The following is a 288,358-nucleotide window of genomic DNA, read 5'->3' as shown; positions in this document are numbered from 1 at the left end:
TTGTGCTGGGGACACAGAACATAACGGAATCCCGGCGGCACCAAACAAGTCACATTCCTTAAAAAGGGCAAATAGCTCAGTACCAAATTATCCCTTGGTCTTTACTTGCACTCTTGTTGACCAAATTTTCCACAGATGCTTCTGTCCATCTGTATATATATCTCGGCATAAACAACCTTTATGACAGGCTCAGCTCATGTACATGTGTACATGAATCATCTTGGAAACACGTCAGCCCCAATCACTAGGGCCACGTCAGGAAGCATCGTACACTCACACAGCTTGGATTGAATGTCAGGCTTCATGCAATTTTGTCCAAGGCTCAGACACATGTAAGAAAACATGCATTTGTGTCACCATGTCAGTCCACACAAGCTCTTCATTTTAGGCAGAACTAATCCCACATAATATATATTAATACTGAATTGCACACATCCTACCAACTATGCAGCCTAAGTTGTATATACAGTCATGCGCAGGAATATCATAAAATTGCAGCATGTACTGCCATCTGTTAAGATTTACCCATGGTTTCTACTGGCAGTCAACCTTTATTTTCAGAAATAAAACTTGCTAGGCAGAAATTGCAATTTCTAAGGTCAGGACTCAGTAAATTTGAACTCACTGAACATAAAATTCCTTTGCTAAAGAAAAAACCCACCTCCATCAGATGTTGAAAAAAATGAAAGAAGGTTTTAACAGTAACCAAAGTAGGTTACTTTGATTTAAAGAATAAATCATTCTGTTTATATGAGAAGATGAATGTCAAATTTTCATTTATCCAATAATCTTGTCTCTGCATGCAAATCAGTAGCAACTCAAATTACTAAAATCTTCATGTCCAAAATTCGACACTCTTCTCATCTCTAAACAGATGCTGGTCCAATTCTGAACCAGAACAATGCAAAAAACCAAGATGACCCTTGCTTAACACTTAACATCACAGGAAACTTTAATTATTGAAAAAAAACAAAAAAACAACAGGTATGTTATCATATATCAAGAGGAATATATACATAAAGAGTTAAATGAGGAAGATCACTCCCCTTCAGTTAAAAAATGAGGTATAAATACATTCTATATAACATGCACATATTATCTAGAGTCTTGGAATCAAGACAGAGTAAACAATCCAAAATACCCCACGCCAACATATTATAAAAAACTTTGGCTTCTGAACGAGGATTTTTTTTGTTTATTTCAATAATTAGCTTTCTTCTGGTGTTCAACTTCACATCCCCTCTTTGAAGCTATCTTTGTTTTCCTACTGAAATGAAAGTGTTATTTTCTTTTGCAAAGGATTTGTGATAAGAGGAAATATGTATCTCTCCAAAAGGGGCAAAATAAATACTTTAGTATTTTCTTCATCCATAATCCATAGGTTTATTTTAGGAGAGCCACTTCATTAGAAGTCGAAACTAGAACAGGATGAAGAGAATTACTAATTTAGCTGTTATGGGTTAATTTCACATGCCACCAACAAACTTTTCAAAGGAAGGTTAATTGAATCATTCCTTATGATCCTCAGTGTGGTCGTATCCAGAACAACTGATTTGGCTACAGAGACGGATCTCTGTAAGAAAGAAAGACAAATTCCTCTAATCTAGTTACTGTGGGGTAAACCAGAAGAAAACACAGGCAAATGTTTTGATGATCTCTCTACTATAGTCACATTTTGTCAAGTACCAAAGGGCACTGTAAATTATACTAGTCACAGGCTTCCTGTTAAAATTTTGTGACACAGTGACTATGAGAATTTTTAGTCACTTTGAGAATTTTCAGAAGAATCAAATATAAGAATCTCAAATTCATTTCAGGGATTAAAAAGTGGGATACTTTCTGTTTACCGCAGTAGACTGAAAGTGTCTGGGACTTCATGAAGAGCTTATGAAAGGTGATGCTTAAGCTCCACTCCAAAAAGAAGGAAAGGTTGGAAGGAGAGCAGAAGGAATCTGAAAAAAATTGTTGCATAGTATGGTCCACAGAATTGTGTCTGATTGAATGAGGACAATATTTGGTGTGAAGAGTCTTTAATGAATATCTCTCCTAGAACTGTTCTTTGACCAGAAGGAACCACAAAACAAATTAGGATAGGCTTCTCATACAGAGTTGGAAAATACGTTTGTATGCTGAATAGACTAAAGAAGGTTCTGAATGGGAAATCCCAGGTGAGGAGAGACGTGGATCTTCTATACGGATGTTCTCATATAAACATCATGATGAAAGCATTAGCACAAACTCTACGTGGAGGGAAGGTGAATTATTCAGAGCTTGGATCCTTCTGTAGAGGCCAGGCTGAGATGGATGATGATATTCAGAAAGTAACATGGTAGGTCTCCCAGGATGAGTATGTATACTGAGATGCTGGTTGAACATAATTATAAATTTCAACTATATTTTCAGAAGTTGGCTGCCTCTCTTTTGCTGTTCAGCTTTCTTAGTACTTTTCTGCTATTTGGTGACTGTTTAAGGTTTTCCCATAAAGAAGAAAGGGAGCATGAACATTCAGCCCACACTCTGCACCATCTGTCCCTGTTGTATCTGTGCTATTACGTTTTATTGTATTTGTCTACCTACTCCTACAAAGTTCTACTCAGGTTTGTTAGATAAAACAGGATGGGAAAAGAGCTCCAAAGGGCATGACCCAGAGTTCTCTTGTTTTTTTCTTCTAGTGTCCAGTAAAGCAGAGTAAGAATTGGGCATACTGAAAAGTTGTCCCAATTGTTTTATTGATGGAAATATTGCTTGTCTCTGAAAGCACTTTTTCTTTCATTGCAGAAGACATGGGGCAAAGTAAGAGAGGATGGGAGCCATCAAGCTGGATTGTAGTTCTAGACAACAGTAGCTTGATACAGAGAGTCTAGAAAACCATTATATATATATATATATATACACACATATACAACAATGTTCTTTCATTTGATGACTGCTCTCTTTGCCTTAGCTCTACCTGAAATGACATATGAAAAGTAAAGGTCATTAAGATCTTCTTCCATGGAATATGCAGGCAGAAGTATGCAAAAGGAAGCAGCAGCTGGAGTAAAACAGGAGAAGGCTTCAGCACTGCAATTGCTGTGTAGGAGGCCAGGGAGTCATTGACTTAGGAAATGACTGTACCATCACATTTAGTGTGATGGCTTAAAAGGCCTTTTTCATGGGGAGCTCTACCAAATCTGCACCCAAAAGAAGCCTTCCAACTTTGAGGTACTTGCTAATGCTAAGAGGACGTCACTGCCTGTGGGGTGGATGTGAGCTTGTTTGTACTATGCCCTTCTTTTACTGAGAGTTGCTTCTTCATACAGAATAGCTGCTAATATAAACCTTGACGGCTGTTAGGATTATATAAATAGGCTTCAGAAATTTGAAAGCTCTTCATTAATGCTTCTGTCTAGCCATGGAAATACAATCTGTAAAGCAGGGTTGCGAAATATTTACCTTAGTGGAAACCAAACACGAATTTCAAGTACCTTTCTGCAGACCAACCATAAGGCTACATCTCAGTCTTATTTCCCCACTCCCTGCAGTCCAGCCTCCCAGTGCTCCCTGAAGCTCTCCATGTTACACTGTGATCTTGCATGACCCACAGCCCTGCTGCACCCTGGCCTTCCAGTCTCCTGCCTCCAGAATCCAGCCAGCACATAGCACTAGCTCAGAGTCCCCACCAGCACACTACCTGGGGTTTTGCCACTGCACTGGGATCCTTCCACATCCTCCAACAAGCAGCCCCATACCACCACCACCAAACACACCACACTGTTGCTCTCTCCCCAGTACTCAGGCTTCCCTAAGGGCTGCCCATGGCATCTCTCAAACATTGCTCAAGTCCTGCACAGGACTGGTTTGGAAGGTCATCTTCGCAAAAAAAATGGAAAAAAATTAGAGACTCATGAGCAGTGTGGCTTGTATGGCATGTTAGCAATAAAAGCTCTGACTGACTCACAAATCAATTTCATCAGTAAATACCTACTGGGATTTGTTTTCCCAGATAAGTACTGCTATCTTTTTCATGCACATACACAGTGTGGTATTCCAGCCCATTATTTTGTATTTAACTCGATTACCTTTTCCCAGCACGTTGTACAGTTTTTTGCCATTTTCTACCCGTGACTTTTATAGCAGAAGAACAGAGAATCAGGCCAGACATACATGATGCATGAAACTTGTATGTCTTCCAAAATGGCTGATCAAACTTAGTCCATAACAATTCCAAACAGCAGAAGGTATTATTAGACGATGCATTAGTTGTTTATAGTATGTACAGATGTTAACAACATTTGGAATTATGTACTCTGAATTGTGACATAATTTCTGATGAACAAACATTGAATACAGTGGTGATATATTGTCCCTATAAGCATACTTCTAAGAAAAGTATGGGCATCTCTTTGAATAAATCTCACCTTCCTCCTGACCTTTTTTCTACTGCTAGAGCAGTTCAGCTTGTTGGGTTTTAATTTGTCTCTCAAACATGAACTCAGTTTATTAGAGACAGAAGTAAATTTGGTGTTATAGAGATTATGTTTAGCTTTGCAATTCTGGTATTAATTCACTCTTACAACTAATCACAGGGTGACATAGTTTTATTTTCTGAAGAAGCTTGATCTTATTAGCATATTCAGTTACTTTATGAGTTGTTGCCTGAAGCTAAACTGTTGCCTTGGTAGCAAGAAATGAAGTACAGATGCCCTCTAGGCCAGAAGAACTAACTCTTAATAGCGCTGCATCCTGTACACTTACATTTTGCTGTTAAATGTTAGCACAGACAGTCCAAAGCAGAGAATAACAAATGCTGACCTCCATACTCAGGCATTTGATTTTAGAATCTACACCTCAAGAAGATTCAAACTGCTGTAAGAAACCTTAATATGAAAAACAGAATATATGAAATAGCCATGAAAGATGAGATCAAATATAAACATGAAATAAAAGTGCAACATACATCCTGGCACAATTTCTGAGTATTTGTAGTTCAAAGAGGACTAAAACACACAGCTTCTGTACCTGTGGCAAAGGATGGTTTCTGTTAGTGACCTCTGCTGTGAACACTAATTTGCGCTGTGCCATATGCCTGTATGGTGATGTACAGCCCCACCCTTCGTTGTCTTGATTAATGCACAGTATTCAAAGACGGTATTTACTGTTATGTTAAAGAACATGTCTCGTGTATGTATCTTGACTCTGATCCTGGATGTAGAAGTCTTTTCAAAGTTTTCCTCTGTGACCTAACGAGGTCACTCTTCGGCTTGAGAGGTTAGGGTGTCTCTGGGATGTCGTCATTTTCCACATTATCAACATATAAAGTATCACATACACTGGCCCTTGGCATCAGTGTGAAATTCAAATCAGCACACAGCACAGGACATAACCCTTTTGTATTTTTGGACACTAGCCCTGAATATTTTACTGTGCCATGTCACCAGAGAGCCAAACTGTGCAGTAATGACAGGATTTCCTAGTGTGTGCCCTGTACATATGGCATTGAATGTGTTACTGAACTGTAAAGAATAAAAGCACACATACATCGATTATCACAGCCATCCTGTTTATACCAGTTGTGCTTCAGCCATTTTGTTCCTAATTTTTTCAGTGAATTAAATGGTTGTCTTTATGTATGCTTAGGGAAGTGTATTCATTTTGCATCTTCGACCAAACACACAGTGACCCAAATACACAAATTTACACAAGAATTTATAAAGATCACAGTATGATACACAATTCTGAGAGCACTCATTCAATACGTAAGAAAGATTTTCATTTAATCAGCGGGGCGGCGGGGGGGAGAGACACAATGTGGCTCTTCCATAAACTAAATTAAATTGCTTTTCATTGATTCAGGTTACCCTGGGCACTGCTCATCCTAATGCAGCCTTATTAAATTCAGGGAAGGCTGCTACAGTGAAGTCTGAGGTAAACTAAACAGTGTTCGGATGCTTCACTTCAGATACGTATTTCAGATTCTGTCTTTGAAGAATGACATCTAACGGAAACAGTGCTTAACTTGCTCCAGGAACACATCTTTAAAAAACTGTCTAATTACAGTAACTCAAAGACATTTAAGCTAGAAAGGTCATTAACATTTTAAACATACACTGTGCCATGACTACTGCATATTTCCTGATGTTCCTATAAAACCTAGTGCTCTCAGGAAAATGATGGCTCACAGGGTTGTTAATGAGTGAGAGACCCTTTGCCTCTTGATCACTGGCCTGAATTCTGTTTAATCTGGAAGCAGCAAAGAACTGCCAGTGGCCGGTGGTGTTTACGAATCAATTTGATAACTACTCTTCATTTAAAATGTAGCAGAAAAATGTCCCAATTTAAAAACCTTTCCTTACCTTCGTTGCCCCCTTATTCATGAAATCACCTCTGATATGCCTGTGTCAGTGTGGCACAGAAAACTACAGACTCCTACAAGAGTCTGCACAGACAGAATGTGAGTAGTCATACAGCTTCATCATCACTTGCCGAGGTGACTGTATAGCTCACTGGGTACACCAAAGGTGCAGTACAGGCCTACTGATTCCAGGTCACATTACAGACTCTTCTTTCTTCCAAGGGATACTACTGTGTTCTGGGAAGAAAAATTCGCCTTTATGAATGAGTCAGATCAAGTTATGCGATTTGCTTTAAGGACTGTGCTGGGTGCTTCTGGAAAAGATGAGGGCATTTCCCTCTCATTACCTCATTTGTGTGCAATGAAAGTTTCTTCTAAAACATGTTTTCGGGAGAGCTGGTTATAAAATCTCTTTTGTTACAACTTAGCAGATACACAACCCAGACAGTGGTCTGTTTCCCTAGCATATGGGACTTTTAAATGTATTAGGGAAGAAATATCCTGGAGGGGTAAGTAACAGAGGTGGGGCTCCTCTTACTTAGAAGACTGAGGCTAAGACTCTCTTCCCTTTTCACTTTCCTTTCTCTTTCCCCTCTTTCCTTTTTGTGCTGGACCTGTGTTAATTTAATGAAAAAATGGTATGAATTACAAAAGAATGGTCTGAATCAGACAAGGTGTCACCAGATGGTTCGCACCATCTTTCTACTGCATGTTATACTACTGTTCAGCCTGGTTAAAGCACTTTCCTAATGTGTTGAAAGACTACCTTCCTGTGACATGTAGGAAAATAAGCATTAGACCATTTATGAAACAGCAGTATCTCCAGGTAAAAAGACTGAATTGTTATGGGAAGTACATGGGCTTCTCCATGTATTGGTGTCTACCTCTTTCATTCTGAAGACAGCAGTTTTCTTAGGCTGCATCTAAAGTGATGTATGGATATGTACCATGATGTTCTCAGATGTCCTGTGATCATGCAGACTAGAGACAAGCTCAGAGCAGACGAGGATTTCTATCCGTTCCATATGTCAAGATTCCCACTTAGTAGAAATCAAGGCACCAAGGAGTGGAAAACCCAGTGAATGCTTGAGTCTTACCCAATATGCAGCTAGGATGTGGCTAAGTGGGATACACCAATCCAATATATCTAGTCTCCAAAAACGTACAGCAAGTGCTTTTTTGAGTCTTTTTCTGTTAATCTGGTAGAGATTTAAGTACTGAGAAGGAAATTTTGACTCCACTGGAGACTATAATGAACCCCTTATTGATCTAAGAAAGAATAGCACATTAATTTGGTAACAGCATAGTTTAGCTTCTCACTCTTCTAAAAGTTCTTCCTGGTTCGTCTCTGAACTACAAGGAGGCCACCGTTTACACCACCCACAGATCTGTAGTCCCCAGATCAAAATATTTTGCTTCTGTTTTCTGACATTATCTTACTGAAGTTAAGTCTAGCAGCTGCCTGCTCAGAGAGACAGAATGGGAATAAGTGTGATAGAATGTAAAACATTGCTCAGTCTATATGACAACTTTGGTGATATTTACTGCTTCTCACCTTTTCTTAATTACAGGATCAATGGAGAGAATCATTCCTCACCTAATTTTCCTGCCCCTTCATTTGCCGTATGCACTGGTTACAAAAATTAGCTAAGTAACTATCTGTGGCCCAGCATCAAGACTGATTCCACACGGATCTGAGATTAGTATTCATGACTATTTTTAATTAATTTGATACAGGATGGAGATTGTTGAGAACATACTCAAGATGCTATAAACTGGGAAGGGATGACAAATTATTTAAGGACAAGATTAAAGTGCATCACAGTGAATGAAAGAGAGAACCAGACACAATCAAAGGGGCAACATATGGCTAGTAGCTGACATCCCAATAGGAGATGGAGTATTTCAGCCTGTTCCATGGCTTCCATTCCTCCAGTACAGTTTGTGAGAAACCAGAGAAATTCAGGTATGCTGGGGAGGCTTCCTGGTTATCATCTGCTGTCTAAAAATCGTTCTGAATTAGCTAGCTGCTGCTGTTACATCTGTACAAGTGTACTGCGTGTCTAAACAGGGCATGAATTTCAGCACTAGACCATCACAATTTATATTGTTTAATTGTTAGCATGATGCCTGACATGAGTTTGGTCCGTACCAAATAGTGCTCCCCCAGACAATGCGACAGCATGGCTCAGCAGGAGGACAAGGTCCATTCTCTGTAAGTAGCAAGGACAGATTATACCAGGAGAAGAGCTTAGTCACATAGTTATAAGCTCTGCCAGAGAACAGGCCATGGCATTATAATGTTTATTAGCATAAAGAGATGCAGCCCATATGTTTGCATTGTGGCATACCTTTGGAGGAAAACTGCATATGCAACAAATCTATCCCTCTCCTCTCTTTTTAAAATGAAGTTATTTTTGTGTCTTGGAAGGAAGGCCATATATCATACAGAAATACTGATAAACAAGTTGGCTTTTGTTACTTCAGACTATACAGACAACAGCCTCACTATATGCATCATAAGAGCTGTACAAACAGCTCTGCAGAAACTAACAAGTGCATGAAGCAGCATGGATGTTCCCCCAACCAGGAGACATTATCCCAATCATAGATGTCCTTTCATATTTAATGATTCCTTAAGAAAGCGTATTTATAGCTTTAACAATAATGATAGAGCTGTCTCTGCTGGATATTGAAGCAATACATTTCTAAAGTCTCAACCAAAAAGACCGTATCACTAAGGTGTGTCATTCCCAGTCATCACTGGGCATATGTCAAGTACCACAGTGAAAAATGTGGGCAATCCCGGGTTTAACTATAAGATGGCCAGAATCCTGCACGCGTTGTTTTATCCCCAGCCGAGGAACAAGCCTCCTGCTTTCCTGTGTCATGTCCACTAAGCCAGACTGTTGACCCTCCTGTCCAAGTTGTTGACCTTCAGGTCGTTCTTCAGGCTGGGTTGGTTTGCCTGATCTCCGGAGGAGCAGAGATGCAGTTTATGATGAGTTTACAAGTTTTTGGAGAGATTCTGGTTGCACGACATGCATTATTTTGGTGATAGAGTTACTTTTGCAATGTATAGTATGTCCAGAACATGCAATGGGCAGGGGTTTTACGTTTCTTTTTACACTGGTATGTTTAAAAGGTTTATTTTTCCTGTCAAATTTGGCCATGCTTTTAAAAGCGCAAACACTTCTTGATAGGACAGCAGACATACTTGTAAGAAACTCCAACTTGTTTCCTTCGCCCACTCCCCATTTTAGATCATCTTTCACATGGGAACAGCTTCCCTCCTCCTCACTCACCTCCTCCTACAAAAAATTTCTGACATCTGTTCCTTTACCTCTCTAGCAGCCACTCTCCCCTCATCATTTGCCTTTTATTTTATGGTACCCACTTGTGCACTTCAACTCTACGCTCTTTGGGGTACGAGCCATTATGTGTGTTACAATTCTAACCCTTTGCAAAGCATCTTAAATGTTATGGACATTTACAGCACAATATAAATGATAATGTAGTTAGACTGGAAAGGCAATTCCCTAGTTAACACCTCCCACATGTGGTGATTAAGTACTAGGCTCAAAAGAGTACAGCAAACCCAGTGCAGATACATTTCTAGAAAGAGACTGCAAATTCCTAACTCCAGATGGTCTGCATTTGGTGAATAATTACATGGATTGTTTGGTGCTTCACTAATCAATCATGACAGCAACAAGTAGGAAAAGCATGTCTGGGTAAAGGAAAACGTCCTTTGGATAAACCTCAAGTTATCATTTTGTGCATTTGATCTGCTCATCAAACATTATCTTTTTTTTCCCTTTTCTGGTCTTATTCTGTTCTTAATTGTTTAAGAATAAATCCAGAAAAACCAATTGGGTTTTGTTTCCTATAAAATACACAAGAGGGGAGGCTGAACAGCATCAGCACGACTGCAAAGCTGCATTGTATTTCACAGATTGCAAAAAAATATAAACAGGAGAGGAAGGGGCAGAGAACTGATCTCCTGCATTAGGTTCTGGAGACCATGCAGCCTTCTCCAACTATTTCTATAGTATCACCACAAAACCTGCAATTTAGGATGTTGAAAACAAGGACTGGAAGGGAGAATATCAATCTCCAAATTTCTTCCATGCAGCATGAAAACAGTATGATTTAAAAAAATAAAATTATTATCTATTAATTATTATTAATTATCTAAATCAGACCATAAGCAATGAATGTGTGGTCAGCTTTAACTGAAATATATAGAACAAAGTCCAACATTATCTTGATTACATACTGACCTGTTTAATTTGATCACTCTGTGCACCAAAAGGAGGGAAACAGTACAATTAAGTACATAAAAGATAGAAAAGGTGGATGGAGATACGGCAGAAGTCAGAAGCAGAATAGGAGATTTGGGGATTTTATTTTGGGGAGGAGAAAAAAGGGAAAAAAGTATTAAAAGTACTAAAAAGTCGAGTTATCCTATTGAATCTGTTGTTCTGAGTGCACTTACATATAGTATTTTGCAACCCAGTATTTGTAAATGGTCCAGGAAACTGTTAGATAACCTACATCTTCTTCTAAAGTAATAAGTTTTGAAGAAAAGAACTGAATGGCAGTAGACACAATAAAACGTAACGAGCATGATAAACTGTGTGGCTGTTGTTCAAAGTCTGGACATAAGAGCAGCAGAGAGCAGAGACACAATGTGCTGCATTTCAATCTGTCTAGATTTTCCATCAAATAAGCAAAACTAGTTTTCAATTACTGTAGGCATGACACAGAAAAATACAAGAGGACAATATAGAAAGGCTGTGAAAGCACTGAGGTAAAAAGTCCAGAATAACTGGATTTCAAAGATCTAAAATTACAGAAGATTTATCCATATTAAGGCTAACTACCATTTGTCTCAGTACTACTTCATTAGAGTCATGTAGCATATATCTAACCTGATCTTCTCAGGTAGAACAGTTGCCAAAAGGTGTACATTGCACACTGATGACATTAATACTTCCTTCTAGTACCAGCCTAAGTAATTTGGAACGAGATTTTAAATTACGTGTAGATACTGCCAGTGGCTGGTGCTTTTGCTGAAGATTTAGAAGATGTGCCTGGAACACAGGCTAAGCTACCAAAGTATTGATCCACGTACAATGGGAAGAAAAATAGGTTAAGAATAAGCTTGTATCTGCTTTGCTTTTCTTAATTACCTTGGACTTCAAATGTGTTGAAAAAAGTCTTAAATAGAACAGTCACTAATCTTTTATTGTTCTAAGTGACCAAAGTTGCAATAAGTTGCTTTTCTTACATTCATTTGCTCACAGACTGCTCTACGGTTTATTTCACTATGTGTCTTTCTCAAAGAACACTCGGCTGTAAACAGCAGTTTTTAAGGTGGCACTTAGAGCAAGCCACTGAGGAGCTCACAAGAAATACAAGAGAATTCAGGACTGGTCAAGTCTGATGGAACAATAAAAGAAAAAGCAATGGATTTGGCTGGGAACATATCTGACAGAATTTTTAGAAGCCTTCTTGAGAGAATACATTGTTGAAATGCAGAGTACAGCACAGTACAGCCCACCTTTCCGTATCATTCTAGTTGTTCCCATCTGGTACAAAGCACAGTCATTCCCTCCTTTGTAAATCTCTCCTCTCTTCTTTACGTCTTAAGCATCAAGATACCAAAGCTGCTCCTGCTGATTTCTTACAGGAGACCACTTCTATCTTTCAATACTTCTAACAAGCATTTTTATTCTTTTCTGTCTACTATACACATAAAGCCTACACATCTCATCTCTCTTTCTGTAATCAGGCTTAGTTGCCTACAATTTGCTTCTCCAAGCCAGTACTGAAAAAAATAAAGTTTTTCACCTGTTGAACCTTTGTACTTTTCTAAATGTTTCTAGGGTTTCTCATGCTTTTCTCTGTGAGAAGATGCAGCTGAATTGGAATCCTGCCTCCACTTCCCTTTGAATAGCTTTGTGGTTGGATATAAAAGTTTCCAGATAACTGGATTTATTGCTTCTGCAGTTGATCACTAGGTAATGTTTTCTTGCACCCTATCTGTGGTAACTGAGTCAGTGTACAGGCATTTCATTCCCTCCCACATTAAGGTCCTTAATGTGGTTTTCACTCATGGTTTTCACTAACTCCAGCATTTGCTGCCTATTACGCAGGACTGCAGCTTGCTTTGCTATCTCATCGGCTCATCTGACTTGTTCTCCGGGGCGTAGGGGGGTGGGACATGCCACTCCTTTTCAGTTTGCAAATCCTTTCAGAACTTCTCTCAACACAAATCCTCTACACACATTCAAAAATTCTGGGCAGCATATGTTACTGTTTCACATTCTGTCTAATGAAATGGTTGCTTGCTGCTCTTCACAGATGTCCAGAGCCCAGCACTGAATTATCAGGTTGTGTTTATTTGTAGCTTGCACTTGGCAGTTTTCTAGCCCATTGGGCTTAACTGACTACTCCTCCATGCCAATACCATCAACCTCTTCTGGATAGATATCACAAAGATTTTTCTGCCTCTGGACAAGCAGCAATGTGCTGCTCAACATCTGTCTTCTGACATTCTAAAAGCCAACAATGGATCTTCCAACTCAGGGTGTTCTTTGCTTACTACATATTCATCCTTCAGTATCACTTGGCTCTTAGTCATGATGCCATATGCATCTGTACAAATATCTTGGACATTCAGTCTACGTGTTAAATGAAGAATGAATGGACATGAACGTAACAAAGTTCAACCAGATTCCTCTTTCATTCAGTAAATCAAGACAAGTAGTCATTTCCCATTACTCCTTTTGGAGAGCTTATACCTCCGACAGCTGAATCTTCACAGTTAGGTCCCCAGTTGCAAGGGTGATAGCTTTGCTTCATTTTTAATGAATCTCTCTTCAAGCTGTTGATAGAACTCATCAACTGCATCTTTTTCATCTGCTGTCGTAGGAGTGTTAATCTGTATGATCGACATATTGACTGGATTTGCTAGAAAAAGAACTGTAATGATTTTATTGCTGATTGGATTAGATCCAAGCATATACTTTGATCTCCTCTTGGATATGACAAACACAATGCAAGTTTCTTCTCATTTTTTGAGCTTAAGCAGCACCCCGAATAGCTGTTCATGATCCTAGCATGACACCTATTATTCCACTGCAGTGCTGATTCTATATTTATATACTTCAGATTTTTCCAATTTTTTTGTCACAATAATGTGCTTTTACTCCCCACGCATTTCATGTTCTAACATTAATGCTTGGTCTGCAGAAGACTGTTGGTATAACCATCAGGGGTTATCTTCCTAGAGGCTTGGTAGAGACACAAATACTGTATATGACCAAAGACTCTATATGACCAAATACTCTATATGAACCTCTTCCAAGCTCTAGTGTCTTGCATTCCATCATGGGAGCAAGATAAGAGGATGGATCTGCTGGCGATTGTTCTCCCATGCTCTTTTCCTAATCTGACACCCTTTCCAGTTGTCATCTACCCAGTCATGCACATCTCCTGAAGGTTTTTAATTTATCTGTACCATGGTTAGTATTTAGAGTTTGCATACTCTATTATCCCACAAGTAATGACTCCTCATCTGATGTGAGGCAGGTGACTTGGTGAATATTTGATCCACAAAAAAGAACGATGAAAACAGAAGTACAAAAAGGATGAAAACAGGGGTTTGGTAACTGATGGAGTGGGTCATAGAAGTTGGAGAAGTACAGAGTATTTTAAAACCAAAGGGACAGTTCAAATATTGAACAAGTTAGTCTAAGGAATGCACGTAGCAAGTGTTGCTTAGCTGTAACTGGTAGTTGGGTGACCACTGTGAAACCTCCAAAACGTAGCAGATCCAGCTGACACTCCTATGGTCAATCTTCTTTTGCATCTCATAACATTTTATATTTATATTTCATCTGGAAACACAGAAAATGTCAAATTTATTTAAATCAGGACAACTAAAACTGAAGCTATGACTCAATTTCATTTTGAAACTTATTCCGTGCTTGTTAGAGTATGTTTCTCTTTGGAAGGTACTCCTTTGCTACAGAGCACAAAATGTCAGCTTAAGGAAAAAGGAAACTTCCTATTCTTTCTTGAATGCTTACATAATGTGTTAAATGTTTAAATCTGAACCGAAACAAATTTTACTTCCAAGGAAACCTGCCACTCACGTTCCACTAAATCAGTTTGCTTTTCTGTGGTGCAAGTCAAAGCAGATTTTGGGATATTTCTGTGTTCTTTTCACACTTTCGCATTATATTCCTCAGTGGCTTTCCTAGCTTCATCTCAAGGACTTCTCTAATATTCATTTTTTAAATTAATTTTTTTCTTCCTTTCGATACCTGTGGATATGACCTTGCAGAAAAAACATAGTGGTGTCAATACTGTCAGTCCACTCTGTAATTTCTTACACCAATCCCTCTTCATGACAAAAAGAGACAAATGAATGGCAGGGTCAAAGGCTGCCTTTTACTGATCACTACGAGATGTAATTAGGACAGATTGTGTGCTTTTTTTTTTTTCTGACAACCTGAACACATTAGAATTTCTCTCTTAAGGATTTGTTGACTCTCAGCTGTGATGCAGATATTTTAGGAAACTATATATATCACCAGAAAAAGACTCTTCTGACTGAGTCCACCCACTGGTCTAACTCTCTTGTCACACATCTCAGGTTTAGCAGCTGCCTAGAGGCTCTCCATATGATCACCGAAACCTCTAGATGATGACAAAACCATTGCAATGTGAATTTGGACCTGGTGCTGGCAATCAAAGTAGTATTTGTTTAGTCTGTTCTCCTCAGATGCTTCACATGGTTCTCTCCAGAGCAATCCTGTAATGCAAGAAGTTCCATTTATTTAAATACACTCTTCTGCTTGGAAAGGATGCTCGTGAGTTTTGATAGGTAAAAAATTGTTACATCTAATCTTCTCTCAGAAGAATTTCATAGATCTATGTAGCCACATGTTTGCACTGCTTAGAATGATATCCTGGTACTCTGGAAAAATGTTTTCAATACGTACAACATCTATAACCTTTACTCAGATTTATGAAATGTAGAAAAGAAGAACTATTTTTTCCCTTTTAATTTTTGCATTATAGTCAGGAATCATGATCTTTTATAGACAGATACTCACTCACAGTTACAACAATAATAATAATTTTTATTACTAGCAATTATAACACAACAGCAGTGTATTTCACAGAATCACAGAATGGTAGGGGTTGGAAGAGACCTCTGTGGGTCATCTAGTCCAACCCCCCTGCCGAAGCAGGGTCACCTACAGTAGGCTGCAGAGGACCTTGTCCAGGCGGGTCTTGAATATCTCCAGAGAAGGAGAATCCACAACCACCCTGGGCAGCCTGTTCCAGTGCTCCGTCACCCTCAGAGGGAAGAAGTTCTTCCTCATGTTCAGACGGAACTTCCTCTGCTTCAGTTTGTGCCCATTGCCCCTTGTCCTGTCGCTAGGTACCACTGAAAAGAGTCTGGCCCCATCCTCCTGACACCCACCCTTGAGATATTTGTAAGTATATATTAGGTCCCATCGCAGTCTTCTCTTCTTCAGGCTGAACAAGCCCAGCTCCCTCAGCCTCTCCTCGTAGGAGAGATGCTCCAGTCCCCTCACCATCCTTGCAGCTCTCCTCTGGACTCTCTCCAGTAGCTCTTCATCTTTCTTGAACTGGGGATCCCAGAACTGGACAGAGTACTCCAGATGAGGCCTCACTAGGGCAGTGCAGAGGGGAAGGAGCACCTCCCTCGTCCTGCTGGCCACACTCTTCCTAATGCATCCCAGGATGCCATTGGCCTTCTTGGCAGCCAGGGCACACTGCTGGCTCATGGTTAACCTGTCGTCCACCAGGACACCCAGGTCTCTCTCCGCAGAGCTGCTCTCCAGCACGTCCGCCCCAAGCCTGTACTGGTGCATGGGGTTGTTCCTCCCCAGGTGCAGGACCCTGCACTTGCCCTTGTTGAACCTCATCAGGTTCCTCTCTGCCCAACTTTCCAGCCTGTCCAGGTCACGCTGAATGGCAGCACAGCCTTCTGGTGTATCTAGCACTCCTCCCAGGTTGGTGTCATCAGAAACTTGCTGAGGGTACATTCTAACTCTTCATCCAGTTCGTTGATGAAGAAGTTAAACAAGGCTGGGCCCAGTACTGACCCCTGAGGGACACCACTAGTTACCAGCCTCCAACTAGACTCAGCGCCGCTGATGACAACCCTCTGAGTTCTGCCATTCAGCCAGTTCTCTATCCACCTCACCGACCACTCATCCAGCCCACACTTCCTGAGCTTCCCTAGGAGGATATCATGGGAGACTGTGTCGAAAGCCTTGCTAAAGTCTAGGTAGACAACATCCACGGCTCTCCCCTCATCTACCCAGCCACTCATGCCATCGTAGAAAGCTATTAGATTGGTCAGGCATGATTTCCCCTTGGTGAATCCATGCTGACTGCTCCTGAGAACCTTCTTTTCCTCCACTTGCTTGTTGATGACCTCCAGGATAAGCTGCTCCATCACCTTTCCTGGGATGGAGGTGAGGCTGACCGGCCTGTAGTTTCCTGGGTCCTCCTTCAGCAAGGCTTTCGAGAATACAAGGAAGAGTCAGCTATCAAAAGGAAGTAAGGATAACCACTTTATTTTGAATCTAAATATTTTTTTAAGTTGGACTTATGACAATCCACGAGTTCTCATTGTTTGGGATGTCTGTACAAAAGATACAGTGACCAAATCCATACTGCCAGAATGAAGTATGGTGCTCACCTACATAGCCTCTTGGCTATTGTTTCATTTCTGGTGTGGAGAACTGACTACGATCCATACTCATATGAAATATAAGGGCTGCTGTAGAAGAGATGACATCTTTCTCTTTGTGTATTGCTATTGCAGCTCATAACTGGTATATCCTGGTGTACCAGTAAGGAAAGATCTTTGTCTACCTTTACCCACGCAGATGTACTATTCCTAACTCCAGCTGCACAGACCCTATGCAGGATAGAAGCAATACATTATGCTGTCTTTTTGACTGAAAGTCACTTTCCGCCCAGGGGAAATGCAAGCACTGGGAAAGTAAGCAATAACACAGTATCTTGATCAAAGTAAAGAAGCACATTTGGGCTTTTCAAGACATTCCTGAGAAAACAAGGATGATTTAGCTGTAACAGTAGCAGGAGCTGATGCAGAAGGTGTGGTTACCTGTTTTGCCACACGGTTCTGGTATGACTTGAGCATGATGGAATTACAGAGCTTAGGCTAGGAAAGAGCTCGTGAGGTTATTAAGTCCATCTATCTGCTCTGAGGCAGGATCAGCTGCATCTCTGCCAAGGTTTGTTTAACTGCTCTTAAAAAACATTCAGTGGCTGGGGCTCCAAAACCTCTAGGCAGTCTGTTTCTGTGATTAATTCATCCTTATCTTTAGTAAGATTTTTTTTTTCTCGTGATGTCTAGCTTAAACCTCCTTTACTACAATTTAAGCCTGTTACTTTCATCTTATCCACCATGGACTCAGAAATATTTTCCTTCTTTTGCAGCAAGTTATTAAGCATCTGAAGAATGTCAGTGAGTCTCCACTCTTCTCACCCCAAGTCTAAGCAGTATGTAAACAGTTTAGGTGTGTAAACCCATGCTTCAGAAATTATCTAGCTGGGTGCTATACTGCACATAACCCCCTGCCAAAGGGAGTGTTCAGACCTACAAGGCCACTGTTAATATCAGACATTGTACTTCTAGGAACAAGACTATTGCAACTGCCAACTTCCACCAACAGTCTTTTCAGTAGTCTTTTCATTAGCAGTTTTAGCTAGAACACAATGTCTTTGTATTTAAAAGTCAGCCAACTCAGCAGTTTATCACTGATAGCCAACAGGGACGAATTGCCAAGTGCTAGAAGGACTATTTAAATGTGAAAATGTGGTTACAAGATTTACCTAAGCAACAAAGTTCCAGAAAAAACATCCAGAGATTCCTAGATACCAGTTTGTGGAAGCCCTTCAGGAAATTTGCATATTGAAGTATTTTAAGAAACATGAAGAGTTTGGGGGGGTAGCAAGTTCGGAACACGGCTTCCTTGTATTCATGTGGGCTGGAGAAAAAGAAAACTGAAACATGCTAGTGGCTTTCTAAATATTGACAGAAGAGATTTTTTCTAATGGATTTTCCAGTGAACAATCTTGATGGTCTTACCCAGAATTTGCATTTACCCAGTCTCCAAATTTCAATGAAATCTCTACAGAAGGAACAATAATTTTCCTGTACAACTTATGCTTGCATGTGTGAAACACACTTCATGTCAGGAGGACACAAAAGATTAAGAGGAAAGTATGGTCCAATGTAAAACAGTAAATAGAGGCACTGACAACCAGAAAGAAGGCTGCTTGATAACTCAGGGGAGTTGTGTTCCTCTGTGCTTTCTACAAGCAAGGATCATTCCCCCCTCCACCTCCAGGGACAACTGTTCTTTCAGTAAGAGACTTCTGAATAATAAGAAATGTATTCAAGTAGAAGTGAAGGGAAGAGTGAAAGAGGAAAATGATTCATTACCATAACTGAAGTAGAAGAATAACCCATTCATATGCAAGGTCATCTGTTGTTCTGTGTCATTGTGCTAATGAATCACCGTTTGTTTATACACTGGCAGTAGTACCTTACCAGTACAGAGAGGAAACAGAGACTATTTGCAGCAGGGATTATGCCAGTAATTTTAGTGAAAACTTCTAATTCCAAAACACCTGCTTGAAGAAAGGGCTGTATTCATACCTAAACCTGCAGAGCCTTCCACACTTCTTTGGTCTGTGTGAGATTTAAACATATTTGTCTTAGTGCCAGATCTGTGGCCATCTGATTCTGAAGCAGAATCTGACAGTGCACACACTGATCTACTATGCACTGCCAAAAGTACAAACTAGGGAGCACAATGTTTGTGCTTCTTCTACGGCTAGAGTGTTCATTAGTGGTTTAGAGGAGCAGGGAAACGGAAAGGCTGTTACAGGGAATAACTTTACTGGCAATATGACTAATTTATGCTTTAATTTTCCATCTAAAGGTCTTAAGAAATAAATTACCTCAACTATGAGACATTTATTCCAATAACCCTTAATTTGGATATTTAGGAACTTTTCAGTATGTTCAAATGTTGCCAAAGAATCTGAATAGAGAGAATCTCTTAGCTTAAATTCCCAAGAGGTGATCTCTTGATTTGACTAGACCAGTTCAAGGGGCTGCTCTCTGAAGAGGATTCTTCTGAGTTGGTTTGTGGATAAGAAAACCTAAAGGTCATATGATACCCTATGACTTGACTAAACAAGTGCTGAATTCTAGTTAAAACCTAAGTGACAAAAGAAAAGTCACTAAAGTTTAGGAATATTTTCCTGATAAAACCTATTTTTCTTCCCTGACAGGGTAGACTTCTGAAATTTTAAATTTTTTTTCCCTTGATTCACATGATTTTAGAATTCCTCAGGGCCAGATTCCGAGGTCTGAATGCAGTCCTTTGAGCTGAGCATATTCTTGAGAAATACTGCGGGATCAGGATGCAACCTGTCTTGGATGAGCTGGTTGCAATGTTCAATCATAATCACCACAGGCCAGATTTTTGTCAGCCTTCCTCAACTGAGAACTCTTGGCATTAATGGCCTGACTGGGTTGGAATTACATAGGTAAAGGTGGCAGAATTTCAACCTTCACTTTAGGAATGCATTTTCAATCATAGTCAGTGTATTTGGGAACCCCTTGCCTAAAAGGACACAATGCCATCCTTTAGGGGCTTGACGTTGCTAAACTTCTCAGATTCTTGCACCATTTAAAGACAAAAAAAACATTTATGATTTAAATTTTTTTAAGGTTTGGAAGGAAAAGCCTTCTTTACTAACCTGATATATAAAGCATAAACTAATCCCACCCCCAGACATAAATTGTAGAAAATCCAAATGTTGGAAAGATTAATAATTGTATATTTACAGGAGAATTACAATCAATGGCATTACAAAATGCCTTTTTTTTCCCACTCTGTCACAGGAGCCTACTATATGGATACCTATCCCAACCTTATCTGAATGACTATAAAATAGAACTGGCAAAAAACAGGAGACCGGACTCATTCAGGGTTTCATGTACTTCTACTTAGTTACTGTTTAAACACCATGTGATGGATGAGGATTATGTGCAGAGCGTAGCTTGTATTTTTAACAATTGTTCTGAAACCTGCAGGGGGTCACTTACATGCTTCATGCAGCACAACCACAGGCTTCCCACTGTATTTAGCTTCCTGACATGCAGAAGTAATGCAAGATTCAACAACACATTCCTTCAGACCACCACCGATTTTCAGAGGGGAAAAAAAAAAACATCCAGGAAACAACTTCTGTACAGATTCTCACAGCCTTATGAAAACTGAACAACACAGGTGGTACTGCAATACTTCAACTTTCAATGCCAGATCTATGAGCAATGGGCAAATAACTACCCCAGAAGGAAAGGAGTAGAGACAGGAATGAGGAAGATACTTCCATTGCTACTCTGCAGAGCCACGGACTTCTGGAAAAAGCCTGGCACTATCCATCTGTCTGTACCTGATGAATGCTCCCCAGCCCTTCAGACCTCCTAGTTGTTATAAGGGATCTGGCTTATGTTATTGCCCAGCATTCCATGTGAGTTGTAAGCCCTAGAATTGCTTCATTACTCCTTCCTCTAAAACTCTGAGAAACAAGAACAGAGAGAACTCGCAGGCTCCCAGTGATCAAGTCAAACATCCTGCTGTAGAAAAAAGCATGGAGGATATTGTACCAAATTAAAGACACAAAAAAGCCAACCAACAACCAAAAATGGCACCCAGGATTGACACCCAGGGAAAGTTTCAGATATATCAGTGCATCCATAAAACTACAGTTCTTGTTATGAAGAAAAAAGAGTATGGTTTAGGGAATGGTAGGAATAGAGATAATGATGGAGCTAAAACAGATGAAAAAGTTCTTAATGTAATCTTCGGGGGAGAAACTGAACAGAATTTTTAATAGTTCCACAGCAGGCAATTGGTTAAATTATTACTACTAAACCCTTTCTCTAGTTGTAAATATATTCAAGGAGAATAACAACATTTTCATTTATTTTTCCCCCTGAAATTGTCGGGAAAGTTATTTAGTATGCACTTCACAAATAAATAGAAGACTAAAAGAAAAGTAGTTGTGCTTGTTCCTTAAAGTTTTGATGCTTAAATATAGTCACTACTTCATAATTTTACAAACTTACTTACAGAGTTTCACCTAAGTTTAAACACCTGCTTTACTTTGTTATAGCTGTGGACTAAAAACTAAAAGCTGTAAATAGGTCAAAGAAGCTTTGACTTCCTTTTCTTTTGTTTGTTTCTTTCCCTGTTAAACTGTCTATCCTATAAGATCATTGTAAAAATCAATGTAAAGGAAGAAACACACTGTAACATCTTTATCTTCTGATTCATGGAAAGATGGGGAAGAAAACAGAAAAGACAATATAACACAAATGATCTTATCTGGACAAAAACTGTCTGAGTTGTTGCTAAATATTTGGAACAATCTGGCTAAACTGTATCGGCTTGATATGCCAGTTCTGCACAATACCATCAGAAAATTTAAAAGGAATAATAGGTTATGCTCAAACACTAATGCTGTGCAGGGCAGAAGGAGTCTTCCCCTCTTTGCTGAAATTCCAAGGGACTGTTCAAAACGTCAGGTATTTAGTCTTCTGCTTCTTCCCAGGATCTACTTAACCATAGATATACTAAGTCCTATCATCAGCATGGCTTGGGCTAGCCACAAAAAATAATCCCTAATTTATGTCTTGAATACTAGAAGATATTGCTAACTCTTGTCAATGTAGTTGAACCAGATGTTTCACATTAACTAGCCACTATTGCATATGTTACACACACTAAAGCAGTTCATGAAATAAGTCGATCAAGCAAGGTAATCAAAAAAGATAAAGAAGAATGAGAAAAATATGGGGACTGTCTTCCCTCTACTCTCTGAACCCACCCATAAGCTGGTGGAGAAGGCTGGATTTCTTTTTGAGTAGAACAATTCCACAATCTTCCTGTCAGGCCAATGAGAAAGTTACAAAATTAAGTCTATATTAATAAACTAAGCAGTGCCAGAGTATGTCTTCAAGGTTGGCACTCTCTCATCTCTACAGCTGAATTACTAAAACTGTCCCTGGCATGGATTTGTCCTGTACCAACGTGTGCTCTTCTAAGCATTTCCAGGGATGTTTAAGGTGTTAACACAGCCCCAAAGCCACTTCTAGTGGAAATTCAGGTAGAATGCGAACTACAGATATGGCCTATACAGGGCATACACACCAGTATGTGCTTTATGGATGTCTTCAGACTACAGGCACTAGCAGCTAGAAAATCATGTAGAAAGATCAGGGCATTAGCACAAACATAAAATGGCCATCCCACCATATACTGGGTCACAGACACCTAAGTATTAATAATAGACATGTTAATTTCTCTCAGCCATTCTTGCAGAACACCATGGGCACACAGAATATCCACTCCAGGCAACGGTGTTCCACCTTTCCTTGACATATGTGATGTAAGACAGTTATTAGGACATGTATGCAAGTTTTATGAAGGACTGTGCCAGAGTTCACTGAACAAAACTCTACCATTAAGTGTCTTAGAGTAACGCACATCTGAAGGTCACTGAACTGCAAGATAAGAATGCTTAGTAGGCCAGTGAAGCATAAATACATGCATTGTCAAAATTAGTTTCTTTTAAATGGGACAAATAAATATGCAGTTCTTATAAAGAACTCACTGATTTGGAGAAAAAGATCTATTCAAATGTAACTTGATTGAAAGGGATTATCTTGAATTTCAGTGTGTTACAGCATAAGTCTATTAAAGAGCTGAATTCCTTATTTTTCCCCCTACTAGGGATGCTAATCAGTTCCTTGATGAGATATTAGTTGCTTTTAACCTGAAAGGAGATGGATTCAGTCATGCAGACATGACTAACTCTGTTAAAATATCAACAACGGAACAGAAAATCTACCATCTAGATTTTAACTGGACTAACAAAGGACATGCTTTGAGATTCAGAGCCCAAAACTGTCAATAATCACCTTAAGTCTATGATGAACAAAAAGCAGTAAGTGCAAAGGATGACACCTGATGTGTGCTTAACTGAAAGGGAAAACAAGAATAGACAAGATAGAATATACATGATACTCTGTATTTCAATTTAGCCTATACTGTAAAGGTTTTCAGAGACATAGCTCTCTATTCCAAGCAAATCAAGTGGCATTTAAGCAACCTGAACTTTACATAATCAGAGCCCTGAACATTCTGCAAATTAACAGACATTAATTTTACCAGGTATTTTACTCCTTTGTATGGGCTTACACTTTGGAACTAGACCTCTGTCTTGACAAAGCCTTTGACATGCTTTGACACAAGGGAGACTATGAGAAGGGGTTAACTGTACCCTGATGTGTTAAAGATTCAGAGGACAACCCTGACTTCACTGGCTGATGCAATATAGTTGACACCACTGGGGACTAGTCAACTCAATCCCATCATTTCTTTCTGCCCTGCTGTCTTCTTGATTATGCAGGGCAGAAAATATTTTTCAAAGGAAGCAGAGCAGAGTGAATTTCTCGTAGAAGTCTAGTATTTCCCATGTACTTCTGGTTTATATGCATTAGGTGGAAAGAGGCTCAGAAATTAAGATTTTTAATTACTCAAGAGGAGTAGAAGGGTCTCGTTAGGTCATGCAGAGAGGAAATTAGAAAGGCAAAAGCCCAGCTAGAACTCCAGTTGGCCACTGTTGTAAGGGACAACAAAAAATGTTATTACAAATACATCAACAACAAAAAGAGGGCCAAGGAGAGTCTCCATCCCTTACTGAATGCAGGGGGGGAATATTGCTAACATGGATGAGGAAAAGGCTGAGGTATTTAATGACTTCTTTGCCTCAGCCTTTAATAGTCAGACTAGTTATCCCCAGGGTAGTCAGCCCCCAGTGCTGGAAGATAGGGAAGGAGAGTGGAACAAACCTCCCATAATCCAGGAGGAAGCAGTTAATGACCTGCTATGCCACCTGGATGCTTACAAGTCCATGGGGCCAGATGGGATCCACCCAAGAGTACTGAGGGAGCTGGCGGAGGAGCTGGCCAAGCCACTCTCCATCATCTATCAGCAGTCCTGGCTAACAGAGCAGGTGGTCCCAGATGACTGGAGGATCGCCAGTGTAACACCCAACGACAAGAAGGGCCAGAAGGAGGATCCTGGGAACTACAGGCCTGTCAGCCTAACCTCGGTGCCGGGCAAAATTATGGAGCGATTCATCCTGAGTGCGCTTACCAGGCATAAGAAGGACAACCAGGGGATCAGGCCCAGCCAGCATTGGTTCATGAAAGGCGGGCCCTGCTTGACCAACCAGATCTGCTTTTATGACCAGGTGACCCACCTAGTGCATGAGGGAAAGGCTGTGGATATTGTCTACCTGGATTTTAGTAAGGCCTTTGACACTGTTCCCCACAGCACCCTCCTGGAGAAACTAGCTGCTCATGGTTTGGATGGGTGTACTCTCTGCTGGATAAAGAACTGGCTGAATGGCTGAGTGCAGAGAGTGGTGGTGAATGGAGTTAAATCCAGCTGGTGGCCGGTCACAAGTGGTGTTCCCCAGGGCTCAGTTTTGGGTCCGGACTTGTTTAATATCTTTATCAATGATCTGGATGAGGGGACTGAGTGCTCCCTCAGTAAGTTTGCAGGTGACACCAAGCTGGGCGGGAGTGTCAGTCTGCTTGAGGGTAGGAAGGCTCTGCAGAGGGATCTGGACAGGCTGGATTGATGGGCCGAGGCCAACTGTGTGAGGTTCAACAAGGGCAAGTGCCGGGTCCTGCACTTGGGTCACAACAGCCCCATGCAACACTACAGGCCTGGGGAGGAGTGGCTGGAAAGCTGCCCGGCGGAAAAAGATCCTGGGTTGTTGGTCAACAGCCGGCTGAACATGAGCCAGCAGTGTGCCCAAGTGGCCAAGAAGGCCAATGGCATCCTGGCTGGTATCAGGAATAGTGTGGCCAGCAGGAGTAGGGAGGTGATTGTGCCACTGTACTCAGCACTGGTGAGGCTGCACCTTGAGTACTGTGTTCAGTTTTGGGCCCCTCCCTACAGAAAGGACACTGAGGTGCTGGAGTGTGTCCAGAGAAGGGCAACGAGGCTGGTGAGGGGTCTAGAAAACAAGTCTTATGAAGAATGGCTTAGGGAACTGGGGCTGTTTAGTCTGGAGAAGAGGAGGCTGAGGGGGGATCTTATTGCTCTCTACAGCTACCTGAAAGGAGGTTGTAGTGAGGCGGGTGTTGGTCTCTTCTCCCAGGTAACTAGCAATAGGATGAGAGGCAATGGCCTCAAGCTGCATCAGGGAAGATTCACATTGGATATTAGGAAAAATTTCTTTACTGAAAAAGTGGTCAAGCATTGGAATAGGCTGTCCAGGGAGTGGACATGATGGTTGAGTCACCATCTCTGGAGGTGTTCAAAAAAACGTGTATATGTGGCACTTCGGGATATGGTTTAGTAGGCATGGTAGTGTTGGGTGGATGGTTGGACTTCATGATCTTAGAGGTCTTGTCCAACCTATGATTCTATGATTCTGTGAAATTTTCATCTGCAGAGAGTGGTAAACTATCTTTGAGAAGAAAGACGTTGCCACCTCTCATTCTGACAGTAAGTCAAGGAGGGACAGTTTTCCCTGGCAGCTCTGCAAATACTATTTGTATTTGCAAATACAAACCAAACAAACAAACAAACAAACCACCCCCCCAAAAAAAATTGGGAGTGGGAGGGTATCAGAAAAACATATTATCCAAAATAAGCGACAAGCAATTCTGTGATCATCTATTTGGTTGATTTAATCATGTTTCCCAATCATCAGAGTGAGGTTTGAGAGATATCTTTTGCCATGTTAGGCACTTTATAACATCCATTCCCCCTTAGCCTCTAGCTGTCATTCCAGAAGGATACAGAGCCCTTGTAGTGTTTGTAATGTAACTGTCATCCATTGAAATGTATAAAATGGCACTGGATGTCTTGGTTTAAACATCTGCACATAAATGAATTACCTAAACTTTAACGTATTTGAATGGGTTTTCTGCAGCAGCAAACTGAATTTGTTACAATTCATATCAAATTGGGTGCAACACACAGGCACTAGAACATTTTGCCCAAGAATTCTTCTTTTTCCTCTCTCTTCATTACACCTCATTACTACAAGAAGGTTGTTACAGAGGTCACACATTTGTCCCGAAGACAATACAGAGGGCTGTCATATCTTTTGCAGATATGCAGAGAACACCGTGATACACACACACCCCCGCTTCACTCCACCAGTGAGTTTTGTCCTTCATGTCGTGGGTAGAGGCAGCTTGGGACACACTGGACGCAGAGTCAGGTTTTCTTCTGGTTTTCTTTTTTTTTAAAAAAAGATCAATAATAAGATTTTCGATTTCATTGTCTTCAGGCCAACCGTATCCTGAGCTGCATCAAGAGAACCGTGGCCAGCGGTTCGAGGGAAGTGATTCTGCCCCTCTGCTCTGCTCTGGTGAGACCCCACCTGGAGTCCTGTGTCCAGCTCTGGAGCCCCCAGCACAAGAAGGACATGGAGCTGTTGGAGCGGGTGCAGAGGAGGGCCACAAAGATGATCCGAGACCTGGAGCACCTCTCCTATGAGGAAAGGCTGAGAGAGTTGGGGTTATTCAGCCTGGAGAAGAGAAGGCTGCAAGGACACCTTACAGCAGCCTTTCAGTACCTGAAGGGGGCCTATAGCAAAGATGGGGAAAATATTTTCGGCAGGGCTTGCTGTGATAGGACAAGGAGTAATGGCTTTAAACTAAGAGAGGGTAGATTTAGACTAGATACAAGGAAGAAATTTTTTACCATGAGGGTGGTGAAACACTGGAACAGATTGCCCAGAGAGGTAGTGGAGGCCCCATCCCAGGAAACATTCAAGGCCAGGTTGGACAGTGCTCTGAGCCAGGTGGTTGGACTAGATGACCTCTAAAGGTTCCTTCCAACCCAAAGCATTCTATGATTCTATGATTCTAAATCAACATGCTGGGCAATCTGGTCAGTGATAAATAATCTATCTTCTGAATGTGGCATGAGTTACTGAAATTTCATCGTTTAATTGTTATCATAGTATAATCATATAACTAGAAATCAATGCCCCAGCCTAGGAATCAAAAATATATTGATCAGAACTGTGTTTGAAAGAAGTAGCTTAACAGATTGAAGATAGTTTTATGAGCTATTACTAATAGGTCCCTATCAAATCTGTGTATCCAAAGTCACAACCTTTGAAAACACAGCCCCTCACCTGACTAGTCAAACAGCCAAACAGACCTGCAATCTGTTTGCAATAGCCAGTCATTTTACAGTTTCAGAGTGTGTAGTTTGTTTCATTCTCGTTCAACATTTTAATCTAGAAATACGTCAAATCTTTAAAGTCAGAGAATTCTGCCTGGGCTATTAAATCAGTAGCCCAGATGAATAAAACTAAGAGTGGGTAACATAACACTTACTTCAATAATCCTAAGCTCTCTCTCTCTTTGGCTGAATAGATATTCAATATTTCACTGTACAATCTCATGTACCCCAAATACTTCACTCAAAATGCAAATGCTTTCAGATTTCTATCTGCTAGATTATATCACAGTCCTACTATAAGACCGTTTTCCTTAATTACAACAAACTACTTAGACTGACTTACACTGCTATGGAAAAAACAATGGATTAGGGCTTGCACGTCCTTCCCCTTCAACTCTGACCACGGTTCTTGGTGGGCAGCACTGGGCCCTTTTGAACACCAAGGGCTGTGCTCGCTGAGGTCTAAAGGAAACAGAAAATCAGTCTTCCTGGATCACCCTCTTTGGCTAAGGCAGTCAGCTTGCACCAACCTGAGCTGAGCTGGAATCACTGCTTACAACAGGACTTTTGGTTTCGCCTCCTGAACTCCCACAGCTGCTAACGCCAACAGGACCCACGCTGGAGAACACTAAGCTAGCTATCTGTTGCCTACCAGTGATATCATTTGGTTATATGCTGTAAAACACACAAGTAAGAGAACAAGCCGAAATCTTTTTCTGGAGGAACAGTTGCTGGGGAAACCATATTCTCTCTGTATTCAGTAATTCAATAACCCTTTAGCTCCAATAAAAGAAACCACAGTGAATTTGCCTAAAGTGTGCATACTGTTAATGCTACTTTTTTGTGTCTTGCCCTCCAAGGAAACGGCTTTTCCTTTAAAGGTTGCACTGGTTTATATGCCTATTTTCTATCTGTCATTGAATCCCCACACTTATTTTTTAACACGTGTCCACACACTGATACTAGTTTGCTTCAGAAAGGGTAAGCTGTGGTATCTGTTTTAGCCATTACAACAGAAAAGCCTGTGTACCCGTAAAAGCTGGTAAAGTGAGGAAGTAGAAGCAGCAGAAGGAACTTGACAGATGAAGGTGGAAATGGCCTCCCTAAGAAACCTCTTGCAGCCTGATTGCCCCATCTTAGGGGTCTGCTTTTTATTGTTGTTCTCAGAGACTCAGGAGATAATCTCATTTAAGAAACACTAATCTCTCCTCTAGCTTCAGCCAGTCTCAACTGCTTTAAATTGCAGTGAACAAAGTAAGACAGGTTCAAGCCTGCAAGATACTGTCACACCTTTGAAAATTTTTCAGAGGTCCATATGCTGATGTCTGTAAGGCTGTTTGGCCTGACTGAATCCTCTGCAAAATCACAGCTTTGCTTTGCATCTCCTTACTTTATGAGCTTAACTGCATCTTCATATGAATCTAAATTTTATCGCATATTATAATAGAATTGGGGTATTTATTTGAAACTATTTCTTACTCTTCAACACTGCATGAGCAATACTGTATTTATTTACAATAGCTACTGTTATTATGTTCTTAAAAGCCACAGAACATTAAAAAAAATCATCCTAATATGCAGATTTTGAGTAACCTCTGTCAGCAAACATCATGACCTCAGAATAGGATGTATTTATAAAGTTATAGTAGTGAGTGAAGCCTTTTATAAACATTCTTAAGAATTCTTGTCCTGATTTTGCAAACTGCAGTTATTGCTCAGCTTAAATGCACATGAATTTCTCCATTAGGTATAACACCAATAGTTCCTTGTAATTGTAAACAGTCGGGTTATTATTTCATGCCCTCCCCCAAACTTGTATTTTGAAAATTATTTTGGAAAAAAAAAAAGCACAGCAAAACCTCGTCCCAAATAGAGACATAAAGAACAAGAGGTGTGCAAGCTGAAATAATTTGATTTACAGTAATAACAGACTGGAGCTACCCACTACATGTTTTAGCTACAAATCATCATACAGAACAACCATCAGTTATGCAACTTCAGATGAAACCCATTTTTCCTGATATACAAAACAGACATAAATGACCAAAATTTATGATGAGTTTGTTAATTAAAACAGTGGCAGAATTCCAGTAGGACCACTTTATGAAGTATATTATAATACAAGTTGTTTTGCAGCCTAATAATGAAAGGTAAATTACCATATAATTTTACCAGTTTGCAGAAAGGATGCTTTTTAATTTTTCCCTTTTAATAACAGAACATGAAAAAGTTCTTCCTAGTTCAATTTACTCTTACTTACTTCATTTCTTTCATCTCTTTTTGTGAAACATTAACCAAAACATTTAAAGATATATACAAAGAACTACTCCTTTCTGTTCCTTCCAGGACAAAATCGTGCATTGCATGCTAGTCTCTCTAACATTGTGCAAGAATTTGTATGCAGCATTATTGCAGTGCATGGAAAGAATACAGCAACGAGACCTAATGGGCTGCCTGTTACCCAGCTGTTTCTTTACATTTTGCATCTACTGCAGTGAGGGTTCAGTGCCTTCAGCCATTCAGGAGCTTCCCAGCTGTGCGAAAACAATGCACATTTAGCATGTTTGGAGCAAATTAGTATCGCAAATGTCATTGTGCCAAACAGAGCAAGAAGGCAGGGGAACCAAGGCCTAGCTAGGCTGCAGTTTTCATTACCTTCACAAACCTGGAAATATAACCACTAATTCTGACCAAAGAATTATCCTGAATGACTAACTGTAACGAACATGATTATTCTCCTATAATGCGTGTCCTTCATAATGTTTCTGCCTATCTTAGAGGCTGTTCTTTGTATAAGTGCTTGGGAAATTGTAGGAACACCTTCATGCCAGCCATGAGGAGTGCAGACTCCTATTCCACATCTCCCTGTGGCAAGCGGAAGTCCTCTCCCATACTTCGTCTAACAGCGAAATAGCACCTCTCCACAACCTTCTGTAGAATGCACCTCCCAGTTTGCATCATCACCTCCTCAACACAGCTTGGCACAAGACTCTTTGCCAGGGCCTGGGTTACTGAGAGAAAAACCACTAAAAACCTTCCAAAAACTTGATATAATGAAAACATCCCATTCCTTACTCTAAAACGTTTCCAGCATTAGCCCAAGGAGAAGATCCCACAGTCAATCCCACCCCAGCCAAACAAGAGACAAGAAAAAGCTGCCATTGCAAAACAACACGTAGATATCCAGGCTTACAAAGCCTTTCCTCACATGCAGGAGGCCACAGCATTACTAGCTGGCAATATTTCCCCTTACTGCTCCCAGATTCATGAGGGTGTTGAGCATACCCAGGAAGGCATCCTTTGTGCTGAAAGGCTTCTTTTTCCTGCTAGCTCATGCTGCTGTATCTTGCATAAGCTGTGAGCAGCGTTACAGATTTATACATCAACCTCAGATGTTCTCAGATCTTTGGTTTTATTTCTTCATTAGAAAACTGTTATACACTGCTTCAGAAACTCTGTTTCATCCTTACCTTCTCATTTGTCCTCTGAAGCAAAGTTTTTGTTCCCTGTGGGATTATTCCCTTGATGTAATTTATTTGGCCTGCAAAGTGAGCATGCTCTGCAGAGTACCCCTTGCAGGCTAAAATACCTTTAGTATTTTGTCTAAAAGCCACATAACACCACCATTTTACCTTGTTTTGTTTTTCTCTCCCGATCTAAGGCTCCTCTAAGTGTTTTCTAATTCTTTTAAGTACTCTTACTAAATTACTCATGCTAATCAAGAGATCTAATTGCTGATTGAGAATGAGGTGGTCTCCAGGCTAGCTAAGATCAGCCAAATGCTGATCTTGCACGTATACTAAAACTTCTAACTGGGAGCCAAGATGCCTGCCGACAGGTGGTAACTCCTCCAGGATATGTTCTCCTGTGACCTGCTGAGCCGTTTTCTTGGCTTGTTCATCTATTTCCTAAAGAAAGAAATAGGATTCTTCATAACTTTTACTTGTTAAGCCTGTCTTATGCAGTCTCTGTGGCTTTGGCCAGGAACCATGTGGTTTGAGGATTTATACAAAGTGAAAAGGTTGTGATTCTAGGAAGAAATCTACTTGACCCACCATCTGTGATTTATTGGTCCCTACAATGACCTAAAAATATGTTGACTAGTTATATTCTTTCAGTAAGTGCCTAGCATTTGAAAACAACACTTCTTCAGGCGACGTAGGAACGCCTTCACATCAGTGCAGTGGGGAAAAGGATTTTCAATAATGATTATTAATTTCTGTAAGAAGTGCACCGTAAGGCTATTATGATGAGTCCTGACAAAGTATTGTCTGCCTGGTACTTCTCCTCAAATTTTTAGGCTTTTATTGACATTACTGCAAGTCCATTGCTTAAAACAATACACTCCTAGGGCACATCATTCACAAAATTAAGCTGCCTGCTCTGGGCATAGAGTTGTCATAATCAGAGAGCTTTTATGTTACATTCCTTTACAACTACCTGGATAATTACTGTCCCTGCTGCCATGTCCAAGTTTTTCCAGGCAGCATGCAACATCTCTTTCAGGATGGAAGGAGAAGGTAGACATCACAGAAAGACAAAGGAGAAAAAGGGTTATATATCAAATGAAAGAGATACAGTTGTCTAAGGTGCATAAGCATAATTTAGGAGTATGTTGCCAAAAACACAGTCCTGAAACCTAGCTGCCCGTCAACAGACTCCAGAGCTTTTGACCTTTCAGTGCTGTCAGTGCCAAAAGCACTCTTATATGAATATGCCAAATCCCATCAGCACTGCATGGTACATACTTCTTCAGCCTTCTCTCCCACCTTTGTTTCATTCTGTGCTGGAAATCTAGCGGTTGTCTCCTATGTTCCTGAACCTGCCTGATAAGCTCGTCAGATGCCCCCCTTCTCCTAAGAGTGCACCGTGCTATTGATAGCTCCTGGCACTTGTGCCGTCAACTCCTTTCCGCATGGTGCCACATCTTCAAAATACAGAGAGAGAAGGAGAATGCAGAAAAAAACCCAATCCTGCAGCAGTTATAGGTCCAGTCCCTGCTCAAAGGATCAATCTGCAGTTTTCTATTAAACATTCTTTAAACAATACGGAACTCTGGGTAGAAGGACTAGAGCCCAGGTTTGCCTCTCCTTTCCTTATAATAAACAGTGCTCTACCTATTAGGTGGCACCTTTTCCTTCCTGTCATACAATGTTAATTCAGGGAAGGACAAAGTCTTGGATATAGTAGAAGGCAGAGCAAACAAGCAGTAAAACACTCTGACAGCAATTGCTTTTGGCAAATCATGTAAGTCTGAAGCTGCCACACAGCAATTCAGTCTCTCCTCAGAAATACCCTCAACTGAGCTGCTTAACCAAGCGCTTTCCCATGCGACTTCAGAGGCTGTGCAGCAATCAGGAGTGCTTCTCCCCATGTTAGTTACAATGACCAAATGATGCCGTTCTGTTACTGGGAAAACACTATTGTGCCAGCACAGCATAGCATTTATATCCCTTTCTCATCCCTGCTCTTACATCCCCAAACAGCACACATTCCTCACCAATCAAAGCATTAGAGTCAGGAAAATAACCATTCACAACGCAGCACAAAACACAAAATCTAATGTTCTAATGAAAACATACTAACTTTCACTTTTTCGTGCTCTTCTGTCCACACAAACAACATGCTTATCTATTTCAGCTCCAAGACAGCTACTAAATCCATGTAGCAATGCAAGTGCTCTGTCTTCCAGCTTTTCAGTGCATAACATGGTCTTTTCAAAAGATCAAAGCAATTAAAAAAGAAATGAGCGTGTGAAACTAGCTTCAAAACTGTCTCAGTTCTCCTGCTGATCCTGATGTTTTTGATGTGACTTCCTTGTTTTCTTCTTTCTACATCTCTATTCACAGAGTGAAGAGCTATGGCTACACACAGGGTTTCCTTAAGAAAGTTTTCTACATAGTATAGATAAGAGCAGAGTTTTCTTTCTGTATAAATTATATACAGGTTTTTAATCTCCACCGAGAATTACTTTTGTACTAGATTATCAAAGAAGATATGTCCACTCTACTTGGACTCTGATTTGAATTTGATTTGTGTTGCAAGAGCAGTAAAGCAAGTTACTGCACCTAGCTGAGCTGCAGCTAATAGTATTCACTCTCCTAAACAGAATTAATTAGATACAATCCTTCACAGAGAGCTCTTGATTTCTGCTAGCATGCGCAAGAGACTTTAAAACTTACTGGAAATGTTCACTTTTGAATTGATCAAGATATGTGGACCATATTCAGATTCCTATAGTTTGACTGTAGCAAACCAGCTCATTTTTCTATGAGATGAGATTCTGTGGACCTATGAGCTACAAACAGAACTACAGGTGGCCCCTAGCAGAAGAAATTTCTGGAGTTCACAGCCAGTTTCTTTGAACCTTTTGAATAGTGAAGTAAATATATTAGATTTTACTTTTCCCAACAGACTTTTAAATGCCAGGAGATCTGTTATCATGACAATGTAAATCTCACTGAGGAAGTCTGGGATATATCCGGAAGCTGCTGAAATTGGTGGAAGTGACCTGAACGATTTTGACGTGCGGATCAGACTTCATGTGGGAACAGGAACATGTTGATGAATGTCTCAGAAGATGATCCTTCGCCACACAGACTTGTTGCCTCCTTTGTTTAAAGGAAAGGAAGAGATCAAAAGTTTTTCCTTTATTTTTGACACAGCTGGACACACTGGAGCCTTATTGGCTCCATAGTCATATTTTTCACAATAGCCAGAGAACAAACCAGAGACCTTTTAACATGCTTGGAAACAAAATTTTTTCAACCAACATACTCTAAAATCTTTGGCAATGTTCATAGCTCATCCTTGTACACCAAAGAGTTATTTCCCATGCTTAAATATAAATCAAGAGTTTTTAAGACAGTATAGGCCTAGGTGTGTTTAATTCTCTCTGCTTAATTCAAAGTAGAGTTTAGGAGCTAAGCAGCATTCTCATATAACAAACCTAAACACATTACAGAAACACTACAGCATTTATGGACTCAAAGAAAATGTCATATACACTCTGTCAGGTATTTTTCCCTAGGACTTCTTTTAAAGAATGTTTCATAAAACCTCAGGATTGCTCAGTCTGGTTTATGGTTGGTTCTTACCTCAATTTGATTAACCACAATCAGAATTTTGGCACTACTTCACCAATGAACTCCCTGGAGTTGTATCAGTATACACCAAAGGAAAATGTGCTTTCAGATCACTCATACGATACAGGGTAACAAATTAAGAGTTGTATGCCCTATACTAGATAATTGTGAAAAGAGGTAATTGGCACTTTTTTTATACCTTTTGCTTTTCTAGATGACAGAGAGAAGAGGCAAAGGTAGCTGAGTTGTCCTCACAATTACAAAAGTGCAGGCATGCACCCTGCAGTGCACTGCCAATTTGTAGGCTCACGGCTGCTAATCCTGGGTGGCAGGTAACCAGTGGGGTGAATTCCATCGCTATGGGCAAAAGTCACAAATCTTTTGCTGCTCCGAAAGAGCTGAAGCCAGTGCAGTGCCTGACTGCAGTTGTCCACGAACAGTTGTGTCATGCCCTTGTGTCTGTTCCCCCCTTCAACTCCCTCCCATGTCAGGCTAAGCATCTCTTCCCAGCAGTGCATTACCACAGGCTTCCTTCCACTGGCTATGCTGGTTAAAGCAAAGAAAACAAAAGTACATACTTAGTAGGACAACGGAGTCACATCATTAGTTTTATAGATTATTTTTTTTTAGAAAAGGAACAACAAAATATCTTTCACTAGGTTAAATTGCTTTTCTTGAATCTTGGACTCGTGGTATTTTTTTGGAATAACATGTACTTCTCGCTGTTAAGACTGAGTTTCCTTGTTGTTACAATTGCCAACACAGCATTTGTAGTTATTAGGAAAGTATCAATTGATATAATCCAATACAGTACAGGGTCTGAAACATTGTTGACTTCTATCCTACTACATACAAAGCACAAAAGTAAATTATGGTAAGAAAAAAATAACAACCTATTTTGTAATTCTAAAACATGAAGAGATGTGACCTTTTATCTTTTCTGTTCTGAATACAAATTAGGTAAGAGCATCATTTACCTCTGATGGCTACCACTGATGTTAGCACACACTGGATCAGCCTAAAAAAAAAAAGAAGCGATTCATAGTTCACATCCAGTCTTTGAACTCTGCTGCTAAAACTTACATAAGACAAGATACAAATAACAAAATATTAGAAAATGCCTTGTAGAAATGAAAGCATTGAAGATGCCCTGACATCTTTATCCTGGTAAATGGTAAATACTGCCATGCTCTGCTTAAAAGCATGTCTTACCTGTGCAGCAAATTGTGAACAAATGAGGGGTCATCCTGGTTCCCACTCACAGCCCACTCCAAGCAGGAAAGAAGAAAAAGGTTTGCATGTGGTTCACACAGCTGCAGTGCAAAGAAAAGGACAAAACCTCAAATCTGCTGATATGAAGTCTAAATGACTAAACTCACTAAACTTTCCAGCTTTGCGAGGCATAATAGCAAATGCAGCAGAAGTGAGAATAGCATCTGGAAAGATGGAAATGTGAAACAGTGGCAAGATGGTTGTTTCCTTTTCAGCCCTGGTATCAGTGCCTCATGACAAAGAATGCTAAAATGAACTTTCCTGGTCTTGCAGTCTTTGAAAGGAAGAAACCATGCTTGGTTTGCTGGTTAAAAACTAAGATACCAAAATATTTTTAAACTAAATTGGAGTCTTCACTTAGAAGACTGTTAGAATATCACAGCAAATTTAAATTTATATTTTCATATTTATGTGTATTTATATTTAATACTTAATTTTATTACCTTTCTCTTCTTGTATAAATCTAGTTTGTTAATGATAACCCACATTTAAAAAAAAGTCAAATATTAGAACTAATCTCCCTATCAAATTTGTATGTTCTACCTCCCTATTGCTAAAAATATTTCTAGACTGGCCAGTGGTAGTTGGCCACCAGAGGGAGCCTGCACAACTGCAAAAATTGCAGAAAGCCAGTAAGATTGACAAAAGAAAAAACCGCTGTGTTATATAGAGACTGAAGAGGATAAGTGAAGACTTATTAGGTTCCACAGAAACGTTTCACATAGAACCCGGGCTTCATATGGCATTATTTTGCTGCTTCAGTGTAGAAAATATAGAAAGTTATTCACAGTGAATGAAGATACTGAAAAAAGTAAACACAGGAGAAAGGGGACAATAAACAGCTAACTAGTTCAGCCTCATATAAAATGAGTAAAATAGGAAAATAATAACTTACAATGTTAATTCCATCATATTCCTGTTCCTGTTCTGTCTGTGTAGGGCCTAATCTGCTTACATAGGAAGTCATTTCAGAAAAGGAATTCTCTCGTTTTGTATTGGCACAGGTATGGACAATACAGGTATAATGAGTAAGAAACAAAGCAATGGACTCTCTGTACTTGTACTTCTCCAAATATTTGATATTGCTTCAACAAATGTCTTTATGAATGAGAAAAAATACTTATGATTATTCTAAAAATAAGAAAACTGAACACACCTTGAGAATAAATTTACAACTTTCACCATTCACTGGTCAGATTTGCTTCTCTGAAGATTGCTGTCTTTTTGGATACCTTATATTTATATTCATAGCATTCTATACACATCCAGTGATTTCTTTTCAAGCAGCCCTGTGAAATGCCAAGTTGATGTTTATGAAAGTGGCAAGATTTATGGAATGTTCTTTCAGAACAAACTATAAATTGCCTGCAATGACTTTATTGGAAAAAGATCGAAGAAACATCTCTCTAATCATATTCATGTTGTTACGATGGTAACTGTGTATTTTCCTGCAGGACGTGGGAATGAAGAAACGTCAAAAGGGAAGTGGAGAAAGGGAGCAAGAGATGAAGTATGGAATTGAAATGAAGGCAAACGACAGGGGGTTCACTCTAGGTAATTAAACTGACCAGAAATTACGTGTGGTGGTAAAAGAGGAAACAAAATGGACAATGCGTATGTGAGATGTCTGCATCTTGAACTTGACCTGTTACAAAACATCCACCAGTGAAACTATTTAGTGGCTTCTAACACCTCACCAGAGAGGCCTGGTGGCTTCTTGAATTACAACTTCAGTGCCAATGTGGCTATTCTTGCTGACTACAACAGATAAAATATGAATAGATGGCCACATACTCCCTCTCTGCTTGTTCTAGAGGACAATTAAACTCGTTAGAGGCCTACATCCAGGCTATGATTTCTGTTCAATCCAGCACCCGTTGGATGTGTGGCAGAAGTCAAAAGATATCTGTCTTGGGCCTGACAATCAGTGAGAATGAAAGTACTGGGGTATCCTACAGCCAAATGTCTTCGCTCACACCTTTGACTTCAGCTACTAGTAAACTGCTGTAAAATTGTGCTTGATTACACTATTTTTGTAAGTCCTCAAGTCCTTTGAATATCTTTCCCAATGTCATCCCACACTATAAATGTCTCAGGTAATCGGAAAAATTGCCACAGGTCATAAAAAATTAAAAAGTTTGGTTTCTCATTTCTACACTTCTGAAGAAATAGCCAATATGATTGGGCTACTTTGCCAGTTATGAATTCCAATCTGTTGGGAAGCTATAATTTCAAGCATATTTTTTCCATTTCTTACCACCTACAACAGCATATATTGACGTAAGGAGCAGTACAGAGAGCTAAGAAGCTTCTATTTTTAAAAAAAGGTCCGATATTACCTCATCCTACCTACAGGACATCCCTTGTGCAGTGACTACAACAGCCTCAGTTTAATTGCTTCTGCAACTTTCCCAATTTGCTGTGTTACTGGAAAATCTCATAGTATTTGATTTTTTTTTCCTTATGGGTCAAGTACTTCAATCAGTAGAGACCATGAGAATCTCAGTTCTCACTTCTAAAGAAAATGAAGCTTCTATATGGTGCAGTTCTGACTTACCTCTAAGAGCATCCAGGATTAGAAAGCAATTAGAAAGAATCAAACAGCTCACGTACATTTTAAGTTTCATGTGATTCTTTGGGGACAGACAGATGCTGTGTGTTTCCTCTCTGCCTCTTTGATTTTCTGATGATTTTCAGTCTTCCCTGTTGGAGGTGGTGATGCAGGACTGATACAGCACTGACAGCCACATGGACCATGTTTCACCGAAAGCAGCCCAAGGTTTGGAGCTCGAGGGGTGACAAACACCACACAGAGGATTTCTTAAGACTTTTTCCTTCTGACTCTTCTGATGGACATTTCAAGTGGGCAAGTTACAAATGGAGGAATAGCACTCAAAAACTTTACAGAAAACAAAAGAATGCAGGTATGGGCTTTGCACTGAACATTTTAGTGGTTGCATTGGAATACTTTATATCGTTCTGATCAAACAAAAGATTTGACTCAGAGAAGTCAGTGGTATCTTCAGTTCCTACTTTCCTAATCCAAGTAATAAAAGTACTCAGAAGGCAGTAAAACAGATATTTTAAAGGGCCCTAAATCACCTGAATACAAGCCTGTGCATTTGGAATCTGACATCATGGCCACTTTGCAGTGAGGCATTCATCTCTCTTCACCCAGATGCTTCTTCGCACATTTAGTATGTTTTACAGCGTCCTTTTGTTCTTTCCCCTGCACTAAGTAAGACACTGAAATGTTGTGTCACAGTGTCCCACATACCATACAACACAAGTGATGTTCTGTACCCACCTGCCTTGCTACAGCCATGCAACTCACTTACTTATATAAAAAGCAGCATTTTTCTAATAGGAAAAAACCAGCAAGAAGTTAATTTTAAAACTTATTAACTTGGAGCTTCAATTTAATTTTTTTTGTTACCTGCAATGTTTGAATAATCAGATTATCTCCTGAGGCCTGCAGTAGTTTCACATTACAAATTTTACTGGTAGTTAAGATCTTGGGTTGGAGTTTCTAACTCTTTAAGTTAGAGATAAATTCTTTAAGTTTAAACCCTTCACACCACTTGTGACCTAAGAAATTCAATGTGCTGCTATGTTTTGACAACAAATTGTATTTGCATGTATTTTTAGTATTTATAAAATAATGTTCAGCTGAGATGCAATGTCATGTTGTTAGGAAAATCTTCTGGGTTCCATTACAACATACTAATATTGGAAACATGTCTGCTGTATTTAAAAAATATAGGAGTTTTTCCCTACAGTTTAATTGGAATAGAAAGTGGAGAGAATATGGTCTTCACTGAATAAGGAGGTAACTCAGCAAAGGATATACATGTGTGTGCTTCATAAAGGTATCACTTTTCTTTCCAAATATAAGGTGGCAGCTTTGGATGTGGGAAGGAGTGCTATGTCTACTCATTTTAAAATACAGCTAATACTTATAGCATTCATGTATTCTCTTTTTTAGATCACCACTTAAACATAATCGTCTACCATATACATAATTCTAACTGCTTAACCCAAAATTATTTTCCACTTCAATTTTTAGAGAATAAACAGGAGAGACACAAAAAATCAGTACGTGTAACTGAAAATCCTGTGTGTGTATATGTACACCAGATCTATGCAGTACCCACAGATAAACATAAATCTATGTACATGGTGTCGACATTTTAGAACAAAATAAATTTGTAAAACTACTTAGAAGAAGTCAATAAAAATAACAAACCCAGCTCTACTGTATTTCGTTTCTGAACTGCCCTGATTTTATTTAATCAAAGATACAGGAGGAAAACAATCCATTTCAGTACTTTCAAGGTATTGCCAGAACATGTGTGGCCTGGATATGCAGTAGGTAGTACGTGTGGTGTGACGCAAGTTTTGCTGGAAAGAAACGCATCAAATTATTCATGAACAGCATAGCATAACAAATGACTGCCACTAAAACCACTATTCTGCAAACACCATTTATTCTACACAGTTGTTTCAGAAATGTTTTAAGGAAGTTTTTATATGTATATTCATGTACGTGTGTGCGCATAAGCATTTTTAATGCATACTTATACATATATTTTTATATTTTGACATTTAATTTTACATCCTTCTGTATCTAAAGTCAGCTCAAGTCTAAAGGGCTGATCCAATCTCCACTAACACCAGTAAGAATCTTTCCACTGAGGATTTCAAATACACAGTATTGCATACAGTTGCTGCACATCATGTCTCATCTTCCCTGTTCTGCACAACCATAATGGGTCAAAGGGCTCAGACGAACAATTATTTGTTTTCTATACCATAAAAGTCAGCAACTGACTGCCTTCACTTTGTAGCTTTTACTTGTTCGGTGTCCAATAATTCCTATGAGCCATGATGCTGGAGTTTCACATCTCTGAGCCACTTTCACACAGCCCACACACCACTCAGCATCCTGCTGCCACAACAGTTATTTCCAAAAACCTGTTCTGAAACAGTGCATTTAAAAGGCAAGCCCCACAGAACTGCACTGTACTAACAGAAAGCACACCACAATTTATTCTGAAGCACGAGAACATGACGGGAATGTCAGCATTGCCTAGATCCTTTGATTTTGTATCAGCACATGCACCATAAAACTCTGCACAAGACTGAGCATTGTACAGACTGGTTGCTTACAGGATACTAAAGTAGGTGGGTGAGAAACACGGCTTCATTACAAGATCTTATTTGCAAGTATACATACATGTATTCCTGCATGTATGAACTTACGGAAGAAGGTACGATGTATGGTATCATTACTAGTAAGGGAGAAAAGCTAACTTCTGTCCTCCCCTGGACCACAGAGAAGCAGTAAAGAAAGGTACTGTAATTCTGTATTCAACTTTTTGTACATCCAGTCCAGAGCATTGTCCCTGATAGCAGTTAGCATCAGAATTTTGAAATAAAGGTAACAGATACCTTCCATCATCTATATCTAAGGTCTTGTCCTAAACTCAGCAGGCCAAATTCAATCTCACTTTTGAAGTTTTTTATTTCTAAGTACTGTAAGTTCACACATGTTTCCATCGGTCTTCAGATCTGCATGATTTTTGACCTTGATACCACTCTGTTTAGCTAGAAGCTGCAAGAGAAGTATTTAATTAAAGTCACTTTTGGTGAACTACGACTCAGTGGTGCAGCTCTGAATCACTGTGCCCCCAAGGGTTACTTGCAGGGTATGATGAGAACTGCCTCTCACAATGTGGGCTTCCCAGAGCCTGGAAATAGAAAAAGGTCAGTGGTTTCCTTTCTCCTACAATGCCACATCCTTTTTCACTTTGGCGTAGCCCATACCATGCCCTCTCCCCTAAGCCATTCATACACTCATGCCCTGGCCCATTAGAGCTTGCTCTGACTCTGCACCCTGCAATACACCCCAACACTCAGGGTAGGCCAACACCGGAAGGCCATGACCTCCCAGTTCCTATAACAGGAGAGAAGTGGGGGATGGAGACAACTACTGTGCTTGGTCTGTGGAGGCCTTGGAAATCCTGCTTTTTTGCCTAGTTAGGGGCCTTCGGTTGTCAACCATGGCAAAGCAGCCAAATGTGGGTACATTGCAAGTCAAAGCTAAATGTCAATTGAAGTAGCGTTACAGGGTGATTACACTGCTCCGACTGTGCTGATTGCATGGGCAGACCGCCATCGGCATAAACCACAATCCCAACTGCTGAATCAGCTCCTTCTCTGAGGAAAATTAAGCTAGGCAACCTATAAATCCCAGCAGCTACCCCACTACAGTCCAACAGAATCATCTCCCTGCCAAATCTTTCCTTCCATTTTCACTTAGTCTGCAAAGAAATGCAGAGAGATTATTCATCAGAAAATAACTCATTCAAATATTCATGACTGCTGTTTGGTAGGCAGACTCCAATTCATGCACAAGATGCCTGCATATAACGAGAAGCTCAGTAAGGCAGCTACTTCCAAGCACAAGGGTGTTAGATAACAGGAGAAAAATTATTTCTTTGGATCATCAGCAGATGGCACCTATTTTACCTTCTCATCACTAAAAGAAAATAAATGGTTGTTATTCTCACTACCTGAGATGAGTTCCCCTGGGTGAAATCCTTAAAGACAAATTTTTATTTTAGTTTATCATGTATGCACTTCGGAGAGTTGAGTCTTGCTGTGATAATTCCCCTAGAGTCTTTGGAAACTTTGCTTAAGGAAGCCATGACAAGATCTGGTTTGTGAGACAACAAACACTTCAGATCTGTCCAGGTTTTGAAGGAGGTCCACTCCTCAAAGAATTTCTCTGTTTCCAGTGCAGGAGATAGAGGATGTGTGCAGCTCTCATTCTAGTCTGGTTTTCGCAGTTTGCATTTATCTTCATTTTGTACTGTCTGCCTTTCGCATGAGATTCATAGCTCTTCTGTGTAATGGTCCCAGCAGGAACAATTCTGCCAGCAAAAATGAAAAACTACAAAAACATGTATTACTGTAGAAGTTACAACTGATTCACAGAGTGTAAACAAACATGAAACCATCTGTAGGTCTCCATGTAAAACTAGTAAAAAAGAAATGTGAAGTGCGGAATCGGGCAGACATATTCTGATTGCTGTTAAATTTGTGATTGGAGACATGTGCCGGATATCAGCTTTTATTGTACTTTGCCTTACACAACAAATTCAAGGCTATCTGTCAATTATAGCACATGCTCCTTAGATTACAAGAAACAACCAATGGACATTCCCCAAGTACATTCTTCCATATGAATCTACAATCACTAAAGAACATCTCAGCCATCTATGATAGGCTGTTTGCATTTTAACATAAAAGGAATTGCTGCTGACTGTGGCTTGCTGGGATGACGAGCTTTGTTATGTGTCTTTTTGATTTTACTTAAGAAGCACAGCTATTAAAAATACCAGGCAATTATGATTGTCTTCATCATTTTCCCTCTGAACCTGTAAGTGAGAAAGAATCTAACAGGTAAATACAGCAGCCATCCAACAACATTAAAATCTATTGTAAAGAGAGGGGATGGGAAGAGGGAGAGAGACACAGAAAAAGAGATATCCTAGAGCATGCTGTGCCATGTGGGAAATTATATAATCTAGGCAAAGCATGATACAAACATTTCTTCTTTGTGTGTGTATGTGTGTGAAGGAAAATATAACATCAGCTTCATTCTTGTTCACGCCTCCTTTTCATAAAGCAAAAAACCCTGCTGTCCACTGTAACAGAATAAGATTCTGGGCCTTTTGTGTACTGAAATGCTACCCATAAACAACAAAAAGGCAGCATTTTATTGCATTCTGCCTGGGTCATATAGTCCCCAACACTGTAATATGTTCTCTAGTGGCCTAGATATCAGGGTGTAACTTGGATGTAGATGAAGATCTTAAGTTTTTAATTAATAATACATAGTGCAGAATCTGAAAGGCTATCTATAATTTATGTATCAGTGTCTCAAAAGCAGTAATTCATACATTATATATTCAGACAGAAAATTATCTCGCTTTTATTTTCCAATAAAAAGTATATTAAGATGTTTCTATGTACCCTCCAAAATGGATCACTGCTACGCAGAGCTTCATAGCCAGGTTCCACTGGGTTCTGTTTGCTAGAAGAGGCTGAAGCTGCAAAAGCATTACTGACTGAGCATGTCTCCCTCTCTTCCGATGGGCTTTTAAAAACAGTATCAGGCCACTTCTTGGTTAGGTGCTAATTTACCCACAGAGGGACAGAAAATTTCAAAAATAAAAGTTAATAAAAAGGGAAGGAAATTATTTAGCGATAAGGGGTTTCCAGACTGGGCTTAAGAAAAACTGATTGTGGTACCACAAGACTGCTATAGAATAGAGGAAGAAAAAAGTAATCTTCGAAAGTTTATACAAAGCTATTGCATATAAAGCTTGTTTAATATTAACAGTCATTCTCATCATGCTGTCCTACTTTCCACGTACCCACCTACTTATAGGCACATTATAAAATAAAAATTAAAAAATGCATACCATGTATACCGAACATGAAACTCTCAAAAGTCACTCTCAGTCCTGTGTTTTCTGCCCCTCTCTATCAAGCCGCAAAGCCTAAACCAGTGATACCAGGCTACACGGCACAAAGAAAGTCAGTCTCTGCTACACCCCAGTCTTGGTTATGCCAATTTTATGTGTAAAACAATGTAGACAATATGCCAGCAGGACCAAACAAGCCCTCCCTCCTGCGTCAGTGCTGGTGAGGTGATTTCTGGGTGGCTGGGAGTCCCAGCTATCTGACAGACCTACAGACTGTCTGAACTCATTCACTCCAGGACAGAGGGAAATGAGTCACATCTACACTTGATTTGCTGCAGCTCCACCACAGCGGATGTGGGACCAACCAGAGTATGAGACGTGTTTTTTTCAGACTTGCCCCTCTTCCATGTTCTACACTCCTAAAAAAAAATCACTTTTTTTTTCACTGAAGTACTGAAATAATCCAGCCTCAACAGAGATTTAGTGCAACAGAGATAAGAAACATTTTCCAATCCCATAAGGACAAGATGATAAACTAATTAATATTTGTGATGCATCTGGATGCATGATGATATGTCTGTAGTGAGACAGGGAGGTAAGAGATTAGAATTCACAAGACAACTTTCAGCAAAGTGAGAAAAGGAATATCAACCCACACAGAAAGAAGGTATATAAAATTATCATTTTGTTAATGTGGATCTGAAGTTGCCATCTGAATTTTATTTCCTCGGTACAATAATATTTTTGAGAAAGCGAAAGAAAACAGTTCAACATGACCTACAAGCAAACAATCTAAAAGAGAAACATAATTCCTTGAGATTCATATACTTTCCTTCATAAGCACAGCCAAGCATTAAGCTTCTCCTGCAGGTACGTCATGGGGGAAAAGACTGGTCATAAATATTTTCGGGTCAAGCCTACCTCTCCCTCTCTACCTAGCACAACACAAAACCAGTTTGTGCAGTATGTACAACTAAAATTATCACCTCTCAGAACTGGAATTTGGGGATGGAAGTGCTTTTGAGAGACATTATTATTAGTTGACTGAGGTGTTATCAAACAGAACATTTAACTTGGCTAGTCTAAAATTGTAGCATATTTTTCCTTCACAATTTGTAGCTCAATAACTAGGACTACCAACTAGCTTTTAATAGTTATTTTGAAGATTACAGTAATTACACTTCTATGAATTTCATAATCATCTGCTTCTCGGTAAAATAAAATTTTAATATTACAGTGTATAAATTAGCAGGTAGTTACTAGAACTCTGAAATACAGCATTTGAGTTTTCTTAATCTTGCAAACTGTCCACTCTGGTGGTGAACAGTTTCTAATTTTGTTTTTTAATCTCTGCTGCTAATCTTCTGTTTCTGTTCCATAAATTTGCATCACTAGGTATTTTAAATAATCTCATATGTTTTTCCTCACTGGACTCTAATGACAGTTTTTGCATGATGATCTATGCTACAAAATTGTATTTCTCTGCTCTGAAATCAGTAAGAGGAAAAAAGACGTTGAGAAAAAAAACATCTCTTTCATCATGTTTACCAGCCATTCTAAAACAAGCTTAAAAAAAGCCCTGCGAAACCTCAAACTGAGGCAAATACGAAAAAGAACTGTATCTTTGTAAGTAGTTAACTGCCGGCAAATAGCAACGTAATGTGTGCTGAAATTGCTCCTGCAACAGGAACTGTTAGATTTTATCATTAGCTGAAAAGTAAAATATTGGCAAATTAGACTATAATTTTAGCAAAAAAACCTTGGGTCACATGGTCTATTTCTTCTGTTCTGACAGGACTGAACTGTTCATTTTTAAGTGTTTTGTACAACCTGGTTTTGAGTAACTCCAATTAAAAAGTGAGTAAGATCATTCCAGTGAAATGTTCTTTATAATTCATTTGCCACCTGACAAGTTGTCTTTGAAAACTACCACAAAGTACTTAAACTTCATGCTATTAGAAAATATTCGTTAATAGACATGTCATTGGTTTCTTCATACTGCTTGAGTTGTATCCAAAAAGGATTTTCTTACTTGAAGGATAATGACTATAATCTGGACTAAATTAATTCTATGGTCCATGGTCAAATGTATGAGCATTACCAAATTAACAGAATGAGGCTGTAAATCATCATTGTTTTAACAAATCATTACAGTACAATAATTATGTTCTGAGAAAGTACAAATAGTCCTCAACAAATCAGGTGTCAGGACTGCATAATGTTGCATGGTTACTGAGAAGAAAATGGTGTCACCTTAGTCTCTCAGGCACATACAATCGATAAGAAGTGAGTGCTGACTACTGGTTGGAAACTACACATCACTTCTGCTCTGGTTTCATTATTGAATATCTCTCTTTGCAACCCCAAACATTGAAGTCAATAGCCTCATCTCCACATGTTGCTACAATCCTGTTGTCTTCAACCAGTCCTTCCTGGTTTCCAACACATACATTTGCTTTTTTCCACAAATGCAATTCAAGTGTCCCCTTCCTTTATCTCCCAGATCATTCTTACAATTGATTTTGAAGAGGAGCCACCAAGCACCACCCCTGTGCAGTTCAAGCAGTAACTGCTTTGCTAGACATACTGGCAGATATTTTACTAATTTGAAAAGAACATACAATATGATACAAAGGTAGAAAGATAGATGATGCAGAGGACGGTGTGTCCATGGACTATGAGGAGAATGAAGAGCGAGTAAGCCTGACTTGCATTAGCCAAGAATACAGTCCAAAGACAGTGAGTAATCTAGGTCCAACGAATCCAGTATGTATGCATCCAGTGACGCTTTCAGTGAAGCGAAGGAACACAGTATTCTGCTACTGGGGGTCTGAACTTTCTTGAGCAAATATTTATTGTCTTTCTGGTCATTCCTTTGTTTCTGGGTTGCATGTGGGAAGACAAACCAGCAGTTCATTTATGACCAAGCTTTACCTATAATCCATAAACAACTCTGTTGTCTATTTAATGGGATTTGAGTCCAAATCAATTTAATCTAAACTTCTCTACGAACATCCTGTTGGGTGCTGCATCAAGTGATTTATCAGTGGTGTAGTTCTTCAATACAAATTTTCAAATAAAAGTATAAAACAACCATGATGGCACGCATTAAAAATTCATATTTACCAACAATTACCGTAAGACATAGACAAGACACATCAGGTATTACCTTCCTAAGTATGTAAGAGTAGCTTGCTATATAGCATTATATTGTGGCATTGACTTTCTCATGCTGTAAACAGCATTTGAATTGATTTCTAATCACAACATGATCAATTCAGTCACTGAAGGCTTAAATATCACCCAATTAATAAATTTTTGTTAAGCAAACTCTTGAGGATTAATGTGACCTGTATATGCATACCAAAACTTGAATCACAATAACAGGTAATTCTACATGAAATTATATTATACAGATGAGGGGGGAAAAAACAGTATTTCATTCCTGTTATACTTGTAAAGAGAGGTGTTTTCTTAAATCCACACAGATGTATAATGTATCTGAATTTTCTGCAAAACTATATAAAACTCGTGACCACCAAGGACGCTATGGGAGGAAACAGAATTTTTTTTTATATAAGAATGAATTTGAAGAATGACACAAATCATTTTCATTACATACTGGCAGTGCTTTTGTGTTCCAGGCCACCTATTTTATATTCTCTTACATTTCATCTCCGTCATTAACCAATTTAATCATAACGGTACTAGAGAAAGAAGCTATTAGATTTGTCTCACTTGACCCATTTTTCCCTTAACTGACTGTGTTACTGTGTACAGTAACATTTTCTTTTGCACTCATGTTCCCTTCTAGATGTGATTTATTATTTTAGTACGCATGAATTTAAGCAATAAAAGGAAGGTCCCAAGCACTATTTTCTTGCTTCCTTGAAAGCTATCATACAAACTGAGCAACACACTTCATTCTTTGATGTCTCTTCATAAGATTTGACCAATATTTAGAAATATATCATGTACTTAGTTTCTCCTTTTTTTTTTTCCATTAGACAAGAAGAGTGGACACACAGCTGAACCCACGTTAACTCCTATAGTAACATCTGATATCAAAATGAAGTATCTGTGTGCACGGGCAGATAAACCAACACGACTACAGCACGAATCTAAAAAAACCCACATACATGCAAACCATTGCTAAAATACAAAACCAAACAGTATCATCTGAAATGCAATACTCCCAACCGTTTATATTAGTGACTATAGAATTATTATCTGTATTGTAGCATAAATTGGCAATATTATCAGTGGATTTTACAATGAAAGCTGCAAGTAAAATTTAGAGTTAATAATGAAATGTGAAAAAATCTTTCAAGACCACTTCAAGCTCTTTAACAGACAAAAAGTTGTTTAAACCTTAGCAGACCTGTATGAAACAAACTTGTAATGTATGTAGAAAATTATATGGCAATGTATGAATATTAATTATATTCAAATAAGAAGCCACTATTCCAACAATAGCAGTATATTCACAAAGGAAAAAACAAAAAAAGTATTAGCAAGAAATTAGTTTTGAGAAAATCAGTGAGAAACTAAAGCTAAAAAGCATTACAGAAGTATATAATTTTCCCGAAATTAGTGTTAGGTATCTAGGATGTTTGGAGGTAAGCTTATACTTGAAGTAAATTTCTTAAAATTGAAGCTTGAAATTCATATTGAGGACACCCAGACAACTGGAACACAACACTGATGTCATTCCCAAGACATGTTTTTCATGTTTTAACATGGATTTTTTGTTAGTTTTCCCACTAATATAGCACCACTTCATTACAAGTGCTGAGGTTAGTTAACAATTCAACTAGTTTTTCCTTGCCTAGAAACAGTGAGTGTTCTTACACCTCCAGCATGAATTATAAATTCCTTGATTTTAAAGTATCTACAAAATGCAGTCATTAGGAGGCTGAAGAACTGGGGAAGGCTAATACTTCTATCAGGTTATAGAGAAGACATCAACGTGACAGACTTCACAGTAGACTTAATTTGTCAGCAGGAGTCTTTGCAGGAAATGGCATTGGCAGTAGTATCTATTCATATGCAGACATTACAACTCACCAGAGAAAGCTTTTGTGACTGGGCTGGTATAGGAAGAAGTATAAATCGATAGCAACAACGCTGCAGTTGGAAAATTCAGCTACTTAGTTTTTAGAAATAAGGTTGCTGGTTGTAGGCCTTGATACACCTCATGCGGTCTCGAGCTGCAAATAGTCAGCGACCAGCACATGCTCACTGTTACCCCTGTTGTTCTCATCATTGTCCTGGACAGACCAGTACCACTGTCTCAAAAGCTATGATGGAAGCACCATAGCTCACGAAAACTTTTTTTAAGCAAACGCTAGTTCAGCTCAGTAGCAAAGGCTCAATGTTCAGCGAAAAGCAAAGACCCAACACATTTGGCCTAACTGTCGTCAGGTGGGGGTTAATGTGCACGTGCCATGATGAAAGATCTGCATTACGCCAAGCAGTCCTTCTTAAAACTGCCACAATCCTCACCAAGTTTTATCCTCCCTTAAACTGTGATCTAACAACACAACTCCTGCATTACGTTCCACCTCTATCTTCATTTTCTCAGCAACCTGTCCTAGGCGGTCTCATTCCAGCCTCACCCAGATGACCCTGCACCTAGCACCATGCCTCTTTCTTTCCCCCTGGAGGAGAACACACATTTTGCCCACACCATCGCCAAGCCTTCACACGTGCCATGCACATTGACCAACACTCCAGCAAGGCCTCCACGTGGAGCAGAGCTTCTTACTCTTGGACTCTGCTGAAGGCTTATCTCCTATGACTAGTAGAAGCCTGCCTGTTTGGTTTAAAATCTAAGCAGAGCATATCTTAGGACTCATTTCCACAGTGCTGGCTTACTTTTCTTTCCTCTCAAAATGTTTTGGCCTAAAATAATTGGCCTATCACAGTTCCATTTTGTCCCTCATCCTAACACCCAGGAAAACTCCTAATTTTGTTTTGTTTTTACTGGAATGACCAAGTTCCAAGTTCTGTTGTAGTTATTTTTATATTTATATACATTTATACTTAATTATCTTTTTTTCCTTTTATGAATTCTTATTTCTGCTGTGAAGATTGTCACAGTTCAGCCTGCTAAATCATCCCAGCCACATTATCTAACCTGTCTTGTAAGAAGCAGCAATGACTATTGCCTTGGCAAAACAGTCGGACACTGTGTTTCCAAATGTTTTATCCTCAACACGCTGCTTCTCCATTAGAAGACATCTCCTTCCTGTTCATCCTGCTCATGACTCAAGACTACTGACACTCTAGGCCCAAAAATACACTACTGGAATGAGGTATTGCCTAGATACATGTCACTTCCATGAACGAAACCTGAAGTGAAAAATGAGCAAAAAGGAACGGGAGGTATTCCAGGCTCTTCCCAAGGCACGTGTAGACTGACATGATTGGATCTAGTCTGGATTTTCCCTGTCTATATGTAGCTAGGGGTTTCCTCTGTGTGGTGGGTCAGGCAGAGCCAGAAATTCACCAAAACCACCCGCTCTTTAGCAAAAGCATGCTGAAAAAAACCATACCAAATAAAACCCAAGTATCTACCTGTGTAGTGACAGAAACAGGAACAGCTCGCGTTGGTTCAGTTTTTCACATATTTTATTGGTCACGGTCCCTGCAGCGCGCAAGGGCTTTACAGAAGTCGTTCTTTGACTGAAGTCCAGCCTCCTGCAGATTTGTGTGGTTTGTGGTTGATCGCAAACTGTGAAGGTTTTGTCTCGCTGAGGCACCTATAAAGATTGCCTCTGTGCGGATTTTCCTTTCTCTAATACTGCTTGAATTCACTCTGTAGCCTTTCCCTTAGTTCAGGCGGATCGGAGCATTTGTCTCCTCTGTTTTGGACACCCACATTCCTGAAGCTGGTATTTCACAACTTCACCTTTGAGATCTTTAAAACCTTTGACAAATTTCACCAAAATCAGCCACCAGGCGATTAAGTTCTGGTGGGGAAGAGAAACACAGCAGCTCAGATGGGCGAGAAGCACACACCCTTGCGTGAAGTGCAGTCAGACAAGCTTTGCTTCCTCTGGAAACCAACTCAACACCTTTTTCTTCCAGACAGTACTTTCAGTTTTCCTGTAACCCTGTTTTACGGGGCAACTCCAGCTCCTTGTGGTGAGCCTGGCTTTAATTTCGAAGTTGAAAGACGCTGCATTGATGAATGGCTCCTAAGTTCATTCGACAGCCAGCGCAGCAGCGATCTGTGGTGTCTGCAGTTTCTCTCACGGGCTGCTTTATCTCACTTTTTCAGGTTTCGGTTTTCCTCTGTCCCACATAAAAAAACAAAAAACAACATATATATATATATATATATATATGGCACAATATAGCAGAGGTGTTAAATCACGCTGCAGCAGAACAAGCTCCCGGCAGGGCACTAAACTGTGAGGCTGTGACAGAGCTCCCTGGGGGATATCCCCTCGGCGCCCTTGGTCCTCGGTGGGTTTTCCACACGCCGCGGCCATTCCCTGGGATGACCTGGGCTCCCTGCCGCGGCCTGGCACCGAACCCAAGGCTCGGCGGAGCGGGGAAGGCCGGCCGCTCTCCTCGTTTTCTCTGCACAGCCAACCAGCTTCGAAGGCGGAAGGCTCCTACGACGTCCACCGGCGGGGGGGGTTCAGCGGGGGCTCCCCTCAGCGCCGGTCGGCGACGCTTTCCCACCGAGAGGGGGATATGGGGGGGGGCCGGCGCGGGCGGCGGCGCCCCACGGCCGGGAGGAGCCTGGGGCGGCCTCACGCTTCCGGCCCGGCGGCGGCGGCGCGCTCTGCCCCGGGGGACACCGAGCGAGCGGCGGCGGCGGCGCCATGCGCCCGGCAGGTCGGCGCGGGGCGGCGCGGGGCGGGGGCGCGAGGGTGGGCGCGCGGCCGTGCGTCGGAGCGAGCTGTCGGGCGCCTCGTGGCCGGGCGGCGGGCGCACCGGCCGGGCTCGCGAGCGGGGAGGGTACTGAGCGCTCGGCGTGAGGCGGGGCCGTGCCGCCGGGACGGGACCGGGCGCGGCGGTTCTCTGGGGCTGTTGGCGAAGGGCGTGGGCAGCGGTGTGTGGTCAGGTTCCTGCGGAGAAGTGGGGTGTGCTGCTCCCGGGAAGCGCCCTTGCTTCCACAGGTGGTCGTCCAAATGTCGTGTTGGAGAGTGGGGAAACCGGTGTGAGGTGTTCTCTGCTTTCTCTTGATAAAGCTGGGTGCTTGCTGGGCGCATACCCTCTTACCATGGATAACATTTTCCTTTTGATATTTCGACTCATGTTACCTGTTTGCATGCTTTCGTGACAAGTTATGCCAGAGTTTTTACTGAGACAGCTGTTCTTAGTATCTCAAGGCAGTTTTTGAGAACTTTTCCCTGAAAACAGTCCTCAATTGCCGGTGGTATTCAATGCACCTATTGTTGCCTTGCGGCAGATGGCATAACTTTTCTGAAGAGTGAGAAGTCTGCGTTCTTCCCAGTCGTGTTTCCTTATTCACAGAAATGCTGTGTATTTACTGTTCCCGTTTTCCTCCCGTGCATTTGCAAGGCTCAGCAACACTGAAATCAAACCAGTGACTGCAGAGCTGGGTGCTGGGCAAAGGGGAAATGGAAGATGTGCAGCCAGATGCCAGAGGTTTGACTTGCTTGCAGTGGGGAGCCCAGCTTTACCTTTGCGACTCTTCTCTGAGGACAATATTTTATGAGTGAGGAATCAAGAAAGACAGATCTGAAGGCCTGACTCTGAAGGGTCATTCAGTGCTTTGGTTTACTGTTCTGGTTCGCCATTTTAAATGACTCCTTCAGGTGTCAGTATAGTTTTTTTCACAGTACCCAATATTTTGTATCATTTTATAACATAAGAGTAACCATATTGGATATTAATTATCAAATGCAGCATTCCAATGACATTAGCATTGCAAGCCATCTCTACCTACTACTCTCATTATCACAGAATCACAGAATGGTAGGGGTTGGAAGGGACCTCTGTGGGTCATCTAGTCCAACCCTCCTGCTGAAGCAGGGTCACCTACAGCAGGCTGCACAGGACCTTGTCCAGGCGGGTCTTGAATATCTCCAGAGAAGGAGAATCCACAACCTCCCTGGGCAGCCTGTTCCAGTGCTCCGTCACCCTCAGAGGGAAGAAATTCTTCCTCATGTTCAGACGGAACTTCCTGTGCTTCAATTTGTGCCCATTGCCCCTTGTCCTGTCACTGGGCACCACTGAAAAGAGCTTGGCCCCATCCTCCTGACACCCACCCTTAAGATATTTATAAGTATATATTAGGTCCCCTCTCAGCCTTCTCTTCTTCAGGCTGAACAAGCCCAGCTCCCTCAGCCTCTCCTTGTAGGAGAGATGTTCCAGTCCTCTCACCATCCTTGTAGCCCTCCGCTGGACTCTCTCCAGTAGCTCCTCATCTTTCTTGAACTGGGGAGCCCAGAACTGGACAGAGTACTCCAGATGAGGCCTCACTAGGGCAGTGTAGAAGGGAAGGAGCACCTCCCTCGACCTGCTGGCCACGCTCCTCCTAATGCACCCCATTGGCCGCCTTGGCAACCGGGGCAGACTGCTGGCTCATGGTTAACCTGTCATGCACCAGGACACCCAGGTCCCTCTCTGCAGAGCTGCTCTCCAGCAGGTCCACCCCAAGCCTGTACTGATGCATGGGGTTGTTCCTCCCCAGGTGCAGGACCCTGCACTTGCCCTTGTTGAACCTCATCAGGTTCCTCTCTGCCCCACTTTCCAGCCTGTCCAGGTCACACTGAATGGCAGCACAACCTTCTGGTGTATCTACCACACCTCCCAGTTTGGTGTCATCAGCAAACTTGCTGAGGGTGCATTCTAACTCTTCATCCAGGTCATTGATGAAGAATTTAAACAAGGGTGGGCACAGTACTGACCCCTGGGGGACACCACTAGTTACCGGCCTCCAACTAGACTCAGCGCCGCTGACGACAGCCCTCTGAGTTCTGCCTTTCAGCCAGTTCTCAATCGACTTCACCAACCACTCATCCAGCCCATACTTCTTGAGCTTCCCTAGGAGGATATTATGGGAGACTGTGTCGAAAGCCTTGCTGAAGTCGAGGTAGACAACATCCACGGCTCTCCCCTCATCTACCCAGCCAGTCGTGTCATCGCAGAAAGCTATCCAATTGGTCAGACATGATTTCTCCTTGGGGAATCCATGCTGACTGCTCCTGAGAACCTTCTTTTCCTCCACTTGCTTGATGATGACCTCCAGGACAAGCTGCTCCATCACCTTTCCTGGGATGGAGGTAAGGCTGACCGGCCTGTTGTTCCTTGGGTCCTCCTTCTTGCCCTTTTTGAAGGTTGGAGTGACATTGGCCTTTCTCCAGTCCTCGGGCACCTCTCCTGACCTCCAGGACCTCTCAAAGATGATGGAGAGTGGCTCAGCAATTACATCTGCCAACTCCCTTAGCACTCGTGGGTGCATTCCATCAGGGCCCATGGATTTGTGGACGTCCAGATCGCTTAAGCGATCCCTCACACAGTCCTCCTCGACCAAGGGAAACTCATCCTCTCTGTAGGCTTCCTCTCTTACCTGCAGGGCCTGGGATTCCTGAGGGCCTGCCTTGGCACTGAAGACTGAAGCAAAGAAGGCATTCAGTAGCTCTGCCTTCTCTGCATCCTCCGTCACCAGGACACCCGCCTCATTCAGCAGCAGCCCCACGTTGTCCCTAGCCTTCCTTTTGTTGCTGATGTAGATGAAGAAGCCCTTCTTGTTGTTTTTGACATCCCTTGTCAGCTTCAATTCCAGGTGGGCTTTGGCCTTCCTCGTTGCATCCCTGCATACTCTGACCATATTCCTGTGCTCTTCCCAAGTGGCCTGTCCTTCTTTCCACATTCCATGGACCTTTCTCTTCCACCTGATCTCTGCTAGAAGCTTCTTGTTCAACCATGCAGGTCTCCTGTCTCCTTTGCTAGATTTCTTTCTCAGGGGGATGCACCGCTCCTGAGCATGGAGGACGTTACCTTTAAACAGCGACCAGCACTCTTGGACCCCCCTGCCTTCGAGAGCCCTGACCCACGGGATTCCTCCCGGTAGCTCCTTGAAGAGGCCAAAGTTAGCGCTCCTGAGGTCCAAGGTTTTGATTCTGCTTATCGCCCTGCTTCCTCCAAGCAGGATCCTGAACTCCACCATTTCATGGTCACTGCAGCCGAGTCTACCTCCGACCTTCACATCCTCCACCAGTCCTTCCTTGTTTGTTAATACAAGGTCCAGCAGAGCGCCTTTCCTTGTTGGTTCCTCCACCACTTGCATCAGAAAGTTATCATCGATGCTCTGTAGGAACCTCCTGGATTGCGCCTGCCTAGCTGTATGGTCTTCCCAGCTGATGTCAGGGTGGTTGAAGTCCCCCATGAGAACCAGGGCCTGTGATAGTGAGGCTGCTTGCAGCTGCCTGTAGAAGGCCTCATCAACTTCCTCATCCTGGTCAGGTGGCCTGTAGTACACACCCACCGTAATGTCACCCATGTGAGCCTGTCCCTTAATTCTAACCCACAAGCTCTCAACTCATTCCTCATTTGCCCCCAGGCCAAGCTCAATGCATTCCAGTTGCTCCCTCACATATAGAGCAACTCCCCCACCTCTCCTTGTTGGCCTGCCATCTATGACAGCATGCCAGTCATGCAAGTTGTCCCACCACGTTTCTGTGATGGCGACCAAGTCGTAGCTGTCCTGCTGTATAATGGCTTCCAGCTCCTCCTGTTTATTGCCCATGCTACTTGCATTGGTATAGACACACTTGAGCTGGGCTGTCAATCTCACCCCTGACCCTGGCACACCAAGCCTGGCCTCATTCCTAGTGAGCTGGGCAATGTCCCCTTCCCCCTTCGAAGCTAGTTTAAAGCCCTCTCAATGAGACCCGCCAGCTCGTGGCCAAGAATCCTTTTTCCCCTTTGAGATAGCTGTGATCCACCTGTCGCCAGCAGGCCGAATGCTGTGTACACCTCCCCATGATCAAAGAAGCCAAAATTTGACCAATGGCACCAGTCCCTGAGCCACCTGTTAACCAGGTGAGTTTTCCTGCCCCTTTCAGTGCTGTTCCCTGCCACTGATGGGATGGAGGAAAACACCACCTGTGCCCCTGATCCCTCAACCAGTCGCCCCAGTGCCCTGAAGTCCCTTTTGATGGCCTTGGGACTTCTCTCTGCTATCTCGTCCCCGCCAACCTGCATTACTAAGAGGGGGATGAAAACACTAGAGAAGAAAAGCCAAGTGACTTTCCCAGCTGTTGTGTAATAAGTTAGTTGTAGATAAAATTTCAGAACTCAGGACTGCTTTGCTTTGTACGCAAGCCTGATCGTAAAATGGATGTAGTCATTTTACTAGTATCTAGCCTGTGCTAGCTAGGATTTTCTATCTAGACTTGACTTGCAGTATTGCAAGCTTGTTGAAAGTAAAAAAGTAGTGCATGTAAGCAAACCCACACGTTTAATAGCATTTCTAAATATGTATGTGCTATTCCAGTTATTAGGCAAACAGGTATTTCTAGATGTGAACAGTCAGTTGTAGTCTGACAGTCACAGATGTTTGCTTAGTGATCATTTTTACATAAATGACGGTATACAATTGTGCATGACCTAGGGACATCCAGTTTAACGTCTGGCTTTTGGCGAATAATGGCAGTTGAATCCTGAGTATGCATGTGAAATTGCTGGAGTAATTGCTGAGCAAATACATAAGAGCACCAAAGAGGGATGGCTGGTTTCCCAGCTGCTTGCAGCTGGTTCCACATATTGGCATTGGCAGGGAAACAAGTAACTGTAGGTTCAGCCAACAGAGAATATGCTGGCCTTCTACTCTGTCATCATTTGTCTGTGTCATTTTTTCATGTGTTGCTCTGTGCCAGCCTCATCCTCTGCCTGGGACCTCCATGCATAGACTCCTCTCTTGCAGTCTTACCACAGCACCAAACCTTTCTTTCCACGCTTAAAAGAGCTCTGTTTTCTCCCAATGGGACTGTGAGGTATTGAAGTTGCTTTGGGTGTATTGCCCAAGGTCTAGTTTAGCTGAAATCTGAAAGCTGTTTGGGATGGTTGGTGGGAGAGACAGACTTGTTACTTGTCAGTACTTTGTAGGAAACCCTAGCCTAGATGAACTTCTTCATGCAAATTCCATTAAACATGCTGTACCTGGTAGAGATGAAACATCTGTAATGCATGGTCCTTGATGACATCTGCCGTCACTTGAGAAAGGAAACAGTGACAGGGTAACTTGTTAATGGCTATGTCATATTTGAGTTATCACTCCTCTCCATACTCATGAACATAATCACTGAGATTTTCCATTGTGTGCTCTTTATTTACCCGATGTACATTTCTGTGCTTCCAACTCTTTCTGGGACAGTGTTTACATGACAGATGTTCTGTGAAGGATTCTAGCTAGTGAATAGATCCAAATAATACTTGATTTTGGTTTTCCTCAAGAATTGGGGATCACTTGAATTTTTAGCAGCCTTAAAACTTTTTGAGCTCCTTCACTTCTAGGGACAAAATAGGTCTCAGACTATGATTTGATTCAAAATCTAAGTGGTTTAGTGGTGGAGTTTTGAAACAGATTCAGCAATAACATCATAATATGAATAATTAATATTACTAATAATAATCTATTAGTAATTTGAGTATCAAAGAATCCAGTACTGCAAAAGCTGCTGTCATCTGTTTACAGTCTTATTATTCTGAAAGGAAGTTCCTATTTTTTATTATTGATGAAACATTTTGATATTTCTGCAATGAGGCAAAAAAATATAATATTGAGATATTTTAAAGCTGAAATCTGTCTTCTTAAAGTGTAGGAATGGAAATCTTCACCGTGGATAAAGAAGTTACTGTGATGCGTACTCCAGATGCAACATTTGCAGGCGAGTCTGTTGGCTAGAAACTAGAATTTTATATTTTAAGAATATATTGTATGAGGAAAAAGAAAAATGGGATCCATTAAGCTTTGAAACTCAAGTACCTTATAATTAACACAAAGCTGTCATTTGTCTTTGGAAGTGTTGAGCTGCTGATCCAGATTCAAAAGTTGATCCTAACAAGAGATTTTTCCTTATGCTAATCCTCTCTGGTCTCCCTTCTGTTGCACGCAGTGATTAATGAAGTTTGCATACAAGCAATTGACCACCCACATTTGAAAAACTGTATCGCTGATGCCACAGTAAAGGTGAAAGAACAAGCAGCGATCTCTATTTCTGAAAAGTGCAACATTTGTGTCCAGTGGCTCAAGAACCACAGTGTCGCTGTTTTCTTGTTTGCAAACTTGAAGCTGGTCTGAGCATTTGGGTAGCTTACATACTCCCTTATTTGCTTGTAGGTAATAAAGAATGTTTTAACTCCTCTAATAAGCTTAAGTGCAACAATGCAAACAGCAGCAGTAGCTTGTGATATAATTATATCTTCCTGGGAGGTCCAGTCATTTCTGGCTATCATTAAAAAAATAAAGTTTCCCTGACCTTTTATATAAATTAAATGAGACTATTACAATGTGATCTGTGATAAACAGCTAGGTTTCATTAAATGTAAAGAAAAGTAGTAGTAAGTTCAGAATGGTATTTTAAATATCTGTGCATTTTGAAACTGCTGCGATAAGAAGAGACTCACAAATACCAAGATGTAAATTTTAAACTGGGATCTATTTCATGTGATAATACGGATGATTATTGAGTGTTCACTGGCTCCCTGCATATTAGGAAAGCAAGGCTTTATATTAAGCCACAGAATATAATTTATGCTATTGCAGGCCTGACAATTAAAGCAAATTGGTCTTAAGCAGTCCTATCATTACTTTTGTTTTTCAGTGTTTATGTGAGTCTTTGTGTACAATTAAAGAAGTTAAGGCTTACATATGTTTGACATTGAGACAGTTCAAGCAGAGATGTAGCTGAGTTTGGAAAGCACCCTTTTGCTTTCAGATCACATGCTTAACAGCTGTAAGTGACTTGAAACTTTATATAGGTATTTATAAATAGCTGCAGTTTATGGCTATGGTTTACTGCTTCTTGTAAGCTTAGGGGTGATGAGCAGTCATTTTTCGTATATGACCAATTGCCAACTAATGACTCTTTGTTACTGCTGAATGTTAAATACTATTAGAAACGAATTTACAACAGTAAGTACAATCTGTTTTAGCAGTCTGTTGAAATCACTTTTATGATAAATGAAAACTCACAACATATCTATCGGAAATATAGTTACTGCCTGAGTATACCCTACTTGGAATATCAGCATCCAGTGATACTCGGTTACTACTTTCATCAGAGCGCGCTGTTTTACTAGTATACCACCTGAGCTTTGATTCAGAGCATTCAAACCTCGAAGTACACAGTAATGTGTACAGTGATTAGGAAAGGAAAGCAAACTTCCTTCTTCCTACATTTTTGATCATGAAGATAGTATCGGTGTACTTCAGAAATACAAGTGAATGACAGATGTTACTGAAAAAGATGCCAAGATTTTTCAAAAACGTGTAATGTCAAGCAGTTCCCATTATTTTTAGGAGATGAGCTTTTGTGGAAATTTGGGACAGACAGTTCACGATAGATTTTCTTAAATGACCACATGTTTTTTAAGAGCCTGTTTGTTTACATTCCTGGAAATGCTTGGGACTTCACTTGAAAATGCTTCGGAATCGCTGTTATGCCTTGCCACAGATGGATTTGTGAGTACTCAGTCTTTTTGAACTGAAGTCTTGGATGGATAATGCGGATACTGAAAATATGCAGGTCTGCAGTAAACTTGAATATTAACTCATCAGCTGCATGTGAACTTTCAGGGCAGTATCTTTCAACTTGTGGGGAAACAAAGCATTGAAAGGATAAAAATACATTTATTTATTTATTTCTATATTTATTATGACTTGCTTCTGCTGCCTGTTTATAAAATCGACTTGAACATGGTGGTTAGAGTGGTATCTCTCTTACTCATATGTAAAATGCTGGAAAACTGTTTTTAATGTTCAGGCACATGTAGAAGACACATTTGTGTCTTCTGTCAGATCAGAGAAAAAATTGTTGTGAATACAGTGAATTACAGGCCCCACGCTGTTTTAAGCAAATGAAATGTAATTCTGACAAGGTCAGAAAGAGTCAAATATTCAGGGTGATGCAATAGTGAGAAGAAAGTAAAGGGTAAGTCTTCATACAGCAATTCTTTGCAGTGCAAATAGACCCAAAACTAATCTAGAGAAAGAATATGATAGTCCTAGCAATAAGAATTCCTTTGGGTGGGATGCTGCACAGAAGAATTTTGTTCTTTTCAGTATTTATCATAGTTCATTGAAACTTCCTATGTTATCTTGGTGTTGAACGAGTCACTTTAACACTATGGTAATATTTAAAAAAAATAAGAAAGCTAGTAAGTTGTCCTAAATTAAACAGCTAGTCCAAAAATGACATAGAAAATGAGGAATGATACCCAAGATAAGAGTATCTTAATGATACAAATCCATGACCCTTAACTCTAACTAAAAAAAATTATGATGAAGGTATCTTGATAGTAATAATAGTAAAATAGTAATGTTTGCTTTTAACTGAAAAAAAAAAATTCAAAGCCTGTTCAACTTTTTGCAGTCTTTTTGAGCATCTGTGCAGAATTTGGATGCAGTAGTGGTTTGCAATGTGCAATGCAGGGATTAGCTTTCCTGCCCAGAGAAGCTCTTGGAGGATGCTGAGATGAGAAAGATGTTTTTACAAGCATATGTTCCACCTTCCCAGTGGTCAATGCAGTGGCGTGTTCGTCAAAACAGATCTTAAGAGTAGTGGGCTTTTCTTGGAAATGCTGTCTAACATATCCAGCTGTCTGGATGTACTGTCTCATAGTTTTATTTCTACAGCTGAGATCTATGTTTGTGTCAAGTACGGATTCATACTGCAATATTTCATTGTTGATAAATACAACACAAAAATTGGAAAATCAAAAAAGAAAAGCAAGCAAAAGAAAATGGGTAAAAAATTGGTAAAACTTCATTGGTGATCTGTTGGCATTTTTAATATTTCCTTTGCATGTGGTAGGTGTGATGTACATGTGTTTGTATAAAAGTGTGTGTGTATCTACCTGCCATAGTTTAACTCAGCAGCCAGCAGCTAGGACCCAAAAGCCACTTGCTCATTCCTCCCCTTCTCCCCAAGCGGGATAGGGAGCAGAAATGGGTGAAAGCGGAGACTAGTGGGTTGAGATAAAAACAGTTTTATAAGGCAACAAAGGAAATACTACTACTAATAATAATGAATATGCAAAACAAACTATATACAATGCAGTTTTTGTCACCGCCTGATGACCAATTTACCGTCAGTCCCCAGGCAGCAATTGCAGAACCCTGAAATCACAAATTTCACAAAATTCAAAAAAAATGTTTGAACACCTGGACAAGAGAAGAGCTAATACCTTCCTCCCTCCCCCCGCCAATTGCCATTAATAAACTGAGAGTGATGTCTATGGTATAGAATATTTCCATTGAGCAGCTCAGGCTGTCTGTCTGGCTATGCTTCCTCCCAGCTCCTGCGCACCTGCTCATTAGCTGAATAGAAGAAACTGGGAAAAGTTCTTGATTTTATAGCAACAACCAAAAACATCAGTGTTACCGACATTCTTCTCATAGTAAATCCAAAACACAGCAGCTCCTGGGAGGAAAATTAACTCTATCCCAGCCAAAACCAGGACAGTACCTAAGGATGTTCTTTAGAAAAATAGAGTGGAGATTTTCATAACTGCTATTGCTTCTGTTTAAGAACTGGGGACAATTCATGTAAGACTACATAGCTGAAATACAATACCTTTGTCAAGTTCTGTATTTTTCCCTCTGTACCTACTGATAAACCAACTTCAAGTGAGTTGCTGAATCTTGCAGGTTTTAATAGCTGAATAAAAGAACTGCAAATGTCTTTCCCCTTTTCCACTAGAATGTCTTAGTAGATGTCTTTATTTCTTAATTCCTTCATCTTGTAAGAAAACTTTTCTTCCTGTACCGCTGAAGTCCATAGCTCCTGCACACATTTCTTGTTTTTCTCTTTGCCCTTGTGAAACATGCTCTAGCAGTTTCCTGATTTTGCACATGAGTTTGGGGTGAAGAATTTGGAAGGAACGAGGAGACTGCATTCTTAGAAGGTTCTCCATCTTACTCTGTATTTAGTAAAACCTTTTAAAACCACAAGGAAGACATCCATCTAATCAGCCAAGTGACTTTTATGGCTTTGTCTAGTCTTTCTGCTGAAGTGTACCTCAGCTTCTGTCCAGCTCACATTCTTGGGTTTGTTTTCTATGGAAACCAAGAGAAGAGGTGGGAAGGAAGACAGGTTTTCGTGGATGCCCGAGTTTTGCCCTGACACCATATTAATGTACAGTTGAATCTAGGAGCTAATACCTGATCCTACATCCCCTACTCTAGACATACTGTATTAAACAGATGAAAGAATCTTCTTACAAGGAATAGAGGTAATGTCAGGCTAAATCATAAACAACACCACCCCCCTAAATCTGCCTGAGATCCTGTCAAAGGCTCTCTGTTGCATTCAAGTCCTTGTGTGACAATACACATACCATTCAGTTTGTTCCTTAACGTACTTTACCCTCCAAGTTTGTCAGTGTTGGGGATGTGCATGAGTTCTGTCTCTTGAACAAAACAAGCTATTTTCCTGTCAAAATATAATGAAGTAATGATATTTTTACTTGCTATTTATCATTATACTTTCCTGCAAATAGCAAAAAACCTGTGTATTACATTTTTGAGTTCTTTATGGCACAGGGGGGACTTTAACTTATGAAGAATAAATAATTCAAATTTGTTTACTGTAGTCAATAAAAAGTGGTGGATTTTTGTTGTTTTTTTAATATCAGATTAGCAGTACAATTGAAATAGTAAGCATTATGTATTTTCTAATGGAAAATATGACAAATTCTAGAAGCTTTTGAAAAAATAGAAAAAAGTATGAAATAGCTTTTACGAATTGAACTTCTAAGAAATTGAATAATATGTTAAACATATTTTCGTATAGTGCACCCTTCTATTATTCATGATTTTCATTTATTCAAGAACATTTACAATTTAAATAGCTGAAAGGAAAAAATATAGTATGCCTGGAATGAATTGAACAGGGACAATTTAGAGCCATTTAAGAACCGAAAATAAAAGCCCCCATCTTAAGTAATGCTAGTGTCTTCTGTAAAAATGAAAGGCTAAATACAATACAGGCTTCAAAGCAGTTTAATGCTGATGTGGTAGTGGACACTAAATGAAAACAAACAGTACTTTTATCAGAAGCCACAAATGTGGTGTTCCTCTGATTTATTAAGGTTTGGGCACTTGCTCGTTGTTAAACTACAATGTGCGTGACTGACAGAAATCAATGTTTTTTATTAACAAAACCATACAAACAGCAAAACACAGGTACCTTCTGACTTTGATTAGCTTTCTTTTAAGTATATGAAATACATACTTGTTTCGGTTTCGGCTGCCGCCGGCAACAAAAGCTCCACGCGGCCGCCCCTCCCCCCGCCGGCGTGCGGAGGAGAATGGAAAGAAAGAGGCAGAAACTGGTGGGTCGGGATAAGGGCAGTTTAACAGAACAGCAAACAGAGGGAAAACAGGAACAACAACGATACAAATAGGGAGAAAACACAACCACGAACCGTACAGACAGCCGCTCTCCCGAAACAGGACCGACGCTGCGCCCGCCCAAGCCGCGAGTGCCTTCCCGCCGCACCCCCCCCCGGAACCCAGCGTGACGTCACATGGTATGGAATACCGGGCTCTGTTTGGCCAGGTGGGGTCAGCCCCCACCCCCCGGCTGTGCCCCTTCCTGGATTCCGATGAAAATTAACCCTGTTCTGGCCAAACCCAGGACAATACTTCAAAGCAAATTCATCAGGCCTTTAAGTAAACCAGATAGACGACACATCTTTATACATGTCTAAATGATTTTAGCTATGTCCAGAAAGTAATTTCTAGCAGCTTAATCTTACTTTCAACATGTAAAGATAATTTACATTTCAAATCTATCTGAATCTTTTAAATATTATTTTTAAAAGGTAGAGCTACGTTACCAGAAAGTTTAATAAAGATTGAATCAAATAATACAAAAAGTCTTGCATGGAAAGGTTGTTCAATATTATCTAGAAAATCCAATAAAATTGCAGAAAACTCCATACACCTTTCCCCCCCCCGCCCCCGTCTGATTCAGATTTCACTAAATCTCCCATTGCTGTATACTTCCTCCCTGTAAAAATGTAAGGCCAATTCCCTAGCTAGTGTGTGTCAGAATAACTCTATTTAATCAATGAAGCTATGTTGCTGCGTACTGTCAGAGGAAATTTTGCCAGTGTTTTCAATCAAAACTTTCTGGGGTTTTCATACTTGCATTCTGTTTTTGTAACACCATAATCTTATCATCAAAACTTCCAAATTTGTTTCTCTCCCTTATCAATTCTGTTCCCTGTTCAATTAACCATTTTAGAGGAGGCCAAATCTAATTTGACCTTGAATGTGTGAAGCAGTCTGTAATGATTGAATTGGAGGCAAGATATTTTCTCTGAAAGTTTAAAGCAGATCCTACATTTATCAGTTTGGAAACAGGATTATATTCTGCTTACAAGGTACATTCAGGACAGTTTCAATTTCATTTTCTTGTAGTGCTTTTGGCAAGCTATTGTCAGTTGTTTTTCTATTAGAGTTTAAAAACAACTCTGTTTCATTGGCAAACTTGTAGCCTATATTTCAACACTGAAGCTTATAGAATTCATTAAAATGGCAATCCATATTCTTGTATTTTACCTTGCAAGCAGATAAGGTATATCATAAATTTTGTACTCCCACATGCTGTTAAGTCCATACTGTTCATAGTGGATGACATGTATAATAATCATTATTATTCATTTTGTACACAACCTCTTCTTTAAAACATGCCTTAAATAACATGATAAAAAGGCAGATCTATCCTTTGAAGCTGTGACAGCTCATTCATTGGATTTAATGTTGTGGAGACTTCTATGAAAAGCTAGTCCTTTGTGCTTCCCTTCAGCAGCCCCTTTACATTTATGAAAATTTTATAAAAGTCAATTATACTATTTAATTTCTCTCACCACAATTATGTCACAGATGAACATTGTAAAATTTAAATTGCCAAAATGTACATGCTTTCCCCAAAACAGTCTGTTTTGCTTAGTACAGTGATAAGAGCAAAGTTTTCACACTGATCAAGGGGGGAGAAAAAAAAAAAGCTTGACTGAAACAATGCAGTGGTGGATAAATGACAGTTAAGAATCTAAGTCTTTGTTGAAGCGGTAGGAGTCTTTAGAGCAGTGTTTCCAAACTTAAATTCCTCTCTTTTTGTAGATTTATGTTTCTTACTTGAAGATCAGATTGATGAGAAGTTTCACAAGAGGTTTAAGCACCTTCCATTTTTTGAAAATGACTCTTGAACATGGTGTTTTCTTTCTGGATATTTCCATTCTTAGTATTTTGTTAAAGTTTTGTTCGCTGAATTTTGATGTCATAAGAAGCATTTCATTTTGTTGTAATCCTAATTAGCCAATTACGTACCTATAAGTGCGTTAAATATTACAGGACCATATAGCGTCACAGACTGTACCAGCTATGAATTCAGTGAAAGTGACTATGTTCAAAAGCATCACTTGAGGAACCTGCATTGGTACAAGTGTGCAAGAGTGAGTGGGAGCTCAGATGCGTGCTCCTGTTACTATGGTTTAGCATTGAAGGGCCAAGTCATTGAGCACTCTCAGGACTTCATCTCCCAGATGCTGGAAGGCTACTTCCACACTGGTAAACAGCGCTCTCTACAGAAGGGGCTTTGTAGGCGTCGGCAGTGCTAAGGTGCTAAGGACTTGAGAGCCATGCAGTGCACATGGAAGGGAGTTTATTTTGAACTCGCTCTAGTCTGGTCCAATGACATTAGCAAGTGAATCACATTATGTGCTTCATCTGAAGCACATGTTCTGCTTTACTTTAATCTGAAAGGTATGCAGTTCATATGCTCCAGGGCCAGTCGGAAAGATGATGCAAAGCCTGGTAAGTGAGGACAATCAGATGATTTGTTTGAAAAGTATACTTATGATCGTAACTGAATATTAATGTTGACTCACTCTAAGCCATAGCTGTTGCTGCAAGTGGCAATCTTCCCCTCCCATTGACTTCAGAGTCTTGGATTTATCCAATGCCTTATCTTCCCTTTTGTCAACAGAATTGTTTAGGCAACTGCAAGGCAAAGCAGGCTGGGGAGTGGATTGAAGTGGCGAATAAAAAATAAGTTGCCAGGAAGGGTATGAGCAACTGTATAGTAGGACTGCCCCTTCTGGTAGCAGTGAGATTTTTTGTCTTTTTAAGATGTTTGTGCAGTTATAGCAGTAATCTGCAATAAATGGAAAATGGAGCATGGATGGTATAAACTTCAGTGGAGGAAAGGTAAGACTGCACATTGTATTTCATATCTATATCAAGCATGTAGTTGGTTATTGCTGAGCAGCTAGCATGTAGCAGCATGTTAAACTGTGGTGTATTGAGGAGTCTAATAAACTAGACGCTAATAAAATGTATGTACAAAGAAGACAGTAATAGACCTATGACAGCATCAGCCTGTTTTAAGATTTGTTTTTTTTCTGGATATTCAAGAGGAAAGTAAAAATTTGGTTTTACAGATTTGACCAAACAGTGAGGGGCTTGATCAAGTAAAAAGTAGGATGCTTCATAATTCCATGGTCCTCTCCTGTCCCCCTCAAGCTTCTGAATTTTACTGTATTTGAACTACATAGATTCTCTGACTGTAGTGAGATAAGGTTTAATTTGGTCTCAGGAATGCTTCAAGAAGGATTTGTATTCATTTTTATTCTGTACCTTTCTAACTAGAAATGGCAGATGGTGTGCTTGAAAAGCTACGAGTACCAGTGAGATACTTTTCTTCCAGTTTATATGATTAAGTAGACATAGTTTCGTGAGAATATACAGCAACGATGGTAAAGTGTGGTAGGTATGTATGTTATGGTATGATAAATCTGTTTGCAAGAACCTGAACATACAGAATTTCCAATTGGTTCATTTCCAGGAAGAAACCCATTTGGTGAAAGGCAGTAGTAGTTATATTAAACTTTCTGTGAGGGCTATCCACTAGAGAAGGACCCAAAATTTATATGTAGGTAACTCTCCAATTTGGTCCTATTTTAGGACTGGTAATAATTTGAGAATTTGTATTTTGCAGTGCAGGGAAGATAACTGCATGTGTTAAGCTTATACTGAGGAGATATGCTTGCTGGAAAAATGTCTTTTGAATCTCATTTAAGTGTTAAAAGTATTTGGACGTTGCAGTTGATTTTGCAATCCTATGGGTAAATTATGCGAAGGCAGGCTTGCATTCATGTGACTAACTCAATTTCTTTCTGTCTGATGAGCACAAATAAAAGTAGTTTGTCATATAGCTAGTGTCTACAATCTTTGTTTTAAGGCAGTAGAGAGGATGCTGAGGTGGGTTCAACAGAGAGCATTCAGCTTTCTACTGAGGTTGTTGCTGAATGTTTTATTTATCTTGGTTTCTAACTCATCGTTAGCTCTGTCATTGCTCATTTTATGAAGCTACACATATTTATGTAATGGTTTTCTACTTCATTTACTTCCCTCTGCATACATCATCAGCATGAATGCTGTTAAAAAGGTCAACACAAATGTATAAATTGTTTGTCCAACACTGATTAGAGATTTGTCTTGGAATCTGTTGTTACTGTTTCAGGTTTTTTTGGTGACTGTGACATATTGGTCAGAAAGGGACAAAACAAAAAAATGAGCTGAAACCAGAGGACACTTTCTTCTACAGCCTCATAGCTTAGACAGGCTATACATCAAATAGAAACTACTTCTCACATCTCCTTTAATTTCTGGATGAATGCTCAAGTAAATGAGATGCATAAAAAATAGATTTAAAACCAATCTGCAAAAGCAGGAGAAGATCAAGCCATTTGATTTATAGGGTGTCAGGAGCCCTCCCTGGATAGTCTGCTGACTTGTGGCAAAGGAAACATAATAGTTTTGGAAACCTAGAGAAGTATGGGTGAGACACTAGAACAGGTTGTCCAGAGAAGTTGTGGATGCCCAGTCACTGGAAGTGTTCCAAGACAGGTTGGGATGGGGCTTTGAGCAACCTGATTCAGTGAAAGATGTCCCTGCCTACGGCAGAAGGTTGGACTAGATGGTCTTTGAATGTCCCTGCCAACCCAAACCATTCCATGATTCTACGACTGCTCTAAGAGAGTTCTGCAAGACAGATTTCTAGTGTCCATGATAATCTGTAACTTAGAGACTGTTGGGATGTCATCTATGGTTAACTCAGTGTATTTGACCACATTACAAATACAGGGAATACAGAAATCTCTGTGAGCAGAAATTTCAATAAGTGGTGATACTTATTGATAAACTTTGTCATATAATGGCGATTGTCTGACGATCAATGTCTGCCAGCTCCCTGGTGTACAAATTACTCTATTTAATGTGCAAGACATCTTCCTTGTGGTTGAGACAACAGTGCTACTGTGTGACCTCCCCAGATCATAGTAGTTGGAACCACAGCAACCTGCCCAAAATGTTATTGCTTGCAAGATCAGTGCTTTCTGTTTTGTTGTATATGCACCGTTTTCTGAGGTATGTTCTCTTGTGATAGAGGTAAGTGTACTGGATTTCATGAGACTGTTTCCCCTAGCACTAAGTAATATCTGCAGAACATGTTTTCCATTCTCTGTTTCTTATTTGGAATGAATTAGAGATAAGAATTTGCGAGAAACTGAAGTATCAATGGAATCAAAGATGGCAGAGAAAAAAGCAACAGAAGGCAGAAGAAAAGGTGAAGAAGCTGAATTTAAATAAGCAGAGTTTAAATGTGATTATAAATCCCTAGATCCCTGAGTTAAGTCAGGATGGGCACATCTAGAGAGATCCTGGTAAGAAACACTGGCAATTAAAAAACAAAACAAAAAACAACAATAACAACAACAAAAAAATTAAAAGACACTTTGGTCTGCCCTAACAGGGAAATTTTGAAATTGAAATTTTTAAATATTTTTTATGTTTATAGAACTATAGTTATAGTGATAATGTAAGGGAAAGCTTCAGCTGGTGGTTGTTTCTAGTAGCAGTAACATCAGTTAATGCAAACTTGATACAGCTTGTTCAGGTTTTCATGTGACCTTAAATACTTGTTCCACAGCAATCATAGAAAAAGTAGTATATTACTTCAGCTCTTTATACTGTCATAGTATATTTTTGTCTTCATGACTTGTTCATGTCTAAAGTATTTCTGTATTACCTGATTATATTCTGCTAAAATCTACCAAAGGTGTGATTTGCATAAGGAAGTGACTGTAATGACACAAAATCTTGCCTCATTGCAAGATAAAGGAGGAGGTGTACCTTGAAATAGAGAGCTGAGTTCTGACCCCTGTGTCCCATGTTCATGTTTATTCTTGTTCATTAGAAATGAGAGCATCTGTCCATCAGTAGGTATTCTGCTGTGGAAGAGAAGGCCTTCACAGGCAAAGATACTGTGATAGTCATTACGCTTGTGTATGTATTCACAGGACAGATCAGAGAGAGGGGCCTAAACCAGGGAATAAGGCCATATCACTCTTCAGAAGAAACAACTTTTTGGGCATAATGTTAGCTTTGTCAGGTTTGATAGATATCTTTCTAGTCTACCTGGGTCAGGTCAATGCTGTGCAAAGGTACCACGGGAACTTATTTGTCTCTGTGTTCCCATTGTCACTGTAGGGAAGATCAATGGAATTTCTTCACAGAGAAAGCTCACAGGATCAAACCTAAACTCATTCCATTTGTAGGGCAATTGCTCCTTTCTGTAGAACCTCATTTTGCCCACTCCAGACCTCACTGAGCTTAGTGAGAAGAATGAAGATGACATGAGACTTGATTTTATACATATAGAGCAAGTATTTGTTTTCACACACAACTTAGCATTAGCGACAGAAGGTACATAAATGATGAAAATGTTCTTATTACATGTTAGTTAAATAGGCATATGAGGATAGAAGCGCAGCCGCTCTGCTGGCTGATACAGTGATGGCAGAAATGTCCCATGCTTTATGATAATTGCTTTAATTGAAACAGGTGTGCTACAGCACTGCAGCAATTTAGCTTCTTCGTGATCTCACTCTAAAGTTTACAAGCAGGCTTTTATAATTTTGATTTCCATTAGTGGAAAGTCTCTGAGAAGCAACATGACTTACTTGGAAATATTTTCCATTATCTGCAAGTAGTTCTAAAGTGCTTTCTGCTGTCCTTCCCGCGATGAATCCATTTTGGCTTGCTTCAGGGGATTTGCCTTGCAGAATTCCAGCAACCAAGAGCTAGAGATGCATTTACTGGATGTGTGTCAGGTGTGCTGACTGGGAAAATCAGTGCCTTCTGGATGGGTGAGGGGCCGTTCACTATGCTAAGGCCACTGTTTAGTGCTGAATTAAATGTTCTCATTCTGTTTCCAGATGTTAAATTGCAGGTGTTGTTTGAAGTGCTAGTGGAACTTTTTCCGTAGTTCCTTATTATATCATTTTAAGTGATCAGAGCAAGCAATATGAAGAGAGGAATGGCTGAATATTTGTGAAAAGATTGCAAAAAGACTGTAGTCTGCTGTTCATGAAAAAATTAAAGATACACTGGATATCATTCCATGTTGTTGTCCCAATTTTTCAGCAATAGAATATGGGAAAGTGAGCAAGAACTTCCATTCTGTGCTTTTCCAATTCTCCTTTGAGATATTCAGCAACTGTACTTATTTTAACAAATTTTTGCTGTTGGACAGTAGCTCATTATGTACTGACAGAGTTCATACACATCTTCATCAAGTCTCTTTCCTTTTAAGACTGCCCTTTAAAAATAAAAAAATAACAAACTCTCCCCTTCCCCAAGTGAGGACATCTGTGACAGGAAGAAATAAAAGGGTGAACTTTCTTCTAGAACTTCTAGAACTAAAACACATCATCTACAAACATTAAGCCTTTGAAAGGCGGGGAGGAAGTTGGCATCTGTGCAAAGGACTTACTTTTCTGAATCTAGCAGTGTTATTATCAAAGATGAGTGTTTCCAAGTACTTCTTGCTCACTTCTAAACACACAGAAACTATATTTTACAAGATTGCAAGATTCATAAACTGAGGTGCATGTTGAAGAGAAGCCACCAGCCCCCAGTCTTGATTTGTTTCCTTTGCCTTCGTGATGTGCTTAGTGCATTACAGAGTTCTTGAGATTTCCTTTCACTTTCTAATATACTTGCCTTTTTTTGTCTCTGTACTATATCTTTTAATTGTTGTCATAAAAAAATATGTTCTTTTGCCTTATGTATGCAAGTTCTTGATTCCTGCTTGGTCACACTAATCTGCAAAGATGTTCTTATCTTGTTTGGTTCTCATAAGATTGAGCAGGTCTTTTCAAAGAATGCTTAAGATGACATGTGTCACAAGATGTGCTATTTTGGGCAACCACACACCAGTAACTAGAGAATAGTTTTGCTTGTCAGAAGAACCCTTTCAGGTTATGGATGACTGCATGAATTGTCTTACTGTTTCTCATTGCACAACTAATAATATATTTTATTTCTACTTTTGAGTCAGTTTTCAAGTAGGAGTAGTTGAAGCATGGCTTAATTTTGCGAGGATGTGATAGTTGCTGTTACATTAACTTTCAAGGGAGCAAAATTCATCTCAACTTAGATTACATTCCAAGTGCAGTAACTTCAAAGAATTATTCAGTGAGAGATGAAAATAATGAACGGGAAAAAACTCTAGTTGAAGAATTAAGCATTGTTACTGTGTATTCAATATTGGGTAGTGTTGCATTAAAGCTAGGCTTCAGCTTTTGTTGTTTCAGGTTCAAATGATACTGTTTTTAAGGCAGAGTTTTGGGTGGGCTTTAATTTTCTAGTAAGCTCTATTAGAGCATCTATATCTTAGTAAAATTTCTGAATGCAAAAGCATTGGGTAACAGACAAAAGCTTTAGGCACCTGGAGTAGATTTTAGATAAGGGACTTCATTAACTATTCCTAGGGTAAACTAACTCTACATTTAAAGTCAGGCAAGCATTTCAAAATAGTGATATTTCAACTTTTCATACAATTTTGGAGGAGTAAGATGTAGGTCTTGCATTCCTGCTTAATATCAAAGTCAACTCTCAATCTAGAAGGCAGATCAATAGCAGAAAAAAAATACAAGCACATAATTCAAAACAAACTGACATTTGGTTTCCCACAGGTAGCTTGATAGCACTAGCTGCTTTCTTCAAACCAATAAACATTTCACCAAATGGCAGCACGAAATACCTCACTCATATGAGTCTCTCAACAGTGTTACTGTTCCCTCTGTGTACAGATAGAAAGGACAAAGTGAATAAGGCAGCCATACTGAAGTTTCGTGAGATGTGTGTTGCAGAGCCTTGCTTCCATCAAGTGTGGTTGTAGATATATTTCACTCCCTTTTCTTACACTAGTAACACTTTTTCTCATATATAAAAATCAATATAGTTTAAAAGAAATGCAATCCAGCCTTCAATAAACATCTTAAAACTCCTTTCTCATTCACACTTAGCTAAGATCAAAGCTGCGGACTTAGGTACGGGTGTACTGCATGAAAACAGAATTACTTCATCTTCTTTTATCATTTCAATGCAACTTCTTCACTTTTCTCTTTAGAATTTCTTGAGTACTTGAGCCTTGTACTTGTACTTGCACAGGGGTGAACTTTATACCTTGTGTATATTTTTATTACGATTGTTATATAATGTCAGCTCGTTAAGAATATTTCTACCAAAGAACTTACTCCTTCATGCCCAGCACACAGGGAGCTCCTCAACTCTGCCTGAATGGTTGGGTCCAGCAGTTCTTTCCCTCTCTGGGATACGGGAATGCCTTTTGGGTGCTTCCAGTCTACACAGGGATGAGACACAGTTGTGCACCATTCCTCATCAGTGCTCTCCTTCTACATGGAGAAAAAACTTTGGCTCTTGGCCAAGTGGGTGCTGTGGTAGACACCAGCATATCCCTCTTCTGCACACTCAGGACACCAAGATTCTGTGCAGCTATAAAAAAATATTTTTACCATTCAATTTAAACAGGCTTTTTTATCCCTCCTTGCAATTCCAGTTAGCTATGTCCTTACCCAAGTCCATCATAATATAAAGAAATGCAGCTGAGCATGAACTTAAAATGAGACCTTTTAATTTAAAGACTGAATGTGAACTTTCTGTGCATATCTGAGGTAATCTCAAGTCAAATTATTTTATTCTTCCTGTACACTGTATCAAGGAACTCCCACACTGTATACGGTTTTGCGTTCCTCAAAAAGTATTTTGAAAAGGCAGGAGAGTTCACAAAAGTGCAGAAAGAATGGTAGGAGCTCTACAAAGCCTCTCTTGTAGTGGAAAGAGTAATAATCCGAGTTTACAAACTGTACTGAAGGCAAGGCTCAGAGTCATTTCATGAGTCTGAAGACCTTGGGACAGATTTCTCAGAGCAGCTACTTCTTTAAGCTTGCAGAAATAGATAAAATTATATTCTGTGTCTGGAAGTTGAAATTAAGCAAATTCAAACAATGTGTAAAGAATTAATTCTTTGATCTTCTTCATGGATTAAACATCCTCTTTAAATCCGTATTTTTAAAGGACCGCTACCGTGCTTTTAGTAAATAGGGATGGAAAATAGAAGGTGCCTGGTGATTCTGTTTCCTGTGACATGAAACAGCGTGGTCAGACTGATAGAGCTTCTGGCTTTACAGCTCTGTTAATATAACTTCTTCTTTTGAAACTGTTCAGCAAGCTTCATAGCTTTTTGTTTCTACTTTTTGTGTGTGAGTGTTATGGAAAATCAAGTGAGATTCTGAAAACAAATAACATTGCAGCATTGCAGCAAGTAGCTTTCCTATCCTAGTGCCATTAAACACATAACTGTGAGTTAAGTGAGAAATACACTACTATTTATTTTTACACTTAAACTTCAGCATTTCATCAGAAACAGGCATTTTTCAGAATGCTTTTACCACAGAAAATGTAGCAGTCAGCTTTCCAAGTACATTTTGACAAATATTACACTGCTGTAATGTATTAGTCAGGGTTAGTCATCTTGAAATATCATCACCCACTACCATATTGAGCATGGCCCTCTATGTTTTCCTATGACAGAAAACTTTTTGAAAGGATGAGTATTCACAGATGTTTAAAAGATGGCAGCTATCCTCCAAGCAGTTTATAGACTTATAATGAACTCAAGAAACTAAGCTGTAGTGTCCCTATTCTACAAGTTTCAGTCAGCCTTCAGCTGGGTAAACTTTGTTTGAAATACCTCCTGAGTAAAGAATGAAGAAACAAAATTTAGAAATAATTTATTCTAAAAAGAAGTACAATAATTAAAGTGGTAATCCTGGACTGGAGATTTAGGTTCAATTTCTTCTTTTGTACAAGGACATATGTGGGATCCTTGGCAAGTTTTGTTCTGCTTAGCTGCATCTGTACTATGATTCCAACAGTGCATCCCACTATCCAGATCCATTGTGTGCCCAAGAAACATTTTAACTGTGTGTGCCCACCATTTCCATATCTCTTGATATTCACAAATAAGAATCTTAGATACTCGCATGCAGAGAAGCTCTGGTGCACTGCAGACAAGTGCCAGTCAGGTTGCCTGACCCATCAGGAACCTGGCAGACACTGTGAAGTTTGATGAAGGTAAAGCAAAGCAGCTTATCTGTTCCTGAGTCTCTTATTGTTGCTCCACAGGGCTGTGATTGTGAACTGCTCCCAGGGTATTAAGCTACCCTGGCATTTTAATGTATCTTGTATTGATCAGCAAATCATTGGTTTTATGGTTCCACAGAATCACAGAATGGTTGAGGTTGGAAGAGACTTCTGGAGGCCATCTTGTACAACCACCCTGCTCAGGCAGGGCCACCTAGAGCCAGGGCCTGGCCTGGCACCTTTTGAGTATCTCCAAGGAGGGAGATTCCACAGCATCCCTGGGCAGCCTGTGCCAGTGCTCAGTAAAAAAAGCATTTCCTGGTGCTCGGAGGGAGCCTTCTGTGTTTCAGCTTGTGCCTGTTGCATCTGTTTCATGCTGTCACCTTAGTAACGCAGTGGAAGAGTGTTGGTCTTCTTACTAACATCATGTTTTACATCTTAAAGAGAAAGCAGAACTCATAAAATGTAGTTCTAGATTTCTTTTTGCCAGGTTCATAAGTAATTTTGTTAGAATAAAGACAGCAAAGAAAGATCACTAATGACTGTCCTAATACCATGCCACCAAAATATCCTAAACATATCAGTCCTGTTTCTATTGAAGTCAGATCATGTCCAGTGTTCGAATATGTATTCTTTACTTCTGCCATTAAAAGCTAACTGTTGCATTTTTAATAGTATCACCTATTTGTCAAGAATCTAGGAGTGAGCAGAATGTGTGAATGCACTCTGCTTTCTACACTGCAGTTTCAGTATTTATTCTGAAATACTAGTTGAAGCTATTCTAAACATTAAATATTCAGAGTAATTTTGCCACCGTTTCTGTGGACGATCTTTCTGCCTCGGTCTAGAAATAAGCAGATGCTTGTCATTTCAAGGTGATGATCTGTTCTGTTTCTTTAGCAACTCAAGTTTTTAAGAGGGCGGGGAACTAACGATCTGTCTTCTGATATTTATAATGGATTCAAAATGCATTTAAGATGTTTTTTTAAAATGTTTTCTTCTCTCTAGAAAATACAAAGGATATTCTCGTGATATATGAACAAGAAGCAGAAGAGTGGGCTTTGTATTTAAAATCTCTTTTTGGACACATAGTGAATGAAGGAGGAATCTTACTCTACAATCTAGAGACTTCATCTTTCAAGCACCAGGAGCTATTCTCTTTACACTGTTATAAATGTAAACTCCTGATACTATCGTGTGGACTTCTTAACTGCCTGAATCGAAAGAGAAGTTATTTTCTGGAGCAGGTTCTAAAACCTCCGGATAATGTGGTGATTCTGCTTTGTGGGGTGGAGAATTCAGAGATTCTTTATGAGATACTGACCCTAGATGGAGGCAGCAAGGAGATTTCCACTGATCAGGAACCTGAGGAATATCTCTCTGTTGTTACTGGAATTATTCAACCAGGTAATCTAAAAATGAAAACATTATTTGATTATTAAAAGAGTTTTCTTAGATGTATTAATATCATTTGGAAGACAAAAAAGTGATGTCATGTCATCTGGAGAAATTGCCTCTCTTCAGCTTGGTCCAACAGTTTTAGTTTGATGTCGCATTTGTTATTGAAGTGTGATGAAATTGTTATACTCTTAGTCCGGCTTCGTTTTCACAGGGAAGCACCTTTGGAAAGTCTAAAAGCTGCCACTGGCACCTGTGAACCTACCATCACTACTTCATGGTAAGACTGAAGAGCTGACATACACTTGTTTCTCTGTTTCCTGTATTTACAAATCTCAGAAATTGTACAAAACTATGGGTTTATGTTTCTTGTCTTTCAAAATGCCTTAATGTGACAGTGTATATATGTCTCTTTAGGGAGATCTGACAGAGTGAAAAGTAATGACTGAGTAAGACTCAGGTTCATGGATGGCATCATTTCCTGTGTGACACACAAAAGCTGTAAGGGCAGAAGTTCCCTTCCTCTTTTACCAACCAAAGTAATAAGTCTATGCTGGAAGGACTAAAACTATCCAGTTTGTATGTGTTTGCACATCCATGGAAACTACAAAGAAGCATAGATGTAAAAATTAGCTCTTCTGGAATGTTAAGAAAAACCCCACTCCTGAGGGTGAGAGGTACTGAAATGGCAAAGTCTGTGCACATGGTTTAGTTTAACCCAAAGTTTAACTTTGCCAGGCTGCACAAATGAAACCAAGAAATATCTTTAGAAAGACAGATGCCCGGGCCACTTCAGAAAGCCAGTCTAAGTTGTGCACAGATTTCAGGTAGATGAGTGTGTGTTTTCCTTTGAGAGCGTACTTACTACTGCTGCTTTGTAGTCTCTAGGCCTCTTACCCCCTCTCAGCTCTTGCTATTTTGTCATGATTTTTGTCTACTAAGCATAACATTGTACTTTGTTACCTGTGAGGTGCCATTTTACTGGCACAGAAGCTTGTGCTTGAGAAAGCCATCCTGCAGTTCAGGAGTTTTGCTCAGAAATTAACCTGGTTTTGGGTGCATGTGATCTGCCAAGAATATTAATCTGAACAAGGAGTAGAGAAACCCCTGAGAGAGCTGAGTCAGAGTGACCTAGCTGGACGTCCCTGCTGCCTTGTGCTTGAGCAGATAAGCTTAGGCATACTATAAGGCTTTCACACCTGTTTAGAACGTGTATACACACAGTCTGGCTATGTCAGATCAGTGTTTTCTAAACTAAATTTTAGACTCCTCCTTCCCAACTATGTTCTCTTCTAATGTTTCTTGCTGTTCAGTATTTATTAACCTTTTCCTCAGTATATCTTTTTCTGAGCATCTCTCAGACTTTAAGTTTTGGGACTAATTACAGTTGCCTGGTTTGGTTTCAGGAGGCAATGTTTGCAATTTCTGACTGTGTCTGATATTTAGCTTCAGACTGAAGTTCCTTGGCAGCTTTTTAGTGGAATGAAAACAGTGGGTCTATACTACATATGTGTGTATATATCTGGGAAGGAACTGGGCCCAGACACAGTCAGTTGACTCATGCACAGGAAATTGCAAACTTTTCTGCGAAGACAAACAGTTTCCTAGAAGACAGATGATGGTTATTTGCTTAGTACTGTGCATTCACAAAAATATTTATTGCATCTGCCCTTCTCCAGGACTGGGAGTAATGTTGCTGCCTGGTGCTTCAGGGTGTAAGCCCTCCTCTATACACATAGCTGAGAACTGCTCTGGCCATCAGGCAGGCCAGTTCAGATCAGTGCTTGCTGGGAGACCTCTGCATGGCTCTCAGTTGCACAGCAAAAGTATTCCAAGTGCAAGATTTGCTGTCACCTGGGTGTTGATTTAAGCTCTGAGGAATGAGTATGTGCATGTCTTATCAGTATTTACCTTTGCTTAAAGATAATGGTTGACTGTTCATAGTGTCTGTATTTATGATACTCTTTTGTAGAATCCTATTAAGCTCTTAGCATTTGTGATACCTGTGGCAGGAATTTTGACAGATTACACATCTGGGAAAGAGATTTTTCCCTTGTGTTTATAATGGCTTGCTAAGGGGTTATTAAGTATACTTGGATCATTTTTCCTTTGGAGCCATTTTTTTATGCCTTTCTTCAGGACTATGCACTCAGAAGATTTCCCATCTCTCTTCATATGGATCGTTATCGTCTGTCTCTTAATAGTTTTCAGTTCTTATCCCTTGTCCCTTTTATTTCTGCTTTTGGACATAGTGGTGAGAACTTTTGTGTGTGTTCTTCGTGCTTTTCTATTCTTTTTTCTTCCTAAACTGTTCATTGCTGTTAGCTTCTTGTATTCTTTGTATTAACAAGACCTGTAAGTACCTGTTACTCTACCGAAGTCTAAAAATTTAGTGATGTACTTTAATTACAATGATTGCATGGCGCCATGCTGCTGTGCACCGCCACAGCTAAATTCTGTTAATCCCTTAGGACAGCGGGCCATCAAGATCCTAGGTCTAATTGATGCCAGGGCTCAGGAGTGGGTTGTGGGCAGTTAGAACTGAAGAGGGATGCTAAATCAGGTTTTATGTCACAGTCCTGAAGAGTATTAATGGCGTAGCTTAGGTGCTAGTAATCACTACCCTTCCACTCCAGCTTTCTCCATACTCTGCAAAGTTCCTAGGCAAGGTAAGTTCTCAGCTGTCTTGTCTCTTCTCCCCTAGATGCTATTCTCTTTGCGCTGTCTTTACAGTCTGAGATGGAAAGAGTGTAAAATAAATCTAATTTTATATGCCCCCCTCGATTATTTTGAAAAATCCTTTTGCCTACCAGATGGTGCCAGTTTCATATTGTTGGAGAAGGTAGGGCTCTTTATCTGTTAAAACTTCCTTCTACCTCTAAAGTAGTATATATGCCAAAAATTCTAGGCAGAAACCAATACTAATTAAAATGCTCAGTAAAACTAAATGGAAGATGCAGTTTTTGTACCCAGCAGAGAGCTTGTTTCCCCTGTGATGTGATTCAAACACAAAATCTGAAAGTCATCACAAATAATTTTGTCATTCTTGTTTGAACGTGTTCTTGGAGGAGCAAAGGGAGAACTGAGACATGGAAACTGGCCTTTCTAACATATATTTCCTGGCCGGTGACAGATTTTATGATATTCACCTTATGGATGAAGAGGAATGCAAATATTTTTGTTGTTGTTGAAAGATTTTTTTACCAGAACTCATTCACGAAATGCTTCACTGTTTGAAACTGCTGCATTCAGATTTAGAGCTGATTTTGAATTTTGTGTAAGGGCCTGTTGTCATAGAAAAAGATAAATCTCTGGGAAAGAGTAGAACACTCAGAAATGTGATTATTCTGTGTTAACGTCTAAGATGACCCAGTGTGACTCTAGAATTCTGACTTTTCTTGGACACTTTTCCCAAATACTGCAGGAAGTAGAATCAGGAGACACGTTTTGTTTGCATCTATTTTCCTTTTGCTTTTTTGTTCTACACTTCTCCTTGGTCTGCTGAACTGTGTACCCCTTTTTGTATTGAATTGACATACTTGCAGTGTATTAATTCAGTACCCTGGGGGTTTTTAGCCTAGACATGTGTAGCTTGGTTTTTTGTTTGGTCCTGAAACACTTCCACTTCAAGTTCAGGCTAGCTATATGTGTAAGCAAAGGATTTGTAAATGTAGATAGATAGTTGCCTGCAGCTGGAGGTAGTTACTTAGATCTGTAAATGTCATGAATTCCTCCTGTTGTTGTTTGTGACTCTGTACTGATGATGCAAAAAGACAGCAGATCTTATCTAACACAAATAATTTTCTGTGACACTGTTTCTGAAGTGTACTGATGCTTTATGAGACTTTTTGGTGTGACTTCACAGTTCAGAAGTCGTAAGTATCCATTAGTCTGCTTGCTGTTTTATTAGGTTTGATTGTTTACAGCTCAATAAAACAACTCTTGTCACTTCCAGCCTTTTCTCTAAGCAGTGGTGTCCTCTTTTTTTGCCAAATATGAAGAGAATCTACTTCTATAGAATCTGATAGTTGAGAACCACTCAACAAACCTACTCATAGAATCACAGAATCACAGAATGATAGGGGTTGAAAGGGACCTCTGTGGGTCATCTAGTCCAACCTTCCTGCCGAAGCATATCCATTCATTATCTGCTATTGTACTGAAAAGTGAGAAGAGGTACATAGAATAACATAACCCAACTAGAAAACTATATCCACAGACTTTGACAGCCCAGGAAAGATTCTCAGAATGAATATGCAACTTTCACCTGAGACAGCATCATGCCATTAATTTCTGATTGTTACCTAAAGAGTATTTGGTGTACCTGCACACAATTTTAATCACTAAGAACAGTAATGTTAAGAGAACTACTTTTGCAACTGCTAGTAAGATACAGACCTGGAGTAATGAGATACTAGCATTGGGTATTTGTCTGTAGCAAGTAAATGCAGGAAAAAGAGGCTGGGAGCTTAAACATAGGGCTTAATGTATGTAAATCTTCAGCCTACTTCAAATATGGGGCTAATTTCCATTGTGCAGGTCACAGAAAAGATAAATAAATCTATATTTTTATGATAAGCTTTTATGGTGTCTCTCTCCTGTTGTGTTTCTAGTACAGTGGCATAAATTTTATTGGAATTGTACAGGGAATTTGGATATAATGTTAAACACTGAAGTAATACTTCACATTTTGAATGCACTGCTTTGCTTGTTCTCCTGTAAAATCCTCTTCACGTTGGTACTCAAATATGAGTAACTAATGATGATGGATTTTCTTAGGCTGTCAGCAAGACGTGTACTGATGAACTAAACCCCTTAATTTAAGAGGGAACTTTTGCCTTGTCTTCAACGGGCAAGTGTTTCAGCTAGATTTTGACACTGACTTGGAGTCTACGAAAAAATAAAGCTAAAGTGCTAAGAAGAACCAAAGTTGAAGAGGAAACAAAATCACTAGAATTTTGGGGTTTTTTTGTTTGTGAATACTGAATACAGCGTGGTTTTGTGTGTGTATGAGCTGAAGCCTTGGTTATAAAGATATCTCACATGGACGCACAAGATTGAGTAAATAGAGAAAAGTAGGTAGGTTGTTCTGGCGTCATTGACTGGCAGGGGATGTTGCAGCACATGAGACCACACAGTCGTGCCTTGCTTTCCTCATTCCCCGATGTATTTATGTTCAGACAGTGCATACCACTGTTGGTGCTTTAAGGCAGTGAGGTCATCTGCTTATTGAGGAGCACCTCAAATGCCAATTAAACTTTTTTATTAAAATGAAAATAATCTGTATGAATTTGTAAGCAGCAGAGCGAGAGGGGCATTTTGTTAGCTGAAGTGTGCTACAGTATAATCCTCATTTCCATTTTGCCCTGCCAATTAGTCTTTGAACTACTCTGCAGGGATTGCTGCTAAAATTACCAGATTAATAAATCTTCCTGAGATGTTGTGTTTCTCCATCTCCACACAGAATGATTACTGGGATGCCAGTGCAGTGATGGGGATTTGTAACGGGGATGAATGTCAACAAAAAACTATGGTTAGTGTCGCTAACTTGTTTCATTTGGCATGTGATCCTGGCTATTTCAAATCAGAAGAGAAACTGAAGTGGCAGCCTGGAGATGGCAACCATAGCTAGGATGTTGAGACTGCCATCCCTTGCTGCTTAAACTGTTTGAGTTCTTTGTTCTTTTTTCTCTTATTTCTAAAACATCCAGAGAAGACATAATTTGTTATGTAACCAGCTTTCTTAGCAGCTCATGTTTCAATCTGTCTAGCCAGTCATGGTGACCTGTACCCTTGGATTCTGAAGTATGCATCATGTATGTGATGTTTTTTCCTCTTATTTTTGGCACTAATTGGATGAAAACTGCTTACACCTGGAGAAGTGAATGCACTGACATATTGAAGTGAATGTTTTTTAACAGCATTTAGGACACGCTCACAAAGAGTTTCATTAATAATAAAAGTCAAATGACTAGAACATAAGCATTAATGCAACAGCATGTACTAATTTAAATTAATGTACTGTGATTGTATTGTTTAGGTTATAAATTTTTTTATTTTAAAATTAATCAATGGTTTTATCATGATTTGTCTGCTCTTTCAAGGTTGCAGGTGGACACCATCCAAATTTATGCCTGGTTTATGGCACAACAGTCATCAGTCAGTATGTAGTTACAGTCGTGATGCTATTTCTAAAGCTTACCAATAATTTAAGATTTCCAGCAGCTAGAACTGTAAAATGGCCATGTGAATCTGTAGTCTTACATGTCCTTCACATAATGTATTATTGACTCTCATTGGGTTTTGCAGTGTGGTTACCAATCACAATTACCAAAAGGTCATTGGAAGTCCTCTGGAAATGCATTTGCTGTATAATTTTTGGCACACAGGTGTTGTTATAACGAAATTGCTGTTTGTAATTTCACCGTGATGTATTTCTGTTAAGTTAGTGTCAGCTTCTTGGAAATAGAATAAAATAAGAATTGTGTTGTTTTCCAGATTTAAAAAAATTGTGATACCTAGCCCTGAAAAAATGAGGTGTAGCACCTATTTAAGTTCATAGTGGAAAAAAAATATGAATATTAGGATAGCAAAAGAATAACCTTGTTTTGTATAGAATCAGATATTTCTCTTGGTAGGGTTTCTCTGTACTTACTTAGATGGTTATGAGGACAGAACTTGGTCCAGAAAATGTTATTACAGTTACAAAGTTAGGTGTTCAAAAGTCAAAAAGTTACCGGTACAAAGTAGCCTATTAAACTTCAGTTAGGACCCTTGTTCATATGCATTGATTGCCTTTAATTATGTAAGTGCATTCTCCCCCTACCACCCCCGCCAAGAACCTGCCCTTATTAGTACACAGGATGAATAGTACTCAGTTAATTAGCAGTTATTTGATACTTTGTTTTGTGTTTGAGTTTGCGGTTGCATTATTTATGTATTGAATGCCATTCAAATCCTGTTGAGAAAACAGAATTGTTAATTTCCTGACGTGCTTTTCTGTAGAACTTCTTTCTGTATTGAATGCTGTCCAAACTTTATTTTATTTTATCATCATTTTCCGCATGGTATTTAGCAGGATTAGGGTGCAAGCATTTCTTCTGCTTCTGATATCACTTGAAGATATTACTTTTCATAACACTTACCAGTATACAGTATTTTTTATGTCCACATGCAAACTCCCTTTAATTTCAGTTGTGTTTGTGACTGCTCACATGTCTGCAGGTTATCTGTAAGGTCTTTCACGGAAAGTGCCATGAAAAACTAATGAGCACTTCTGAAAAGCATGTTTTAAAGGCCATATAGCTTTTTGCCTCAAAACTTCAGGATGGGAACCAGAAATTACCTAAATTCTCTAGAGCAGCATTCGGCTAATATCACTGTCCTTTCTCTCACTGGAATCATCTCCTCATTCACTGGACTCTTGTTATTGCAAGAATAACTGAATCAGTACAGTACACTTCTTTAAGTACAAAACCACTAGTCAATGCCAGAGTAGGCCTAATTTGTGCATTGTACACAGTATAGATGAATTTAAAAGAAATAGTCAATAATATACTACAAAGGAGAAAGACTGCTTTTGAGTGTTTGGTTTTATGCAACCTTAATAAAGTCAATGTAAAACAATTGCTTTCCCAGGCTGCTTTTCTCATCTTAGCCTTGGCATCTTTACCCAGTGTCTCTTACTCTTCAGTCTTAGTTCCTGATAGAAATCTTGGTTATCAATTCTGGAGCACCCAGCAATGTACATGGGATTCTGATTAGCATCCTACAGATGCTGTGCAACAGATGTTTGTTGAGTTGCCTGGATCTCACAATATGGAGCTCAAGCAGGCCTTATATCTCTTATGTCCATGGTATCTCAGATATGGAAAAAAAGGTGGTAACTTGATCCAGCATAAAGAGTGGCATAGACAGATACTGCATAATGTGGCAGAAAGTGCCCTGGTAGTTATTAAGCCATCAAAAATAATTTCAACAAACTGGAACTGAAAGAGTTTTTTAATATTTGACCAGTACTTTACATAGTGTGGCCATTGCTTTTTTGATCCAATGCTGGGAACTCTGTAGTCAGATTTATTGTACATGAAACATAGCCCTGCGTAGTTGTCTCTTCTTCCAAACCCCAATGCCTGCATCCATTTTCAGTTTCTCACTTTCCTGCACAAGATTCTATTCTCTTTCTTTTACCCAACTCCTCTCCCATTGTTTGCCGTATTGACTTTCAGGGAAAATTCTTTTGTTCCTCAAGCCCACATTTCTTACCTGCTATAGTAAATAGCAAAGATCAGTCATGGGGTTGTTTACTGAAAAGGGATAATTACAATTTCATGTAAAGATCTCTCTAGGCTTGTTCCTCTCCACTAGCCCTTGGATTTATTTTTTTTTAATCTTTTTTCCAACCTGCAGAACTGTAGCTTTAAAATATCTTTATCTTACATCTAAAATAACAGACAGAATTTAATCTAAAAAAAGAAAGTGGAAATTGGTGTCATGGTATTTCCTTATTTCTGACATTTTAGGTTGCTCGTCCTTTTGTTTTCTTAACTCTGTTTTATTTTGCAAATTTTTTTTCTTTTTTTTTTCCCCAGCTTCATTTCTGGTGCTAAGATCTTCCTTAGAGAAAACTAAACATTCTGTGAAACAATCTAGTAGGATAGCAATGATCACTGTCATCAGAGTTCATGACCATTTAACTGTATTTCCAAGTAGATAACATTAAAGAATTATTCTTTTTTCCTAGGTAAGCCACAGAATGAAAATCCTGGAGACTCTTTGTCTTATATCTATGAAGCAGTTCTTGCAGACGGTGAGTTGAATTCCCCTTGCATTTATTCAAATAAAGCTAGTGTGCTTCAGAAAATTAAATTTGTCTTCTTACATCTTGTCAGGTCCACACACACATCTATACCCACACATTCTGGTAAGGAATGTGAAAAGGGGAGGAGATTCAACAGGGGTGTTTCCTTTTTCCTTTCATTTCAGAGTAGAGAAAAAGGAAGATGTGGAGAGCTTTCCTTTTCTTTTCCCAGCATGAGGAGTTTTGTTTGTAGTAAAGAGAGAGCTGATTTGAAATTTCAGATAGATCAGTCCTACTCGCATTACATTTGCACTATCATTCATTGGCAGCCAGTGGCTGGGAGAAGCCCTGCATTCTGACTTCAGCACCTGTTGACGTTTGCCATTCTGGTTTATTTATATTTGTGAAAGCCCATAAAGAGACTTAGTAGGGAAAACAGACATGCAAAATCTCCATTTGCTGTTAGTAAAGAGACACATAACATGTCTCCTATCCCTGTTTTTTACTAAAACAAGTTTATATCTGGGTTGACACTGTGGTGAAGTGATTGGTTTAACAGCACCAGCAAGCTGACTGATGGAAAAGGCCAAGTAAGTTATTTTGGAATTCACAGAATCACAGAGTCACAGAATGTTCGCGGTTGGAAGGGACCTCTGTGGGTCATCTAGTCCAACCCCCAATTTCTGGCATAGGAGTTCTGTGCAGCTGGACTCTGAGGTTACCAACTCTGAGGTCTATTTTGCTGGCAAGGTGTAAGGGCAGAAGGATGCTGCAAGCTTCCTGTCTTTTCCTTACTGGCACGAATTCAATATACGTCAGTGATGTATGAATTTTAGAACTTTAGCTTCTTCAGTTAATTTCAAGACACGAGCATCAACCTGTGTGCTTTTAAATACTCCAGTCATTCCTACTTACCATGCGTTGGTTCACAATGCGGAACAGTCTTGGAGCGTGTGGATTGGATTCTCTTCAGATAAAACTAGAATGGAAAGTGCACTCAGGGAGCTCACTGCATGTACCTCAGACACTAAAAGATGACCATTCTACAGGTCCAGACCAGAATTAGTTGGGAATATGCCCCTTTGAAATGTGTATGGTGTAGAAGGGAGTACTTAGCACCAACTCTTTGCCTCTACTAAATCTCCTATTAGTCCCCTCTCCTTTCCAGTAAGGACTGTTTGTGACTCTCTTGTCATCTTGGTGTACTGGTGTGATCTCAAGCAGAAAGCTGCTGTAAAGCTGAACTGTTTTATCCCTACAGACCTATTGTCAAGTTTTCTAAGGATGTCTCTTTTTGTCCTGTGTTGAGTGTGCCATGGGTGAGTGCATTGAATAAATTTGTTGGTATAAAGAAGGCTTTTTGTCAGTACTGGTTCATCGTCCAGATGCTCAATAAGCTATCATGTTCCTTTCATTCATGATTGTGTTGTCCAAAAAATGAGGCCGTAAAAGAGGGAATGGTCAGGGAAAACAGAATCCCAAGAAAAGGAAGGACTGGACAGATGTTCCTCCAAGCTTTAAACCCTGACTCTTTTTAAATGAATCCTTTTCTGATTTTATATGGAGATTTGAAAACCAGCTTTAAGTCCAAGTTTCACATCTGCTGCATGGTTGATGTTGTAATGAAGCGAATTAAGGATTTTCCAGCTAAGAAAGTCCTGCATTAAAAGCAAAAATTTCACTTGAAATCTGTGCTGAAGTTGCCTGGACCACATTTGTTGGTCAGTTCTTGGCAGTCATCTTGATAGCACTGACTGTACGTAGCTTCTGCTGGTTAATGGTATCTAGTTATTGTAAGAGGACAAAATTGATTCTCAAATGCTGTGATGAGTGAAAGTGCCAACTAGGAAAGAGGGATTCCCAATAATTGTATCCTGTATATGGGGTTAAGACTGACTCCGGAATGAGTGTAAGGAGGTACATGTTCAACATTTCTTCTGTGGTGGTGCAACAGGGACCAGCTATCTGGTATCACTGCAAATCTTTGGAGAGAAAAGTACCCCAAGAAATGAAATTCTTTGTTTCCAAGATTCAGCATGTCAGTCTTTATGAAGCTGAGAAAGGTAAGATGGCAGCAGGAAATGAACTAGTGTTTGTGCTCCGCAGAAATTAAGTGAATCTTCATGTAACCTGACAGGATTTGGCTTTAGATGAATTGTGAAAAAATGTTTCCAGGGACTTTCTCTTTGCTTCTCCCTAATAAGAAGGAAGTGTATGTAGTGCTAAATTGTGTGTATGACACCAAAACAGAAGTGTCATGAGAAATTATAAACCAAGAAAAGATTTTTGCTAGAACCCTGTAAATTCACAAAAGTATAGCATTTTATGTAAGGTCTTAAGTAAAGACTGGCATGCTGAAAGCTAAAGTTTGTTTTGAATATACAGCTACTGTACAAGAGAAAGGATAAGCTGAGAGGAGATGGAATTTAGACTCAAACTGGAATGAAAGTTGAACAGATCAGAAGTATAAAGCTAAATGAGAACTCTAAAGCAACAAGGGTGGAAAGAGCAGCGAGTGGATGACAAGACATACAAAAAAACCCAAAATAAAACAAACTATATCCAATAAAGCAAAGATAGATGGGGAATGAGCAAGCGCTAACAATCAATAAGAAGTGATTGACTAAAATGAATTGTGCAAGGCCTTGAGGGAAAAGGTCAGAGACTACACTGGAAAATGGAAAAACAATATGATCGCTGAGATCCTTTGGGGAAATACGAGCTACAAGCAAATGTGAAAACAATTGATTTGCTAGTGCGTGATGGAAAAGATCCACTTGTGGAATGCTAATCAGCATGATATAAATTTTGTGAGGACTTATTCCTGTAGGTGATAACTGAACAAGTCAGCTCTTTAGCCGCTCAAATGTTTTTATGTATTTACTTTATTTCTGGTTTCAATATAAGAAAACTAGACTTACTTTTATTACTAGAAAGCTATATGCTGAGAAATTCCCTTGTGGTTCCTCAGGAATTTTCTGCTCTGCAAAGAATCATTATTTATAATTTGTACTAAGGTTGGAAAAGCAATCTTACTAGGATCTGGGTATACAGTCTTGTAACCACACAGGTAAAATGTGAATGCCTTATTGTGGAATTGGCATTCTTTATTTTACCTGCAAATTAGAGCTAACCTCAGATTTAAATACCCATTATGTGATATTCAACTTCAGAAAAGGCTCTTCCTCTTCTGTGAAACAGCTTTGTCTTTTTTAACATTTGCCGTTAAGGCTTGTATCCTTGCACTAATGAATGGAACCAGTTAGGGATGGGCAAGCAGAGCACAAAAAGGTAACTTTAACATATAATAGCTGTCTGCCTATGAAGTTGAATGGCAGACATCTTTTGGTCCTGTTCAGAGGTCTCGTCAAACTAACATGTATGTGCATACTTGTGTTACCCGTATCCTTTACCAAACTAAACTGGAGAAAGGCCAGCACTTTGTAATAAAATAGATGGCATCCCTTCTGGAGATAAAGAAGAGTTATCAGAGCACCTCTGCTCTGCTATTCTTTCCTGTAATGCTATCCGAAATCCTATTTTAGTAAAATGTGCCTAGTCTGGGATCTAGGTGTTGGATTAAAGGACAGTGTCTTAAAAGATAAAGACCTCAGATTACTTTCATATTCATAACCCTAACAAAAGGAAAATAATCAAGAGTTAGAAAGCAAGCATGGTTTTCAGATGTGTCTAAAAATATCGCTCTTGATTGTGTTCCTCAGAAAGCAGAGTGTACCTTTTAGCCCGCTTTAAGGGTCAGTAGATTGTTAGCTATTTCAAACCAAAGATGCGAGCAAATTGCAAAGCAGCCTGTCCCCTAGTGAGTCAGTCTTGCTGACAACTCACTTTTTTTTTTCTTTCTTTAATACCAGATGTGTCTGACGTGTCTTTCTGCTGACAGCAGCTGTGGCAGCATGGCACAGGGAGACTTGCGGTCTCTTAGATAGACAAGTCCCATGTAATTTAGAGCTGTACGGATCAAGAACAGCATCATAAATTTCATCCAGGCATTGATAGGAGCCCTGTACAGGTATTTGAGCTCTGCTGTCATACTCAGACTAAGATACACTATTTGGTAAATGAGCTGCTGCAGTCTAAGCTAGCTTCTTTTACCAGATTGATTTAAGGGATGCTATAAGGTGGAGTATATTGTCTTGAGTCAGTAAACGTTTGGATACCATTAACGATATGTATCCTGTACTTTGAGTACGGCAAAGGCTGAGAATACCAGCTACCAGCGTCTCTCCCCGTAGCCTCTCCCACTTCATCATCTTCCAGCCGTGTCATTTTTTGAGCTTTCATGACTGCAACGAATACACTTCATCAAGAGAATAGCTTCAGATGTGGACAAGAGGGGAAAGTTTGGCTACTCACAAGTAGTTCCTTGAGGATGATATTTGTAAAAACTTAAACCCCTATTGAACCTGAAATCTGAGCTTTTGGCCTGCCTGCCAGGTGTGCTTCCCTGAAGTGCGACTTGATTCTAAAATGCACCCCTCTAGCTGTGTTCTTTTATATCTGTGTAATTCAAAATGTAGCCACATGCCACTTCTCTGTCCAAGCACAGTGTGCAATTTGTGCCAGGCCAGTTATAAGAGTCTTGAAATGTAGTTTAGAGATAATAGAGCCACTAGGCAGCTGCAGCTATCCCCTTTGGAATAATAAGGAAGTTGCAGGACCATTTTATCAGGCAAACAAGTTTTGGAGGTCTGCTCACAACCCTGGATGCCTCTGCTATCAGTCCTTTTGTCTTCAGTGGTAGTTTGAGTCAGCAGCAGGAGGATAACCTGTCTCTGCTGTTGTAACAGCACATCTCAGATTTTGGGCAATGTTTGGTGCTGTATAATCCTTCACTGAAACAGAACTGAGATATGTCTGTGCTGATTCCACAGAGAAATGGAGCAAAAATGCTAAAATGTTCTTACTGTGCTAGAACTCCAGTAACTCTGAAGTGGATAGATGGACTCTCTAATAAAACATTAGGCTCTAATCACTGAGAACTGCTGGTGCACACAGAGGGCCAGACTTCAGTTTGCCTCTCCCTGGAGAAGAGGCAGGATGAAAGTATGCAGTATGTAGAAACTGGAAGTAAAAGGCTTGGGCTCCCATCAGCAGCTCTGCTCGGCACCTAAATGACCTCAGGCAGGTAGTTATTATTTCCAAACTAATCAGTGTCTAGTTGGAAACTCTTTGGGACAGTCTTACTATGTGTCTAAAGCTCAGCAGAGTGGTCATATTACTACTGCTGCTGCTGTAGCTGACGATCATAGATTTGATTGCAGTAAAAATAGCAACATGAATTGATATATAATAAAAGATAAACTTATTCCCAAAAAGCCTCTAATCTAAATGTATGCATCCTAACCAAAGCACTGATTGCCGAGTTTAAGTCAAATCTTTCTTCCAAGCTATGGAGCAGTTAGGAACTAGTTAGTTGCCGTAGCCTTAGATTGCCTCTGAATACACAGTTAAAATCGTATGAAAGCTTACATATAATGAAATGCCTACAGTTTCATGCAAATTATTTCTTAAAGATTATTGATAATTTAATGGTGAATTTTTTTTTGCTGTTTTGGGGTTATTTGAAGGCAGGATTTATTTATTTTTTTTTGCTATAAGATCCAATTTGCCATACATAAGAAGACTGTTATATTGTGTGTAGATACTTTTATGATGACTCCATTAGGCTACAATTACATCAGAGTGGTAAATTGTTGTGTACAAAAACATACCTGATAATACAAGTACGGGTGGGTATGCCCCTTCACAATCAAATCAGTTTTGCCTACACGTCCATGGTAATGCATAAAGCAATAGATGGAGGCGGTACCAGGGATTGCTCTGTTATGGAGCGAAATAGACATGAATGAAAATTGCAGCACCTTCCGTTGCTAAGATGACATAAACACCAACTCCAATTATTCAGAAAAGGAAAAGCTGTTCTTCATAGCTTTTAAAGGAACTGTCAATTTGATGCTTATTTGCAAGAAAAACTGTTCACCATAAATAAAGTAATAGAAACATTTTGGAGACATGGGCAAAATAGGCCAACTCACAGGAAACTACTGTTTTTGACAGAAGAACTCAACCACGCAGGAGAAACCAGGACTGAGAATGCTTTTGAGAATAACAAAGATAACTGTCAATGTTTTTGCAAAACATAGGTGAATCAGCATAGAGAGAAACATTATTTAAAGCTTGTTCAATAATTAATATGTTTACCTTGGTCTGGAATTTATACATCATAGAAAACAAATGAAAGACATGGAGATTTAAGTCAGATGTTTATATGTTTGACTACGTATTTAATAATTTTCTGTGATTTTTAGAAGCCTTTCCATTCCTAAGCTGTCTCTCATTATCAGTGAAAGAAAACTTTTCAGCAGAGCAGAAAAGGAGATTTGCTTTGAAATTGTATTTTAGAAACGGCTTATGGTAAAAATGAATAAATCCCATGCTCATGCTGAGTAAAACAGGCTCATTGAATGAAGCCCAGCGTGGTGGATGTTTTCTGCCTCCATGTTTCTCACAGCTTTTCTCAAGTCATTTCATTCATAGAGCATCTATGCAGGCTGCCTTCGAATCCCATTCTACTGCACTCTCTGCTGAGTTCATACAGCATTTACAAATACACATACTTTAAGAGGATTATCTTTCATAAATGTCTATGATAAGCTGTGGTGGATTGCAGGAAGAATATGATGTGCATAAGTTTTTTTTCCTGTTTTTTCCACATTACAGACTGTTACTTTGGGGTTTTTTTCTGTATGGCTTTACTTTCATCCACATTTCTGTAGAGCACTTATACATACATGTGTTTGATTTTAAGCTTTAGAATTGAAAGAAAGTCACTTATACATGAGCACCTTTTCAATAATACCTCACAGAATCCAGTGGGACCACCGCTGCCTTTACCTCACACTGTGCTGGGGAGTGCTCCTACCATATTACATGGGATGACTCCTGCACTTAAACGATCTGCTGAATTTAGCTTAAGTGCTCTTCCCTGTAATCCTCTTGAGTTTAATATTTGACACTGGAAAATCCTGTCTTTTATTTCATGTGGCAAATTGGCCACGTGCTTAATTACCTTTCAGTTTGTTGTCATCTGCCTAACCTGATTTGCCCATACTTCTCATCCTCTTATATGTTGTGTCATCTAGAGATAAATGAGGACCTTTTTTGTAATGCAGTTTCAGTTCTTCAGCTAGCATTGCTTTAGCAAGACTGGAGGAAGAACTGAAATTTTTGAAGCTAGCAGGAATTTTGCTTTTCTAAAACCAGCTAAATTTTGGCTGTGAGATTCATTCCGTGGGTAGCTTTAGAAAACACATAAATCTTTCATAAGTTTATGTTTTCTCCTATTTTTAATACCCCAGATCTGTCACATACATTGTTGACTCAAAACATGTAGCAAGTACCAAGTAATCAAAGCCAGAGGTGATTTATAATCCTCATGTAGACTGCAATAGGGATAGATAAAGAGTGTATTTGAAAAGTTAGAATTTGGGGGCGGGGAAGAGGTTGGAGGTGACATGAAAGTTGTTCAGAAGGCATGGTGAGGCATTAATTGTTGAATCCGCAGGAGACTAGAGAGGCTTCATTAACATTTCTCAGTTTATGCGAAGGAATGCAATTTCAAAGTCATTGCATAAATTCAGTTTAAAATGTTAAATTGAAAGCAATAATACATTCCAAGAGGTTTTGTGCAAAATATACCAAATTGATGTATTGAAGTTACATGAATTAAGAGAGAACATTGAAGGGAAATTGAAAAAAGCAGCACTGTGCCCAAGTAGGTGAGTAACTGTTACAGTAAATGTGTGTAATATTTTATTATTTAAATATGAACTTAAATTTAAGATCAGACCTTTCAGTGTGACCACCAGCAGTAGATATTAGTCAAAAGTAAACCAACAAAAATAACCTGATGTAAATGGAGCATTACCCTCTATAATAGACAATAATTCCCAGTAGGACTGCCCTGAATAATTGGGGGAAGATTATCATAGATTTTCCTTTCGTTTTAGCATCTAGCTCATAGTGCTGTCTAAGCATCATTAGATATAGTTAATAATTTCTTACACTTCGATCGTACAAGAAGGGGTTTGGTTTTAGTCATCCATTGTTTTAATCATTACTGCTGCATTTGAAGAACCTCACGGATACGTCACTATTATGTAAAACATTAAAAGAACATATTCACCAAGCAACAAATACCATTTAATAAATCCTCTCTCTTACATATTCCAGCATTATAATGATGTTCCTTTTATGTTTCTTTCAAACTAATCTTCACCTACAGTTGCAAATTCTTGTTAAATGATCTTTTTTCTGAAAGCCTGAGCAATTGGGGGAGCTCCCTAGTCATTGCTTTCAGGTTAAAAGCAAGACTCTAAAGAGGCTTCACAGAGAAGATGTTCAAAAGACCTGTACATCAGGCAACACCTTCTGCCCACATTAAACAAATACTGTCTATACATTGCTCCATTTGTGTTACTAGAATCTTATTACTGTAGTATTAAACCCTTATGAGCTACATTGTTTTAGTTAATGCTAAGCCAAGGCTTGCTTAAGCTCTGGTGTATTGCTTGTTCAGTATTTACAAATAACACTTCACATGCTTGTTTCATGTTCCACATTGTAGGACAGATAATGTGCAACTGCTGGTAGGAATCTGAGTGCTGGAGATGGTGGCTCTGGAGTTTGGTTATTAAATATATAGTGATATATAGATCCCTGTTATTCTTGGACTGCTGTACATGGCTTTCATCGATTGTCAGATAGACCTGACATTTAGTGAAAGAGGTCTTGCTTGTTGGTTTTTAGCTAATAAATTGCTATCCATTTTCACAGGCAGTGGGGGAATCCTCGTTCTCTTAAACATCCAAGTCTTTGATGTAAGAGCCACATCTCGTAATAATTTGTGTAAACTCTAGGGCTGTGCAATCCCAGTACTGAGTGGGTTGAAGTCCTGATATTGTAGTTATATGTCACTAGGCATAATAAAAATATTATAATGCAATTAATGTAGGGGGAAAACATGATCCTAATTTAAACCTACTTGTTAGCACTAGCATTGACCTTCTCAGTAGAAGAATTATTGTGGACATTAAAAGGTGGAAGTAACTACTGTCGTCTTCAGTAAGTAGAGTGCAGACTGTAGAAATAAAGCTGTCATTAACTTTACATAGATTAGAAAGCATCCACACAATCCCTGAATAATGGTCACCAGCAGAAAGCTGACATCTGAGAATCCAGTGCCTACTAGATTTGTTATTCAGTCCTTCCATTTTGTCAATCTGATAATGAAATGTTTCTTGTCTTTGCAAGACTGCTTTGCCTAAAGTGGCAGAAGAAATTTCAGAAGAAGCATGCACCTCATATGAGTTGTCTTCTGAAGTAAATTCTGTGTACTTAAGATTTATGAGTGACTTAAAATATGAACACATAATATTCCCAAAGTACATGCTATGGGCATACATTATCCTAACTGTTTTCCTCAGCAAGGGTTCTTCCTTTTTCTGAAGGGTGATGCTAAATAAAGTCTAGTCTTCACAGTGATAATCAGAGAAATTAATATACTTTTTGAGCTGGATTAGTTAAACTGCACTGAACTGTGGGTAGGTTCTCATTCACAGTCAAAATAGCTTTGTTCAGTGTAGCCTATTTAACTTTCAAAGTAAATTAAAGCAAATGGAATGAAAACTGCTTCAATTCAGTAAAGTATGTCTACACATAGGTTCAGTGTAATTTTACCAATCTACACTGAAGTTACAGCTTAAATTCAGAATTAGTTTGCCTTAAAAGCCTGAGAATAGAAGTAGGAGTAGGCTGGGGAGATTTTACTAGCTGGACACTGAACCCGCCCACCTTAGATGTTTGAAAACATGGACAAATGGCACTTCTTTTTTTTTCTTTCCTCTTTCTTTTTCTGATCTGAGATCTCTCAAACAATCAAAGCACATCTCTGGGGAAAAAAAAAATTCTACTTCAGACATAGCATATCCAAGTTTCCGTACTACATTCCCCGGTATAAATTTGCTTAGCAGGCAAATTTATTATAGAAGAAGTTTATGCCTTCTTAAGCAAGGTGGGATTGGTAAGGCAAAGGGAACATTCTGTGTAAGACAAACTGGTACATGTTGGGGAAATAAAGGCAAGGAATAAGTGGGAAAGCTAATTGTAAATTACCACTACAGATACTGAATGGAGAGTTCTGTGCCACTTAAGGAGCAGCGTGTGGTTTGTGTACCTTAGTCACTTGGGCACTTTTGGAAAAAACTCAAAACAGCTGTGGTACTTGTTTGAGCAAAGCCAAATTGCTACTATTCTGTATTCTGCCCATCACTAATTTATATTAATATTCTACATCCATTTAAGAGGAAAAGATGTGCCTGAAAAGTTGTGTCCTTGAATGTAATTGACTGTGAGTGTTCCGTAATTTACAGTAATACAAGATACTGTTGATGTATCTCAGGATATCTTCTCACCAGCCAGTCAAGATTTTTTAACTCTGAGCTGCTGGGAATGATATCATTAATCTAACTAGGTGACTCCAATATGATGGGTAATCCTGTGTGATGAAGAGCTGCTGCAGTCCTTTGAGATAGGTGGCAAGAGCGTTCTGTGCAGGGTAATAGAGTGTCTGGAAAGGAGTAGTAATGATACAGCTGAGAAGTAGCAGGTGTGAAGAATAGCTTTTCTAAAACATAAGCTTAGTCAGAGCTCTGCAGGTGCAGTTGTCAGTTCTTTTATATTTCCTAATTAAAATTCTGTGATTTGGTGAAGGATTCACTATGGCTCTTGGGCATTTACTTGTACAGCAAAACAGAGGAGAAACTGGTTGCAAGCTATCTGTATGACTGGTGTAGCATTTCCAAACCCAGAATATCCTACACAAAAAAATTATACCTTCAGTTCATCATTTTGCCCACACAGGAAGACAAAGACTATGGAATCTGTGTCTACTGTCATAGTTACCTGGTCACAGGTATCACTGCCCTCACATAAATCCTCTCTGTAGACAGGTGAGCTGATGTTGTAAACATGTAGTGCGTCCTTGTTTACATATAGGGAAAGCAAGAGTGGTAAAAATCCCAGTTTATCCCAGTGTGTGAGAGTTTGTTCTTCTGAGACTACAAAACTGGCTGATCTCTGTGACCTCATTGGTCACGACGACTTTGATCTAAAGGCCATGTCCCTTTTGGCCTCAGTAAGATAAAGCATATGAGCAGACCCTGTTCATAAAAATAAAGACTGCAGGATCAGAACTTCAGAGGCAAGCTTTTTATCAAAGGGGGAAACCTCACCACATTTACATGAAAAGGGATTTTGCCAGGCTTTCATGCAGTGCCCTCAATGTGAGTCCAATTGCCATGTGAGTCTCTAATATCTTGGAAGCCACATCATTGCTGTATTTTGCTGATCTGGGATTGTTAACAATGTCCTCATTCTACATTATTTGTTTCAGATCACCAGACTAGCTCTGACATTAACTTGTCAGATGTCAGGGGAGCGTCAGAAAAAGCAGACCTCAGTTTTAAAACAAAGGTGCTTTCTGAAACATTAGAAACTAACGAGCAGTCGATTCTGGTGCTTCCGGGAAGAATATCATGTGAGGTAAGGTTTTTGGATGCTAAAATCTTTGGGATAAGTCAATGTTCTTCTCTTCCTGCTGCAATCTCATTCATACTATAACAGTTTTGAAATCGAACAGCAGATAAAGGGCCAAAATGAGAGTGCCTCGAGACTGCAGTAGATTTGTTTTGCCTTTGTGTCACATCGACACTGCAGCCAAAAGGTTTACAAATAAAATAGTTTTGAGAGAGCCTCTGAAGGATTTTATCTCTATTAGATTTATTTGGCTTCTAGGGCAGAGATACTACTGTTATGTGTACCTTGTAGTTTAGAGGGAGCATGTAGTCAGGCACCTCTTGAGAGGTATGGAGTGTCTCTTGGCAAGAATCTTGTCAAGGGTACATGCATATGTGTCCATACCACATGAGTTACACAAGTCCTTGTGAGAGCATATACCTTGTCTATTTTTAATTAAATGAGAAATACTTATATGTATGTATATATCTACATAGGTATCTGATGGACACAAATGTTCATGTTTCTTTTTAATCAGAGATAAAAGAGAGGAAGTACAATATCCAGCACTGTATTACTTGTATCAGTGAGTGGCCATGGTTAGATATGGAGGTTGGGGTGTGCCAGGAATGTCACATATTTGGCTTGCTATCTGTCTTTCCAAGATGACTTACACACATTATTAAGATCAGTACAGTTCTAAGGGAGTAACATTCCCTCTGGGTCAGAAGGCAGTAGAGATATTGTCTCACATTACCTGCTGCTTCTGTCTACTGTCAGTTCACTGTAAGAGTTTGAGTGAGTCTAATGTATTTTTGGTTCTTACTGGGTTGAATGTCATTCTTCTAGACTGTAAGGTAGAATGGTCTTAGAAAATGTAACATTTCTCCTACATATGCATTTAAAATACTGTTTTAAAATATTGTTAGGTAAGCCAAGCTTAAAATACTACTACGTTAATTGTGTATTTTATATCAATAAAATACTGAGATGGCATCATGTTTTGAAATTATGATTTTTTTTTGTATGAAGCTGTTGGTAAAGGAACTTTCCTTTTAACTTATGGTTTCATTTGCATTTCATACTTTCAGTATAATTTTCTGAAGAACTAACGGGAATATATTTTAATTTTATAGAACCCTGGTGAAATATTCGTTTTGTTGAAAGATGAAATAGATGATGAAACTTTAGAAATTGAATTCATAGCAGATAATCAACGAATTAGGACACAGCCAACCTCTTGGAATAACAAGGTCAAGTACATGAAAGCCTTAGGTAAGAAAAACATTCTTTACCGTTAAGTAAACAGAAAATTTTGGACTTCCTTCACTTTTGCTAACAAGTAGTTTCACTTCCCACTATTTTGAAGGTTTTCCTGTGCATGGGTTTTGCACACAGAACATTTATTAATAATGCAGAGAAGCAAGGCCATGTGATTTATGAGAAACTATGTTCTATTAGATTGTTTTTGTGTGGTTAAATGGCAGGTGGCAGTCTTAAAATGTCATTGATTAATCACAGATTAAAATCACTGCCATAAAATGCAAAGCTAATATTATTTTCTTATTACTCTATTACTAAAATGCTTCATTTTATATTTAATGCAGTAAATTTGGTTATACTGCTCTCTGTAATTCTTACTGACACTTTTTTTGTTCATGTCCATGCCTTTTCTCTGTATCACTCAGCTCTGCTGATTTCTAATGATTTTTTTCAACTGCTCCATCCATAACTAGTTGCCAACAGTTTCAAACCCCTCAGTAGAAGAACGCGAGTACAAGCCCCTCAGTACAAGAAGGACATTGAGGGGCTGGAGTGTGTCCGAAGAAGAGCAACGAGGCTGGTGAAGGGTCTAGAGCACAAGTCTTATGAGGAGCAGCTGAGGGAACTGTGATTATTTAGTTTGGAGAAGAGGAGGCTGGGGGGAGCCATATCACCCTCTGCAACTACCTGAAAGGAAGTTGTAGTAGGTGGGTGTTGGTCTCTTCTCCCAAGTAACTAGCAGTGGGACGAGAGTAAATGGCCTCAGGTTGTGTCAGGGGAGGTTTAGATTGGGTATCAGGAAAAATTTCTTTACTGGAAGAGTGGTCAGGCATTGGACCAGGCTGCCCAGGGAAGTGCTGGAGTCACCATTCCCGGAGATGTTAAAAAAACGTGTAGGTGTGGCACTTGAGGACATGGTTTAGCAGGCATGGTGGTGTTGGTCTTGATGATCTTTGAGGTCTTTTCCAACCTTAAGGATTCTATGATTCTATGAACAGTTTCTTTGAGATTTGTGTAGATTTAAGGGCCACATCCATCCCCACTCATTTTAAGTGAGTTAAGAATTAAAAAAGAATTAAAAAATTTTTCACCCAAGTATTCAAAGTGTAGCTGCATGCTGTGAATTCCCAAAGGAACTTGTATAATATTTTATTCTAAAACCATTGCAATACAACATTAGGTAGGAAAAAATATATAGGCTACAATTTTCAACAGTGGCTTCTTGGAACTACGGTTGGGTAATTCTGTGGCCAGACTATCACCCTGAACACTATCTCAGACTATCATCCTGAGACGATGGCCGCATATGGCCTGAGAGTCGTTTGTCTCTGTGATGGTGCAGAGAGATTGGTTTTACAGACTTGGCTGGGAAGTGCATGACCAACAGGAAACTTTCATCTGTAACTGGAGAGGAGGAAAGCTGAAAGCCTCATTCAGAGATCTTAAAAGATTTTTCCAGAATTATTCTGTGAGAACATTGTTGATCACAGGAAGGTTTCTGTAGTGGATGAAGAAGTAAAATATAAACAGTAAATGAAATATTATGAAAAATTTGGCGGAGCGCTGCAGCCCAAGTTTGATTTTGTTTCTTATATCATTTGTACTTAATGCTTCTCTTTGTAGGCTTTTTTTCTGTTTCAAAATCTGGAAAAGTTGGAAGTTTGGGTGTAACCTTTCTTAATAAGGGTCCAGCTGATGTAATGTTATAAGAAAAATGGGATTTTTTTAAACATTTGGACAGTTTCCATTTAAGTGATTTAAGGTGATGTTCTATTCATTTAGTTTCTTTGGCCCTATTACTTTTCTCCATTTTCAGGGTTGCCCATTTTTATTGCTTGTTTGTGGGCAGAGTTAGAAAAGAAAACCATGCTAGTGCTGGTATGGTACAGCAGGATGCCTGGCACAATGAATACTAATGAATTATAAAATGTGCTCATAAAGAGGGCTCATGCTGCATACACAGAGCAAGTCATACTCAAGTAACAGACTGTACAAACGCCTCTTTCCTTTGCTTTTACTAGGTAAACAACTGGAATGGAAGTAATTGTACTGCAATTTCTGCAGCCTAGTTCAAATCCAATTTTGAGAACCTTGCCTGCAATTAAGAAAAATGTTTCAAAAGATGAATAGCAATTCCCCTATTTGTAAAAAATGAACTTTTCCTTAATTTGTAGGCATTCGGGAGCTGATTATAGGTCATCAGTTTGTCAAAGGGAGGCTGGAAATTTGAAGCGTACTGTTTTCACCTCCTTTCTAACATGAAGCAATACAATAGCTTTGTTTTATACAGATATACAGATAGGTATTTTCTTTTGTAAGCTTTTTAATGTTAGACTGTAAGACCTGGACAAAATGACTACACTGAATCATCTGTGAAAAGCAAATCCAGTTTATCAACTCTGTGCATTCTCTGAGATATTTTCCTGTTCTATTACTCATTCCCCAGCACCTCTGGTCTGGGATTGTAAAATATTTTCAGCTACTGTTCTGATTTGTGTTTTAAAAGATTTTCCTGCTGGCCCTGTATATGTAAATGTCTACTGTGGGGGAGTCATTAAGACCACAGCGCAGATTGAGTATTATACCGCACTAGAAGAGATTGAGCACATTTTTAAGAAAGTGGCTGACCCAATAGCTTTCACTTGTCAGGTAAGTTGACTTCTGCATTTTTAATAAAAACAAAAAATAGAATATAAGTGCCAATATGAGCTAAGAGATAATACACTGTGTTGTAAAGACTTCTTTTGATTGCACAGTATTGAGTAAGGGCTCAGTAATAGGGTCAGGATTACAGAGGCCTGTGTTTGAGATTTCTAGATGTAAGCAAGTCACTCAAGTGAGAACAAATTTTCTCTCTTTTTCGTTTTTGTTTGGAGTGTGATATAAACATGTTCTCTGCTGTATATGCCCAATGAACAACATCCTGCATTACAGAGGATAAAAATAATAACAAACAGTAGCAATGTCCCTCTCCGTTGAAAGTGGTCTTTTTAGTATGCTCTAAAACCAATAGTAGCAAGTAATCGTAAGTCACATTGTATTTGGAGGATTATTGTTTATTCACCAGCAAACGGGACTTTTCTGGTATAGCTTGTATGGAAGACAGTAGGTTGCTATTCATATAGAGTCCATTTACAGCTGCTGAATTATCCTTCATGTGGTTTGCTGGTTGCCATACAGATTCTTTGCATACATTTAGAAGAATTCAGGATTTGAACTGGGTTTCAAATCAGCACAGCAGGCTGCAGTGCTCTGCAGCATGTCCTTTGCCAATGGCATACACAAAATAACAAGAAAAGAAAGCATCTGTTAAGAAAGGACGGAATCTTAGGTATCATTTGTTGAATGGTGGGTAGCCCAAACAGACTTGTCATGATGTCTATATTGTAATTGCAAAGCCAGAACAAAAATAATAGTCTGTGTTTCCAGTGCAGACAGTCTCATTTTCCTGTGACAAATCTACCTTATCTACCACCTAAGGCATTACACTGGTAACAAAAGGATTAATAAAAAATGATGTATGGCATCATTAGTGTTCTACTAAGGATGGGAGTAGATTCTGTCCAAGTACAAGTCACTTCTGTTCTAATAAAACAGGCTGCTGCACAAGAAAAATAGTGCAACTCTGAGTACAAGTGCATTTTTAAAATCTTTATAGTATCCATCATTCTTTAGCCTGTATTTTGAAGGATATGGAAGTGAGCGTCCAGAAGGTTTTGCTGAAGATTTTATGCATAAGAAGTTTGTCATAATGATTAAAAAAATTGTAATTTACATGGTTACCTAGATACCTACAACACACCTCATATTTCCACTGGAGAATTATTTGTGTTATTCAGGAGTTTGACCCTTCATTTAACCAGCATGACTAACATTTAGTAAGACATACGCAGTTCAAATTATATTCAAATGCAAAAATAATTCTGTGCAGAGCAGTAGTGCACACCAGGAGATACAGCTGTAGTGTTATGACTGTCAGGTACGTTTAACAATTTCCTCACCTTTACTCATCTGGATAATAAGCAAGGGTTTAAATGAGGAGACGCTGTTTGCCTGCTCTTAATTTTATTGTTTTGGCAATTGAAAAATAAATCCCAAGACAATTTTTATAATAGGGTAGGTTTTACAATCCACGCAGTATCGTGGCTGCTCTGTGGGAAAGTATGCTAATGGGAATTCTTTTGTAAGTGTACATATGTTTTAGAAGATTTGTCATCATATTTAATGGTACCTGCTGGGTCACGGAGTGAGGTACACTAGCTAGCTAGGTAGCTAAACTATCTCCACAAACTTTTTAAATACTTTAAGCTCTCATGTAAACCTGATATAATGGCAACAGGATACAGTGTAAAGATGCAATTTACAGAACATAATTTAACTTAATCTTTAAAAATATGTTCACACAAGGAAAAACAAAACAGACTTGATACTAATTAGAATTCCTATCAAGTAGCAGGAGTAGTAGTAACTTTTGTTTAACCAGGATAATTAAAACCTATGAGACTATCAGCTTATTTGCAGAAGTATCCTGGGGCAACAGTGGTTTATCTATGCAAAACAACAATCTAACACAATGGAAAACAAAATTAAAATAAAATAGAAAAACTTACAGCAATTATTGATCAAAGCAATATCACTCTGTTGTTCAAAGAAAAGTTCAAGATTTTCACAAATGCTTGCAATCTGAGAAGTATCTCTGTAGTAAAATTCTATGATGAAAGCAAATTGCTACAGTGAAGCATACCAAAGACACAATATTTTAAATGTAAGGAAATAAATAGAGTAAAAAATGAAATCACTTTCTTTACATAAGTTTTGAAAGAAAAAAACCCTGAAATTTTGTAGTAAAGTAGGAAGAGTTGGAATCACAACAACAGAATCACAATGCTGAATGAACTTGCTATCAGAATATGTGAGGGTGGGCATTGGCTAAAGGCCATGAATTTTTTTGTCCTCTCACTTTCATATAATTCTGCATTAAAGAAACTCCCTTAGGGAGTTTGTGTTCTTACAATATTCTAGTGTGCAGACTGATTTTAAGGTTCATATAATTAATAATTAAACTTTTTCTTATTTCATTTTTTACTGTTCATCAACTTCTCATTTCAACATTCTGCTAGATTTACATGCTGTATTGATTTTTCTCTCAGTTTCTACCAAATGCAACTATTGATTCAATTAGTTAGTGTTGGGGTTTCCTGGTAAAGATTTCTTAGGTTTTTTTAAAAAATTGAAACTAAGGTCATATCATTGAAATTGGCAGGTTCGTGTTAGTTTGAGTGACTTAGAATATCTAGAAAGATTCAGGAAGTCTTTATGACAAACTTTGGTTGAATAGTACTTCTGTGATTCTGAGAGACTCAGTGTCTTAAAGGATGTTTTTATCATAGTCATCAAACAGCATTCCAGTTACAGCGTATATTGAAAAAGAAGAATGAAAATAAACTGCAGCCTTTTCTATGAAAACTTGTAAGAAATAGCTGTATGACTTGTGTGGTGATACTATATATGTGCCTTTACCTGATCCCCAGAGATACTTCCTTTGGAAATGTTTTTAATATTTCAATCTTTTAAGCCACCTCAGCAGCTGTTTTTTAAAAATGTTTCTTTGTTTTCCTCTAAGTATGAAATCTCTCAATTTCCTATCATTGGCTAAAATTTTCAGAAATGCCAAAGTGATTTTTAAGCCTAGCCCATTCTCTTTGACAGAAGTAATCTAGACATTGAAGCACATATAAAGTAGTGCCTGATATATAAGAACTACTGAAGAAGTTCATCTTTATGTAAATATAACCTTGTTAGTACTGCTAAGGCCAGTGAGAAATATGTTAATTTACCGGCTGTGTATGCTGTGTTTCAGTGGCACACATTTTCAGGGCATTCTTAGCAGTTATTAAAGAATGTAGGTCATCTCATTCACAAAAGCAGCAAAATATGTGCTTGGTCTTTTCCTTTTTCAAGGATGTTTTTGGAAGCCCAGTTGTGATGATTAGGATCTGGGGCTCCTCTGTTGTTCACAGCTGTGTCCTATTGCTCTGAAAAGGGGGTGAGGGAGTGGAGATAGTGCCTACACCTGGGGAGGTGGTACTGGGCAAGGACAAACTGCTGGTGATGAGCCCTGGAGCAGGTAGCAGCACTTGCAGAAGGTCCAAGATTGAAGAGTAGAGCAGAGAGCAGCTGGGTGTGCTTCAGCGATCATGGGAAGAATAGCCTACAGACTCTCTGGCCTAATTCTGAGTGGCTTCTGGAAAGAAGAACTCACCTGCAAGGGCACAGGGAGAAAGCAGTACTTTCACTGATTTTCTGTCACATTTTAAATCTGTATTCTGATGAAATGTGGGCTTACTGAAACTGTTGACTGGCTCAATGTTCCCATGCAGTGTGCTTTACTGTAAATACAGTTCAACTTCTTCTGGCTTTGGTGAAGCTTCAGCATGAACTTTAGGTGTGTACTGTGGGGATTTCTTTGGAAGATTTCATGGACCTATAGAGACCTGTGTAGTGTATATCAAAATGTGTAAATGCAGCATACTTGGAGACTGTGAGTGCTCCGGAGCAGGCACGGGCAGTAAAGTAAAAGTCTCTAAACCGAATTCCTGCTTAGGGGAGGTGACCTTGCTGTTGGTATGGAGCTGGATAGTGCAGAGTGGTCCTATTGCTAGTTTTGTTTCACTATTATTTCTGCTGTTATCTTCACAGAAGTACTGGAACAGGCTCTCCTGTATGTGAGATAAAAGACATTAACATAGACTTTTCTTTAAAAAAAAAAAACTAAACTAGGTTTTCCCACTGTGTGTTTGTTGTAGAGTAGCAGAAGAAAGATGCTTATTATGATTTAGTTAACAAGACAGCTTGTTAAATCATTGCTTGAGCCTTCAGATTTTAGATCCCAGGAGTAAGAGAAAAAAATTGAGGTGGAAAACTTGAAGCAAATTGTACTGCTAACTCTGTGTAAGAAGTGTATTATACCTGAAATGGAAATCATAGAAATGGATAGGCTGGTCATCGGAAGGCAGGCCTGTTAAAGCATGAGAAATTTATCTCTAATTTAATCTAATTTTATCTCTTCTGATAGATATTTGGGAGGATTTGCATATCCTTTCTCAACTGAAGTCTGGTACTCAGGTTAGATCTTTATTTTAGAACAAGCCTTAAAGATTTTAATTTTTTTAGGAGGAGTCTTTTTTAATGCTTATTTGGTTAGTGAGGGCTAAATTAAGTATTGATAATTATTTAATAACAATTATAAAGATTGTAATATGACAGTACAGAAAGGGTGAATTATGGAAAGAAATAGGTCACAAGTTACTAAATATAATGAGGTTTGTGCATCATAATCAATATTGGAAGCACCAGTATTAATCATATTTTATTACTGGTATCTCCCTACCTGCAGAAACTAGCCTTCAAATTCTGGGTTGTTCCTGTAGGACTTAGATGAAAATAATATCCTGCCTGTGTGCTCAAAATTTTCTGATCACGTCATACTTATTTCCTTATTCACTTCTAACAGCCTTGGGAATTAAACTTCATGTTTCATCAGTAGACCCCTCTGTCCCTTTCTCTTCAGCATGTCAGTCATGGTTTCTTTTTAAGTTTATATGCTAAGTGTGTCTGCAGATATTCCCTGTTAGTGATCCCAGAATTGTCTTGACCAGAAACAATTCAGCTATGGGAAGGCAAACTTTAACACAGGGCTGCTGACATCTGAGCAGAGCAAACCAACTCCTCCAGTGTGCTCCTCTGCTGTGGCTGAGCATCTTTTGGTGCCAGTGCAGCAGAGACTGGACTAGCACCATAACACTCAGAATATCCTTACTATTCAGATCTCTGTAGTCATGCTTCTCTTGTCACACCAAACAAAGAAACCCTTAATTAAGCCTACCTTGAAAGTCATTAGGAATAGATTTTAGCTTTCTGTTCAGAAAGAGACAATCAAAAAAAGATCTTATGGCAGTCATTGAGGGTTTCCCTTGTCTAAAAACTATGTACTTAGTAGGAAGCTAGTCTAACCGGTTGCTATCAGTTTCTTAATCCATCAGCAATATTATGCCTTGGCTGATGGAACTGAAGCCGTTTGTTATGCAACAAAATACGCAATTTTAATGTAAAGGTTTTGAGTAACAGAGGATTACTGTGGTCTTTAAACTCACCCTGAACTACTGCTTTAGTAGGACCTTGGATTTATTGGCATCTTGTATCTGTCAGAATAGTTTATGGTTGTTACACTACATTGTTATAGCTAAATCGAGAGTCCTCCAGATGTTTAAAGTCATGGCTGAACTTTGTAAGTTATAATACCTGTTTCTCTTCAATTGGATTGTGTTATCGTGATCCTTGTATAGAAGAATATCTCTTCTGTAGCTTTCAAAAACTACGCTGCTCTTATTAAGAGTTAGTTGTTAATAATACTGTTTTAAATAATTTGATTCGCCAGCACTCTGAGCATGAAGTTAAAAATACATGTGTAACAAATGCACTAATTTTTTTTTTTTTTTCTTTTAAACAGGCTTTTAAATTTTCTTCTGTAGAGAAGCTGGACAGTGTTCTGACTTTGTTATTGAAAAGTAAAATATCTACTTATGAATTCATGTCATGCCAAAGTGAAGAAGAGAACCATCAACAAGCTAGTGAGTCACTTCTTGTATGCATTAATTTTTATTACTGGTGCTATGGTTATTACTTATAAATGTTAATAAGACAACCTTTAAATATTTAAAGCCACTAGTGAAATGCAGGAATCCACAATAAAGACAACATAACCAGGAAAAATGGGGAAAATAATTCTGTAAATTGTTACTTCGTGACTCAGTACAAGTGTTCATACTTGTCTGGATGTTTGATCAGCTTTGGATCAACTGCAAATCGACAGCTTTACAGCTGAGTAAATTTATACTTGTGTTGAAAACAGGTAATAAAAGACATGACAAGATGCCTGTACATTACGTATTTTTTACTAATTGCTCTTCTGCAATACAACTTAAACTTCACTTTCTCAAAGTTTGGTGACATAAAAAGAAAATCGGAAAGATTTCTCTATCTGAAGAGAACAGATGGCTTCTTAACTTAGAACAGCACTAAACTTCTCCATTCATTTAGTTCCTATGCACGTAATAGTTTCTACACTTCTGGCCAAAAGATAATTATATTATTTTTAATTTAATTTTAAAAAGGCATCGCAATGGGTTAAAATAGGATTTGTCCTTAAAGCAGATGCACTATATGCACAATTCCCATAGTGTGTCAACAAAAGCTACGGTTTAGTACCAAATGGAGGGTCCTGGTTGATTTCATTAATTGCTAGTTAAGAACTCAAATTGGTTTGCAATAAAGCAAGATTTTGATTATTTAATCTGTATTTTGAAAGCATCATTATAATGCTGTTTTCTGATGTGTGTTAGACCTCAGCTTTTCTAAGAAACTCTTGGGGAAAAATAAAATCCAAGAAAATGTTTTTCCTTTCTGAAATAATTAAGAAAAATGTGTTTGAGTTGTTGGTTGCTCCGGCTTTGTGTAGCTGGACTATGGTTTTGAGAGAAAATAAACTCACTACATCAAAGTAAAACATAACACTTGCTTTTTATAACCAAATATAACAAGTTTTGAAGGTAGCTCTACTATGATCACTATTGTGCTTCCTTTCCTTCTTGGTAAGGTTTCGTTGATGGAATTCACCTGTCTATACTAGATAAATGTGACCCACTTGTATTCAAAAACTTAGCTTAAATGTGAGTCTGGGTTAGTGGAAGCAAACAAGTCGGATGTTAAGTGAGGCAGTTGTCCTTGACGTTTTCCTGTGTAAGACTGCAGGACGGAGTTGTATAGGACAAATTAGAGTCATTTCCAATATGAAATGTTATTTTTGAGGAACAAAAGATTTTTCTGCTTCTCTACTAACCAGTTAGATCTGGGCATATTGTTGAATATTGAGAATAATGCTTACCAACCTGCAGTCCCTCCCCAAAAGGCATGTATGATTCAAGAGCAAGCTGACTGCTTGTGAGCTTGAGCCAAGCAGTCACCTGCTTAAACTGAACTGGTTTAATGTTTGGTGCAACAGGGAAGTACAAAGTTAGATGCCTTCTTCATGAAAGAAAGATTCATGCTTTCTTCATGAAAGAAAGGTGTGGTTGCAGAGTTGGAAGCACTTGGAACGAGGCCTAGGCTCTGATCCCCCTTCTGCCTGAAACGTATGTAAACCCATGTCTTGGACTTCCTATAAGAGCATCCCAAACAGGCATTAGAGGTGTCGGGTCTAACAGTGCACTGGCAGCTCCTTGTTCAGCCATTTTTATGGCATTGTATTCCAAACACCATTTTTTTCTTCTACAGAGAAAGTATCAAAGAATGAAAACTAATTGAATACTCTTGGGAAGGATATGAAGCTATCAGACGAAAGGCTCTATAGCACTGAGATTAGTTATTCTTGTATCTCTGAACAGGCAGATGAATCAGCCCTGACTTCGTAATTTCTGTATTTGGTGCTTTTCCCTAATGGTCAAAATAGGCTGACTTATGCCAGAAATCCAGTTGTCTGTTTCCAGGGGGAACACATACACTTAGCATTGAGACATACTTGGGTGAAAGAGGCAGGAGAGTAAGTCAGAACACAGTTATACTTTTAACTTCTCAGTGACTTATCTATATGTGATTCTATAGAATTCCTGCCCACTTCCAAACTTTGATTCTAAAGGCTTCGAAGCCTACTGAACTCAACAAAGAGAGCCTCTGATAGACAGTATCAAATGCTTTGTTCATAAAGCTTTGAATATGTAATTTTCCTCCGAAAGCTGGAGTGAGTTTTTTGTGCATCTAGCATCCAATGGACTGTACTTAATCTTCTGACTTTCCAGTCTGAGTGTAATAGCTCTAGCTTTATAATAATACCTCTACCCAAAGGTAGATGCACTCCTTGGAAGCTAGATTCTTCCAAAATAATATGCATTCCTTTCAACCTAAACTGTAGAAAAAGTTTACGTATTTTTAAACCTTACTCTTTGGAAACTGTTTCATGACTCCAGTCATTGGTATGACTACAGGAGGTCAGTCTTGCAGCATGAGGCATAGATAAGAGAAACCTTTCTCTGTAGGATTTTACCTTGATGCTTTATTTTAACTTTATAGCTAGTACATCGGAGTACAGCTGATAAATTGCTGTACTTGAGAGTTCTCAATGTGAACAAATAATGAAAAACTCGTGATTAATTTTATTAGATAACTAATGAATTGCATGGTTTGACTTCTCACAAAGTGTACAGCTGTGTGATTAAAAACTTAGGAATGTAAAACTAAATATAAAATCTAATAGGAAAAATGCATGTGATGCTTGCCTATATTAACAATGGTTTAGATCAAGACATCGCCAGGTGCATGTTTGCCTACATAATTTTTCAAGAGCTGCTCCCCTCCCCAGAATAGCTGTTTAACAATTTTTTAGTATGATGAATACAGTACTTGCAAGAGGTTGGTGTCTAGGCTGGCAAAGTCAAGATAGATGGCAAAGGTGCAAAAGGTCAACTGATACCAATGCATCTTTTACAAATGTCTGAATAATCCTCTCAGCACTTCTTTGGTTCACTCTTCATTGGGTAATTTCAGATTGCCTAATTTAAAGCGATCTTATAACTGTCTTTGGATTTGCGGTGGAGAATCTGCATACAAAATAATTCTGTTGTTCTAGGTGATGAGAATGAAAGTATGTATGTGATATTACTGTATCTCTCACTGTGTGTTTCCTATCGTGCATATACATGATCATATTTATAGTATTTTTTCTTGCAAACCCTGAGGCTGTTTACTTGTCTTTCGGTTTCCATTTATTCAAATTAAATTGGCAACTTTGAGCACCTGATAACAGGCCTTATTAAGACAGTCTTTTCTGTTTGGCTTGTCTGTTATGCCTGGTCTATTGTATCAATATAACCAGGTCTCATAAATGGATGTGATTGCCTGTCTCTGTGCTAATATATGTATATGCAAGCTTTCCTGTAAGTAAGATGTGCTTAGGATACAATCATTCATTGTTATTTCACTGCGGTAGACTCAACTAGATTTTTTTCAATATTCCTGTTTCTTTTAGATACTAACTAAAAAAAGCAAGATGTCCTGACAAACTTACTATGTTACCATAATATCTAACACAACAACTTCCCCTGATTAGAATAGTTATATCTCTGGATAGAATGATTTCTGACAAGAGAAATTTTTCAAAAGATGCCATGGATCACAAATACATGTTCTGGAAGTTGGAATCTCTTGCTGTCTAAGCAAGGAGAATTGTTTGAGCAGCACATCAGACTTTGTGAAGTTCCTTGCAACATGGAAATCTAGGAGTATAGCTCTGCAAGCACTTTAACATGTGTGCAATATTCTTTCTCTATGGGATCTCACTTGTTGGACTACATGCAGGAAGGAAATTACATCTCTGCCTAAATGGAGGCAATGATGATGCTGTATCCTTACTTGTTGTTTGACCTCCTCTTGAGTTTGTCAGTATTAGTCAAAAGAAATTGGTTTAGGAAAGGCAGCAATTGGAAATGGTAAAAATAGAAATTTATGCTGAATTTTTTACAAACCATGGTTTGCAATGATAGCCATTGGAATGTATTTTGCCATGCATAAGATGAGTTTCGGTTGCTTGCTTTTGATGAAGTATCCTATTGTAATAGTTATTGTAGTAACCAAAAAGTAAATCGGGAGTCTCTACCAGAAGAAATATTGTTGGAACTGCTGTATATGTAAAAGCTTGTCAGAAATAAAGTGCACTGTGCCATTTTTTGTTTTAATTGCTGTTTTTGTTGTTGTATGGTAGGTTTTATGTAGTTCCAAAGAAGATAAAAGTAGCTGAACATTGTCAAAATATATTTAGGTTTGTGCATGGATGTTACCTACTAGCAGTATAGAAAAATTAAGATAAAGAATTTTATTCAGCTTGTCAAGGGGAAGAAAGTTTTAGTAGTGAGTGATATTTAAATAGATTATTCTGCAGTCTCCGAAGGGGAATACTGGAAGTCCAATCAGCTGAGAAAGCTAAACACAGACTGAATAGAAGCCACTGGAAAAAAATTGTGTTTAACAACAGCATTAACTGAAAGACAGATCCAAGGCGTGTCTGGGATTTTTAGTGGTAGTATCCTCTATCCCCTGTGGAAGCATGTAACTAAAGCTGGAGGTACTGTCCTGAATATTGTACATTCTGTAACGAGCTGATTTTAGGGTACCTTGTATGTATATTACTCCTTTATATTCTGGTAATAGAATCAAATCAAAACATACTAACAAATCCAAACTCATGTTTCAAAACTTTTCTCGAGCTTGGGAAGCTCTGATTCTGCTTTTGAATCCTCAAGTTTGAGAATTCTTGGTGCATTGATTCCTGTCCATGAGATGGCAACTTACTTGAGGAAAACCTCTTTCTTTTTCAACTATTAATGAGTTTTCCTTTCTTTACAAGTTATCTGTTACTACTGCTCTGATTAATAAACTCAAAACATTGAGGCTTATGAAAAGTTCTGAATTTACTTTTTATGTAGAAAGTACTGCTTTTCATCACCTAACGCTGCTCACAACATAACAAGTCCTATCCTAATTTCTCTATTTCTTTTTTTTTTTTTTTTTCATGCTGAAGCATCTATCCCAAAAGAAGTAGTAGAGTCTGGGGTTTCAGCTGCCAGCAAAAAAAGGGGAGAAAAGATGGACTGGGGGAGAAGAAACAGATGGAGCCTGAAGTATTTCTTTGATTTAATTGATATTGACCCTGTAGAAGTCATTCTAAGTGTCTGTTTAAATTGCTAAAAAAAGAAGTAATGTATCAATAATTTGGGAAATAAAAGAAGGATGTCTTACAAGATCTGCAAAAATATCACTGTAGCCTATTCTGTTTGCTTACTGCAATTTTATGAAAATTCCCACAGGCTAAGACAGTTCTACAATGCAGCAATATTATATTTTATGTTCTTTTTTTATAGCTGAGGTGTTCCAGAATGCTCTGCAGAGAAGAGTAGAGAAGGGATTATGACAGGACAAAACATAGAAAACAGAGATTTCCTCTTAAGTGTTGTGTATGCCAATTAAAACTTCAGTTAAAAGCACAAAAGAAAGGAAAAAAAAAAAAGCTACCTTAATGCACTTAAAAATACACGACTTAGCCACTTTCTCTTTAATCTTTCCTTCCTGCTTATGATCACCAGCTAACTAGTTCTTAGTGTAGTTGCCAAACAGCGGCAGCTTTTCTCTGGTAACATTCTTCATTAAAGGACTGTTACTGAGTAAAAGCTGTTCACTTCTAGTTACACTAATACCTACTACTTTTTTGAATTTATATATTTAGCTGAAATGTATCAGTTGTTCCAGTTTCACAGCTGATAAAAGTTCCAGCAATTTTCCCCAATTCAGTGTGACAAACTTACAAGTTCAACAATGGTGTTTTCTGCATGAAGCATGTGTGCTTTCAAATAATTACGGCATCTTGCTACTGTGTATAATACAAAACTTCAGTTAAAGCAGTTAAACACAGTATGGTGGAAATTTCTTTACAGTAGAACATCTAATTTGTCTTAAGAGCTCTCTAAATTTTTTGGATTGGCAATTAAGTGAACAATTATAATTAAAAAAAAACCCAAATGTATCTTGCAGTGGATTGTTCTTGGTTATTTTGACAATGGTACCCTTAGTTGTCATTGACTTTTGCTGTAGAACCTGTAGGAAGGAGAAAATGTTTTCTCCTTTGTCAGGTGAAGAGAGAGATTGAGAGATTTTAAACTGTTATTGGTGCCTCTTTTCAGAATGAGGGCAAAGAGTAAGACCAGTAGTAGGCTTGAATTGCCTCTTTTGAGGTCATTAACTTACTATATTTTTTTAATGAAGTAAATACACATTTAGGGGAGGAATTTCTGAGACATCAAGTCCAGCAATGTCTTTTTTCCCCTCACTGCATAGGTGATAAAGCCATTAGCTTATACAGGGCAGAGAATGACTACTGGTGCCACAGCTGCATACAAAAATGGGCACTGAAGTGTTACTGGGGTTGCTGAACGAACAGCAGCCATTGCAGCTGTTGGTATAGCATTTGCCAAGTGAGCGGTTGTACCAGGGTGGCCTCAAACAGCTCAATAGTTCAGAGTTTTCTATCAGCAAGACTTGGAAAGTTTGGCCCATGAAGTTTGCATCCTAATTCGTGTAAGTACATGGGGCTGCCACTTGTGTTGTCTGAAAATGCTTTGCAAAAATCAGAGTGTTAAAAGCTGTCTTAAATATGAGTGTTAAAAGCTGAGTACGGTCATCTGATGGGCCTCACAATAACTTTTTGCCTTGTATCACAACTTGATAGCACCAGACTTCTGTTTCATGGGCAGAATTAAATCTGTCTGTTTGAACCACTCAGTAAAGTCTTTGCATGTGTCTGTACTAATGGGCTACTGATCCTGCACAACACTTGAAAGAAGATGCAGAGGTCCTCCCTTGCTGAGAGCAAGGCTCGTGGTGCCATAGCAACTGAAAGTGACATGAGGTTAGTGCCTGTGGACTGAGGGCTTGCTTATTTTCTGTATTTTATCAATATACCACCGTATATTGATACCTGGAAAAGATGTAGTTGCAAGGCATTTAGTGGGTGGCGGGGCAAGGTGGCAAGTCAGGGGCCTCCTGATCCTAGCTGATGATCTACATAACTAAAGGAAAAACAGTGCGCTTCTGTCTGCCCTGAACCTGAAGACACTTTTATGGTGCAAAAGTGTTGTGATAATTAAATGAAATGGAATCTCAAAGCCCATGACCAATAGACAAAGCTGCATACCTGCTTTCTCACAAGTTTCTGGTATTTGTGTGGCTCCTTCCCTCCACATCACGTGGTATACATGAACCATCTGTGGGAGCAGCTGGTACAGTTTGATGTCTGAAACTGTTCACGGCTGACTGGAATACAGAAACAGCAGTCATCGTGGCTGTAAGCTTTTTCCTCTTGCATTGTTTGTTGTTGAATCTCTAACTTTGCCGCAGCAAGCAGATCTGTCTCATGCCTAGCATTAATTCCTCGAGGGGAAGGGAGAAGAGACCTAAACAGAGCTTTCTCCACTTCGATCCCAGCATTGTCAGTACCTACCCTAGGCCAGAGATGGAATATGATCGTGCCCAGAAGAAAGCACCTGAAATCCAAAGTAGGGTACTGGGAACAGTATGATGTTGTGGTTCAGTGACATTTGGATTCCTTAAAGGAAGAGTGTCTCCAGGTGGTCTCTTGAGTTACAAGCCTGTGTTTGTTGTCAACAGAGAAGAGTTTTCAGTTATTCCTTTAGGAGTAGGGACACCTGGCTGAGGAGAGCACGATGGTGAGTTTTGTTAGCCGGCATTGCCAGCTTAGGGTGGTAGGAGTTGTGTGACAGGCATCAGCTGTTTTCAGACAGCTCTTCACTCTTAATGCATCTATACAGTAGGAAGACCCAGAAGGCATATGTGTGCTCATCTGATATGTGTTTTTTCTAGCAAGTGTCCATGTAATGACCCTACTGTGTGAGGCCTGTGTAGGTCAAATTTCTTTGCACAAGAAAATAGGTCTTTGGGTTCTGCTCATTTTGAGAAGAGTAGAAGCACCAAGAAGTTCAGTAATGTCTGAAGGAAAGGACTTCGAACTTTTGAATGTGACTATGTATTATGTTTTATGATTATGTCCACTAGCCGACAGTGCTATTATGTATTATGTTGCATGGCCTGGCAAAAATCCAGTGTGGTGTCAATACTGTGTTTTGCTAAATCTTTGCTGGGAAGAAGAGTGTGTTCATACAGTTATGTTACTAAAAAGGAACTGTGTTTAATTTCATGGAAGGCTTATGGCTAAAAATCTGGTCATAGTGCAAGCTTAGCAATATTTACAAAATTATTTATTTTATACAAATTTATTTTGTATAAAATACTTCAGGTAGCCAGTTTTGTTCTGTATTACTTGTGTACCAATAATGGTATAAAAGTGATGATTTTTTTCCCCCCCAGAGCATTCAATTCCGGTTAAAATTTCATTATGCCATCATTTTTTGTACTGCTAAAAGACTTTCAATTCAAGGGTCAGTTATTCATTTATTTAAAGATAATAAAGTAATATTTGTTATAGAAATGGATTTCACGGTAGTATTTAAATTTATCTGTAACAATAGATGTTGCAGAGAGAACTCTTGAATGAAATTAGGAGATAGGTTACAATAATTTTGTAATCACACTGCAACTTATGTTATTTGTCCTGTCTGGACTTCGGGTCTTTTGATGGCATTCTTGTCTGTTGCCACTGTTTCAACCATGGGGTGGAAATTCATAGTGTGAAAGTAAGCCATTTGAATTGCTTTGTGAACAGACCTTTCCCTTTTATGCGTTTTTTTGAAGTGGATGCCGTGAAAAGATAGAAAAGATGAAATTGTTTATAACAGCTGACAGTAGATTCATGTCTCAAGCAAGATTCATATCCTGGAATTAACACTTCAATAATGAAGTTCAGTCTTTAGATTTAACACACTCCCAAGAAAATAATGTAATCCTTGTAGCTTCTTTGTTCAGAGATGTAATAGTGATGGTAGCATTGATGCTTGTTTAAAGTGAACCGTTTTGGAACTTGTCTTTCAATCTAAGATCTCACTAGATCTTGTACAAAACAAAATCCCTCTGCTACTAAATAAAAACAATCCTGCTTGTATCTGCATACATGTATGGAATTTTGTTCCATTGTTGCACAAAGTTGCTGACTGATATGTTGGTGTGTAGCAGTAGCCCGGTCCTCAATGGCTTCTTCAGCCATAGTCATAACTAGAACCAACATTTTGAAGCTGTGTGATTTTATAACAAAGCTCACGTAACCCAAATCATTATGAAGGTGTACAGGTCAGATTTATCTGAATACTCATTGTCAAAGTAAGAAACAAATGAAACTATTTCTATCTCCTGTTCTTGGTGAAAGGGTTTTAATATTGTTTATGTGATGTTAAAAACATTTGTTTTGCTTATGTTTTGTTTGAGCATTATGTGAAAGATCTCGTTACCAGTGCTGATGTTAAAGATTCCATACCTGAAGTCAGCCTCTTTTTTCTGCTTACTGCAAGGAATAATATAAAACCCCCTTTGTTTTAGGAAGTCGATTTACTGATGTTTACCATTCTCTGTGGCTGGCTGAGGTATTTCATTTGTTAATGATGTAGTCTCCTGTAATGTTCAAAGTATGTAAGTGTGGCAATACTGCTTGAATATCAAACCCAGCTAGGGAGGAGCAGAGTGGTGACCAGAAGAAACAGCTCAACTGTGGAGGAGCTGAAGAGTTTTTGAAGCTGGTTCTGCAATACCTCTGTTTGGTGTTACTCTGAAAACTCAGACATCAGCCTAGAACAGGCTTATGAATACCACTGACTCTTCTTATATTGATGACGAGATCATAGCATCCAGTCCATTGTTAATATAGACTTGACTCCTCTTAAGGATTTGTAACCAATTGTTTCAGGTTTCATTAGCATGGAGTGGAAATCCTTTGAGAGTATGTTATTAATACTTTGTTAAGGCTCTTTCTACTGACTATGTTTGACCTTTTAGAATCTGCTAACAGGAAGCAGACTATTATTAGAGTTCATGTAATTTACTTCAAAATTACTGCTCAACACCTATTTCATTGCTGGACATCTCAAAAAAAAAAAAAAGTAGCAAAATACAGAAGCACTAAGAAATTTGTTGATGATTTGTGGATGATTTTTGAAGTACTAGGTTGGGCTTGGACACTTTCTTTTGTTTAAGAGAGTCCTGTGTAATGTGTAAAAATACACTTAGCTTTGACGCTGTCATCCCAGCCTTAAAATTGCTTGCATACATTTTTACTGCTCGTGTGACAGCTCCTTAGGCTGATATATATTTGCCTTGATTGGGAGAGAGGGAGAGGGGTTAGTTTTTTCCTGTGGTTAGCAAAGTATAGACAAAAACAAGAAGTCAAATGGCTATACTCTGGGGTAACATTTATAATTCTTCTAATTACAGAATTAAGTCCAGTTTGTGGAACTTCCGTTAAAATGTTGAGCAATATGGCGTAAAGAAGTTGTGTGGCACCTACTTCTCTCAAAAACTTTAGCTGCTGTACTGTTTTAAGATTGCTTATTGTAACTCAAAGTATGTTGAAGCATGCTGCAAACACAAAGGAATATGAGCTAAAACATATATCCTTGTCGACAGAAGCTCAGCCTGCCAAGGCTTCTGAAATAAGTGACTTGATTTACACAGGTGCTGTGTATTTACAGTTTCTTGGTTGGATTTTTGGTTGCCTGGTGGAAATAAGTCAGGCAACACTCAATTTATTTAAGAAACATTTTAGGATTGTTAATGTGACTTTCTACTAAAGTGTATCCCTCTCAAATACCTTGTGTCAAAGCAATATTGAAGTGGGATAGTGGTGGAACATTCTTTGTCCAAAATTCAGTCAAGAATTGTCCTAACAATTTTTCTGGTCAATCAGTTCTTAGCCATGCCTATACCAAGAGCTGTTCGTGTTATTTGAATCCTTCTATCTAATGGTGGGGTGAGGTTTTACTGTCTACAGTATTAACATTCTGCAGGAGCAAAAAGGGGTGGGGGGGAAGGTACACAAATTCACCACCACTTTCTCACTTCTGCATTCTTTTACATATTAAAATTTGCTGAGCCAGATTTTAATATGTAAAGGAATGTAGAAGTGAGAAAGTTTTATTAAAGACTGGCAGCTAACAGAATTCCAAGAGGAGTCATAGCTACTACTAAGCCTTGCTTCCAGCACACGAAAAGCTGAAAATGTGCTGGCTAGTCTGTTGGACAACTAATGACTGGGATATAAAAAAGAACTCAAGAAAGCTAGAAGAAACTGTGTAGATTCCCAAGCTATAGTCCTGGTTGGGAGTCACAGAAAGAGACTGTCTGGAGTTGAAGGAATCATGAAGTTATAGCAAAAATGGGCAGACTGAGCACAAAGAGATTACCGGCACTAACTCGTATTCAGTAAGACCTCTGAAGAAATTTAAAAGTAAAATAGCTGGATTTCTAACAGCAGTCTACAAGTTTTCAGTTCTGTAGTACTAGAAGGTGTAACTGTGATGCCAAAACGCAATTTCTCTGGGGACCTTGAGAACTATAAGCAGCTTATTGTGTCGTCTCTACCAGACAGATTAATAAAAATTGTAATAACATAGATTTTCTGTAATGTGAAGTTTTGCTTTTTAGATTGCTTGTAGTTTTTTGTGAGAGTCAGAAAGCCTGATCCAGTCAGTAATTGATTGGGCATGGATGAATAACTGGCCAAAACCAGGAAGCAGACAGTTAGAAAAAACTTAGGCTAGTGATACAAAGTTTTCAGAGTAGTAAAGAGGAGGGCTAATTGGGGAAAAAAAATGGAGGAAAGGCCTTGTGAGATTTCATAATTGTGTAGTAAAATGTCAGGTCATATTCATTGTAGGTAAAAAGATGCAAGTAGAAAAAGCAGCCCTATGTTGTCATACAAAATTGAGAGACTTTGAGCAGGCTATTAGCACTGAGGAATAAGACCACGCAGTTCCATGATAACATAACTTGTTGCTAGGCAGCAGATCAAAAGGCAAATGAAATACTAGGAATTATTAGAAAAGGAATAGTGAACAAACAGGACATAATTATGACAATGCATAAATTGCATGGTTCACGCACGAGTGGAGTATCATGTGCAGCTCTTCTGTCGTCTCAAAATAGTTACATTAAAGCTGGAAAAGGTTCAGAAAAGAGCAGTGGGGGTGATGGAGTTGATTCTCTGCAAGGCACAATGAAGTAGACTGGAGCTCTTCAAGAAAGAAATTCTGGGAAGGAGTAAACCACTAGAAGTGCAGAGAGGGCAGACAGAGATGGAGAGTAAGATGAATTACGGACTATCAATTGAAGCTAGCAGGAGCCAGGTTCAAAACAAACTAGAAGCAGCGCTTCTCACAGTGGGTAGTAAAGACACTGCCAAAAGACCCTGAGGGTGCAAGAAGTTGGTGGTGCCTGGGGCAAGCAGGATGCGTACTTGGAAAAGAGATACACTGTGTGCTGATACATAGACAAATCACTACTCAACATATCACAAGTGAGTAGAAAGTAGAGTTTGAAGGCTGAGGGAAGTATTGTTTATGCTTGATCTCTCTTTTTTTGTTGTTGTATGTTACTTGTGGCCACTCAGAATACGAGACTATGCTGAAATGATAAACTGACTTCAGTTTAGCTTTGTCCCAGTTCTCCAAGGTGAAAAATAAAGTCTGTGATAGAAATTAATATCATGCTATTTCAGGTCAATCCTAAAAACTATTATCCAATACATTCATCTTTAAATTGTCCGATTTTTCGTTACAGGAATAAGCAAATTTTTGCAAGTCTCTGGTAGTCGTGAATTTTCAGAAATGTCTTTTAATATGAAAAGATAGCACTGCAAACCTATAAAAATGTCCCATTCAAATGTCTCAGATTAAAAAGATTCCTAAAGCATTAAATAATATATACCTAAGCAAAAGCATGTCTTGGCTGTAGAGTTTTCTTCCCCTTGCAAGAAAACTTACTTCTCAATAAAACAAAAGTGCTCTAAAATCCCTTTGTCAGAAAGAAATGAGATTTCTCAGTTAAGCTAAAGGCTCCTTTATTAAAATATGTGTGTGAATTGTAAAATTGTTGGAGAAATTTTTCTTTGGATGCCAATTCTGTATTGGCAGTTTGATAACTGTGATTCTGTAGCACTAATATTCAGAGGACTTTTGTAAAAGAAGGTGTTCTATAAAAGCAAAACTGTTATTTATGAAGACTTTGTTTCCACATACAGATAGCCATTTGGAAGAATTTCCTACTCTCCTTCACTGTGCAGCCAGATTTGGATTAAAGAACCTTGCAACGTTTCTGCTCAATTGTCCTGAGGCCACACAGGCTTGCAAAATAACCAACAAATATGGAGATGATCCAGCAAGTATCGCTGAGAAGAACGGGCACAGGGAACTAAGAAAATTAATCAAAGAATTATCAGTAAGTCCATATGCTTTTTCATATGTCACTGGGGGACTATGGTGTTGTACTACTGAAATACCATAGTATCTTCTCCTGTAAAGCCTACTATGTTTTAGTCCTTCTGTCTGAAAATATTATTATACTCCTCCTGTCTCAGAAAGAGGGGCCAAAATGGGGTACAGCCATTTTCTTTGTGCACTGTCATAATGGAGATCAGAGTTTTTGCGCTGCTTGAATTTTAGGCATGTAGTGGAAGAACAGTGAGTCAGAAGTACCTCATGTGGCCTAACTAGATTGGTGCTTTCAGCGCCCAAACAGTGGTTATATTGCAAGTAGTGTACCCCAACCATCTAGAGTAGGAGATAAAGACTTCTTTAAAAGTCACTTTAAAAGTGACTCTGAACGCTCTTAGCATTGCCATACAGCATTCAACAAAGAGTGGTTACCCTGCCTTGGCTGTCCACTCCAGTGTGAAGGAAGGCTAAATTTTACCACCCTTTGTTGTTAGGAGTAAATCTTTCTAAAGCTGGATGTGCAGGAGGGGTTTTGGGCAATAGTTGCCTTTCCACCTGAAAGACAGTAAGAGAAAAAAATCATAGAAATCATAGAAAGTTTTGGGTCGGAAGGGACCCCTAGAGGTCATCTAGTCCAACCCCCTGGCAGCGAGCAGGGACACCACTAACTAGGTCAGGTTGCTCAGAGCCCTGTCCAACCTGGTCTTGAATGTTTCCAGGTCTGTGCATAGTTCTAGCATGCAAACTATTGCCAATAAAATCTAACAGAATTGGCAGTATACAAAGAAATGTACCATAGTAACGTTTGAGAGCTTTAACCTGTTTTAAGTCTTTATTGTTCTAACCATAATATGAGCAGAGATGATAATTCTTGCCCTCGAGGTTTTAAAGCCTGGAGAACAAATCAGGTAAATCATATATCAAAAGAAAGACAGGACACGAATGTTGGTATAAGTAAGCCTGTGTTATGAAGACCTGGCGCAGCTTTGCTGATGGTGTGATTTTTGTGTGTGTGTGTGTCGGGCTCCGTGTTCACAGACAAATGTTAAGGACAGACACGTGAGAGGAGAAAACACAAGGAGTGAGAAAGCCAGAAGTTTCACTTTTCTGTAAACCAGTCATCTTGATGTAACCATGGATAGACAAAGATGAACGATGGCATTTGAAGAAATACAAGATAATACCTGTTTTGATTATATAGGGGAGAATGTTTTGCACGACTAAGGAGGAAAAGGCAAGAAACCTAAGGGTAGTTTAATTTGGAAAGAGATATCGTAAAGAATGGAAACACTGGCTGACTGAGGTTAGTTATTAAAATTCTAGAGCAAGGACATAGGGATTGATCAAGTATTTTATTTGATACAGTTGGCATCTAATATAAAGGTGAAGGAGAGACATTGGGAAAACTGAAGACAAATTTTCTGTGGTCAGTGTTGAACCATGAAGATGGATTTAGCAGTGTTTTATGAGCTGATTTTTTTTTCAGTGAGTCAAAGGAAAGAAAATTGGAGACCCTAGAGCCTGAAATTAAGGCATTTTGGCACTGGTCAAGATGCTGAATGAGAATATGCTGTTTAACTTTTTGTTGTTGTTGAACAGCTATTGATACAGGCTCTGAAAACACTGAGAGCGGGAGACTATCTGCAAAGCAGGTATTTCTCCTTTTTCTAATAATGTTAAAGAAAGCTCATACCTAATTGAGGATGTGATCTGGTGTCTTTTCTGAAGTGATGGAATATTTCCTTGCATTTACCAGACAATGAATCTGATCAGACCTCAAAAGCACTGCAGAGTTTTTTCTGTCAATGGAGTGCAATGGGGTGTTGTACTACAGAGTTAATGCTTTTACCTCAGTTCTTGATACTGTAGCTGAGATCAAATTTAACTGAAGAAAGTGTGTTCCTCCTTACCATCCAGTATAAAGCTGTCCACAAAATTAGGCTGTCTTCCTGGATCAACATGTTAGTAATTTCACATTTAACAATTTCTAATTGCCCTGGTTTTCTGTCATCCTTGCACCTGTCAGAGAGCTCCTGCTAGTAGCAGTCTGATGCATAAGGTCAGGCCTCTTGGCCCTTGGAGTTTACCAATTTGCCTTGAATAGAATGGAACATCCGAACACCCCTACATGTGGATCTGGCTAGATGCCATCTTTGTATGGTCAGGTACCCCCAGTACATGCTATGTGTAAAGGATTGGTAAGACTAGGCAGAATGTGAATAAGGTTATATTTAACTCTCAGTGAGATACCTAGATTTCTTTTTGAAGATGGTCAATATGAGTCAGAGTTGAGCATGGAAATATAGTTTCCATGGTTAACTTATCATGTTTAATGATAATGGTTAATTCTGTAGGACATTTATTTTTTATGGTAGTGTTGTAGAAACTCACCCCACTGCACTTCAAATGTGTCTTTGTTGTGCACCCCACATGGGACTGGAGGCTTCAGAAAACGGGAAATTTTCTTTTTATCCTTAGAAATGCGCTCTTATTCAACCTCATGCTATAGTTTGGGGCCTCTGTAAGGGGAGAAGTAAGCATACATGGTACAGGCAGACTACAACTGATAAGCATTGAGAGAGTATGTTTCAATTCTGTAGTCTTTTTACGTTTTGGTAAACTGTCAGTGATGGAAGGCAGTGTTTGTGAGGATATATTTCACTGTAAAAAGTGTGAAAAGTATGTGCATACCTCTAATTAGCTTTTCTTTTTTAGTAAGATTAGTAAATGTCTTAATAAAGTCTCGGTATAAAATTATCAATCTAAACCATGGATTTATAATGGTAACTGACTTTATACAATGTAATTTTTCATTAAAATGGTTCCTTCGTGGTACATCGCTGCTATTGTTTGCAAGTAAACAGTGAACAACAGGTGTTCTCTGCTCATGACGACTGCTCTCCCAAATGTGAATACTTGTACCAGTACTGAAGTAAAAACAACTCTGCTACCATCGTAAGCATGTGTAGTCTGGTTAGGACATATAGTTGTACTACCCACTTTCGGTGGATTCAAAGGACATGGCTTACAAATGCAACACAAGTGAAAACTGGAGCATGCTTCCAGTCTGCCAAATGTGTAATACGGTATTTTAGAAATGTTAGCTCCAACCACTGGATGAAAAATGGCTTATTTGTGTCCCCTGTAATAGTGCACTTAAGAACATAAACACTTACTGTACTTCTGTAATTGATGGGAACGTAGAAAAGAAATATTTGCATGGCTCGGAGCCAAGCAAAATTTAGTTTAGCCACATTCCAGGAACTTTCCATTACAGCTGGAGTACTGAAATTGCTCGTTGTTACAGTAGTACTTTTGTACGTGGTATACCTCTCACTGTTTTAAAATGGTTACCTGTGTTTTGCCATTCCTCTAAGGAATAGCCCCAAAATATACACAGTAATTTGTCACTTCTATCTTAAAGATCAATAGGGTTCTAGAAAAATGAGTGTATTAAAACATATGTTCAGTTTGTCCAAAATCCTGGAAAGTGTCTTTCGTTTGCCTTTGTGCTGAGAATCCTTAGGGGAGTAACAATTCCCTGAGATGGTTAGAGAGAGAGAGAAGCAAAAGAAAGGAGAACACCAGACCTGCTATTTCTACCTTCAAGCCCAGGGCGTGGCTGTGCAGCCCACTCTGGTGGCTGGTGAGCTGATCTGTGCTCAGGGCTTTTTGGTGATGCAGCTTTGCTGGTAAGGCCCTTCAGCTCCCATGTCCAGCAGCCTTACTGGAGAGGTGCTCAGGGTTCTGTTGGCAGAAGTGAGCTGTAGGAGCTGGCTGACTTGCACACTGGATCATCTGTATGGCAGGAGTTCCCTGTCCTTGTTTAAAGGGAAAACCCCTTTTCTGGAACTGGACGCCGATAGCGTTGATGTGGGGAGCGTTACAGCCACAGAAGGCAGATCTGGAGTGCCTGGTAGACATGCTGGGAGCTGATCACTGGATTTGTGTCAAAACAAAGCACAAGGGAAGGATCACATCTGGCATGCTTGTGTTGATACAGCTGTATGAATAGGGGGAAGAGATTTTCCCCTTTTAGTACCAATGTTGTATGCAGGGTCATTACATGCTAAAACATCAAACCCTTTAAGAACCTGCATAAATGTGTGCTCCCACAAGTAATAGTGTCTGCCTTCTCTGTCAGAATCCTGCATTTCAAACAATTCTTGAAAACATTTCCTTTGTGCCAAGGGAACACTGCAAGACTTGATCCATTTGTGTTAAAGGTACTAAATTGATGGAGCTGTCCCTAAACGAGTCTTTAATGAGGATTATGATAAAGCTGAGTTTCAAATGTGCCAGCAGTTTATTAAGCAAATTGTATTTTTCTTAAATTTTAGCACAAAGCCACCTAAATGGACATTTATTTCTAATTTCTACGTGTTTCATTATAGTTTAGATGAAGTTATTCCCTCTTCTATAGCATAAAAGAGGAACATCACTTAACATTCTGTGGTAACATCCTGAATTGTTACTTTTTCTTGTGATTTTATTCCTCTGTAGAACCAAGTACTTGAATATTTTCCATAATTGCTTTCAGGTTGAATTGCCTGAATCAAGTGTGTGAATTTAAGACTAGTCAGAGACATTCAATAGGAATACTGGCAGAAGTCCTTGTCTCGGAGCATCTGAACAGGGGAAACAATTGAGCCTTTTGAGTTTAGTTGATCCAGCCGATGGCTCTAACACCAGTAAGAAAGGCCAAAGTACTTTTGCTTTCAGTTAGCCACAGGCTCGAAACATATCTGCAGTCAGTTGTTACAGTACCCGTGATAGGTAGTAAGTACCTTGTTAAGCTGCAGTAGTTTCCTCTGACACTGGGGCCCTGTTTCAGATGTTTATCTTCTGAGTATGCTCTGGCCCTGAAAGCTGCTTTGACACTAGCTCGTTGTTCTTGTTGCCAGCTGTGGTCTTCTAAGCCTACATAAAGGTTTGGCCTCCAGAAAACAAAGAAATTACTTAAATGAAGTTCTGATCCAGCACACAAAGGAATATTTTAGTCAGTTTAAAAAAACAGATTAAAGAAAATTTCTAGGTATAATGAAAGGAGTATGCTCAATTTGTGACCTAACCATTTAAAATTGGAGGTCACACTGATAACCAGTTTAGGCATTTATGCTTTGGTATAGGCATAATTCTTTGTTCCAGCACTTTGGGTCGCTAATTTCTCCGTTCTTTTACTAACAACAGTGCTGCTGAATGTGTCATATTCAGGAAGATTAAGCCTCCTGGGATTTTATTCTTGCCGCAACATTTTAATGTTCAGAAGTGTTGGTTATGTGCAGCCTTTGGTACCCTGGAAGTTGCTTAAATAGAATCATAGAATCACAGAATGGTAAGGGTTGGAAGGGACCTTAAAGATCATCCAGTTCCAACCCCTCTGCCATGAGCAGGGACATCTTCCACTAGACCAGGGTGCTCAGAGCTCCATCCAACCTGGCCTTGAACATTTCCAGGGAGGGACATCCACAGCTTCTCTAGGCAACCTGTTCCAGTGTTTCCCCACCCTCATGGTGAAGAATTTCTTCCTAATACCTAATCTAGATCTGCCCTCTTTTAGTTTAGAGCCATTCCCCCTTGTCCTGTCACTACACACCCTTGTGAAAAGTCCCTCTCCATCCTTCCTGTAGGCCCCCTTCAGGTACTGGAAAGCTGCTAGAAGTTCACCCCAGAGCCTTTTCTTCTCCAGGCTGAACAGCCCCAACTCTCTTAGCCTGTCCTCATGGGAGAGATACTCCAGCCCTCTGATCATCTTTGTGGCCCTCCACTGGAATAAGTGAACATATTCTTTGGTATTTTTTTAGTGACTGGATATTCACAAATCAAATTCTTTAATTTCTTGAGGAACTCCAGCTAAGTCCTGTGAGCTTCTGCCAGCTGATACGCAAATGTTATCCTATGATTTTCATCAGATGTTTGTTCACTGGATTTTCTTTCTTTTCCAAAATTTCTTGTGGAGAGGCTTCCCAATATCAGTGCTTGGTATCTTATGTTGAAGATTTGGTTTAGGGAGTTTATTATTTTTATTTTTGCTGGCTGACAAGGTTTCTTTCTTCTCACTTTCACGTGTTCTCAGAGGGACATACTCCCTGTTATAATAACTTGCCAGCAAATACTGCCTTTGGAGGTCAGACAATTTGTCTTTCAGTGAAGAGATAAAGTACAGACTGAGCATGGAAAAGCTTAGCTTTAAGGAGAAAAGGCTAGATTTCTCATTTTTAAAAAATCACAGTCATTATACTAAACACATTTTTGAAGTTTCTGTGTAGACTTTTATTCAGGCTAGAACCTTGCACCTTAACTGAGATTAAATCTTCTGTCATAACTATGCAATTGAGCACAACCTGCCTGCGAAAAGAATGATAATTGGAACTGCAGATTTAGAAACCTTCCTTCTGTATGAGATGCCTATTGAAATTTGTGTGTAATTTAAAATGAACTAGGATGGTTTTTCCGAAGAATTGTCTGGTATTTTGTCTCATCTTTTGATATTCCGTAACTATAGCAGTTACACAGTGGAAGTCAGTTATTTGCAATTCACTGTTTCAAAAAGCCTTTACAATTTTTAAGGGAAACTTGAATACTAATGGAATTTCAGGCAAAATGCTTGTGAATTAGAAGCAGAGAAATGAAAAAGCGTTCTGTAATGATACCACTGTTCTTAAAAATATTTAGGATTGTAAAACCAAGAGATTTCCAGAGGTCCTTCTGACTGTTGTGTTGACAGGGCAACATCAGCAAAGAAACTTGGCTAAGAGACTTTTTGGGAAGATGAGGTAGGGAGTCTCCAGTTTTTTCCAAAGTGGTATTTAGGCTGAGAAGAATCATTCATCTGCATTTTTAGGCTCTGAATCCATTTGAACATGTGAAAAACATTTGGCTGAGCTGTTTGTGTTAATGAAAAATGCAAATACAATACTTCATAGAAGTGAGAGAAAACAAAAGTGACCATGTTGTGGTGTTGTGGAAATCAATGGCATGCCTATGTCAGACCTGGCCTCCACTTGTTTTGAGAGGTGTGGAAATAAATATGTTCAGGTAGATAAAGACGCTACACTAGCCTGAGGAGGTGTTAACAGGTATATGGTAAAAATATGTAGAATAATGAGTGTTTTCAAAGTAAATGAGCTGCTTCTGCTTAACCTCTCATGGTAAGTGAACAAACAAATTTGACATGAAATACTGCTCTGTATAAGATGTAATTTCTCTATTCAGCTAGTTAAGATACCACTGAAACTAGAGGCATAGGAAGGATTCATCAGGCTAGAGATTTTTGTGGGTGTTGAGAAGTTTTAGTCACTATGTAGTGTGTTGTTTTCATCACGAGGACATGAATCCTCTACCTGAGTTACAAACACGTTGCAGGAGGTCAAGGAAGACATTTTCCCAAGAAGTATCTACCCCATAGTTGTCCACTAAAATAATTATTCCTTTCACCTTTCCATGAACTTTCACGCACTGACTGTTCCAGTAACTGTATTATTAGGTGAGAAGGTTGCCATTTTATTTCTTCTTCCTCAAACACAGACATCGTGGAAGCCCTTCCAATGCAAAAGAAGAGGTGAAATGATCTAAAATAATCTGCTTACCTCCATGTTTGCTACAGAAGTAATGATTGCTGGGGATCAGTCAATGAGAGATTGATCCAGTGGAGAGTCTAGAAGCAAGTTTTGGGTCTTACCTCTGTCAGTTTAAGCAATTTGAAGATATATGTATAACTGTCAAAAAGCAGGTTTACCTTAATATAGAATATGCTCTCAGTGAGACAATCTGGAGTATGCCCTTCAGCTGCCTCCCAGTGATCTGGAAGGAATCAAACCTCTGTTGTATCTTACAAGCTTTCGAGCACAAAGATAGCATATCAGCAATGCCTTTCTCCAGCCCCTCAGAAAGGAAAAAACAGAAACAAAGAAAACCACAGAGCAAAACTGTAATAAGGGGTTTTCAGCTTCGCAGGGAGAATGAAGGACAGCTAGGGAGGGGAAAGGAGCTACTAAGGTTATTGTGGTAAATATAATCTGTGAGCCAAAACCACCTGCGTTTTGAGTGATGTTGTGAGGACCGAGAGGAGCTTTCTCATCTCAAAGCCCTAAGAAAAACTAGATTGAGAAGCAAGAATTAATGAGTAAAGTTAGGTAAGAGGCTTGCCGTGTCCTTAGCAATCTGAAAGTTCAGAGCTCTGCACAGATCTAATAGTGACTTACCAGACTTTCCACAGCTGTAATTTATTGCTTAATTAGAAAAATTGTCTTCAGGCTCTACATCAACAGAATGACCATTAAGGAAAGGCATTTCTCAGAGCTACCAAACCCATTATATGGAAGCTGCTTAAGAAAATCCATTTCTGCCCTGCATAGTGTTAGTTCTGTTTAACACAGCCATGCACAGTCTAAATTCACAGTTCTGTCTGAGGACCCTGCACAGAAGACACACTGTTTATTTTGCCTTCTATTCATCCTGCTCCCATGTATTTTTTTACAATAAATGGTTTGGTATTTCATTGCCAGAACTCTAGGATGTCTAGCATTTATCATTTCCTTTTCTTACATTTGATGCAAACTTGAAAACGGTTTCTGATTTCTCACACTCTACCAAACTCAGGAGAACATGCAGTGATCGACACATATGTATGTTCACTTTCATGAAGAAAGCCAATATGTTAATAGATTGCTTTATAATACATGTTTAATGACCATCACAATCACTACAACTGAAATTGTATGCTGTTTCTGTAGCAGACTTGGGCAGCCTTGCTCTACCCCATTAGCTACATGCCAGAATCTTCATGTGGCTGGCAGTAGCAGGGTACTTATGTCAGAGGTTTGGGAGTTGTTCTCAGTTAGAAGTTGTTAATAGTTCTCTACAGCTCTTACTGTGAGTGTGAGGCACATAACTGGATCTTAGCACTCTCTGATGATGCCAATCTTATGAGCCACATTGGCTTGATGATTTTACTTGCTCCTGAGACTTCAGGTTATTTTGCTGCTCCTGTATAGTGTTGGGGTCAGCTGGGAGCCATCCTTGAAATATTAGAGAACTTCTTAAGACTTGCAGTTGCCCACCTGTGGCCTTCTGAATTCCACCTGAATTCATCTGCTGTTAATAAATACCACCTGAGAGCCACAAGAATGAAAGTAGGCAGAGAAGTCTCCTGTCATATGGAAGACAGTAGCAAGTTCCCTTCAGGCTACCTAGGAAAACGCAGAAACCTGTATCTGTACTAGGCACAGAAGTAATATTATAAGTGTAATTCCTAATTGGATCACTTAAACCTTCAAAGATCTTTTTAATGAGACATTTTTTAAAAAAAATGCTGCCACTTGGTAGCATTTACTGTCTTACATAAATAGGTCAAAGGATTGAACAAAAGTTTCCATGGAGACTTTATATGACTCCAAGGTGCTTTCCAAATTAATTAAAGTCTTGTGTTGCAAGGAAAAGAGGTGAAAGGTGACAAAATCTAGTACTGGTGTATAGATCTGCAGTCAATTCTGGCCAGTTTGTCCTAGGGACACCTGTCACTGTTGTGACAACATATTCAGTGAAGTTATAACTCTAAAAACTAGTGATTTTTGTAGGTTTCTTTATTCCTCTCTTCAGAAAAGTTAACCAAGACAAAGCTAGGTAAGCCTGAGCTAAATGTGCACTACAGAACAAGCAACAAAAAGCTACCTTCTGGAAAATCCATAATAGATAATTTCAGAATTCTGAAGCAATCATTATCGAGCTCCTTAGTGAGAACTGTTCACCTCCTGTTTTCCAGATTATTAAAGAATATTTTTTTCTTTTTAATTTCTTATTCTTTTGTGTATATTAAATGCACCCATGTAATGCAAAGAGAAAGATATTTCTTGCTAGCTTTTTAGTAAATAAAATTACAAAGAAGCAAGTGTGCATACACAGCATATGGGGACTGCATGGCGTTGTGCTGTGGCTCGTGAAATATGAGGTGGTTAGTTCGAGCTTGGACCCTCAGTGAAACAAGCTTCTATCAGACCCAGGACTGTGGATCAATACTGAAGAACAAATAACGCACAGTGCCAGGAGCAAAATGCAGCACATTGTTCAGCCGGCACTTAACTAGGAGGAGTAGTTAAAAGAGTTACAGGAGTTGAAAATCTCCAGAAAGGTGGTAAACAACTGAGTAGGTTTTTTTAACAGTGATTCACTCTATATCTGCAAGCAGCAGATGCCAGCAAAAAGAGTGGATAGTAGAAATGCATGAGCAGAGGCTTTAAGAAACCTTGGAAAAATGCAGAGCTGGTGAGCTACTGTTGAACAAAAACATGCATTCCACAGAACAGAAGTGACATACCCAGGGCATAAAAGAACAAAACCGTACCTTCATAAAAACTGAAGTTTTAGCTGCCTACCACAGCAGAGGTGAAAAAGGTAAAGAGATTTGGAACAGAAGACACAGGGATTTACACTTTCTTGGAACTGAGAATTTGTTCTTAGGGAGTTATTTGTAATCTGGCTTTTTGCACCAGCAAATGAACATCACCAGGGGTGCAAATATACATTGGACAAGGGATGCTGCTCTAAGTAGAGATGGAGAAGCTAAAAATAATCACCAAAGTGTCTGGAGTTCTGAGGTACTGCGACTGTGAGCATCATAAGAAGTTATACTGTGTGGCACCATATTCTCATATGGTCAAAATTTGGTGCTTGTGGCTTATGTTACATGGCCACTAGCAAACATAAATGCCATTATACCAAGTAAATGAGAAAGATTTGGGAGGTTTCCGAGAGTTTTAAAAGGTTGATATCCCTTTAAAAAGCTTGTGTTAAATGACATGGATCATAAATGGCCTTACTGCTGCTGAAGTCCATGAGGACTCAGAGCAAGGCTAGCTATGTATTTGTGGTCTGAACACTGTATGTGGCAGTCTGGTTATAAAAGATAAATTAAAAATATGTATTGGGTTTGGGGAAAGTGAACTTTGTGATCCCCTGCAAAAAGGGCTATGGAGGGATGACAATAGTACAAAGCAACAAAGGTTGCATATTCCCTATTATTAGTATAATGAGAAGTTTTTCTGCTATACAGGTGGGATTTCTTCTGTTTTTTAATTGGGTAAGACTGGAAGCTTTTATACTGTTTTGGATGAATGCATTATAAGGGATACAAAAGAATACAAATGCATTAAAGAACAGAAAAATCTGTGACAGGAGAGGCAGAGATATTTTATACTTGCATTAAATGAACCTTATGATTGGAGACAGAGTAAAGACTTTTCATATATGTCAAAAATATAGGCCAGGTGAAGTGAAAGAATTCATTGTTGATAGTTTATGAAGAATTAGCTCACTAGAGAAAAGTAGACACAGGTTTGTTTATATTGCTGGGGGCAGGGGTAATCATGTATTCTGTATTTTTATTCTCTTTTCCCTAAGAAAGCTTCAAAAGATCTTTCAATAACTGTCACAGCAAATGTAGATAAACTAGTGATTGGATATATCAAATCTTGATTTTGCTGGGTAACACTATACTTCACTTAATAATATATGAAAATTGGCCATATTTATATGGGCAAGAGTGAAAGGCTTCGCAATTAGATAGAGATTTAAAAATCTGAGCGCTGCCATTCATTATTTTCATTCTTAAAAGGCTAGTGAAAAATGGTATTAAAAAGTAGCTGTATGCTAATAGCTACAGAATTATACTTGGATCTGCATTAAATCCTCTAAATTGACAGAATAATGCAAATTAATAATGGATTGTCAGCTTCTGTAACCAAAAAGGTTGTGCTCTTGGTAGAAGAGGACAGTTGCTGTAAATGTGAAGGGCTACAGCAACAGAGGCCAGTCAGAACTCAACATGAGTTTGTGATCTAGCAGCTCTCTACACAAGACTGCATTTAGAGTGGTCTGAGTCACTGCAGATATCAATGTTTTCGCAAAAAATAGTAGAGTATTTTGCAGACTAACAGGAGATTACCATAAAAAAGCTGAGTCATCAGAACTGCAGAATCTAACCTATCAAGAAGAATAAAGCTACAATGCTGACATATTTTAGAAGACTTGGAAATCTACCCACATTTACAAGAAATCACATGGAGTATTTAAATGCTGCTAGTTTGTTTAGTTAATAAATTGATTGTAAGAATTTTAATTGCCAAGAACCCTAGCTTCGTGGTGCTTGTTTCAAACATTTTCCCTGATATTTTGTGAGACTTGAATTCATCAAAGCCTTAAGAAGTTTGTGAGTCATTTTTGATATTCAGAATTCTAATTTGACCTTTCTTTTGGATTTCTCTAGTTACAGATATTTCCATTCCTAATACTTAATACTTGGGAAATTTTATTGTGTTCATTATAATTCATTTAGCAGTGAAATGTTAATTGAATACTGCTAGTTTGCTTAGATAATAGCTCTAGATTAATTTGCAGATTTTTCTGATTGGAGGAAGTTTTTCTGTTAGATTGGTACACAAATTATTGTAATGGTCTTATAACTGTTATTGATTCTATTGGTACTACACCAAGCTCATAGCATGCTGGTATATAGGATAGGAACGTTTTTAAGAATTGTTTCTGAGTAATTTGGGGAGTAAATGCTTCCATGGTTACTGTATTCTTCAATTTTTGGTCTCAGCATTGAGAAGAAATGTATATGAACATCCCTATCTTTAAATTAGCGTCAGTAGTGTGATTTAACAAAATTACTCTAGTCTTTGGCTCATAACATTTGCATTTCTATGTTTTTAGTGAAAGATTTTGTAATTTTTAAGATTATATCCTTGAAGTTTTGTTTTAGATGTAATATTCACATATCAGTATAGCTTGTATGTAAAAGTACATGGTGATCTTTCCTAGAACTCAGACACAGGAAACATCATGCACTAAAATGCATGGTGAGACCACACCTCAAATACTGTGTTCAGTTTTGGACTCCTCACTACAGGAAAGACATTGTGGTGCTTGAATGTGTCTAAAGAAGAGCAATGAAGCTGGTGAAGGGTCTGGAGAAGCTGAGGGAACTGGGATTGTTTAACCTGGAGAAGACGACACTGAAGGGAGGTCTTATTACCTTCTACAACTACCTGAAAGGAGATTGTAGCGGGGTTGGTGTCAATCTCTTTTCCAAAGTAACAAGTGATAGGACAAGAGGAAACGGCCTCAAGTTGTGTCAGGGTTGGTTTAGATTTAGTATTAGGAAAAATTTCTGCACTGGGAGGGTTATCAAGCATTGGAACAGGCTGCCCAGGGAAGTGGTGGAGTCACCATACCTGGAGATATTTAAAAGACATGTAGGTGTGGCACTTCAGGACATGGTTTAGTGGTGGACTAGGCAGTGTTAGGTTTACAACTGGACTCAATGATATTAAAAGTCTTTTCCAACCTAAATGATTCTATGATTCTAAACATGATATTATGAATAGCAACTAGAATTATCTCACAAATCTGCCAGTATTTGTTGTCCTATATATCAATGGTTAATTACCAAACCGTATTCTAATATTTTTGTCCCAGCTCCAACATGTTTTAAGCATTGCCCACACAGAGTATGCTAACTTTTTTCAGATTTTAAAGCTTAAAGTTTATTTGGTAAATACAGATATTATACAGATTAGACACCCTCTGTTCCCATCACTTTGAATGATCTGGAAAAATGACTAGAGATCTAGGCTCAGAGATTCCAACACCATCATTGCCCCTGACCCTTTATGCTCATATTCTACATCTGGATACACAGGAAGGATAAAGGCAAATTATTTGAGTCACAGACGTTACATGTGTTATTCCACATTTTAGCTATCTGTAGCTACCGAGAGGACTGAATGTCAGAGCAGTGCCTATGAAGCCATTTATAAGAAATGGACCTACAGAATCTCAGCCTTCTTGGTATTTGAAGGCTTCTGAGTCTAGATCTGGTGTTCTGTTACTCCTGTCATAGCTAATCTCTGAAATAGGCCAGAGCCATGTGGGTGTAACGTGCCTGACCCAACAAAAAGTGAGATTCTGTTCGTGATTTTGATCTGTTTCTAATTATAATCACATTTTTTTTATGTGGTACTGATTAGAGATGAGGTGCAATTCCATTACAGGTTTTTCCCATTAACACTAGGATTGTGGATATCTTAAGATCATAAACAATGAACTTATTCTACCCCAAAAAAATACCAACAATACTCAACATCATGAAAGTGATGTGCAGCTTTTGAGTACTGTTTGCAGGAACACGAAACTGTGTGCCTGTTCTTAATGGTGAATCCTTTTTCTCTTGTTCAGGCTGTGCATGATGGTTAGGCATTATTGCTGAGCAAGGTTGGTTCAACTGAGATGGAAGAGGCCTAAATTTTATTCCTAGAGAAGCGTGAAGTTCTGGGAGACGCCTTTAATAAATATCATTCTGGGTAACATGATATTTTATTGAGATCCCAGTATCCATGCGAATAAGCTGTTTCCTCAAACTGGCTCTTGAAGATACTTATTTTATCTTTGTCAGTTCTTTTCTTCTGTCTTTTTACTATTACTTTATGTCCATGCACAGGAAGCTGATAAAAAAGAAAAATTGTAAATGTGTCAGGCATCTTTAAACCAGCCTCCCTCTGGGCTTCGTCTTGCACTGTGCTTTGCACTCCGGCTCGTGTAGACTTAATTGGGCTTTGAGAATACTCAGCAAATGGAGTGCTAGGCCCTTGAAGCATCATATTGAATGGAAACCACTAGGCCTTTGGAAAGGAGAAAATATCCTTCAGAAAAGTTCTTCAGTCCTTCCTCAGGAAAAGCTTCTTTTCCTAACATTTCTATACAGAAAGGGCTGGAGTCAGTAAAAGAATGAAATGGAAGAAGCAAAGCAATATTTAGGTGAGTCCTAACGTTATTTGCAAAGCATAGGACAGTGTTGAGCAGAACGCGGAGCGTAGAGATGAGACTAATCTATGGGCTAAACAGAGATCAACAGGAAGAGGAGAACAAGAAACCAGTGCACAAATCTAATACTTATTTTACTGATGATTTACTAAGATTTCAACCCGTTCTGCTTCATAGAAGTTACTTACGTTACACATGTAAAATTGAGATAGCTAACCTGATCGTTATGTTTATTTTGTCTTTCCCACACCAAAATTTCTGATACTTTATCCCAAAGTTACTAATGCAATAGAGTTGGATTTGTGGACATCTGCCCAACAAGTGACAGGGCTACAGCTTGCCCATGACGTGAGCTTATGCCCTCTGGGCTGAGTGAGTAGGTGATTCTGTTCCCAGAGAAACAGTAGATAAAGAATTGAACCTCCAGTTGAATACAAAGTTAGAAAAGTTAATTCTAATTATTGTTTTTTGTTAGACCTAGTTGCTATTTTCATTGCAAACCATTTATTTGGATTTTTTAAGTATCCAGTTTATGAATTTATTCACAGCTACTGCATTTTGTTATGACTTTGTTCCATAGTTCCAAGCCCTCTATAAACATGTCGTAGTTAGGTGCTTTCAGTGTCATGTCTTCTTTGTCACTTCTTACCTCAGTCAAAATTATGTTCTTTTCTCTGTTGATCCGAGAAGCACAACACTAATTAAAAAAAGGATGAATGCCATTGGGGCTGTCAGGTTTTATTTTCCACACAGAAATAATAGGAGAGTGTTTTCTAGGTTTAGAGAAAGATAAAGAGTGTAGAAGTCAGGAAATTTTGTTGTACGTGTATGTGGGGGTTTTATATACATGGCCTTTTTGTTTAGTGCTACCTAAATTATTTATGCTAATAAAATTATGGAGCTTGTGGAAGATGCTTTTATATTAATTATTTACGACCTGTAGATATGTTAAGAAGGTGTAAAACTCTTTTAGTCTCTTGTTAATTTTCTCTGAGCTAATACGGCACTGACTGATGGACTTGGAACATTATAGAGCTGTTGTTGTTCAGCTATACGTGTTCTTATTCCACACAGAGAAATGTTTCATACCTTTGCATCAGAAGAGTCTCTTTTATTTTGAGGTATGAGTCTCTGACCTCTCTCTCTTCCTCGTTGTAATTCCACTTATTGCCCTCAGTGGAGTTCACAGTACATGTAAATGATGATACCCTTGGACAGTACCCCTCAAATAGCTTCTAGATCTGGAAGAAAGTAAACAAGTCCGCCCTTTTGAAATTGCAGGTTACCCTATACAATACTGCTTGTGTTGTTTATCAGCATACAAAAGAAGAAAAGAAAAAATAGCTGGAGCAGAGGTTTGAGCATAGCTTCAACTGTCATTTTCAGTGATAGCAAGCCGCAGTGATCTGCTACAAGAACAGCTATATTTTTGCTGTTTTTCACACTTTAACGAATATTAAGGCAGCCAGGCTTTTGATGTTCAGATCATGAACAGGGACTTGATAGCTTTTTGAACACAGCAAACTTGACCTAGGCAGTTATCTAATTGGAGGGTAGTGCAGGTCAGAGTATTATTTCTGAAGAGGAGAAGGAATTTGCCTGTATGACACATGCCATGTCCATCTTTCTGTGGAGAGAAAAGCAGATAACACTCTGGGAAAATAGTGCAGCTAGCCCAGAAAAGAAGGAAAAATAGGGCTCCTGAGGTTAATAGTGGACACAAAAGGATAAGAGCATTTTGTAGCAGTTGTATATGCCAGTGTGGAGTTGTTAAAATATTTTGCAACTGTATGCATTCTCCAAGCAAATGAACATGTTCTACAAGAAAATGACTAGTAACTTCATAAAAAAGAAGACATGACTGCTAAATTCAGGATTTAAATTCAAGTATAGCTTGTTTTTCTGTGAATTCATGCAAAAAGTAGCCTTTTCCCCAGAGATTTTTATTCCTTGCTGTATACAGACTTGCACTTCTTTGATCGTACTAGTCTTCTGAGTGAAATAGATTATTCTCTAGGTAATCAGTAGCTGTTCCACATACAGGCTGCTTTGCCATTAAACTTCTGTATCTTCAAATCCTGACCTAGCTGAATAAACATAGTGCCATCAAATTATCTCAGCCATGTTGTAGCTGGCAGTACAAGGTATTCCTGTGTGTGTACTCTGTACACGTCCTTGAAAAAAACGTGAGCACTTACATGACAAAATCAAAAATTAATTCTAAGTACTATAGATAAATTTGCAATATTGAAAGCTGGCAGACAGGAAGACATTATTAGACAATCAGTATTTTTTAAGTGCTTCCAAATTTTAGTCCCACTGTAAGTCTACAGCTAAAAATGCTGATTAAAATCTCTGTTTGCAGATCAAATGTACTATAAAAGAATACATGTGCAGATGGGCTTAAAGAGATGGAAAGTTTCAAACTTCTAAGTGGGAAGGACTGAAGAAGTAAAAACTGTTTTTACAGAAGTAAAATTTATTTTGAAACTTAGGAAGAGTCTAGATAGGCTTGTGTTTGCTTAGTGTGTTTTGCCCGCTGTGATAGCTCTTTGTGTTTTTTCCCTGCCATAAAGTCTGTGGACATTTAAGTGGATTAAGGACCTATAGAATGAGATGCTACTTTGTATTACAGTGATAGTTTGCAAACATTTCATATGTGGATTCTGTTGTTAAGTGTACAGTCACAAAATTCACAACCATGTTAAGGGAACAGAGTAACTCCAGTGGCAACTGACTTATGTTATCCATTTGTATATATTTAGATGATTCATCATATATTCTGTAAGTTGCCAAGTCTTTGTCTAATAGCAAAGAATAACTTGATTTAAGTGATTAAAAACAGCAGTAATCTATTAAAAAAAAAAAAAGAGCAGGACAAAATATCAGAAGGAAACTCTTCAGAACGAAATTAGTCCTGGAAGCTATATTTGACAGCCAGTTGAAACAGCATGACAAGGCTCCTCCTTGATTTTTGTGCTGCTATGACCAATAAAGTGTAGTCAGTAAAGAAGGTAGTGAAAGGTTTGTGCTTTTTTTGGCTTCTGAGTCATGTCCACAGTTGGTTTGTGCATGTTATCTCACCTCTTGTTTTCATAAGGAACTGTTGGCTGTTCTTCAAAAAACTGGGGGAAGTGGCCAGTGTTTTATGCCATGCACACAGTGAGATGGCAAGGCTTTTTGAGAAGCCAGACTGCATATGAGAAGCTTGAGGAGAGGTTACATATCTGCTATCACTTTCCAATTTCATGCTACAAGAGAGTTGTATAACAGGGAAAAATGGAGGTAAAGGAAAGGAGCTGCTTTCCCTGCCACTTTATCTGTCTTGCCCCTCCTTTCTTGCTTTTCTGGATGCGTTTGAAGGATCCAGAGAGCAGCAGATTGTGCGAGTCTAGGGATAGTCTAGTTCTGTGTTTGCAGTTCCCAAAACTTGCAGTATTACCAAGATGTTTTGATCAGGGCTTTCTAAATGGTGTTTACTGTAGCTGGTGATTCATTCACAGCTGTTTCAGTAACTGTTACTGTATCATTTATACATTTCATACAAAACAGACAAATTAAGTTTGGCAGTAGGAGCTCAAGATTTGTAACTGATGCAGGAGTCCTGTCTCTGGTGAAACCGTCAGATAAGGAAGGCCTTTTGACTTTAAGGAATGTTTTGGGGTTTATTTTCTGGTATTGTGGATCTGCCATGTCTCCTAGGAATGGAGCAATGGAGGGAGGAGTCTCCCTGTCCTTTTCCTCCTTGACTGTGAGAAGAGGAATGGTTTGCTGCTGTTCTGTGCACAGTTGTCCTACCCAGGTTCCCTTATGCATTAGGGCACACTCGGAACCTCCTTCTTGTGTTGGGATCATGGGAAAAAGCTGGCGTATAAACACTGAGAGAAATTTAAGGGTGCCAGTAGGCAGGCCAGTGGGATTTTTACCACCCTCTTTTGACACTGTTAAATTGCGCAACTCAAATTGTGATTTTTATGAAGCATCAGTTTGGAAAAACTCACGGGTTGATACACAGACATTTACTGAGGATTTCAGAGTAATAATATGGAATTTGTTAGTATCAGAATTGCTGGGGCTTGTACAGAAGGCTCTTTCTGGCTCCATTTTTGCATGCTAGTATGTGTATTTTTAATCCAGTTTAGAGACTAGTGCCTGTCTGAATTTGCTAATCTCCTGTCTGCTAATCTATATTTGGGGTTTGGGATTCCCTAGTCTGTTCTGACTTACCCATTCCGCAAGCAGAGTCAGAGTCGTCTTGTGAGTCTGTTAAGACTCTTTTGGAACTGGCAGTGGAATTAAATCACACAGGAGGCTCGGCAGAGTTATAAGATAAGGAGAGTGCATACTAGTTCTCTCTAATACAATTGCTTGGGGAAAAAGCTGCAGCACCTAATAGTTCAGAAATGGAGAGGCTGAAAGAAAAGGAAGCCTTGACAAATGTGATTTTTAAATGCGAATTATTATTTTTTAACCTAATGCTAAGAATTACTGGGTTTTAGTTCTTAACCCACAATACTTTTAACTAATGTAGCACCGTATTATGCCCTATCATTGGTAATATGCTCTAACATTAGTGATGGTAGTAATGTATTATCCTTCTGACTTTTTATTCACCAGATTAACCCCTTGGATATTTTTTTAAATTTCATTTGCATTACTCCTGGAGTTAGTCTGTCTTTAGCCCATTGTATGCAGGAAATCTGCACACCTTTTAGCAATTTTTACAGATTTCTTGGTAACAAAAAGTGTTTTTTTGTTTTTGCATTAAGACCTATGAAAAGAAGTAGAGAACATCCCCTTTAGAAGATAATTTTTAAGGGAGCTGAAGTGTAAGATGTACAACCCTGCTACAGATAGTTTTCTGAAAACATAAAAACCAAAAATCAGTATTCACAAAACATTTGGCTGTGGTTCTTTATGAAGTGTTTTGTGCTTTCTCTTTTTTTCTTTTTTTCTCTTCTGTGAGTGTTCTAGAAAATCAGATTTTTTTGATGCTTAAACATCAGAAACAGCGAGAACTTCATGCAAGCAGAGTAAGATTTCCACAGAGTGAAATATCCCATTGTGGAATTGTGAGCATTATTTGTTATGGCACCTTCATGAGAGATTTTGGTAGTGAGTCTCATTTATACCCGTATAAGAGATTACAACCAAGGCAAATATGGCTAGCCAGGAGCGTGTTCTTCGTAAAGCCCTCTTCTCCGCCTCTACTGTATAACAAAATTTAACAAAATAGCTTTTCACTGAGTGGTTATAATAATTGCCTGTTGTGAAACATTGCTCCCAGGCCTTGCATATTTCATTGTTTATTTCAACTTTTGTATATTTATTTGTCTTAAGCTTTGAGCAAAACAGTGCAGGGCTTCAATAAAACAAATGCAAAAATGAAGGTGAACTTGTAAGGAATAGACAAGCTATCAGAGAACTTGAGGGTGTTCAAATTTTAAAGCTATTTGGCATTCTTTAATACTCTTAATGATTTGAGCATAGTTTCTTATTTACATTTCTGTGCACGCTTATACATGCCTAAAATGCTGTATTAGCTGTGATTTTGAAGATGGCCTCAGCTAAAAATATTTGATGCTGACTGTCAAATTACTGCTGAGGAACAACATCTGATTTCACAGGACTTGATGATGTTTTCTAAGCAGATGTTTCCAGTTTTTATAATACTGTTGATCTTAGTTCTAGCAACAGAGTCTGAACTGGTGCAAATATGTTCAGATGGCACATGTATGTGGGAAGTAGTTTTGTCAGAATGTCTCAGGCATGATTGTTCTAGAGATGTGTATGACAGCAGGTCACTATTTAGCCGTCAGTATTCAAGACTGAAGTATATTTTAGAGCATAGATTTAAGTTGACTTGACACGTGGCAGAAGACATCTGTCATCTGTTGTTTTTATCACTTCCCCCTTCTTTTATATTTTTAAAATAATAGAAAAATAGAGGAAAATATTATATTAAAATTTTTCTGACAAGAAAATGTTGTCATTTTACCTTTTAGCCTTAGTGCTGATTTCACACAACTTTAGTTTTAAGCCTTTTTTTTTCATTTTTATTTTATTTTTATAACTTATTGAAAACAATGGTCTCCTTTTTTCAGCTCAAGCGTTGATTAATTTTATTCTAATTTGTGGATCTAATGCCAGTAATGGAGTTCTTCTCATTCCATCAGACAGGCTAAAAGATTAGCATATCTGCACTCTTTTTTTTTTTTTTATAATTATTGCTCTTGTGTAGCAGTGCCATTATTACATTTCTCCTATTTTTAGAAGTAAAAGAATTGCATAGAAACTTTCAACATTAGCTGAAGATATTTTTCATTTGAAGATGAAGAAGTTCCTGACCTGGGTCAGAAGTTGTCTGAATAATAAGATAGTTTCCAGTAACCTCTGCAAAACTTGGAGTATGAAAAAAACCTTTCACAATTCTAATACATATATAACATAATATTGAATGCAGATAGAATTTTATCCTTTTTATTGATGTCTCATCTCATTAAACTGGGTCCTGTTCATATACGTATATGTATGGATTTGTCATAATATTCTGTATACATAGCTGAGGAGGTCGTCTTGTGTCATGTTTGCTCTGCATTTGTTACAGTACTTCTGTATATAGGAATGCATACAGTAGGAGAGCACCAAGTTATACACTACTTTACATCCTCTTTCTTACAAGAATGCCAAAAGATAAGACTAGAGAGTCTGTTTCCTGAAAAAAATGTTTGCTTTGGTGGCGTCAGACCCAGGAGCTTTTCAGAGGCTATAGGGAAGAGAGGTTCGATATCCTCCAGTGTCTGGAATTGGATACTATTTAGGTTCAGTGCCATAAGCCATACATCCAGCAGTCTGCAGCACGGTTCTCTTGAGCCCCCATGGAAACACTAAGGCCAGAGGTTTACATGTGCCTTCTGGCCATGGACTTGTGGGCTACTCATAGTTCATGCATTGACGTTCTTTCTTCAGGAGTGCTTAGATGATTATCTGTTACAGATGCTGATACTTTCTGGGTAACATTGACACAACCATCAGGGAACCATATGCAAGGAACTGTAGGAAAGGAGGCGATTTCTCCCTCCCCCCCTCCCTACCCCCCCTCCTTGGATATGAGTCCAAGACAACATCCAGTTAAGGCAGTAACTTCATAGTTGAAGTTCTAGAGGATTTTATTGGTATGACTGTACAGCCTACGTTCGCATTTGAAGGTCAGAAGAGATAGAGTTCATTATATAAGTAGCCTGCGTTGTTTGTACATCTTGAACTAGTGCTGCTGTGTTGACCTTTCAGCACTGGAACGGATATGGCCCCCAGGGTTTAAGGCAATATACTTTCTCCAAATTCCATTGTGTCTTACAAAAATATTTGCGCTAAGACAGTGCTTGCCATAGAGCTTGTGGGTAGAAGGGGAAGATCATTTTATGAAACTATGTATTTATTCCCCTTCTCCTCTCCCGAGTACCAGAGAGGTCTGAATAGGTCCCAGCTGTGGCAGAAAGGAAATCTTCTAAGATCAGATGACACAGAAGACAAAGGGTGGGGCAGAAAGAAACATCATATCTGCTTTGGATATTTTCAGATTTCATTCCTCTGAAGTCTGAAAATGGATGCTGGCAGGAAGTTTCTTTTTCTCCTTCACTTCAAGTTCGTAGGAGGAGAAGGAACAGATGATGGGCAGCAGCAGCTCAAATCTCTGTACTAGCTAAGCCATACAACATAGTGCTGGGCACTCATCATCAGCACTGACAGCAGCAGAGATGGGGGTGGACAAATGATTACTAGAATAGCATGTATATCACCAGGAGGATGTAGTCCACCAAATGTGGGAGCTATTCCTGCTTTTTGAGAAGCTAACTCCTTCCTTTTAATAGAAAGTGGCTGTGCATTACCCAAGGGATAACACCCAAGGCTGTTCTGCGTTCAAGCCATCCTTGTACACAATTGTAGGAGAGTAGTGTCTGCATTGCAAGGTATTTATTTTCCTTGCACAAATGAACTAGAAGGAAAATGAGTGCTGTTGTACAAACAGTAAATAAATACCTCGGTGATTTACTGCATGTTAAGTAGATTTGTATAGAAATTCTTTGTTACATGGAAACTGGGTGGTTCCTGTCTGCAGAGCCGTCTGTCTAGATTAGCCATTCAGATTAGCCCGTGTCAGCAGAGACAGAAATGTGGCAGCTAAAATTTAATTTAGCTCTTGGCCTTTGCCTTACTTTTACAAAATACTGTCACCAATGCAGTTACTTGGTGTCTGTGCTGAGCATCTCAGTGGAAAGGCCAAAGCACATTCTCTTGGATAATGGACTTCTGAGCCGGAGTTTGTAAGCAGAGCAGGGTGGGAAATCTGTATGGTTTCTATCTCCTAGCTGAACAAACAAACAAATCAGCCTTCAACTGGCAGTTTACTGTCTTTGTAAGAAATAGCCTGGATGTTTTTTAAATGTAAAAAGAATAAAGTCTGCCACTCTTTCATCTGGAAACAATAAGAATAATTCAATAGATTACAAGCAAAGCTACATCGGAATGTTGGAATTAATTCTTAGTAATACAAGAATGTATGGAGCAGATTTTCAAAATATAAATTGCTTAGTAACTTGACTGAAAGAGAAAATGTAATCATATTGCAGAATTGTAGGGAAAGACGAGAGGCAGCACCAGACTGAAGAAATAACCCTGTACAGACTCGTGGATTCAAGGGCAGAGAAATGGTTTTCGCCTGTGATACCAAGGAGAGCATTAGAGTTCTTGTCCATGATGACAGCTTTGCAGTAATATATGTTCACAGTTTGGTTAAATTTTTTAGTAATTTTATTGAGATTCTTGCTGTTCAGTCTCTGATATGTGGCAAAAAAAGCTTTCCTCCTTTTCATTTTCTTGACTGGAAATTTCTGTACTGGTTTGGGGCCTTTATTTTCATAAAGATGGTCCACAGTTGTACACTCACTTCCACTTATAAATGGTTTTGGGGTATATTAAAGACGTAGTAATAAATACAAATGCACAGCACCTAGCCTCAAATGGGTTTATGTTTACTAAACAAAAACAGAAAGCAAAAGTTTAATGCAGTTCATGGATGGGGAGAAGCCACAGGGAAAGCGTTTAAATACTTATTTTAAACAAGTGCCAGAAGAGGGAGACTGTGATGCATCCAAGCACAGCATTACTGCTAATTAGCCAGTGGTGTAAAAGAAATTGATGGTGTCAAAATGTGGACTGACTACCATGCCCAGAGGAGTGTGCTACTCCTTGAAGACCGTAATTAGATGACTTCAGTACAGAATATGATACTGTTTGGGCAGATGGTCCCCATGAATAATGCCAATAAAGACTCAGTACAAAACTTCATTAGGAGGTTTTGTTCAGAATTTCCTTGTTGTAAAGGAATCGAATGAAGACACTCGCATTGCCTCCATCTACTCGATTAAGAAAAAACAGCATTGAACCGCAGTTTGTCAAAGACTAGCAGACTTAGAATAATTCAAAGCATCAATTGGCAAAGGGAATGAGGGAACAAAATTTGAGACCACAGATTGTTTAAAAGTTGTTGCTTTTGGCCATGAGGGTGAATGCAGCTTGCCAGAGTTATCTTTTCTCTTCCAGAATCCCCCAAAACTACTGCTGCTTGACAAAATGACAATGATATGATTCCAGTATTGTATTTTGTCTGGCAAACTTTGTATTAGTTATACTAGTGTGCTTTAACATATTGAAAGTAATGTTCTTCAAATCAGAAGGACGTGAGTCAGATTTCAGGATGATACATTTCACTTAGATACCATTGGGATTTAAATGTCAGGCTTGTCTTTAATTTTCTCTTCCATGTATTTGGAAGGCTTTTGGGCATTAATTTTTATGCACAAGCACTGAACAATAAGCTGGCTGCTAGAAGCTGACTATTGCTATTGTTCTTGTTCAGTCAAACTCTCAGTATGTCATAGTTCTATGTACAGGTTAGTGTTTGATTACCTTGATTTAATTTCTTCAGTTTTCCATTCTGTCTTTAGTCTGTGTTGTTTGCATCAACTGAACTGGCAAGCTGCTAACAGTAAAAATATGAAATTGACTGTGTAAACAAAACTCTCCAGTAATCCCAATGGATCCAAATACTAGCATTTTATGGCTATCTCAAAGGTAACATAGGAAAAGAAGAAAAAGTAAAAAAAAAAGTAGAGGTTCTGATCATTGATTAACAAAAATTATACATTTATAGCAACAGAGTTTAGTGTGCAGAAGACTGTGGCTTTTGAGCTTGGACTTTTGCTCCCCTGCATCCTGTTTCTTTGTCTGGGATGATAATTACCCATATGCTAGCTCAGTACAAGGTATGTATTGTAAAAAGAAAGAAAAAATTGCATGAATATGCATACTATGAGTTCATCATTTGTCATTTTTCTGCTCATTTGGCTTTTCTTTTTTTTTAGATTTCTTCTGTGAGTTACGTTCTAAAACATAACATGAAGTGCTTCCAGTCATAATTAAACAAATTTCACCATAACTTTGGAATTTAACCATTCACAGAACACATACAATTTTTTTACATAATCTGTGTCATGGGCTCATTCAAGAACACCCTAGAGACCACGCATCAGTTTGGCTGGACTTCCTAATGTTTATAGATAATTCCTTTGGCCTGTTTACAGTAGGTAGCAGTAAGGGATCTGTGAGTGGAAGGAGAAAACCCTTCCTTCTAGATTTGTATTTTGAATACCACGTTGTGATTTTTATTGTTGTTTGTTCTTCTTTGAAAGCTATATTTGCTGAGTGTTGATGTGGCAGGTGAGCATATTTAACAAGCAATCTGATTCTCCTACACATCTCTAGCAGGACAAGAAATGATAGCTTTGAGATATTTGTCCATTGATAAACTCAATTCTTTAGGTTTTTAACTTTGCACATTATTGAGGACTGATAGATTTTCTAAGTTTGGAGTCTGTAGAATTTAGGTGAATGTGTGGAAATGTAGCTATGTGGAAAACAACTTGATGTGAAACCCACGTATGTATCATCGACCCAATCCTCCTTTTGCTCTGCTTGGTGTGAACTAGTAGTATCCCTACTAGTGTTAGTTTAATTGCATTGTCATAATGCAATTATGAGCTACCTTGAGCTACCAAAACATTTTAGGTGAGATTCATAAGAAAGATGTGAGTGAGATTTAGGCATTCAGCATATTTCTTCCTCATAAGCACCAAGTATTTGCTTAGTTTTCAGTGGAGCTATTTTCCTGTGTCAGGTGCTTACAGATTGTAGCTGTGTGGCTTACTTGCAATCTGAAAGACAGAAGAATAAAGTCTTGGGAGGTTCAAACAATTGTTTTCAACAACATGTTCCAAAGAGCATGTATCGTACAATACATGTACGATAGATAGATTACATGTAATAGTAAGCTTGCAGATCACAAGGAAGATAGTATCTATGGATGGATTTTCTCAGAACTCTTTCTTTTGATTATTATGTAGAAAGACAAATGCTTCTCTGGTGTTACATAATCTAAAAAAACCCAGACTTTTAACAGAATTTCATCTTGCTTGTTTTACATTTATTTGGCAAGCAGTTCCATTGTATGCTGCTTAGGAGAAAAGGAAGTCCATCCTGGATTGATATCACAAGAACAAGTTAACAATGCTAGACCATCTTTAGGACTTGTGTATTGAAGCTATACATTAGAGAAACAATGCTGACTGATCAAAAAAGTTAGAATTGCACCTTCCTTTTTAATATACCTGAAGTGTCAGCCTTGTGAATTCGTTTCTTCTACAGTGTACAGACTGGTAGTTTTCCATGTCAAAGTAAATCCTAAAAGCCAAGCCTGAAGAAGGAGTCACTGTTTTGACGTGTCTCTTTGTGCCTAGCTGCTTGAAGGGGTGCTGCAGCACATCTAACCAGTTGCAACAGAGGAAAACTAATGTGGCATGCATTATTTGCCTTGATAGTGTGATAAGTGTTTTCTCCTTTTATAAAATGCAAAGCTGAAGAAACATGGAAAATGACCTGCCACTAAAACCACTTTACATGCAGAGAAGACTTGCATCTCACATTGTTATTGCCTAATACCACCACGTTTAAGACATCAGTTTGAAGAAGTAATTCAAACAACTGAGCTATACAATAGCTCAGGTAGTTGTGAAGGTAGCATAACAAGAACATAGCGTAAGATGTTGGTTTTAGTCACAATATTGTAATATAGTACCAGGGAATATGTGTTTCAGGAATCTTACTGTGTTCAGCTGGAAATATATAATGGATTGAAGCCACTTTTACTATTGTAATGTGTATTTTTCTTAAGGGTCTTCAGGAAGTTCAGTACAAAGTCTTTTTTCTGATCATTCACAATAGTTTACACAGAAGTTTTGGTAATCCCTAGTAAATGCATAAGCGTAATCTTCTCTACATGAATTTCACCATAACTGTAAAAGCAAACCTGGGCTTAGGTTTGTCAGTCCATTTCCAATTCACTATGATGAAAGGTTTGGTATTTGGTGGAAAGGAATTTAATTACTGTTAGCTTTTAAAGATGTTTGCTTTCCGAAGATTTTGTGAGAAGGGATGACAAGTGTGGAGAAGAGACCCTTGGGCTTGTGCTCCAGGGAGGGAAGCAGTCCATGTGAGCTCATGCCCTGTTACTCAGCACTCTCACAAATCGTTTACATGTGAATGATTAGAAAAGTTTGCTTGGAGTTTGACCATACCAGAAAGTTCCCTCCTTATTCTGGCTTGCTTTGTTTCTTGTGAGATGTGGCCAGTTCTGGGGGAGGTCATGTTGCAGGCTTAGTATTGGTGTGATAAACAATACCTTTAGGAGCAGAGACCACAACTAAATCCATTTCCATTAGCATGATACAGATAGTCATATAAAAATAAACTGATCACATGCCTTAGGTGAGACCATGGCACAAAAAAAAGAAAAATTAAGAAAGAAAAAAAAAAGCAGTACTTCCTGCTCCTCTCACTCTTTATTAAATATAATCTCCAGTTAAGGTTAGCTAAAATCAAGTGTATTTACTGTAAGATGTAACAGAGAAAACAGAATATAAAATGTGTTAAAAAGGAATGATACTGAAATATGACATTTAGCTGACATCTTTTTTTTTCTCTCCTGTATGGCCTAGGGGGAAAGTACATTCGAGTTTATCCTCATTTGCTTCTGTCTTGCTACAGTCATTTCCTTAGAAATAGTATGTTTTCTTTATTTGTATGTGGTTCATCATCTAAGTTGATTTCAGAGTCCTTTGCTCTTTAGACATTTTATGAAATGTGAAATAAGTCTATACATTGTCTTCATAGGATAACTCCATCAGTATGTACCTTAAAAGTTTTCAGTGGAGCAAAATTTAGCTCTGAAAGTAAGAGAAAACAAGTGTTGAGCCTGTGGAGTGGTGATTTAAATAGTAGTTTGAGCTGTTAATTAGGTCTGAGTTGTTCAAAACCAAATGCAATAGAAGGGTGTTGTGACTAGAACTGATTTTGCATTTAATATGTGCATGCAAAATAAGTATCTTAGGTGGGGAATGAAACTCAAGCTCTGAACTGTGCAGTTTTCCCTGTGGACAGGTGATGCGAACAGGGAATTTGGTCACAAACAGAGCGCCCAAAAATGCACAGGTGTAGCTCATCTCTTCTACCTCTTTGCCCTCTGAGTGTGAAATCACCTCAAGACTACCCATCTCACACCTATTTTCCACTCGGTTGCTATCCTCATTTATAGCAATACTGAATTTAGCCCAGTTATTTTCACAAAAATTTATTTCACTGGACCCTATGCTTTCAGCAAGGTGGCTCCAATTAGGTGCAGCTTCAAATCTAAATAGTGAAATTTTCATGATTAAAAGCGAAGCTGATATCAGAACAAGTTTGAGATTCTAATGTTTCTGATCTCCCATGTGACCCAGGTGACTAAGATGAAAAATAGAGAAGAGTCAAATATTGACATTTCCAGGCCAAAGATTAATTCAGATGGCCAGATCTGTCAGGTGTTGTGATCACGGTGACTGCATATGTTGTCAGCCTGAGATGGTATTTCTACCCTTAGACTGTTAAGTCTATCAGAAAATTGTGAAACAACAGGAAATCCTTGAATAGTCCACTCCCAATTCTTACACAGTTACTTTATGGATTTGATATCCTGGGAAACAGTGCAATGGGAAAGGTTAATAGACCATAATGTGTAATAATTTGGAATTAATATTCAGAATCATCACCACTTTCATGCCAATACAATTAAGAGATTTTTTTTCATTACACACTTTTCCTGAAAATACACTTCAGTCTAATTAGCAGAGAGCCATACACTCATTCTTTTAGTTGCAAGAACAAAGGTAATTGTCAAAGATTAAAACTAACAACACCATTTCTATTTTAAACGGGCACTGGCTCTGAAAGCCCATTTACTCTTCCCACTCCTCACTATACTTGTCCTCGCTTCCCTTCTTATGTGGATTTCTGAACTCATTGTGTATCACAGTGCTCAACTTCATTGAAGGATGGCAAGGATTTTCCATGGAAATCCATTTGCTGATTGTTCTGCCCTCCTGGATCAAAATGTAGTAAATGTATCCTCTCTGGGTGTGATTTAGCAACACAATACTGAATTAATGCAGTGCTCTGCTCTAGTGGAATGTTACTTAATATTGGTTTGTGTACTGCAGGAGAAAAATGAATTGGGAACGTGCTAGCACCAAAACACAGCTGCATTGCCCACAGTTTTTTAATAACAGAGCTCGCTGCCATTGCCCAAGAGTAACAGCAGGCCTCACTGTGGCAGATATTTGATGAGGCTGATACCAGAAAGTGTGGACAGTGCTATAAGAAAATGAAAACATGATTGCCAGCTTTCACTGAGCTCATTTGCAACCTTTTGACTGTCAGTTATGTTTTAATGTCTTGCTCTCAAAACCTTGGTTTGATGCAGGAAGCATTTTGGCACCTTAATGTTTCATAGCTTTCTATGAAATTTCGAACAAGATAAATAGTGTCCATCTAAATGAAGTTATGGTACCTTGCTTACTGGCAGCTCTATAAGTATTTGTTCTTGCAAAATAATGAGCCCGGTTTCAGCAAAGGGTCTCTGTCCTGAGTCCATCAGCACTGCAGCACTGACTGCTGAAATTGAATACAAAGCATGCAAAATTCATAAACTCATGTCTAGCTGAATGCAGTGGATTTGCAAAACCATCTATGACTCTAAATGGTTAGCTATTTTGATGGGACTTGGATGTCTAAGTTCATTGGAAGACAGTGTTTTTTAAAAGCTTTCCCCGATTTCATCACTATAGCTGATCTGTGGCCTTCCTTTTCTTTTTAACTGGTAGACTGCTGATAAGAGTGAAATCAGAATTAATTGGGTGTTTTGCCTTAAAAATAACTCCTGAGTTTTCAGACTGGAGTTTAGAGGAGGAGTCCATTGATTCTTGCACATGCTGATGGTGATTGTGGTAGTGATATTTGTGATTTATTTAATTCTAATTTATGGGGAAAATTAGGTCTAGAGAGTTTGCTACCTTTTCTGGACTTTCAAAGGCGAAGAAGCAGAAACTGATACAGCGTGACAGCTCAATGATGTGAATCGTTAGGCACTGATGTTGGTTTCATTACAACTCCTTGGTCTGCAATGGAATTGTTCCTGACTTACACTGTGTATAATTCAGCTGAGAATTAGGCTGAAAGAACATAGACAAGGTAGACACAAGTTTTGTTTGGTGATATAAGCAAGTGCAGTCTAACACAGTATTTGTAGAGAAACGTTGAAATGATGATTTAAGCCCTATGAGTAATGCCAGGAGCTTTACAAAGCTTTAACTTCTTCATCAACGACCTGGATGAAGAGTTAGAAGGTACCCTCAGCAAGTTTGCTGATGACACCAAGCTGGGAGGAGTGCTAGATACACCAGAAGGCTGTGCTGCCATTCAGCGTGACCTGGACAGGCTGGAAAGTGGGGCAGAGAGGAACCTGATGAGGTGAACCTTGTTGAAACAAGGGCAAATGCAGGGTCCTACACCTGGGGAGGAACAACCCCATGCATCAGTACAGGCTTGGGGCGGACCTGCTGGAGAGCAGCTCTGTGGAGAGGGACCTGGGTGTCCTGGTGGATGACAGGTTAACCATGAGCCAGCAGTGTGCCCTGGCTGCCAAGAAGGCCAATGGCATTCTGGGGTGCATTAGGAGGAGTGTGGCCAGCAGATCGAGGGAGGTTCTCCTTCCCCTCTACACTGCCCTAGTGAGGCCTCATCTGGAGTACTCTGTCCAGTTCTGGGATCCTCACTTCAAGAAAGATGAAGAGCTACTGGAGAGAGTCCAGCGGAGGGCTACAAGGATGGTGAGGGGACTGGAGCATCTCTCCTACAAGGAGAGGCTGAGGGAGCTGGGCTTGTTCAGCCTGAAGAAGAGAAGGCTGCGATGGGACCTATTATATACTTCCAAATATCTCAAGGGTGGGTGTCAGGAGGATGGGGCCAAGCTCTTTTCAGTAGTGCCCAGCGACAGGACAAGGGGCAACGGGCACAAACTGAAGCATAGGAAGTTCCATCTGAACATGAGGAAGAACTTCTTCCCTCTGAGGGTGACGGAGCACTGGAACAGGCTGCCCAGGGAGGTTGTGGAGTCTCCTTCTCTGGAGATATTCAAGACCCACCTGGACAAGGTCCTGTGCAGCCTGCTGTAGGTGACCCTGCTTTGGCAGGAGGGTTGGACTAGATGACCCACAGAGGTCCCTTCCAACCTCTACCATTCTGTGAAAGGCTTTTCTTTTTTGAAACCCCAATTTCACTACTGCTGTTGAAATAATAAGATATGGATTCCAAGTAGGGTATGAGAGGGCAAAGCAACCAAAATAATTCTGTGTTTGGATTGTATTACCCCACATCACGATATTAAAATAAGTGGTAGAGTTTTCTAAGGAGTATGGGGCATAACGCAATAGATTTAGTGCTGCATATAATGAGAAGATTTTCAGTTAGGTGAATTTTAGTGACCAAAGACTATCATGTTGACAGAAGTTATTCCGTGGTTTTATCACTGTCAGAAAAAATTGCTTTATAATGCTGGTCCCAGGAAAATATTTTATTAAATCTTTTGAACAAGAAAATTTAATGTGGATAGAACTGAAGAATGTTGTTTGCATTTTATATTTTATAATTTAGAAACAGCTAGAGGATTTTTATAACACTTTTTTGAAGTTTGGAAGAATAAAATACAGTCTGTCAAGAAAGTGACATTTCTGTCAAGAAGAGGTTTTAGCAGTACTAGTATTTTTATGGAACTTTGAGTTGCTTGGTGCAATTTACTTAGGAAAGGACCAGCTCTCCGGGCAGGATATTTGTTTCAGCTAAAAAGCTGGTATTTTATTTTGGAAAGGGAGATACTAGTCAATGAGCACTGAGACAGATCTTTTAAATAATTTTTAATCACAGTAAAAACAGTGAGTATAGGTAAAATTAGGATTTCTGTATCAGTCTTGGGCCAAAACTGATGAAACTCTATCAGAATATATACTTATTGAAGAACTTGCCTTACATAAGTAGCATTTTTCAGCAATGCATCAGGCGGTGGTGAATATAAGAGGGGAGGGATAGAAGCATCTTGAGGGGCAGTGAGTGGGGAGGTAGGCATACTTCCATCAGCATCTCTTCTGGTGCAAGAGCTAGGGAGCACTGGGTGAAATTGGTAAGAGCTGAGTTCAAGACAGATTATTTTTCACAGAGTAGGCAGTATCACACGAAGCTGAGTGGTGTGGTCGACATGCCTGAGGGACGGGATGCTATCCAGAGGGACCTGGACAAGCTCGAGAAGTGGGCCCATGTGAACCTCATGAGGTTCAACAAGGCCAAGTGCAGGGTCCTGCACCTGGGTCGGGGCAACCCCCAGTATCGATATAGGCTGAGGGATGAAGGGATTGAGAGCAGCCCTGCCGAGAAGGACTTGAGGGTACTGATGAATGAAAAGCTGGACATGACCTGGCAATGTGTGCTGGCAGCCCAGAAGGCCACCCGCATCCTGGGCTGCATCAAAAGCAGCATGGCCAGCAGGTCATGCGAGGTGATTCTGCCCCTCTGCTCCACTCTGGTGAGACCCCACCTGGAGTACTGTGTTCAGCTCTGGAGCCCTCAGCACAGGAAAGACATGGAGCTGTTAGAGGGGATCCACAGAGGAGGGCCACAAAGATGATCAGAGGGATGGAGCACCTCTTCTGTGAGGACAGGCTGAGAGAGTTGGGGCTATTCAGCCTGGAGCAGAGAAGGCTGTGAGGAGACCTTATAGCAGCCTTTCAGTACTTAAAGGGGGCTTATAGGAAAGATGGGGACAAACTTTTTAGCAGGGGCTGTTGCAATAGGATGAGGGGTAATGGTTTTAAACTAAAAGAGGGTAGATTTAGACTGGATATAAGGCAGAAATTTTTACCATGAGGGTGGTAAAACACTGGCACAGGTTGCCCAGAGAGGTGGTAGATGCCCCATCCCTGGAACTGTTCAAGGCCAGGTTGGATGGGGCTCTGAGGAGCCTGATCTAGTGGCAGATGTCCCTGCTCATTGCAGGGGGTTGGGCTACATGACATTTAAAGTCCCTTCCAACCCAAACTATTCCATGATTCGGCGATAACGTACTCCTGGAAATCATTGCCACAGTGAATGCTCAGAGTTTAAAAGTGTGTCCCTTGGGTCAAGGGGAGATTGGGATAGTGCTTGGAAGAGAAAATCATGGTGGGTTAATAAGTAGAGGGAAACCATATTTGGCTCAGGATATCTCTTGAGCTGAAAATAGTTGATATGGAGAGCATCGAAGGTGTTTTGCTCTATGTCTACTGTTAGGACTGGGTTGACCCAGTATTATTTTCTAATGGAATGAAATGCTGTAAGACATTTTGTTTACCCTGGGATTCCAGATGTATTGGTAATCAGTAATAGTCGCTAATGTGGTAATAGTTTCTAATAGAGCAGTGCACAGGGGCTGTATCAGGCTGTTACAAAAAGGACATACAACTGGGGCTGATATCAAAGCTTTGCTAACATTGGCCCTTGACTGACTTGTTGGATGGAAAAGGAAAGTGGGTTCAAACTCACTGATGTTCTTTGTTTCACATACTTTAACAGTAGAATTTGCCTGTCTAGTTTTACTTGCATAAAGGTGTTCACTTGATCCCCAGCCTAAAAAGAAGCAAAGACACTTAACAGCATTTAAATCGCAAAGAGCAGAATTATGCTTCCTTTTGTAAGATATCATTTCAGTATTTAAAGCAGTGTTCTTTGACAGTCATCCAGAGATGAGTGCTAGTTGTGGATTTTCATAAACTACTATGTTTATGGTCTCCCATGGTTAAAGTTTCTTCCTGTTTTATTCAGGTGGCTATGTAAATTCTGTAACTGGGCCAATTTGCTGTGTATTTTAAGATCTGTGGCTTTTCTCGTTTGCATACGTACCAGAACAAGAAGCGAAAGATAACTTTATAGGCAGTCAATTTTTCACCCAAGAAACTTTGGTGCAAAGTTCCACTCATGGTGTTATCTTTCACAAGATGTTGTTTATTGTATATTACCATTATTGCAATTATAACTTTGCCATTATTTCTTCTTGTCTGCTATTTTTTATGGATCTGTCAGACCCCCAGATTAGAAAAGCCTATTTTGGCTAGAATCCTCCATTAATATTCTTTTGCTACTTGTTTATTGTTTCTGTTAATTTATCATGGAGTTTATTGTTTGAGATCAGAAAACGTAGTTTAAGCTCACATCTTTTAGTTTATGTCTTTCTTGTTAAGTTTATATTAAAAATTATTCCCTCCTTAAGGAAACGTGTGCATAAAATTGTAAACATGTAAGCAATTAAAATAATTGTAGAAGTCGTCATTATCAGTAGATGACACAAGCTCTGTGCTTTTGCATTACTTGTACAGAATTCCATTTTGAGTCTCGTTGTGTCAAGGGAAAGATTTGCATTTTAATGGGGAAAGCATGAAACAGGCCTTGTAACTGTTGGATTGTTATTTAACGAAGGGGCATTGTTCAGAGCATAGAGTGTCTTGTTTTAAAGAGCTGGTGGTGAAGTAGCGCAGGGCAGGTCTACACTTTCTGTCGCTGCGAAATAGAGTATGTGGATGTACGTGTGCTTGGCACGTACATGCAATTCTTAAGCTTTACCGTTTTCTTCAACTGTGTGCTTTAGGAAAGCTGAAGTGTACTATGGTGTGTTGAATAGAAATTGCTTCAGTGCATGAGAGAAGTGGGAAATGCAGCTTCCACTGGACATCCATCAAAGTGGGCACAGAGGCAGCTGGAGTGTGCTGCAGAAAGGCACCCCTGGAGCTGCAATTTCATCTCAGCCTCAAAATGGGAGAATGGCTTTTAATTGCCACTTCATTTAACAGTCCCCAAATTCTTCCCTGTCGGCTTCAGGCTTTGATGTCTGCCTATCCTCATCTGGATTTTACTCTACTTCAGACTGTAATTTTTTTAGGGAAATCAGGCAGTTTCACTTCAGGGAAATGAGGCAAACCTCATCCTACATTTGCATGGCTTTAGGAATGCTGTGTTAGTCTTCCACTTCTGGTCACCAGCTGGACAGGGAAAGCACGTTGACTGTGTGTTTTGGACTGTGCTGCGTATGAGCCTCCAGTGAGCTGATTTGGTTGTTTCTGTGCAGGAGTGATACTCTCATGCATATCTGTGATTACTTCACATCGATTTTGAAGTTCTAAGAGGCCTTAATTGTAGACAAAGCAACAACATACTAGTGTCTGCTTCATACCACGTAGGAGATAATATCAGCAGTTTCTTTCAATGTTGAGAGAAAAAGATTATTGCTGCTCTCTTGCTTTAACTGGAATGCCACTTTTCCTCCCAGTACACTGATTTAATATTTTGGCAAGAGAGGACCCTCAGTGGTTGATGTAGCTTAATACTCAGGCTGAATGTGAAGAATCAGAAAAGAATGTGTACAGAGCTTTGAAGTGACTTTCATTGATAGAAACCTGTAAAAACTAAACACAAGACGTGTGCTTGGCGGCAGCTCTTGACACTAGCTGCCCCTAAGAAGATACACATATGAGTCTTTCATGGAGACATTGCATTGGTTTCTCCTTGTTTTCTGTAGTACAAAAAGTAATTCAGGGTAAAAGTGCATTTTTCACAGGGAAGAGAAAATCTTAATGCCAATGTGAATGTTACTGCACTGTGTCAGAATCAGCAGTCTGTGTGTGTCTATCAGGAGAATTAATGTAACCACTCAAGAAAATAATAATGCATTGGGACAGTGGGTTATACTGCTGCTTGTAGAAGTTACATTATGCATCACAGTATAAAAACAGTTAAAACGGCATGCTGAACAGTATCAGCAGTCATGAATATAGCCCATTAAATCCCTCTAGTCAAGAGGTACAGAAGTAAATAAGTGCATCAGTATTCTCAGTTTAATATAAGCTTCAGACTCTCATAAGGCAGCTCCTCAGCTGACGTAAATTGATTTCATGACTCCAAATCGCTATCTGAGGATCTGCCCCACAGAATATATTAGTCAAATGTTGTGTGCTCAGTCACAAATATTCAACATCTTTAAGCTATAATTGTTGCTTAGAGCTTTCTATTTTAGGTTTATGTGTTAGCACTCCTTACCTTGTTATCTTCCAGCTTCCAGCATAAGAATTGATAGCAATAGTAAGGTCCTGTGTGGCAACTTTATCTTTTTTCAATGAAAATCTTGATATTTTTTCTTTTTTTTAAATAATCTATTGCAATTTCATTATTGTTTCACAATGCCTAGTGAGGTTGGATTTTGAGGGGTGGAAGCACAGGTACAGCAGAGACATAATGTAAATATGATGAATGCTGCAATATAAATACAAAAAGCAATTTGTCTGAATGGTTTTGAAGGAGAGCAAACTTTGTACTTAGCATAAGCTGAGGTTCATACTTTGTTGCGCCGTACTACACTTTTTAATGTCATCATCTTGTTGATAATCTCTGAGAATCGTAACAACACTTCTAGGGAAACACATCCCAGCTTTGTCCTGAATTCCCACCTGGCACGCAGTTCCTGCTAATGGCAGTGGTGGCGGGCCTGGGTGTGTGGAACACAGTGCCTCGAGGCCCTGCGCTGCTGGGCAATAAATGGTTTTCCAGTCGACATCCAGGCCTCATTCTCTTCTACAACTCTAAAAATATTAGTGGCAAATATATGGCCTCCAGAAGAAGTCTCTTTTGAGACAGCATCTGAAAAGTCATAAAGGCTGGACTAATGTTGCAGGGCAGATCCCTTGCAGGGTGTCCCTCAGTCTGGGCTCCCAGGCAGAGTCTCTGGAAGGCCCCGCAGTGGGAAACGCGGACTTGCACGTGGGAAGGAAGCTTACTGCTTACTGGTAGGTCCCCTCTGTGATCATTGGCAGCAGTCTAGAGAGATGATAAAAACTGCTTTCCAGAACAAAAGTGGCCTCTAGAACAGGAATCTTGAAACAATTTCCTATGTAAGCCTATTCTGTGTGCTTCCAACTTTTTAGCTATTTTAAGTACTTTTGTGTATCTTTATCAGCTAGACTATTTGTAACGCTGTTGAGGCCAGAGTTTTCATGTCTTTATTCACTGTCAGTAGACCTTTATCTTGCAAGCACTTGCACTGAAAAATACAGGAATATAATGCTATCTAATTAAAATAAAGCTGTTGGAGATGGTTCCTGCAGTAAACAATTTCATTTTACCCGCCTGGACAAGGTCCTGTGCAGTCTGCTGTAGGTGACCCTGCTTCAGCAAGGGGGTTGGATTAGGTGACCCACAGAGGTCTCTTCCAACCCCGAACATTCTGTGATTCTGTGATTTTTGAATCTTGCATTAATATTATGGCCCAGATGATTGCTAAATTCATTTTCTTTTCTTGTTTAAATTATCTTTTTATTTAAGGTCCTGATGTTGTTGTTTTTCTTCTCCTAAACTGTCTGTAAAATTCAGCTCCAAAAGCTGTAGGAGTGACATGGAATTACTGCGGAAGGCCGTGGAATTATTCCTATTAACTTATTTGGTAGATGGGGGCAGAAGCAAGATTTTGCCGTAGATCTTTATCAGTATGTGTCCCACAAACAGCCTCCTGTCTTTGTTTCATAAGTTTTTCCATGTGCTTTGTTGGAGAAAAGAAGGTAGAGACTTTGAGGAACACATGTTGAGTGTTGTATCTGCAAGGTGAACTGGCAGCATGTTAATAGCCAGCACTCTTCTTACCACCTTGAGCTAGAAAAAAATGTTGAGGAATCGGAAACCAAAGCAAATCAGCATTTTGTGTTGCAATTGTGAAATTCATGGCTGCACATAGGGAGCAATTTAAGAAATATTATACCACGGTCTGGAACCATAACAACCTCTCCAAGAAGATGGAGACAGGAGTCCAGTGTGAATCGGCTCTCGTGTTCTAGACAGTTGCTTGCCTGCAGGAATCAAGGAAGGGAAAAACTCTTTTCTCGTTTTCTCTCAATTCCTGGATTCTCCACTCATGGATGCTTAGGGAACCTAGAATAATTCAGCTGAGGTGGGGGAATTAGTATGGCTTACAACTAACAACTGGGAAGTAATAATCAGGCCTGCAGATTCTGAGGAAAAAAGAGATATGATCTGGGGAAATTTGAAAGATGCTGTGTAAGAAGGTCAAATTGTAATGGATTTGAGTTCCGATGGAAACAGCAGAACAAGTTCATACATCACCTACCAGCACAGAGCGTTAGCATGTTGTAGTTGGATCTCTGCACTTTACTACAGCAAAATACAGCTAGCACAATTAGCTCCATGTAAAACAAAAGAACATATTTTGAGGATGTGCTCCAGGATTATCACATGCTATTAAAGTGGGCGTGGAGGGTGTTCAGTTTTTGTGCAACTTGGGACTTCTCTTCAGTGCTGGGAACAGAGTCTGCACCAAGCTGCAAACCGAACATGGAGCTTGGTTTCTTTCTTGGCAGCTTCTGTTCCTGCGTTGTTATAAAATATACCAGGGAGAATAGGGAGAGTATCTGGAGTGCCAGAAAGTAAAGTAACAGGTCATTTTAACTACAATAAACATGTATTTAAATACAGCTATATTTTGCAAAAAGTTGGCTATTGCCCCAGACAGATCATTTTTGAGTCTGAAACACAGAGGAGTAACTAAGCAACAGATCAGCGGGTGGGACTTGGATCACCTAAGGAGTCTGATGGAAGAGTTCCCAGGTGAAGAGGATGGCAATTATAAAACAAAAGTGCTTGCAGTAGGGAGGTTTGGAAAGGAGAAGAAAAGGAAACAGGTTGCTTTAACAGGGGGAAGCTGGTTCCCTTTTCTCAAGAAAAGCTGCGCGTTGAACCTCTGACCTAGTCCCAAGAAGTGCTGAAATATGACAAGGAATTCATCGTGTAGTAGGGCATGTGAGCAGCTATTGTTTCACAGATATCTGTGATTTCTATGCTACTACTTTAGGTAAAGAGTCTGGACTCCTCAAAAAATGTAGAGACTGGATTAGCTGTAACTTGTCCTATATGGAAAAGATTTGTGCTCTTGACAAATTAATGCCGAAGGAATTATGGGGTCCCCAGAGTTGACACTGCTCGTATAGCCCTCGTACTGCACTGCTGGGAAGATCGTAGTAACCAGTCTCTACTCAGTAAGAGCACTAGAGAAAGGAACTGGAGTTTTTGCAGAGATCTGAGAAAAGCGAAACCAAACAGCCTAAGCATTATAGGACACCAAACCAGAGATGTGGCTATCCAGCAGGCAGGATATAATCAAGGCCATACAGCACCTTGTGTAGATAGCTAAGAGCTCTAGCGTTCAGAAAGGAGCAGGCTTTGATTACCATTTTTTAAATACTGCATATTTCAGCTTCAGCCTTTTTTTATAATTTCAGAATACAAGAGGAGTAGAAAAAGCCATTTTATGTCTATATTTGGCAGAAACTTTTTCTACAGGTCTGCTATGATAAAAACGCAGCAAGATATTCTCTGCACTGTGAGTCTACATAGACAATAACTTGCTTTTCTTCACTACTGTAGAAGTTGTCCAGTGCTAATTGTTGGGTTTTGAAGAGGAAGGTTAAGTGGTGGTGTTTGTGGTTGACAGGACGTAAAAATGGCATCAGTGCTATGAGATCCACTGAAGCCAGTGCAAAATGTGTTTGCTTCAGTAGGTGTTGGATCATGGCTTGTATACTTCTACTCTGTCTTGGTAGGAAGTTGCCTCCGTGCATATATACCACTGTTCCGTTTGTTGGTCAGGGAAGCTCAACTGCTACCCTTCCTTTGCATGCACAGTATGGCTCTTCTGCATCAAATTTAGTCAGTATATCAGGATGGTTCTTCTACTGCTCACTAACTGGAGCTCCCAGAGGGTCTTCTCATTTCTGTTGTTTCCAGTTCTTTCACAAGAGTCTCTGCAGTTGTCTCCAGATACTCTCAATTTCTTTTTTCTCTTTGAACCCCTTGAAACAAACAAAAAATGTCTTCAAGTGGGTCTGCTAAGTGTAAAAGCCTGGAGATGGCTGCACTGCTCCACTGAGGTTTAAGGAATTGCTTCATGTGTGAAGTACTGCTTGTAATTTAACAACCATTTACCTTCAGCCACAGATGTCCTAAGTGGTTTCATAAATATCATGTGTGTCTGTGTACATAAAAAAACTCTCTTTTCATATGAAAAGCATTAACTGACTTATTTTCTAAATTTGGATTATAAGAGTTATATCTTCTTCTGCCTGAAGAGGAGGCATAACATTCTGACTATTCTGTTGAAAAGCACTGTAGCTTGATTTAATGTTATTTTCTCTTTATTACTTTCTTTCTCTTTCTTTCTTGCTCTTCTCTGTCTCTTTCATTTTGCCTCTTTTAGGTGGCTATATAGAATTTTGTGCTACATTCTTTGGAGGTTTGGGGGAAGGTTGTGTTTGTGTTTCTGGTTTTTGTTTGTTGTTTTGTTTTTTTGAAAATGCCTTTCAAGTATTGAATTCTGCACTTAAACATTGCAACAGTTGATAATAATGACACCTTTACTACTGTAAATAGAAGAGAATTAGTCTGCTTGATTAATTTCTGCCTTGTAATTCAGTGAAAGACTGTTTGCATATACACCCTACAGAGACTTGGGTGTGACTCAGGTCTTCCACAAGATATGCTGATCCAGATGAACTTCTGTAATTATATTGCATTAATACATTCTCTCTGTTATTTTGGGGTATGTCTGAAGATGCACAGTATTTTAGGCTGTGATATATATTCACTTGGATTGATATGACAGAAAACTACAATGAAACGCATAATGTATTTCAGAGACTGGCACCCTTGGTAGATGCTTTGTGAAACAAAAGATTTACACAAAGAATTTCTGTGGCTGTTTTTTCTTTTCTGGCTATGTATGGCATTGCCTGAAAACGTACGAGGCTGATAAATGATATTCTGTATGTTGATTATATAAGAGACCTTCAAGGTGTTAAACACAAGAGAAGAGAGAGCTCATTCCTGAAAATTTCTCTCTGTTCGTCTTCATAGGTTTCTCCTGGTTACTAGCTTGCTTTTTCGCTTAGTGGGTGCATAGTTTAGGTACGAGTTTTGGAATACGCAATCCTACACTGAGACCCGTGAGGACAAATTCTTTTTTGAACCTTCTCAAGTTGTTCAGATGCCCAAGAGCCTCTCCCTGAGCCCTTTCTGTGCCAATACTTTGGACTTCTGCATAATTCTTGTTTCCATAGGCTTCTATTTGTTTTCTTACACTAACAAAAACAATTTGGATGCTGCTTATTTTTTCTAGACTGGGCATTTGCATTTTAAATGTTGTCAGTGTTTTATTGTATAAAACAATCAAAAAGTTAAACTGGCAGAAAAAGGAAACTCTAAATGTCTTGACTGGTTAAACAGCCAGACATGTAGAGCAAAACAGTGAAATATGAAAATGTACATGAAAGCTGTCCCTACAGCTTGTAATTTGCCTATTTCACTACATCAGGATGAAAAGTCATAGTCAGTATGTGGAGATGGATTGTGATGAAGAACACCATAGTATTTCCTAGAAAATCTCTTGAGGTAACATATTTTTTTCACTCTAAAATACGAGTCTTTTGTGTTAACTTTGGGAATTCCTTTGGTCTACTACAGTGTAAAGGCAGTGTTACTTTAAGTACTAAAACTTCCTCTCACTAGAAACATCAGTGCCTTGTCATGGGAACAAGGCTGTCATTCATCTATTAAGATTTTAATTAAGTCAATAAATAACCATCCTGAGTTTCTGCACTGGAGGACTGCTGAAGTATAAAACCTCAATTCAATCTCTTGTGTTTAATCATTTGTTATTAGACAGCAATTTTGGTAGTGTGTGCTCATCTGTTCTCTCATCCTTCTCTTAAACATTTTATTGCCTCTTCTCTGCTCACTCACTTCAAAGACAAATCTAGGGCACAGAAGACCCCACGGTGTCCAAAACTGTGCAGCTTGAGCTGCACAGCAGAGAGGTATGATTTTATTATTTTTTTCCTACCTTATCTTCTCTTATGGGAAAGGAAAATTATGCAAGGTGTGTGCCCCTTGGGCTATAGAGTTCCATGATTCGCTTTCTGGCAGCACATCAGGGGGTTATGAGTCTTGTACAGATCTTGGAAAGAAGATCCAAAGCAAGAGAATCTGCTTGTATTTTGTTTCTTTTTCTTATCTTTTTGCTGGAAAACGTAGGTAGTGTTTGTATTCTTTTGATATTTCCATTGCATCGGTCATACAAAGCACTTGCATGACCGCAGAATGTGCTGTGCTGAAGGGGAGGCATCCCATTTGAATTGATGGTAAAGAAATAATGAAATCATGAAATCAGCTGGGATCTGCTCAGTACTTGTGAGCTGGTTTTCATTTATTAAACATGAGCTCATCTAAAGTATATTAAACATGAGTGCAATAGTCTTTAACCACCCGAAACTGTGAAGCACTAACAAGTTACCCATGGAACACTGAACTGCAGGTATGACCAAATGTCAAAGTCATGTATCTTCTGTATTGATGATATCTGTTCCTTTGTGGGTTTTGCTGCTTGCTACTTCAGCACCAAGGTAGCTAGAGACTGGTGCTCCACAGTGCAGTAAGTCAATGAATTCATGACTTGGGCCCCAAGGTCCTTGTTCGTCTGTCAATCTCTAGCTCTCTTCTGTCAATCTAGCATGTCTACCTAGCTGCTGAAGTAGAGGCAGGCTGGAAAATGAGCAAAATTGCAAGTTTCATGTTAATCTATCTTGTGAATTCCTGTTTTTCAGGAATGGTTGGGTATCTTTAACCACTTTATTAAAGCTAGATATTTGGTCTTGTATATCCCTACTGCATCTTAAGTATGTTATTAATTTTTTGGTTATTCTTTGATTCCTCAGCATTCAACAACACAACAGTTCATCCAGCACTCATGAGGAAATGAACCTTTCAAACATTTTAGGATGGAATGGAAATACCAGTATGAATACCACACTTGGGTTATGCTGGTTTTCATATTCTTTAAACTGTAATTCCCCTGCAATAGCATTGTCTCTTATTTTCGGTGTCTGCTAAAGCTTTTGAATTTAAAAATATATTGAGTTTTAGGGTTTCCTGTTCACCCATTCTTCAGCAAAGAAACAGCAAAGTTATATCTCTCAATGCTTCACAATTGCCTGCTGTGACAATAAATAATCTCTCTTCAGTAGTAGAGATTATTTAAAAATAGTTTCCACCGTCCACAATAAATCCAATTTCTAAACTTCCTCAGCATCATACACTGCTGTATGAAGTTACACGTACTGTGAGTTTGTTCAGTGAAATGTGAAGATCAAAGATTTGCCCATCACAGGAATTGTGTGTCAGAGTTTATACACATTATTAGATTTCCACAAAAGGGAATTCACACTATAACAGTTAGAGAAACAAAAAGACAAGGCAGGACACTCAGCAGTCCATTGAAAAACAATACCAGAGTGTTATGGGCAGCAGTTCATACAGTGCTGGCTCCGTCTTGCTTTTTTTATTCCTGCCTGCCAGGGTAACCACATTTAATAGGAGGTCAGTTGTGACAAGCGACCCTGACGTAATGGTAGCAGTAGTCCATTTGTCTGGAACTCTCTTTTCCACCACAGTCCTGTTTTTGTAGGTGCATTTCATAGACATTTAGATTCAGACATTCTTCCTATGCTGCTATGCGTATTTAGACAAAAAAATTATGCTTTTGAGTTTCGTGTAAAGTATGCAAGTTCCTTTGAGGTTGACATGCGTTTTACTACACGTGAAGATCTGCCTCAAGATTGTTATCCTGCATGCACATGTTGCAGCAAAATGTTTGCAACATGGCTGGCAGAGGCCCCAGGGGAAAGAGTAAAATGGGACAAGCTACCCAGTCTTTACACTCAACAGCTATTGACAGTGTGGTGCTGGGGGAAGAGGAGAAGGAGGGGAGTGAGTGAGTTAAAAATTGCTGTATGTCCTATTAGGGAAAACCAAAAACACTGAAAAGCTAAAGTGAAAACGTCGAATCCAATTGCTTAGCAACTCTAATATCTCTACTTGCTTATAATGCTTTTCTGTTATATAGTGTTGTATTATTGATAGCCGTGGCCACAAGGTGTCTGAGAGAGAGAGGAGAGCAGGCAAAAAACAATCCGCTAATGTAGTACATTCCAGGTTCATTAGCATCTTGCTTTAATGCAGCAGGTATGTCTGCCAAATGCAAAACTTGGCCCACTGCTCTAAATTATAAAGCTGAGTAACTAAGCTTCTGGATCCTGACTGTGAATTACAAAAATGTAAATGACAGCAAAGGTAATTGCAGTAGACTAAGACTATTGGTATCAAATAAGAACGTGGTGCTGATACTGTAGGAAGCCACACACTGAGTGTCAGATGTAAGTTGCTTCCCCCTTTTTCTCTCTTGCTTAATAGTCTCTTTCCACCTCAGCTTTTATTTAGTGCTTTGCTCCTTTCTGGTCTCGAGAACTGAAAGTGCTCACTGAATAGGTAATATTTGAGATCCATATTCAAATCAAGTTCTAATCTAGTAGCAGCTGCCTTTAAAATGACTGTCAAATACATTTTTACTGAGTTGTGCTTGCTAAGCATTTTCTAATACTGATGTCGTTAGCATAAAAGAAGGCTGATTACCGAAGTTTGATTGTTTCCCCTCCTTAAAATTGAGAAGAAAAAATGCTCTAGACTTTTTTAACAGAAATTACATAGATCGGTATCTTACAGTTATAATTTGTCGTTATGTCGCTCTTGCCTTTCTGAAGCAGACGTAGGCCTCAACACGTCATGCGATCAAAAGTAGTTTTTATGACTTTTAGCAGGTACCATTGCTTCCTGAAAGCAGCAACTAATTGTATTTCAGTCATCAGTCAAGGAATGTATTGCTTTCAGATTTATGCAAAACACTCATATTTGTTTAACCTTTCCTCAGCAGTGACAGTTTGTATGGCGCATAGCATACAATTCAGTGCATTGTGCTGTTCAACCCTAGTTTGGTGATACAAAATTCTGAGGGTATGCAGTACCACAGGTAACACATATTTAGATGCTTATTGGGTTTACATGGAAAGTGGTTACAGTTGATGGCAGGCTGTGGTAAAGATGGAACAAATGTAACACCGTAGATGAAGAAGGATGCTCTCATCTAGAGACAGAGACCGCATACCACAGCAGGTTTCACAATAGGTCACTGAGAGTCAAAGTACGTATAGCCCCTGGTACAAATCACGTACTGTTGGAAAGAGTATGAAAGCACAGGCGACTGCTCACTGTTGGTTTGTTGCTGTTCATAGAACAAAGCTCAGAGGACTAGATATTTTGCTTAAGATATGGGACCATGTCAGAGAGAAATATCTTATAAAATTAGGACAAATAAACCTTTATTTCTTTCAGTAGCATCTTCTGTGAACGCTCATTCCATGTTGTATATTTTTTTTTGCTGAAACATTAGGGGATTCTCTCCATAGAAATATTCAAGTGAAACGCAATGTTATTTTATGTTACATAACATCATTGAAAAGTATTTTGTTTTGCTGACTTGCAAGTACCTTAGTTTGACTTTTTAAAAAGCAGCTTGGTATTGTTTTTCTCTATTGCTACCTTCTCTCCTCTGTTTGGGGGTCTGAATTGTCAGAGGGCTGGTAGAAGCCATGAAAATGAACTTTATCTTTTTTGCATGCTGTATGCAAAATGGACCCAAATTAGACTAGATGTTTTGCCTCTTTTAGCTGTTTTCTGTACATGCAGGATATATTTCTGAGATGATAGATTTTAGTTTGAGAGTAGTAAATGCATAGCCATTAAATAGAATCAACTGTTGCCAAAATACGTAAAAGCAACAAAGCACCTTAAAGGGAAATGATTTGTCTGAAGACAACAGTGCAGAGGTCACTGATCAAATACATAGATTGTCTTTTTGGGAGAGAGAGAAGAGCTTTCACTTAAATTTATGTCCAGAGGTCTGAAAGCACTTTGCAGCCTCTAACCAAGACCTGAAACTTGCTTACAGAATGAAAAAATTATCATCTCCTTGTCTTCTGATTTGCTTTCTATGGTTTTGACTACAGTATTACCATCCTTCAGTTTATACTTGAAGATGTACCTGAACTAAAACAGTAATGCAGAATGGCCAGGGTACTAGCAACAATTTTATAATGTTTGAATCTGAAAGCCAATACATGTGCCAAGTTGGATCTGTTCAGATTTAAGCAAGAATAAAAGAAGGACCTCGGTTGGCCTTTGAAAACTAAATTCTGCAGAGGCTATTTTATCTGAGTGACTAGGAGTGTAATTTACATGATACATGTCTCGAAGAGAAAATTGTGTTTTACGTTTTTTCCTGCTTTTGTTTCTCGTAAAGTGCCTAATTTTACCACATGCTGTACCAATGTTTTCCCCACAGAAGAAATGTTTCACTAGATAATTTTTGCTGGTGTGTATATGCACAGCCTGAGAACAGTAGCTTTTTAATTGACACAGTTGAGTGCAGTACAGATAATAACTGCGATTTCAAATGCTGTTCTTATTCTTTATCTTAGCTATTGTTCAGGAATGTGAAGATTATTTTAATAACCTGAATGTAAAAACCTGTATCTGAAAACTCTATTGATAGCATATATATGTGGAACATATTCTAGAAATACCATGGCGTTTCACAGCTTTAGGCACTTTATCCCACTCCCCTTTAATTCAATATAAAAAAAAGTCTTGGCTAGACAGCAAAACTCCTGCTGGTTTCTGTGAAAGAAGAAAAATTTCAGGCATGCAGCAGGATAAGGGGGAAAGAGCTGAATCTCAGAGGTCACCAGAGAGCTTAGAAATTTCTGTTACTTGAGTGCAAATGACAAACAATACTGTGACTATAAGCATCTAAAATGTAGTTCTTCTGGTGCAAAATATAGCATCTGCTTAAGACATGAGAGTAGCACTGTGCAGTGTATACATAGAATACAGACCAGAAAATGAGGAGTGTTTTATTGATGCTGGAGAGCTAGAGTCCACATCATAAATGTTCTGCCAGTAGCATATATGCGACTATCTTTGACTCCAGCACATGACGTAATTTTAAGTAATCTGGAGCATGGGGCTTTGAAACACACTGTACTGTAAGACTGTGTGTTCTTTTTCTCAGCCAGACCATGTTTGTCCTCGTTATGCTGGAAAGGGGTTGAAAGACTTGTGGGTTGTAGGCACATTTGATGCATTTACTCAATGCGTTCTCCATCCTATTCCTTTTCTTCCAGACAGAGTCACTGATTATTTCAGTGGCTCAAAACCTTGCTAAATGTCAGTTATTTACTCTTCTTTTTTAAGCATAAGCTGTTCTGTTGTGCTAATCTTAAGCTTTCCACAAGGATTGGTCTTCCACTAGCTGGTTACCCTTTGAGGTGCATTTCTGTCTACCTGTTACTTAGCTGCTGTGCCCCTGCAGTATTTGAAACATTTTACACCCCTAGCTGATGTTATGATCACCTGAAACATAATTATCCTTTACAAAGCCAAAATTCTTACCTGTTCATGCTATTGCTGTCTAAGAGAATCAAAGAGGTCTTCAGCACTAATGAGCTTTTTCTTGCTTTGGATTAAAAAAAAGTTTTAATATGTGCCATCTAGGAGAAATAAAAGCAGAAATAAATAGGTATGTGATGTAAAATTCTGTCTTATTCCCTATCTGTCAGTCAGGCGCTGCAAATGCTCTCTTTCTCTGAAGCTGATGAACCGCTGCAGTAGGTATAGCATTTTTGTTCCATTACAGGGTGAGTTTTGCAGGTGTGAGGTGTCTAGGTGAAGCTATGCCAGAGCAGTTTTGAGCTGGACGGCAGCTTCTTGAGAACTGTTGTGAACTGATGGGAGGAAGCATTCATTGCTTAGTTGCTGATGCTGATGTTGGCATAGCCTGAAAAGCTTTAGAAATTAATGTTATGCCACACATCTCCCATTTGACAGGGGTATACTTGTCTCATGTGGTGAGTTGACCATAGCCAGCAGGTAAGCACCCACACAACTGTTCACTCACTCCCTCTGCCCTGCCCCCAGTGGGATGAGAGAGAGAACAGGAAGAGCAAAAGCAAGAAAACTCATGGGTCGAGATAAATACAGTTTGGTATGTGAAGGAAAGAGGGGGGAAAAAACAAGCGAAGCAAAGGCAATACTTCACCACCTCCTACAGGCAGACCAATGCCCAGCCAGTCTCCAAACAACAGCCACTTTGGAAGCCAAAAAGCCCACCCTCCTCTCCTCCACCCATTTTTATTGCTGAGCATGACATTATATGGTATGGAATAACCATTGGACTGTGTCCTCTCCCATCTTCTTGCCCACCTCAGCCTGTTCGCTGGGAGGGGGGCAGAAGAGGAAAGAGAAGGCCTTGAGGCTGTACAGGCACTGGTCAGTAGTAACCAAAACATGGATATGTTGTCAACACTGTTTTAGCAACAAATCCACAACACAGCACCATAGGGGCTGCTGTGGAGAAAGTTAACTCCATCCCTCCATCCCAGCCAGACCCAGTACATCTATGTTTATAAATCCTGGTCAGATTCCCACAGGGAATCCTTGTGGAAAGGGTTCTTCATCTCGCAGCATACACAAACCCTAGATATTACGTAACGAACCTTCCACCTCCTCTGTCTGCTACTGGTTGGTCTGCTAAGGGAGCGGTAATTTAGTAACTACACTGAAAATTCAAACAGTGTAATTGTCATCAAGTGAAAGAGAAGCTCTCTGGAGGATGGTTATTATTTTGCCCAGAAAAAAATAAGAAAAACAAGAAAAAATTTTATCCTGCTAGACTGAAAAATTAACCTGTTGGTGAGATGGGAGTGCTTTTGTGGAGTTTGCAGTGATTACACAGCCTGTCAAACAGCAGTGGATATGTTGAGCAGAATCGGTACTCTACAAGATTTGAAAGTCTTTCAAAAAGTTGTGTGGGTGTGTGAAAAATGAAGTAACAAGAATTGTTGTTAAAGGAGAAATGAGCTAAAATGAGTCTGAGGAGGAATTTTATTTTTGAATGCTCAGAAGAAAAATCCCTTGATACTCAGTAGTTAGGTTAGAGAATAGCACAAATGCTTAGAAGAGAGAAAGCGAGCACAAGTTCTTTAAATGGAGACTGAAGTCATTTGATTAAAAAAAAAACCAACACATTTTTGTATATACCAGTAAATTAAGTTCTGTGATTAGAAGTTCCCTTTTCCTTCTCCTGCAGTAATGTTTTTTTCTCTCAAATCTGTAGTCGTGAAGGCTGCGTAATAATAAATGGACATTTGAAGCACAGAGGTATACAGTTACCGATCAACACACCAAGCTTTTAGTTGGTTTGGGGTTTTTTATTGTTTGTTTCTCAGTGGTGGTGAATTTGTACAAAGGGAGGACTTTTTTTCCAGAAATTCAGTTAAAAGCAGGAGTTTTTAAAAAGTTGCTGAAAGTTTGCTATGATTTGATAGACAGGTATACAAAGTAAATGTGAAGTTACACAGAATAATGATGCAAATAGGGATCAGTTCAGGGGTGCTAGCTGGCTGATACACAGTGCAGGAAAACTGCTTGAAATGAAGTTAAAGGCAGACAAGCAAATGAAATCATTTCGTAAGAGAGCCCAGAAGGAAATTACTTAAGATTACAGTAGATTATTTCAAACAAAGCGATTCTTTTTGCTCTTATTAGAGTATCTGAGCCCAAAGTTGGGCATTCATTGATGTTTTAATTTGTTTAGGTTCTTAATAGACTGCAAATCATCTGTTTCAGTCATACATTTACTCCAAACTGATCCCCAAATTATTAGATTTTGGCAGTGGAGTGTTTCATATCTCATTTCTTTTAATCTATGTAATTGTCTATCTTTGGTATTTGTATGCATTTATATACTTGTGGCACATTGACATGAGAACTCTAACACATTGTTATCTTTTAGTATTGCAGAGAATATGGTAACTGTTTGGACTTCTGGCAAACTACATGCAGAAGGAATTTTACAAATTATTGTGAATGTCACAATATTATTTTTACTGTCATTCTGGTTCCTTACTCAGTTTTCTATCTAATTTAGTATGTGTTTGTTTTGTTCTAATTTGTTAGGATTAGTTTAATCAGAACATAAGTATGCTTATCCGTTAGATCATGAGATACTCCGGATTTGTGCAGAAATTTGTGCAGCTGAAATCAGAAACTACTTGGCTAAACTGAAATCCATATAGATAAATAAAGCAATTATACACACCTAGCACCCAAAAAGATAAATCTGTGCTCTGGGAAAGATGATGCTGCAGTTTTATGCAACAGGAATGTGACTTTGAAAGACAATTTTTTGTACTGCTGAGGTAGAATCAGAGAATGGTTTGGGTTGGAACGGAATTTTAAAGATCATCTAATCCAACTCCCCTGCCATGGGCAGTGACATCTTGCATTAGATCAGACTGCTTAAAGTCCCGTCCAGCCTGACCTTGAATACTTCTAAGTGTTAGGAGTTAAAGTCACAATGGACGTGTGTTAAAGGCTTAACAGGGGTAGGGGTCATATATTTAAGAAGTGACAAGACTGCTGCATTTATTATGTCCTGTCACCTGATAAAAAGCCACATGGTGTAAACAGCTGCATGAGAAAATAGAAAGGCATGAGGGGGTTGCAATAAATTATGATTGCTTGCTACTCTGAGAAGTCATTTTGAGTAATGGAGCAATCATTGCCTTTTGTTCATAGAATGAGCAGCTTTATTCAAAAATACGGTTACTGATATTAAGTGCTTGTTCTTTTTGCTGTCTGATTTCTGTGGCACACACAGGTTTGGGTCAGTTGCTTCTCACTCAGCTGGCTAATGGATGTTAATGACACTGGGGGTGCTGTCATCTTGTACTGATATCACAAGGTTTCAATAAGGCATGGAAAACTGAAAGAAATCATGGAAAACATAGCATTGAACAGCATCGGTGAGAAAATTCTCAGGAACTTTTTATGCCCTTGCACTTTTCCTGCAAATGAGTAGAGCAGAGAAGGATCTGCTAACTCACTTCTGGGCGTTGGATATGCTGGTTTCTCTGGCTCAGCAATGCTGCACATGCAGCTCCTGTGCACAGCCTGAGATGTGCATGAGTCAAAGATGTGGTGTAGAGCTGAGGCACTGGGGCATGCATGCTCCCTTGTCCATGGTGAAGTGGAGAAGCGGAGAAGGAGGAAGCTGAGGGCCCACCTTGTACAACAAGGAGTACCTCAGGGATGGCTCAGCCATGCTCTTTGAGAAGGCAGATTGCGATGCGCATCACACAGCTTACTGTGACAGATGGGGAGCAAGCAGGAGAAGGCAGCAGTTTTGGCTGGCAGGATAATATATGGTGTTCTTGGCTTTGTCTGAGACAAGTCTTGCTTAGGTCAGGAGGCCAAGTTCAAATGTTTTAAGGGCTGGACCCAGCCCCTGGGATACTCAGCCCACACTGCTTTAAAACTGCTCTCTGTTTCAGTATTTCATGGCAGAACATATGCAGCACAACCTCTCTCCACCCCCTTTCTTCCCACCTGCCCCGCTTTAAAACCAGGTTAGATTCCCAAGTGGTTTTTTGATTTGATTGTAACACTGTACTGAATGTTTCACTGTGCTCGTGCTTTAGAGAAATCTGTATTTTCTCATCTGTTGTTTTGTTTTTTTTTTTAATTGCAAGCATGAGTTACCAAGCAAGGTAATAGGGTAGTAAAAGTGCTTAACATTAATAAAGCTAATGAACAGCAATGTTGGATCTGCCCTGATGCATGCCATCAATTTTATGAAGCTGGCTTCTTCAGTCATTTCTCCAGGTGCTCATACAGGGCCCTGGGAAAAATGAGTAATAAATACTTAAACACTTCCAATACTTTGATGAATATTTTACATTGTAGAATATGTGAATATTAGTACCATTAATGCAAACTTGAGAGTTAGAAAAATTTTTTTAACCAGAATGGCTTGTCACTAGGCTGTAGCTCAGGGATACGGGTGGAACAGAATGAAAGAAAGTGTTTGCCAAATTGTCTCCTTGCATTTCATGAAGGACTGAGAGTGCAAATGGAAAACATGTCCTAGAGTATATCCAGTTCTCACCTTTGCTTTCTGGAAAGGTCTGGCAATTCCAGTGACAAAATGTATAGTATAGTATAGTAGAGGCTAGACTGTAGCGAGGGTGAGACAAAAGGAGTGATAACTGTGAAGATGGATGCCAAATGGCAGTATATTTGAGAGCCCTTCTGCTTCAGTTGCTGCATCTAGAGTCAGCAGGCAGTACCAGCAGGTCTGAGTGGTGCAAGCAAATCACCTGGGACTGGAAAAAACGTCCCACTACTGTGTTTCAATCCAATTTCTCTAAAAGCAAGTATGAATACTTTAGAAAGCGAGACCGGCATGCCTGTGACAGAGAAATGGAGGAAACATCCAGCTAAGGAAAACAATTTCTTCTGTCTTGAGGTTTTGAGATGACTTAACCTTTCTCCTCTGTGCTTAAATTCACTCTCAGTGAGAGGATGCTATAGCTGTGGTTGTGGTCTGTTAAGTGATGCAAGTTTGCCACCTCTGTAATCCTTGCCTGGTGAGGTCTGTTATCTACATTAGCCAGAAATGCACTGAAGCCCTGTGGTTAATAAAGCCATCACAGCCAACACAGGAGAGGATTCCTTCCCCCGGGACGCACCTAGCACCCTGTTTGGGCATAGTTCACCTCCCATGAAAATAAATAACCTGCCAAGTACGCCACATGGTATCTAGTAACAGAGGAAAGCGGTGTTTTGTTGTTGCTACTGCCTTCAGGGAGCAGCTGACATAGAGTAAGCCAGCTCTTACATGTAGTCCAGAAGGACAGCCTTGTCTTTTGGGAAAGGCTCTCCATGTTCATCCCAACATCAGTTCTTACTGGAAGGCAAGGTTGTCTTCATTGTCACCAAAGTGGGAATGCTGGCCCATCAGAAACTACCCTGAAGTACTCAATAAAGTTAGCCTTAAAGTTATTCTGGTAGGACTTAGAGTTGGAATCTAGTCCTGCTTTTGCAGAATTTAAGTCCTTTCTAAATGAAATGTGGATGTGTAGCCCATCCAAAAACAGCTAACGTTAAAATGCAGACAAAGTTGGCTGTGTAGAAAGCACTTGGAAGTAGCGTAGGGGTAAGAAATATATTATGATGATGCTCTAATGCTAGGTAAGGAAGAGGGCTGAGTTTCCAAACGAGCATGTTAGGGTCAAAACTGACAAATGATTCAGAAACAAAACATGAACTAGTGGAATCATTTGAGGAAATATTTTTCTGCTCCTGAGATCAGAAACACTGATGTAGGGCATAAAATGAGAAGTGAGGCAGTATTTTGAATGATATTTGATCTGTTTCTGCATCTTTACAGCATACACAAAAGTAGATTTTGTGGGAAGACCAGCTGAATTTTTTCTATTATTTTTTTTATGAAAATCAATCCTGATTTTCAGCTGTGCAGTTTGTGAAGGGATCAATAAGGTTTCCATTAGATCAGGCTGTCACATGGAAAAGGCCATGACATTACTGAAGTTGTGTCACCTAGGCAAAATAGGTTCATAGTTTTCTTTTTCAATTATCTAGAAGAGGGTGTAGAAACTGCTGGGGTTGGTTTGTTTATTTGGGGGGGTTTTGTGTGTCTTTTTAAGATGTAGACCTTTTTTAGAAGAATCCAGGGTACTTTTTTTAGAAGGAAGCCAGAATGTCTTCTTTTGGTGTTCATGCTGTTGCTTTGAATTGAATAAATGAAAAAACATCCCTTCCTACTGGAGTAGGGAACTTCTCATGATCATATTAACGCTTGCTGTTGTCAAAATTAAACTGAGGTGTAGGTTGCTTATGCGATCTCCTTTTTCTAGAACCTTAAATGCTGATCAGTAGTGATTAGTATTGTGGTCTGCAAAGTGGGAAGGCAGAAGTTTCTTTACAATTTCATTTGGAGGGAATTTTTAGCTTAAAGAAATAATAAGGAAAAGTAGGCCTACACTCAAAAAACTTAGGTAGTTGTATAAAAATTTAAAAAATATAGAAATCAAGATAAGGATGCAGTTCTTTTATGTGACCAAACTTGCAATTAATTAGTGTAATACATAGCTGATGGAATAACTTATATGACTTACATGAAAGAGTATACTCGTTCAGGAAACACAGTCAAGGGGAAAGGGGAAAAAGTGCTGTGTTTGTGTACCAGCAATGTGTAGGCTTGCTCTGAGGTTCAGATCACCTGGAAAGGAATACAGCAGGAGACATTATCCAGCAAGTTTTTAAATGCATTGGTAAGGTTTTGATGTTTAAGCTGAAAGAAATAGCTAGAGGACGCTTTGTGAACAAAGAAGAGAAGAAAGTGATTGAGGATGTCCAGACAGAGTAATGTTCGTGAAAGGTATATAACATACATTACTATATACAATTGCTATGACAGGTGGAATCATAGAACAATAGTGGTAGATTTCAAAAAAGACGTATCTAAGTGCAAACTTACCTCACTGTGGAGGAAAAATTGAAAGTGTAGTAAGAGAACAACCCCAAACAGGAAAATTAAGCCCATAGGAAGTGTGAAACTGTATCAGGTTACTAAAGTCAAAGGCAGAAGCATAGCACAGGCACTTAAGGACATTATGAGGAAGACCAAGGCACAAAATGAAATGCAGCTAACAAGAAATCAGAAGTAATAAGAAATGTTTTCATAAGGCTAGTCTTCAACATTAATTGTGATAATGGTAAGGCTTATTGGAGTCGTCCTGGTTCCTGTACTATTCAGTACCCTATTAGCAATTTAGATAATAAAAAGATTTTTCAAATTCCTTCCATCTCCACGATCCAGCATAGTGATTGATGGGTGGGCATACTCTTATCCAGTGATGTGAAGTTTTGAAATGTTCCCAGTTCACGTCTACTTCCAGGTTTTCAAAGCTGTTGATTTTACTTTTAAGAAAGGACTGTATGCAGTATTGAGGTCTGGACTGGAGAAAAAAGGAAAAAAAAGACACTGATAGTATAAGTGCAGATGATTCCGTGTCTGCTTCGTTTTCTTTTATAATGATATTCAGAGAAAATGGTGATTGTTTCTTTATGATGCACTGACCCCAAAGACATAGGCATCCACGTACCTGCATAGTTGGTACCATAATTCTAAAAGCACTGCTGCACTTACATCTGGGCTCTACAAGCCCTTGCAGCCTGTCTAGCAAGCCCATATGGACTGTAATAACTTTAACCAGCATTTGGTAACTTGTTTGTCAGAGTCACAGGAGAATCAGGGTTCCAAATCAGCGGAGGGAGAGGGCAGCTGTGGAGTTGTTCAGACTGATGCATCTCAAGAAAACCACAAGGTATAAACTGTTTCTCTTCTGGTGTTCAACACAGGCTCAACTGGTGACCAGCAATGTTATCTTGTTGCTTATAGTCAGAAGCAGATCCCTCAAGCTGTGCCTGTAGGACAGCTGTACCAAAATTGTCGTCTAATCTGAAATGCTGAGCCACAGAGCGGTGAGAGATGAATGAGCAATGCTCCTCTTGGCAGAGTTGCAGACCTTGAATGTTGCGAGGTGGGATTAGAAGGAATGTTGTGGCAATATCTTATAAACAAATCAAGCAACCAGATCTGTCTCAGCTCTGAAAGAATGGGCTTCAGTGTGACTGGATAATATTTTTGAGATGTCTGATAACAAGCCTGAATGCTAACCAACAGAAGCTGGAAGTGCCCTAAAGTCCAGAAGAAGATTAGATGGTCTGTGTCCTAAACAAATTTAAGGCAGCACCTTCAGTTTAATCTAGTGTTTGAAGTCTTACTTCTACCAGAAAAAGGCTTAATGAAGAAAACTGGTAGGCAGATGGACTGACTGAGGTGTGAAAATTTAATTAGAATTAAGATTAGATTTAAAATTTAGATGTGGCCTGCACTAATCCTGTAAATTACGGGCTTCACGAGACTGGCTGCAGGGAGCTGCCTTTTTTTATGATCTCCTACTCGATATACTGGCTAGAAGAAAGATAATTTGTACTGAAAAGGAGAAGGGGATCGCCTAGCTCAGCCAGTAATGCACTGACGTTCAGGAAAGAAAATCTTGCCTTGTTGGAGGGAACACGTGATGTTTTTCAGGCATCTTTTACACAGGATGCAAAGACATCATTTCATCCTGAAGCAGAGGGTATCTGGGGAGAATGTTGCAAAGTATATCCTGGCAGGCCTGGCAGAGTCCGACTTATGGGTAGGGAAGAAAATACTCTAAGTTCCAGTGTTTAATGGAAAGATTCACTGCAGAGCCCCACAGAATATACATTTCATTTAGCCTTGTGAGTGGTTCTGCAATAATGCGCCTTGTTCAGGTTTAAGGAGTTTGCCAAGGCAGCGTGTGAGCTATCAGGTACGATGACACTGAACAGCACAGAGCTATGTCTTCAGAAGGAAACGGGAGGATGATCAACAGCAGCAAAGACACTTGTCAAGACATGGACACAAGCATTTTAATGCTGTATTTAATATTTAAGTCTAAACAAGCAACTCTTTGTTAGTCCGTACAAAGATTTAAATCTTCCAGTGCACTTCTGTGAGCTACCTTATATCATGTCAGGGAGCTAACTTCCTTGGAATATTATTTCTTCTTTAATTCAGGCTTAACTAAAGAGAGTCTCTTGTCAAAAGGATCAATGAGAATTTTATAAGCAATGGTAAGGATTTTCTCCAGCAATTTTCCTAATTGCTGCAATCCAGAAAAACTGAGGACATAGGAGAAAGCATGAATTCCTAAATTACAATACAGACATGGAAGCCTCTGTTACATACATTTAATTTTTTTTGAGAAATGCCAGTACAATAAGATGAAATAGGGATGTGAGTCTGAATATAGACTCACAAGGGATGTAATTATTCAGTGTAAAAAGAGATAGATAGATACACACAAACAGAGTTGAATTTCAACTTATTAAGGGCCAATTTACTGGAAGAAAAGCACAATTAATGAGGCAGTTGGAAAACAATGGAATCAAGCACATAAGAGTGACATGAATTAATAAATTATTGCCCTAAGCATTGTCTCAGGCCCAATTTAGGCATGAAGATCAGATTTTGAAAGCTGTCGAGCAATGTACCATGAGGAGTTCTGTGTTACTTTGTTTCTAGGAATATAAGACATGGATATATTTTTATATATGTCCATGTGTATCTTATACATAAAGGCTAATGTGAGCTGTGATTGGTATATTTGCTTGTGAGTTACTGTTTATAAATGAAGTGTTGATGTCCAGGTGCTTCTCACTCTTGCCATAACTTGATATAGTATCACTGCTGGGTGCAGATTCCTCTGAATGCTTGAATGTTTCACTCCTCACTGTACAAGAAGTTACAACGCACCAAATTTAAAAGGTTTGAGCCCTTGCTGGGGAAAGGATTCCCTCTCAGTACGTGTTCACTGGAGAGAAATATTTTTGAGGGGTAAGAAAATCTTTTGCATAAGAAAGAGGGAATCTTTAGAAAACATGCCTTAAAAAGGATGGCTTTTCAGAGAGCATTGATAATAATGCTGACAAGATGGTTATAATCATTTTGCTAATGGCATTCCTCAGTGGAGTGACTGGGGTAAATAAATTCAGGCTTTTTATAAGAGGGACAGCTTTGAAGCTATTAAAAAATTTGGCCTTTTTGAAAGTCTTTATTTTGATGTGAAACTTAACCCAGTCAGTTAAAATATGTAACTGAAAGAAAATTAAGTATCTACTTTTTCATATTGAGAGGTGACATTTAATCTTAGGACTTGAAACATTAACAGTCGCTTGGAGGACTCTCAGTTCCTTCCAACATTCCTGTTGCATCTTGAGGTAAGGAGATTTTACTTGCTAACTCACAAACTAGAGTTTCAAACCTTCAGAGCCCTTTTCAGTAGTCTGTTGTGAGCAGTTCCGTGCTGACAACAGCTTTTTTATACTTTTTTTTTGTGATACCGGTTTCCACTAAAGCCAGTTTTTCCTTTGGAAAGTGGCTTGACATCCATAAGAAATCTCAGTGTAAATCAAAGAGCCAGACTCAAAAGCCAGACTCAAAAGGCTTTAAAGTTCAGGCCTGTGTGCATATTCTATACCACAGCCTGAATTCTACTGTAAAAACATCACGATGGCTATGCTGTTACTTTCAAATTATGTGACCCAGCCCATATAAAAGACACTCCAAACCTAAAAGTAATGGGCATCCATTCAGGGCATCACGGCAAGGTTTACAGCTGAGCCATGGCAGTATTCTGACTTAGGTACCTGGCTTCGCATTCTCAAATAAGGACACTCTCCACTGCCTTTGGAGATGCCGCACCATTTTCAGATGCACAGTGTCGTCATGGCCAGTGTCACAGGAGGCTTTTATCAATAATTTATGTATTATACAGAATCTTTTTCTTGTGTAAACATAGTTAAAGATGGTTTCCATCTATCCAGCTTTTCTGTGTCTTTTAGGTCCAGGAGACTTTTAGGAAGTGTAGTCAGGGGCTAAACATCTGAATTGCATCCTGAGTTCTCTAAGATTCAGCATTATCATAGGAGCCACCATAAGCTAGCAGGGCAGGCTGACCTTCAATCTTCTGAAACATCCAGGTTTCAAAGATGAATATTAATCATATCTCTTCTGTTGGTTTCCTGTGAGTCACCAGGTTTCCCTCACCTGAGAAATATCAATGCTGAAGAAGAAAATGGTAAAGTGCCATTTGTTTCCTCCACTTACCCTTTTGGCCTCATTTTACCAACTATATATCCATGTGTACTTCATGTTTGCAAAGATAAAAGTGAACACCTTGAAAGAATGTCTCTGGTGTGGTACTCCACTGTAATAGCTTGAGAGCTTAATACATTTAGAGCTCTGCTTGCTTGATTTCTTCTGCACACATCCTCTATTCATGGGAGAAATACAGAACATGTCAGAAGGCTGGTTTTTTCCCCCGCTGTACAGTCCCATTTAGCACATGCAGGCCTAAATCTCTGGAAAATAAATATTATGAAAAGCTCTAACTTAAAGGCTTTTGAGAGGTATCCTGTTTCTGTGAAGAATAGGGGAACCAGATAAACAGTGGGAAAGTTCAAGCAAAACAGAGGATTCTCTCACTGATGTGCACATTATATGGCTATAGAAGACTGAGATTAATACTTTATTGTTGGAGGCAGGTATACCTTTGTGAAGATCCAGGCGTATTCTTAAAGCAGCAAAACAAAGCGGGCCAGGGAGGCACCTGATGCACAGTCTGATGGCTGCACTGTCTTAAGACATTCATGAGATGGCTGTGTACAAGAGCAGCAGGGAAGAAGGCTTTTTCAGTTCCCCAGAAAAAAACACTATTTCTCCAAATTTTTTCCCCTTTCACACAGTGATATTAATTTAAGGCCTGAGAACTTTGTCCCTGAGGCAGCGGCTGTGGATGACAGGAGGCAGCAAGATACTAGAAACAAACTTCATGAGAGTCTGCCGTGAGCTCACGGGAATCAGTTTCTGCGCTATGCAGAAGGGTATAACCGCTCATCAGTTCTTCCTCTTCACTGTCTGCTGATCTGCTTGTAATTAATCTTGCAGACTGGATGATATGTGGACCATGCTGTTTCCCTGCCTGCTGTGGGGTTGGTGTATTCAAACCCCCAGGGTAACATTTTGTGATTCAAAATTCCTGAATAGCTATTGAGAGCTCTGTTGTGCCTATGCAGGATAGTTTCATACTACGCTTACATGGGAATCAAGGTCCTGCTGGGTTCCTTGGAAAAAAACTGTCACCTTTTGAAATTCCAATTGTTTCTGAAAATCGGTGATTAACGAACGTGTGTTGTACATTTTAAGACAACAGAACTGTGTATAGTAGCTATGGGTTAGCAGAAGTTTGTACCTCTTCTGCTTGAAGAAATACATTGATAATGTTTAGGAGAACTGACTGTTCTGACCCTCCTGAGCTAAGGCTGAATGGTGCTGTGTGAACGTAACAGCTTTCTAGAGGAAAAAGAAATAACGCTTTGCCACCTTTGGGCACTCAGGTAGGACTGCTAACATGCTTTGTAGTCCCGTTTCTGGTTTTTCAGTGCACATGTGGCTTTTGGTACCAGCCACTAGGATACAGGAGCTGTTTGTAATGAGGTCTCCAGAGATTTCTTGCACTCTGTGCACCCTTGAGCTATTCGGCAATGTCCTACAGGCTTTCTGGTTTTCCATTACTGATCGTTCTCGTTACCTATGAGTGCTTCACAGTTGGGAACAGAGTTGGGAACCATCTGTACAGCCTAGCACAGTGCTAAGGAAAGTGCTTCAGTCCAGTGCTTCAGTCCTTACTGTGGAGACTTGCACATCACTTCATGGCAGAACATTACATCCTTTGTATGTATCCAGATATACACATTCCTTTTGCCTATAGTACATATACCACGACATAGTTGCAAATTCATGACATTTCTGTCTCCATTTTCCCTTTAGAAGAATGTTGAATATTATATCAATAGCATAGGTATTGAATGTGAAGGTAGGAGAGAATTCTCTGCTGCAATCTCTGCAAAATGCACATAAGTTTTAGACAGAAACATAAGAAGAAAATGTTGTTGTTTCTCCTCAGGCTAATGCTGACCCTGCACAGCTTTGCTTGGGGATGGTGTCACCAAAACAAATATTTTCCTTTTTTTTCTGTCTAGATTAACACAGCAGATAAGTTTACCAATTGCGAGGAGGAAGAAGACTACGATGACACTTATGTGCTTATGTTAGGCTCAGAAAATCAACCAGCCATGAGTAAGTCACGTTGTTAGACAGCTTTGTTGGTAACAAAGCATTTGCTGTATTAAGTGAGTGGGATTATGGACAAACAAAGGGGCAAATTAAGTTAATACTTTCAATTTCCACATTACTGCAACTTCCAGGGGAGGGCAGGTGTCCTAGGAGAAGGGGGGAGGCAGGTGAGGGATTCAGTCATGGTAACGAAGTCATCACTCAGAAAGATGGACCTCAGTGCAACCACCCCTCCTGGTGAGTTCTGGAAATTTGTGATCTCTGCTCTGAATCTAGAAAACAGCTGACTTCTCCAAGTTCTTTGAGAACAGCCTTCATATAAGGGGGAGGCACTGCCTACAGGTGCAGCCAGCTCCTGTGTGGAGGCCCAGATAGTAGACATTTTGCAGCTTGTGCTTCATACATCTAAGCATAGATTGATGACAAGCTTGTTCAGAATCTGTGTGGTCATATGCATTCCTCTTGAAAACCACAAATGAAGTTTCTTGTTTGCATTTATTGATGGCATATATTTTGCATATGTTTTACAGTATCATGGATCCATAAAGCTAAACTTTGTCCTGTTTCTATCTTGCCTGTTTGTTGACAATTTTATCTTTTCATCTGTCTCATATTCTTTATGAAAATGATGTTTCTTATTTGCTAAGTTTAAACCAGTTGCTCTAGCACATCTAGGTAGATGATAGACACTGTGAAAATGTGAATTAGAAACCTGGTTAGCCCTGATACATTTTCACTGTCTCTGTCACACTGTATGTGGAACCACTCAGGGTGGACACATGGAAGAACATGGATTGTTAACAGCTGGCCACGTTAACCAGCTAAATGCCCTAACCTCCCGTTTGATTCAGTGGGGAAAGAAGGGCATCCCCAAAGGATAACTCAGAATGGAGACCTACGTCAAGGGCCCAGTATTACCTGCTGTGCATTGGCTGTAAGTCTGCTGACGGACTTGTGTAGTTTACTCTGTTATGTTACTGAGGTTGACTACCCAAATCTTGATGCTGTACGTAATGATTAAAATATACGCTTGCACATCCCTCCACTGTACTCTTGTTCTGTGGTCCATGGGCCACTAAAGACAGAAGAGCTCCATTTCCACAGGAGTAGAGCCATGTCTCGCAGCAGCAATGTTTATTTCATATTAGAGAGATTTAAATAAGCACCCCAACCTCGTTGTATAAAAGCAAGTTACACAGCTGTGTGAGCTACGGCTTTATTTTACAGAGTGTTGCACCATGGTGCATTAAAAGTCAAGTAATACAAAGTACAGAGGCAAGGTAAATGTGTGTGATTTCATTTGACAGCAACTCTAGAAAAGTTTAACATTGCATGCATGAAGATGGTGTGTATCAGAGTAGCAAGATACAATAAAAACTTCTACTGTTGATTTGGTAAATATTTAAAAAGCTGTTCACTGACAGTATGTATTTGACAGCTTTCCTACTGTACCAGTTCATGAAAGTTTTATTAGCCATTGTGTTCCCTCTGTGAGAATCCTTGAAACAGGAAATGTTTCCAGATGGCAAATTTTAAATGAAATAATGCATTCTTTGACATTAAAAGCCAAGCAGAACCCAGGAGATCAATATGGAATTGGATCAAGATGCCAACAAGAAGCTGAAGCGGATGAGGAAAAGAAAGATGATGTAGAAGACAGCAGAGAGGAGACAGAATACGAAGATCAAGAAGAGGAAGATTCATACAGATTTCACAACAGTCCTGACAATTTGTATGCCAGCATACCTGATGATCTCGAAGAAAACAGGAGAGACTTCTTCTTCTGTAAGAGGCCACCCCCTCCTCCCCCTCGAAATCTGCCTGGCATCCTAAGACAGGACGATCTGCACAATTTGTCTCAAGGTACGTTCTTGGGAGGAAAATAACCCCAGATACAAACATGTGCAAGTGCATACTAGGTGCTGCTGTAGAGGTTATGTATGATCACCTCTTGTAACAGCAGTAGCTATGCAGTATGGCCCTAATTCTGCAAAGCAGGCATGTTCTTATGAACTTCACTGCGTCAAGATATTCATGGCCAGGTATGTCAGCTAATACTGTGGAATGGGCTGCTGGGTTCACGTTTCAAGTTTTCCTCACTCTACCCATCTGACATTGCTGCCAAATAATACATGATGCATTGGATTTACAAAAGAGGCTTGAAACAAAAGATTGAGCTTGTATTTTTGTCAAGTTGACTGAAGTATTTACCATTTAAAAATATTAAATACTTGGAATAGCTTGGAATTTCACAGACAGAATTACTAGAAAGTGACTGTGCCGAGAGAAGTAACACAGTATTTTATTACATTTTAGCCAATGTTGTGGTTAGAAATAAAAAGCTAGATTGTGTATATTCTTATTTGTCATGGACACTACTGATAAGTGGGCACACAAATTGCTTTTGAGTTTCACCACTGCTCATTACTGTTAACTCTGTTTTTAAATGTGGCATAACCTAATAGAGTTTTAAATTACCATCACCAAGCACTTTGATGTTCATGTAAGTAGCCAGAAGTAGCTTTCTAGCCTTGTAGCCTGCTATAGGTATGTTCTCATCCTGTTTTCTGCTGTGAAAGAAAAAGCTGGCTGTATGCAGGAAGTCATAGGCGGATTCTAAGAGAAAGAGGGGCAGAATAAAATTCATGTTAAAGATGTGTTTTGCTTTCCACGAAATCCTGAACTGCAGCTATATGTGTGCATAAATGACAGGTTAGGTTTGGCACACAGGTTTTGTTAGTGTAGGTTTGATATAAATGCCTGTCTTGGAATACCTCTCATGTGGCTATACCATCAAGCAGTAATGTGACCCTCTCTACCAAATGCCACTTGTCTGTATGAGGCTACCAGCAGAGAACGTTTTTCTGCTACGTAGTGTCCTGTGCTGATAAGGCACAGTTCATCTACAAACACTCCTGTGTGAACAGTTCTTTTTAAACATGCTGTGAATTTTCCTGACATGTTAACCTTGGTTTCATCACTGGGGAATGGGGCAGGGGGTGGGGTATCAGGATTCCTCTAAATGAGGATGATGCTTGCTTTCAAAGAGGAGTTCTAATGAGTTATTGCTACATATTTTTGGTCAGCCAGTTGTTTTGGGTAGCGCTGTGGAATACCTAGAAGGGAAGTCCCCTCTGCTTGAAGTCTGGTTTGGCAGTGGCATGAGAGTGCCCCCTGTGGGAGGTAGAAGAAAGGATATTCTACAGAGAAAAACATAACTTGTAGAGTGATGGGGAAACAAAATATTTTTCTTATTAAATATGGCAGGTATATGAATCCCACTACTGTTTTAAAACATTTTTATATCTTAGCCAGAAGACATGTTGATAGTATGTATCAACAATACATCCCATTTATAAATGACACATCCCATTTATAAATGTATCACACTTACAAAGATTGTTTAGTTCCTCTGAACCCGTAAACAGACAGAACAATTCTTTAAATAGCAGCCAAAGGATTGAAAACACCAGTGTTGACCACAGCCTAGTTTAGCAGATACACATGTACAGGCGGTAGATTACAACATGAGGACAATGTGACTCAGTACGAGAATTCCAGGCAGGTCTGCTGTTTTTGCAGGAAAGATGGGTAATCAGCACAAGTTATAAATGTTTATGGGAACACCAGCCTCAGGAACAACTTCTAACTCTTAGCAGTTTGTGGGGTTTTTTAAGACAGATCAGAACAAACCCAGGTATCAGGAAATTCATCGATTCCTTTTAATGCTGTAAAATGCAAAAGCTAAAGAAAAGCAAGTTCTGAGTAGTTGTACTACAAAATACATGAAATATAGGGAGTACAGAGAGTCAGGGAAGTTACTGGGGTGGGGGTTTTGGATAGTCTTAGCATGGATTATAAGAAGTCATACATTTCATCTACACCGTAAGGGGCTTTTTAAATTTTTTTCATCTTGTCCTACAGTACGTCTTAGCAAAGCCCTCAAAATGAAGTGGGAGACTGAAGATGCAGCAAAGACAAAACTCAACAGTTGCTAAAATAAATTTCAATTCTTAAGTCAGTGTTGCAAAAGCTAACAAATAGCTTGAATTTCCAAAATGCCAAGGGTGGCCACAGGTACCACTGGTACCACAGGTACTTGGCTTCCCCATTATAGAACACGTTTGTGTGACTTTTGTGGCAGCAACTGGAGCACTCAGTATTTCTTTCAAATAAGCCCATTTATTTTGGGGCTAATAGCGAAGCATGTATTTTTGATAATCTGATGTGAAATCATGAGGAGGCCCTGAAGTTTGAATTACTCCTTGGGGACATCCTCTCTACTGAATTAGATGAACAGAATCCTCTGAAAATCAGAGTGGTTTAGTGTAGAAGTGAAATCAGGTCTCTGAGTTACTTTAGGAAACTCTAAAGCTTTATGTTAAGTCTTAATCTCCTTTCTTTACCCTGTATATGGAACACAATACCTCGCTTTTTCAGAGGTGAATGTTGTGGAGGACAGAAATGAAAGAGGACGTGGTGATGGACTCATAACAGCATGCTACAGAGAAGACCAAGATACGTGCGAGGGAGACAGCGAGGAGGAACACCCGTACACTTTTGCAAAATTGGATGAATCTGTATACGATTTCATACTGGCTGAGAAAGAGGAGAAAAGGAAAGAAGACAGGTCTTTCATCATGAACAGGCCACCAGCCCCTGCGCCTCGTCCCGTATGTTCAGCAGTCAAAGAGGAGAACACTCCCTATATAGTACAAGGTTAGTGCTGCCGCTTTGTAAATATTTGCTGGTAGAATATAGACGTGTCTCTTCTATTTGGTGAATTAATATTTTTCTGAAAGACTAAGATGCTTGATCAGTTACTTTCACACCAACAAATGAGCTGAGAACATCTGTGATTAATGTTAACTTTCAATTTGCATCTCAGATAGCATCATTTTTTTGATTTTACAAAAATTATGAGAATATGATGGAAAATTAAGAATCGCTGGGCTAGCTGTAAGCGTGTCTGTTTTGATAGTGTGATGCAGAATGTGCTACTGAATCACCTTTCCTTTCAGTTTTTCCTTAATTCTAAGAGAGACGTTTTAGCCATGTTTTATTTTTCCTGATGAGAAAGGTAGGAAGAAATGCCTGTGTGAGAACTCCTCTTTGAAATATCCCTTCTCCCACAGAAGATGCTAGAAATGGCCATCTGGGGAAGGATTATGTCCTTTTACCTTTTCTGAGAAAACTGGGGGACTTCTGTGAGATTATTCATGGAAATGTAAGGCTGGGAGAGATTTCAGATATCTTGTAGTCCAATTCAGACTGAAGCCAAATTTCAAAATAATAGGAGGAATTTCTGTGAACCTACTGCAGACATCTCTGTGTAAGCCCCAAAATCCATACTGTCTTCATTTCCAGACTCCTCTACAAAAGCCTGCGAATGTATAAGAATATGTGTAAGAATAAATGGTAGAAAACCAGGCTGAGAAAGGACACCATTTTTGGTGATTGCTTACTCCATCCAGTGCATGTTTTGCACTAAAACAGGATTAATACTACCCAAAGCATCCTACCGAATGCAGAGGAACCCCTCCTTTTTCATGCTCATTTCAGTCAGTGATTTATTTTATTCTTTCTAGCTTCTACCTCCAGGCTGTGTAACTCCAGGTGAGGGCCAGAATGCATGGGCTAATGCATTCATCATTTAGTTGCTCTTTCTTCAGCATGTCCAGGAGGTATAGGGATGAATCATTACAGTAGTTAAACTGTAATCCAAGAATGAATGTGTATAGGGGCCCTGTTCCAACTGCAAAGGTCCTGAAATGGCTGCTCTTACTGAGATTGCTAGAGCAGCGTCTCATATCTTGGTCCTCCGTCATCATAGACAGGCCAGTGACTTGAAAACCCTTACTGTGAAGATGCGTTTTTTGGGAGATTGCTTTTACTGTATTTTATTGCACTAGAGTGTTTCTGCTTTGTCTACTGTAACTGTTCACTATGGAAGAGGCTATCAGAGGAATTGCTTTGATGGGACTGTGGTTCTTTTACACCATGTGTATATACACACACACACATACACACACCCCCAAGGTTTTTAGCTTTGCTTTTGTAAGCAGGTAGTGGTAGACAGATTAGTTTCCTGTTGTTCTGTGAGATCAGCCTCTGGCCCAAGTTCATTTACTTACGCAATAAATGAGAAAAGTGGAAGTGCTTCAAGAAAGCTTCAGTTGACCACTCAGGCCTCTGTTTCACCTGGCTGTCCTGCTAGTTCCAGATCTGGGGTCTCTCACTCTACTTTCTTGTGCAGAGATCCCCGAGACAGACAGTGAAATTTTAGACAGAATGATTTTTCTTGCTACTTGGATTAGCACGTTTTGTCCTTCTCCACAGTGGTTAAAAAATTCTTCATCTAGTTTAGCAGTATCCGAGTTTATTATATTAAAACTGCTTATAAGCAGAAAAAAAAGATTGTTTCGGTTGTAAGAATCAGAAAATTTCATTCCTATCTATCATTAAAATCTGCATGTGTTTGCAGCCATTGCTTTATAATTTAATTAGTGTAAAATAAAATTACTCTGGCTAGTATACATACACATTTTTCATCCCTCAAATAAATTGATTATAGTTTCAGGGTTTTTATTTCATATATTATGTTAAAAAGAGCATTGTGGAAGTTGCAGAGTCAAATAATCAAAAAGTTAGAATTGAAGTCATTTTGCCCATTTACGCCTTTCTCTGCCACAAACATTACAATACAGTCCTTAAGTATATAGCCATGTGCTGCTATTTGTCACAGATATTTTGGTTCATCTGAGGTTTAAAGTGGGTGAGCGTAACATGCAAAACTCTTCAGGGTTTTTCATTCCAATTTTTGTTTAAAATACAATTCGTGCCTGCCCTAGGTTCAATGTGTTGTTTCAGACCCCCCTGTGATAAACCCTTTGATTTATTCTGTATCCATTGAGTTTTTGGATGCCCAACATGAAGTAACTAAGATGCCATTCTTGAGATTAGCAGCATTATAGGATACTTTACTCATTCAAAGCAAAGATCCCATTGATTTCCGTGGCCACTATGAGTGCTCAGAACTTCAAACTATGTTATTAGTGTGTTTAGTCAGCACCCTAACATCAAGGATTCACAAGCCCGATGGCTGGCTTAGATGACTTGTCTGGGGTTATGCTGGGGCCTTGTTGGAGAGAGAAGTCCTGCTCCATAGAGCGACTTTTAGTCACTTAACTTGAGGCATCCTTCCCTCCTCTGTATTCTCTCTCCATTCACTAAATACCTTTTGACTTCTAAAACAAATTAGATAACATTCCTGTAAGAAACAGGTTGTCTTCACTGCTCAGTTCTGGTTGATCTCCAGAACTGTTCCCTTCTGGTGTTCAGTAGGACACAGGTCCTATGGGAAAAATGGGGTTAGAGAATGGAGCATGATGGATGGAGAAGGGCTGTGTTAAGGTTATACAGTCACCCACAACTGGATCCCTAGATGCTTTGGGAGTTCACGGAAAGAACAAGCTTCATGCTCCAAGGATTTCAGGGCCTGTTGTGAACTAGTGCCATGCAGAGATGCAAGAGGAGGATTTTTTTTTTTTTTTATCCAAAAGAGTGATGGAAAATTATAGGCTCATTTATTGACAAAAAGAAGCTGTAAGCATTGTATAGCAGAAATGCCTTTTGCTTCTTTGATTGTGTGCTGAGGCCTCCTTTTTAATTATTTTTTTTTTTATCCATCCGGACAAATCAAGTAGCTAAATTCTCATGAGGGCTTTCACCACACATTGAAGTCCGTGAAATTACAAAAGAGCATCTTCTCCTTTAAGCAAAAGTGGTGGTGTTTCCATGATAGTAGCAACAAAGAAAGCAGGCAAATAGCCTCTTGGTCATAAGGAGCTTTCAAATACATGGAAGCTCAAGTTTACGCTAGGCAGAAAGCCTACTCGGTGTAGCTTACCACTTGGTGCTCTGCAGAATAGGACAGCGGAACTCTTTAATCTATAGAAAACAAACATGGGACGTCACAAGCCCATTTTTACAGTCTCTTTCAGAGCAGGATCTACACTTTGAAACCTAGGCAGTAGACACTCAGTGATGCAAAATGCCGTAACTGAGCTGCCACGATTTACAGTTTGAGCATCTGACCTGAATTTACTGACAAATAAATTCTGGGAAACATGAGTGAGTTGAAAGATTTAAAATGTAAGTGCTCTAATCGCTTTTACTCGGTTCCATTTATTCTATTTTCAAATCTTAATGAACGTGCAAACTACTGTTTGAACACTGCTAAGTGTACTGCATATTTAACAGAAAGAGAGTATGTTTGTTCTTTAATTTAGACCCCTGCAAGAATTCTGCCTTCTATGTGAAAGGCGCATCAACCAATGGAGCTGCAAATTGGTGCCAAATAGCTTGTTGTCCAGATGGTGTGCACTCTTAGTGTGCTCCCTTTCTATTCCTCAAGTGCTTAGTATTCCTTTGTAGGTTATTTCTGTGTTTTTTCAGATGTGTGCTGCCAAAACAACTGTTAAATAAATGTATGAAGGTGTTGTGTTTTCAGTTTACAGTGAAATTTTAATGCTCTGTATTGATACCAGATTTGATTGAGCTGGAATCCAGAGTGCCCGATGTATTCTTAGGACAGGTGCATGAGTTTCTGTAATGCCTCCCTACCGTTTCTGAAGTCTGACCTACCAGGACTGCCTCAGGGCTTAAGGAATACATTCCTGTTCCGGTGTGGTCATTTACCACTTAGCAGAGACCACCAGTATGAGAGTTCTTTGCAGCAAGGACACCTGTCCTACCACTGCATAAATAAAATGTCATATGCTATAGCCTTTGTTCTTTTACAAGCCTTTCACAAATCCCTGAAGGAATGCATTTCCCCTCTATGCACTGGAAACATTTCGCTATATAAAGATAGCTGTCTGTGGGACTTCACACTAGGGTTAAAAGCTAGAAGTGGAAAAATACATTTCCCAGTTACTCTCCCAGAAGAGAATAGCATTCTCATTGCTCATCAAAATCACAGGGTATGCAGAAAAAGTAGCAGCCAGTGGGTATTTTTAGGGAGGCAGAATATCTCATGTACAGAATAGACAACAAACCCAAATGAAATGAAAAAACAAAATCCAGAACAGAACTGTTAGTGTCTTGGAAACTTATCAGGCTGATTACTGGGAACTATCGTGATCGCATCCTGAGTTAGTAATTCTTATTATGCAGATTGTTTAAATGCTCTAAAGTAGCGATTCCAAAGTGAAGCCTTGGAGCCCATGCAAACTGCGAAACATTTATGTCCCACAGAGGGATTTTTTAGTACTTTCCTACAGTGAGTATAAAGTACTGCACTGCAGATGAATTTCATTATGTATCTCCAACGTTAGGGTGTTTTTCCATGAATAAAATACTAGGAACCACTGTTCAGCTGTCTTCGAGCACTTAGACTGTTTTTAGAGACCTGGTTGGGAAGTGGTGTACTGGCTTCATCTGCTGCATTCATTCAATCAGATTTTTTGCTATCTTGACTCTGGTAGATTGAAACGTACTAAATAAGGTGCACAGAGGGAAAATATTTAAAGGATGCTGCCTGGTTGAAAAACAAACTGTTCTAAATAGCATATTTCTGGTAAAACCAGATATAGAGTCTTCCCCTTTTTGCTTTTCTCTACTGAAGAAAAATGGGACTGCAGAAGTGTGTTTAGGTTTTACATGCTGGGACAAATATTCTTGAGTATGTCGCAAGAGACCTTCCAACTTCCATAATCCACTAAATGAAGTTTCTGACAAGAGCAACAGTGGGAGAGTTCTCTTCATTGAGCATGAATCAAGTACATTGACACTGCCTTCTGAACAGCAGTTTAAACTAACCACCGGTACCTATTCTTCTCACTCAGTCTTTACCCAGTCTGTAAGAAGGGGTTCTGATAGTACTTTTATTATCTTGCTTCAGTGTAGGGGAGTCGTCTCTGTGTAGTCTCCTGAGGTCCCTCCCTGACCAGGGTTGCTGGGATTCTAGCAGGTTTGAGCTCGTATTTGACAGACTCAGAATCTCATTGCAAATTGGGAAGAGAATTGCTGGTGAGCATATGTCTATTTTTGGATTAATGTTTTCATATTGTCATTACATTGTGATTCTTTTTAAAGTCATTTTACCTTTGATGTGAGAAAACTGGCTTTTTTCAGTCTCAGCTGACTGGTTATGTGGTTGTGGAAGGTAAAGGCTGACAACAGCCTGCATAGGTTGTGATGAGTGGAGGTGATGCCGTAGCTGAAAAATTCGGGCAGCATGCATTGGGCCACTGCAAAAAACAGAGCAGCATGGCAGTTTGATATTTCTGCAAGTGCATTTGACATCGCCTGCTCTTTATTCTGATGAAATGACAGTTGTGTGTTCTCATAAATGTCTTGAGTGTCAGGCAGCACGTTTAAAACAGATCAGAACTTCTGTATCAGTTCAGATATGGTCACTGGTTTTCTCGCACCAGTGCAGTTAAAACTGGCCAGTCTTTCTCCCCTAGCCTTGTGACAGTGTAAGGGCATTCAGACACCTATGCTACCATGACAGGACAGCTTCTGGGACTTGAGGCTTTGTTACCTTGCACAGCACAGCACAGCCATCCCTTCTCCACAGTCCTTGGACCTAACTAGACCAGAATCATGAGGCATGCCGATACGCTTTTGTTCTGTGCTCAGCTGTGTTGTCTCAGAAAATTTAAAAAGGCCAATCTGTTTACGGTGTCCGATTTCCTTAGCTGATTTCATGTCATGAATCACTAAAATTTTTTGCTTTAATCTTAAAAATGTGACATATTTTGCATAAATTTTAGGAGTGGTCCTTAATCACCTCTCACGAAATTTATTGGTTAGTATTGCATTGATGACCTCTGTCCAGTCACTGATGCTCGGTGTGTTAGCGAACAAAACAGACAAAAGGAAAATGAGATCTAAAAAGATGTGAACAAACATCTGCAGAGTTCTCATCTCCTGAATAATAAGCGTCATCCTACTATATTCCTTCCTTAGTATTCTCCATGTATTTGTCATCCCTTGCTGTGCTACATCTAATTTACAAACTAATCCCTACCAGAAAAAGAACTTGCGAGTTTTATTTGCCTAGGTACTATGCACACACAGTTTAAATGTTCAAATGTTTAAATAATGGGGAAAAAAATGGAGTGGGCAAAGATAGGAGTCTCTCCCTGCAACATATCCCTGCTAGCAATTCACCCCTCCTTCTCCGTTCTTCTGTTAATCATGAGTTAATGGCATGACAATTCGAAAATGAATGAAGCAAAAACCTACTAAGAACAAGGAGGAAGCTTACAAACTCACTGTAATTTGCAACTGAGTTGAGATGTGTTAATAAGTGCAACCCTAGTGTATTAATTAATTTCCATTATCACTTAGCCTTGTGTTTCTATAAAGATTTTGTTCCCCTGGATCTTAATTTTGAATGTTTCCTAAATAAAACAGTCATGGCAATAGGTAATTTTGTTTAGAACATCAACTCAATGAAGCTGATGAATAAATGCATCTTGAATTTCTCTAAGCAAATTGAATTCAAATTAGTGATATTTATTGATTTTTTTTTTTGTCCTTTGTGTTTGTTTTGCTCAAAGTATTGAGTAAGTAGTATCAGGTATGATTAGCTCACATATTCTTCCAGAGTAGGTTCATCAGTCTAGCTTTATTTGAATTGCTAGTGTATAGTGGCAAACTGTTGTTTGATTTTTTTTTTTTAAACGTAATGTTGCTAATGCAAAACAAATTAGGCAACATCCTTTATAGTTTAGATGGGTAATGTAAAATGTAAATGAATAACCACATCTTGGTTGATCATTGCCTCTTAACTGATATGAGTTGTCCTCTCTCATAATGTAACTCTTTCCACATTTTGACTGCCCGTGTTTCTAATTATATCACTTCTCAGTGGTCTATCACTAAGCAATTTTTGAAATGCCATAGTGCGTCTGTGGTTCCTTACCATTACAGCTTTGTGTTAGAACCTCAATTAATTCTGAGAATCAAATTCCTGTTCTTTTTGTCAACCTGCAGCTACTGTAAAAAATTTCGTTCTCTCTGTCTAGACCCTTTATACTATTCACAGTTTCTTGCACAATCACAGAATCACAGAATGTTTGGGGTTGGAAGGGACCTCTGTGGGTCATCTAGTCCAACCTCCCTGCCGAAGCAGGGTCACCTACAGCAGGCTGCACAGGACCTTGTCCAGGCGGGTCTTGAATATCTCCAGAGAAGGAGACTCCACAACCTCCCTAGGCAGCCTGTTCCAGTGCTCCATCACCCTCAGAGGGAAGAAGTTCTTCCTCAGGTTCAGACGGAACTTCCTGTGCTTCAATTTGTGCCCATTGCCCCTTGTCCTGTCGCTGGGCACCACTGGAAAGAGCTTGGCCCCATCCTCCTGACACCCACCCTTGAGATATTTGTAAGCATATATTAGGTCCCCTCGTGTGACTATAAAATGCTCTGCTTGGTACAGAATGATATACAAGAGACTTAGATTTCAAATGTTTCTAGCCCTTTTATTTGTGGTGATAACCATGAAACTATTAACCACATTTCAAGCCTCAGAACATTATTTACCTGCATGTGCAGACAGCCTGAAACAACATCTGTAGCTAGTCTGGTTGAGATAAAAAAAAAGGCAATTCGGAGTTCCTGGGATCCTCCTTACTTTTCCCACCTTCTGTGAGGGATTTTCCCATAATTCTGCATGTTTGCCACAAAATTTGTGTTTTGTCACGCTTTTTAAATGTTTCATGGTTTCATGCCCTACTAGAAAATATTGCAGTAGTTTCTTACTCTCTGAGTTTGCTTTCCTGGAGAAATATTGAAGTTACATTACATTCCTAAAAAGTGATCTTATTACCCAAGACATAAAAATGTATTTAGGGCATGCAAAGAACTTCATCTGTTTCCTGTAGCAACTGAAGAGATGAGAGGGCATAAAGTCTAATTACTTGTTAGCTCTCTCAGCCTTCTTGAATTCTGAGAAACTGAGAGAGAAGAGGAGATACGTTGTGGACAAAAATTATATAGCATATATTGTGTCGGCATGTTTAATTTGTAGATTTTGACCTACAAGCATCTATGGGTACTTTAGCCAGTCACAATGTGAATAAAATTCAAAAGGACTCACTTTCTGATTGTACAGATATTATTGAAGAACGCACATTAAGTAACAAAGCATAACAGGAGTACTGCAACTTTTTAATCAGATTATCTATGGCAGAGAGGCTCTGAAAATATAAAAATATATATCCTTCCTCAGCTGAAGGACTGTGGCATTCTGATACTTTAAAATTTGCTATATGAGTATTGCTTTACTGAAGGAATGTTCACTTTATCTTTCATAAGAAGCAATGGAATGTATCCCTATGCAAGATTACCTGTTTCTTTCATTCCACTACTGTGTTTGAGCAGTTCATAAATAATTCGAATGTGGGAATGAAAGAGTAAATTGCTGGAGTCTTCCCTAAACTTGTGGCAGTTGTACAGCGGTATGTGCATACGTCTTTCCAGGCATTCCAGAAACAGGAATTTGTTTTCATTTACCTCACCCACACTGAATACTTGCTGCCAACAAAAATCATTTCAGCAAGATGCAGCATGTAAAGTGGTTTTAACAATTTTACTTTGAACTGGAAGAGTAATTCCATTTCTAATTACTCCAACACTGCAAAACTCAGCAGAAATTTTAAAGCCTATCAATTAAAGTGCTTTCCAATCAGGGACATTGTTGAGTGTATCCCTTCTCCTTATGCAGCAAAATTCAGGCTGCCTGCATTACCTCTGTGTTCTGGTTACTTTAATTTCTTCTTTCAAAAGAGAAAACTATTTCAAGTACAGAAGAAAACACTGCAGCCATATTTGGCAGGATTCTTTGAGAATTACAGAGAAGAGTATTACAAAAGTTAAAATCTATCAGTGTTAGGCTGAAGCTAGGGACATAACATCAGCAGACTGTGCTGCCTGTATAGTTCTTTTACTCTCTCCATTTAGCCTGAGAACTTTTTAAGGAGCATCAAGTCCCCAGCTGTTTTCATCCATCATCACCTTCCATACAAACCTAGTCAGGGATTAGCATAAAGACTTTACTCTGCAGTATAGAAAATACACCCTTAGGAATTGCGCCTTCTTCACCTCTGCATGTAGCATGTGCAGACTTTAGATGTCACAGCGGTCTTGATCATCTGTTTTGTAAGTTTCTCTGAGAGAAGTGGATATATCATACAAGGCAGCTGGAGCAGGCAGACAAGGAGCAAACCAAGGTCCGCTGGATTTCCCTGGTCAGCAAGAGCAAGAAGCCGGGACTCCAGGGTGCCATGCAGAGCGCAGCGGCTCTGCCACTTGAGCAGAGCTCCGTTGTACTGGGCCGTGGTCCCCAGCAAACATCTGCTCCGTTGAACTGGCGCGTTTGCTGCATTGCAGTGATGTCAGAAAGATTACTTAATGGGAAGGAATTGTTCTAGATTATCAGTTTGTTTAGCTAAAATCAGAACTGAGACCTGAGAGGGAAAACCGATATGGCAGTAGCTAAGTCAGAAATCAAGCAATTCCCACCTTCTGGATTTTACATACGCCGCCAGCAAAAGTTTGACTGCAGCATTTTAGGGCATATCCAGGGAGGCTGTACTCTGGGCACCTCACAGCAATGGGGAGGATGGGCTACGCTAATGGAATAAGTGATCATGCTTTGCTGTTCCTGGTGCTTGACTAAAGTAGACAAAGATATACCCATACTCTTTCTTAAGCAGTTTTATTATTCCCACATAGTGCTATTGGTTTTTTCTGCCCTAACTTTCCCCGTAAAGTAAGAAAAAGGCTACGGTAGGTGTCGATACCATGTGAAGAACTCCGAGATCTAGCTGTGTTTTCTAAACAAGTAATATGTTGATGTGATACATCTATTTTATTTTCTTCAAAGCTTCTTGTCATGATATCTGTAATATCAGTAATCCTGCCATTTTGTGCAACAGAACAATTTTTCAAGTAATTAACATTAGACCGACAAGTGGGTTGAGAAGTACTCCTAAGCTAGAACAAGAAATTTATTCCAGCCTGCTTTCATGAACCTCCTTCCATCATTCAGAATGTGTGGTGGTTTTTATTGCCATTTTTCACCTTGTAACTTCCTTATATTCTTAATTTTGTTGTAGTGTTTCAGCAAAAGACCGCTCGAGTGCCCAGTGGCAACAACAGGACGTACTGCGATACCAGAAAGCCTGGTACAGAATTTAATTTGGCTTTTTACCTGCCTTGATGCTTTTTAGTAGAACTAGTAGAGATTTACTGTGACTTGATTTTGACTGATTTAGCATCTATTTTCCCACATATTATGTATATCCTTAATGGTATTGCAGCATTAAGTGATCAGATTAAAGAAAGAAAAATAAAAGTTACGGTCTTGTTGGAAGGATTTGTAGAGTCAGAGTTACTTTATGCTTTTCTGTTTCCTTTCTCCATTGTGATTAGAACCAAGAAAAGGAAGGATGGGAGGGCTCAGCTGTGCACTAATTCCAGCCATGGAAAGGCAGCAGTGTGGGGAGCAACAGCTCTCTCCTGGGTACCCCAAGATCCATGTAAAATGAATTACTCTTGGCAGTCCAGTTGTTAGTTGAGTGTAGCACATCAAAATGTTGCTACCATAAATTCCATTAATGGTACTGTGCAAGAAATGTTGGTTTGAATTTATGTGTAAGAAACAGTACCCTAAAATAGTTAACAATGTTATGTACAAATTGAATGAACACTGAGTGAAAATTTTTCCTCCCTCTTCTGTTAACAAGTAGCAGGTCAGGATGAAAGTACATAGAGCAGCACATAATCGCCTATTTATTTCTGCAGCATGGAGCTGCAGTCTCCAGTGCTACTGACATTACTTTTCATGAATGCTAACCCACTTAGGAAAAGCATACAGGACCTTCTAGATCTTACCATGATGGAATATTGGTAGCATGCCTCTGCAAAAATTCTATATGCACATATAAAACAGAGTAGGTTTTATGGGTCTGAATAAATACACACATACACTCTCTCTCCCCTTTTTGCTGCTAAGGAAAATGCAGTTTTACCTAAACTGGTCGAATCTCCAAATAATCTTATCAGATGCAAGGCATTAGGGTCATTACTCTGTTTAAATAGAAACAATTAGATGAGATGCAAAAGAGTAGAGATTCATGCCTAATATGTGCTTAGTATTCTGTATGATGTAAAGGAGGGAGAAGCCACAGAAGCTGTTTTTCACTTCCTTAGGGCTGTGCAAAGGGAAAAACACTTTCTCAACTTGAAATATATTGGTGCATAACACAGCAGATAAAACTGACCCAGATCATAATTATGGTTTAAACTTTTAATGTGGCTGCTTTCCCTGTGCAGTGAAACAGGTGCTGTATGGCACTTCTGCAACAGCCACAGACAGGGCTAGGAGAGCCCTGTTTCATGGCTGCTCATGTGTTCTGAATCGGCCATTTCAGTATCAGTATCCTGGAGATAAATGGTGCTACACCTCCATGGACCAAGCTGTGAATCTGATTGCACAAGTCTCCCTGTCATTTCCCTCCAGTTGTGTACCTGTATCATAATATCTAGCAGGAGGAGGTTGTAAAGTTTTCTTGTCACTGCAATATATTTAATAATTTGAGGGAAGCGAATCATAAAAAAATTTCAAAACGCTTTCTGACCAAATTTCAGCCCCATCTTTTGAGAAATGTAATGTGTGAAGCTGGAGAAAGAAGGGGGGAAAAGGCACTGTAGATATTTTTTGTCTTTATGTTAACAAATTCCCTTAAAATCTCAGTACTGTAGCTTTAGCACTAGAAGGAGATTCCTGTGTGAACTGACGCTAATGGACAATTCATGGATCAGGACAATAGTAATGAATGAATTTTTTAAGATGCTACTCTGCTGTCAAAGAGTAATGGTAGAATCCTCATTGATTTGTTGCATTTCTCTCATTGAAAACAAAAAACAGAGAGGAGAAAAGGAAGGGGGGAGCCACCCTAAAGATAGTGTGTTTTTAGTGATGCCAGATTATAAAGTCACTGCTTACATGCCTTTGTTGAAAAAAGTGCTTGCAACATAAAGAGAAAGGAATGAAATGGGTTAGTAATATTTTCTGCCTTTATCTTTCTACTTTTTGTAGCAGCACCGAGAGGCCCCACTGACACAGTTACTGATAGTGCTGTGAAACACAACATCCCTGCTGAACAGGGAGAACTCATCCACTTGCAGGAACAGGTGAAAAAGGGGGCAATTTCCGTGGATGAAGCCCTTGACAGATTTAAACAGTGGCAGAATGAAAAACAGAGACTACAGTCCACTCAACAGGTATGAGTCTGAAATTTATGTTTCTTGATGGGAATCTTGATCAGAAGTTCCAAAAACAAACTCTTGCATTTTGTCTCCTACATGTGAGGTCAAAAAGAAGAGTCATGATTTATATGCCCATCAGCTCCCAAGGACCTTGCAGCTTATGGTTCTAAATCTTCTAGATACCCATTTCCACTGTTGTTTGATTACTTGAGAGGCTTCCTGAATTTATTTTGCTTAACTTCAGGTGCTGTTGCATTTGGTTAAAATCTTGAGTGAAACACATTCATCTTTCAAGACTTTTGTTCTAAACTGCTAGGTGATGCTTAGGTCTATGCATCTTTTATGAAACCACAAACGTTCTATAGCTGAACAAACCAAATGCGCTATTGAGCAGTGTGAGCTAACAGAAACATAACTATATCAAGCATACATTGTTCATATATATTGACTTACATCAGGCTTTGTGCCTGTCTGAAAGTGTTGAATCTACGTAGTGAAATTCACAATTGTTAGCAGTGCTCTTCAGCTCCTTTATGTTCAAGGTATGGAGTAAATTGAGGTGCACAAAAACAGGATTTACAAAAGCCCACACACTGAGTCACTGCAGGAACTGCATCAAAGCTAGAAGCTAAGGAGAAAGGCACGGTGAGGAGGTTTGTTAATTACTTCTAACGAGACAGCTGGAGGAAGAGGTTATGCCCTCATTTTGTATGAGGTCATGCATTAACAAAAATATTTTCTTGTTGTCCTTTAAGTGCATTTAGTAGAAAGAGGCAAACCAAAGCTAGTCTACTACTCAGAGTGGGAGAGCTATCAGATGCTGCCAACGAGGAGAGATTAAATGTTCTTTGTGGTTCCGTTTACTGAAGAAATAGTATGAGCTTTTGTGCACAGTGGAGCACTTCACAGCAGAAGTGTAAGGGCTTAGAATGGTTTCGGAGCCCAGTTCCCCAGCTGGGCACCAGCAGCACAGCGCCAGCTGTTCGGCAGCAGTGCGAGAGTGTGGCGGATGCCCCCTCCCCAATCTGTCTGCAGCCACACGCACAGATGGGAATTGCTGGGATTGCTCTATCAGTCAGGGGGATTACTTGTGGAGGAAGACGATATCTAATCTCTGCAAAGACAGCAGCGCTAAGGCATAAGCCTGTATTTCAAGGAGGATTTACTTGGCCTGTTTCCACTGCTTCAGGGAAAAAGCTACTTTCTGGTGGTGGTTTATACCCTGCACGGCATGTGTGACTTCTCTATGGCTTTGTACTGTGGAAAAGTCTTTCACTGTTACCCCAACATGAACATGATGAATTTACTTCATGATATCACTGCAGTTGTCTGGTCTTCACTGGGATTTTTAAGGAAAAATCACTTGTCCAAAGCAAAAAATGAACTCCCAGGCCCCTGTAATCTAACGCCAGAATCAATATAACTTACTGATAGGAAAAACTCCAGAAGACTCTTAGGTATAAATGCTAAAATTAGCATCTACTTATAGCACATCATAAACATTTTTCAGTCTTTTAAAATTATTTTTCTGGAGAGAGAGAAGCTTGGTCTTCAGAATGCTAAAGAATCCAGCTTTTTATAGTTATTCATTATTCCTACAGTAAACTTATGTTACTGATTTCTGCTGCTGGATTTATGCTTGTTTTTTACTTAAAGGAAAAAGTGCACCATCCTAGAGACACCACTGTTGGAAACAGACTAGAAAAGGAAAATCTGAATGGTAAGTTGCGCTTTCTTTGCCTTTCGGAACACTGAAGCCTTGAACTGTAAGTATACTGCAAAGGGCTGATCCAAAGCATAAGCAGACTTTTGGATCAGGCGTTGAATTTGTAATGAGCATTTTCTGTATCTCATCACATTTAAGTTATTTGAGTGTAATCAGGCCTGCAGCAGGGTCAAGATTTCATCCCAAAGATGAGCTCGCTGAGAGTTAATGGGGCAGAAAATTTACCAGGTCTTTGTGGCTCAGCTTTTCTGTCGTCCGTTTCCTGCTGCTTCATCACAGTTAAGGTAGATGATTTCTTTAGAACAATTTTCTTGAGAACTTCAATATTTTATTTGTACATCAGCTATCAATTTGCACTTGCAAAAGCTTGATGAACTTTCCACTGCTACAGCAGTTTAGTATTGAGAGTCACTAATAAAAACTGTACCATTGGTCATTTAAGATGCTTTTTTTCCTTTGTGAGCGCATGTCATCTGCAGCAGTACGAATCACCTACATTTCCTGCAAATGATTTTCTCTTGCTGTTATGAAAAGATTGTGTTATAGATGATTTTGACTTTTGGCCTATGATTTCTGTAAACTTCAGTACATGCGCATTCTTGGAAGAGAAATTTAGTATTTCTTTTTTTCATACTGGACTTAGTACCATTTGTATGTCACTACTTAAAATTCTGACCTAAATGTGTTATTTCCTTACTGCAAGAGAGAAAAATAACCCACAGTATTGCTTTCATTATTCTGTTAGACAGTGCTGTATTTATGTGGACTTGTGAGATGCTGTATTTAAGGGAAGTTCTTGCCGGCCCAGTGGCAGAGTTGCAGTCCAAACTATTTATATTTCAGCTTTAATATCCTCTGCGGTTTTTTGGGGTGCAGCATCCTGAGCATGTGAAGAGGCTCAGTCCATAAGCCTTCACAAGGCGCTGGGAACCAGAGGGCCTGGGATCACTGCATTTGTTCCTACGATCTGTTTTCTATAGGCAAGGCAAAGCTTGTATGACATGAGCGTGATTCTTGGAAAGTGTTTGTCTGTAGGGTTTTCTTTTAAGGCCGCATCAGTCCTGCCTCTGTAGCTGTCCTCTCTTTCCCAATTTCAGTTATTCAATCATACTAGCAGAATTGTAGTGCCAACATCAGAACTCTAAATTTTGTGAAATTATTTAGTAACTCAGATAATGATCACTACATTCTCTTTTGCTCCTAACCCCTCTGCCCTCTGTTACACTATTGTGTATCCTGTGATGCATATAAATCAGCAGCTTTGCACTGCAGAAATACAATGGTAAGAATCATTATGGAGGTGCAACAGTGAACTTTACTATTGAAGATCTAAATTCTTGAAAATAAGAACTTTTAAAAGATGGAACGCCCTCTACAGGTGGAGGCATGTTGATGGCAAGAGTAAAGAAGGATTTCAGAAGATTAATACTTAAGTCCAGACATAAATAAATGGTCTTAAACAAAAATGACAATCATGTTCTTTTCTCTTTCGTAGTTCCTAAGGAAAGCAGACCAGAGAGCATTCATTTTAGAGACTTCTTGTTCCACATGCCATTTAATAAATCGGTATGTATGAATGTTAGCAGTTTTTAAGACTCATTTAATGAATTCTAGTTTTTATATCTGTATACAGACTCTCCATCTGTACCTTTAAAAACATAGGCCTCCCTCTCCAGAGTCCACGCTTGGAATTAGGATTTGGACAGTCTTTTTCACAGATGGTTTTTGAAGACTTGATTGAGGATTTAAAGAGATCACATCAGAAGCCTCTTAGAAAAGGAGTTTGATTTTATTTTAATGAGAAAAGAAAATATCTCCTATGAATTAGTATGGAACATAATTTTTGGCTTCTTGATAAGTTTGATCTTGCTTCTGCTGTAATGAAAGTTATTAATGAGAGTGGCACTCGGTTCAGTCTTCCATTATAACATTTGATGCTATCTCAAAGTTCATGTCTCATTTTGCAACAGTTTAATATAGGGCTGAATAACACCCCCCCCAAAAAAAAATCAAATGCAATGCAAAAACTTCTGTCACTCCTGGAGTTAAATATCTACAAAAACCTATTTTAAGGACAACTAAATAAGGACTAAGCAAGTAGAATGTTCGTTTGTAGAAAGTACAGGCACAGACAATAATTTATCTCATTACTATGTAATATACTATGGTCTTGTCCATAGACATTGATAATATCTTATGTTTTTTCCAAGGGAAGTAAGATGTTAGGTTCAGAACAACAACTACCTTTAATAAAATTTCACGGAAATACATAAATTATTTAGGGACAAAAGCTCTGCTTTGAAATCTGGGTGGCCTAGATTTTTTAAGGTTTTTTTCCCCTGGCATCTTTCCTGACCGCACCAAAGTACTGAACTAGAAGTAGTCTATTACCTATGGGACACTTCATCTATAAGCAAGGCTAATACACTCTTTGGAAGGCTGCCTTGCCTAGAGCAGGAGACAAGGAAGAATGGAGAGAACAACAGAATCGAAACAGCTGAACTGATGACGTATGTGCTGGCATTTGAACTTCTCAGCCGTAGGTCTCCTCTGGGAGATGTTACCAAATTGGGACAGCCAGAGTGCGCCAACAGTGAGGTAGATGGGTGCTGCTCTCACAGGAAGATGCTGTGCTCTCACACTAAGGTGGATGTGTGGTGCTGCTGTGGGGGGTTGCACAAGGCATGAGCATACAAATAGCGGTAGACCTCAGCTTAATCTATGGTAGTTGGCTCCTTGTCTATACCGTTAAGCATAAGATAAGGCCTGAGAGTCTTGGGTTTGTGTGTGTCCACTAACAGAATGAATGGCAGCAGTTTAGACAACATTTATGTAACGATGAATAGACAAGTTTTCTTTAAAGTCTTAAAAGGACAATGCAGCTTTCACATGCATTCCATGTCCATACTTGCTAGCACACAGGAATTTTTAAAAAAACTATACAATGCTTATCTACATCTTTGGATGTTTGAATTAACTATATGAATCTTATTTAGCTGTTTCTGAAAATGATATTTCAAAATCTGCCTTCTATTGCAGTTACATTATGCTACCTTATGTGCCACATCCCACAGATTTAGTCATCCAGCATCTAAAAATAAGTGCAAGATTGCAGAAACTACATAAAATGGTTTGAATTGCTTGTAGTTTGTTATCCCCTTGTAGCTAATCTCTGTAGAACCTTGAACTTGATCTTTAGGGATACAGCTAGTGTAGTGTAAGATTCCTCTTCAAAGCTGCGAATGACTGATACTCTGTTCTCCGCTCTTGGTCTAGCTGCAAGAACTGAGTAGTAGGTCTTTCTGCGTCATTGCTAGGTAACGACAAAGGTAGAGGCCACAGGAGACAAACTGTAACTCAGATGGACTTCAGAAGACTAATAGGGCATTAAGCAAGTGTTAAGCTTGACTCTTTTTTATTATTATTATTTCAATGCCAACAACTTACATAATAGTTTTAAATGAAAGTAGGTCTTGGGAAACATATCAGATACTTAGTAGTCCTCCAGTGACAAATAGACCCATGGGGCAAATGAGCAATTCCGTCTTTGCATCTGTTCAAGTCTTGGGATCCTCGGCAAGACTGGCAAGGTAGGTGGCCTGCTGTGGAAAGGTCAAAAAGTTTTTCCATGGGGAACTCAACAAAACCATTTATTTGTTAGCTGTTAAAATCAGTAGGTACTTACACTGAAAATGCCCTTCATATCCAAGAAGGACAATGCTACTATCTGTTGCTATAGATGGTTTTGTACTGACCCACTCCTGTAAGGCACTGTAAACTGCCAGGTCATCCACTGCAGTGCAGATTTTGATTTTCAGATTTGTAGATGCCTATGACCGTAAAGCAGGTCTGGTTTAATTAAGTTTGCTCAACCAGCTGCCAAAGACCAAATCTCTTCCTCAGCTTCATCCAAAAAACACTCAAAAGAGCACTATGCACCCTTCACAAACTGGCAGGTTATTGATGACATTCGCTATCCTAAATATCTGGCTTCATTCCTCAACCCTCATCAGCACCCTGTTTTTAGTCCAAGCTGCTAACAGACTGCTTATTCATCAGTTGATGCCACTCCAAGCTTGCAGGTAGTGTTTAAGTAGAGTTCCATGAAAACTGAAAAAAACAGCACTTAATTTTGAACCCATTAACCAATTTCCATTGTCCATAGGAAGATGAACAAAGAGAGACCCTAATTTCGACATTTGGATCTATGGGAACTCAAACTTCTTTAGTCATCCCAGTTAGCAAAGCTGAAATAACTCAGGATCCAGAGGCACATATACAAAAGCTTATATCTGGAGAGTGAGGAAGTCATAGAAAAGACTTTTTTTCTTCATGACTTCAATAGCACGCATTTCAATCAGGACCTCTGGTCTTGAAAATATTTATTTGTTGGTAGTTTACAATAGTGTTCACTGGATTGGTGAAGCTACATCTTTAGCCTGGCTTATTTCCTGTTTCTTAAGTATTTTGTAGCTTTACATGATGCTCAAATTTAAAATCAAGAAAATAACAAAAATCAGTATTCTGCCCATTTGTCACCAAATCAGGTCTTCATGAGGCAAGCGCACAGTCAAACTGTTGACTGAGGAGTTCACCAAGACAACTGGATATCCGTGTACCCCTCAGCCTCTCCTAATTGCCACCAATAAAGACCAGCCACGCTGTTAGAAGTAAGATTTGTGTACAAAATCCACCTCACATCATTCTCCTACACAACACCTGCCAGTTTCATGGATGTCTCTTGCTCCCCTGCCTCCAGGGACATGTGTTGTATTCACATTTGAAGTAAAACACATAAGAAGTGACTCAGCCTGAGTATGTATTTTGTGAATTCCTCAATCCTCAACTTTGAAAGACATTCTGCACTGGCCTAATTTATCATTGATATACATGACTATTTATTAATCACATCTATTTCTTTCTAGTCTCCAACTAGGAACCCAACAGACAAGGAACAGATGCCTAATTAACAGAGGTAAGAGGATGTATATGAACACACAGAGAGATGTTATTTGTCATGGAAACTAACGTGTAGAAATACTTTCCATCAGAGTGCATTCGCATAACAACAGAATGAAAGTGCATCTCAGAGGTCCGATTTCACAAGATAATCATCATACATTCTAGTTTATACTAGGACTTATTTTTGGTCAGATGTCAGCCTATTCTTGTTACTACAGGACAGATAGACATTACCTGACTTGGAGATGCGGTGAAGAGAGTTGCCATTAGTCATTGCAACTAAAAGCTGTATTACAGTGTAGTCCTACATACTGGTTGCACATGCGGTATCAAACAGATTTGAGTATCGAAATAAAGTTGAAAGGTACAGATGCAAGGATGTTTCTAGAAATGCTGATTAACCGAGAGACCAATGATCATATAAGTGCTGGAAAGCTGACAGGTAATGATACCGTCTCCACAAGCAGCAGAATTTTCTGATGTTAGTGATGGTGAGTTTCTTGGGCTTGGGCATCTAATGAGATCTTTATTAACTAGGTTTTTTAATTGCTATGTGCTACCTGTATGCTTCCATGTATATCTCAGAGCAGTTTTACTGTATGTCTGCCTCTCAATGAAGCTTGATCGTTTGGCTTGCTGCTAGGAGATGAAAGTAAATAAATCTGTTTTACAGCATTCATTGGGGTTTTGGGGAGTTTTGTGGTGGGTTTTTTTGTGGTTTTTGCAATCAGTTCATCTTTCAGCGTCTGTGTGGAGAACAAACTTACTGGGAACTGAACTTAGATCACCAGCTGAGGTTGTAGACTATATGCATTATCTTGCATTAATTCTGAGAACAGGGTACAGTGAAATAATCACCTGGAAAATGTCTTATTTTGCTAATCCCTCTGAAAATGAAGGGGTCATGCAACCTTTCTTCTGCATAGAAAGATGATTTCCATTAAAAGTTTAAGGCCAAGAACAAGGATGTCTGCATTCTGTCAATGTACGTGCAAATCTTTTCCTTGAGATGTTTAACAAATTTCTGATTCCTTGGCTTGCTTAAGCACTGAGTTTCTTCAGTTTGTTGATCTCTGCAAGAACAGTCTGTGCTGAACAGCTCCACGTGTCAGATAGATTTTCTTCTTCCGTTTCCTTTCCTTCAGATGAGCTTAGGCCCTGAAAGTTTCAAAATTAAAGTTTACTGGTTTAGATATGAGTAGTCTTTGCAATTTTATGTTATTAGAGCTACAAATGGGATTAAATAATATTTGTTCACAGTAACAAAATGAGACAATTTATTCCTAAAGACAAATGTTAGAGGCATTGTTAGCTACGTTATATTGACACAGTTTGCCTCTCCAACTTTTCCAGGTGTGGGGGGTGACATGTTATACTGTTGTAGCATCATTTTTGTGGCCCTGAAAATGGATGATCTTCAGTGGGGTCTTCTCTGCCACCTTTCTCCCATGTAAAGGAGAGGGCAGTTGCACCTTGTGAGAACTGTGTGTCCATGTCTCATTTCTGGAGCCAGCAGCCCTCCTGCTCACTGGAATACAGTGCCCACACCATTACCTCCTCTGCTGCTGCTTATCCTCTAAATCAGTGTCTTATTCAGGCCCCCCTCCTCCAAAGTGCTCATAAGACCCAAAACGTTAGTCTTATGGCATGACCTGAAAATGAAAAATTATCACTCCTCCTTCAAGAGGCAGCTCAGCTCCTACATGGACTTTCCTAACAGAGCTGTTTCCATGAGTGGCGCTGAAGTCACCTGCACTAAAAGGGTAAAAAAAAGAAAAAACAAACCTGTGAATATTAAAAGCTCTGAAGCTGGAGAAAACTATTATGAAAAACTTGATAATAGCAGAGGTGCTTATAAATTGCAGATTGATGAAGTGAGATGAATCATTCAAGGGGGGAGGGGGAATTACCCCTGGGATCAGAATAGGTGATCTCTGTCACTTTTAGAAAATTGTTAGGTGGGAGAGAGAAGGTGAATTAGATGTGGGAGAACTTGCAAAATACAATTTATCCAGCACATTCAATCAATTCTGTTTGTGAATTGTCCACACCAAATTCCAAGATTCTCCTCTTCTGCAAAGTATGGCCTCTCCATAGCTTTCTTGCAGTTTTCTGTCTTCAGTTCGGTTCAGAGGCCTTATAATACCATAGCACTAAATATACCAGTATTTGAAAAGCAAAGAGTCTATGTGCCACAGCTGTAAAGTAGTAGAATGGCCCTGGCAAGACTAAAAAAATGTGATGGTTTGGGCGTTGGTGTTTTTTCTTCTCTCTTTTACACCAGTTTCAAGGAGATCCTATTCACAGAAAAAGAACAGAGCTGGAAAGGGAATGTTAATTTACCCACATGCACTTGAAAACATGCATTTAAGGTGAAATTGTAAAGCCCTCAGAAACCAACTGCATGTCTGAAATTTATGCTTTCAGTACAAAACCAACTGAATGGAGTCTTTCTTTTTTTTTTTTATTTTTTTAAGACTCCAGTATTCTGTCTATAAGTGATGAAATACATTGTGGTATACACAACAATGCTGTGTATACCACTTATGAGGACTGGGCCTTTCTTGTAAAAAAAAAAAAAAAGTGTGCATTCTGTTTGATTATCACAAAAAATTGCAGGTAAAACATTCAAAAACTACATTTCTGTTGCTAATGTTCTGACTCTACAGACAGTTGAGCCTCCAACTCCAGTGCAAAGTTCTTCGCTACGTTGCTCACGCCTAGCCATAGATCATCCCACTTCGCTTACGCGAGGAGGAAGGAGAATAACGGAGCTGGGATCCAGCTGGTGGAGCTGAAGGAGCAGAGTGTGGTTTTGATTCTCTCATACTCATTTCAACGAATACAGCATTTGACCTTATTCTAAAGAAATGTGAGCAGTCTATTAAATAAACAGGCATTTTTCATTCATTCTTACAGTGTGATTCGTCAGCCGGCAGTGCATCAGCTTCCTCTGCTTGGCTCCCCACCCGTCTGCAAGCTGCGCCCCAACAGCCTCAGGTTCCAGCGCATGCTGCTGGGCTGCGGCTGCGTGATTTCCTATCACTTTTCCTATCTTGGGATCTCTCACCTGGGCCAAGTCTGGAAGAAGGCCAGTATGACTAAAGCAAATTAATAAGAATTCTTGTAAAGTCAGCACTGAATTTTGCATTTCTTCTTTGCCAATTTACTTTTTTTCTCCAAGATGACAGCTGAGGATTTATGTAAAGATATATTGCGTGCTTTGGTTAATTATTTTTAAACTCATGTCAATTTTTCCATAATGCTTGATAGTTGTTTAAAAGTAGATTTTATGCACAAAAGAGGGAGACCATGAAAAGTTATTAAAATTATGAAGTTATAATACATAAAATCTAGTTTTTACTTTTTGTTAAGACATTTTTATATAAACTTTGTATATAAATTTGTCTTTCCTAGGAATAATAATTGTACGCCATCACTAGTTTAAATAATTGTACTCAAAGTTAATTTCTAAAGTCAAACTAAGTAAATCAGTACTAATTATCTACTAATGCATTAAAGCGATTACAAGAATTGGGTTTGCAAGGAAATTGTGTTTTGTTTAATAAGTCGCCTACGGTAAGTGATACCAAGACAAAAACCAAAAGAATCTCTACTGCATTTACACAGCAAAAGCAAAGGAATAAATATGGTTAAGGGGTATAATGGTCTGCATTCCCACAGTGATATACTCCAAAATTTAAGTGAGCATGTGACGGTACAGGGCTATGCAAGAAGACTTGCCCTACCTCATATGCAAGAAAGATCTCATATGCAGCCTGCAAAGGGTATAAGAATATTTTAACTTTCAGGTAAGTAGGAGCTTAAGCAGACTTCTCCCACCCTAGTTATTTGGGCTTCGCACAAGCCTGCTTAGAAAGCAGGTAAACATGCTGTTAGCCAAAACTGCCTCCCCAGAGATCCTAATCTTTTCTAACCTCTTGGTTGCACCTTATTCACAGGCAGCTTGAGGAACCCGAGTTGTTCATAGCAAGCCTCAGGATCTCAGTTTGGTTGAATCTCTGCTTTGCATGTACGAAGAGGTGCCTGCACTCAGACTTTAGTTAGGCAAAACTGAAAACTTCATTATAATAAGAATAATATATATTAATTATATATATTATGTATATATAATCAGAATACAATAATCAGAAACTCTTCAGTATAAGTAAATGTTGTTCCTTAACTACATGTTAATGTGACATCCAAATTTGGAAGAGGGAAGTGGATTTGATGATCAGACTTATGAGCCCTGAGGGTCATACTGTTTTTCCAATTTCAACAAATTACTGTTGCCAAGAACTGTTACAAATAAAAATAAGCCAAAAAGACAATGTTGCGATTTTAAAATAATGACAGAATCTTGCAAGTTTGTATCACACATACAGCTTTAGGCTAATTAAAATACCTTTAAATGGGTTGATTAAACATTTTCAGGAAATTACGTGTTCTTTGAGGAAACCCCCCACTTCTGTTAGAAATACTCCCACAAACACTGCAGGTATATTGCTATGAAGTCATAAATATTCAGTGACTGCTGTATTAGTGTGACAACATAGCTTTGTGTTCCATACAAAGGCTTCTCTTGAGCTGTTTGAACCCCAGCAAAAGCCTCGAAATGCATGACGTCCCCCAGATCTGGAAATACAGTCAGTGTCTATGAAACGAGGGACATGAGACTGTCAGGCTTTATAGGAGAGGAGCTGTGATGTTTTAGACTTACCTGGCCACGTGGAAATGGAGTGGGGAGAATTACTGGGGAATCTAAATACTTATAAGCTGTTATTTTCCCTTAAGAGGTTCCCCTCCCTTCCCCAGAAAAATCATGTATATTATAAACCTGGCTCTAGTCAAGGTATCCCCTGGCAAGCATTCCCCAGGAGCTGACACACAAATTGAAAAGAGAATGCAGATCATGAAAAGTTTCATGTCAGTACCTGGTGTCGTTTCCGAAGTTTGTTGCTTGTTTCTGTAGCTGAAGGACCCTTTCGGGGGAGGGGGGTTGCCAGTCCTAGCAGAGCTCCAGGCAGGATCCAGATGCTCTCTGTGTTGCCAAGCGAGAGGCAGTGGCCCAGTGCCCCCTTTGCGCCTGTAAGAGGGCACCTGGAAAACCTAGAGATTTGAGGGCAATGGAAAGAGAGTAACAAAACAGGAAATTTACAAAAATAAAGCACAGAACATTACACCAAGGAAATGCTATGGGTTTCCTAGGGAAAAGAAAGAGTGTAACAATATAGCAATGGTGCCAAACACACAAACTAAAGGCCAGAGCCTAGTTCCACTCAGGAAATAAAAAAAAAAAAAAAATCCACTGTGCTCTGTCTATGTACATGCAGATATTTGCATCTACACTGCACGGTAGGATGCTCCACAGCATTTAGTTCAGGGTATTTAGGATTGCCCGTAACAAAGCAACGTGTGTTCTCTGCTTTGGCTGCGCCATGTGAGCATGGCTCTGAGTGTGCCACGTACAGAAGTGCCAGCGTTGGAGGATTCAGCAGCATCTGAGCACAGCACCAGTTCCAGCTGGGAACACAACCAGGGAATTCCCATTTGCTAAAAACTGAAGCACAGAAGAAACTATTGCCCTGTTACAGTGTAACACCAGCAAAGAGGATTTTAGAAATTTAAAGGCCAAAGTCAGGCCCCAACAACATTAGCAAGATTTAAAAGGCAAAAAGCGTCCGTAATCCTTGAACAGGAAGGGTGCGACAGGACAGGCAAAGGTCGTCCGTCCCGTCCCCCCCCCCCATTTTTCATCAGTGAGCATTTGCTGAGTAGGGAATTTTCATAAGCACGCTGAAGACACTGACAGATTTCAGGCTAGCCCTACCAGGCCACATGTTCTCTTCTTTTTTTTTTTTTCCTTTTCTAATCTCCCTCCAATTTTCTAAGGCTGTGTCATTCTTCCAGGCAGCAAGTGCACCTAGGGTTTGGCAGACACAAAGTCTCACCGTTGCACAATAGAAGTACAGTAACAGTAACTATTTAAACTAGGTAAAGCTGTCACTAAAATAAGTTTAATCTTGAGCCCTGCTGTACAAAAAGCAATAGTATTTTCAGTTCCTGCAGCTGGGACAGGTACTTTTGCCACTGTTACAGAAGTGCAGCTGTCCTACAGAGTGCAGAGCAGCCTCAAAAGCATGCGAGGGATCGGTGGGGAAGACATGCGGCGGCACTTTCATGAAGAAATACTTGTGCTAGACTACAGATTTGCTTGCTTTTAATCACTCTGATCTTCAGCTGAGGGTGGATTTGACACAAATAGTTGAATGTGCCCTCTGACTTCTGGTGTTTTAATGTAGAACCAAATAAAAACAAAAACAAACAAAACAAACAAAAAAATACCACCAAAAAACACCCAACCACCAACCTGCACCACCGAAACCGTTCCAGCAACTGATGTGTCCCATATCTTGGATCAGCTGTTGTCGGTGCACAGACTCTTTCTGACAAATCATATGTAACCCATGACAATGTAATTTCTATGGTATGAAATGCCACAATGGCTCAGCAACAGGTTGAGAATGCGGCTTTTGTTCATTTGGTTCTTGTTTACACACAGCGACTTCCACCCACCCGCCCTCTGAGGCAGCCAGCCAAGGCCCCGGAGCAGAAATGAAGGGAAGGATGTGCTCGCCCCCCCCGGGAATTTCTGAATCTCGGCGTAGTTAATTATGTGCAAGCTACAAGTAAAATCATTACACTTCTACAGAAATAAAAGCATCTGTTCCCCACCCTGCTCATGTTCCATATCCACGCTCTGTTTTCTGCTGCGGGATTTCCGTGTATTCCCCCAAGGTGTGTCAGTAAATTTCCGACACGTTCATAAGCAGACATTCTGACACGAAGGAAGCCCTAAAGTTTTGCTAACGAAGTGTGCGTTACTAGCAGGAAACATCAGCAAGCGTCTGTCGAGCAGTGCATGAATGATCACATAAATCACAAGGGCCTGAGAGCCCAGCTGACACAAGAGCCCTGTTGCTGATGCTCTAAAATACTGCCTTCATTGTAAGCCAGGAGATTCACCAACTGACCGATCGGCGAAATAACACCACTTGACCCTCCCAGCTGCCCATCTGTATTCTATTAAACTTCAACTGATAATCCATTCAAAAAATAAATATTTTGAACATGGTGACATCCAAGAGAAAAAAAAAACATTACCGAGAGATTCACAGTGACTGTAGTTATCAGCAAGCCAAACCTCACATCAGGATCCTGCGGAGGGCCTGGCCGATCTGATCTGCCTGGAGGGGTTCCACTGTGTCACCCTGCTCAAAGATGGTCCACTGTCCACTGCGGCAGCTCCCCATTCAGATGCAGCCTGTCACCCATGAGGGCGCGGCGTGGCCTTGCTGGATGTTCACCCTATGGAAACATATTGCGGCACATCAATGACAGCGTAATACTGCTGTGAATGAGTGGTTAGGTTGCTTGAAGCAACACCAAAGATATTTGCAAGAAGTGATTTTTTTTTTTTTTTTTAATGGGAATTTTTAAAAATGTGATTTAACAAAGTTCAATGGCAAGGTCTACTCTATTACTTATTGAATGAATGGAATAGGAAATCAAAGTGGGATTGAGAAGAGAAGGCTGCGGGGAGACCTGATTGCAGCATTTCAGTACTTAAAGGGAGCCTATAGGAAAGATGGGGACAATCTTTTTAGTAGAGACAGCAGCGACAGGACGAGGGGTAATGGTTTTAAACTAAAACAGGGTAGGTTTAGGCTGGATATAAGGAAGAAATTCTTTACAATGAGGGTGGTGAAACACTGGAACGGGTTGCCCAGAGAGGTGGTGGAGGCCCCATCCCTGGAAACATTCAAGACCAGGTTGGACAGGGCTCTGAGCAACCTGATCTAGTTAGTGGTGTCCCTGCTCGCTGCGGGAGGGTTGGACTAGATGACCTCTAGGGGTCCCTTCCAACCCAAAACTTTCTATGATTCTATGATTTATACAGAGATCAAAGAAAGAGGTGAGGGATAAGGGAGGCCCTCCCATTGAGTCACAAGGGTCAGAACGGACCCCCTTGCTTTCTAAACTCCTTCTCAGAGAAGAGCCTAGGTGCGGCTGGATCCAGACTTCGCCTCAGGACACAACGGCTTGTGTCTACAGGATATGTCTAGCAGCAATTTGGGGCTTGAAAGAGAGAACCACGGGAATTTAGCAGCAATTAATCATTGGTTAACTTAGCATTTACAAAGTGATTCAACAGGCCTCATTACAGTCACAAGAGTAGAACACTGTGATTTGAATCAATTCACACACGCTCACAGACAATATGCACAGATAAAGGCACCTGTGAAAAATTCCCCTTGAATCCAGTGAACTCCTCACTTCCAATGATTTTTTTTTTGAGGTTGAGCCTCAAGGAGTGAGGCATCCCTGTAGTCAGCCCAGGCTCCATCAGTGGCGGTAACTTCAAACATAAGAGTTCAAGGGCTCCGCGAGGCATCCTACTTGGAAGGAGATGCTGGGCGCAGCCCACTGCAGTCCAGAAGATCTCAAAGGGCCACACCTGGTACTGCTGTTTGTAGGGTCATGAGATGATTGACTTCAGGCATCAGTAAATTTCCACCCTGGCCACAATCCATACGAGGTAATTCTGGTATCTTGGCAGCAACCATACAATTCCAGTAATTCCCAGAGTGTGTAGTTCTGACTTTTATCAGGGAGGTACGACCCAGGCAGCAGGAGTTCCAGGTGCGGTCAGGGAGCGCCTGATCGGCCCAACTCACTGCTCTTGAACAAAGACAAGGAGAGTGCCAAGTCGTCCCAGCTCGCTGCTCTTGCAGTACAGGCAAGAGCACAACGTCAGCTGGCTCTGAGTCTGCCAGGTGGCCCGATGAGGGGGAGCCATGCCACCACAAACATGTAGCAGAATTTCTATAAGTCTGAAGTCCTGCCTTAGTTTTGTTAAAGGAGCTATAATCCTTGCTGGAATGTAAATGACACTGAAGTTACATTTCAGCCTTGGTAGGAAACCTCTACTGTGATAAGAGCAGGAGCTAAGTGACAAAGAGTTGTCCTGACAGTCCTCAAAGGGGTGTTAATAATGAAGGGGAGGCAGGACCATGCAGACTGACTGCTCATCCCCTTCATTTACTGTCACCAACATTAGTCCTGACAAACTTCAGCATCACTGAAACGTGACTCTGAAGCGAATCATTGCTGAAACAGGCCCCGAGATGAGCCATCAACAAGTGAGGTGGACAGATGCACTTGGTCTCGTCCCACTCTAGACATGCTGGGCTACAGCAACTGAAATTAAGAACTGCATCAAGAGAGCAGGGAAGACTGTAACAGAGACAGAAAATGGTCCCAGGGAAGGGACAGTCAGCTTATGCCAGACTCCTAGCACAAGAAATCAGAAGACCTATACCAACATCATTGCCAGCTCTCAACAGTTACGCCAAAAGCTTGGATGAGCTGCTGCTTACAGATGAGCAAACCCAGGAATAAAGCACCCAGGTCTCGGCTCACTTCTGCAAAGACCCCATACATGCAGACAGCAGGGGTTCAACATAGGTGAAGAAACCATTAAGACTGCCCAACACGGATGCTCCCTGGTCGGTATGGTACACAGTGCAAAGCAGAACTAAAAAGTAAAAAATGCATCTGCAAACAATTGCAGCTAATATACTTAAGTGCCCTAACATACTTGCTCCTCTGGATTATCTAAGCCACATTAGTTGTCTAAAAGAAAATAAAAATGTGTGGAAAACTTTTACCAGCAGAAAAAGCTTACTGATGCCATCTATACACAGAATGCACCTAACCTGGTGAAAGAAAAATAAAAACATGTGGAAAAAGCAGTATCTTTTAATCTGCCAGTATTTGAGTACGTCAGTTGCAATGCTAAGACAACTCATTATGAACCTGTGGTTTCACTCCTGGCAGAAGACGGGCCAGAAGATTTCACCCCAGGGCACTAACCTAGAAAGGTTGCTTAGGTTACAGCAGCTCTTCAGAAAGTAACCTTGGATCCAGGGTGTTACACACAGGTGAAACAACTACCTGAAGGACTTGTTCCTAGCAGAGGTTTGTCTCATTCAGCCCCCCTTCTTCGACTTTTGCGATACCCTGATCTGACGGATTAAGTGCTGTTACCAGAAGTCTTTTCATACAAAGATATTTCTAGATAAAGGAAAAAAAAAATACCTTTGAAAACATCCTTTCCCTTCTTAAACTGAGATCACAAAGGAGACTTGATAAACTTTGTTGGAGTTTTTGAAGTTACAACACACTGTTCTGCCCGCGAGGCACAGGCTGGCACATATCACTGCTGTTTACTCACGCTCCGGGGAAACCCACGTGCCACAGTGCGGAGCTGAGGATCCACCTACAGAACATGCAGGGCCCCATGGCACAGCCCAAGCTGCAGCCGTACTTGGAAAACAAGAATCATGGACCATAAGGTTGCGGTAAGTCATCGAACAAACAGCACTACTGCAAGTAACTGCGGCTCCCTCTCAGATTTTCACGTCGGTAGTTTTTTATACCCTTTTTCACCCAAACGCAGGAGCTGTTCAGCGCCAACGCTGGACACCCAAGGAATGCAGGCAGCCCAAAGGACCTTGTGAATGCTGCCGTTGGAAGGGGATACCTGTAAGTTTGGCACACAGCATGCAGCATTTTTGTGTCAAAGCCCCTTTACACATATAGGGATGCTTCAGGGTGGCCTTCTTATTCCCCTGTGCCACAGAACTGTTGTGAATATTGCTGTTGCCACAATACAAGTGGAAGGGCACTCAAGTATGATTTAAAAAAAAAAAAAAAACAAAACTATCAATAGCCATGTAAGTACCAGTGGTTATGCCATGAATGCAAGCTGCAGCGTAGCCTAGTAACTCCCCACCCGCTGTTAACCAGACAAGCAAACACTAGCAGTTGCATGGCTGCCAGACAGAGCCTGTGCTGGCTATCATTCTCCCAAGCCATAGTTTTGGGCTCACAGCACACAAGGGCAGTACAGAGACACGTACTACTGGGTGAAGGAGATGGAGAATGGGAATGGATTAGGCAAGGGGTAAGTTGCACCATTAGTGCAAGAGGGAAGCCTTCGTTTAAGTATGTGCTCAGAAAACCCTGTCACAGCCAATGCAGCCAACTTAGATTAGTCTTCTATTTTAGGGTGGACTCAGTCAATCCATAACCACAGGATGCAATAAATGCAGTTCCTGATCCTGTCTCTACTGATGAATTAAATCCCTCTGGAGCCAAGCAAGCTTCTTCATTAATATCAAACACCGTTAAAAGCAAACTTTTTCCAGCCCTAACACACTACAAACTTCTGGAGGGAGATTAATACACAGATGGCACACAGGTACTACAGGGAAAGCCACAAACCGCAGTGCATATTTTACCTTGCACAACTTCCACAGCCTTCCTCTTCAACAGTTTCAATCTCAATTAATGTATCGGGCCCAGTAGTGGTGCAAGCGCTCTGGTAAGCAAGACTGACTGAAAAGTGATGAGACCAAAACAGGCAAGAAACTTCGGCCTCAGCTCTACAGAGGATGCTTCTCTTCTTCATCCGTCTAATGAGTTTTAAGCTGCCTGTACACCATACCTGACTTGCCTTAGTTTAACAAGAGGAGGCTAAAATCCCACTAACATAAATCCATCTCCCGCTTGAAAAAAGACTGAAATATTTTTATGTTTCAGCATTGGACACCTGGGGTAATAGCAGAATGAAAGGAAAGGAAGAGGCATCAACCTTCCTCTGGTTTGGTAATTTCATTTCCATATGAGCACTGTCACATCTTTTCTTATTTTCTCCTGACCATCTAAAGTAGAAGTATACAAGAACAGTGAACACACTGTAAAAGGAGTCTTGGAGGAAAGATACATTATAAAATGTCTGAGGCAGGACTGTTTCTTTGCTGGACACTTTTTGTTAGTATTTCCTGCTAAGTCAGCTTGAACGCTAACTTCGCTTGCTATCGCACAGTATCCGTTACCTCAATTTTTATGGTGGTTTTTTTTCCTGCTTTGCACAAGTGTCATTAATATCTTGTATTCTATTTCTGACTGTTGATCTGAATACAGTTCCTATTTCTTTTGCCAGTTTTACATACTGGATGTCAGATTTGTGTCTAATCGTATGCCTTGCAAACACAGGCAAGATAAACAAAACTGCACACTGGAGGCATTTCAGAGTAAAAACACACACTGTTTGCAAAATTAAGCTGAGATCAGGATTCTAACAAAATGAGCTCTCTAGAGCATGGGTTGGCTTCCCAAAATAGTCTTCTAGAAAGCTACATTCCTGGTCCTGCCACCCCTGCCCCACCAAGCATCAGCTATTTCAAAAGAGTAAGTAACACTTCCTACAGCCCGGTGCTGTAAAACACTCACAATTTTGCCTTGTAAGGACAGCAGGTGTGGTTTTATTTTGTAAAACAAGGTAAGTAAACAATTTTGCGGCTCCAAAGCAGACTCCCTGCCTCCTCCCAAATGAGACAAGATGGCTTAACCCCAGCACGGGTGTTGGTGTTCAGATATCCCTTGTCCTGGGATATTCCCCCTGAGTCTTCCCTTTCCAGCTCCCCCGGAGCAGTGGCTGAGCTGTCAGCAGTCTCAGACCAAGGTTAACGGGACAAAGGAAAGGCCGGACTATAGTGACAAGCTGCCGATGTTTAAATGCTAACAAAAACCACATTGCTTCCCATTTAAAGCCCAGGTCGGCTAATGCTTCAGAGGTGAGATCTGACTGTTCCAAATGTTACGTCCACAGCCACAATGCTGCCAGTCAGTGGCACCAGCCTGATCGTCATTATCACCCCAAGATTCTTAATTTCACAGGATGACTACTCTCACCTCTGAATGTAAGATGCCTGGCTTGCACCAAATCACCCAGATTAATAGTTAAGATTGTAAAAGCTAATAATTTAAAGTGTTTATGTCACTACTGAAGAAAAAAAGCAGAAACTGGACCTGCATAGCCTATCTGGTCACTGTCCAACTGAGGTGAAACCAAAGTTTGACCAAATTTTGTATAGTTTTAGCAAGCTCCACTTCTCCAAACTAACTTAAGCAGCCCCCTTATCTTTCAGCAAAATGCTGGAACAAGATGCAGTGGTGTTCCGGACAAGGCACACAAATTGAATTACATGGAGAAGGATGCATGCATATTCTGTGGTATCAACAACAGAGTGAAAACAAAATGCTTTGCCGTTGCGAGGAGACTATTTTAGTTCACTGACCAGGGTTAATAACTCTAAGGCTACAAAGCAAACCACACTCAAGAGTGGAAGATACCTTCTTTCCCGTAGTGTGGTTAGCCTGCTGTAACCCCATCTAATCTCATTAGCCTTGATTTTCATTTCTGATAATTTGTTATCCTGTGGAGAACGGTACAGTATCTCAAATGCCTTCTGTCAGCTGCCTGTTAAAAAAGGTAAGTCCCCTAGCTCAAAGGAAGCCACGCAATAATGTTTGTTTCTCTCCTGCTCTACCTTGCTCAGACGCTTCCCCCATCTGTACTGAACAGCTCAGCTAAGCATGCCCTCCTCCCGCCTTAGCCTGGTCTCGAGGAAGAAAAGCCGATATCCCACCCACAGACCTCTTAGGTCTCCCTTCTGCTCAGTTGCCTACCCAGCAGGCCACAAAGGCCACGCTGTTCCCCATGGCATGCCTGCTAACCATTCTGCAGCCACACAGAGAGCGAGTTCTGCAAGCCAGCTACAGACAAATCACAACAGAGCCCAGAGAGAAACCAGTTCGATGGTGGGAAATGTTAGGGGGTTTTGTGGTTTGGCTTGTTTTGGTTTTTTCCCATGAACAGGTAACAGATATCATCAAATTGAACACACTAATGAAACATCCGCACATCTGTTTTGCTCCCCTGACCTAATCTGTTTGCTAAACACTTTGCTCTTTAGGATATCAGAAAATCCCACAGTCAGTTGCTTGCTCAGTCTCACACAGCCAAGCTCTCCTTATCTAGCCACTTCCCAGGGAGCATTAAGTTAAGTAAGATTCCCTGCACTCACCGCAGGAGCTGCAGCTGATTTATTCAGGAAATTAAAGTGCGCTCTTAGGAACACTGGCAGCCAGGGCATTTTCCCCATTCCTAAAGAGAGCGTAGAAACAAAAATATGCCGAAGACAAAACCACATTGAATTCAAATGGCTGGGGGAGTAAAGACCCCTCCATCCTCTTCTCGCCTGTATACATCATTGTAAAGAACATATTAAAGTGGTGGGGGAGCCAATTTCAAGCCTCCTCTTTCCACCCACAGCTTTTGTTGCATTTACCTCTGTTCAATCATTCATTCATGCTCCCTCAGCCACTCACCCACGTATATTCCTTGCTGACAGCCCAGCTGCACACATGCGTTCAGAATTACAGTAACAGCTTTTGTGATTCTGGTGTCGAGAGAAGAAGAGAAGCACTGGGAGAGTGGGCTCTGAAAGGCTGTACAAGATGGACCCTCGGAGGTTTGCATCACACACACACACGTGTAACGTGCCAGTGTTCAAGCTAACACATGTAAAGCCACCTAAACAGCCCGCACGGCCTATTTGCAAGAGCACATAGTTGCTCATTTTAGGTCCGGAGGCAGCATCGGTAACCATTAAACATGGAAAGTGGGGTTTTCAAAGAAGCTGAAGGCAGCTGAAATTCGAGAGCTCGAACCTGAAGAGCTCAGCCTTCACAGCCACGACCCACCTCAGTCCCAAGGCTGGCAGTACCCCTGCCTCCCCAGCAGACCCACCGTACAGGAACAGGGGGACAAACCACACCATCCTTTCCAGAGCCAAAGGCAGCTGCCAGGTTCTGTGTGCTCGGCGCAGGGCGACGCTGCCTGTGGCCTCACCGGTGTTGCAGTGAGCACTAGGCTCTTGCTGCTGAGCCCAGGGACCCACGCTCTTCCCAGGGCAGCCGCGTGCCTCCGCTCCAGCTCCAGGGACCAGCTACAGCCCAAGCGCACCAGCAAGGACAGGTGTAGCGGTCTGGACAATATGAGGTTAAATGTCTCAAACATTCATCTAAGGTGCTAACGTGAAGGACAAAGCCTGTGAGTGTTGGATACAGCGGCATTGTGCTTATCTTGTGCCAATAAGATAAGCACCGGGCCTGAGCAAAGGGCATGCTCATCCTGGCGCCTGGCAGGCTGGTGCTCAATCAACCGAGTGACATCTGGGCCGAAGGAGGGACCCTCACAGCCCGACGCTGCTCTGGTAAAGCTAAGCAGAACACTTTTAATTGCCTCCGTACCCAACTCCCTTTTTACAGCTGACAAGCCCATAGTCCTGCAGCAGGAAGAGGTCAAACAGAGGTAGCTGTGGTAGACTGCGACCACCAACTCAAGACCAAAAAGACTTGCCCCCCCACACACCTGTAAGGAGCATACGTGCTAATTTACGTGGAAAGCGAGGTTAGCTTAGCCTATAACAGAAAAGATGGTTATCACCAACTAATTAATTACCAAGAGAAGTGAGAAACTCAGCTAAGAGGAGGGGGCCAGCTACCTATAAAAACTGAGAAAATCACTGTAACGGTGGCATCCCCCAGGACCTGGGCACCTGCTCTGTTGGCCGGATCAATGCTAGACCCAGGACTGGTGAACTCTCTTTATTTCTTCTTCCTCTTTTCCTAACTTTTCTGTCCCCCCCTTATGTTCTTTTCCTTCTCCTTTGAAACTATAAAAGCAAGGCTTACCATAATTGTACCACAGTAGCTTGTTTATCATAATTGTACTAGTGTAGTTTGCTTGTTGTAATTGTACGGCCACAGTTGCTTGTAATCGTATCACCATCGTTTGCCTGTCATAATTGTACCACCGTAATATGCTTATCATAATCATGCCTCAGTACTTTGCCTGTCATTGTTGTGCATAATCATGCCTCGGTAGTTTGCCTGCCTTAATCGTGCCACAATAAGTTGATTTATCATAATCATGAATAAACCTTGTAAAGTAATATAGGATCTCTGGTGTCGTTTCACCTTAATCCAACCAAGGGAATCGGCGAATCTGAGTCACTCTCATTAATGGAGTGGGGCATTTAATCACTCTCATTATTGGGGTGTGACAACAGGCAAAGGGAGAAGTCACCTCTTCTGAGCTCATTTTCTCTACCGTAGCCCAAATCCCACCAACTGAGCGAAAACGACTCCTGATCCATGTAACAGACTCCTGATCCGTGTAACAGACTAAACCTGCATGTGCTATTGCTTGCCACCGTGTCCTCCGGCAAGAGAGCTGACACCCTCTGCACTGGAATCAGATGGAGATGAGAGATGAAGATAAGGTAACCACTGCCTCTTGTGTCACATTGACCAGCCTTTCTCTCATCCACAACAGATATATTTGCCTCCTACCCTGCTCAGGAAGAAAAACCCTGTCTTCTTTAAGAGGAATTCCTGGGCCCAGGCATTCCCCTCTGCATGCATTCCACTTCACATTGTAATAAAGGATCATTACTGAAGAAATTCACTACAACAAAATTTTAGGAGACAATGCAATCATTTTCTACAGACACCATTAGAACTGGGCACATCTGGGTCCACTCTTTTTTCCAGTCATGTTTTTCTAGCAGCATTGTTTCCTCTTCTCCCAGGGTTTGAGAGAAGCTACAAGACTGTACCGTTCTGCCTCACATGGCAAAGAATCTAGCCTGACCCAGCAGTGAGCTACACAAACAGCCCTGCAAGCAGTATTTCAAGCTCTCAGAAACCCACTTCATGAACTTGGGCATTACCACTGCAACACGACATATGCAATAGCAAAGGGAAGACATAATGGGGCACAGACCTGGAGCATAATAGCAGCAATGGCATAATTCCCTTACTTTATCTTCATTATTGGACAGCTCACCATCTCTTCAGGATGAAACCCACAATCTCTTCTCAGCTGATGCGCTCAGCTGATTGCAGTGACACAGACTACAGTAAATTCTCCAGCAACCAGACTGTAACAACCCCCATTGCCGCTACAGATTGAAACCGTCATTTTAGATCTATTTGATTTCCTCAGTAGACACGGGTTTCTTATGAATCATTGTGTCCCAGTGTAGCACAGGGGCTGGATTACAACTCAGCTAGATAATCAGCAGTAAACACAAAAGACTGTATAGCAACATGATATGCAGTGCACAGAAAAATAATAGTCTCACGAAGACTTGCAACCCTGAATGCATGAAACCAAGCTTCTAAATTATACAGACCATTAAATAAGTAGGCCAATTTCAAATGTGGTGACTACCACCTGCTAGGACTGTATTGCAAAATTTACACTGATTTTTAAAGAAATAAGGAGGAAAGAGAAGGATGCTCTTGCTTTTAAAGCACCAGCCAAGACTTGGGCAGCAGGGCACACTATCCTAGCATAGCAGCTATTGCATGTAGCTTAATTCTATATTGCGGCTGTAAACTGCCAGCTACAGCTGCATTTTTCGGGGGGTGGGGGGGTGGGGGTGGTGTGTGTGCACAGCCAGCGTGGCTGCTACCACCCTGCAGGTGCATGCACATAACAACACGCATACTGTCCTTGCGACGAGTGTGCTCACAGGGGATGAGAAGGTTAAGCTCAGAGATTCATCGCAAATCTAAGCAATGCACTTGGAGCCCAAAGGACACGGCTGTCCTCTATCTTCAGCGCTTTGGCCACACAGCAGCAATTCAGGCCCACTCCAAGGCATCGAACTCCAGCTGTACTGTAGGAAGGACCACACACCCATCTGTAAGGAAAGAGGGATGCAACACCAAGAAGTTCAGTGCCAAGAAGCTGACCATCATAAGGCCCACGATCGTCCAGAATCCAGCCTTCTCAGGCCTTCTTCAGCAATTTTCAGTTTCCACCTAACTTCTACAAAGCATAAAGCTGCTAAACTAGAAAGCATGTATTTGCCAGGCTAAGACTTAAGAGCATTACAACATATGCCAGATATCTTGCCCAGGACAGAGAATACCAAAGAGTTTGAGCTAAGGGGGTTAAAAGTTCCCTTTCTGGCTATTCTACCTTAAATTCTTCATTTGTTGCCGAAATTTGTGGCACTTTTTCAGCTCCACAGCTGACTGCATTGCAAGGATGGGTGGATTCATGTTACCCACAACCACTGCAAGTCTCCTGGAATCTACCTTCTCACTGTGAAAGGCATCTAGCTAATATAAGGTATTTCTTAGCAGCAGCAGGGTAAGTAAAGCACTCTTCAGATGCTTTAAGATATTTAAATAAAGGAGGCTTAAAAGCCATTTATTTTGAAACCACTGTTGCCAGTGATTAACAAGTTCTAACAACTCAGCCTTACGTTAATCTCTTTGGGCAGACAAAGAAACATGACACTAAGCTACTATGTTCATAATTTTTAAGATGAAATTTCATAAGTTACTCTGGGATTCAGTAGTCTCTAAAGGTCCAATGTAAATGGAAGTCATTTTCTTTCCAAATATCCACAACCTAAGGAGCACAGGCTTTAAATTAGTACCTTGTATTAAATGAAATGGCTTCTCATTGTGCTCACTGCAAAACGTGAATTAACAGAGCAACACCAGTAGCTGTGCTAGCAAATTATTTTATAATTAATCGTCTTGTCAGAAACACACTTTGCTTTCTCTCTCCTACACTCACACAACCGCTTTGTAGTAGAACTGACAGAGGCTTGCCTCATCAGAGAGGACTGTGCTGCTGAAGGCCATTTTAATGATTCAGATGTATGCAAGATTCAGGCAGGGGTTTGGGGGAGGCTGGGGAGGACACACAAGGAGTTTGAGGGGGGTTTTGTAAAGCATTAATATATCAGTGAGTGCAGTGCTCCAGCAGTGGGAGCAAAAAACAGGATGGACCATGCAAGAAGTCCTCCCAGTCTTCAGGTCTGTAAACTAAAGCCCAGAAAGTACTTAAATTATAAAGTAATGGAGAAGGTTCAACTCAGCAGATAACTGCACTTGTCAGTCCTGACACTGGATGTGAAAGTACAATTTACAATTAACATTTTCGCTGATACATTCCTTGTTAATCTCAGCATTCATCCAGCTAACGTATCTGCTCAACATTCTTTTTTCATTTCGGCAAATTGATTCTGATCAATAGCATCCTTGCTAATAGCTACCTTCCTAAGTGGCATCACAGCATAGCTTCAGCTTCTTGTCAGACTTGTGTTGGGATGGAGAGCTCCTTCAGTTACACCTCTTTTCCAAAGTGCTTCCAATGCCTGCCTAGAACGCAAAATACAGGGACTCCCCCGCTTGTCCAGGTCCCATCTGCAGATAAGTGTGGCTGACACACATTAATTGTATCATTCCATATTCATTAAATATGGGTAGAGCTAATTAGGCTACGTGGGGCAGCCTAGGAGTACTGATTCCAGAGCCCAAACCAGCTCAGGTAACTTCTGACCAGCACTGAGGCATGATGTGTTGATAAACCACATCTCAGCCTAGAAGAAAGATCCTGACAAGCTTCAGGATCAAAGCCACAAGGCAACAAGATGACAAGTTGAGTTCACGTTCTGAAACCAGGCACATTTTTCTTTCCAGTCTGAATAAACCATACATTCTCCAGGAGCTTGGATGAGTAACTTGGAAGAAACGCTTGGCAATCACTTTGAGTAGTTCAGTGAGAGATTCTGCTGAATCTGCAATTGTTGCTAAAGCATCTTACACCAAAGTAAGAAAATGATGGAGGATAAAGCAAAAAACAAACTGATATTTAAAAAAAAAAAAAAAAAAATCATTTGTTTCCTCTTTGGTTAACACGCTTTGAACCACCTCCACATACCCACTCTTCAAAGCTATTATTCTTTTCCATGTCTTTCATATGTAAATGATTTACACTCTGGGTAATTGTGAAAGACTGGGAAGGGTTTTCTACTCTTCAGATCATAAAGTGAAGTAAGAAAGGGTAAGACTGGAATATGTGTAAAGATTCATAAAGAATGAACTTGACATGTCTATTAACTATACTTTCAAATACAAAAGAGTGAACCCAAAAGGCACACTTCATGGAAAGAAAATACATACAAGTTGGTCACCGTAAGTGTTGCTAAAAATACAGCTGACGTCAGAAATTCACCAATTTAAAAGAAAATTTGATATGCATTGGTAATCAGAATTACACATTCATAAAACACTCCTCAGGACATACCTCAGCCACTGGATTTAGGAAAAATATCACCTATAATGGATATTTTATACCTATTTGCATCACAGTTCTTATGTTCCTGCCTATTCTTCAGAGCAGCCATGAGATTAGCCTACGGTTACCATCCCACCTCACAGCATGCTAATCCCCAGCTAATAGCAGGAAAAAGCCACTTATCTCATCAATAGAGACTGCCGTACTCCGTAGTAATTTTATTCTCAAACCAGATGTATGCAAGAAAACAATTAAATGTAAGGAGTTCCAAATTTTGTTTAAATTCAACCACATGATTATTTATGATGTGCATAATATATCAGGCCAATTTCTTAAAAATAAGGGAAATAGCATTTGTAGCTTAAAGTAAAATTTTTTTAAAAATTAAAAATTGAGCGAGAAAGAACACTACAAGCCCTGGTAACAAATGCAAGCATTCAGATGCTCTTTTGAAATCCACTGGAAGGTAAGAAGTAACACGTGGCTTTGTCACCAGCTATCAGTGCTGGGAGAGACATTTTGCAAACAGCGGGAATTTAAGATCTCCTCCTGCCCTAGCAAGGGAAAACAAGCACCGTGGTGACACTGCACCACAGACGGCTCCAGAACGCCCACCTCCACACTTCGTAAATTATGCGTTAGCTACTAAACCTCTCACCAATAATCAAAGTAACTTACAGGAAGCCAACGAAAAGGCTTAGCCGAACACCACAAGCAGATGCCATTCAAAGCAAAAGCAGATTTGCAAGGCTACTCGCACATTACACTGGATGTTTTATTGGTCAGAAGATGCCTACATTGGAATTTCTTTGCCATCTAATTTTCTGGGTTAAGCCCCAGAAGCAAGCAGAATCAATAAATTATTGCAGGGAAGCAAATTAATTGAGGGTCACAATGAGTACCTGTTAAATATTGAGGCTTCTGTTTCTTCTGACTTTACACATTTGTTCAGCGATGCACTCTCACTCATCTCTCCCTACCTGTTCTCCAGTACTCAGGAAGCTGTACTCATGCCACTTCTCCCTCAGGGTTAAGCAAGTTTGGAAGAGGAATATTCACTGTGGGTAAAAATGTAATTGTGGTTGACAGATACTCTATTTGCTTTGACATGCGTCATCTAGATCCCTCTCCCTCCACTAAATCAAAAGGAAGCATTGTATGGTTTTCACTTCAAGAATGGAAGACAGGTCCAAATATCTGTTCTTTATGACAAAACTGTCATTTGCTTTCCTTTCAACTGCTATCAGAGTTTCATGCAGGTTTGGGGTACTTCAAGATCACGGTTAGAGATACATACTCAGGACGTTGACTGACCTTCTACATAACCCATTACATACAGGATAGCCACCAGAGCAGTGCAATTCATTGTAGTAGGGAGGCACTGCAGAAATTCACTGGTTTACTTTTCACCACCAAAGCATGCCTGCTGTGCCACGAGGCCAACAAAATCCTCAGCAGGATGCCAGGACAGATTCATAAATCCTATCCTCTAATACAGAATCTGGTTGTTTGTGTACCAGAAATGCTACACTACTCTTGTAGAAGTGCTTTCAGCAAAAGCTGGTGTAATTCATACTCATTTTAGCATCCTTTGACAAATGTTGTTTTAATTATGCAACACACTTGTAAAAGTGCAGTTCCATTTGTATGATTTTTATCACATAAAAATATTTAATTATACCATCCCCATATTTATAGTTTTTCGTTCCTGCCATGGAGCTTTTGCAACTAGATTAGTCCTAGCATATCTGCAGTTTCTGCTTTTTCATTTACCCTGATATTACATTTATTATTTGTATGTAACGACGACAGAAGATTAGTCACAAAAGACACACTGCAAGCATGTTTTCCTTATTGAATGGTCTGTCAAGCACTAGCTAGTACATACCTGACAGTGTCTAACTGGAGCATTAACACTAATTCTCCCCATCTTACATTTTGGATATTAATTCATAGTTGTGCAGTCTGGAATGAAAATATTGCTGGTTTTCTTGAATTTTACTGTTGTATATGAACACTGAGGCAGTGGTCCTGGTTTTTGTTTTTTTTAAATGAAGATGACAAGTTGGGTGGATTTGCCAGCTTTCAGTGGCAGTTGTGGGTTGCAGCACAGGGTCAAAGTTTGTAAGGACACGGTCCTACAACATCTCACAGTGATAATATGAAAACTCAGAAGAGCTTCAGGGACTCCCAGGATATATTTTACACTAACTAGAGCTGCTTGTTGGAAATGCAGCTCACAGCAGGTGACTGCTGTGCTTCTCCTTAGCAGATGCACGATTCCTAACTGCCGCTTGAATTGGTGGGGAATCAGGTTTCACCACAGATAGAGCGACTATGACATCCTTTCCCTGTTTCTTCTATTCCCCCTTCCCAGCCCTCCTCTCCAGCACTGAAATACTGGAACCACTTTTTCGTCCTTCACTCACCTGCCCAATTCAAAATATAGTGCATTTTTGTATGCATGATTTTCAAACCTTTTGGTGGAGATGATGGGGGAGGAAAGCATCCCACTATTTAACGCTAACAGAGTGAAAGCCTATTTGGAGAAGAGCCGTCCACTCATAAAGCACAGTCAGATTCTGTTATGCTACCTCATGGTTGCTTTGGAAATAGGATAGAACTAGATTCACTGATTTCACTGAAAGCAATTGTGCTGCTGCTGCTATCATTAGTTATTACCTACAGAGAACAGTGATTTAACTCACCCTAGGACGGAATACAGGAAATATTTACTGTAATTTAGAGCTGTATGAAGATGGGGAAAAAAGTAAGCTTAGTTACACACGTTACACTGGTGATACAGTGGGTTGGTTGATTCATTGCCATTGGTATGTCTGTCCTTCCTACCCCTTGCAGCCATTCTTTAGGTGAAAAAGAGAAAGCATTTTGTTTCCTTACTTGCTGTTCCCTCCCTTGTCCTCCCATGCACCAAAAGTCAGCTCAGTGAATTGTCTTTTCTAGTCAAGAGATATAGTTTCGAAAGATTATGGAAAGGCAGTTATGCCAGTCACAAGAAAAGCTACAGTCTTTTACAAACAGCTAGGATGTGTTTCTAAAGGAAGACTGTACCTGCTACAGATTTGCATAAGCCATCTTATGCCTGCGTTCATTCCATAGATTTAATAAAGAAAGGAAATATATTTTCCAGCATGTTCCACTGTGCAAATCAGTGAACAAACTTTTCCCAAGATATCCTGTCGTCACTCTAAGGAGACAAAAAATAAGATCTGTAGCTGCTCTTTAAAAATGGAAATATCCAACACAGGCAAAGCCAGCAGTGCTGGAATGGTCCAGACCTCAAGTATATCTTTTCAGTTCAAAAACCATTCTGCTACTCATCAGTGTTAACTGTGTCAGTAAAAGACTCCGAGGATCCTTCTGGAATAAATTTGTCTCTTTGGCAGTTTCTTTTCAAACCTCTTTCAGAGGTAGCTTTTTTACCTAAGCAAGTGACTATGGTCTCAGCATCATTCTAGAAGTGACGTAAGTATTTGATACAAATATAGTCACTTACACTACAGCAGTGTTACTGCTGTGTAAGACTCCGCTGAACTAGGAGTTGCACTTCCAGATCATGACTGCCTGTGCCTAAAGCGGTTTACAAGAGAGAAAGGAAGTGCTATCGCTGCATTCACATAGCTACCTTCAGGAAAACGGCGAGCAACATGAGACTGAGAGCACAGCATTTGTTCACATAATATACACAACAATCCAAACACAGGCTATTTCTGCAAATGTAAACTTGAGCTCTCACAATACGTTCCATGTTTCATTGGTTAGAGGCCCAAGTCCATTTTCAGTATGTATTTAATTTTCCAACTAGTTGTCTTATTTTCTTTCACAATTTATTTTTTCCTCACAGTAAGAGGTAATATCACAGCAGGTTTAAAATCAAGCACACCTTATGTCCCATTAGGAGAAACGTCAAACTCTCCAATTTAGAAGTGTAACTGACAGCAAATTTTAGTCCATATAAAAATCCCTGTCTGGAAAAACAGGAAAATGCCTGTTTTGTACGAATATGCCTCACTGGAATGAGATTACAGCAGACAGCCCAGAGTGCAAGCCACCTCTTGTTCAGATTCACAGCCCTTCAGCCAAAGCCATGGTACTTGCTGTGTGCCAGCTCTTACCCAGCAGTAACTGCGGAACAAGTGATCTTTCATTTGCCAAGCAGTAAAACCCACACAGAATAATTACCGAGCAACAGCCAACGTGCTGCAAATCCAAAGTTGTTGCACAGCCATCCTCTCAGAGGCAGGAGATTTGCTGGCTGTGTTTCAGAGATCTGGACTAGCCTGGATCTGGAGGAGGCCATGTCATAGTACAAGCACAGGTCTCAAAGAATGGGCTTCTCCCTGCTTGCTAGGCATCCCTTGGGTGAAAGGGAAGTTGGCAGGAATGCTCTTAAATCACACTAAATCCTACTGCTCCTAGTGGCTCCCAGGCACCTAAGAACAATGTTCAGTTCTTGAGCAAATAATTTTTCCCTTCTCCTCTTACGGTTTTCCAAGCCTGTCTGCGCTAGTGATAGTAGAAGCCACTGAAAATGGTAGGAAAGGGCTGGGAGGAATAAGAAGGCATAATGGGAAGGGGATGCCACAAGACAAGGCAGTTCCCAGACAAGTCCTCTGTCCCAGGATCTTCACTTCCATGTGCGCTCATTGCACTAAGACCACTGAAAACAGAACTGTCCCCTTAGACTGCAGTCTAGGACTCTGTTACCCACACAGCTCTGCTCAACTACGAAGGCATCCGACTGTGGTAAGGTTATCGAGGAATAAACCTTACGCTACAATCTAAGCAACATGAGCCACAGCATTTAGCATCCTTTCAAAAAGTATGGTCAAGCAGTAGAAGATAGTGCTTTGAAAAACTGTCCAAACTCACATGGATGAATAATGATGGCTCAAATACTATTGAGAAATGGCCAGTTCCCCAAAAGCGTGTCACTGGGGGTATGTTGAGCAGGTTTGCCCATTGCTGTCCACATCCGTCCCAGGAAAGAGTACGGGCCTGGGGTGACCCAGACCTCCTCACACACCCCAGTAAGAGTATGGGATGCACCAAGTTACAAGTGGCTTTTAACATGGACCTCACCGAGGACAGAGTCCCCATGCCAAACTTTCTTATCAATAAAAGCGCTATACTTGATAAATTATTATGTTCAGAACACTTAGAAATTGGAAAGGTGGATTCCATACACTTCATAGTTATGACTTAGAGTGATCCCCATTGTCACAGGGGCTGAGTCATGCCAGGCAGGGCTAGGAAGGTGGCTACTGAATCTACCACTATAGTGGTCAAGAGGTCTAAACATCTCTGATACAAACCACACACAGGCCGCAGCTGCCGTAAAAAGCCAAATTAGTTTGTTCAACAGCACATTGTTGCCTTAAGTAGAAGCTATAAGGGATGGAAAACTATTGCCTGCCAGAAGCCTCTCCTTGCCTCTTCCACAACCTACTTACTCTGGTCTGCACAAGTGAACTTCTCAGTCTCAATAGCTGTAAATGAAGTAAAAAGAAGTAAAACTGTAACTGATATTAAACTGAAGTCTTCAACAACTTCACTATATTTTTACGTGGAATGGCTTCACTTTGGTGTTTAAAAATTACCTGTGACTGAAAATGCCACTGTTTCCAGAGAAATTACTAGTTTTCAGAGCCAAATTAACCTTTAGTCTAATGAAAACTGAATCCACTGGCACCGCTCTTTGGTGAGCCAAATTATTGCAAAAATTCATCCACCTGTAACAAGCACTGTCTAATGCCCTGTGACTACAAAACACGAGCTGACTTGCAGCAGACGTCACTTTCAGCTTCATTCTAACTGAGGCCAACTCCAACCAGAAAATTCCATTCGGCACACGGCAGGTACAGGCTCAGGGCTGGTAAGCTCAGCCCTTTCTACAGCTCCAGCTCGGTATAACGAACGCATGTGCGCGCGCACACACACTCTCACTCTGGAGTTTTTGTCCATTGACATTGTAAAGAGCATTTGCACTTCTTACTTGATTGGCTGAGTTTCTACAAGCATATGAAAAAAAAGTTTTAAAAACACTCCAGATTTAAATAAAATGCATCAAAGCAGTTTTGGTTTTTTAACCAGTACGTACAACTATTTGCGCAGTTACTATTGCTCCCACATTTCTCTTAGAGAATGAATTACAAGGTTCTTTCCTTGCCTTTGCAATCCAATTTCTTAATTTATCTTTTGACTTTTATTCTCTCTCCCACATGTTTCTCCCTTAATTACAACTTCAGACATTAGAGGAAAAAATTGCCACAGTGAATCAGGTGGTTAGTCCATGAGGTGCGATCTTCTACTTAATACTGATGTCAGACTGGCAGATCCCTTGGAAACAACACTGTGTTGCAAGTCAGCCGAAGTGAAATTCATGTAAGCTTTTGGAATAGTCAGTTCCTTCAGTTGATTCCATAGTGGATTTAACTGACGTAAACCAAAGGAAAGAGACTGCCTGCACCAGCTGCCACACGTGGGTTCTGAATAGCTGCCTTTTCTCTCTGGTGGCAGCACAAAGTAACTACAGAAAAGGCACAGCAACTGGGTCTACAGACCACATTTATACCCAAAAGTGAACTTTCTACCACAAGAAGATGCTTCCGCTATAGCATATTATTTTGTATGCTCAGGAAGAGACTAGAAAAATATATCAAGTTTATGCATTTGTCCTGGCAGAAAATGTTAATCCCTTGACAAATTACATTTGCACTACCTCTTCAGTTACCTGCTTTTCAAACAACAAATTCTCTTTGAAAATCAGGGTGGTGAGAAGGCAAGCAAAAGCATTCAGTTAACCTGAAGGTCAGCAAGATCTGCCTGAAGTCACAGGTAGTGCCAGTTCGGTTGAATTTCAGGCTGAAAACGTTTCCCAATTTCAAGTTTACAAGTTTTGAGCTTTTCAGGAACTCTGGCCAGAAACTTCAGTTTAAAACGAGTTCAACGTTATCCAGTGTCAATAGCTTCCCCAAAAGAACCACACAGCTGGAGTTTTAATGTCAGATTGGTCCAAGATGTGTTTCACAGAGAAGTAAGTGTAAGGGCAGTGTAGAACGAGAGCCTGTATAATCAGCTCTACGGTGACTCTCCCTTTGGTTTACACAAAGTCAAGAACTGGGCATTCCGTACGTTTTTTTGAAAGGGAAATGCACATGTGAGAAACCTGAAGTGATAAAAACATAAGAGAACAAAGACATAGATAAGAATTTCTGCAGCGATGCAGTTAAATAGTTTTACAGTTCACTACTCAGAAATCTTTTCTAAATATCCTGTTGTATATTCAGTGTGATTTCTCCAAAAAGGTTTTAGATAAACTAGGCCTTAGTGTAGCAGCAGGGTGTGTGCCTGCAATCAGTGAGAAGCTTCCACTCACCTCCACAAGAACAAAATGAATTTTGAATAAGCCTTCTTGTTTATCATACAGATACACACTGTCTACTTCTTTAGAAGTCTGTTCCGTCCTTCCTGCCTAGGTAGGTACTCAGCAAATGCTGCACTGCTTTAATACAGTTGGAATATCTGAAGCATGAACCAGAAGATAACATTGCACATACTGATTTGTTAAGTATTTTATGATAGATTATACTCATTAAACCTGTGATTACTGTTTGCATTTATTGAATTCCAAGGAAGGATTACAAAACAATTACCAGTCCTACAGACCTGCTAGAAGGCTTAATTGCAGATTTGCTGTATCTGCACCAAATTAAAAAGCAGCAAGTTACATTCTTTAGGCAAAACTAAAGTTTGCTGAGATATATATACAAAAGGGGTTTTTTTTCTAGTTGCTGGATTTCACCATACTTTATTACACAGTCCTGATATATAAAAGGCTCTATTTCTATACTCTACATAATGTGTCCACAGTAGTAACAGTCATTGGTAATGGTATCTCTATTTATTTGAGCTGTCTTTTTTTCACTTTTTGGTAGACTTGAGATCAAAGTCCGTCCAGGTGTTTCTGCTAAGTTTTCTAAGGCTTGCACAGAATTATTTGGCTACATGGTGTCCAATTAAACAAAGAAATAAAAATGCTTGTTACCATATGAAAAACTTACAGGTCATGGCAGGATGGAATTTGAAGAAGAAGATGAGAGCAGAAATATATTGTTAAAAAAAATACCCCCCTTTTCTCCAGTAGCTAACAATGTGTCTTTTACACGTCAGTAAGATTCAGGCACTGTCAGTTTTCATCCTTCTGAAGGTTGGTGCTATTTATTCAGCACTTCAAAGGGATTTGACTTCATTGCAGTCTCAAACTGTGATCTCCTCTCATATAATTGAAAGAAAACTGCTTCAGATTTGCAAGAGATTTCAAGTTTTTTCTCCCTAGCATAGAGATCTCTCTGAAACACCTATGTCATATGAAAAGTATGGAAATGTCCAAGCTAGACGGATAGGAATCCATACAACTCTTGTAAAGTGAGCTCTTTAGCAAAGCCCTTGTAACACTGTCATTTTTCCTGTATCATCCAGCTCTAAAGCCATGCTCCAAGGGAAAGACACCCAGTCATTTCTACCAAACACACACAGCAACACACTGAAACCAATTCTTCACGACAAACAATGTCCAAAGTAGATATGTGCCAGGAGAAAATTCTGATAGTTTAGTGTTGTACACGTACATTGCAAGAGCAAGCAGCATATGCAGCAAGGCCACAGGGAAGGAATCAGGCTTGCAGGCTGTATTGGGTGGAGACCACCCTGTAACACAGGCATAACTGGTGCTGTCAGTAGAGACCAACCCACACCTCTCCACACCTGCGAGAACTTATAGTTAAGTGTAATGGGACAGCTTGAATAATCAAGTGCTCGCATGGGTAGGAAATGAATGTAGATCTATGAGTGCTGAGTGCAATCTAGCACCAAGGAATTACAAATAAATTTAATATCCAAACAGGGCACGGATGTCATGATTGATCTGGGGGAAGACTTAGAGGTATCAAGTGCCTCCATAAACCAGAGATGACTATATCAATCACAACTCTTCACCCCCTAAAACTTCCTCAGAATTTTTCCACCATGGGCCAGTGCAGTTAGCTTATTTCAGTGTCTCAGAGATCTGCCCTGAACTGTACGATAATTTCCATTTAAGAAAGCAGCTGGCCATTAGCGATTGTTTCACTACCCCACAGTTTAAAGTCAAATGTGTAATTATACAGGCTATAAATAAGCAGAGATTTTGTGCAGCAAGAACCTTATTACAGCAGTGTAGCTATGCTGGCGCAGGAAGTGCTGTGATTAACAACTGATAAGTATCTGACAACTCCATAACTTCGTTTTGCCTTAGAATAACCTACAGTACCTTCCAAGTTCGGTAGTTAGTGTCTATCTGTTGCTGTTAATTCTCTCACAATGGAGGGGAAAATAGTTTCCAAACATAAGGAACAGCCAGTATGTATGCACCAAACATCTGCAGTCTATCAAATGAAAAACTATTTTCCCTGACATATCTAGCCACTGATAAAATTGCTGGCAAATTCCTTACTCAAAATTCTGTAAGGTGGTGCAAATTATGACAACAAATCCACTTCCAGTTATTTCCTAAGGGTATTTTTCAACAGGGTATTAACAGAAACTCATCACACATGCAAAGATAATTAATTTCTTCTTCTGTATGCAATTGCCTTTTGAAGGGAGGGAGATGGTCACAATAGATGGCATCTGCCAAGGGAAGACTGAGAGTGGCCTTTATGTTACAGCCCCATGGAGACGGCAGCCCAACAAGAGAGATAATCACTCATCTAATCTCACAAAATCCCTCGGTTTATGAAACACACACTTATGACTAAGAATTGGGGTGAGGCAGTTGAGAGGAAGGTATTACTCTTCTCCAATACAGACAGTATTTATAGGAGGGACACTGCACAAAACTGCAGAGCACCTTTGAGATCAAGGATGTTTTATGCTCCCCTCAGCCCATATATTATGCACAGTTGCATAATCAGTGTGCTTTTCTGTAAAATATATCATATGGAAATCCAAAATCAGCAGACATTACAGACATGAACCAGGTATTTCAGTGGCAATTCTTCCATGAAACCATCAGCTGAATTGCTAGCAGCACTGAAGGCAATAGAAACACTACAGAAATCACAAAATAAGCTGCTGATCTGTAACATAGACAAGCATTACTCTTAGTTAGTAGCAAAGATGCTAGAAGAAAAAGAAGAAAGTTACAAAGAAGGAGTTCAAGGCTAGGAAACTAATTTCTCCAGCTGCTATATTAGCCAGCAAGATCAGAAAGGCTTCAACCACAATTGATAATAGCTCCTTTCGATCTTCTTTGGAAACCACAACTAAATGGTCAGCTGTGGGAGGAAACAAAAATATCCCTTGTATCGTACTTTATTTCCTATATTACTGAGCTAGAGAGTGTCTCATGAGCATGGAATTTTTACCATAACAGAATCAGTCCAGGTTTATGAAGAGAATACTGAGACTGTATTTCTTAGTTTGCCATCATAAGCAAAACTTGGGTTTCATTTCTTTCCTTTTTGTTACTGGGTTAAAGGGAACACTAATACAGGACCTGTCTTTCAAAACCACACCTTGATTTTTGAGAAGTACATGTGGATGATTCTGTCCAGGAAGGGCTTTAGGAGAGACCTCTTGAATAGAAGAGATCTCTAAGATGCTCCAGTAGTTTCTTTCAATTAAGCTCAGGTCTTGGGCTTCTGTAGATTCCATTTTTCGATTGCCCATACCACAAACAGGAACTTCAAGAGCTTCAGCTGGCACCAAGAAGTTACAGTAAATGGAACTGTTGCCTGACATGAAGTTTCTTCATCTTAATTTCAAGCAAAAAGTACATGATTCAATTTCAAGAATAAACAGAGCAAGTATGGCACAGTTGACTACCAAAACTTTTTGCCCCAACATTGAGATCAGTTTACATAACGGGGAAAACCAATAAATAGTCAAGAAAAAATTATCTAGTTTATCAGAGAAGCAAGTGACATTAGCAGCTCAAGGATACCCGAACATAAAGTTACAGTACAAACATCTTCAGCAGGAGATTGCCTGTTCCAATTTTCTCTTCTCCCATTTATTTTGCAAAGATTCAGTACAGCTTTGGGAGTTTTTTTAACAGGGGAAAGAAAGGGAGGTTGCGATATATTTTTTTTCAAGCTTAACTATACAATTGAGGCAACATGGCTGAGCTTGAACATACCCTCAGTTCCTGCTGCAGGAAAGCACAGTTGCATTCGGTTGCTAAGGCAAGACAGGAGGAGTTGTCATTTCTCACCCAGACAACAGCCTAAGCAACCATCAGCAAACTAGCAGTCAGATCTCTCTCTGCTTTAAGCCTCCAGCGTCTGCCAGACTCCAAGCACTTTCTCCAAGTTGCTGTCTCCAAAAATCACTTGCTACAGACTTTTTGAGCTCACAGCTGGGAGCACTATGGTCTAATGTTGTCTGCTCTATTTCAGTCCAGGCTGCCTTTTCAGGTCCTTTATCATAAATATCCAAGTGCACAAACCTTTGCTGGAATCTGAGCTCTCTGGTTTATTCCATAATTTAAAATCCATGTTTGCCCTTCCTCCCCTATCCATTACTGTGTGACTCAGCAACCATTTCACCCACACCTGCGCTTCGTCTAGCATTTAGTATCTTGGCTCAGTACCTAGAAGCTGTTCTGACCTGCAGCCCACACATGCAGGTTCTGTTGCCAAGGGCCTGGCTAGCCCTACTATCCCAGTCTGCAGCCGTCAACAGCCACTCACAAAGACTGGACCTCCAACTTTCTTTTACTAGAAAGGGCACGACCAAGGTCTGGTCTACTCTATCAACAGGAGGTGTTCAATGAAGCCAACAGAAATTGCTGCAGAAGATACAGCATATATATTCTTACAAGTCCTACAGGAATTACATTAATCCCAGCCTTCAACTTAAGGCTATGTATTTTTGATGAAAGAAACTTAACTGGATTCAGCCATGAAACATATGGCATTGCTAAAAAGGAACATTAACTCATTTACCCTAACCATGATACGAACCAAATCATCACCCTGGACATCCTTCCAATTTTGCAAAGCTAGTTAGGACTCCTGCATTTGTTCACTTTGAGAGAGGTTCCATGTTATATTTACCTTCTTTGAAAGAATCCAGAGCTTAAAACTTCAGCCTGAACTAGGTGTTTTACTTACATGACTAAATAGTTGCCATCTTATCATCCTGGATCTTAGCATTTGGAACTAGAGAAGACACTTCCAGTTAGTTTGTCAGACAAATTAATGTTAATAGCAGCAGTCAGGCATGCTAAACCCAGATTCTGTGGGAAGACCCAGCATTTAAATGGGACTGCTCACTGAAGTAGCAAACACTGGGTTACGACTTACAGAACTGTGCCACATCTGTGGAGAGGAATTCTCTGTTTGGGGCAGCTAGGGAGAGCTGTAAGAAGTCAGACTCATGAATTTTAACAGACAGTTTTTGACACTCACTAGCAGAAATACAGAAGGGCAAGACCATGACAGTACTCAGTACCCTTTATAGGAACTTCTTTTCTTACTACCACCCACACACTTCTCCCTGTTGGCTTCCAGTGTATTGCACATTGTTTTGCCTTTCCAAAGTCTCTTCACAAAGTGCTCAACCTTTTTTTTTTTTTTTTAAATCCTGACAAACTTCCCTGCAACTTGCCTGACAAAAAGTAATACAGAAGCAACGCGGTGTTTTACCTCCAAGGTTTGAAACTCTTTTCCTTGATTTGTGTATTTTTGGAAGCACAGACTGCAAGTAGCTCTGTTGCCACTACGTGAGCCACAAATTGCCTCCCCAGGCACAGTCCTCAGGGTTGTCAGGCCCAGGGTCAAAAGTGGATCTGAGGCAAGTTGACACTGATGTGCTTTTATTTCCGTGGTAAGAACAGAGTGGCAATTTCATCTCACCCAAGATGGCTATTCATTTTCTAAGTGTTTTACAAATATTAACAGCCTGCAGTTAGCAATGCTGTAAACTGATAGACAAGATGGACCATTATTGCCATTTCAGGGAGGCAGCAGAACTGAAGGGAGAAGGTAGCTTTAAGTGATCTACACAAAATCACAGCAGCAGCTAAACTCACATCCAACTTCAACACCTCATTTTGCCTTTGTCTAAACGTCAGCAAATACACAAGTAGGATCACATGTCATCACATGGACTCATTAGTGTGACTGAGGGTGTTAGCACAGCCAACTTCTTATGAACTCATACCCCATTTAACTGGCTGCGTTACCACACAAATACAGTCACCCTTGCTACACACACATGCTGCTGCATACCCAGGGAACTTGAGCATCTCTGTACTGTGTTCCCCATGCCTCCACTCAGGAATTGCTACAAGCCAAGTTGAATGTTTCTTTATCTGCAGTGTCAGCAAGTCACAGTGTCCTAGTCCTCCAATGATCTCTTATTTTTCCAGAGGAGAAAACAGAAAGCATTTGAAACCATTAAATTTAAATGTTACATATGATTTTCTGCATAGCACTCACTATAACACGTACATATTTATGAATTTTGCTTATACCACTCCTGACAGGTAGGAAATTTTAATCTTCAGGATAAAAAGCACAAGGAGAGAGATCTCAACAGTCCTTGCTTTTCCCATCTTAAATGCAGTATCTTCCTTACTACTATGCTCTTTGTTAGTTAGTTTTCTGTTAGTTAGTTTTCAGTGATTTGCTGTTCCCCTCACCCCCAACAGTGAGCAGAAAGGAAGTGATAAAAGTTGTTTCCTAAACCTCTCTCTCCAAGAAGGTACATTCACATCCATTAAGGAAATACACTAACATTAAAAGGGACTCCATTGTTTAAGCTGGCAGGCACCCTTGAATGTCCACAGCCTCCTGTGGCTTAAGTCCCCACAGAAAACACTCAGCAGCTCAAAGGTTATCACCCTCATTACAACAGCAGTAAAATAAAATAATAATAAAAAAAAAATACCCAGCAGACTGGACACCTAACAAGACTGCACCATTTAAAAGAGAAAGAATGAGATCTTCATACAACTTTGTATGCTTAATCAACCAAAAAAACTCACCGACTGTTCTCAGAAATCACAGTTCACCCATCCTTAAAAATAACAAGCCCCAACAGCAAAACAAGAATAGGAATTTTAGCTATAAGCAAATTGCTTTTAATAAGCTCAAGCAGAGCAGCACATCAACCCCACTATTTCACTTGCCCCATTCCTGAGACAGCTCAAGCGACAAACACATTGTGTTACATGAACACGGTCCATGTTCTGCTGAGCAACTTTCTGGCACCCAGCGCAGCAGTAGTAAGGAGGGCAACAGACCTGGACTCCGGTACTCAACATAATCTTTTATTCAGCTATACACTGATACACAGCTGAACATGTGGCTCTGGACAAATACAAGTGACCTGCAGCTACTTCCCCCTCCACCACTTTTCTGGTATCCACAGATTATACCCCACAACAATTATATGACTTCCATTTCTTTTTGCAATAAATCAGAACAATATTGTATGACAAATTTGTTATGGGATTCCTTTAGAAGTACTCTGTGCTGCAGCTACCATTACAGTGTACTTTCTTCTGGAGAAACCTGCCACTGCAGTCCCTTTGCCTCATGCTTCCCTTGGGTTTTCTACATGCTAGGTCAGAGCACAGCTCTCTGCCCAACATCCTCAGCACTTCACTCCAGGAACAGCAGCAGCACCCAGTGCAAGTTCAGAAAAGCAGAAAAACACAACGCAGCTCCATACCACCCACAGGGGTAGAGGGTCCTCAACTTCCCTAGCTCATCCTTCCCAGCAACACCACCCCTCTTACCTCCTCCTCAGCTCAAATCTAGCAGTTTAACATTCTCTCCAAAGTTCTGTAGTGTGATGCAGGTTCCACTCACTTCCTTTTCAAAGCCAGGCATTTTGTTTCCTCAAAAGCCTTCAGGTAGCGAAGTCTCTCTTTGACTCATGTTTGATCCTAGCAGAAGCAGGAATGGCAGTAAGATACCAGTCAGGCCCAGGAGGAATCATCTGTTCTGTTATAAACACCCTTAAGAGTGCTTCTTTAATCTGTTTACGGTGCATCTTCATCAGTTTTATATACTTAAAAGTTTTTAAAGCACGCTGCTTCCTGGCTCTGCAAAAGCCTCACTCAGCCCTGTTAACCACCTGAATCCAGCTGAGAGAAGTTGTGAAGTTAATGATTATAGCTACTGGCTTCCTGCACACCACCTGGGCTGGGGCACTGCCTCGGCATATGCTTGCAGTCCACACCATCGGGAGCCTCTTTTGTCAACATATAGTTCACATCTGCAACACGTGCTACAGCACATGTATATATTTAATTACCTCACCTCATTGATGTATTCCAGATTGGTCTCTTGTGTCCCAGCCCATCTTTCCCACATCACAGGGGATCTTTTATGCTACTTTCTTTCAATTCTTTATAGCATGTGCTCCAAATCCATGTGGGGTTACCAGAAATCAGAGGCTAGGCATGATGGACTGTAGTCACCCCTCTATTCTACTTGCCTTTTCCAGCCTAGATAAAACTGTGGTTTTCCCATCTCTGTTCTCCAAAGACATCATCCATCACCCACATTATGTGACCCTGCTTTCTCAGTATACTTTTCCCCAAACCCTCCAGCTGACTCTTCCTTAGGAAGTACTTCCATCCTCTCAGCAGCAACACCGCCAGCCCCAAGCCTTTGCTTCTCTTCACGATTTAGTTTCTCACCAGTTGCTCCAAGACCCATTCTCTGGCAGCCTCCGGTTTTCAGTAAAGAGTTGCAATTCCTCCTTAACTCTCCCCGCAACAGAAACAGTAGGTGCTGTGCCATTCTCTTCCCATACTAACATTTAATCTTCTTCCCGTCTTTGCACCCACTGCTGGGGACTTTACCTTTCAGACTCTGGCCTGAGCCTGATATTGCTGGGTGCAATATTAAGACTCTTGTTTACATAGTGACCAGTTAGAATTCAGATGATTAGTTGAGCAGACTTCTCTCTCCTTTGCTTCTAGTGAATACTGGACAGTGCCCACAAGAGCCCAGTGCCTTCCATATGCTCACATCCTTGACTGAGTTTCTTAAAGAAATAGATTGTTGTTATTTAAAGTATAGAAAGACAACATTTCGTAGCCTCAAAAAGAAAGTCACTGTTCACCGTGCCAGGAGAAAGCTCTATTTGAATCACCTTTCACTTCACAAGCCACAAATCACAATGTGTCCATAACATTAATTACAGCATTTAGTGCAGAATTAAATTTATGTAAATAAAAGTAATTATAATAATTATTGCTACTGTGGTGCAATTATATTACTAATTGTGCCCTCTCAAAACACGATTGCCCTGACTTGCATTTCTGGTATCAGCCTGGTCTTTATATACTCTTTCTCACCCCTCAGAGGGAAAAAGAACAAGAAAGTTCCTCCCTTACACACAGCATTTCATCACTTACCAGCAACCTGACCAAACTATCCTGTTCTGACCTGCTAGTGCACATTTACTAATCTTGTTAGGTTTAGTTGTTCAGGAGAAAAACAGAGTAGATACAGCTGGGGGAAAAGCAGAATTTGTGGCTCATGAAGTGACTTCTATCATGTAGTTATGGATTAAATTTCCTGCCAATGCCAGTATTTTCAAGTTTCTCACAAACTGCACACTGGGATGTAGTTTCACTTTGAAGACCCAAAAGGATAATGTTTCTGAAACAGGGCATATTCCCTGAAGCCTCTAGGCTGGGAACTTTGCAGGTATTTCATACCCACACAGGACAAGTGAAATGTGGTTACAGCTCCAATTGTTGATTATAGCTATGTTGGTACCCATATTTGTGTCTAAATCACAAGGCAAGTATGCTCTGGAGAGTAGACCACAGTCCCAGGTACACTAGTTGCCTAAAGCACACAGTTTCAGATCTACTCCTGCTGGCAAGCCACCTTCCTTCCAGTGGAAATTAGAGCGGACACAGAAGATAAGCTGGTGGAGGAAGGATGTTACTTACCTGGGTCTCATCCCAATACAGCGTCAAGATGTATCTGGCCCCCCATCCAGTTATCAGCTAAGAAGTACACTTAAGTTGCGCTGGTGAGATCTGCCTTATAGATTGACACCTCTCTGTTGAGTTTTGCTCTATGAGCTCTCTCCTCAGCATGGCTAAGTAGACTAGGAAATAGGACTTTAGCAAAGAAGTGAGGCTGCAGTCCAGCAAGTGACTAAAAAGTCTTCAAGAACTGATGATTTCCTAAGGTGTTGCACAGAGTATGTTGAACCAGTGTTATATTATGGTGCTGGAAGTACCAAAGGTTATAATTTTTCAGATGAGATGCAAAATGCAGATTCTGCTTGCTGTGACCATTGTTAGCTTCCAAAAGTTAGGAGCTGTACTCTCAGGGAACAAGCAGAATCTCCTTATGTCATCCTTTTCCACTATTTTGTAGAACTGTTTCACACTGTCTGGTAGCTGCATTCTACATACTCCACTCTGAAAAGGAAAAAAAAAAAAAAAAGAGTATGCTAAACTGAACCAGAGAGTGAGAATGTTGGTCTATAGGCAGCTTTTATCCCAAATGTGCCAGAATACAGTTATGACAGACCAAGTCTGTAGCGCAGTAAGCTCCAGTACTACATACATTTAAGACAGAAAATCCTGTGCCTGATACTTCATACGCAAATATATAATACTGTCACTTCATAGAGATAATACTATCGCTATGTCACAAAGAGATACTGTCATTTCATGACACAGTACCCCTTTCTTATTAGGGTTGACTGCCTTATCAATATGGCTGTCTTTCTTCCTGCATACGCTATTTACGAACACATACTGCTCTGTTTATCTGAGCTAATATCTATCTCTCTCAGCACAGCTCTTCATTGTGCAGCACAGACATACCCATTCAACACGTCAAGCAAGAAGTTATACACAGGGCAAGTTCAACAGTGCCACACTGGTTTCTAAGTTCACAAAACAATCTTGGCAGAAGACATCTTCAAAGACATGTATTTCGAAGTACGAAATATGGTTAGTATGGCCATGTTCAGAAACCAGCTCTATGCCTCCTGCATATCCACAGCTCTCCCTGAAGTATTAAAGAAATTTGTTACAAGTACTTGAGCGAACAAGGCCCTTTGTTGTTATCAATGGAAGTCATTCATTTGAGCTGCTAAGTGATTTTTCATTCTGGTAAGACAAGCAACCATAGATTTAGCTATGATTGGAAGAGCAATAAAAATGCAAAAAGGGAGAAGTAATTTTTATGGACTGACTTTTTTAGAAACAAAAAAGGGTCAGGGAACATTATATACCTCATCTAATTACTTACCAATTCAGCAGAAGCTGTAGCTTTGATTTCAGTAATATACCAGTATGGTGAAAAGTCACAAAATCTCTACTGAGTGGAGGACAATTTCTCTGTTGGCACAGAGAACATGCTTTTTAATATAAGAACGTTAATCACGACAGAATAATTTTTTTTGCACTTGGGTCTGCTGTTTGTAAAAGGAAATTTCAAACAAATCACACCATAACTTCCTTCTAATGAACACTTACCTACTGCAAATCACTACCAACCTTTTTACAGCCAAAAGGGGATCTGTATTATCTTACCAATAGCTTATTAAAATGGTCATGAGCTTCCTCTAGACTATAAGAAGTGTACAGAAAATTAGAGAGGAAGAGAGACACTAAAAGTTCTGTGCTAAACTTTACAAGATGTAATTAATTTCAGTATATGAAAACCTGAGAAATAATTTCAAAATCTTCTCAGCATCACAAACAAGTATGATTCTCTCAAAGATAAAAGAAATGTTTAAAAAACATTTTCATTACAATTAATTTAGCTTCTGCAATTCATTGCAAGGACAAAAAAATACGAAACAGGGATGTAGCAATCATTTTTTTTGTGTTACAGAAACAACTTGAAAATTATTTACCTTTCTCTAGACAGAATTTTGTTGTTGTATTTACTGTGAGACAAAACCTCCATTAGCTTTCACCCCTTAATTGGAAAAGTAGATTTTAGCGCAATTGTTTCCTTTACGCCAAAGACAGCACAGCTGTTTGGTATTCTCTAAGTATGCTTGACCTACACCATCTCGTTTCATCTTTCTTCTGATCAGATTGGTTTTCTCACTGTTTAGCAGTAGGGGAATGCCACTGCACATGTCTTCTTCTCAAGAACCGGCCTATCTACAGATGACTGCTGCTGTCTCTCCAGTTGACTAAAGCTAGCTGGATATAAATAAACTTTCTTCTAGTCTTTAATTGTCTGTACCACTACTGTTCTACATAATTAAATATCTGGTATACAACTAAATGCTTTTATTGAACAGGATTATTAGTTATTATTCTTTTCTTTTTAACAATTCAGGCATTGCCAAGACCAAACCCACAAAACACCATGTGGCTAATTTCAGCACTTCGTAGGTCCAGCTATAGTTTCTTAGCAAACAAAATCATGAAGGGCTTCTCCTCAGCACTTGCTAAGATGGTAAAGTAGTAGTTTGGAATGGATGTTTGTAGCTGCCATCAGGAGATACTGGCTGTGAATGATGAGGTAAAGACATGATAAAACAGTGATAGCAGCACTGAGGTGATCAGATTTTGTAGTTTCTGAGAAGCAGTATGGTTTTCATCTCAGGCAAGAGCCATTCATAAATGTTGTATTTTTCCATGTTTGCAAGGTCTGGATTTTAAAGTCGGAGACTAGCACCTTCTTCTCCTTAAACTAAACTACATTTATGCATGTGTTGCTCCCAGTGTCACTAACAATAACTGTACACACGCAAAAGCTACAGAAAACGACAGATTGTAACCTGCATTTTTTAAAAGAGGGCAATAAAAAATCAAGGAGAGTTTCTGATTATATTAGCTTTTGGGATGTCATGAATCTTCTTAAATAGTCTAAAGGATAGCCAACAAATAGAGACAGAAGGCTCATATTCTACTTCTGTTTCTTGCCTTCTTCTGTATAGCTATTCCATGTTATTATCTTGCTTTCATTATCTGTAAGCTATGCTATTTACACAGACCTCTTTTACGGGACAATTTGTAATCTAGGTCTGAAATGAGTACGAGAACTGAACAGTTCAATCTAAAGTCAACACAATAACTTAATATGCATTGGATTTTATAGCGACAATAACAACAGAAATAGTTTATATTCAAAACTCATAGAAGAATGCAATTAAGCACCGGAACAAGGGCAGTACATCACAGTAAGGGTGAGTTGTTTCTTCAACATTAAGAAAAAGACTTTTTTTTCATCTAACATAAGCTAAGATTGCAAGTTAAAAGACCAAGCAGACAGCTAGCAATGAGTAAGAAATTAACAACTATCCATGGAGGTAGTCAAGATAAGGAAAAACAGTACTGGACTGGAATTAAACAGGGTGAAATAACTGAAAGGCTTTGCTTATCTGTGTAAGGCTTCCAGATACAAAAGCCTTGGTTCGTGGTCAAGAAAAACAAAATAGGAATTAGAAGTTCAGAGAAAATGTTTTCCAAATTCTTTGATCTGGAGTTTGGTCTAAAGAAGCAGTTCTCCAAGGGCTTTACTAATCAGCTTTGGTAAGAAAGCATGCACTTTTCTTACGAATCAATTCTACTTTATATTCTATCCTTGCATGTGTCCTGTATAAAGAATTACTTCCTGGAGCATCTTCATCAGCACAGCGCTCCTGATGCGTTTTTAGCTGCATTCTCTTCATTTTCTTTTACAGAACAGAGAAATCCAAAAAAGCGCCCTCCCAAAATATGATGACCCACCAGTCTCCTTATCTTCTAGAGGACGAGGAAAGAGCAGGTGGAATATTGAGCACCACAGAGCCTGCCATGTCACTATTGTAGATGCTATTACTCATCTGCATCAATGATTCTTCCTAAGTCTTTTGTCACATATAAACAAAGACTGCAAATGACACAGTCACAAGACAGAACAGGGACAGACATCCAGGCCCCTCTTTTAACACTGTAGTTGCCTATACTCAGCTTTTGCGATTTAGCCTTCTATCTTGAAGAATGTAACAACCCTTACTTGAAGTTGCTTGTTCTTAAGAGTCAGGAACCGTTACCTCTCTAAAGCAAATCAAATTTGGGTCCTACGGATCTTTCACAGTGCTTTCACCCAGAGTAGCAGTTAATAGTTACATTATGGAGAATTACATGATCTCCTAAATACACATGCTATCCACAAATTCAAACATCATCTTCCCTACAGTTCCCTTCCTATGCCATTCAATATCTCCTATTTTTATCCCAAGCTTTAAATGCTGTAGCACTTAATTTTAAAATGGAAGATTTAGAAATTATGTAGCGTTTTTTAAATTAGAACAAAGCATTATTATCATAATAGGGACTACAAAACACGTAAATACATTATCTTCTTCAAAAATACTGTAATAAGTAAAAAAAGGACCCCAACAATACATTGGGTACAAAAGAAATATAGGAGGGATTAAACCTTAAAAATACAATGTAACCTTATCTTTGACAGGTGCATTGTATTTACTGCTAGCAGTCTTACCGCTTTCTGTCTAGTTTACTTTTTAGTAAAAAACTAAAGCTGACCTTTGTCAGCTTGTCACAGCTGTACATTTTGGATTGAACTGCAAGATAGGGAGAGGAGTTTCTTCTCAAATCTTAGGGAGGTAACTTGTGCACCAAGTATTTTATGAGCTAATCAGGCAGCTACAGCATTCCTGGAGACCTTGGGATATTATAGTAAAATAAAATTCAAGAGCTACAGTATGCTCTTGGTGCATCTGCATACACGAAATGGTTTGCTGGCACCTACCAATCTATACAGAGTAACTGCCTGCAGAAGGATAATCCAAGCTAGTGCCCTTTTGCTTATGTACTTCTGGTCTCTGAAATAAAACACGCATTTCTAGAGACAATTTTTCTTTATCTTCTTTTCCTTCAGCCAAACTTCCACTGAGGAATTCTGAACAATTTTGATCCTTCTAGGAATGGCCTTAGAGCATCTATGTCTTCTTGCACCTACCGCATAGGCCTGAAGCTCAAGCACCTGAAGCTGCTGCAACATACCCAAGGAATCAACTACAGCTGGCTCGCTGCTGTAACGGTGGAGAGTGAGACTCTATGTCTCTCGTTATATGTTGTTCTTGTGGTCAGATTTCCAGCTTGACTTAAACTGTTTGTGGGATTTTTTTTGTTGTTTTAATTTCAAGGGATCGGAAAGATTTCTTGAATTCTACTGCTTAGCATTATTGTCTAGAGATAAAGAAAATGCATGTTTCATAAGTGTTCTAAATTCAGCAAAAAGTGACATGTTCAGAGAAGGTTAAACTTGCCTCAACACTATTTGCCTCTGTAAACGGCTTTATTAGATTGCATGGAGAAGAAAAACAGTCATCCAAGATTGTTTTCTCCCTGGATCTTAGTCACCTTCAAATTTACACAGATGAGACACTACAGTACAAGACAAAACAATGTGCAAATATGTAAATCTCTTCACCTATGTACAGGTAAAACCAGTGGTTTCTTAAAAAAATAATTACAGATTGCAATACAGAAATTAGCACACATAATTGATTCTCTGTGTGTATCAAACAGATGTCTCCACTGCTATCACTAGCATAACAATGTCATTTATGCATGTTCAAGTCATCTTTAAACCATGTAGATCAGGTTTGGGAGCTCTTTTAACTATGGTAACACAAAGCTTCACACAGGCTGCAAAACTAGATGGAGCAGCAGGGCCAATACTTCAACATCTTGAAGACCACAATGAGCTCCAGACTACTGTTAGAATGGTTAGAATTAAGATATTTAATTTAGCTGGTTATATTGGGACCAAATTTTTAGTTTGATGCTTTAAATCCTTATTCAGTAAAGAACTCATCGAAATGTCAAAAGCAGTAACCCAAAAGTTTAAGCACCCATTTAATTTTTAAACTCATTTTTCCTGAAATCATAGACAGTCATTATACATCACATTTTTTACAGGTTTCTCCCATAGAGCATTTCACTTTTCCTCTTATCCCTTCTCCAAGCGATCAGAACTCTTCTAGGGTTTATCCTTTCTCCACCTTGTTGCTCTTTATATGCTTTTACCTCCAAAATCAATTGTTCTTCCCTTTTTAGTGTCTCTTATAGGTGTAGGGCTTTTGTGGTGTGGTTTTTTTTTCCCCACCTCTAGTGAAATTTATTGAAGTGTGTCTTGGGTCATTAACCACATCACGAAAAAAAGATGAAACTTTACGATAGTGACCTATTTATGACAGTATACCATCTACAACAGTATTGCCAACATAGAATATCTTCCCAAGTGTATGTTAGAGAATATCTAACATTAGATCTCTGATAATTTGCCCTACGGAAGTAACAAAGACAAAAGCATGTAAGAACCCTCTGAAATTACATTACATACAGAATTTGCACAACTGTTGAAAAGAAGACTGAAAAGATGGCAGAATATAAAATGAACAGTGTTACAGATTACACTACCATGAAAAAGAACATGAAAATCTTCCCCTCGACTAATTTCCAAACTTTTAGGAAGTAACTTACTGCAGTCATGACAAAATGACAATTTTTTGAGTGTTTGCTCATGCTTCTTCCTCCCTGAATGTATAAGCAAAATACAGTAAATCACTTGCAGTCCTAGAATTTAAATAGATGTATTATATAGGCACTGGACAAACATAATAGCAAAGATCATAGACAAACCAGCTCATACAGAAATCAAAAAGCTTTCTTACCTACTACATATTCCACTAGCAGAAAAGGCAATTTGGTTTGTGACTACAGCACTACCCTGAAAATCAGACTTTGTTCCACCTCTAGTCTGCTCTGTGATCTAGAAGTAGGTTATTTCAATGACCTGCTTGTCTCAGATTTTCCTCCTTAGGGAGAGAAAAAAAAAATCAAGCCTCCCTTGCAAATGTTTGGATTTCAAGTTGAAAAGTACCATGCAGGCATGTTATTATAATCATCTCATGAATTAGGAATCATCAAATTATTTTAAAAAGTCAATGAACATTCATAGTTACTAGAACACATTCTTGTTATACACAAGAGTAGCATTTGCAAACAGCTTATATCCAAGGAATCAACTAAAGAAAGAATTAAAGGAAAAAACATGGAGTGGGTGGACTCATCTTCATAGAAACTAAGAGGGCATAAAGTGACTAATAAATACAGCAAATATCATAGACTACGATAATTACATTTTAATATTTATAATATACTTTAAGTATCATTTACAACTCCTGTGCAGTCGTGCCTTAAAGTTTTTATCAACCAGACACCTAAAGAAGTTCTTTTTTCTAATGTAATTACAGATGACATTCAAATAAAATATTAAAATAAAGCATTTACCTGACAGAAAATATATTTTAACAGTGAATTAAAAATAAAAGATTTGTCCCTTCCTACTGCCAGGAAATACGTCAAGAAACAGTATCTTCTTTGAAGTTGCAAAACTTGCCTAAAAAATCAATGGAAAAAAGTAATTTACTAGAGAATAACACCACTTCCCTCAAAGCTTACTGGTGACTGAAATGGAACATGTTTTTTAATAAATATCTTTGCACGCATCTTACAACACCAGAGTAGCTGAACTGTTTATTTCAGAAGAACTCATACATACAAGTATGATTTTAGAAAGTTCACATGCAACAGATTGTGGTAAGAGTTTGTATATTTTAGTATCACTTCCTTTCACCCAACTGCACACAAGAAAATCATTCAAATTACAAAAAAGCTTATTGGAATGTTGATTTTATCAAGTTTTTTCTAAATTCCACTTCGTAAAAATAACAATAAATCTTTCAAGATTTTAACCCAAAATACTGATTTTTAAAAGGGATATTTGTGGAACTTAAAATATAAACATTATTAATTTTCATAAAATACAAAAGGCTTGAACATTTTTAAAACACTCAATGTTTCTAAAATATTATGGAGTTGATAAATTGCCATAAATTTAACACAGGTTCCCTCTAATTAAAAAAAGTGGTTCTTAAAATAAATCAACAATTCCCTAGTGCATTTATAAAGAGAAAAGATCAAAAGCAGTAACTGGTATCTTTCCTTCCAGTGTTAATTAGTAATTAAAAATCTTAGCTTCATTAGTACCTACTCCAAAATACTTTGATTTTTTTTTTTCTTTTTTTGGTGGGGGAAGGGGATGTTACACAGGCAAATCCTGCAACAAAAGTCACGAAAATTAACCAGCTTTGAAACTTCTTGCCCTCATCACAGTAAAAAAAGGATATGAGACTCCATTATTTTCTTTTAAATAAGCATCTTCCTTGAAGACCTCAGCTTTCATTTGGTCTTGAGTTGCATGTAGATGCATGTATTGCATAACTCTACTGGCCAAGTAACATCGTTTATGACAGTTCAGATATGTCTGATAATTTTAGGTAGAAATAAAAAAATATTAGAATCGGTTCTTTGGCATAGTACAGAAGTTGACAGCTCCTACTATTTGGACTGACTGCAAGTCCTAAAGAAGAATTTCCTATATTTGGAGCAAGGGGGACAGGACGGGACTTGTCACTGTTTCAAAAGCAAGTAGATTAAATGAATGTCCCTTTATGGATTTCAAGTGTCTTCCATCTGTCATTTACTTGATGTCTTCAGTACTGGTTCCATTTTCACTTGCATTATCACAGTTGAATATTTCCTGCATACAAGGTAATCATCAGTATAGCAGTAAACCCCGTTAGTAAACCAGCATTCTGAATAAGGAAGAATGCGAGATCCATCTTTCTTCCTGTCACTTTCTCCTGCAGCATATCATTCATCTCTGGGAACTGAAAAAGGGGATATTTTTAGGTAAGTATTGCCATCTCGTGGTAGCATGCATAAGTTAAGCCATTAAGCACTGAACCATATTACTACTTTGGACTGAACATCAGAACAGAGGCAAAGGCAATCACAGGAACGGGTCACCCTAGCTACCCTGAAAAACCACTTCACCAAGGACGGTAAAGTGAAATGGTGTTTTGTGCCTCTCTAGTGTGATTTCACCTGGTTGTCTCTCATGCAGATTTCCTCCTTTTGATTCCAGCAGTCTCCTAGGGTCCGATTGTTGGCCCATATGTTGCTAGGAGCAGCTGCCCTTATACTGCTAAATGTGTTTCTTCCTTCAGTACTATAGGCAGAGAAATCCTTGTTCAGAAAATGGAAGATTAGGATTCCTCTGCTTTATCTATAAGCAAATGAAATGAACCTGAAAACACAGAAAACACCTCAGAAATAAGAAACCTGTTACAAACAGAAGGCCTGGTGGGCTGATAAGGTAGTGGTAAAGCAAGGAGCAAAGAAGAAGAATGTTGTGAAACTGGTGGTAACACATGGAACATTACATTACAGTGCAATTAAGAGGTTCTTCATTCCGTAACTCACATGTTAATGGCAACATAACAGCAAAGGATGACTGATCTGCTGTTAACTGCAGAAACAAAGATACTTCCTCTGAGAGGCAATGGAGACGATGGCAGATGAGCACTGGCAACAGGGTCCCCATATGGGGTCTTTCAGGGTATGTGTTTGCTGCAGATGAAGTCAGCTGCCATTGATTTTTAACAGACATACTTAAATAAGCTTTAAACTCTTCTCCTGTTGTGCTGAGAGTAGCATATCCAAAATGCAATGGAGACCGCAAATTTCAGTGTTAGTTTAGCAACCTTCAAGATAGGTGAGTCAGAAGCTGTATGATTCTTTGATCTCACAAGGCAAAAACAACCACTGAAGGTAATGCAATTCTTGAAAAACAGACTAAGGTTAGTGGGAAGTGGCCAAACCTTCCCAGAAATCATTCCAGATCTCCATAATCCTCTTGCACAAGAGGCAACAAACCAGATCAGCTTCATGCCATACCGCAGCTTGTGCACACACCTCAGTGTACACATTCTCGCATGGCCACAGCCTCACCAGACAGTGATCTTACCGGCAGAGGTCGGACTATGCCAGTGCTGGAGGAAAAAAGAACAGCAAAAAGAAAAGGAAGGAAGGAATGACACTCTAGTTAATCCTACCTGCTTCTGGACAAGCAAACCAGAAGTGTGTGAAAATCATAACAGAAAGCGGAAAGCCAGATCTCTGCACAGAGCACTTGAATACCCTATGTCAGACTTTTCAGGGGGAAGAAAAATTCAGATAGGTAACTGATACAATCCAAAAACCTATAAAAAGAGAGACTGGGGGGGGAGGGAGGAGGGAGAGAGACAGAGAGAAAGACAGAACAGAACAACAGATAAAAAGAAAATAATGTTACCTACTTTGCTGGATTTAATAATAAATTTAAGTTGAGCCACTCTAAATTTATGCCATCAGTTTTACACATCATAGTTGAGTACACTACTATTCATTATGTAAGAGTGAAACTAAATAAAAAATCATTAGCAATTAAGGTACTGCAAACTTGTAAAATAAACTATTTATATTGTTCATTTAACTCTAACATTTTTATCTATTAAATCCAATGTTTTTACCTAGGCTATACTAGTATTTAATGAAATAGTCACTATAACTAGATGACAGTTCTTAAACACATACAGAACCCAACTGGGGTCTCAAATCTTTTCAAATTCAGGCCTCACTCTTCCAGTTCTACACTCCAATGATTCTCACGTGGAAGGTGTAAACATCTTTGCAGATACATCTGTTCTTGCAACACTATAATAAAACTTGAATAAAGCTTAAAATTCTTGAAAAATGTCTTCAATTTTAAGATAAAACATCATCATAAGAGTAACTTGTGGAATACTGCTGACCGCCTGTGAACCCAGATTTTATTTCTCAATGTCTAAATCTGATCTGGATTTCAGCATAATTTCTTTGGCTAGATCTTGTAGCACACTTTAAAAAATAAACGATAAACAGACTGTATTGAATAGAATGCAGCAAATTTTTTTAGTCTGAACCAAGAAACTCAGGCTGGCACTGTTCAATTTAAACCACAATAGAATATAAGTCAGGTTTTTCACCTAAGCAACCCCAAAATTATCACTGTGGTGATAAGGACAACACCTTTCATTCAACTCAAAACTAAATATTTACTTTCATTTGGTTCACCTTCTTTTTTCTTTTAAAATATGGTTTAAATAAAGAGACAAATGAATCTTTTGAAAATAGTAAGGTGAAATACTTTGCTACTTTAAAATGCTGAGACAAAGTATTAGTACACTTATTACTTTTTGATGAAACCAACCCAAATTCATGAAAAGCTTCTCTCTCTAAAACTCCTTTTCAGCAATAATCTGATCAGCCCTATTTCTGAAGTGAAGTGAAAGGCTTTCATGTTTCATGAATAAGCATAACTATTTGTGCACCTCCATTAAGGGTATAATTGACAATTTAACATATAAAAATAATAAGTAGATGACACTAGCATGAAAGGGACAAGATACTACATTCTACCTGAGAGTCTTAGTGCAGTCTTTTTATTCTTGCAGAAAAATAAATAACTGAAAATTAAATTATATCTCACCATATCTGCCAGAGAGATGTACAGGAACATTCCACCAGCTACAGCAAAGATGATATTAGGAGCAAAGTTGTTGCCTACTAATATACCAAAAGCCAGCCCAACATAACAGGAACATGCAGAGAGAAAGTTGAAAAACAGAGCCTGTCGAGTACTCATTCCTGCATTAAGCAAGATGACAAAATCCCCTAAAAGAAAAGAAAGGAAAAAAAAAAAATCAGAAAGAAAACCATCTTCAGAAAACAAGGTTGTGATTATTTTCTGATTTCAAAGGAAGTCTGGAAAAAAGACATCATTTGTACACAAATTATAAACCACTGCTGGTTTCAAGTAAATTACGAGCATTTCCCTTCTATACTAAGGTACTGAAATATTCTAAAGCAAGCAGGTGATGTACAATTGAGATAAGAGCACAAGGACACAGACTACCCATAATGATTTAAAAAAAAATAATTCATACAACAGTGTATGCAGCATATATGAACAGGGCAATTAATACCTCTCTAATGTACATTCCCAGCTTCCAGCCACCTGCACTTGGGAACTTCCTGTGCTAGATGTGTATTTTGGTGCTTGGGAAGTTTTTGATGAGTATTTGTTCCATGAATTTGCCTAAACTTTCTTTCAATCTATTGCAACTTTTGGCCAGCACAACCTCCTACAACAGCGATTTCCACAGTAAACAATATGTTGAATGAAGTTCCTTACCCAGTTCATGAGGAAACTCTTCACACAAGATGGCGATGGAAGTACTAAGCCCTTGAAACAGGGACAAAGTGAAAGAAGCACCAATAGCCAAACCATCTATGAAATTATGTACGGCATCACTCAGTGTTACCATCCAAGCAATGGTCCCAACCTTTGACAGTGGTTGCCCATTGAGACACTTGCATAAGATGCCTTGGGCGGCTTCTTCCTGGAAAAAAAAACCACAATAAAGCAATTACATAAAACACTGAATAAATTAGACAATGAATCACACTTCTGTCTTCAAGTGAATGAAGCACTATTGCATATGGAGACCACAATGCTTGGTCCAAGAAGCAAAAGGCACAGATAGCAGCAGCAAATGCTTTCTGTTAACACACAGGGCTCAATCACCCTTCTGACTACAAAGCTTTATGTGAATGCCCTTCAGCTGAGACAGAAAGCAGTTCAGACCACCATGGTCTGAACATCTCTCTAGAGTCTCTGTCAGATTAAGAGAGTGCCAAGGCTCCTCACAGCCTCCTCGGCCACCTCTATTAAGCACGTACAGTGAGACGGATCTGATCACAGTGACAGCATCTCTATTTCCTGTTTAAATCACATCTCGACCAGTTAGATACTGCCAGTACAACGTGCTCTCAGAGACACACTTAGCTGCCACAGTAACAGCCAGCTACATGTGAATATAGACACACATCCAGATACTCCATAAACTTTATTTCTAATTTTGGGCAATGACAGTCAAGCCCAGCTATTCAAACTCATTTCTATAAAGTGCATGTTTAATAAAAACAGCAGTGGGTAATTCTGACTGTGCGGGTTGAAGGCTCAGAGCATGAAAACAACAGGCTAATACAAAACTGCAACGCACATAAACACCAGGGATCTCAGTAATTCCTCCCAGAAGTGGAAGTAATTTATACATGCGGTGCCACAAAATAATGAAAAACTTGAAGCAGATAAAAGAAACTGCCATTTTAGCTGGGAGCACGAACTAACATTCCCTAAAAAAATACTTGATCCATTCATATAAATTTCTGCACACACATATATTGTAGTTACATAATATTTGAAAGAATCATAGTATTTCCCTCCTAAAAAAAAGGATTTGCATATAAGGCATTAACTAGTGCTTGCTTACTGGAACACCTAAGTAGTAATATATACATCTGTGTGCCCACAGACATATTTTAACAGCTCTCCTTCTCTTGTAGAAGTGTGTAGAGGAACACCTCTTCCCCCTTATGAAAAGTTCACAGATTACTCCAAGAAATTTTCCTTAGTTATTAAAAAGCACACTGCAAATTGTTTTAGTTTTGCTGTATCACATGCAAACACTACCAGGCAACTAAATTTTGAACCTTAAAGAAATATAACAATTAATACATTCCTACAAAATCTTTAATGACAGAGTAGTAAGGTCTGTCTCATGATTCGCTCACCAGACTCTCATCTTGCTTGTACGTAGGAGCTGCCTTGGGTCAGGACAAGAGTTCAGGTCAGGGATTTCCGAGTCAGATGCCTACTGCACTACTCGGAACTTGTAGCTAATAGAGCCTTGGTTAAGTAGTGCCACAACTGCCAAAAAGCACAGTTACGGCTCCTCTTCAATGCATAGGAAGCCATGAAATTATGCTTTCATGATTTGAAAATGAGCAATGCTATCCAAAAATCAGGAGTTTCCCTGCCAACTCAAACACATAGGTTTTAGACTTCTACTACATGCTTGCCTTCGCTTTTTGGAAGTTTTCCTCTCAACGTTTCTTTTAACACACAAGCAATGCCAATCATATTTTTGGGATGACTAATTTGTACCTGTAGTAATTCTGTTTGAGATAGGATCACTTATGAGTAATAGGTCACTCTCTTAATCCACAGATGTAACTTGAACTTCACTTTAAGAAAGAAATATTACAAAGCAAGCCACATAAAATACATACATTAGGTAACTGGTAGTAATAAGAAACATGATTATAAGAAAATGCAAATACAATTAGCAAAGGTCTTCCACCTATTCAACCAGTTCCCTGAGCTGAAGTTCTGTTCCCCTACGTTCTGTTTTCTCTTCCCCGGTGACCATCCTTCAAGCTGCCTAGGAACGGACGGAGGTATTGTTTTGTACATTGTCGTGATTTCTGCTAAAAGCATATCTTCTTTCTCGGGCTTGTTTCTAGCTTCACTGAGGAAAGGGATTTTAGGACAATGCATGGATTTTAATTTTGAATAACTGACGCATTTTGCTACTAAAAAAGAACATTTTTCTTTTGGAAACCACACACACACAAACCCCAACAAGAACAGCAAGTATTTTCTGATAAAGCAACATTATTAATTTCAAGGGATTGTAATTTGAAAAGGTGTATTAGCAACTTCTATTACACATAAGAATGACAGGTGGCAACGAAAACAGCAAGCACATAATACAAATGTGCAACTAATGTCACTTGTACATAGTTATTCATGTTTGTTCCCATCAAACCACATTTTTTTTCATGTAAGGACCATGTGTAGGCCTACAGATTTCTGAGGGCTGTAGGAGCACAACTGGCTTAGCCACAGAACTAAGTAAAGGACTCATTTTCTGGTACCAGTTGCACAGCTGAGAATTCCAATGACAGTCACAGAATCACACAATGCTAAGGGTTGGAAGGGACCTCTGGGGATCACCTAGTCCAAACCCCCTGCCGAAGCAGGGTCACCTACAGCAGGCTGCAGAGGACCTTGTACAGGCGGGTCTTGAATATCTCCAGAGAAGGAGACTCCACAACCTCCCTGGGCAGCCTGTTGCTGGGCTCCATCACCCTCAGAGCGAAGAATTTCTTCCTCAGGTTCAGATGGAACTTCCTGTGCTTCAGTTTGTGCCCATTGCCCCTTGTCCTGTCGCTGGGCACCACTGAAAAGAGTTTGGCCCCATCCTCCTGACACCCACCCTTCAGATATTTATAAGCATTTATTAGGTCCCATCGCAGCCTTCTCTTCTCCAGGCTAAACAAGCCCAGCTCCCTCAGCCTCTCCTCGCAGGGGAGATGTTCCAGTCCCCTCACCATCCTCATAGCCTTCTGCTGGACTCTCTCCAGTAGCTCCTCATCTTTCTTGAAGTGGGGAGCCCAGAACTGGACAGAGTACTCTAGATGCGGCCTCACTAGGGCAGTGTAGAGGGGAAGGAGAAATCTCCCTCGACCTGCTGGCCACACTCCTCCTAATGCACCCCAGGATCCCATTGGCCTTCTTGGCAGCCAGGGCACACTGCTGGCTCATGGTCAACCTGTCGTCCACCAGGACACCCAGGTCCCTCTCCGCAGAGCTGCTCTACAGCACGTCCACCCCAAGCCTGTACTGGTGCATGGGGTTGTTCCTCCCCAGGTGCAGGACCCTGCACTTGCCCTTGTTGAACCTCATCAGGTTCCTCTCTGCCCAACTTTCCAGCCTGTCCAGGTCTCGCTGAATGGCAGCACAGCCTTCTGGTGTATCCACCACTCCTCCCAGTTTGGTGTCGTCAGCAAACTTGCTGAGGGTACATTCTAACTCTTCATCCAGGTCATTGATGAAGAAGTTAAACAAGACTGGGCCCAGTACTGACCCCTGGGGGACACCACTAGTTACCGGCCTCCAACTAGACTCAGCGCCGCTGATGACAACCCTCTGAGTTCTGCCTTTCAGCCAGTTCTCAATCCACCTCACTGGCCACTCATCCAGCCCACACTTCCTGAGCTTCCCTAGGAGGATGTTACGGGAGACAGTGTCAAAAGCCTTGCTGAGTCCAAAGCATTGCATGTGTATGATAAACATAAAAATCTGATCTCAGGGGCTTTTTTACAAATATACTTGCTGAACTCTCTCTATGCACGTATACAGAAAATGAGCATTGAGTAAGAAGATGCTATTAAGAATTAGCTGTTGAACTTATCAAGAATAGAACTGATTAGAAATTTGCTGAGGTTTGGGTTGTTTCGTCTATGGACTTTTTTTAAGTAATTGCAATTAATTTAGGAGAATAGTATTGATTTCCTTCTAAAAACTACTTTCTTGATTCAATCTTTTAAAATGCAGAAACAATCATAGTTTAAAAAATAGGAATCTGTATCTGAGAGGCTTTTGTAATTACAGATACAGCTATCTGCGGTTTACTGTGTAGCTCTGAAGTATAATTCTTGCCTGTAATCTATTTTAGATAATGTCTTGACTTCTTTTGTAAATTATACACTAACATTGTTTGTCTGGGTTTACATTCTGAACTTTACTAGACTGTGTGTCTGATAGAAGTAGATGAACGACTAATATGTACTCTTAATGTCTAAGATAAGGCAGACTACTGACAAATTTACCCTACAAATATATAGGATTCCACGGCAAAAACAAATAATGTCTGTCTCTGCTGGACTGTTCCCACTTTGTCATGGTAGTTTACCAGATGTCACAGAAGAGATGCCAGCTAAGGAGCTCTGTAATATCAAACTGGACTATCACGTCTGACTTTTATTAATTATTAGTGCAGTTCTGTATTATTTGTATTTCCACAGTTTATGGTAAACCAAAGACATCCTTGGTGTTCTTGCTCTTCTGAACACAATTTTTTCTTTAAAAGTCACGGCCTCTCCTTTGTTCCACAATCCTAAGAAATGATACAGACACTCTCTTATTTTACCCTATGATAGCTCGTCAGATTACTATTGCTATTTCTAATGCGTCTCTGGCTCCCTCAGACATGAACCAGACACGTCCTTTTGTGTCCTCTGGAAGACCCCATGGGACCAGAAGGAATCCTGACACTGCCTCCAGGGCATACAGGCCACTGTAAAATTTTGTTATACAATTCTTATGTTGTGCACTCAAGGATACAGACATTTCAGCAATTTGTCTCTGAAACAACTTTGCTTTAAAGCTACTGTTGTCAAGCCATAAAACTTTAAAGCATAGTAGACACAAATTTTGGGTCAGCACAAAAGAGGTTTCCAAGGTTGCAATTACTGCTGCAAGTGAAATCTGAAACTATGTGACTAATTAAATGTTTAGACTTAACCCTGTCAGTCAGTTTGTTCCGGCCTTGAAAGAGAGAAGATGGCCAGATCCCCATGGCTGAAAACAGCTACCACACTTTGGCACAATCGGACGTCAAACTCCCTCCTTAAAGCCTATGTGATGATATCTGGCTACGCTATGTTCACTCCCTCTAATAAGCTTTAGATTACAAGGACCCATTATAATTCTGTTCGGTATGTGCTGGCTTATGCCAAATGGTTCCCTCATAAATATCAAATACCTGTAAAGCTGAATGCACACCTAACATGGCACTACCCCAGCTGCCCCAAAACCCCTCAGTAACATTTGCCCTCCCCTGGCCCCTTTGAACCTGCCTGGAGGAGACAAAGAGTAATGGTGTTTTCTTGTTGCTACCTCCAATATCAGCAGCCGGCTAAATGCCAATAGGATTTCCCTGCAGCCAGCCTTGGTTCCAGAGAGAACTTCACCCTGTTACTTTCAGGAGGTTTTAATACAACATATTCTCTTCCTGACTTCGAAGATATGGAGAGGAAGAATGGAAAGCATGAATTTTCGTAAGAACAAAAAGTAAAGGAGAAGAACCTTTGTGAAATTTTAAGTTCTTAAAGCCAAGACTGCATGTAAAAGGAGATGTATGAGTATTCCACACAGATCTTGGGGTGACCTACAATACTTTATGATCACAAGCACTGCAACTAAACTAGCTGGTAGAAATAAATGCTATATAGCTACATTTTTTATTATAAGCTATGGTATGATTTTGTTATTTTTATGCTATGCATAGGCAGATGGCTAGCCAAAATGTAATAACGGAGTAAGTCCAGATAAAACTTCTGGTAAACAGGGCAGAAAAACAACACACATGCCACTGGAGATTACTGTCTCCTCAGAGAGTGGAGGGTCCTTTTGTTTGTTTTATAAATGTACAAAACACAGTTTAGGGACACTCATAATACTAATTCCCTCTTGGTGCCCATGCAATTTTAATTATTAAGCATGTTTATCCTAGTTTTTAAAATGCCCAGTATCCACCACACTTCATGACATTTCTACTGTAAGGACAAGTACAATTTTGCTACTTTAAACTGTGTGCATCAAATGCCCATGAGCCTGCAGGGTCATAGCAGAACTCTCAGATTCTCTCCCAGCTGTCAGAGCCTGCCGCCTGCTTCCTCTCCTGCTCATCACTGCTCCCCACAAACAATTCACTGGGTAGAGAACATGGGTGTTAAAACAGAAATCTCTGCGATGGAAAAATCTGCCTGAGCCATCAGAGAGTTCTTTCTATGTGTTGGTTTTCATCTTTTTTTTTTAAATAAGGGACAGCACTGCTCCTCCCTGTACAGGGAAAAAAGTAAAGAAGCACACCAACTTTCTCTTCCTGCTTCCATTTTCTTCCCAGACAGGAGGAAGTTGTATTTGTAGTATGAAAACAAACAGAGAAACACATAGAACAAATTTGAAAGAAAATAATACTTAAACCAGGGGGAATGGCTTCTGTCTCAACATACTACCTCCCTAATTCCCACAGTATCCAAACATACTGGACTAGCACAAACAGTGCTCACAAGATACTGCACAAAAGTTACTGTATCAATTTTCCTCATTAATCATTGATTCAGAGGAAACAGATTCTCACACTTACGGCTCTATGTAGTCAGGAACACAACAGCGATCATGCAACACTAAAACATACTGTCACTCTTAAAACAGTAAGAGCAACAACAAAATCAAAAGTAACTGGATTATCTGATTAAATATGTACCTCTGTCCTACCCATCCCGACACTGATATCAGTTACCTCTTTTTGTTGGCTACAAACTGAATGCATTATTCAGCTTTTGTAAGTTTGCCCCAAAACCCCACATTTTTTTCATTGGCCTCAATCAAGTTATAAGCTATAAATTTACAAAAACTTGACAAAAGTAATAAAAATTCATAATACCTCTCCTCTCCTATATGGTTAGATAATTGGCAGGGATAATAGACACAATTTTCATACCTGTGCTGAGACCACACTGATGCTGTCAAAACCAAGATTTCCATTGCTTTCTATGATGGCTGAATTTGCATAACACGTGCCCCCATTGCTGGATGACAGTGGTTTGGGTGGTTTAGTCTTATCCTGAGAATGATTCTGTTCACCATTTTCGGAGTCATCATGGCCAGCCTATGTGGAAAATAAACAAGTAGGTAGCTATTTAAAACAAAAGTAAAATAACAAATGTACAAACAGAGATGAAAAAAGTAAAGGTGGGGGCATCATATTCATGCTGTCTTGCTTTCAGCACCAAATAAATATTTAAATGGGCAGTGGTAAATATTTAAATGTTTACATGAATTCCAAATGTATTTAAGTTCCTAATTTATCTCTTACTTCTAGCTATTCAGAATACATGCAGGGATTTTTCATTTTTACACCTTTATATAGAACCTCTCAAGCCAAACGCCTGACTTTAAGTGATTAACATTTGCTAGTTACTCATGGCTGCTTGTCAAATAGAGCTTATTAGTCTTAGTCAACTGTTCCCAAAAATGAAGGGCAACAAATTCATTTTTTCTGTTTTTCTTTTGATGCAATGATTACAAACTGGTCACAGGGACACAATTCGGGAGCGGGGACCTTAAGTGAGATAACAGCAGGAAGACAGGACAGTTTCCTTGGCAAGACATAAGCAGAGGACCAAAAAGTTTGAGAGGCCCTTCTCTGAGACAAATTCAGGCTCACTCATGCGAGTACAGAGAAAACAAGTGCTCTGACGTAAGGTCGGAGGCAGAGCCCTGTGCAGCACGGATAACTGCAGCATCACTAAAGCAGGTCTGCATTCTAGAGCATGGAGAAACACAGAGCTGAAGTCACTGAAGGTGAGATCCAGGCACAGTAAGCACAGTTACACTTCACAGGCGATTAAGAAGGTATATACATCATACCGATTTCTCCTGCCTAAGTGGAAGCTCCAGCAGCAGACCCCAGTCTCTCCAGCTCTTACTATTTCCACTTTTTTTTGGATGTGTTTAGCTAGCACAGGAATGACTTGGCCGTTGAGAGCAACTAGAGCATACACCAGTGACAGCAGACCACACACACATCTGGATTCTATTCCCAACTCTGCTTGCAACTCCCTCAAAAAAGTGAGATTGCTTCCCCTACCCATATGGATTTTAAACAGATATATCCGAACATGTGACAAGGCTGAATTCCTCAGATAAAATAGAAAAATCCCACACTTTATTAAACTATCAAGTATCTCATAAAATGTAACAGGTACTTTAAGGCAAGTCTCATTCAGTTAGTGATACATTTCATTACCTGGTTATAGATCTTCAATATCACTTTAAGAATCCTTTCCACAAAGAAGAGAATATAGAATCCACCAAACACAGCAACTGCTTTCTCAACATAGTTGTCTACGTTGGGGTTAAACCCAAATGCCTAACAGTGAAGAAAAAAGCAATGCAAATTAGTCTGTAATCTTAGCACATTTCCAGAAAAACAAACAAACAAATGCCCCCCCACACACAGATAGTCCTCTAAAATACAGACTGTCTCTTTACCAGCCATGAGTTTCCATGAGGAAAATTATTTCCATGAGGCTGAAATTATATAAGATCCTGATGGTTTTAAATTTTCTAACTTGGACTAAATGTCTTACCCAACGCATTCTCCTTCTGTCTAGAGGCAGACTATCCCTTGGTCCTTCCCATGGCACAACTAGGCACGGATCTTGAAGGCTCTGCTCACCCAGCCAGAAAGAGACGGTAGCTGATGTCACTGAAGCCCACCCACAACTCTCTGGAGATTGCAACCCACACACAGAACCCCATTGCAGCATGCTTCTAAAATTAATACACTTTTGAAACTAGTATGCAAACCAAATAATGATTCCCCTTGCTTACCTCTGGAATGAGCTGGAAAATTGCATTAGAAAAGAGAGTGCCAATGGCCAAGCCCACAAAGTAAGTTAAAACCTTGGGGAAATATGACTTCTTTAAGAGGGGAGTTAAAACCAATCCCAGAAGCGATGCCAAGTTAATGATAGTCACAGCCAGGAACCCAAATCCCCAAACTGTGGACAAACAAGCAGAAATATAAAATATTTTAGTGTAACACCCACTTCAGGCTGTTTCTGATTTTCTAAGAGCTAAATTGGCATGGAAAAAAGAGTGATTCCCTCGTTGAAATTATACTTCACGAATATAAAAATATGAAAATGCATAGATACTTCAGATGCATACCTGCAAAAAGGAAATATCTGGAAATATTGTCTGGGAGTATCATATTAAAAATGGAAACTGTGCTAGTATAAGATCTGGGATAGCCTATCTGCTGCTAGCATAAATCAGGTCTCTCTATAGTCAGTGCAGAGTAAAAATAAAGCTTTAGGCCAACAGTCAAAGTAGCTATAGCATAGACATAAGAAAAAACTTACTAGTCCCAGGGTTAGATCCAACTGTCATTTACTCCTAAGGAACTCCAAGACAGAAAGTCTGCTGTCTTGGCTGTACTAGACCCAAACATCCTTCGTGATAAAGGATGGCTCCTTCAAATTATCCTGCGGTGGTAACCTTCTGTTCCTAACACTCCTCCTCCTCCTCCTTTAATTTAAAGTAGTTCTGCTAGCTTAAAACGCTGCCCACCACTGCTTATCAAACAGCTAAGGTGGGATAGCTGATAGTAGAGACAATTACAATAGAGAAATGGAAGTATATGAAAAAAAGAGGTTCCAGGTTCAAAAAGATGGACATGTGATTTAGGTACACAACAGGGAAAACCTTTCCCAGGAAGTGGCAAATGCACCAGGTTCACCACAACTTAGCTTCCTCCACCATAAGCGTAGTCTCAGATTTTTAGAGTTCAAACACCAGGTCTTGTACAAAGCCACAGCACAACTATTCTGGAGTCTGAATTGTGGGAGTGGGTGGGAGGATGGGGGTGGTTGTCATTGTTGTTCATAAGCATCAGAAAGTTGTGCCTCTATGCATGGCTACCGTTTTTCCCAGTAACATCTAAAGACCCTGTGAGCAGAGAGAAAAGCTTTAAAGATTGCACTGAAGAGGTCAATAATGCTGCCTCAAGTGATGCCACAAAACCACAGATATCCACATAGACAGTGTATAAAAATTAACCACAAATAATAATGAAAGCCACACAATGTTAGCTATATGAGAACAGTTTGATATAACCCAGAAAGCTGCATCATTGTAAACTTTACAATATGTGTGTAGAGAAGTTACCACAAACTCCTTTCTGCATAGCAGAAACTAACAGATCAGATTATGATGTGCAGCTCAACTTTTCTGCAACACAATCAGCAAACACACTAAGCTAGATTCCTCACCTGCGGCTGGGTGGGTCTACTTTGTTTGCACAGTGTCACAATTTTTATATGTAATGAATTTTATATTATGTCAAGAACAGAAAGCATTAGAAACATTTAAAGCATTTGCAGAAGATAAATCAATGCCAATCAGAATGCTTCATTTGCCATTTTTGAGAGAGAGACAGACAGAGGGAAAACCACACAACTAGATACGGGTAGATTCACTAAGCTACACAGGAGATGAATTTCTGTTAAAATAAATTACAATTAAGCTTGTAAATACCTTCTTGAAATCAAGTCTGTAACAAACAAATGGACTTCCAATGCCATCATCAGTGACAAAACACTGTTCATAGTTTGGGATCACTACAGAAGGACGAGTCTCTTTCATTCTGTGCAAAATGCACCTTTTAAACTTAGTTAACAAAATAAAAACTCCATTTATCAGATATGAAGCATTTAGTGTACTTGCCCAAATTACTTCACCAGACACAGAAAATCAGAACAAGTTTCAAAAATTGCAATACAAAAAGCCACTACTAATTACTTCTTACAACAAAAGACAGAGGATAAATTTACAAGTTATGTCTGTAAATCAGTGGATGACAAAAATGATAGGAGAATGGAGCTTAAAACCAAGCACAGAAAAATAGGTTATTGCCAAACTGTGAGAGAAGTTGTCATGTTACCATAGGCTTCACTACAAACGGTGTAACTTTAATGCTGGTACTCTTTGTCCAGAACAGCAAAACATACTGGGACATTTAACTTCAAGTACACCTTATACTTGATACAACTGTGACCATTTTGTATGCTTAATACAATGGATGATGTGTCATAACATACTAAAGGGCCTGTGCTCACAAATAGGGATATATTCTAATCCACCAGTATGTAGTATCTCCTTTTGTCATGAAAAAAAATTAAAAGGAAAAAAGAGGCTTTCTCCTTTCTAATTTACAAGAGAGATTATAGATGCCATAAGATAGATGTGGTTTTACTTTTAAAATTCTGTCCTAGATCTGGATGGCCCAAAGATCTTGGGATTTTACATATCAGGGCATTTTTTTCTGATTTACTCACCCAAAGTGGAAGAATGAGGAAGAATTAAAATAAGTGATTAAATAACCTCAGACAATGAAAGAATAAGTTAAGTATCATCCATCCTATGCATTCCACAGATCCTGCAATGAGCCTCAGTAGTATGAGGACTATTTTAAACTAACAAAATTTTTAAAGGAATAAAATAAATCTAAGATCTTTCTTCTTCATTCTCCAAGAGGGTGCTCCTGGCCTTGCAGCAAGCTTTTCTTTGAGTTCAGAAAGACCTGATGTGTACCTGGGGGGAAAAAAATACTACCCCATAATTACACAATTACAGGAACTGGTACTTCAAGAAAAATACCAGAAATCGGAGGAAAAAAAAGTTATAAAATTCCAAGACAACCAATCTTGCCAAAGTTACTACTTTATGGACTGTATTTCACAACACCATATATGCACCGCTGTCTTAAAATTGGTTTTATTCATGAGGATTCCATCCACACTAAGATTTCCATGGGTCCACGCACCTCAGAAAGCTGGCTAGTCTGACTGCACGTATCAGAGCAGAGCATTCTGTTTAGGACACACACTCTCTCCCCCTAAGACTGGTGGCACAGTCAGCTTTTGCAACAACCATTATTCTTTCTGTCTCTGGAACTGTGTCCCCAACACAGAGAGAGCCAACGTACTCCAAACTACAAGAAATCCAAAAAATAAAGCGGCAGGAGTGCAAGTAAGATGCCCTCCTCAGAACACCATTGCTCAGCATTGTTCCGTATAAGAAGTGGAGACGGCTGCGCTGGGCCTTCCTGAGGCAGGCTCAGGCTCCTCCTGAGCCCCGTCCTGGGATGAAGAAGAAATAAGGGTAGGAATACCTTTCTGAAGAAGCCAAGCAGAGAGCACAGAACCTGTTTGGCTTGGACAGAAGGAATGCCACCAGGCATCTCCAGCCATTTCATGCAGCTCTACACCTCTCCCTGTTACTTTTCAGAGAAGCAAAAAATGAAAGGACACAAGTGTGCCTCTAAGGTCAGCTAGGTTTGACATGAGACATACAAACCCCAAGGAAAAAAGACATGCTGTGTGCTGCCTTTTAACTTTTACTCTGCTTCAGCAGCACTTGTTTTTCATCGCAAGTAGCTGTCCTGTAAAGCTTACTGCACTAATTTCTTCTGTGTGTCTTGTCTGTTCGTGTTTTGGAAGACAGAATATTATGAAGTGTGTGGGAGTCCCCGGGCAGAAAATCCACACAAGCGCAGCTGGAAGCATGCAGAGAGGATTTTGCTTCATAGGCAGTAATTTATATCAGCTGGTGTCAATGCTGCCACAGTACAGATTCATTTTGTGATGGGGTGGGGATGTGCATAAATCAACATCTGCACTTGGCACTGGGTCTTTCTGTGAATTTCCCTTCAAAACAGGGACCACCACGTGTCACAGCCAGATACACTTGTGGTTTTAAAATACTCTAACCATGGGCCTGGCAGATTTCTTGTGCTGCAGCCAAGGGAGTGGGCAGTGAGAAGGCTGCCTTGCTTATCTGGCTACTGGACATTGCTTCTGAGCTGTCAGGATAAAAGAAAAACAAGAGGGAAGGTCTAAATAGCTTAGGTGTTAACTATAGGTCAAACTTTCCACATACAACCTACTTAAACAGACAAACGAAAAAAAAAGGCAGACCAATCCTAAGCTCCGGTGCAGGTATTACGGACTTCTTGACAATATGTGCCCTCATACGGTATAAGCAAGCTAGAACAAAGATGGTAAATTTAGGACATGGTTTCAGTGATTAATCAAACATAATTCTAATTATTCACTGACACAGCTAAGTTTTGGGAATGATCTTTAATTCTTAATAAATATCATCACTTAATACTAGTATTTCAAAACTTATGAAAAACCCTGCTGTATCTCTGCTCATAAATACTGCTATTAGGCACCTGCTCATCCAGCATCCTAACTTTTAACTTTATTTCAGCTGACTCCCTTGGAACAATAGATTTATTTGGAATACCAAGTCAAACAAACAGGTCATTACATATTTGATCCTTATTAGTGCAACAAGTGACTTCGGTAACCAGCTGAATCTTCCCTGTCCCACATTTTTTACTGCACTGTACAGTTCTGTGCAAAATAAATACAGAAATAATAGTGAGAAAAATAGGAGGAAGGAAGATGAAGGCTACTCAGCCATGTGATAATGTTCCATGTGAAGGGACAGCACAGAAGATGACATGAAAGCAGAAGTCGGAGTTTGAAAAGAGTATTTTTCCTCAGTAAAACAGTCACTGGCTCCCCTGATGTCATGACTCTCACCTGCAAATAACTCCACTCGAATGCATTTCCCTAATAATTGTACCTTGAGTTGCCTTGATACATGCACACCCCACTAAGTCTGATTTCCCACTGCAAATCACCTGCACAAACTTCCCTTCTGTACTCCCATCTTCTCTCTTATTAACCAGGCGTTTGCCAGAGTCCTTATGCTTCAGGGCACAAACCATTATCCAAGTAAAACAGGTCAGAAAGACTCTTCCTTTAATGGGCAAATTAATCCTAACTACCTACTCGGTTTTTCCACCTTTCTCTCAAACATTTTGAATAGATTACTGTTAAGAGGCAAGATATTTGTTTAGATAGTTCGCTGACCTGAAACAGCATTTTAGTTTTATGTTCCCACTTTACAACTACATCCCCCTAAACAAGACACTCCTGTGATGTATAGGCAAGTGCTTACTATTCTCCTAAGAAAATCCCACTCCAGTCGCAGTATTAATGCAATTAATATTAACTGACCTTGTAAAGCATGTGGTTTAGATGTATCCACAAAGTTTTCATGATGATCACATGGGTGAAAAATTAGCTGTTGCAAAACAGCAGGACATATTGTAGAGAAGCTTGAATTTGATACGTGACTGTTGTTCGGTATCCCATGCAAAGAAAAAATTTCCTCACCAGTCAAGCACTGAAACAAAAAGGGATTTTGCCAACTTAATACATTAATGCAAAACCAAAAAATAAGTCATATACTGAGAAACCCAAGAATTACAACATGATAATACTGAAATGCATTTTCAAAGAAGTGTACACAGTGTTTGTATGCTGTGCACGAAAACGCTGTGATTGCTTAATGTGAAGCAGAAGCAATTCAAAGTATTTTAGGTAAGATAAACCACAAATCAATGAAACATGTTTTAAATAGACATTTGCACATCTTACGCCCTTTGAACCAGGAGGGCAGTTAAAACCTTACAATATATTTTGAAAAATAGCTTCTAAGTAATTAAAATGTCATGTAACTACAAAATAATTAAATTTAAGAGCAGACCAGATACAATTAAAATCTCAGTGACACAGTATGTCAGAAAACTGGTAATTCAGCGACTGCTTATTCATGTAAGTGACCACTTCTACCTACAATTTCTCCCCAAATCAGCTGTTTAAAAATGGTCCAAACATTAGCAGCACTCAACATTCTTCATTCATTCTATAGCAATAATTGTTAACAGTAAACATTGTTTTGTGAAACCATTCTGTACTCCAACGAGACAAACTCCTCCTTTGGATCTTCACTTTGCCTTCAGCTCAGAACATAACACTACCTAATGGCTCAAGGATAATCGTCCTTAGCAGGGCTAAACCAGGCCTGGGGCAAAGCTGGTTGCTCTGTTCATTATTTTCAATCAAAAAGATAAAAGACAAACCCTGAAATATCTTAAAATCTGTATCTGCAGAAAAATGGAGGATTTTTATATGAAACGTTCTACGCCACTGAAGTCTTTCATCTAATACTTTCCATTTATTCACATTCATTATCTCCTACAATGATCAATAAGGAAAGAGTGTTCTTGTTTGGGTGTAAACAAAAGTGATTTGGCTTACTGCTGTATAACAAACACATACTATAATGTTGAGTCTCAAGACAAAAAAAAAAAGTCAAACGTTTTGCTCCTATTTGAGACACCAAGTTAGAGCATAACTCTCCCTGTAACACACATAAATCTCAGTGTGGTTGCAGAAGCAGAGCACTGGAAGCCTTAGCAAAATAAAAACAAATGGTCACTCCCTGCTCTTGTCAGTTTTGCTAGCCTTCAGATTCCACAGCACTTCCCCAGTAATTCAAGATTATTACATATAAAGCAACTGCAAGTCATTTACTTCAACATAGTTGCTTCCACTTCTGTTAATAAATATTTTTCTAATACTGTCCAAAAGGTGAAAGGTATGCACACATCATTTGAATGTGACTATTTCTGATTTAGCTTGGAGGAGCAGAACTTGCAGGCCCATTCAAGTGACTTCAGCTAAATTACATCCAGGATGTTTCTGAGCTTCATCTTCAATGACCCAGTCCAGCAGAGCACTCAACTACATGCTTGAGCTTGAACATAGGTTGAAATTTTGTTAGGGCCATGAGACCCTGAAGACTCAAACACATCTAAACAACATGCATATACTTTCATCTTTCAATGTCAATGTTAATGTCAAAGTATCACATATAAAATAAATATAACTTGATAACAGAAAACTTTTTTTCGTTTTAAAGCATCTTGCTCAATTTGATCTCAGTGGAAGTAGCAGAGAGAGGTGTCATCACTGAAGATACAGTCTTTCTCAGTCCAATACATGAACCTCTGGAGTTTTCTAAACTGGTTATGTGCCTAATCATTTTACCATTAACTCTGCATGGCTAGCATGTCCAGTGTGAAATAAAGAGAGAATAGTTGCGGGCTACAGGAACAGTTCCTATATGGTGCTTCTTGTATTACGGGCTCATAGAGCCATTTGTGGAAGTTTACAGTGAAAAGCTCTTAGAAAAATAAGCCAGCAGGAGATGAGAATTCATAACATAACCATCTCTAAGAGAAATCATCTTGAACTATCTCATTCCTAGAAACACAGAATGGATTACTAGCACTTTAAAATACTAATATATATGTATTAATATTAGTTCACAAAAATCCAAACCATGTTGTAGGTAGAATAAACAGATTCTGAAGAGAAAATAAATCAGACACAGCATGAATAAATAAATAAACTTGAGACTTGTAACTTTGGCTACATACAAAGAAATAAGCGACAAATACCATCAGACAAGAGCTCTTTTATGTGAGGATGAGAAACAGCATTTTATTTAATTACTATTATTATTTTGATCAGGGACAAACCCAGAGGACAATGATTCCTATGAATGATTCATTGTTATAAGTCACTTCATCCTTTCGGTAAACTCCTCCACACATCGAAGAGCTAAAAAGCAAGCTTGCATGAGTTCACTGGCATAATTAAAGGATTAATTAAAAGATTAAATCTATTAGAAGCCTCGGATTGGAGCAACTCATGTATGCAGACTGCAAAACTCTGCCTTTATCTTTGGAGGATAAACACATTAAGACAGCCATGCTGCTGTAAAAACATGAGCTATTTATTTTGTAAGACTGACAGATGACCTCAGCAGAAAGGAAATTTAGCCTTATGGAACAGGGGACTGAGAATGACGTCCTGGCTCAGCACGCCTACCGTCACGTCTATCCCCTGCTACTCAGCAAGCCTTGTCATAGCGCCTAGGTGAGGGGGCTGGCTGTAACGTGACTGTCACCCAGTGCTTAACAAGCAACTGCAAAAAAGATATGACATAACCCATTATGTTCCTGAACTGCTAAGAAAACATTTAAAAAATGCTTTCCTCAGAACTAGAGATGACTTAAAATCTCTAGAATTTACACAATTATGCAGTATTCAGACTTTTAAAAAAAACAAACCATAACTGGGTTATTCAAACAGATGTTTTCTTTTCTCCTGGTAAGGCTCTCCCAAAAATGACTGCCCAATACAGGATTTTTCTTTTTTTTTTTTTAAGATGGTGAATGAAATAAAGTGATGTCCAGCCATCTAGAATCTCTTTACACCAGTTATCTTTATAAATGAAAAGCAGACGCCAGCTCAGACAAAAATAATGCAGAGAGACCTCTAACTGGAAATTTAACAAAAAATGATACAGTACCAACCATCTTGTAAATGCTTCAGTCCCCTTTCTGATTTTCAGCCAATGTTGTCATCTTTGCTCTATCTTTATCTGTAGCATTCCATATGTTAAGTCCTGTGACACCCAACAGCAACCAGGACTGCACTTTCCAGATGTTGCCAGATTAAATACTAGCCTAGCCCACACCAGGGCTGAGCAGTGGGTCACACAGTAGCAACAGCAAAGAAAGAATGCAGTGAACACCTAGCTGATCACCATGTATTTTACTTAGCCTGAGCCCGGATAAGGCAAAATACAGACATATGTCTTCTTCAACTTAAAAGCATCTAATGCTGATGTGGTGACACCGTTCCGTCACTCAGGACAGGTATGAACTGGATGCTAGGAGACGACCATGCCTTCAATAAGCAGCACTCCACGAGGAAGAGTCAAACCAGATGAAGCTGTCTGAATGTACTTGTGTGCTTTTTCACACACACCAACACATTCAAGGCAGCAGTTCATGCCGGAAGCTGCAAACTGTCCATGAATGCTGAAATTCGCTGAAGACATTGTAGAAATAAGACACTTAGAGGGTGGAACCCCCGATATCAATACAGGCTGAGGGATGAGGTGACTGAGAGCTGCCCTGCAGAGAAGGACTTGGGGGTACTGGTGGATGAAAAGCTGGACATGAGTCACCAATGGGCGCCCGCTGACCTGAAGGCCAGCAGCATCCCGGGCTGCATCAAGAGAAGCATGCCCAGCAGGTCGAGGGAGGTGATTCTGCCCCTCTGCTCTGCTCTGGTGAGACCTCACCTGGAGTCCCGCACCCAGCTCTGGAGCCCCCAGCACAGGAAAGACATGGACCTGTTGGAGTGGGTCCAGAGGAGGACCACAAACGTGATCAGAAGGCTGCAACACCTCTCCTGCGAGGAAAGGCCGAGAGAGTTGGGGCTGTTCAGCCTGGAGCAGAGAAGGCTGCGGGAAGACCTTATAGCAGCCTTTCAGTACGTAAAGGGGGCATATAGGAAAGATGGGGACATCTTTTTAGCAAGGCCTGTTGTGACAGGACAAGGATTAATGGTTTTAAACTAAGGGAGGGTAGATTTAGACTAGACATAAGGAAGAAATCTTTTATAACTGGGATAGTGAAACACTGGAATGGGTTGCCCGGAGAGGCAGTGGAGGCCCCATCCCTAGAAACATTCAAGGCCAAGTTGGACGGGGCTCTGAGCAACCTGGTCTGGTCAAAGATGTCCCTGCTTACTGCAGGGACGTTGGGCTAGATGACCTCTCAAGGTCTTCTCACTAGCCACGCAACATCAGATCATGGTGTTGGATCAAGACCATAAGCCACACTCTCTCAGGCCATTCACCCTTCTTCAAAAAAGCACAGGTTATAACTGGTGAAACACTAACAAAAAAAACCAAAATCAAAGGAGATACTGATCCTAGTCTATCCGAAACACCAAAGTTACTGGCTTTTTGACTCATCTTGAGGTGAAAACTAGTTATATCTGATCATGAATATCAATAGAGATTTTAACTTCATTTTGTCCAAAGGTTTTGTTAAAAATTAAAGTATGTTACATTAAGACACAGTATTCAGGCATCACATACAGACCAGCATAAATATAGATTTAGAAACATCAAAGAAGGAAATTGGACCGTGATTTTAGCACCTACTGATTATGTCAAAGCACAAACTAAAAGTGATGTTAACAAGCTTTCTTTCCAATGCCCATTTACCTTCCATGTATTTTTTGACCAAAACTTTTGAGTGTGTAATTTAATCCTCCAGCATACACACGTGGCTATCATACTACAATGAAACCAAAAATAGAAGATCAAGTATAGTTTTGTGTTCTTACATCTTGCTAATAATGTAAAATACAGAGTGAGTAAACACACTGTCATCTATTATACTGAAATTGCTAATTTTTTCCCTACAAGTACGATTAAAATGTGTTGGAATTCCACAATAAAATGTGAAAAAACAGCCATGACGAGTATTTGAGTTTGCTCAGTTACTACTTCTTCCTCTGACAGGAAGTCTTCGCTTACATATTAAGTAAAGGTGACAACAGAAAAATTGAAGAGCAAAGAAAATATAAACACAAAGTAAAGCAAATTGTAAAAGTGCATGATGAAGAAAAAGACATCCAAAGCATACGGGAGACCAAAGCGTTCAACCAAAAATTTCAAAACAGTACTCTAAAAATTTGTTTTCTTTCTTGTGATTTGCAGGAAAAAAAATAGTATCTTCATGGACATGACAGGACATAAGTTACCATAAATGCCCACACGCGTATATGTTCAAACACCATCATAAATAAATTAAATCAGTTTTTCTTCTCCCTTATCTTTTCAAGACAGCCTGGTATCAAAGGAAAATAGAAATGAAGCATCCATCTTCTTCCGGCTCACACATCCAAAATCTTTCAACCTTAAAGAAAACGGATCAGCTTCTTGTGGATCTTCCCTTGTGGGATTAGTAAGCTTACCAAGATTGTTATGAATGAAACATCAAAACCAAACACTAATACCAGCACAAAACTAAGAGAGACTTCCTTCCTGCCAGTATTTGCAAGTGCTGTTATCATCTGTCCCTTACAGATCAGCTCTCCACTAAAAACTACTTCAGGCTTGGAGGCGGGGCTCTCTGATAGAGCAGGGGTGTGTTACCTTGACTGGAAGCAAAGCCTGGGAGTCATCCCACTAGCTCTGAACACTGAAGAACTGAAAGTCTAAGATAAACCTTGTTTCCTCCTACAGTCAGATACTTACGCAGCCTGAATGGATTCAGCCTACCTGAGAAAGACCTGAATCACTCTCCAGAGGCATTTACTTTCCTCTGTAGAGAATCTGCAGAGATTAGGCCTCTGGTGCCTTCCAAAACACAAAGTTAGATTAGGTCACTTTATGTCTTCTGTCATAACCAGCAGATGCTCTAAATTATCAAATCGTGAGCACAAAGAGTCACAGTACCTTAAAATGATCACATATGATCTGCTTGGTATGAGTATGCATTCGCACGCACCACCTGCCCAAAGTCACTGATACACCTAACATCCATGAGGGATCAAAAGCCAGGAGGCAAACCACGCTTGCTTACATGGTAGTGGCTGGTGGAGCAGCTGTAAGGCCAATTTTAAGACAGAATACAAGTAACTTTGCCAAAAAGTATACACGTTTCAGTATGGTAGCCTAGATACTATTCCAAAATGGACACAACTAGGACAGGCCTGTGAAAAAATTTGTTTCAGTTAAACTCCAAATGACTTAAGAGGGATATGCATTTACAGTAATAAGAAAGAGCATTACTTTTTTTCCTTCCACTCTGTAGCCTGCGCCAAAGTCTGTGTACGAGGGCTACGTGCTTTTGCAGAGGGAAAACCTGAAGGACTGAAGAATCTACTCACTTCTATGCCCTTTCAAAGAAAGCTCCTTTTCATAGCCATATTCAACACTGCAAACTTGTATTTAGCGCTTGTGGCTGGGAATGTTTATGTTTTTCATATGCTGTGTTGGGACAGTGTTCAATTTGTGAGATTTGAAAGCAGTGACTCCAGCAAATATTGCCGTGCTTATACTGAATACTACATTGATTTCAGCGGTGTTAACTCCCAGTTAAACGTCTGCCAAGGGTAAAGACATCAGAATTGCACTTTTTCTAAAACAAGGGGAGCTTATCCAAGGTTTGTCCCCTTCACAGCACAAGCGAAAGAGCTACTACTCCAAATGTAAAAAAGGTCCCCGAGGTCCCCAGAACCATGCCTCTTCTGTTTCTTAGGGGGCTGAACCGAATGAGAGCAAACTGTCATTCCTGCTCCCCTCTCATTTCCGCGACTGACTTCGTGTCCCTGATTCTTGAGCATGAGGAAATCCCCACCAGCCTCACGATCCCCCCTCAAGGATACAGACTTAGCCCAGGACAGTGCAGAGGTATGAAATTATTACATAGACTTTAACAGTAGCAACGAGGTCTGAGTTTTGTACAGAGACGCTCAACAGAGTAAAACACGTCCATGAAAAGTGGTGTTTCAATGGCGCTGAGCCAATTAGACGGCATTTTAAACAGCTTTTAGTAGACGGACGGATGGGTGCACGATCTGCACTCTTTCATCTAAGACGTGGAAATTTCTGAGGAAGTTTCTTCACCCAGGCAGACCTGCCTGTAAGAAAGTTTGTGCTACCACATGACAAGGGTATTTTATCGAGTCCTGGAGATGCGCGTGCACAGCTCTGGGGGAAACCGCGAGCCGGCCCTCACGCACCTCTCGCTGCCGTCCCGATGCTCTTCACCCAGAAGCAGCGCCAGCTCCGGAGCTCGGCAGCCAGGAGGCAGAGCCGGTCCCGCGGGCGGCCCGGCGCTTCAGCCGACCGACCGACGGCCGGCTTCTCCCCCGCCCAGCGCCTCACGCCTTTGCTCCCTGCCTCCCGCGACGCGGTTTCAGCAGCCGCGGGGCTGCCCCCCCCGCCCCGGTACCTGGTTGTGGTGCAGGTGGGTGAGCGGCAGCGCGGCGCCCAGGCCCGGCGCGGCGCCCAGCTGGCGGAGCAGCGCGGAGAGCTGCCCGGCCGACAGGCTCTGGTTGGACCCGAACACGCGCAGCACGTCGTCGGCGAAGGTCACCGCGCCCGGGGCGCCCCGCGCCGCCGCCGCCAGCATCTCCAGCCCGGCGGAGCCTCGCGGCGAGTGGCGCAGTCCCTCCGCACCGCCCGCGCGGCTCCGCGGGGCGGGAGCGGCGCCCGCCCGCCTCGGCCCCTCCCCGGGGGGGGACGACGGGGCGGGCGCCGGGCCGCCGCGGGAGCTCCCGGCGGGGGGGGGTGGGCCCGTCCCGCTGTTGGGTCCACGCCGCGGTAACGCTGTGTCACGGACGACCCCACGCGCGGGCGAAGGGGGAGCCCCCAAGGCGCAGGGTGACCAAAGGCACCAGAGCCATCCACGGAGGGAACGCAGCCCGCCCTCGGCTGCCCCAAGCGCCGTTGCGGAGGTCCGCCCGCGGAGCTCAGCCTGCCCGCCTTCCCCGCGCAGGCCCCGCGCCCGCCTGCCGCGACCCACGGGGCGCCGGGCCAGGCCGTCGAGGCCCGGGCGCACGGGGCCCTGCCGCACAGACCTCACCGGGAGCGTCTCCGCGGGCCGGGCCCCTGGACCTTGGAATGGGCCGGTGGGTCGGCAACCGGCTGTCCGCGGGCCCCCTCCCTCCCACGGGCTGAGGGACCGGGCTGGGCCTAGGCTGCCTTGTCGGGAAGGTTTAACGCGCACAAAAAAAAAAAAAAAAAAACAAAAAAAAAACAAAACCCAAAAAGCACGTTATTTCATGCATCCTTCTTAAGGAATGGAGAAAACTGTGGCTGGTCACTGATGTATTCCTGGGGGCTGTCGCTCGGGTGGGTGAGAGAAAGATCCCCTCCGGGCAGCAGCTCCGGCCCAGGAGACATTTGTACCCTGAACAAGTTATTCTATAACTGACTGTTACAAAATTTCTTACATATCTCTGCAGTGGACAGATACAGCATATTTTTAAACAAGTGTGTTTGTTTAAACAGATTCTGATTCAGACCTCTGTGGAACTGCTGAGTTACATGAGCTGAGACACTGTCCCCGATTCCAAATTTTCCGAGACCAGAATTTTGCACGGCATGTGCCAGGCAGTCTGGGTAACAGCACTGTGAAGGAGGCATGGCTAGGGCCACTTTACAAGCAGCAAAACTCATTTGGATAAATTCTTCATAAACCACATCCATACCACAACGCACAAAGCACCTAGCGGAAAAAAAAATGCCGGCAGCATAACCCACTACCAGGAAAAAACCAAAAAAATTCTAGACACCACTACAGTTGTATAAATTCTACTATTGGAAAACCTAGATGTTACTGTTTCCGAATTAGAGCCTGAATACATAAGATATTTTCATGCTTCCATCCTACTTGGTTGGCGGCAGCTAAAACAGCCCCTGCACAATTTAGTTGCAGGTTGTTCCAAATGACAGTCCCCATCAGCACCGGTTACACCACCAGCTGTGAAGACGCTCTGCCCTACCCACCCCTCCGTTTACGTGTGCGTTTTGGGTCGCTTTCACAGAAACCAACACCAGATCTCCTTTGCTGCTAAGGGAATCACAACGTTCTTGGGCAGCAGCTACGTCAGTAGCAGAACTGGCACTTCCTCTGCTTGTTTCTTCAGCATGTCTATTTCTAAACGCAGCTCTAGTCACGGTTGATTATTGAAGGCACTCTGAAGAAGTCTGTATTTGAAAAGTGTCTTATGACCAGTAGATAATTTGGAAGGAAATGACTGCAAACTGGTTAAAACAGGTAAATCAAAACAGGTTGCTGGTTGCATCAAAAAGATTTGTCAGTGCTCTGTTGTGCAGGTCAAATCTCAAAACTGATTACTTTAAGACTTCCTTTTTATCAGTAACGGAAATATAAAGGATTATTTAAATTAGTGCAATTAAGTAAACTCGTATTTGCATTAGTTCTTAGGCCCATATTTGCATAATGCTGAAAAGTTCAAGGAATTCCTGCATAATTCCATTAAGAATTATTCTCTGTTGCCAGTCCTCTGCAGAATGATAATCCTGCTCTGTTTCTGAGAGACAGCCAAAATTTTTCCTCAAGGAGTGATGCCTTCGTACTGCTCTAGTTTTAAAAGAAAAAAAGTTTCAAAACTGAATGTTACCAAAAAAGACCGCAAGAGCTAGCAGGGCGTACTCAGGATAAGAACAGAGGTCCTGTACCTTTCAAGCTGTACATAAAGCACTTGAAGGGCTCCTCCAGATTCTGTGTAAATTCTTGTGATGCACAGATGCAATCACAAAGTCTGATCTTTGTTCATCTCAACTCTGATAAAGCTTAGCCAAATGCTAACAGAGCCAAATTCTCAAACTGAAAGAACAATCTGTTTGTACACTGCAAACCAAGTATTTCATGGTCCTGATTCACTATTGTTTTGTTTCCTGCTTTTCTTACACCTGTGTAATGTTACTGCCACGTTTAAAGCACCAGAAGGTGCCTGCGCGCCAGATGGTGACTGGCAGTGGGCAAGACGACGCATAATCAGCTTCGCCAATCTTCTGAAGGGCCCAATCCTCTCTGAAGTGGGTTTCTCTTAGGAAACTCAGTGAAGCTGTAGCTAATTACATCAAAGCTAGCATGATTTGTAATCCTATGTGTTATTTACTTACCTCAAAGTTAGAAGAATCCTCTCTGTTTATTGTCATTCAAACCAACTGAAATAAACCTATTTGAAAATAGCAGTCATGTTATAATTCTGTCATTTGGCAGGTCAAATAGACACACCCATCCCTTGCATTAACATTTGCACTCTTTTTCTCTCAACTCTTAGTTGGATTAACTATTTAAATAGGATTAAAAAATGATGTCCTGTAGCTAAACATCCTTGAATGAAATGACATACAGCAATGGATATTTCTAGAGGAAGTGTCTGGGCAGGTATGTAAAAATACTAGACTGACATCTGTTTTCATGTATGTTCCCGAAGTCATTTTCTTTACTGTGGTAAGCGAATTCCAAGCAGTTCTATTGGTTCATTTTTAACTTGGCCAGGCAGACTCCAGCACTCACAGCCACTATATTTTAACTTCCAGAGCCTCACAGTCAAATAAATTACAGATTAGTAGCATGCTAAAATAGACACTGTTTCCAATATTGCCAGCTCAGGAATCTTGCAGTTCTCCTCTGTGCTCTTACAAACACTGAAAGGGAATTCAGGGATTAGAGCTCTAGGAACACAGTCAAAGGGTACTGTGAAGACTGAAATAACCACAGAAGCCAAATAAAAAACATATTGTTTGGCTTAAAAATCTTAAGATAAAAAAGCCTGAATCTCATAAATCTGCAGATTGTGCCTCATTTTTGAAAGCTTAGGTTCATGGAATAGCACTAGAAATATATCCGTATATATCATAGCAGGAAAGTTTCTGAAATTACAGAATTAAGAGGAATCTTTCCTTTAAGCCACACTGGCCTCGTACTGTACAGTACCTCGTACTGGTACAGTAAAACATTCAAAGGGAAAAGTGGGATCCCAAGTTTTACAAGAGAGTTTGATTCTGTAATTTTAATAGTGAATTACAAGTGCTAGAGGCATGATGTGGATCTCAAAGTACGAGAGGTATAATGGCATTGCTATGGTAAATCAACCGTAACTTGCTTGTTTTGTGAGGCTGCACTATCGGTACCATTTGTGTATTGTTTACTATCCTGAGAAGTTTGGCTCATGCAAAAGGTTAACATTATGCAATAGATTTCACCCAGCAAGAGGTATTACTCGTTCTACAACCCTCCACTAGCCAGTTCATTAGCTCTCTCTGTGAAACTGCAAAATACCCTGCTTCTGATAAGAAATGCGATCCATTTGCTCCTTAGGACTAAATATTGTTTATGAAAGTGTCTTTAAAAACCAAAATCTCTGCAATAATCAGATTAAAATCTTCACTGCTTACATTGTCAAGTGCTAGTGTATAGAGATATTTAAAGGTCTTCAACCACAACAAGACCAAGAGTTCTCTTTAATGGAGAAATGCAGATTTTTATCTTCAGTTCTTTATCTTCAGTTCATAGCTGCTCATTAGAAGACTAAGCTTAATAAAATTTTATTGACACTTTAGAAATATTATCTGTCCCCACCTTGTTAGCATAGGGTCAAGACTATCTAGATCATGTTTTTAGTGTCAAAGCTTAAAGTTGTTTTGAATCTAAAGCTTTGGCCTAGGGCTATCTCTAATTTTCAGTTGGCAAACAGGCTTCTAACTTACAAATCCAGTAGCTGTTGGGCTACAGCTTTGGATGGTATCAAGTGTGCGAGTCCCTGGAGAGCTGAGCCTATAGCAGCTGTGGGTCATGACTCAAAGTACCCAGGACAGGAAGGAGAGGGTATTTCAAGGACCAACTGAGCAAAGTGCAGTCGTGATAGAATGAGAACTGGCTTCAGCAACTATCACCCAGCAACTCCCTCAAGATCAACACCTTCAACCTGCAGATCGTGGGCCATGCCAGATACACCAGCTGCAAGCTCCAGAGGCAGCATGCGACAATTGAACACTACACACCATCCTCCTGCTGCGCCCACATCATCTGCCTGCCGCATCATACCGAAGGCCAGTCCTGCTCTACTGACTTTGCATCATCTCTCCTGCCCTGAAAGACTGTTATGACAGATGGAACCCAAAGTCATGGACTAAATGAACTCAATGGACATCTTAGATAGCCCATCGACTAAGGGAATGATATCTTTGTGTATATACCAAAAGACAGGAAAAGTGGTAGTGATTCACTGGAAAGTGTGTGACCTGAGCATGACGTAGATGGTATAGAAGAAGCGGTGGATCATGTCCTGGGTTCAGCTGGGACAGAGTTAATTTTCCTCCCAGTAGCTGCTGTATTTTGGATTTAGTACGAGAAGAATGTTGATAACACTGATATTTTTAGCTGTTGCTATGAAATCAAAGATTATTACCAGTTTCTAATATTCAGCTAACGAGCAGGTGTGCAGGAGCTGGGAGGAAGCACAGCCAGGCAGGTAGTCCGAGCTGGCCAATGGAACTATTCCATACCATAGATGTCATGCTCAGTTTATTAATGGGGTTGGCCGGGGCGGGGGGGGGGGGGGGGGGGGGGGGGAGGGGGACAGGGATCTGCTTATTTCCCGTTTCTGTGAGTTCAAATCCTCTCTTGTCTGTAAACTTGGTCTTTTTTGGGAGTTTTGCAAAATTCATTAAATTAGTGAATTTTGGAATTTCTGGGTTCCATGATCACTGCTTGGGGACTGGCTGCAAATTGGTCATCAGGTGGTGAGAAAAGTATATTGTATATAGTTTGTTTTGCGTAGTCATTATTAGTAGTAGTATTTCCTTTGTGGTCTTCTTAAACTGTCTTTATCTCAACCCATGAGTTTTACTTTCTGTCCATTTCTCCTCCCCATCCCACTGGGGGGTGGGGGGGGAAGGGGTTAGCAAGTAGCTGCCTAGTGCTTAGTTCCTGGCTGCTGGATTAAACCATGACAGATAGGAAGTAATAAACTATCTTTAAAAAGAGCAGTATTGACTGTGAAGACAAATACTCCAGAGTCATCTTCTGGAAAACATACAGGTCTCTTGCAATTTTGAAAAAAAAAAGTTATAAAAAGAAAGGCAGAAAGACACTACACATTCATATCAGTAAAACTTCATTTTGTAAGAAAAAGGAAGTAGAAAAGTTTGGAGTTCTTTTTCAAGGTAGCCTTATTTTGAACTGTAGCATTATAAAAAGAATTTTTACATTTACAAGTCATGGTGAAACATATCAGCTACTCTCCCCAAGTCTTGTGAACACACTTCGAAATTTGAATTTTCTATTGTCCTAAAATTAGATCAAAACCAACCTTAAAGTCTCAAAATCACTGATGAAACAATTCGTATTTTATAGGAACATGCCTAGCAGTAATCTCTTACCTGGTAATGACCTTTAAATCCACCAGAGGATCCCAGAGGATGGTCAGTATCTGACTGCAAGCTGCAAGCCCAGATTATATTGACATATCTGCACTGAACTGTAGATATCTAAAGAACAAGGGTTACCACAGAATACAAGAGAAGCAGTCATATGTCAATATTAGTATGATTAGATAAGCAGAGTAGTGTCAGCAGGATGTCTGAGACACAACATGCTGGCATTGTGTTTTACAGCCTGGATTCTGCGGGGATCAAGATGAACTCTGTAAGAAAGCAATGCTAAATGAGCTGAAGGACACATTTAGGTTTTTTCCTCATAATCGAGTAGGGTGAAAAAGCAAGAAGAGTTTCTGAAAAGGGACCACAACAGCCTTACCAGCTCCCATTACAGGGGCTGGGAAGAAAACAACTGTTCTGGAAACTTTTCTAGACCTTCCATACATCAGTCCTTTGTTTCTTGGAAACACAGCTGCTTAACATGCTTGAATAAGCAAACTCTTTCTGAAAACATCAAAACTTTGCTCTGAGTTTTCAAATCATGTCAGCATGCTTAGCACATCTCCAAAACAGGTGCTGTACAGGCCCTTGAGGTTGGCAAACGTTTATCAAACCCAGCTTAATTTCTCAGCAACAACTAATATGACAGAGGGGAGAAAAGGTGCTATAAGGTAGAAGACATCTTACTTCAGAGGAAAACCACAGCTGCAGCTAACACTTTCCTAGTTTGGGATACAGTGGGTTATCAGACAGAACCAGGCCCTTCAGTCACTTCTCTTCTACACATGTACTTAACACTGAAATTTTAAAAGTTCCAGTTAACAGACAGTACTCCAAGCCTGCATGAATTCTTAAGTAAGTACCGTCGCCATGCCAAGTTTGAATTCAGGATATACTTAAAACTGCGGTGTCTTAATCTATTAAAATAATGTCCCCCAAATGACAAAGTTTTTAAATTTGAGACACGGCTGAAATTCTCAGACAAATATTAGTTCAGTAATTTGGGGGATATTACTTGCACACAGAAAGCATCTCAGTTTTAACTCCATCCTGACTGTATTTTTGCATCTAACTGCAGTTATCTGCAAGTAACAAAGTGTGTTAATATGATTTCAAAGATATTTCTATCATTCTGTTGCAAGACCAGCAGCATTATCACAATGGAGCACGAGAGTTGCAAGCAGTTCATGACAGCTTTTGAACTTTTTACGCTTTCATGGACTTGTTACAAATATTTCTAGCCTAGATTAATATTCAAACTCTGCCTGGCATGAAAACAGGTTTTGTTTTGTTGAAAAGTATTAGAAAATAGGTTTTCTAAAATGCCCACAACTCATAATTACACTGTAATATACAGCCACAGGATGCCTTTGATGCTAGGTAAGAACTAAACAGTATTGCAAAAGAACTGAATATTCATATTGATAATCAAAACATTCAGGTACATCAGACAGGACTTCAGAAAATGAAAGAGAAAAGGGTATGAACGCTTAGATATAGGTATAACGGTCAGGTATGAGGTTGCTTATAGACAACCTTACCAAGTCTGGATTTCAAATACACCGAGGTGAAACTTCTAACACCATACACAGAAGGAGCACTCTAGATCAACCAAAGGCAGTTCCTATTTCATCTTCAGGTTATTCAAATCTGAAGCATTACATGTGTGAATTATTATGGACTTAGTTCACACAACAGTGGAATCCATTTCCATGCTTATTTCACTAAATATGAGCGTGCATAAACACAAACAAGAGAGGTGTTTAGAATATTCTACCACTAAATAATTTATAGGAAAAATCTTTAACATATGCAGCCAGAAGTACAAGGACACCCACAGGCTATGCACAGCACTTAAAACCTAGTGTCTGAAGTATCTAGCAAAGAAAGAGAAAAGAAGATTATGTTTAAAGTTACTGTAAATAGAATTTGCAAATTTTGTAAAAATTATCTTAGGAGTCTGAAAGCTATTAGTAACTTATGTACTTCAAGTATCTTTAGAATGCTTGTCCCTTAAAGCAAAATATACACGATTCAGTGCAACAGAGAGCTCTTGCTCTTTTCAATGTTCTGTACATTTTCACAAAGAGCATGGATGCAGCTGACTTCGGGGATTTAATTGAGCTGGTGCTTGTGTGCTAACAGTCAGCAGAGTGGAATAAGCCCTGCCAAAGGGTAACGCTGACGCTAGGTCTTCCTTCAGCAGTTAGAGCAGAAGCACCAAACAAATACCTGTTTCGGTTACATGTGTGAATCAATAAATAGATTCAACTTACATAACAGCGTGTTCTAGACCTCATTAGAATTTATGGGGGGAAAAAGCCCCACTGTGAGGGTTCCTCACATGCAGAAGGAAACAATACTTCCAGTAGCCAGCAGCTGTTCGTCACTGTTCATTCATTGGTTTCTCCTTTCTCTCCCCAACAGATTTTCTAGTCAAGCTAAATATTTCAGCACCCACCCTTCCCACAGTGCCCTCTTTTCCAAGACATGTCACCGTCGAGCAAAGTATGAGAGGATATACAAAATTCATGTATTCCATTGGAATTCTCTCTTCTTACTAGAGGAAGGCTGTGTCTATGCACAGTGGCATTTCAGTATTATTTGACTAACTTGTCTGCAACAGCTTTTGGCAGTATGAAGTGTAAGTTTGAATCTTCTCTCACTGGAACTCAAAGTGCCAAAATATTAACGGAACAGTTATTTCTGACAAGCAACTATTTATATCTATCTAGATAGTGGTGGTGATTTTCAGATTTGAATGCTTACTGTTTATGTAAGAATTTATAATGCCATTTGTAACTTCACCATGACACACCTGTTTTAAGAGTTTTATTTAGTGCTGTAGTTGGATGTTACAGTGTGTGTGTGTTTTGGGGGTTTTTTTGGCAGGGGTGTTGAGGAAAACCATTTGTGAGCAACAGCAGATTCTTTTCATATTTTTGCTTTATTTTTGCTTTAAAATCTTGTACTCTCATTTAGGCCTAACACTATTAAGCCTAGCTTACTGAGGCAGGAGCACTGCCAGCTCTGCTGTGTAGTCTTTATATACAACGTGTACAGAAGGGCAAGGCTGAAGTCACGAATGTACCAGAGCATTGCTTTTAAAGGAGTCGGGAATTTACAGAACCAGAAAGGTTCTATGACTAAAAAGTGCTTAAAAAAAAGGTTTCGGAAGCTGTATATTAACTTATCATCAGATCAGAATACTAAAAAACCTCCACAGGTCCATTGCCTTTGTTTACCACAACTCAAACACAGAAATGAGTGAGGCAAACCTTAAAAAGAAAAAAAGAAAAGAATGATGAAGAAAAACCTCAAACAAACAAAAAACTCCACAACCGTCCAAAGTATTTACTATCGGTCGTGGAATAGAAAGTGTTAAAATGGCTAAAGGATAACACAATACAAAGATTTGTCAGAGAATACTTCCTGAACAAGTTATAGATTTAAAAAAAAAAAAAAGCTCAGGGATTTGCAACTGTGCGTCACATGAAAAAATTCACAAAGGAAATTGGACAACTAGTTCAATACCATTAACTTAAGGAAGCTGGCTGCAAAAGTGTTCGATAATTTTACAGCTCAGTTCACACAGTGGTTTCTTATCATCCTAACCCTAAAATGCTGTAGAGGATTTATAGTCCATTAACAATTTTAAAGGTCTTCGAAGACTCAATACGTCACGTTAAGTCCTTTGAGTCAGGTTATGCTCTTCTGGTATAAATCAGAGTAGAATCTCTCTGGCAAAGAGGAACAGAGGATGGATTTGAATCACTATTTACAAGTCAAAAATTAAGAGAGACCCACAGTCTCTGCTTGCTTGGCTCATGAAAGGTGTCCTCTCAAGCAAGCCCATGAGGGAGAAAAGAACCATAAGAGTTCAGGTCAGTGTGTTGCCTGTTTTTGTGAGCTTGTGAGGCAAATGTGTGGACACAGCATGTTTCCAAGCTCTAGGGTGCAGAAGCTGACAATAAATTGCTATAGATGAGGAAATGGCCTCTCTATATCCAGGTATATAGCTTTCGAAGTATACCAACATGAACAGATTATAAAATTATTCAGAATTATTCAAAGATAATTCTTATTTTTGGCACACAAATATGAGAACTGAAAAAACTTTGTGAAGCAAATGCTAATAACTCTAAGAGAACCAATTAAAAAAAAAAAAAATGGCCTTAAGCAACTGCCCTACAAATGGTTCATTTTGGGGGTGGGTATAGACCACCACACAACAGAAAAGCACAGCAGAACCAGTGAGAAAGCTTCGTAAGTGAACAGTTATCAGATCTAGTGCTTGCCACCACACAGTTGTCGAGATTCCTTACATAGTTGCTGGCGGTTAATTACGATTCTTCAGGAAAGAAAGATTCACCATTTAATCCCTGGCAGTAAACACAGTTTCAGTCCTCACTAAAGAGCAACTGAAGCAACAGTTTAATAGCAGTAGGCCCCTCAAGTGTGACCTTCATCTGAGAATCTCAAGAACATTGAGTTTAACAAGCTCATCTTCCTGAAACCTGTAGGTCAAGGAAACACGACATTAGTTCTACGCAGATTGGGAAACTTACAAATAGCGAAGTTCAATGACTTAAATGCAAACAACTGCATTGAAGCCACTTTTCTAACTCCTATCGTACACCAGCCCCTCTGGCTCTATAGAGCAGGTCTTGTACAAACCCTGTTCGAAAGCAAGGCTGTGTATAGGATTAAATTCCTAAAACAGAGAAGCAGAAGGGGTAAGCTCAAAATTTAAGAGGCATATTAAGCACTTTACCAAGACTTTTTTTGTTGTTTTAAATAATTTCACCTTAGGACCCAGAAAACCCTGTTATTTAGGGACATGCTGTAATTTTGTTGCTTGGGAGCAAGGAACCATGTTAAACATTGGTTCACAATAACATAGGAGAAGCACTAGTACCTCCTATTTCTAGCAACACATTACGTAACTGTGGCAAGAGATGACGCTCCCTAACTGTTCCAAACTTTTAGCTGATCTCTTTTGTAGGGAAAGCATTCATCACTAACACCTGTGAGACAAATGAGAGGCAGAGGATTTTATATGTGGCAAAGCTGTCATGTCATTGAAACATCAGGTCAAGTGGCAGCTGCCCAGAGGCCAGAAGAGTTTTCTTCCAAAGCCCAGCTGAAGCAGAGCATTAAAATATGATCTTTGGATTTCACAGCACAGAAGGAATAGGAAGGGAAGGATTTGGAAAGCATCAAATAACTATTTGGGGGGCAGGAAAGGGGTTTTTGAATCTGTAACTACATCGCCAGAGGAATTAAAAATTAAATAATGGATCTGACATGTGGCCCTGCATTTTAATTTTTTCATGCTTTTGTCATTTCCAGCTTACTTATCACAGTAATCAACATAACGATACCAACTCCTGACTTACCCACCCAGATGGTGTTTGAGAAATCTGAAATGATTTCACACAGACTGGTAACATCAGAGGCTGTCAGAAGTGTTTAAACAGCCAACTTATTGCTACAGTGCCCGTTGCAGGTATCAGCTCAGAGCTAATAAGCTCAGCATTATGCACCATCTTATTCTGCCCGGAAGTACAGAGAACATTATTAAGAACAGATTCATTTCTTTGTATTGGTATGTTCTAGCACTTTCATGTTCTTAATTTTTATAATATCAGTATTGCTGAAGTATCCCACATCACATCATTAAAGACCCAAAAACACACACAAGTTTTGTACTGTAAAGTTACCAATTCTGTGACATTTTAGGAACTTCCAAGGCCCTTAAAGTGTCATGCAACGTCATAAATGCTTCACTCTGCAAGAGTATGTTATTGGCATTTTAGCATTCTAGGTTTCTTTCACTAAGAGGTGTTCAAAATTTTCATTGTGATGAAAAACAATGCTTGAATTATAGATCAGTTATTAAACATACAACACAAATTCAAAATGTATTTCCTTCTACCTATCTAGGTGATTGAAAGTAACATAAATAAAATACAGATAATTTAGTGATGAGTATACATACCTTTGTTTACAGAGAAGAGATTC

At 39.7% G+C, this 288,358-nt stretch overlaps 2 protein-coding genes across 5 annotated transcripts; one reads left to right on the top strand and one right to left on the bottom strand.

Moving 5' to 3' along the window:
• Nucleotides 1-52,348: 52,348 nt before the first annotated feature.
• On the top strand, nt 52,349-209,216 carry BANK1 (B cell scaffold protein with ankyrin repeats 1). 3 transcript variants are annotated; one of them, XM_075421447.1, is made up of 17 exons: nt 52,349-52,429; nt 76,317-76,715; nt 85,450-85,515; nt 96,980-97,128; nt 98,238-98,376; nt 100,871-101,013; nt 106,874-106,994; nt 120,161-120,357; nt 181,236-181,332; nt 182,896-183,192; nt 185,770-186,048; nt 196,461-196,529; nt 198,446-198,630; nt 200,272-200,335; nt 201,837-201,907; nt 205,267-205,316; nt 208,223-209,216. In XM_075421447.1, the coding sequence occupies exons 1-16, from the start codon at nt 52,417-52,419 to the stop codon at nt 205,309-205,311; spliced, it is 2,334 nt and encodes a 777-aa protein (XP_075277562.1). In that variant the 5' UTR covers nt 52,349-52,416; the 3' UTR covers nt 205,312-205,316; nt 208,223-209,216. The 3 variants fall into 3 exon arrangements, with proteins under 3 accessions (XP_075277562.1, XP_075277563.1, XP_075277564.1); XM_075421448.1 differs by lacking the exon at nt 208,223-209,216 and adding an exon at nt 207,973-208,215; XM_075421449.1 differs by lacking the exon at nt 196,461-196,529.
• A 39,522-nt stretch (nt 209,217-248,738) lies between these two features.
• On the bottom strand, nt 248,739-276,591 carry SLC39A8 (solute carrier family 39 member 8). Of its 2 annotated transcripts, none has more exons than XM_075421445.1 (8): nt 276,369-276,588; nt 268,708-268,876; nt 263,444-263,613; nt 262,857-262,979; nt 261,549-261,716; nt 254,546-254,753; nt 253,841-254,025; nt 248,739-251,159 (listed from the first exon to the last, which is right to left on the bottom strand). In XM_075421445.1, exons 1-8 carry the CDS (start codon nt 276,546-276,548, stop codon nt 251,013-251,015), a joined length of 1,350 nt encoding a protein of 449 aa, XP_075277560.1. In that variant the 5' UTR covers nt 276,549-276,588; the 3' UTR covers nt 248,739-251,012. The 2 variants fall into 2 exon arrangements, with proteins under 2 accessions (XP_075277560.1, XP_075277561.1); XM_075421446.1 differs by lacking the exon at nt 248,739-251,159 and adding an exon at nt 252,401-252,548 and having other exon boundaries at nt 276,369-276,591.
• Nucleotides 276,592-288,358: the final 11,767 nt, after the last annotated feature.

This window comes from Opisthocomus hoazin, chromosome 5 (assembly GCF_030867145.1).
Source record: "Opisthocomus hoazin isolate bOpiHoa1 chromosome 5, bOpiHoa1.hap1, whole genome shotgun sequence".
Lineage (NCBI taxonomy): Eukaryota > Metazoa > Chordata > Aves > Opisthocomiformes > Opisthocomidae > Opisthocomus > Opisthocomus hoazin.
Note: the sequence above shows the minus strand (reverse complement) of the source record. Positions and strands in the feature narration are given on the sequence as shown.

What these genes read in the sequence shown, in the direction of transcription:
- SLC39A8 (XM_075421445.1), bottom strand. Translation starts at nt 276,548, where the DNA reads ATGCTGGCGGCGGCGGCGCGGGGCGCCCCGGGCGCGGTGACCTTCGCC. An exon ending in TCAGTGTGGTCTCAGCACAG is followed by an intron (nt 254,754 to 261,548) that starts GTATGAAAATTG and finishes TTTTTTTTCCAG; the next exon opens with GAAGAAGCCGCCCAAGGCAT. An exon ending in AGAGTTTCCTCATGAACTGG is followed by an intron (nt 254,026 to 254,545) that starts GTAAGGAACTTC and finishes CTTTTCTTTTAG; the next exon opens with GGGATTTTGTCATCTTGCTT.
- BANK1 (XM_075421447.1), top strand. An exon ending in CGGGAAGAATATCATGTGAG is followed by an intron (nt 97,129 to 98,237) that starts GTAAGGTTTTTG and finishes TTAATTTTATAG; the next exon opens with AACCCTGGTGAAATATTCGT. An exon ending in CTGCGATACCAGAAAGCCTG is followed by an intron (nt 196,530 to 198,445) that starts GTACAGAATTTA and finishes TACTTTTTGTAG; the next exon opens with CAGCACCGAGAGGCCCCACT.